Raw genomic sequence first — 288358 nt, forward strand, 5'->3', positions numbered from 1 at the left:
TGTGGGGCTTAGGTATGACATAATTGTGTAAATCTTGTTCAGTGTAGATGGTCATAGGGGGCACTAAGAATGAGAGGAAGCACATAGATTCTAAAGAGCCATTCAAACAATGATAGGCTGAGGTGCCACAGACAAAAAATATTCCTGAGGGTAGGTAGACTGTTCGAGTGGGAGGAGTTACCCACCTGATGCATTGGTAGTTGGTTGTGTCTATAGTATTGATAAATTTTACACAGGTGAGGTTTGAAGTATGGGTTATTTCCAGATTGGAAACAAGAGGTCCTACTAAAACGGAAGTGGTGTTTATTTCTGTGCTGAAGTTGTTCCATTGTTCAGAAACCTGTTATGCCAAGGAGCCCTCTTAGTTGCTTTAGGGTTTTGGGATGAGGATAAGGCAGTATAAGCTGGACACGTTCCTCACTGAGGGCCCTGGTGCCTTTGTATAATTTTAGCCCTAAGTATTTAACCTGCTCTGAGCAGACCGGAGCCTTCGGTTTGGAAACCTTGTAGCCACAGGTAGCAAGGAAATTTAAGAGCGCTTGGGTGGCTTGATGGCACAAGGTTTCTGAACGGGTGGCTAAAAGTAAATCATCCATGTACTGAAGGACAAGAGTGTCCAGGTATGAGAATTGGCTCAAGTCTTGGGCTAAAGCCTGGCCAAATAGATGGGGGCTATCCCCGAACCCTTGGGATAAAACAGTCCAGGTGAGTTGAGACGCTAGGTTTGAAGGATCTTCAAAGGGAGAGTCAGGATGTACAGGGATGCAGGAAAAGGCATCCTTAAGTTCCAGGACTGTAAACCACTCTGCTTCCTCTGGTATTTGCAAAAGCAGAGTATAAGGGCTAGGTACAGCTGGGAGACAACCTCATTGATAGTCCTAAGATCTTGCACTAACCTCCACTGTCCACTGGGTTTCTGTACTCCTAAAATTGGAGTATTGCAGGGGCTATTGCATGGTTTTACTAGGCCTTGGGCTTTTAGGTCCTTAACAATCCTTTGGAGGCCTTGTTGGGCCTCGGGTCTGAGGGGGTACTGCCTTTGGTAGGGAAAGGAGGTGGAATCCTTTAGTTTAACTTGAACAGGATGGGCATTTTTTACGCATCCATATTGTCCTTCTGTTGCCCAGACTTCAGGATTAATTCCTTCCTCAAGCAGGGGACAACAAACGGGTGTTCCTTCTCCTATGTTCAGGTGTATAATGGCCCCTGCTTTTGCTAGAATGTCTCTCCCTAACAAGGGAGTGGGGCTTTCAGGCATAATTAGAAAAGCATGTGAAAGCAGTAAAGTTCCTCAGTCACAACATAGTGGCTGGGAGAAGTATCTAGTGACTGGCTGTCCTAGGACCCCTCGGATAGTGACAGATCTGGAGGACAGTTGTCCGGGACAGAAGAGTAAGGCTGAAAAGCCTGCGCCAGTGTCCAGGAGACAGTTAACCTCATGGCCCTCAATGGTCAAGCATACCCGGGGCTCTGTGAGGGTGATGGCATGGGCTGGCGCTTGCCCGGGGCACCCTCAGTCCTACTGCTGGCTTCTGACTCAGAGGACCTTCATCCCCTGGTGTAGTGCGCCTTCCAGTGATTCCCTTGACATAAGGGGTGTGGACGAGGGGGCAGCTTACTTCTACTTGGACAATCTTTTTTAAAGTGTCCTTGTAGACGCACTGGAAGCAAGCCCTATTAGGCATTTGATTTGTCCAGCTTACGCCTTTTCCAGAGCCTCCAAAGTCTGCTTGCCTGAGGGCCATGACATGACTAAAGCAGTGGCCTTTTTTTATCCCATTTGTCGCATTCCGCCTGCTCCTCCTGATCTTTATTATAAAAAAATGTTGCCAAGTTTAGTAGGGTTTCTAAGTTTTGCTCTGGGCCTAAGGCAGATTTTTGAAGTTTTTTCCTAATGTCTGCAGCTGACTGAGTGATAAATTTATCCTTTAAGATTAGTTAGCCTTCAACAGAGTCAGGTGACAGGGAGGTATGCTTCCTCAATGCCTCCTTTAGTCTCTCCCGAAAGGCAGTAGGATTTTCTTCCTTCACCTGTGTTACGGTGGACATCACTGAATAATTCATAGGCTTCTTCCTAGTTTTCCTTAGTCCTTTTAGCACGCAAGTTAGCAAATGTCTGTGGCACCAATCTTCATGTTCTGATTCTGTGTCCCAATGAGGGTCTACACTGGGAACTGCTTGCTGGCCTGTGGGGAATCGTTCTTTCCTCTGTTGTCATCCTATCATTGACCTGACTGAGATACCAGAGATTCGCCAAACTTTCAGGCTGCAGTTATGGCAGCATTTCTCTCATTTGGGGTTAGTGTTTGATTTAGCAGTAACATTATATCTCTCCATGTCAGATCAAAGGAGTGTCCTAACCCTTGTAAAACATCCATATAGCCATCAGGGTTATCTGAGAGTTTACCTAGGTCTATTTTAATTTGCTTTAAGTCTTAGAGAGAAAACGGTACATGCACTCTGGCTGGGTCGAATTCTCCTCCTCCCACTGCTTGGAGGGGGCATAATCAGGGAATATTCACCCTCTTTGGTTCATGGTTTACCCCTTTATCTCCTTTTGGACCGAATGGGTTGAAGGGGGGGGTCCTTATTAGTTGGGGAAGGAGTTGGGGGACGCTGGGGTAGGGAGGTAGACTCTGAGGGCTTCCTGTAGGGCATAAATCACACTTTTTACATAATTGCGAGTTGTCTCTTAATGAAAAGAAAGTTTGTACATACGGCACTTCACTCCATTTGCCTTCTTTTCTACAAAAGAGGTCTAGTTTTAAGACAGTGTTAAAATTTATACTTCCCTCAGGACGCCAGGTTTCTCCCCCTTGAAGAGGATATCATTGCCAGGTGGTACTGCAGAAGAATATAAGTCATTTCTTTCTTAGCGTCTGAGGGTCAAATTGGTCCTAATTCTCCAGAATACATCTTAGGGTTGTTTTTGCCTCGGGGGGAACGTTTCCCATCTGAAAAAAGAACATAGGGATGCCAGCACCCCTAGTCATTTTCCAATGAGCATTAGTCATAGAGCGCCCTCTATGGTCCTAATGCTTATTCCTTTCCAGGGTGCGTAACCACCTGTGGACCTCTGCTTATTGGATTAGTTACGCTCACTGACGTAGCAGTCCTGCACCTGTTTTCCTACCTCTTTTGACCACAAAGAAAGGGATCCAGGCTGCTGGATTCTAGTGGTCCTTTACCAGCGTGCCCAACATTGCCTTTGCGCTCGGCGGTGAGTTCCTTTCCAGGGTGCGTAACCACTCATGGTCCTCTGCTTATCGGATTAGTTACGCTCACCAATGTAGCAGTCCTGCACCTGTTTTCCCGCCTCTCTTGACTACAAAGAAAGGGGTCTGGATTCTAGTGGTCCTTTACCAGTGTGCCCAACATTGCCTTTGCGCTCAGGGGTGAGTCCTAGAGCTGGACTGGTATTTCATAACAACCCAGCTGCCCCGTCAAGATACATTCCTATAAACAACAGTTCTTATGCAAATTCATTTGAGAAAGGGTGTAGCTAACCTTTTGAGTCAGGATTGAGATAGTCTTTTGATTCTGTAAGTACTTTAAGGCTTGGCTAAGTGCAAACAGCTCGCACGTTTGAGGAGACCAATTATTAGGCAAATTTTCTAACTCTGCTTCCACAAGAGTCTTCATATCAATTACTGAATACCCATTGGGTTTTTTTCTCAGTCACCTTGGAGGAACCTTCTATCGTCCTATCCTGAAGGGAGTTCCTTCTAGGTCTGGTTGGACCTTGCATGGTAATTAAGATTTAATCCCCTGTTAGGAAATCTGCTGGGTTAAGGATTTTTTACAGGACAGCTCTGGGTTGTCAGTGGCATCAGTGCTTTCGGGCTATGCCCTTATTTACACTGACAACCAAGTGGTATTGGAGTGTTATAGGGTCACAGAGAAGACCTTCAATGATTAATTACAGGTTTTAAATTTACCCTGGCTTTTAAAGAAATAGGGCACACTTTTTTACTTTTTCTTTTTATTTTTCTCTTGGACTCCCTCTTCGTCTCTCTGTCTCTCTCTCTCCGAGTCTCTCTCTCTCAGCCATTACAAACTTGGGGCCCTGGCAAGGGTGGTGGGGAACAGGTCCAACATAACTGCCCATGTTGAGAGCTGTAGACCTAAATCGGGAGGGACACCAGGAATAAGACTCCCTGGGTTTATAGCCTAGATGCCTAAGGATGCAGCCTAGAGCTTCCTTAGATCCCTTTGGAGATACAACTTGCTAGAGGAAATGAAAGTCTGAACCATTAGTATCTAGGAGGCAGGGATCAGAGGAAGTAGATTCAGAGGTAAGGAGAATTTTGGGGCTACACTTTCAAGATTGTGGTGGTCAGGACCCAGGAGGTATGGGTCAGAAGGAAAGGTAGGGGTGTACGCATGGGCAACTGTGGAGTAGAGACTTCTGGCTGCGCCATGATCTCAACCGGCTACTGCCGGGAGTTTGGGATGACAGCTTTCTGCCTCTAGTCGGCCCTCGGCTTCCCAAGAAAATTGAAAGTGGAAGCTAGCTCCAGGCAGACCAATGTCCCCACTCCAGAAGGGCTGGGGGCTGTTAGAAAGTCCTTCCCCAGATAGCCTCACACCTGAGTCTTAATTCCAGCGGCCACGCTAATCGTTTTTAACTGGCCGACAGGTGCCTGGTATTTTCCTCCAATTCTAAGGAAGGATAGGACAGAATAGCAAGCGAAAGTGGCCCAATATTACCGCTTTTGGAGGTCCCTTCGTGGTCGCCAAAATGTTACCGGGGGGTCCTTGCTCCCAGAGCTCCCAAGATGGTGGCGGGCTGCTTCCAAAATGGTGGTGGGCCACTTCCAAGATGGTGGCAAGCCTCGTGTTCTCTAACCCGGGGTTCTTGGCCTCACAGATTCCAAAGGATGGAATTTTGGGCCATGTGGTGAGTGTTGTTGCTCTATTCGAAGCTGTGGGTCATGGAAGAGAACCATCAGCTCAATTAGGACAAACCCAGGCACTTAGCCATGCAGGAAAAATGGCAAGCCTTTAGCCCAATCGAGAGTGGCAATGGGTGCCTTGCTGGATCAGGAGCACAGCGGATACCCTGCCGGATCTGGAGGGATGCAGGTCAAGGGCAGGTCTGCGATGGCGGCAAACAGCAGTGGTGGACGGCAAACGCATGCTCAGCTCGAGCGGTAACAAAACATGGACCATAAGAGTACAGTTGCAAGATTTAATAGAGTGAAATAGAGTGAAAACAGAGCTCCCATATAAGAGGAGGGGACCCAAAGGGGGTTGCTGTAACCGGCTCAAATGCCTGGGTTTATATCCCAATCCTTGTCCCTCCCGCTGTGCTCTCGGGCAATAGATGATTGGCTATTTCTTTACCTCCTGTTTTGCCTAATTAGCATTTTAGTGAGCTCTCTGGTCGGGTGTGGGCTAAGTTGCAAGCCCCATGTTTAAAGCTGGAAGCAGTCACCTTCCCAGCTAGACTTAGGGATTCTTAGTTGACCTAGGAAATCCAGGTAGTCCCATCTCTCAGTATTACATGATGAAATTCTTGGCCATGGTCATTTAAATTGTTCAGATTATTCCTCTGGGTTTAAGGAAAAGTCTTATTCTCTCCAAAAGAGATGAAAAAAGGGTCAGAGCACATTCTTGACCACCTTCCCTAATTCTGAGGGCTTCCCTGGGATGCAAATGTTCATTGCAACACTATTCACAATAGCAAAGACATGGAATCAACCTAAATGCCCATCAATAATAGACTGGATAAAGAAGATATGGTATATATACACCACGGAATGCTATGCAGCCATAAAAAAAATGAGATTATGTCTTTTGCAGGAACATAGATGAAGCTGGAAGTATTATTCTTAGCAAGCTAATGCAGGAACAGAAAACTAAACACCACATGTTCTCACTTATAAGTGTGAGCTAAAGAATGAGAACACATGAATACACAGAAGGGAACAACAAAGACACTGGGAACTACTTGGGGGTGGAGGGTGGGAGGAGGGAGAGGCTCAGTAAAGGTAACTACTGGGTGCTGGGCTTAATACCTGAGTGATGAAATAATGTACAACAAATCCCCGTGACACAAGTTCACCTAGGTAACAAACCTGCACATGTAGTTGCAAACCTAAAATAAAAGTTTAAAAAAAAGACATGAAAAGGCACCACTTTCTGACACTGTTCTGGGAGTTGGATCTGTTCTATGTGACTCACAGACGTATCATATATGTGAAAGCCATCCCGCAAGAGTCTAAGTGACTATTTTAATAACCCTGAATTCTTCTGGCTTAGGCAGCCTGTCCTTGCTTCTTCTGACAAGTAGAGGAAATGGAAAGATTCAGGAGCAGGAGGAGCTTCCTGTAACCCTGCTAAGAAGGGAGATAGATCAAAAGAGAAAAAAAACATGTTAGCGGCCAATCGGTGTAGGAAATGTTCTAGATTAGTTAGCTACAAAGTTGTTTGCAGATTAAGCCTGAATGGTATAGAGGTTAAAAGCCTAAGCTTTGCATTTCTGTCGCTTGTCAGCCTAATAAATGTACACTATACAAGGAACATAATGATTAAAATTACAAATAAGAAAATACATATATAAACCAAGAAAACCAAATGTGGAGGAAAAAAATTGAGATTGAAATAAGAGAAATCAAATAAAAGGAATACAGATAACACATTGAACTGGTTAAAAAAAAGAAAACCGGGGCTCAGAAATTAAAAGTATAACTAGGGAAAAATGAGAATAAAATAATCAAAATTTTAGATGTTAAAATCAGAAACGTAGAATTTCGAGGATATAGTTGCGAATAAAGCTTAAGGAGAAAAGGTAACAACAATGTTTTCAAGTGAAAACAATGAAGGAAAAAATTAAATGGAATAGAAAGAGTAAGCCAGGTAGCTGAAACCTTTTAAAGAAAGATAAAAACTAAGCAAAAATCTAGTCAAAGGAATATATCATTCTCTAAGTGCTAAACATTTAGAGAACAAAACAACTTAAATGTAGAAGACAAGAGCTGAACAATTTAAAACATGAGAAGAGCAAATATTTTTTCGAAAAGCAAATTACCTTCTTTTTAAAGACATCTGGCTTTTGTTATTATTATTCTCCAAATACTAAAGCAGCCACACATTCCAGTAGATTGTCTCTGTACTTTTGATTCGGGAGGCCAGGTTCTTTGCAAAGCATCCCTCAGGGTTCCTTTAGGCCAAAGCCAAAGGTAGCAAGCAGTTCAAAATGTTTAACCTCTTCTGGCTCCTCTTTCTCCAAAGGCCCTTGTCTCCCGTGTCTGCATGGCCTTTAATTAGATAACTTGAGGAGCTGGCCATGGAAACAGGCTGGAAAGATACATGCCCTGGTTTGGCCAGCTCTGTTGTCTGCCTTGGCTCTGCAAGCAGTCCTGCAGACATGCACTTCACTGCTTGCCAGGAAGCCCAGGAATCACTCTACAGATATATTGCCTGCCTCCATAGCTCCAGTTGCTGAGGTTATTATGGACTCTCCTTCTTCTTCTCACGTTGCTGACTGCAGTTTAGACAATCATACTGTTTTGTAATATTTCAGGCCACAGGTAGAGAGCAAGTCAGTGGTTTTCAAACTTTTGCCCTACCACCCACAATAAGAAGTGCATTTCATTTAGTGACTCAATACATATATATACGTATGTATCTATATAACTGAAAAATAAAATTTGTAAAATAAATACCCTCTCTAATATCATGCCCTCTGTTGCTTTCTTTTGTATTGTGTATTACAGAATTGTCTCATGTGGGAGCTAGAGCAATGGTTTTTAAAAACATTTTGCTGGCTGGGCGCGGTAGCCAACACTTTGGGAGGCTGAGGCGGGCAGATCACGAGGTCAAGAGATTGAGACCATCCTGGCCAACATGGTGAAATCCCGTCTCTACTAAAAATACAAAAATTAGCTGGGCGTGGTGGCACACGCCTGTAGTCCCAGCTACTCAGGAGGCTGAGGCAGGAGAATCACTTGAACCCGGCAGGTGGAGGTTGCAGTGAGCCGAGATCTCGCCACTACACTCCAGCCTGGCGACAGACTGAGACTTTGTCTCAAAAAAAGAAAAAAAAAATACTTCCATCCACACTAAGAAATACATTTAACATTGTGTCCCAATATACATATGTGTATGTATCTATATAATTAAAAGTTTCACAATGCAATATTCTTTCTTTTAATAGCATATCTCTTCATCTTTTACTGTATTGTATTATAGTTCTGTTTACAGCTTCCCAGCTATATCTACCTACATTAGCAACTCCAGGATTCCTATCAAGCCAACTCAATGACAGCATAGAGAACCACAGGCAAGGAAAGTGCCCAAAAGGGTGGTAGAATCACTACAACATCTTTGTACTGAAAACGCACTTTACTACTTCCTATTGTCGATCTGGTCTATACATTGTGTCTTTGTTCCCCCAATATTTGTGAAATATTAATATTTTTTATCTGTAAGGTGCTTATGATAGGGGATGGGGAGCCAGGATACTGGTGAAGAGGCTCTAGAAGGGTTTCTACATGTCATTAAATGGAGAGTATCTGTTGGACATAATTTTTTTGGAAGCTACAGAAAATCCTGTTTGAGCATGCTTAAATAAAAAGTAGAGGCCGGGCGCGGTGGCTCAAGCCTGTAATCCCAGCACTTTGGGAGGCCGAGACGGGCGGATCACGAGGTCAGGAGATCGAGACCATCCTAGCGAACACCGTGAAACCCCGTCTCTACTAAAAAATACAAAAAACTAGCCGGGCGAGGTGGCGGGCGCCTGTAGTCCCAGCTACTTGGGAGGCTGAGGCAGGAGAATGGCGTAAACCTGGGAGGCGGAGGTTGCAGTGAGCTGAGATCCGGCCACTGCACTCCAGCCCGGGCTACAGAGCGAGACTCCGTCTAAAAAAAAAAAAAAAAAAAAAAGTAGAATTTATATACATAACTGAATGTTTAGCAGATATTTGTCTTCAGGCTCAGCTTGATCCAGGACTCAAAGATATTCTAAGATGTATCTCTCAGCTCTGCTTCCTTGAAACGTCCCCATTCTCAAGGTGGCTCCCTTGTGTTTGCAAATATAACTATAATAGTTCCAAACCCTAGAGCACCATGAATTGGAGGAAAAGTTTATGTGTCTGCCTAGGGTCATGTTCTCATTCCTGAACCAATTTTTGTGTCTTGGGAGACAGGATATGCCAACAGGTGTAAGCCAGTCAGGGCCTACTCCTGGAGCTCCCACATGATTGAGAGCGGGAGGACTGATTTTTCAAAGAAAATAAAGAGAACTGTGACTTGGAAGATGGGAAAATGGAAGTGGGGCTGCCAAGGGCAGGTGCTTACTCCCCTGAGCCTCAAATGCAACATGGAGATAGGAAAAAAAGTTGTGGTGGGGAAGCCTTGTCAGTGGGAGGCAAGCCTGGGACAAGGGCAGCACTGTAGGTGGAAGGAGCAGCATGAGTGAGGCCTGGGGCCACCTTATGTCATCTGGTGTAGCTGGAGCTTCAGGACACACACTGAGGAGCAGTGAAAGATGAGAAGATAAAGTGAAGAGCTGATAAAGCAGCCTGTGGGTTCTGATTTCCAGGCTACAGACTGAAGACTAAATTTAACAGCTAGTCAGAATTCAGAGAAAGATTTTAAGTAAAATTAGCACCGTAGGAGATTAACTTTGCATTAATGAAATGGGACAGAAATGCATTGGAAAAAGACAATCCTGGAAGATTACAGTATTCCAGGCAAGTATTAATGGAGTGCCAAACAGGGTAGCAGTGAGTGTAGAGAAAGGAGAGGAATTGATTCCAAAGCTCTGTGCCCCTCTATCCCATCACCCCATGAAATTTTCCATTCTGTTGACTTATGCAAAGGCGGGAGAGATCCTTTAATATTTAATTGGCTTCAAACAAAGATTAAATAATTCCTGAGAGCTTTACTTTTCAAAAAGGAAGAAATCACCTGTTCGAAAAAAATAAACGAATAGTTATGTAACTCATCACAGAAGTCTATTTCATCACATGGTTCAATTACTTTGCAACAAATGAAATGAAACAAAGACATTTCTAAGTCACCAAACAGGCTCCAGAGGTCTCTCTCCCTAAAGCCCTATGGTTAGAATTCTTCTCATCCCTATCTTACAGAACCTTCATTCCAACCATCCAGTATTACATATGTGCATTTTTTATTACCCACTAGATTATGATGAGGATTTGGGGTGACAGAAACCTCTTCAGGTTGAGTAAAATAATTTCTTTTCCTCTTTCACAAGCACCTCTACTTGGATCCAAGCACCATGGCTGGAGCCGGGATATGTATATGAATCCCAGCTAGACCTGAACCTAGGGAGGCTCTGGTTTAGTGTGGGAAGTAAGGCATTTAACAAGTGCTGGGAGAGACATGGGCACAGAGTGCAGTGGGAGGAGAGGTCCGCTGTGTGCGGTAAGAACTGGAAACGCTTCATCAGAGGCAATACTTAATAACAAGTCTTAAAAGACAGGTAGTCAAAGAAGGCAGCAGAAAGGAGGGTCTTTGGAAAGTGCTTATCTGGCAGATGGATGTTTGAACATGGAGAATGCCAGAGCAACTTTGAACTCATGATGTCTTCAGAAATATGTAGCAATTTCTTAGAGAAACTCTAAGAGGACTCTAAGTTGCCTGAATCCAGGCAATAGACTCAACCTCTGTCCACGCTGGGGGTGAATCACCTGGTAAAAATCAATATATAAATTTGGAGTTTACACAGATTTTTATTTATTTTATATTTTTTATTATTATTATTATTTTTTGAGACGGAGTCTCACTCTGTTGCCCAGGCTGGAGTGCAGGGGCGCCATCTCGGGTCACTGCAAGCTCCGCCTCCCGGGTTTACGCCATTCTCCTGCCTCAGCCTCCCGAGTAGCTGGGACTACAGGCGCCCGCCACCACGCCCGGCTAATTTTCTGTATTTTTAGTAGAGACGGGGTTTCACTGTGTTAGCCAGGATGGTCTCGATCTCCTGACCTCGTGATCTGCCCGCCTCAGCCTCCCAAAGTTTTGGGATTACAGGCGTGAGCCACCGCGCCCGGCCGGGTATGTCTTTATTAGCAACGTGAGAGTGGAATAATACAGCAGGGCATGAGAAAAATCAAGGTAACCCTCCCAACATGTTGTCTGGTTTTAATCCCTTATTAAAAATACCAGGCCAGTTCAAATGAGACTCATATGTCTGAAATCAGAAAAGGAAGGAGGCTAACATATGGGCACCAGAGGCAAAAGAATATGGTTTGTAACACAGTTCAAGAAAAGAGGAAGCTGAAATCATAGTAGAATACTGCAGGAAAGGATCATGCTGTAAAATGAAGACTCACCAAAAAAGGGCTTTGAAAATTCTACATTTGAAGCAAGAACTTACAAGAAGGAATGCAGCTCTCACCAGCTACCAACTTGATTTTCTTTTTAGACTGGTGACAGGCCAGGGGGATGATACAGTCAGAAAATGTTTGTATTTCAGCAACACATCTGCTAAAGCCTTCCACTGCATCCTTGTAAAATAAAGTGAAATATGCTTTGGATCAAGTAACAGATACCAGGTGGATCAGTCACATCCAAATAAGCAGCTTTCTATTATCCTGCAGGGAATCCGTGGCTGGCCTACCATCTCCTAATAATATGTTTATCAACTTTACACGTGGCACAAACAATAAGGGATTAGATGTCCAAGAGATGACAGAATTAAAATTATTTTGACAAGCTGACACCAGTACAATTACAGTTAACATAGATAAATGTTAAGTTCTTTATTTAGGATGATTGTTTCTTCTGTTGAGGTTTCTATGGCTTCGTATACAGGATTATAAGAAGATGCTGCTATGGGCTGAATGTTTGTGCACTCCCACTCCCAACATTTGCATGTTGAAGCCTATTCTCCCATGTGATGATATTTGGAGGTGGGGCCTTTGAGAGATAATTAACTCATGAGGGTGGAGCCCAAATGAATGGGATCCATACCCTTTTCAAAAGAGGAGGAAATGTGGGATTCAACTAAGAAGATGACATCGCTAAGCCAGGAAGCAGGCCCTCACAAGGCGCTGGATCTGCCAGCACCAGTGATCTTGGACTTCCCACTCTCCAGAACTGTGAGAAATAAACGCTTGTTGTTTCAGCCACCCAGTCTATGGTAATTTGTTATAACAGCCCAAACTGACTAAGACGCTATTGGGAATTGTAGTTGATCTTGTGATAACTTGCTCTTTTAAAAATCCATTTTAAGTATTTTTAAATATTCCATATGTAATTATTTTATATTCTATATCTGATAAATAATTCAACTTTCTAAATTGTTGTTTGTTATTTCTGTTGAATCTCCTGTATGCTGGTATATTTCCTTTGGTATTTTGTGATTTTACATAGATTATACAGATACATGTCTAACGAGAAGCCTACAAAGGAATGCTGCATCCTAAAAAAATGTATTAACAGAAATACAGGTTTGGGCCAAAGGATATTGCTTTGAATTGGTCAGACGGTCGGATTGAATTAGATAATAGCTTAGACCAGGTAAAAGAAAAATAACAAACGAGGAAATAGAATTGAAGAAATGACCTAGAATGTGACACAAAAGACAGGGAGATGAAAAACATGGAAAAATGATTGAGAACATGGAGGATAAAACAGAAGATCTAATATGCATCTAACTCGAGTCCTAAAAGGGAGAATAGAGGCAATAGGTGAAGAGATCATGGTTAAAGGTTTTCCAGAGATGAGAAAAGATGTCCCTCTGTAGATGTAGGAATTAATCTACGTAACTAGCAGAATAAAGAAAATCCATATCTAGACATATTGTAGTGAAACTTTAGAACTCTGAAGATAGACAAGATCGTACAAGCAGCCAGAGACTGTACACAGGAGTAACAAAGCAATGACAGAAGACTTTTCAACGTGACATAAATCAGGAGATAGTTGAACAATATCTTTAAACAGGTGAGAAAAAAATCACTATTAACCTAGAATTGTGTATACAGAAAAGCAAGGTAAGGATGGAAGACATTTTCATGCATACAAATGTGGTAGTTTCCCCACAATAAATCTTTGTCAATGAAGCTTCTAAAAAATTTAAGAACAATAGGAAAAAACAGTGAAAATTTCTGATATGAAAAAAGGGATGGAGAACAACAAAAAAAAAAGTAAAGTAAAATGTATATAAAATTCAACTAATTTCTAATGTGTAGAATTGAAAAAGAAGTGTATAGAATTAATTGACTGTACATAGAAAGGATATCATTGAGAATTAAAGGTTTCTAAGGTCCTTGATTATTCAAGCAGGGAGGAGGAATTTGAAGATATTGATTAATCATATAATTTCTTAAGTTGTTAAGTATATATGATAAAATTTCACTTCAAGAGTAACCATTAGCAGAAAGAGTATCTAACTTCCAAACTAACAGAAAGAGAAAAGTGGAGTAGCAATAAACATAACCAATTAGAAGAAATGGGCAATAAAGGAGATAAAGGGTTAGAAGAAGAATGAATGAATGGAAATTGCAAAATAAGATTATAGTAACAAGTCTAAATAAATTATTAATTCCCCCAAATTGGAAATTAAGTCAACTTTCTAATAAAAGACAGAGATTGTCAGATTTCAGAAAGCAGAAACATTATGTTGTTTATGTTGTTGACAATAAATACCTAAAATATAAGGGCACAAAAGATTGAAAGCAAAAAAGTGTTATTTAAAGATATTCATAAAAAATAGTAACAAAAAAGAGCATTCAGCTGTATTAATGATAGAAAAATACAAACTGTAAGGTAAAAGTGTTATTAGGAATACAAGTGGTTAATACCAAATGATAAAAACTAACTTTAAAACAATGAAAAACTTGTATATACCTCAGAATAAGTAAAGCAAAAAAATTTGTAGATGTATAGAGGAAAAATGACAAATTCAATATTATATCAGGTAAGTAAAAACTGCTTCTTTATTATTGTTTAACCTAACTAAAATTAGTAAAAATATAAAATATTTGAACAACACAATTAGCAAGCTTGATGTAATGGGTATATTATGGAAAACTGGGCCCCAGTCTTAAAGAGAAATGCACGTGAAACACTTGCCCAAGTTGACGATGTACTGTATAAAACAAGTCTCAAATATGTAAAATAATTAACATAATGCTGACCATATTCTCTAACCACAAGCAATTAACTTAGCTATCAACATAAAAAGAATAATGAAGTCCTATATATTTGGAAATTTAAAATATCTGAATAACTTAGGAAAAGAGGTGATTCTTCCTTACAGTACAATTCCAAATTCCAGACAAAATATAGAATAAATTACGAAAATAAAAAGAAAATCACTATTTGGTACACACCAGAGTAATAATTGTTGCAGCAAGGAACTTCAATGGATGCTAACATTAGTGAGTGAAAGTATCATGAAAAACAGGATATTTGCATATTTTCGAAGTGTCAACCTGCAAGATTCTTAACAATTACAAAGGGGAAAAGAGTAACTTTCGAGTGAAGAAACCTAAGACAGTACCTGTATTAGTCAAGATTTTTCAGAGAGAAACAAAACTGATAGAACGTCCCTCTCTCTTTGTACATATAAATATATAAAATGCATATGTACTTATATGTATAAATACAGACATATGTATATATGTATATGTGTGTATATAAATGCTTATACAATGAAAATGGAAACTATGGAAACAAGAAGACAATGGCAATGTTCAGTAAACATATCTTGCATCAGACAAGATAAAAAAGAAAAGTAAATTACTTCTGTTTATAAGAGAAACAATTTAAATGAAAGAACACAAGACAATTGAAATTAAAAGGACATTAGAGGGTAGAAAAGGATATAAACATAAAAACATTAATAAAAGCAAGTGTAGCTATACCAGTGCCAGGCAAAATAGGATTTAAGGAGTGCAGCATTACTAAAGATAATGAGATGCTTTTTATAAAGGCAAAAAGATCACTTCTAAAGGAAGGTATAACAATCCTAAATATGTATGCACCTAATAACACGTTTTGAAGGTAAAAGTCAGACTAAAAGAAGAAATACAGAAATTCACGGAGAAATAGTTGTAGGATTCCATATATTCCCCTTAGTAAATGATAGAATGAACAGACAACAAAATCAGTTAAGTATAAAAAAGATTTAAACAACATTAGTAATCAACTTAACTGACACATAAAGATTACTATCCACAACCATAATAAAGTACACACTTTTTAAGTACACATGGAATATTCACCAAAATAGACAACATTATGGACCATTAAGAAAAGTCTAAATAAATTTCAAAAAAAGAATGGCAATAATACAGAGTATTATTTGCCAGAGTATTATTGTGATGTTTGGCCACAATAGAACAAAGTTAAAAATTTACTAAAACATTTCTAGAAAATGCCAAAATATTTGGAAGTTAAGCAACATATATCTGAATAACTCATGCATTGAAGAAGAAATCACAAGGGAAATTTTAAAATATTTTGAAGTTAATGTTAATGAAGATTCGACATATCAAAACTTGTGAGATGTAGCTAAATCAGAATTTAGAGAAAAATTTATAGCTCTAGATTCATATATTAGACAAGAAGAATGAGAAAAATCACAGATCTAAACTACCTCAAGAAGCTAGAACAAGTACAACAAATTAAACCCAATGACAGGAGGAGAAAAACACTAATAAATATAAAAATTTCAAGGATATGTTAAACAAACAAACAATTACTACAAGAAACCCCTGTCAAGTTAAACAGAGAGAGAGAGGGAGAACCACTACCAGGAAAGAGAAAAAGATATACAAGCTATCCCGCAGAAATTAAAAGGAGACTAAGAATATCACAAAAAATTTTATTTCATTTAGATGAAATGGACAAATTTATTTAAAAACACAATTCACCGAAATTGACAGAAGTAGAAATAGAAAATCTACTTCTGTATTTATTAAATATATTGAATCTATAATTAAAAATCTCTTCACACAGAAAATTACAGTTTCAAATGGCTTCAATTCTTTCAAACACTCAAGGAAGAAATAATACCAACATTACACAAACTCTTGTAGAAAATAGAAAAAGAGGAAACACTTTCTAATCCATTAATGACACTAGCATAACCTTGATATCAAAACCTGAAAAAGTTAATGCAAGCAAGAAAAATTACAGACCATGCTATCTTGTGAAAACTTGTGTAAAAAATCCTTTACAAAGCAGCGCTCAAATATAAAAAGTTGAAAGGATACTACATCATGACTAAGTGGGGTTTTTTCCTATTAATGCAAGTTTGTATTAACATTTGAAAATCAGTGTGTTGGAGTAAATTAAAGTGGGAACTGGGCTTGAAGAATCCCTGAGCAGACCTCAAATAGCTCTCTTGCCATGGTTTTGCCAGGTGAGTATAAAATGTGAAGATGGCTCTGCAATGTGGAAAAGAGCTCTTAGCAGAATCTGAACATGCTGACACCCAATCTCAGACTTCCTCACCTTCAGAACTGTGAGAAATAAATTTCTGCTGTTTGGAAGCCACTCAGTCTATGGCACTTTGTTAGCAATCCAAATGGACCAAGACAGTCCACCAAAACACATGTTTAGGGATGTTCATAACAACTATATTCATAGTAGCCCTAAAATGAAAGCAACCCAAAAGACCATGAATATTAGAATTAGTAATTCTACTGCAATGTGACACTACACAGCAATGAAAGAATAACTATTGACAGGAAAAAAACCTTACAAACACAATTTTGACTGAAAGAAGCTGGATATAAAAATAGACCACATGGGCTGGGCATGGTGGCTCATGCCTGTAATCCCAGCAGTTTGGGAGGCCAAGGTGGGTGGATCACCTGAGGTCAGGAGTTCGAGAGCAGCCTGTCCAACATGGTGAAACCCCATTTCTACTAAAAATACAAAAAAATTAGCCAGGTGTGGTGGTGCACACCTGTAATCCCAGCTACTCTGAAGGCTGAGGCAGGAGAATCACTTGAACCTGGGCGGCGGATGTTGCAGTGAGGTGAGAGTGCGCCATTGCACTCCAGTTTGGGCAACAAGAGCAAAACTCCATCTCAAAAAAAAAAAAAAAAAAAAAATATATATATATATATATATGTATATGGCACATGACTCCATTTGTATGAAATTTTAAAACAGGCAGAGCAAATCTACATGGATAGAAGTCAGAATGATGATTACTCTGGATGGAAAGGTTGACTGGAAGAGACATGAGTGAGCCTCCAGGATAACGGAAGCATACCACATTTTGACCTTGGTAGTGGTTACTCAGGGGCATAGACATATAGAATTTCATTAATCTATAAACATAAGATTTGTGTACTTACTGAATGAAAATTTTACCTTGGTAAAAATTTATAACTAAAAAAATGAATAAGCAAGACATTCCCCGGAGGCAGAATAAGGTGAGGAAGAAATTTTACTACAAGATATCAAGATTTATTATAAAGTTATAGTACTTAATTATTAATTTATTAGTAAAGAGATAGTCAATTTGATTAGAATTGAACAGATTACAGAGAGCAGAAAGAAATTCCCACATATATGAAAATTTGATTGCAAATCACTAGGGAAAAAGCAAATTCTTAAGTAAATTGTGCTGGCTGGGACAGTTGGTATCTATATAAAAACAAAAGTGAGTTCTACCTCACATCATTCAAGAAAATAAATCCCTAACTGCCATGTGAAAGACAAAATCTTTGAAATTTCTAAAATAAGATATAGGAAAATAGTTAATGATTAAGAACAGCAGAAGAGTTATTAAATAAGGAATAAGAAGCTCTAACGATGTAAGATAGAAAACATGAAATTGACATAAGCAGTACAATGTAAAACTTTTGTTCCTTGAAAGGCACCACAGAGCAAAAGAAAAGACAAGCCACAGATTGGAAGGAGATATTTATAACACATAGAATCAACAAAAATAGTATCAAGAATATACTAAGAATTCTTTAAATCAAAAAGTAAAGTAACCCAGGAGAAGAGTGAACAAAGATGAATAGCCATTTCACAGATGAAGTAACACTCATGCAGAATTAACAATAGGAAAAAATGCTGAACTACATAAAAAATAAGGGAAATACACGTAAAGATCATAATGAGATATAATTTACATCCACCAGTTGGCCAAAAATTTAGTCTGGAAATACCAAGTGTTGACAAGGATGTGGAGAACTACTGTTAGGAGTATAAAATGTCCAACCACTTTGGAAAACAATTTGGCAACATCATGCACATGTGAACTGTTTTGCTCTATAGCTCAGCAATTTGATCCCTAGGTATGCACTCTACAAATTCTTGCACACATGTACTAGAATTTTCTAAGAACATTCATACAAGCATTGTACACATTAGTAACAAGCAAAAAACCCAAATACTTACTGAAAGAATGGATAAAAGTAAATTATGGTATATTCACATGATGGTGTTATACAGTAGTGCAAATAAACTGGATTTGTATATATGCAAAGGGTATGGATAAATCTTGGGAAAAAGCAAGTTTCAGAAGACTATATACAACATTTTAACAGGCTTATAACATTTATAAATATACAAAACTAAATGATATAGTAATTTTATATAAATCTGTATGTAATAAAACCATTTAGAAAGCAAGAAAATGGTAAATAAAAAAATTCAAGGCAATTGGAAAATACTCAGGTAGCTTCAAAAGTAGTGATAATGTTCTTTTTATGTTTCCTTCAAAATATACATATTCATCACATTATTTGGTGTGTATCAAATATTATATAATGAATATTCTAATAGCAATTGTTGCCCATAGAATTAAATTTCTGCCATGAAGTACATGGTGACAAAGAACAGACACCCCAGAGACAGACCCTTTGGCTTCTAACCTGCCTTTCCCACTTAATGGAGGCATGACCTTGGGTAAGTTACTGAAGTGCCTTGTTCCTCAATTTTTGCACCTGTAAAGGGGAATGATAAAAGAACCTATGTCATGGGGTTATTGTGAGGACTACATGCATTTATATATGTGAAGCACATAGAAGAATGTTCGGTACAAGACATGCTATGCCTGTTCTCATCTTCATCACCCAGGGGGCCAGATACACAACTTCTGGTAGTTTCAATTTGCTTGTCTGCAAAATGGGATAATAGGATTATGGTGAAATAACATATATGTCACAAAAGACGTTGTGCAAAACACAGAAGATATTCAGTAGGTAGAGTATAATTATAAAAATTTTGACTCAACCTTATGGATTTCCTATATTTGGTTTTGAAATTAAAGAGCTAGTCACAGGGTAAAGAACTAAAGACACTAACCCTTGAGATAACCTACGCTGTGAGCAAAGACATTCTTAAAATTTTATGAAATAACATTTTGTGAATATAATTTAAATTTTGAAAAAGCTAGAAAATCTGTGATCCTCTCCATTTAGAAATAAGCACTTTTCTCGGTTTAGTATCTTCTAGCCCTTTTCCTATGCTTTAAAAAATGAAATTGAGATCGCACATTTAAATAAGTATGTGGAAGAGTAGATGATGAAAGAGGAATACTAGAGTGTCCGCATGCTCAAGAAGGGAATAATATGGTCCTTTGTAGAAGTAAAGGTGGCAGCTGACTCACCTTTACTGCCTGCCTGTTGCCCTCTCCTGTAGCTGGGAGGTAACCAAACATCAAGTTCTGGCCAGGTGGTGATTCAGGAGCCTGCGATGCTCCGCCTGAGGACAGCTTTTCCCAAGGGTTCTCCTTTCCCTTCATATTCTGGTGAGATGAAACCATTTTGGATCTGCTTCATGGAAACAAAATGTTTTTTGGTTTGTTTGTTTCATTTAGTTTTTAAGATAAATGTATACTTAATTTTTATAGACCTTCAATAACCACCAGTTGGATTCCTAGCAGCTTTAGAAAGCTGTCAAGTTTAAAGCAGGTTATAACCTGTCTCATTTTAGCCTTCCTTTTGTTGTTGAACCACAGAAGTCAGAGCCCAAGCTGTTCTTCTGCCTTTCTGCAGATGGTATAGCATTTGTCAATATTAAATTTAATTTGTGCTAAGAGCAGTTCACTAACAGCGAAAACACAAAGCTTGCTGAACTTTACTTCACCTGTGTGCTCAGTACAGCCAGCATTAGCAAACATAATGAATTCAGCAACATTATCCTACTGAAATCTAGGTCAGCTCTGTTGATTAAAAACATTACAGGTTTAAGAACTAACCCTATAAAAACCCACTTAAAATTTTACTATGTCACAACATATTGCATTTCTTATACTTTTAAAATAGAAGGATGTGTTTATACACAATTACCAATCCAATGGGTCAACATTAAGAGGTCATCATGAACAACAGACATTTATTGAGCGCCTATTGTGTGCAAGGCACTATACTAGGTATAGGCTACAGAGACAAAGGAGAAAGAGTCTCTGCCCTCAAGGAGCTTACAATCTAAATAGACTAACAGTACACATACATAAAAAGACAAAGGACAATTCAAGGTAGTATATAATATTAGGGCACTGAGTAGAAACAAACAGGGTTTCAGCCTTTTTGCATTTGCATTTCAATACCCTGAGAAGGTGGGATGAGTGAGCTACCAAAGAGGGGCTACACTTGCTCATTTTTAAACCTTGAGACACTCTCACCTCTTTCCATTCCAAAGTACCTCTGGCATGTGCTAACACCTAGGCAATTGGTTCACACATCCTGCCCTCCAGGGCTTATTATTATAGTTTTCTTTGAGATGGTCTTCTGATAGTGTGAGCCACTGTCATGGAGCCCAGGGCTTCCCTAGTTTTAGCATTGAAGTCTGTGTCTTGGGGACCCCTCTTCTTCACTCCCCACTTGGCTCTGGGCAAACCATAATGGTACTTCTGAAGTACCAGGTATGGTAGCCAGATATAGTCCTCCCACCTACCATGGTTATTACTCTGGTAGGACCTACCCCAAATCTGTTCCCCAGATAGATTTTTAGTTTAAAAACTTACAAGGAAGACCTTAACAGTCCCAAAGTCTGCTGGTTTTAAAAAGCACACTGTAGACAAAAGAAGACAATCGGGAGAAAATGACAATAAAGAGATACAATGAGGTTTAAGAGAGAAGCAATGAGAATGGAAGAAATGATTGGGTCAGACACAAAACATACAGAGTGTTAACATCACCTCCTAACACTGCAGAGAGAGAATAGGAACATGGACCATTCTCTCAGAGTAGGTTTATTTAACAATTTGAAGCATCACCCTGGCGGAATTCAGGATATATTTCTGAAATGAGTTTGCTCTTACACAAGGACAAATATTTAGTCAGGTACCAAATGGGTGCATATGCCTTTAAATAACACTGTCTTAATCCTAACAGAAGTTCAACTTTCTCCTTCTACTTTTACTCAGCATTCATTATCTTCTAAGTTGGTAATTTTAATTTTTGAGGAGAGTTTTTATTTCAAAATGAGATTATTTCCCTCCATGCTCATGTCATTCAAACAGATCAGTAATGGAGAGAACTTCAGAAAACAAATGATACACAAATCTGGTAGTAACCTAAGGATTGTGAGAGACTACACAAATTTCTCTTTTAGGTACAGTACATTGTGTTTTGCTTTCATCTATTTTTTTTTAAAAAGAAAAGATCTTACTCTGAAATCTGACGACCTCAGAAGTCCCTGAATTGTTCAGGTTTTATGCGTAGCCCTTAGGAGTACACACCAGGGTTAGCGAAGCACAGGGACTTAGTTGAAAACGCCCATTAACGGTAATGGAAATCACACAGCTAAGTCCCCACGCAGCATGCTGAATATTTACCTCCTAATGTTCTTTTAATGTATGCTTTCTTGGGTGAATATTTACTGTAGAATATTAAATCTGAGATTCCTCTTTTTATGGGCCATTTGAAGTGATTGATTTTGTTTGCAAATTCCTGTATCTTTGCCCATAATGGCTATCTATTGTAATGGCCTCTGCCAAATGTTCTTGTGTTGAAATAACAGAAGCCATGGATCGGCCAGCTGTGGCATTGTATTACTGTGGTCTTAAAAGCTAGGAGGGAGCTGATGACACAGCTGGGAGACAGGAAAAAGGTATGTAACATAACGAGTATGACTTAGGCTTCAAACACAATCAGACACTGAAATCACTGAGGTCTATAAACATGGTTCTGTAGTCATCTTTTATATCAGAGTTTATATTTAATGGTGTTGAATAGTGTTAAGACTGACAGTCAGGAAATGGTCGTGGCAAGACAAGAATTCAATTGCCCACAACCAGGTTCATCAGCACAATCTATCAGAATTCTAGTCATTTTCTTTAATGCTATAATAAAACCACTTTGCAAGTGGTAATTTTTACACTTGTATACACCACATTTTTTAACAATATGAAATCACATATCCTAGCTACATGTAGATTTAAAACATTCCCAGTGAAGCCAGGATTTTCCGAATTTGGTCTCTTTTCATTCTTTTGAGTATTTGAGAGGGAGAAGTTACAAACAAGATGGAGCTACCATGATGGTTTTTTCTTAAAGAAAATCTACAATCTGAAGATACACAGATATGTGAGATATTATTAGATGAGGCAATATAATTACATTCTTACATACCGAAACTATGCCTTTCCAAATTTCCACAAATACAGAAATTGTCAAAGGAGCCACTTATGTTTGAGCAACATAATCTCTTCAAGTGATTATAAAGGTGGTCTATAAGTAAATTGTATAAAATTTATACACTTTTTCATATGTTGATAAAATACGATGTGTTCAGAGTCCATGCTGTGGAAGACAATGTGTTGGAATAAAATTCATAGTCCCTTTAAAAGCTATTAGAAAACTTAAAGAACATATTCCAGTATGTTTTGGACAGCCATTTCACCCTTACTGGCTTTGAACAGCCCAAGTCACACTCAACAATATCAACTTTGATTATGTTATGTGAGTACCCTGATTATGTTTGCATTTTAACAACAGTACTCCATAGAATTAATAGTACTAGTTAGTGTACTAATTAAGAAAAGGGGGGAAAGACGTGGTAATGTGATAAAGCTTCTTTAATCACAAGCCAGGTCATGTCTGTAAAACAATGTCAGTCTTCATACATAATATTTGCTGGTGCCTTCAAATTAGTTTCTCTAATGCCTTCTGAGTCATGTGTAAAGAAAACACTAGTATATTTATGAGACTATTTTTGAACAATATTACTTGTTTTAATAAAAATCTGTAATATGAATTTATCTTGGCTCTGAATAAAATTAGTCCTTTATACTCCTTCAGACCATGGAATGGTAATGAATATAATCTAAGAAGATTTGTAGTGAGTCTAAATAGTTCATAGCATCAATGAGTCGAATGATAGGGCATGTCCTTGTAGTCTCTTTTCCTCACAGAAGGGCAGCTCTGTGCTCTTGTAGCCAGGGAACCCCTTGGAAGTATGCCTTTTGTGTGTGTGTGTCTATCCTGTGTTTTTGTGTTGAGAGGCTGGGGAAGAGGTGGATGGTGATGCTTCGAGAGAAGCAGGGGGTAGATTTTAGCCCATGTGGACTGAGGAAGAAGTGTAGTTTTAACCACAAGAGTGAGATAAGTAATATGAATGTAGATAAGGCCCCCCAAAATAAGGTTGGGACCCCATTACTCCAAGTGCAGAGTCTTCAAATGGGTCAACAGAAGGCCACAAGTTTAGATTTGGGATGAAACCTAAGAGGTTTTCTGGTACAGTGACATCATTCTGCCAAAGAGGAATCCAGGGCTCAAGAGAGGACACTCACATCAATTATTACTAAAGAAAACTACCTTTAAATTTCTCTTGTTAGCATCTTTGTGTTTTAATAACATAGGTTTTGGTTTTCAATTTCGTCCTTTTGGAACATTTCTGCACATTAGAAAATGCCATTGCTATTCTTTCTATAAAAGAACAGTTTTCCTGAAGCCTAGGGGTTCAAAAAATACAACACAACATTTCCAAGTCAAATACCAATCGCATGCTAACAATGAGCATTGTGAACAGAGTAACCCAATTCTAGGCCATTTCCAACCATCATTCAGGATTAAAGAGTTAGGAAGGATAAATTACCACATAATCATAATCTATAAAAATACTGGCCTAGATTGCACTAAAAAACTCTCAATAAATAAATATTGGACATTTGCTTTATGAAAGTCAGCGGAGATGTGCTCTTCAGAAATCATGTCCATAGTTTCAGCCTGCTTTTTACAAATCACACATACACAGTCTAACAGATAACAAAGGTTATAGAACAGGAAAGAATACAACTTGATAGAAAAATGTCTTTGACACGGTGTTTCTATAAAGGAATGCAACTAATATTGTTGAGTTGCTTATGTTGCAGTTTCAAAGGCAATACTAAGAGATCCAAAATGTTTTTAGCCATAGTGGTATAACTGAATTGAGTGTTCAGCTCCTAAGTAACACCATTGAAGGGGACAACACTCATTAGAATGCATTAATTCTGGAATTTTTCCTTACAATCCAACTGCACTGCTTTGTCACGCCTGGTAGGCATCTGTCCATGGTACTTCCTGAGGAGTGAAGCTGTTTTCTGCTACCCTTTCCTGTCTGGTAGCTCAGGAAGTTCAGGGTCTCGGTGTCTGATGCAGTGAATACTTGGGATTACAGTCTGGCACGCTCAGTCCTTAGAACACAGGTTTATTCTCAGGATGATTTATAGCAAGTGATTCTGGTTTCCAGTCTGGTTGAAAAAAGTGAATATTGAATGTCCGTGCCCAGTTCTTAAAGACTCGTTTCTCTGTGATAAAGCGGTGATGACTGCCCTTGCGTCCTCGCTCATGGGAGAGGTACATTGTACATTCATCAGGTCCAAAAGGTTCATAATAATGATAAGGTACTGAAGGGTGATTGCGATCCCTGTAGGAGGAAATTGAGATAACTGATTAAAGGAAATTTTTTTTTCCTTTGACTGATTGAGGTAAGATGTTATCTTTAATAAGCTGATAAACACAAATTGTATTTTCTAGTTAAATGAGTTTCGACAAATGGTTTTTCTGATTACACAGTAAGGAAGTGGAGAGGTTTTGAGGTGGTGAAATAAAATCAGTGACCATCATTTTCATCAAAAAGATTGAAAATCAGCTGCAGAATGTTCAGTCTCCTCAGAGTTAGACCCTACATATTAATGAGTGACAACAATAGTATTATTTTCACTTTTCTTACTGTCTATTTACCACATGCAGCTGTAGAGATATTACCAAAACAAAATATGTCATTCCCATTCCCCACTACACTAAGCTTCCAGATGCTTCCAGTTATACAGAGAGCATGTCTGCTGGGGTGCATTATGATGTGGCTCCTCTTCCAAGTCTTCTCCTAATCCACTCAGCCTTGTTCACTATGTTCCCACCATACTGGCCTTTCCGGTCAACTCTGCCATGCTCATCCCTACTTCAGGGCCTTTGCACTTGATGGCAGTCACTTGCCTGGAATACTCTGAGTTCGCTCCTCACCATTGGGTGTCAGCTCAAATAATATCCTTCTCTGAGAGGCCTTACCTGACACTTGCTCCCCTCACTTCATCTCACTTGAATTCATTTTCTTTATAGCATCAATTGCTCTCTGAAATTGTTGTTACTGTTTACTTGTTTATTGGGTGTTCATGATGGCAGTGTTTTGTCTTATTCCTAGAATAGTCCCTGGTAGGTGCTCAATAAATAATTTTAAAAATTCTGTTGTTGAAAGAAATGTATATAGAATTAGCAGCTAAACAGCAAACTTCTAAAGACACTTTCTTCTCTGAGTATGGAAAGTTGATTATCCTAGCTTGATCCTATGGGAGAAAAAGGAAGACAGCAAGCAAGAGGCCACAATTTTTCTTTTGGCACTTCAGATGGCCTATGTACTCAAAGTCTACAGTATTTTAGTCCAGAAACTCTACATCCTCAGTCCTTGCTTGGTGGCCTGAGAATCTCCAAGTGTTTTTCTGCCTCTATATCTCTGTCTCAGCCTCAAACAGGAAACACTAGCTCATTTCTTCAAGATGTGTGCACAGGGTTAATATGTGGGGGTGGTAGGTGCCCTTGTTTTAGGGTTAATACAATATTTACACACCAAAGAGTTTTGGTCTCAGACTGGTTTCTATAATAGGCTAATCTACCCCACCTCTTCTGTCTTTTGAAGAATGAATGGTAAGATTAGTCAAGGTTTCTTGGCAGACAAACTCTCCTAATTTGAGCTATGCTCAGCAACTGGCCTTGTTGCAGAGACTAAGAAGAGAAGACCCAGGCTTCTCAGCATCTTGCAAATCATCTTTCAGAGCCTGATGCCCTAGGGTTCCCACTTTGGTCACCTGGGCTCTCCTCTAAGTATAATAACTTGGTTTCCCAAAGATGCTCATCCTGCCAGACACCTATTTGTTTTCTTCAGAGGAGATCAATACACAAATAGCTTTTAGAGTAGCAACTTTACTGGGGTCAGGGATTGAAGTCTTTTATCAAGAGGGGTGTCATGTTTGTGGCTCTGACAACAATAAACCTTTGAGCTGTTTCTCCTCTTAGGTTAAAGTTCTTCCAGGAAGAGAGATTTATTTTTGTCATGCAGCATCTAAACATTCCTTATCCTGGCTTGGATGCTATGCTAAATTAACACTTTGCATCTCTAATACGCTTGTCTTGGAATTATCTCTATGCTCTATAGTGAAACACTGGATCCTTTCCTGACTAGTTATTGCAGATTTTATTAATTTACTTACCCTAGAAATTGGAATCCCATTAAAATTTTAATAGAATGTGTTTTCAATACAGAGAATGCCTGCTAACAAAAATTCAGGTTGAAGCTGACCACTACGAAGAAAAAAATAAGAATTTGTGAGACATATCTTCCCATATTCATATGGCATAAATTGGGGGAACCATGCCAATTTCATGTTGCCATGGTATGCCTGGGGTTAAGCTTTTGTTCCATCGCAAATCACTTTTTAAATCTGATTCATCTAAGTTTTGGACATTTTATTGGCATCAATCTGACTAAAGAAACAATTAGGTTTCTAAAAATATCATGAGATTGATTTGGCACCTAGGAGTGGAGGGTAATTGGAAACCAGCTAAAGATGCTATAGGATCAATTTCCTTATTCAAGAAGACCATCTCTTTGGAAAAAAAACTTATCTGACTCTATATTGATCCCCTAAAAGGAGAATTAAATTTACATATTTGGTTACTGTGATTTCAGAGGTGTCAAGATAAGTTATTCATGTAAGCGAGTTGTTTCCACATGTTAAAACTCTGTCTAAGCATCAGAAAAGTGCTTTCTGGGAGTCGGAAGGCAGAGCTGGAAACTGCAGGAACATCTCCCCCAGCTGTGAGCCTGCCATCAGCTGGAATTCACTAAATTCACTATGCCATTTAGAAAGACACTCCTAGCTGAAGGTCTTACTTCCTTGGGTCTTTTCTCAAACCTGACTTTCTAAAGGCTGCCCTAGTTTTTTCTTCCTTCACCTGACCTCAGTGAAAACTATGATAAACATCAGCAGAATTTCCACACGAGGAAGCAGTTGTAAAAGGGATTCTGGTGCTCAAGTTCCCATTGTGGGCCCGGTAAGCTGAAGGAAAGGATATGTGGGCTGGGGAGGCAGGAATGGAGATGACCACAGAGCCGGTTCCCCAAGTGGCTGCAGCCTGCCATCCACATTCTGACAGCCAGTTTGAGAACAAGCCCTGCAGAATGATGTGAGGAAGAATTTTTTTTTTTTTCTTTTTAGAGGGAGCAGGTGGGGAGAGTGAGGGAACTAACACTTAGTGCACTTGGGGAGCTTTAAGGAAATACCTATGCTCCATCCCTCTAGACTCTGGTTCAGATGACTTGGAGAGGAACTCAGGCACAGGTATTTTAGAAAGTGTCTTAGGTTTGAATCAAAATAAAAAATGTCAGTATTGGATTATAAAACCAATAAAATAAAATAAATATCCATGAGTCCATGATAATTTCAATAAATAACTGAATAAATAAATGGAGGAGAAGAAACAGCATTTCATGACAGAAAAATTCCAATAAACAATGTAGAAAGAATGAGGGACTAGGAAACCATCCTCAGAACGTTGCAGTAATTGTTGCAGGCAAGATGCACCAATGAATGGGATATTAATGGGGAAAAAGATGAGGAGAAATAGGCTATCTGCATAACCTGAAAGTATCTCTCCCAAGTTATTTATTAATGACAAAGGGAAAAACAGTAACTTTACAATGGGTAAGCCCAGCAGACATTGCCTTAACCAAGTGATGAAGGTTAACATTGCCAGTAATAAGACATACGGACATCACATACTTCCTGTTATGAGATTCTGGGAAGGGCCTATGGCTTCTGTGGTATCCTTCCCAGTAATGCATAACCTCAATCTAAGCACAGAAAAACATTAGATAAACCCCAATTGAGGGACATTCTATGAAATACCTGACTAGTACTCGTCAAAAGTGTCATGAAATGCAGGGAAAGCCTGAGGAACCGCCATGGATTTAGAGACTAAGGACACCTGATAAATAAATGCAAAGGGAACCTGGATTCGTTCTTGGAGGAGATAAAGGACATTAGTAGAGAAACTGGTAAAATGTAGTTTAGCTGACCATTGTACTGATGTTAATTTCTTACTTTTGATAATTGGACCACAGGAACGCAAATCCGCTTTAGCGGAAGCTGGATAAAGGTTATATGAACTCTCAATACTATTTTTGCAATCTTGCTGTAACTCTAAGATGATTTAAAACAAAAATAAACATATATTTTTAAATAATACATATCATAACAACAAAGCTCCTTAGAAGATTCTAATGGTGGAAAGCTCCTTGAGATTCTAATATGCAGCCAAGTTTGAGACAACTGATTTTGTAAGTACCTGCTCAACCTCTGTGCTTAACTGGTGTGAGCTCCTTTACATCCCCATCAGCCCTCTGAGGCAAATATTGCAGCCCCCGTTTGATAGGGAGCATCTGACGCCCAGGGAGACAGTCCACTGCCTGGCTTTCAGCACACAACCTCACTCATTGTCCATCCAAGCTGCTGGAGTTGACCATTTCAGCTCAGAGCACAGTGCTCGGCACTCCACATATACTCACTTATTTAGTCCTTACAACACCCCTATAAGAGAGTGTCAGTCCATTTTGCGTTGCTATAAAAGAATACCCAAGTCTGGGTAATTTATAAAGAAAAAAGGCTTATTTGGCTCATGATTCTGACGTCTGGAAAAATTCAAGATTGGGCATCTGGTGAGAGCCCCAGGCTGCTTCCACCCCTAGCAGAAAGTGAAGGGGAGCTGGCTGGCGTGTGCAGAGATCACAAGGCGAGAGAGGAAGAAGAGAAAGGGAGAGGTGCCAGGCTCTTTTTAACAACCAGCTCTGTTGGGAGCAAACAAAATGAGAACTCATTCATGCCCCACCCCAGGGAGGACACTAATCTATTCATGAGGGATCTGCCCCCATGACCCAAACACCTGCCACTAGGCCCCACCTCCAACATTGAGGATCAAATTTCAACATGAGATTTGGTGGGAACAAACAAAACATATCCACACTATAGCAGAGAGTTACTATTAGCACCCCTACTCTGCAGACAAGGAAACTCATGCACAGGAAAACTGAAGTTTCGCAGCCAAGGTTTGGACCAAAGCCAGTTGACTCCAGACTCTGTACTCTTAAGAGTGAGGTTCTGTGTCTCGGAAAAACTCCTGTCCCCCAGGTGGGGTTTCTGTACTAACGGCACCCAGGTTTCGCGGGCATCAACAGCGTGTGGTTGAAAGCAGCTTGTCCTTGCTGCTTTCCTCTGAGCTCTTGCTACAGAGGAGCCCCGTGTGTGGTGCTTGTGATCTGCTCAGGGTGTTAAACAGAGGCTTTGTGCTCATGTACAGTTCTGCCCATCAGTGCTAATGGCAGCAGGGGTTTGTAACGTTCCACTTTTTGACTCATCTAAAGCTAAGTTTTACAACTGAAAAAAACCTCATAACCCTAACAAGCAAGGGAAGACACTTCCATTTCTGGGTACTGACGAGGTGTAGGACATGTTGCTCCAAAATATGGTACCTTGGCATTTGAGGAAACAACAGAAGCAGGGAGATCACTTTTGCCTCCCTTCACCCTTCTCCTCTGATGCAGGTCATAAAAGATTTCTTTGCCCTCCTCTAAAGTAGGTCGTAAAGCTTCATTCCAGTGGTACCCTCCATATACCCGGAGGAAAGGAACATCCCTATCCTCAAAGACAAGGAAATGCCAAAAAGAATCTGAACAAACAGACCTTGCTACCTCCCCCCACCCACCCTGGTTTATTACCATTAGATCACACCTTCTTTGTCCAATCCTACTTCTTCACAACTATCCACTTCCTCATCAAACTTAGCATAAAAATAAGGAGATCTCCCTGTTTCTTTGGCTCTTCATTTCTGAAGGCTCTGGTGTCACGTAAAATTTATATTAAATAAATGTGTATGCTTTTCTCTCGTTAATCTGTCTTTTGTCATAGGAGACTCGGCAAAGAACCTATGGTGGAGGAGGAAAAGAAATTGCTTTTTCTCTCCTATAGTATGATCTAGGTTGACCCTGCCCACTGGGTTTGGGGCTGGACTAGGCAGAAGGCTGCAAATATCCTGAGGAAAGAATGGTGTCTTGGCCTCTTTCTAGAACTCTTAGACATTCTCTTTAAACACATTTCTATTCTTGGTGCGGTACCTGGCATATAGTAGGTACTCAGGAAATGTTTGAAGAATAGAGAGAATAGAGTTGAATTAATAGCTGTGAAGCTGCTAGGTTGTTCTGCAACTGGCTTGCACTGGGGGCTTTGGTGACACTATGAGGTGTTGAGAAGAAAATATTCTTGCAGCAGTCCTTCCCAAGCATCTGTCACAGTCCTGGAGGTGCACTGAGCCACCCTTATTCTACTGCCTTAATTTCTGGTCCTTGGATCTTCTTTTGGGAGGAAAAGAGCTGTATACCTTGGAAGCCCATGGAATAGCATTGTGTGTCTGGGTGCATGGAGCACCAAGAGCCTGCAGCTGCCCACCCTTCATGGGACAAAGAGCTACAGTGAATCACCCAAGCCCCACCCTCACCCTGGAAGAAACACAACCATATATTTTAAGTCTACTTCATAAAACGTAAACCACATGGGTGGCATTGCCATTCCACACCCGTCTTCTGTAAGTAAGCTTCCGATTCTACCCGGTGGACTGTCGCCAAGTAAGAACTTTCCCTGTTAGGCTGGCAGCTTTATTAATGTTCACTAGCTAATAATTCTGGCAGCATCAACTCTCTGATATTCACGATACCTTTGAGATGTCCTTCACATTACAGATGAGATATTAATTTAGTTCCATGACAGTGATCACTCTGAATCATTACCCCGCTAATTAATACTCAAGAAACGATGGGTAACAGAGAGTTGTAAACTTGGTAATGTGCTAAGTATGACCAGAAATAAGATTATTAGGTAGAATTTAAATGCTTGGCCCATTATTATCACAAATAATTTACAATGGAAAATGAGATTAAATACTCAGCATAACTTAGTTTGGAAAGCAACGACAACAGATCTTTTCACGCAATTTATAGGCCATCTAGAGAGAATGAATTTGGCTTACAGTATGGATACGGCATGATTTAAGAGTCCACTGTCCACAGAATAATATATTTTGATGTTGTCTCTGGTGCAACATGGCATTAATTTTCTCTAGCTTCCTGAACTTTGATGTGCCTGAAGTCTGGTGATACAGGCAGGGTGGGGGACTGATGCCTGAGCCCCTCTTTGAGTACCCAGAGCTGGCTCTGGCTGAAAATAAAACAAGGTGGCCTCCATTGACTTCTGGGGCCCCCTCAAAATCTGAATTTGCTAGTTAGAGTTTTAATGTGCCTGGCACTTTTGGTGTTGCAGTAATAATGTTTAGAATCAATCTCTTAAACACCCCCATGGACAAGGCTTATTTTTGTTTCTCATTGAACTAATCTGTACTGAAGATACACTCTATGCCAGACACAATGACAAGTGCTAATGATACAAATGTGGATTGATACAGGGGACTCTTCTTAAGGAGCCTAGAGTCAAACAAAGGAGATGGACAAACCAATCAGTGAGATGGTACAGGGCAGAGGTAGACGGAGGCCCAGTGGGCCCAGTAGGTCTGACTCAGACAGGGCTAGGGAGAGCTGAGAAGGAAGGGCTGCTGTATCTGAAACAGTGAACTGAAGGATTAAGAGCATTGGCTCTTGAGCCCTGAAGATCATATTCAAATCCCAGCTCTGCTATTTATTTGCTCTATGACCATGGGCAGCTGTTTCATGTCTTTAAGCTTTCTACGTAAAATGGTGATATTAATGATGCTTACCTCATAAGATTATTATAAGGCTCAAGGAAATAATGCATGTGTTCATGTTAAGCACAGAGCCAGCATGAGGTATGTGCACAACAAATATCAGCCATTAATGTTATTAGTGAAGAGCTGGTGGGAAACCAGCCAGCTTAAGGAAGTAGGGGATGGGCAGTCCAAACTGAGGGCATAGGAACAGGTGTCTGTAGGGTGAGTTGCTTTACGAGTTTTTCAGTAAGGTTGAATAAACAAATAAACACATAAATCTGCATCAATAGAGAAGATGTGACTAAAGTGGTATGCAGAAGCCATAACTTGAAGGTCTTGTGTGCTAACATAGGGAGTGTGAACTCTTCTCAGAAAGAGGTCACTCAGGAGTTTTAAGTAACTCCCTGAAGTTAGATTTGTCATCTAGCAAGGCAGTCATGTTTGGAGAGGAAGACAAGAGTTGGAGAGAGCAGTCCAGGAGGCTATCGCAGTACGAAATGAAAGATGCTGCATGCCATTCAAATGACTTTGCGTCAGTTAGATTCTGCTAGATCTTGAATGAGATATGTCTGTCATCTGCCACCATGGCCATTTATATGTCCACCACTTCCATTTGTGGTTTTAAATATGAAATGTGATGCTATCTTTCTTCCTAAGAAGTCCATGGGCTTAATACTTTAAGTGGGTACCAGAAGTTTTCTTGCCAATGAATGACTCCTAGAAGTAACACTGGCCCGTTGGGTGAGATGAGAAGGCAGACCTCCAGGACAGCAGATGGGAAATGACTCTCCAGCCTACCCATACTTCCCCTTGGGGATCAGGCACTCACGGATTGCTTGGCTGTTTGCACCCCCAAGATATAATTCAGCTCTTCTCTCTCTGTCCCACTGCCTCCCCTCCCTCACACCATGCATATGACAGCTGACATTCTCTTTGGGACAATAAGAAGGTGATGATTCCACTCTCCTGAAAAGTGTGAAAGAGTTTGATTTAGATCGGAAAGCAGCATGGTTGTGTCTTAGACTAGAGGTTGTTAAAGTTCTTATTTGTCAAAGGATCTTCTGCTGAAAAGAAATCTTATACAATAGCCCGTATGCAAACAGAGCCAAGTGGGTCTGCCCCTGACCAAGTAGGGTGGAAGGGTCCAATATTCCTGTTGTCCTAGCTCCTTATCCGTGTGCCACCTGATAGAATCAGAGGAATGCAAGGACTTCTCTGAGTCTAGTTTGAAAGTTGGAGACAGATGGTCCAATAAAGCTCAGTGGGTCAGATGCTACTGACAGGCAGAGAGTGAACATCATCTCCCACTGGCACCTCGAGTAACCTTCTGTACCTCATGATTGAACTGTGGTCAAGTGAGTCTCAGGCGACTGAAGACAGAGACCCTGTCTCATTCATCTCTGGTTACCTGCCTGGTGCCCAACACGAGTTAGTGGAATGAATAAAAGGCTTGTGGTTTATTTAGTTAGTGACTTTTTTGAGGGTACTAATTGTGTCTTACGGTCTGAAATGGTTAATTTGCCCAAACTGAACAGTTGGCTCTCTTTTTGTCTGCTAAAATCTGCTCCATGTGGCTAGCTCTTCATTGCAGTGAGACACTGCGAACTTTAGGGAAGCTATAGAAAGGCTAGGCACACTTTGAGCAGCCCATGAGATGCCCTGAAAGGAGCTGGAGGCCACATAATGCCAGTTCCGTAAAATGCGCCAGTGAGTATCTACAATTGCAGATCAGTGAATCCCTTCACCCCATAACTTTCTGTGTACTGAACAGACCCTGGGACTTTGCTAAGCATTCTTCGTCTACGACTTCATGCAATTATCATATAAACTCACAATGCAAGAGAGTTTATATGATAACTGTCATCACCATTTTGCAGGTAAGGCTTCTGAGATGCAGCATTAGGTAACTTGCCCAGTATCAGTCACTAAGCCTCAGTGAGTTCAAGTAACTTTCTCAAGGTCAGAGTTTCTGAGAGGCAGAAATGGTTATTTTTATCCATACACAACACACTTTACTATAGCACTACAGAGAGCAGAGGACACAACCATTCATTCCCTTGATATTTATGAAGTATCTGCCATATGCCAGGAGAGTAAATATCTACTGTCCTGTGTTCTAGGTCTCAAACACTGAACTAAACACACAAAACTCTGCTCTCAGGGAGGCTAGATTCCAGTGGCCCCAGCCAGTGTGAGCTCTGCCACCTCACAAAACCATCCACAACCATTTTTGGCCCTGGCGATAGCTTACCTCCTTAAGCCATGGAGCTCATGATACATGCACCATGTTTTCAGCCCCTAATAGTTCTCTGCTTCTTTCAAAATAAATATAAAAGAGGGAATGGTCAGATGAGTAGCAGACTACCATACCAGTTGCTTTTCCATTCTCTGGTGGTGAGGAAGGTACTGTTTACAGACTCATTTGACTCTTAGATGAAGATTGCAAAAGCTGCCTCTTTTTATAGTCACATGGTAAGTGGCTTTGCTGCGTTCTTTATATTCTAGCATGGTTAAGACTTATTATAAGCTTCCAGGAGGCAAGGATCTGTGTCTTCTTCTTTGAAGCCCCCTTAAGTTTTTTTTTTTTTTGGGACAGAGCCTCACTTTGTCGCCCAGGCTGGAGGGCAGTGGAACGATCTCGGCTCACTGCATCCTCCGCCTCCCAGATTCAAGCAGTTCTCATGCCTCAACCACCCGAGTAGCTGGGATTACAGGTGCACACCATCATGCCTGGCTAATTTTTCTATTTTTTGTAGAGACAGGGTTTCGCCATGTTGGCCAGGCTGGTCTTGAACTCCTGAGCTTAAGCAATTTGCTTGCCTCAGCCTACCAAAGTGCTGGGATTACAGCCATGAACCACCACGCCCAGCCCCTTGCTCAAAATTCTTGGTATCTTTCAGGGAAACTCTCAAGTGCTTGGGATAATGTTAATAATATAAATTATTTTACATATCTTATTAATATTAATGATATTGATACTCTTTCCTGAATACTGTGTGCGAGGAGCTGCATCCAACACTCTACATCTGTTATCTCATTTAATTATCACCATGACCTGCTTATTCTTCTTCTTATTTTCTTATACCCATTTTACAAACAAGGAAAACAAGGCTCAAGGCCCCACAATTCGAAACTGGATGCCCGGTGGTCCAGTCAACATGTCCTGGAAATGCAGATGAATGGAACGGGGGAATTCATCTGTGCCACTCCTGGTCTTCTTTCTTACCCTTCCTTAAACAGGCTTTATGACTGAGCAGGATGCTGTCTCCAGCACTGAACCCTTCCTCCACATGACACTCTCCACTTCTCTGACAGAACTTGGGCATAGGGGTCCTTTTGAAGAGTTCTTGCTGAAACCGTCTTGTGCAAACAACTATCAAACCTTTGGGGATGATGGCTTAGGAAGAGAAACACGGAGCCAGTGGCAATATATAAAGCATTGACATTATCTTAATTTCTTTGTTAGTATTTTCCATAAATTGTTTCCATCCTACCGTACATGAAGTCATGATGAACTAACTCTGAGTAGGAGAAATGACAGGTTAACTTGCCTTTCATTTGTTTTCCATAATAAATGGAATATTTCCTTGAACACTTGAAGTCATTAACATTTCAATTTATTCATGCTTTTTCTTTCTGGCATCCTAATGGCAATATTGCTTAATTATATCTGCTGTATAACCATCAACGTTGATGGCTCTTTGCATGCCCATAAGTGCCATTCTCACTGTCTCTGTTAGCCTGTTGGTTTGAGGAGGCGGTTTGCTTTTTTATGCCATTCTACTTACTTTTTCGAGTATAGATTGTTAAGCAGGGACACTGGGCCAGTGAATTAAGTGAGGCAGCACTGGGTGAGGATCCAAGCTAAGTTGCCTTGTGCTTGCCATGTACTTACTAGGCGCTGTTCCAAGCATTTCACATGTATTAGCTTATTTACTCTGCCTACAGGCCTTTGAGGCAGAGTCTATTATTATCACATCCACGTCTATGGATGAGGAAGCTGAGACCTAGAGACACTAAGTGACTTGTTCAAGGTCGTACTAGGTGGGTAAGTGACCAGGCCAGGCTTTACACCTGTGTAGCCTAGCCCCAGCATTTCTGACCCTGACCTTACATCAAAGGTCTGCTCTGTCTGTACTTCTCTCTCCTTCTTTGTGGCCTGAGTCTTCCATATCAATTAGTATTGTTGCTGTGTTGGATCTTTGGGTTAAAAAGACAGAAAAGTGGCAAAATGGTAATGGGATGATTAGATGCTGTTTCTCATCTTTGCTTTAAACCTCCAAATTGCAGCTTTTGCCTAAAGACTCATGGCCTTCAAGACATTGTTAGAAAAAATAAACAAATAAAACACCAGATGGTGTAAGTAAGCACGCATTTTAAAAAGCAAGTTTAAAATGACCCCCACCCCAGCTTTTGCCATTTGAAGATCAGGATTCAGGCCACATGCAGGCCATCAGGCATTCCCAAAAACTAGGATATTTTCTGGGATTTCTGGTCTCACTATTTTAAATTACAGGTGAGTTTTCAAGCAGGCTTCCAAAAATCAGGCCCTGAATATTGCCGAGTGCATCTGTGGTATGCCCTGAACTCTGCCTGGGCACATGCCAGGAGGAAAGTTAAGGTGGCAGCAGAGATGTGTGCATGTTCCCATTAAAATGACACCTCAAATTAATTATGCCTTTGCTTTTGGCCTTAGAAGTGCAAGCCCAGGCCACTGATGTGGTAAGGGAAGGAGGCTCAGAGGAATATTTTAATTTTAGAAAAAAGGTCTTACTGTCAACGGAATTGCTCTCTTTAATTCATTAAAAAATTATAACATTCCTTTGAAATGAGAGTAAAACTAATATTTCTTAATACTTGCTCATCGTTAATATTATGCCAATTATTGCATTACTTTTGGCTGATAAATATTCAGAGGATAAATGAAGCCCACAAGATGGATTTATTCTCCAGCAGTACAAATAAAAACTTTCAATATTTTATATCACATAATTAAATGCTGTTTGTTGTTTCTAGAATGAGAATTTGGGACATGCTAATTAATTGCTTCAAGAAGATAGTTAGACATGTTTCATGGTTGATATTCAGAATCAGATACTTATAAACCCTGCACAACACGGCTGATGATTTACACTTGCAGAATAAATCCTACCTGCAGAAGTCTGGGGGCACCATGCCATAAACATTGATCCTGTCACAGAGCTCCAGTGCAATTGTCATTGTGAACCAGCCAGTGCTGAGCCAAGTGTTGGATATCTTCCTGGAAGGAACAATAATTAAGTCTGCAAGCTGATAAAGTAACCATTATACCCACTACCATCTTTAATTCTTTCTGGAGTAAGGCTAACTATAAACAGAGTCTCTCCCTCTCTCCCTCCATTTGGTAAATATCTGGAACTTTGCCAAATTGACATCTCTTACTAACATCACCATATTCCACAGTACAGTCATAATTGATGTTGATGCTCATGTTGAATTTGTGACAATAAAAGATGCTCAAGGGACTTCTGCATCATCAAAGATGATGATCGGTGTTTCAGTGTTTAAGTGTATATGTTACCACAACTCAATTTCTTATGACAGTCCCCGTTTAACAACTCTTTCTTAACAAGAACACTTGAGTAACTAGAAATTCTCCTTGTTCGCCAAACAGGCTAGATAATGAGTAGCTTATTAAATATAAATAAACATGCACATGTATTTATCTATTAATCAATTGGTTGATTGACTGAACTTAGGGTGAAAGCTTGCCTTCAAGTAGACTAACACCAACATCTTGATTGAATGTCTTTCCATAAGAAGGGTACACTCAATTGGATATGGGCTAATGACCAGAGGAAAAGAGCCACAGGAATGCTTCTATTTAACTGAATATTTTCTTCATTTTACATATAAGAAAATTTTTATTAGGAGACCAATAATTGACAAAATTTAAGGAATGAACTGGTGCACCCCACCGTTCATTAATTTTCCCATTCAGACATCTGTAATGAGCTTCTACCATATGCTACGCCTTAGGATAACTGTGGAGACATAACGCCAAGGTCTAATTTGACCCTGCGAGAATGACTCAGCCTACCATGCTACACTGCTGTGGATATTAATTTCAATTCTTCGGGGGTTGCTGCTTTTACTTTTCCTTCAGTGCTTACGGCATGCCTCATTAGCCAGTTTCAAACACCTTATCCCCAAGGTCAGACTGTCTGACTTTGCCCAGCCATAGCACCATTTGTGATGTGAATAACAGAGGTGCAGGAAGGCTTTTCTATTTGCACTGTGTAGCACCCATCCTTGAGAAGAAGGAAAATTTCTTCTGTCAATCAGTTTGCATCATTATTTCCATTTCATATAAGGACCAAAAAAGAAAGAGAGAGAGAGAGAGAGAGAGAAAGGACATTTTGAAGGAGTCCTTCATTTTGTCCAATACCTGACAGCATGGGTGGCTTAGTTATCCCTGAGGATCATGGCTTCAACTTTCTATTTCTTAAGCCCTTTGGTCATTCATTCCCCTATTCCATTGTATTTTGACCTGGTAACATCCCAGGAAGCACATTTAAAAGCTCCTGGGAATAACATGGGCTGAATCTTACCTGTTTCTATCATAACCAGCTGGATGACCTGAGGCAAGTTATTGTTGATCTTTGACCCTTCATTTCTTATCTGTAAAGGAGGCATAGGAATCTCTGTCCCTGGGCTATTTGAGAGCTAAATGAGCAAGCATGCATGAAAAGCACCAAGCTTGCTGTGTTGATACATTGACATCTCTTCCTCCTCTTTTAGTTGCGAAGTTGAGCAAACAAGGTAAATAATTTCACCATTCCTTTCAGTGCTTTTTAGCAACCGTGAAGAAAATTCTTCCAACACCCTGCTACTGGGGGCTGTGTAGGGGCCACCATCAGTAGTCAGGGCAGGAATTAGGAAATTCAGAAACCTTCAGCCTACATTTGGTATTAATGATTTTCCTTCTTTCTCACGAAGGCTATATATTCATAAGACCTTTGAGACTGAAGGAGCTGGGACGGAGTAGAGCTGACTGAATGGCAAAGAGCAAGAAGAGGAAGTGGCTTCCCTTAAGTTAGAGGCTGTTTTCACCTATGGGCCATGACAATGCACTGGCCATGTGTTCTAGACCTAATCCGGGTGAGTGAATAACTGGGAGGATGTGGAACCCAGGAAGAGGATGACAGCTCACTTACAGCTTCAGGAGCCTAATCTGGGAATCATACTTATACTCCCTCTGTTTTTAGAGCTATTGGACACATGAAGGGGGACTTTCTCCAGGGGCAGAAACTCTCCCATAACTCTGGTTCTGTTTTATGTGATGTAGTAGAGATCATAAACCACAGCCTGAATACAGGAGGATGTGGCTGCACAGGAAAAGGCTTTGTGGGTAAAATGGGGAGAAGAATGCAAGGTAGAGGACGAAAGAAACTAAAGTGAAGAGTTCTTTAAAGTGACACTTAAAATTCCCCAGACTTCCTAAACAACAGCCTTTTGGGGTCACGTGCTATAGAAACGTAACATTTTGTGCTGTCTTTCTAAAACTCTTTGTTGAACTCTTTTTCTAACAAAGGAATATCTACTGTTTTTATACTTAATCAGCTGTAATGAAAGAATATGAAGAGCTGTCATGTGCTTATTAGGGAAAATTATCAGATATTCTTTTATATGATGAAGTAACACACTGAGCTGATAATTCTATAGTGCACACTAAATTACAATTAAGGGCCTTTCTGCTCCACCAGAATCTCATTTATAATCTCTATGGAAATATTCTTCCTGCAGTTATTTCATTTATGCTTCCTTTATCTAATTACTATAATATTGGTTCTGAATCATATTTTCCTAATGTACCCTTATTCAATTATAAAGTTATTTTCAAGTACAGTTACTTTTTAATATCAAAGAATACCACTTGGCCATCTAAGTCATTTGTCATACTTCTTAACTGCAGATTGTTCCTGAGCCACTTATTTCTCCACTTTTAGGGAGGGTGAAACTTCTATCAATCACAATCCATTAAATGACTCTATTTCTTCAAAATATTCACCCAAAAGGAAAGTCCTGATCATGACATCTGCAAGTTAGATATTCTGCACTTTATGTATCAGATGCTACTGTTTTGTTGGATTTCAAGAGAAGCATGCATTGAGAAATACCGTTACACCCTAAATGTTTTAGGTTTTAATTTACAGAAATAGTTTTGTCCCGAAGGGCCATTTCTGACTTGTTTCTTTCAGCTTGGAGCAGGCTCCAGGTTAAGAATATTAAGTCAATAGAGTATTGGCTTCTTTAAGATGGTTTCCTGAAGGCAAGAGGCACAAAGTTTCTGGAAGCAGCAGTGTACTCTGGCATCTTCCACATTCATAAGTGTGATTCCCCTGAGTAGGACTACGTGGACCCTGGCAGACTGACGTCTGTGGAAAGAGGCCCACCAGCCCCTCCACAAAGCTTTGGCTCCCTCCTTACCAACCAGGAAGACCAGGAAGAAAGACCGTGAGAAAAAGCTTCTCATTGGTCAGAATTTAGTGAATTTAGTGAGCAGGATATGCCTTACTGTGAGATGGCTTCCTAAAGATCCTGAGTGGCCAAAGGGTATGATGACTTAGTATCTAACTTATCAGCTTAAAATGATTTCTTAAGGAGTCCAGAACAACGTTTAATTATACTAAATAGCTAACACTGCGGCAGTGTTTTAGGAATACTTATTTAGCAATCAACCATTAAACTACAAAGAGAGAAGTGTTTTCCGTTGAGACGGTTTCTACTTATTTCGGATTTTTCAACAAGTAAAAAATGAAACGAAATAACTCCCCTCCTTCTTGATTCCTTGTAAAATGTTTTCTTGATTAAATAACTCATTCAAATGAGTGACAGTCTCTCTTATCTGTGAGTTGTAAAGGTCAATGCACGACTGGATTTTGTGGCAGCTGGCGATGATCAGAATCCCCAACGTGATCTGCTGGCTGGGCTACCCATGGTGTCTGCTGGGCCTTCCAGGGAGAAAGGCCACAGTACCAACAGCCAGCTCTTCCTCCTTCCTCCACCAGACCCATGCCCACTCCTGCCTGGGCCAGCCCTTGACTAGTCACAAGGTTTCTAGGATTTAAAAACTATTTAGCTCTTCTACACAAAGAATTTGGGGGTACTGGATTTAAGTCTTTCTTTGAGACTATTCTCTAATAATGAGTTGCTAGCCAAATAATGGATTTATTACTTTATATTCTTTATTGCATTTATCATATCACTTTATTTAAAAAAAATTTTATGAGATGGGATCTTGCTATATTGCTCATACTGGATTTGAACTCCTGGGCTCAAGTCATCTTCCTGCCTCAGCCTCCCAAGTAGCTGGGATTATAGGCATGCACCACTAAGTCTGACTCTCCTTTAGTTTAAAGATAAGCAATTGACTCAGTAACAATTTTTGTAAGAGGGATAAATTACAACATAAATGTATAACAGTACAGGTTTTAGAATTAAAGAAATGAGGTAATTTGATTATTAGACCAGTCCCTCCAGTGATTGGTAGTCACTATCCCCTTTTCACAGTAAGGTCACTGAGACTCTAAAAGATTGGATAACTTGTCCAGGTCCTCACAACTAGAGAGTGACAGAGCCAGAGTTCCAACCCAGAGCTGTACTCTCTAGTGGCCCTTGTTTCTTCATTGTCCTTTCTTCACCTAGATTTGTCCAGCTGACGTCTTTTCACCTCTCTTCTTCACCTTGTGTCACCCCCACCCCCAAGTTCTCCTGACTGCAGCCACAGGGGGCTTTTCTCCAACCCACTGCATGTTCTCTCACACCTGATTCCCTGGACCTCCAGGGAGGTTTCTCCCTCCCGCTCCCAGATCCTTTACTTTATCCAAGACTTGTTGCCCTGGGTCTCAGCTTATGTATATCTTTTGAGAAAGCATTTTCCTCATCTCCCAGACCAGTAATTTCCAAAATCTTTCAACCTATAGTGAAAAATACATTTTTACATCGTGATTGAGGCACACACACACACAGTTTTAATTTCATTTTCTAAAGTGTGTAATTCAGTGATATTTATTTTACATTCACAGGACTGTGCAACCATCACCACTAATTTCAGAACATTTTCATCACTTGAAGAAGAAAGCCCTATCCATCTATCTCCATCTCTATCAAACCGAAATAAAAGTTTCATGAAACAATACCTTGCCTAACTTACTGTGTGGGATGAATGCTGATAATATATTTTCTATTCTACTCTGTTCCATTTTATCCCATTCTTCCCATTACTTTAGAAAAAAATCTTTCAGTGCCTCGCTACATTGATTTCATGTCTTAATATGGAGTTGTAGCTAACAGTTTGGGTTTCCACGGACTGGGGCCCAGGGCACGTCTACAGCACCATTTTCTTCCCTCACAAGACCCTCAGTGCACTGGTTACTACTTGGTAAGTGTCCAAGACTTTATATACTTGGAGGGTGGGCTCTTGTGTTTGACTGTTTCCCTAGGACCAAGCAGTGCTGAGCAAGTAGTGGGCACTCAATAAATATTGGTTGACTAAATAAATGTTTGCCTTTGATGGAAAAAAATAAACCCACACACTTTTTTTTTTGGTAAGTGTTCATGCAAGTAAACTGAAATGCAATAAAACTGTTATATTGCACTTTTAACCAATGAAGGCCAGTAGCTGTGTAGCCTCTTCCTCAAAAATAAGGCCCTGAAATATCCATATAATTATCTCCATGCTTCTTTTCACTTTGCCTTGTAAAGTCAGCTTGAGCAGCCCAGTCACGCAGAGGACCCTACAAGTGAACTCTAGCAATGACATGAGCAGTGGAGCCCACAACAAAAACCTGTAGCAAAAGCTTTGCTTTGGGTGAGTCAGCCAACGATGACTTATCCTCACCCTCCCCTGCATCTTCTTCCCTGTGCCTTTGTACCTGTCTTTGCCAGTCTCCTGCTTGAAGAGCTCATCAAACTGCAGCATCTTGTGGCGAGTAATCATGAAGGCCTTCAGCCGGGGCAGCACCTGGCTCAGGAGATGCAGGTTGTTGTAGACCTGGCCCTTGCCGTCCCGCCGCATGTAGCTGCTGGGGCCCCAGAAGATGAACACGGTACCCTGGCTCACGTTGAGCAGGTCGTGGCGGTTGCGGAGGATCCTCTGGATGCTGGAATGCGCAATGACCCTCAGGCTGGTGCGATTGCCCACGTCGCGCCCATAGCCGCGTGTGGGGGCGTCGTTCATGCGGATGACACACTCTGTCTGGTCAATCTGGGAGCCTTGCCGACTGTGCAGCAGATGCCCTGAGCTGGTCACCAGGGCACAGTCCCTGCAGTGCATTTTCAGGGGCTGGAAGGCAGGGGGAGAAGGACACTGTCAGGGGCAAAGGGCTTAACCCTCACTCAGTACCAGCAGGCTACTTCCCTGCCTTGGGAGAAGGGCACCCATCTCTCCTCTCCTCCCCGTCATGTCAGAGTATATCCCTTCTGCTGTTACTTTATGGACCCTAGTGTTCTTTTCCAAATGGGTGACAGGGAACACTGGACAAGAGCAAAAGGGAGTTAGCACCGATCTGTGAAACACTGGACTAAGGGCTTTACTGATATTAAATAACCAAATCGACACATCAACCCAGCAAGGTTGCTCTCGTGGTCATTTTACAGATGAAGATACTCAAGCATACAGATGTTAACAAATTTGTCCAAAGTTGCCCTGTATTCCTAGCAAGTAATAAAGTCGTGCTTTTAGCTTTCAAAACTAGGTATTTTTGAGCCCAAAGTTACTCCCAAGTTGAAGCAAAGACTATCCTGCAAATTGCTGTGAAACTAGTTGTGATGCTCTTAACTCACCTTATTGAAAGTTAAACACTGATTAGAATTCTTGGATGCTGTACAAATATGTTTATCCTAAATAAACATCAACTAAGCATCATATGGGAAATGACATGCTGATTGTAACTCCTTAGAGGCCATAATTTTGAAATGACAATTAGGATTGCTTCTTCTATTTTAACGGATGAGGAAGAGAAACTCAGTTGTCCCATTTTCGTAAACATAAAGAAAGCCTCAAGCTCAGAGGCACAGACCTCATCTAGGAATTACAGGGCCTAGGTCCTTCTCTCATCTGCAGTGAATACGCATCCTGGCGAAGTTCTGGCTGGGACATGGTGTTCACCAAAGACAACTCCAATGGCAGCGCTCAGTTCAATGCCCTGAACCAATGATTTGCTTTCAAAACACCTACATCCTAACAAATTAAACATTCCCGTGTTCATGTTTAATGAGCAATATTTCTAGTTGCTGTTTGAAGATAATGTAATTAGGACCTGAAGCCAAGGCCAGAAAATGTACAAGAAAATGACAATCAAGATGTTCTGAAGGCATGTTGCATTGTTAGACTTTTTCCAGAGCCTATGCCCTTCTCTGTTAACTTTGAACAGGACACGCTGGCTTCCTTCACTGTCTCAGGAAATTGAATCCAACTTAGTACTGCATATATTCAGCTTTGTGTTTACTTTGGGAGTTTCCTGAGACATGGCTGTGTCTTCAGAACTACACTGAGAGCACCTCAGGGCAGCCAGCTTCCCTCGCCTTGTGGTGCCTCAAAGCATCAGCTCTGGGATGTAGCTTTGAGCTGCATCTGGGATGGGCCCAGCCTTGCTTCCACCACCTACTAGCTATGGGACTTTGGCAAGTCACTAACCTTGACAAGTCTCAGTTTTCTCATCTCTAACTGAGGTTAAAACCTCACTCTACTATGGTAGAATAAAAAAAATTAAGATACATACAGTATTAGATTGAGCCCTTTGAAACTGCCAATATTTGGCCTGCAAAAATAGCAACTGCATGTGATTGAACCTTTAGCATAGGATTGTCACAGAGATCATTCAATAAATGATAGGTGCTATCAGGATTATTGGTCAGTGTGGAGCCTTTTGCTCCTGGCCAGTGTTCCCTATCACCCATTTAGAAGAGAATGCCGGGGTCCATAAAGTAATTGTACAATAAGTACTCATGATATCAGCACTGAACACTTAGGGTTTATAATTGATGCAGGGCTTATGAAATGGAGGTTCTACCATTGCAAATTTTCATAATTCCCCCAACATCTAATTACTCTTACATGACAGGCACTGTGCTAGGCAGTCAGAATGCAAAAATGGGGCAAACAGCCTTGAAAGCTTACACTTTAGAGAGGGACAGTGGTCAGTAAAGGAGGACAATACAGTGTGACACAGTATGAGGACAGGAGGCCCTGCTGAAGTCTGAGTAAGGGGCTGTTGAGAACTCAGCAAAGCTGGGGGCACAAAGGAAAACAGTGGCCAATCAGCTAATATTTATTGAGTGCTTTTCGGCCACAACTGTGTTAGGCACTGTTCTGATTTTTTATAAATATAATTGCATTAATCATTCAACTAATACTCTAAGATACTATATTATCGCTCTCATTTTACAAATGAGAGTATTGAAAGATAGAAAAATGAAGCAATTTGCTCAAGATCACACTGTAAGGCGGTGGCAGTGTTGAAATTTGAGCCTCAAAACCCCGACGGCAGAGACAAAGGGATTCACCGTTATGACAACACAGTAGTACAGCAGAATAAGCAGAATCAGTGTGACGGGATGTTTTCTCACCTCCCTGCCTCTTTCCTCCCTCTTAGAAACACAGTGATGCTATGTTTTAATCAGTAGTGTTGTTACCACTCTGAGGACACTGGGCTCAGGGGATGCAGTAAAGTGACAAGAATCTTCTACCAAATACCTCCATTCCTTTGAGGATCATTTGAAATAGATTCATCTAACTACAACATTAAGTACATGATGCTGAAATGTGGTTGAGACCAAACCTTCTTCAGGAAGAACCACATTCCAGATGTCCAGAAGGTGACCCCTGTTCCCCTCAGAAAACTACCGAAACCTGGAGTAAGGAGTCCTGAATCCCTGGGCGAACTGTTGGGATGAGAGGCATTTTCAGTGGCCAAAAAATGGAGGAAATGCTTAACTTTCCTTTCCCTTATTTTACTTGCACATCCCATACATAAATGATGAAGAGGGAAGAGTTCCATGATAATTTATTCAATGGTGAAATTCCTATTATGTACCAGGCACTGAACCTGGTGCTACAGATATTAGGTTAGTGCAAAACTAATTGCCATTAAAAGCATGCCCCAAACCACAACTACTTTTGCACCAACCTTAATAACACAATAGAAGAGCATACAGTCGGCTGGGCGCGGTGGCTCATGCCTGTAATCCCAGCACTTTGGGAGGCCGAGGCGGGTGGATCACGAGGTCAGGCGATCGAGACCATCCTGGCTAACACAGTGAAACCCATCTCTATGCAAAACACAAAAAAATTAGCTGGGCATGGTGGTGGGCACCTGTAGTCCCAGTTACTTGGGAGGCTGAGGCAAGAGAATGGCATGAACCTGGAAGGCAGGGCTTGCAGTGAGCCGAGACTGTGCCACTGTGCTCCAGCCTGGGCAACAGAGCGGGACTCCTTCTCGAAAAAAAAAAACAACAAAAAAACCCAAAACATACAGTCTAGGTTGAGGGTGCCCCCAGAAAAACCATGACAGGACTGTGCTGTAAGTGCTATAATGCAATTAGGCACAAGGGGCCATGAGACCAAAGAGGAGGGAACATTTAAGCCTATTCAGAAGAGCCAGAGAGGTGGGAGAACAACCAGGAAAGGATTACGTAATGGAAACCAGCAGAAGAGACGATTTTAAAAAGGAGCAAGTAGTCAACAGTGTCATAGGACAAGACTTGGGGAGTGGGCTTTGGATTTGATGACTTTGGCCAAAATAGTCTCAGCTGAACAGAAGTGACAGAGTCTGATTGTGGTTGGATTGAGGAAATACAGACTACAGTTGACTGCAAAGAGTTGATAGAGGGTTGACAGTGGAGCATGGCAGGACTGACTTTGACACTAAATACTTGTGGCCAGACAACATTGATTTGTTCCTTCATTCTAAAGACTGTCACTGAGGACTTAATACACCCCTGAGGTTCTGTGTAACTCAGCACATTTGCTTAATAAGGTTGCTTTGTAAATTCATCCCAGTGGACCCTAAGGCCATGGGAAGCTGCTTTTTCTCATCATGCTCACCTAGAATTATCCTGAATTTTCCGGTTTGATCTATAATTTTATTATAGTCATTAGTACTAGGGAAAACATTCTGAAGAAGGTCCCAGAAGCATCTCTTTCCCCTTAATTAATTACTCTGCTTCGATTCTCAGAACAGAGACTGGTTAGCAGGTGAAGCACATCGCCTTCGGGGTCTTCCAAGGACCTGGTGCTTTTTCTTTCTCTTTGCCCACAGAAGGCCAACTGAACACTCTTTCAGAGAAGGCCAAGTTTCCTGACCTTGCCATACTGACCCTCTGTGATTACTGGGCACCACCAGAACATGCCAGGTCAGCCCAGTTCTAAAAAGCCACCCTCATGATTTCTGCTACCTGAGAAATCTGAGCTTTGGTATTGATTACCTCAGACACTAACACCCATTCTTTGAGTTGTGCAGATGCATCAAACGATGCAAAAAAGATTGAAGTCTGAATTATGCCTTAGGTGCTTTTGGTAAGGGGTGCCAATAAAATGACAATAGCTGTTCTAAACATAATGTTACAATTCCAGCAGCTGAGAAGATCATGTGCTACAGGCTGACCCACTTCCAAAGGACAAAATGAAGTCTGTTTCTTGTATTCAGGGGGACTGATGATACTTTAGAAGGCAGAATGGCGAAAAAGTGTACAAATTGTGTGACTGTGTTTCTCATGATTTGGTACAGTCCTCTGAGAGAAGCGTGCTCCCATACTCTCAGTACCATTATAACCTTTAGCATCTTAATGATATGGGTGGAAATATTCATGCCTTGGTGAGTCAAGATTCCTGACGTAATATTTACATGTTCTTCCCTTAAGCATTCAGATGCTGGGTTGATGAATCACTAAGTGGAACACGGGGAGGTGAACTTGAAGCTCTGCCCGTAGGCCTGGGAGATGATGCACTGCCGAGGACACAAGAGGGGAGGTGGCTCCAGCGGGCTCTCTGCCGAGCAAGGCCTTCTCTCCGACTTCTTCCTCATAGTGTTCAGCCTCCTCCATTCTTTGGAACATTTTCCTTAAAGCCTCATTGGTGAGATACTCTGTTCCTTCTTAGGAAACATAGGTCTCTATCTTAGTTCACTCCTAGCTTAGTAGTCTCTCTTCCACCCTGACTCATTAAAAAAAATCACTTAATTAATACTGAATAGGTGGATGGATAAATGAGTGAATGAAACCCAACCTCCTGCCTTATCTATCCTCTGCAAAACCTACCTCCTGTCACATACAAAGTAGATATAATGTGGTGCCATAACCAATCACTTGTCTGTAAACCCCAGGCCTTGGTAAAGATGCCACAAAGAGAAAGGGTGGTGGGCTATGGAAACCTCTGTCTGCAGAGGAGGCTGTGGCCATTTGCCACTGGGCAGCGTCTCAGCCCAGGGAACCATAATGACCAGAGTCCAGGGCACTGCCTGGAATTAATGGCTGGCTGGGAAAATGGCCCAGGACACAGTAAGGGCCATTAAGCCCAGCCAGTTATTAATTCCCAGTAAGAGCTTGATGCCAAGGTCATTAGAGCTGTTGTGAGGTGAAGAATGCCCAGGAAAATGCACAGCACATGGAGGAGTGACTGTTCTCCAGGCTGCTGATGCTCAAGGCTACAGCCTGGGCCCCAAGGAGCAGCATGCTGTACAGGAGCCAGTGGGAGGCAGGTCTCTAGAGAGAGTGTGCAGAAACACACACGCATGCACACTCAGAGCTTACCATTTTATTTTTGCTGTCTCTTTTGTTCTTTGATAATTTTAGGTATTTGCCATCATCCCAGAATCTAAGACACTATCTGCAGTTTAGAGGAGGACTCATGAATATTTTAGAATGTGTGAATGAGTTTCTCCTTCCATCACCCCCACCTGCCCCCAGCAACAACAACAACAACAACAAAAACCAGCACCAGCACCATCATCAACAAAATCCCCAAACAAACCTAACATCATGGAATAGGGAAGCATGACAACTTTCATCACAACTAACTCCTTTGGGCTGTGACGACAGGAGCAATCCCTTCTTGGGAAGCGTGCTCAGGGTATCAAGGTCTGGTATCTGTCACAGCCTGAAGAGCAAGAGCAGAAGGAATTCTCCCTGTGACCTAGCTGATGCCTCTGGAGCCTTCCTTAAGAGAATAGGCCAGGCCAACTCAAATTAAACTTGACACCTAAACCACTCAGCGATGTCCTTGCAAACATTTGCAGCATGGCAATATCAGGCTTCCGTTTTTAAAATTCTGATTTATTTGGCAGAGGGAAAAGTACCTCAGAGCACAATGTCCATTAGCTCAGTAATGAGACCGGTCTTGCTCTGGGAGCTGCCTGTTGGTCTGGAGCAAACATAAGACATATTAAATGGCTTCAGGTGTTTCAAGAATCTCTGCACTTTCCAATCTGATGTTTTTCTGTAATTACTATGCTTTTATTAGCTGTCAATCTCAGTTCAGGCTGACACTGGGTATAAGCCATGCTGATTATTTAATGTGATTCACTAGGAAAATGTTACTCTTCCAAGTTGTTCCTTTCTTTTTTGTTCAATGACAAGCCCACCCACCAGCCTTCACTGCCAAGAAGTCTTCCTGTCTCCACCCAGTGAATGCCACCTCATCTGATTTCCATCTACTGGCTGGCTAAGGATGCAAGAAATCCGCGGGCAGAAGGCAGTACTGAGTGGTTTAGAAGATAGTTTTCTTGAGTCACTGGCTTTGACTCTGCTTCTTCCACTCATTAGATAGATAATTTGGAGCAAAGTTGCTTAGCTTTTCTGAGCCCCATTTTTAATCTGTGACGTGAAGATAGTAAAGTCAAACTCAAAGGGAAGTTTTGCCATCTCAAGTAATGGTGCACCTTCTACTCAGGTTTTCAAGCCCAAATTCAAGGATCTTTCTTGATACCTCTTTTTCTCTGCCCTTTACAACTCATACAATCCTATTGGGTCTATCCTACTACATATGCCCCTGATCCTACCACTTCTCACCGTCCCTACTGCCACCATCTTCATCTAAGCCACCATTGTCTTGTAGTTCTTGCAGCACTCTTAGCTCTTAAGTTCACTTCTTTTATTCCATCTTTTATATTTCTGTTCCTGTGTAGATCCCAGGATCCCCTTTAATATGTAATTCAGATTATGTCACTCATCTGCTTAGATCTTACTGTTTGCTTCTTATTGCTTTTGGAATAAGAAACCAAACTTTATTTTTATATTTATTTTTATAATTTCAACTTTTATTTTGGATTCAGGGGTACACATGCAGATTTTTTATATGGGTATATTGTGTGATACTGAGTTTTGAGGCATGAATGATCCTATCACCAATAGTGAGGATAATGCTCAATAGCTTTTTCAACTCTTGCCCCTATCAGTCCTTCCCCACTCTAGTAGTCTCCAGTGTCTATTTTGCCATCTGTATGTCCATGACTACCCAATGCTTAGTTCCCACTTATAAGTGAGAACATGTGGCATCTGGTTTTCTGTTCTTGCACTAATTCACTTAGGATAATGGCCTCCAGATGTATCCATATTTTTGTTGCAAAGGACATGATTTCATTTTCATGGTTGTGTACTATACCATGAAAAGACAAACTTTATACTGAGCTCTGTGTCATGACTCTCAAGATCTGCAGCTTCTATCCTTGTGTATCCTTTCAACATCATCCTGTAAAGAACTCTCCCTTGCTTACACTGTCATTTCTCTACTCCTTGCTGTCTGATATACTTTATGTTAGCAATTTCTCCCACCCAAGCCACTCTTCTCCTCATGTCTGCATGATGACTCTTCCACGTCCTTCAGGTGTTACCTCACACAGCCTCCCAAGGGAAGCTTTCCCTGACCACTCAATCTAAACTAGTCCCCTTTCCCACCTACTATAACTACCTCTCATTATCCAGGTTTTTGTTTAAATTCATGTATCACTACATAAAATAATCTTTATATGTCTACATGTTTAAGCTCCCTGAAAGGAGGGACTTTGTCTTGTTCACACAGTATCTTCAGCACCAAGGACAGTGCCCAGCACATAGCGTTCAACAAATACACTTTGCAAAGAGGAAGTGAATGATAAGCCATGTAAAGCACTCACCACAGTGTCTGGCACATAACGAGTGTGAAATAGATGTGTTTATTGTATTTAAGTGTCCCCATTCTTCCAGTAAGCAGTTCCTGCTATTTTCTCACTGGGTAACTAGAATAATATTTTCTAAAGCCCAATATTTGGAATCTGCATATGTCATAACCACCTTCAGCACTAAATGACCTTCAGAGGGAGATGCAGGAAATCCCATTAGTTTTTTAAATTTAATTCCATTCTATTTTTAAAATTATTTTAACTGCTTTATTGAGATTAATTTGCAAACCATAAAATCCCTCAATTTAAAACATGAATTTAAATTTTTTTTTGTATATTTACAGAGTTGGGCAACCATCACCATGACCTAATTTTAGAACATTTCCATCATCCTGAAGAGAAATCTCATGTCCATTTATAGTCACTCTCCATTCCATGCCCAGCGTTAGGCAACCACTAATCTACTTTTTGTCTCTAAAGATTGGCATTTTCTGGACATTTCACATAAATGGAATAATACAATATATAGTCTTTTGTGTCTTGCTTCTGTCACTTAGCATAATAATTTTGAGGTTCATCAAAATTCTGCATCATCTTGTACATATATACATATGTGTCTAGCATGTGTCAGTACTTTAGTTTTGTCCATACCACATTTTGTTTATTCAGTCATTACTTGATGTACATTGGATTTGTCTCCATTTTTCAGTTATTGTGAATAATGGTATTATAAACGTTTGCATACAAATTTGTATGTGGACATATGTTTTCATTTTTTCTTGAATAGATGTCTAGCAGGGGAATTACTGGGTCATATGACAATTTTGTTTAACATTTTGAAAAACTGCTAAACTTCTTTCCAAAGTGACTACACCATTTTACATTCCCACCCACTATGTTCCAATTCTCTACATCCTTGTCATCACTTAGTACTGTCTCTTTTGATTATTCTAATGGGTGAAAAGAAGTACCTCATTGTGCTTTTGATTTGCATTTTCTGAGTGACTAATGATGAACATCTTTTCATGGGCTTATTTATGCCATTATTCTCAGGTTTTCAATTGCATCTACTGTGCCCCACCCTCCACCCTAAATAAGTGCGACTAAAGCTAAGTGATTCTATTGAGCTCTGAGCCAACATTCAGCTGACTTCTCTGGGAGCCTTGTATGTGGAGGCCCCACTAGACACAGGAGATGAAGTGAATTTTCTAATGTTACCTAGCAAAATTTGGGTATCTCTCTACACTTAAGGGTGTTGTTTAAATGGCCCATCTCTTTTTCTATTCTCTGTACAACACTCTTAAGTCTAGAGAGATAAACCCAAAGTGAAAAATAGAGTGAGCAGTAGCTGAGACATATTTTTATACTGAATCCAAATTTTGTTAGCTAAGGTTAGAAAATTCACTTCACCTAGTCATTTACATTAAAATGAGTTTCATAGACTCATGGAATAATATTGTTGCAGAAATCTCAGAGATGATCTAGGCCAGTAATTCTCACAGTGTGGTTCTCAGGCCAGTAGCAACAACAAAGTCTAGGAACTTGCCAGAAATGCGAATATTCAGGCACTGCTCTAGACCTTCTGAATCAGATGCTCCAGGATGGGGCCCAGCAATCTGTGTGTTCCTAAGCCCTCCAGGTGCTTCTGATTCATCCTCAAGGTTGAGAAGCACTGGGCTGGGCCAACATTCTCATTTTACAGAAGAAGCCGAAGCTCATGGGGCTATGGGATTTGTCCAAAACCATACACAAAAGATAGCATCTGGGATGAACCCCAAGTCTCCTCACTTCCAAAAATCCAAGACAATCCACCTGTATTCATAGACTGTTCAAAGTCACTGGGTACTCACGGAAAAGGAATCATTAAATAATAGTACACTTAAGTTGCAACCTAAAAGTGTAAGTGGTTTTAAGGAAACAGATAAATAAGGAGGAACATTCCTTGTTTAATATGCTGCCCTCACACAGCGGGCTGCCTTCCTCTCCACCACCTGCCTGCTTATTTGGAATAAGCAACTGGGAATAGCTACACAGCATTTCAACTCCCAATTACAGGAAAGATGCTGAATACCTCTGTGCATGGCTGGGGTTTTTTCTTGCCCCAGAAGCTGGGCCATGGGGGGTTACTGTCAGGCCAGCACAGCCCCTTAGAGGTGGGACAGTCAAGACTCAACTTGCTGTTGTAGGTTTTCTGCCTCCCTCAAAAGCTATGTTGAAGCCCTACACTCTGGTACCTGTGAATATAGTCTTATCTAGAAACAGAGGTTTTGCAGGTGTAATTGAGATGTAAGTCAGGGTAAGGTCATACTGGATGAGGGCAGGCTCTCAATCCAGTCACTGGTGAAGTTATAAGAAGAGACACAAAACACAGAGACACACAGAGAGAACACCACTTGATGGCAGAGGCAGAGACTGGGGTGATGCGTCTAGCAGGTGAGGAATGTGGAGGATTCGCTGGCAACCACCAGAACCTGGAAGATGCAAGGAAGTATCCTTCCCTAGAGCTTGAAGGGGGAACAAGGCTGTGCCAACACCTTGATTTCAGACTTTTAACCTCCATAACTGTGAGTAAATTTCTGTGGTTTTAGCACAGCCGATTTGTGATAATTTGTTCTGGTAGCCCTAAGAAACTAATACTGTGCCACCAACAAGGTCGCTACCCTCTGCCTAACACCCTCCCTCTGGTGCCTCGACTTTGTAATTCTCCTTCTTTGTCTTGCAGCTTTCACCCTTCAGTTCATTCTCTGCACGCCTGCCAGAGTGTGGTTTCAAAGCATAGCCCACACCACTCCCTTCTCTTGCTTATAGAATAAAACTGAGTTAATTACCTGGTTGGGATCTTGTCTGCCTCATGGCCCTCACCCATTTCACTCCCCACCCTACTCTCTACTCTCTGGCCTGGCTGATTTCCCTCTTCTTTCTGTTCCTGGGAGACAGTAGGCATTCCTTCTCTGGTCTCCAGCCTTTGCTTTCCCAGTTGCTCATAAGCTTGGTTCCTTCTCATCTCTCAGGTCTCAGCTTAAATGTCACCTCCTCCATGAGGCCCTTCCTGACTGCCTCCCCCACTTATTCTATAATAAAGATGTTAACCATGCATAACACTGACTAAGTGTTCAACTAATGTGCCAGGACCTCTTCCGAGCCCAATACCTACACTATCTAACCTAGTCCTGAAGACAGCCCCGAGAGGCAAATTCCACTATTCTCTCTTTTTTAACTAGATGAGGAAGTTGAGGTACAGTTTGCCACCTCTCATGACCCAATTTGTTTCCTTCCTGGTAATTATCAAAATCTTTAATGATTTAAATTTTTTTTTAAATTTCTGCATTGTCTGTTCCCTGCCACAGGAGCACCATGAGGCAGCGATTCTGCACAGTGCACGGCATACAGCAGGTGTTCAAGAAATAGTTAAACAAAGCTCTGTGCCTCAGTGCCTCACTTTCTCAGCAAGCAGTAGATGATTTTCCTCTGTCCAAAGGGGGCATGGACGAGTTGTCAGTGGGACAAGCCTATTTGTTTCTTTTCTGGAACGCTAGTACATTGGTTGATGTTACACACTGGCTCACCTCAGTGCCTTCAAATAACTCCCTGATGTGATTTCCTTCAAAGGTCACTCGTATGCAATTACTTCCTCTAGGAAGAGATTGGACATAAAGGCCCCCTGCGCTCATTAGAACAAACAAAAAGCTGCATTTTCATTAGAGTGAGGTGATATTTAATGTGGCCCGACGAGCCCGATTCCACGAAACTGGCTTCTTTGGCCTCTGCTGTTTGAAATGTCCCTAAGATAAACATAGCATGGCTCGAAATCTGGAGGATAACTGAGAATTAATGGTCAAAGGCAAAAGAATTATGAGAACTTGGAGTCGTAAATATAGCTGAATTAAATTGGGAAAAAAAGCTGAGGCTTCAGTCAACCAAATGAGAAAAATATTGAATTGACCAGAATTGTAAGTGTAGCATTAGAGTGGAGAGAGCACTAGCTTGGGAGTCAGGCTGGGGCTCAGATCTCAGTTCAGTCATCTATTGGTAGGTACTTCCCTACTCTCAGTCTCAGTTTTCTCATCTATAAAATGACTATGGTAGACACTCAGTAAGCAGTAGCTATTAGTATCATTATGGCTTAATTGTTACAGATATAAAGAGAGCCTTGTGGAATAACCTGCCAGTACCTCTCCCCTCATATCCAGCCACTCAGTGACCCTGCTGACCCAACCTCCTGTGTGTCTGTTGACTTTAATCATTTCTATCTTCCTGCAGGTTGCTTCCCCTGACTCCACCCCTAGTTCAACTCACTATCATCTTCACCCAGTCACTGCCATGCCTCAAAGCCAGTCCTCCCACTTCCACCTCAATCCATTCTCCATACCAGCCAGAGTGGGCTTTCTAAAATGCACTTTTAATTAGGAACTCCTTGGCAAGTCCCTCTGTATCTCATGCCTCTCATGGTTCCTCTCTACTCCAGCCACACTGACTTTGCTCGACCTTGTAGCTCCAGGTGGCACTATTCATAAAGTCTGGCCTTAGGTCTTTGCACATGCTTCCTCTGGAACCCAAGTCTCCTCAATTGTAAACCACAGCAATAATACCAACCTCGCAGAGTTATTTTGTGACTTAACTGAGATAATAATATTTAAACTTACCCTCTCTGCCTCTCCCTGTCTATGATTTTTGGAACTCCTTCATCTCCCATTCAAAGCATCCCTTTCTCAAGGATCCTTCCCTAAACTCCCAAGACTAGTGTAGCACCCTGTTTCTCCCTTTATAATTCTCACCATATTGACAATCACTGATTCAATGTCTCTCTTTCCTACAAAGTTGCTAGGTTCTGAAGAACTAGGTTCATGTTTGTATTGGGTTTAAGTCACCACAATATCCCCAGGACCTAATACACAGTAGGTACTCACTAAATATTTGCTGTACAAGTAACTAAATTAGTTAATGCAGGTGTGAGAACCATTCCAGAGTGATGACCTCTCTCAGGTTTTCTATTTGGGTTTTCATTCTATTTTTACATGCCTGAGTATAGAGCAAGAGACAAATCTTTCCCAAATCAAATATTTAATTTGGAGCAAATACTCATTTTTTTTTTTCTCAAAAACGACTGAATAGCTCAAACTAAACCGATTACACTTAATCTGACTTATACTTGTTTTAATATCTAAGTATAAGGGAGGTTCCAGAATGAGTCATCCTTTGAGGTTCTGGACACGGACGACTGCCAAATAGCAAATAACCAGATTGTGGCAGTGTTGACGCTCTGGTTCTCAAGCTGATGGTTTGTTTACTGAACTGCCTGTGTTAGGGGCTCTGAGAGTGGAAGAACGGTCATCAGCTGCCTGGATAACAACTCAGCACCCCAGCTGGAAACACATGAGTAAACAAAATCATAATTTTTCACTTTGCCAAGCTCAGTAAACACCATCTTGATGAGCTACCAGTGAGGCAGCCATTAGTTAAATAAATAAAGCATGAGGGTAGAAACAGGATTATTGACACAGGCACCACCTACTCATTTGCTAACCATTGATGGACATTAGCTGTGATATACCCACTGGGGAGGCGCTTTGCCACCTGCGTTAATCTTGCTAAACATGATGCATCCTCTGGGGCCACAGAATGGTTTGCTCTGTAGCAGTGAAAAATCACATTTTCTTCTTTTTCCCTTTTATGTGCACAATGCAAGTTATTAAGCACCTACTGTTTATATAATGGAACCTCTTAGGCAGACTGCCCAGACACAACTGCCTTCACTCCGCTGACTCTGCCCAGATTTGGCAAGGAATTGTAAAATACAAGAAGCAGATTCCTAACAAGAAGAGATGGAGGCCCCCTGCTCCTTCAAGAAGGCTGGGAGTGAATGAAGGCAGATAGGATTGATAGCTTAAAAGAGTTTCAAGGTTTAGAAAACTTCTTCTTTTCTTAGAAACAGGGAACATTTTTATCCAGTCTTCTTTTCTTGATATTCCTCTTATGGCTTCATCCATTTATATCAGACCTTTCTTTAGATTCTGCTTAAGCACATTAGTAGATCTATAACCTCTTGGAGACTTTCAGGAGCCTGACTCATGGCTTTAGCTGTCCACTCTGTAGAGATGTCTCGAGCATTCTAGCTCTTCCCCTGTTCGTGTCTGGATTCCAACTCCCTGGAGTCCTATGAACTCTTTCTATTTCTATTGACGATGACAATAGAAACCAAGTCCAAGTGCCAAAATAACAGTCATAATGACTATCAATTTTTACAGATGAATTTTTGTATTATTACTAGCATCTCAGTTAATCCCAATGTAAGCCTGTAAGATCCATATCACCACCTTAGTTTATATTGAGGAAACAGGGGCTCGGGGTTAAATTGATCAAGGTCATAGTTTCTGCGGCACAGCTTGTGTCAGTACTGAGGCCAAAGCCACTCCCACATATGTGCATGCTCTTTTCACCATAATATGCAAAACAAAATCAGTGGAAGGACTGGAAAGAAAAGAGGATTGGGGAGTCTTAAAGAAGAAAAAAGAAAACCTACATAAATGGGTTAGTAAATAATAAAAATGGCAGAAGAAATCAGAAAGCAGAAAAACATAGAAATTGGAGGTATTGAGAACACACAGTGACTGTAAAAATTCTAAGGGACCCAAGAGATTGACAAAGGGACTTAGTGAGCAGCCTAGAATTCGGGAGGCGTTCAGCCCAGGAACTAACATTTCCACACCACTCAGAAGCTGCTGGTATACAACACACTGCATTCCCATAAATGACATTCATAATGGTGATCCTAAGTCATCAAGAAAAGCTTAAATTAAGTTTTGTTCACTTAGGTAGGAAAGTATAAAATCAATTTGGAGCCTTCAACAATAATTTAGACAAATAAGCTTTGGTGCTAAACGGGACTGTGCTTATGTTATTTTAAGCCTCATTTGCTCGTAAAACTTATTTCTCAACCAGGCTTCAAAATGAGGTGCCAGACTACTTTGAAAAGTTACTGCTGAAGGGTAAGTAAGTTTTTCTTTCCTCACTCAGGTATGATGGTGATGACTCACTTTCCACCAAAATTCATGCTTCCCTTTCACAGTATGGAGTCACAGATGTAAGTGGCTGCCCAGTCAGGGACTTCGTTTCTAGTCCCCATGCCTCTCGGGAGAGCCCTGTGCCTCCTAATGGAACGGGAGCAGAGGTCATTGGAAAACTTCAGAAACAGGTGTCTCCTCCAGTCTTACCCTTTCTGACACGTTGATACGCATGGCACAGTAACATTGGAAGCCACACATAGAAGGTGGCAGAGACAAAGAACAGAAGGAGACCAAGTCCCTGAATCACCCTAGCCAATCCCCTAAATACCCTACCCCACATTAAACCTGAGTGATACTTTTTGTTCGCATATGCAATCTTACGGTCTATCCCTAATAAACTAGGAGGCGTACTGGCCCTCCTGCTATCTATTCTTATTCTAGCAGCCATCCCTGCACTTCACACAAATAAACAGCAGGTTTGGATGAGACATAGTAGAAACTCCCACTTTTTTGACCATGTGAACAAGACAAAAGCTGTCATTTTGGAGCTATTACACGTTTGGGGATCCCTTTGTGACAGCAGCCAATGCAACTACAATCATTGTTTCAGAAGCCAAGAAACTTTCTCTTTTTTTCCACTTTTTGTACTAAGTAGCTAGAGTGCAGGAGTCATATGTTCTTTCTAAAGTACAGTTCTGATCATGTCACTCCAATGCAATGATCTTCTGTAACCCTCTCTTCCCTAAAGAGGGATGTCTACATTTCCAAAAGTGCCACTTTATAGCTTATTTTCAAAATGTAAAAAAAAAAAATTGTAAAATGTGTAGAGTTTATTTCAAGAACTCTACACATGCCCACACTGGACCACCATCCACGTGTCCAAATGTACCCTGTCCTTGCCTTTCCCCTTAGAATAGCCTTCCTCTGGAATGCACTCCCTGCTGTCCCAGCTACAGTTTTTGACAGCCAACCCAACATTCCAGGTCCCATGTAAAGGTTACTTATTCAGCAGAGTTGTCTTTAATAGTGATTGCTTGGGTTCAAATCCCATCACTTACCAACTGTTGACTCTGGGAAAATCTCTCAACTTCCCTGTGTCTTGGTTAACTCACCTATAAAATAATGGTAATGCTAGACCCGAGCTCATAAAGCTGTGAGGGTTCAATGAGTTAATCTGTAGAGGAGCTTCCACCTCCTCCACTGCTATTAGCAAACCCCACTACTCTTTGCAGTTATTTCTTCACCAAACTCAGCCATTTGTATGTCACTTCATGGGGAGGCAGAATAACTTTCTTTTTCTTTGTGTCCCACACTGTCCCACAAAGTGTTTTAAATATAAAAGATGCTCCATAAATGTTGGTTGAATGAATAACAATATGAATTTCTGAAGCTGTAGAAAGTGGGTTTCAGCTTTCCATTCATTCATGCGTCACTTGGAGGACTATGATGTTTCCTTCCAGCTTGAATTCCGATAAGAGTACAGTGAGGTCTGTGGATGTCCTGAAGTTCTGAAGAGGCTCTGATCATTTTTCCAACCTTCAGTGAAATTTTCCACCCTTTGATTGTGGGGACCTGATTTGCTAGGAAGTTTTGTTTCAGTTTTTCAGGTGCAAAGCTTAGTGAATTGCTCTGGCCAGGTTAAGCAGAAGCGGTCACATTCTTCTTTTGTGCTTGTTTCTGGACATGCCTGAGGTTTCGGTGACACCCAGGGCTTGTCTTGAGAGGCCAAAGAAGGGTTAAAGAATTTGAAGCTGCAAGGACTAAATATCCTTTAGAGCTGACAGTGTGGGAGGTACAGGGCAGAGGCCACTGGAGAAAGGCATTGTTAAATACAGAGCCTTGACAGACTGCAGTCCCCACTGCCCTGGCCCAGCTCATTTTTAGTTGCACTCAGGGCTGATGTGATGTTTATCTCAAAAATAAGACTTACTCAGGAGGATACCAGAACTGCAAATCAGTGTTTTGTCAAACACAAAGAGGACATGCCTCTCTAAAACATAATTGAAGTTAAAAATACTAAAAACAATAAAACTCCCCCATTCATTGAATGATACCTGGTATTAAGTAATTCCACTTCCTAATGAACTTTTCCACTTGGATGGTACATCAGAACATCACCACCAACACATCTAAAGCTGAACTCAACTTCAGTCTCCCCAGATCTGCCACTCTGTCTTCCATGCAGTGAAGGTCGCAACCCCACCTGGCTGCCCATGCCAGAAACCTGGGAGTCACAAAAACCATCTATTTCCTTCTCTGCAACAAATCAACCATTAAGTCTTATAACACTCAATTTCTCTCAACTCTGCATCTCCCAGTTCCCATTGTGCTCCTCAGTCCAGCCCTCCACCATCTCTGCCCTGAATGACTCCAATTCAATTATAATGGTGGTTTGTTTGCCAGCATCTTTCAGGAGGTTACAGTCGCCTTGCCTTGGGATGTTGTCTTACTTACAGAGCTTGGCACAGTTTTCAACACACAGAGTAGACGCTCAATAAATGGTCACCCATCGTAAGCTCACACTTCCAGCAACTGGAAGAGGCCAATGGGAAAGTATACTTCACCCCTGCCCCCAAATGTAGGTGCTCTGAGACTGGGTCATAAACCCAGGTAGACGGGAACCTGAACACGTTTCAATTTATCTTCGGTGTAAAGGGCAACATGTATTTTGTTGTAAGTGATTAGAAGGCAGGAGATATACCTTTGGGGATTGAGTACATTACAGAACAATGAAAGGATCCAGAAGCACTGAGCAGTGGAGCTGGCACTGGCGCCTGCTGCTTGCCTCTGTCATTAACATTCATTGCTTTCTGTCTTTGGAGTGGAGGTGAAGAAACTCTCTTGTCAGTACCACCTCTCCCAGATTCCCATCAACTGGGGGGAGCACCTACACTGGGGATAACGTTCTTGGGCCGCTGATGACTGGAACCACTGTGCCCAATGCCTGCCTTGCTCTTCATCAGTTTAGAGACAAGCCTGTGGGGCAGGAGCCAGACTCCAGGAGTGTGTTCCACAGCACAACACTTGTACCCAACACATATTAATTAATTAATTCATTCATTCATTCAAAAAGTGTTCCTTAGTGGTCCACTATGTTCCAGGCATCATTCTGCAGGCTAAGGATACCAGAGACAGGTAATGAGGCTGAATCTCTACTATGAAGGAGGCTACATACAAACTGGGAAGATGGACTGTAAATCAATAAATAAGTAAAATACGTGCAGTGGTTGACACCTGCCATCCTTTCTCTGCTGACTTTGCAGAGCCCCGCATGTTATGCTGCTGCTTGGCACGTGTAGCCAAGGCTACGTTTCCCCGGTTCTGGAGGGCTGGTAAGCTTAGCCCTCTGAACCCTTCTCAGTGACACCTCCACAAGCCAGTGCAAAAGCTGGAATTGGGCCCCTGAGATGAATCAGTCCCAGCTCCACACAAAGGCTGCCCAGCCAGGATGCATGTGTGTGCCTTTTAGAAGGCAATTTTAAATGCAACTGGCCGTGCTGTGCCCTTATATGGAGACAGCAGGATAGGTGAGAAAGAGGAGGAAATTAACATAAGAGGAGCAGAGGCTGATCCAGAGTGCTTACAGGGTCTGGGCAGGAGGGCTCCCCTGGCTAACAGGCCAGGAGTCTCTCCTTAATCATATCTCCCAGGGCTCTTTTTTTCCAGTGAAAATGGCAGCAAACAGGTCAAAGATAGCATGCACGACCTTTAAAATAAACCACATAAGTGCCATAGAAGAAAGAGAAGCCCTGGGAGGCGAAGGAGCTTGCCCAAGGTCACCCAGTGAGTTACTGCCAAAGCCAAGACTAGAATTCAGGTTAGAACTTACAGTCAGTTCCCCTTCCATTTTGTGGTGCTGCCTCCTAAGAGAAAATCTTGAAGAATAATCTTCTTTCCTGAAATCAGCCCTGGATGAGACTGGGTCTCCCTACGTATGTGAGCTTTGTAATAGAAGACTGAGCTGACCTGCCTGTGTTCATGTTTCCTGCCTGTGGAGGGTAGGTGGGTCTCTGTGGCCTGGCTGCAGGGGCCCTGTAGCTGCAGGGGAGAAGACTGCCTGGAGGAGGGGCAGCAGGAAGGAGGGAGCCTGAGTGGGCCTTGATGACCCAGCACAGTGGACACTGTGAGCCCACTGACCTATGTCTTTCCATTGACCCCCTTCTCTCACTTTCTTCTTCCAAGCCTCCTTCCCATGTGACCCCCAACTTGTCACCCCACCACAGCCTCCTGGCTACCCAAGGATCCCGTGTGGCTACAGATGCACCCATGTTCCAGACCTTTCTTTTTTTTCTTTTTTTCTTTTTTTTGACACGGAGTCTTGCTCTGCTGCCCAGGCTGGAGTGCAGTGGTGCGATCTCGGCTCACTGCAAGCTCCACCCCCCGGGTTCAAGCCATTTTCCTGGTTCAGCCTCCTGAGTAGATGGGACTACAGGCACCCACCACCGTGCCCTGCTAATTTTTTGCACTTTTTTAGTAGAGATGGGGTTTCACCGTGTTAGCCAGGATGGTCTCGATCTCCTGACCTTGTGATTCGCCCGCCTCGGCCTCCCAAAGTGCTGGGATTACAGGCGTGAGCCACCGCGCCTGGCTCAGACCTTTCCTCATGACATTTTCTGATCAAAATTGATCTACTCCATGATCCTTTTGTTTTTGTCCCCCCCCACCGAGACAGTCTTGCTCTGTTGCTCAGTCTGGAGTGCAATGCTGTGATCTCGGCTCACTGCAACCTCCACCTCCTGGGTTCAAGCGATTCTCCTGCTTCAGCCTCCAGAGTAGCTGGGATTACAGGCGCCTGCCACCACACCTGGCTAATTTTTGTATTTTTAGTAGTGAGGGCGTTTCACCATGTTAGCCCGGCTGGTCTCAAACTCCTGACCTCAGGTGATCCACACATCTCGACCTCCCAAAGTTCTGAGATTACAAGAGTGAGCCAACGCACCCAGGCTCCATGATCCATTTTTAACAGACTATTTCAGGGTCATAGAGAGAGTTGATTCTCACAAAGTAAATTGTGTCCAGGCGTAAGAATGTAATTTCTAAGGCCTAAAGGGATAATGGTGGTGGAATATCAGGCATTTAAAAATTTTTAATAGGATGGTGGGGGAGTGCAAGACTTCAGAATCGATGAGTCTTTCTAGCACCTCTTGATACCTATTATGTTTATGCCTATGCCCAGGACAAAGAGAATCCACAGAAAGAGAGAGCTGGGGCCAGGGGAAGGATACAGAAGAAGGTAGAAAGGGCAGAAGCAAGAAAGAGGACCTGCCTGGTGAGGGGCTGACTAAGGAAGGTGGGTCACAGCAGATGGAGTTGGGAGAAAGGAAGCTTCTCTAAATCCCTGAACTGACTAGCTGGGGATTCTGTTGCTCTGTGAATGATTAGGTCTTGGTTTGCTCCAGAGCAGGACGGGGGACTGCTGAATAGCCATGCCATGGTGCCTCCTTAGGCCCAGATCATATCTTGGCTCAGACTCCACAGGCAGTCCACACTGCCCCTTTGTTCTCTGCAGGGAGCTTCTGGGTCTCACATATCAAAGTCCCTTGTGAAATCCCTAGAATCAGGTCTTGCCCTGGAGACCTTCCCTGGCCAACCAGAGCACACAGTGCTAGGCAGAGGTGAGATGCTTCCCAGCCTGCCTGGAGGCACCTGCCATCTGAAGCCTGGAAGCTGGAGAAGGGCACAGGTTTTTCAGTGAGCCCCTGGGAGACGCTGTCTCCTGTCCCTGGCCTTCTGTGCATCTTACAAGTTCCTGTACCAGTAGCAAGGCTCTGAGTACTTGGAGAAGGGGAGGTGATATTAACATGAATCCATTCATTCATTCATTCATTCATTCATTCATTCATTCAAGAAATATCCTGAGTGTCAGCTCTTTCCAAGGACCACCTAGGTACAGGGAATACGGTGGAGAGTAAAACAGCCACAGCTGCCCTCACCAACATGCGGTTTGGTGGGGAAGACCAACATTAACCAGAGAATTGCACAAATGCAAAATTACAACTGCAGCCAACGCTATGAAAGAAAAGTACAAGGTGTAATGAGAACATTCTCTGTGGGGAGCACACTGGGTCAGCTGCGGGGTGTTGGAATAAAGCTGTGGTCCTGGCTTCTGGGAAGCTCCCAAGCTTCCAGGCCCATACTAACCAAGCAGCCCTTTCCTCTGCTGCCTGGGGCCTGGCTGCAGCTTGTTATCTGGGCTCTCTCAGATCTGTCTCCTTTACAGTGACCCTTTTATTCATGTGTATATTCTCCAGTAGATATAACTGAGGGTGAATTTTGAAGTTAAAATGTAAAGCAAACCCATGCGGGCTTAATCTGCCAGCATCAGCACAGGACACCTGCCCATGGCACCCCAGTGACTCCCCCCATTCGGCCCTTTGAGAAACTGTTCCTCCTGCTTTGTAGCTCACACTCTTCTAGTTGGTTCTACAATGGCCCAGTTCCACCAGGTCCCTGTGCTCAGCCTCACCCTTCCTTGTGGCGCTGGATATAATAATAATAATAATAATAATAATAAACACAATGTAATAAAGTGCAGCAGACAAAGAAAAAACTGCCCACTCTCAATCTAACCGTGAAGGCTCCTGCCTCCTTCAGTGCCAAGATTTCTGAGCTGTCCCAGATTTCAGCTCTGCTCTGACACAGTTCCTTCTTGACTTGTGCCATCCTGCAGTTCTGAGTGGCTTTGGACGTTATAGCTCCATGCTGCTTTGTCAGCACAAACCTCCAGTTGCTCTGCCTGCCTCTCAGTGGGAACCCGTGCTGGAAGAGCTTCAATTGCGCTTATCGGGTTCCAGGTTCTGCCTGGTGCCGGTGGCCCTGAAGCTAAGTCATGGAGAGTATTACAGCTTTAATCCACTGTCACCATGGACAGAGCTGTACCTAGGGATGCGCAAGGGAGTTTTAGTTTGTTATATGGAAAAATGAGTTTCTATTGTATGCAGGAGAAATCCCCAATGTATTGGTTTGCTAGGCTGCCATAACAAAATACCACAGGCTGTGTGGCTTAAGTAACAGAATCCCTCCCCGCAACAGTTCCAGAGCCTGAAGTCTAAGATCAAGGTGTTGGCAGATTGAGTTTCTTCTAAGTCCTCTTCCCTTGACTTGCAGGGGCCTGCCTTCTCGCTGTGTCCTCATATGGTCCCTTGGCCTGTGTTTTCAGTGTCCCAACCCCTTCTCATAAGAACACCAGTCATATTGAATGAGGGTCCCTCTAAAGGCCTCATTTCAACTTAATTACCTCCTTAAGTACATCCTGCATCTTCAAATGCAGTCACATGGTGAAGTGATAGGAATTAGGACTTCCACATACAAATTTGGGGAGATACAATTTGGCCCATGACACCAAATTTGCCAAGAAATACATATCCATAAAGAACACAGACGATAGAGGAAGAAAAACAGAAGGGTTCTGAGATGTCACTTCTCCTCAAAGGGCCAATACAAGGAGTATCCCATTTTCAGAGGTGAGAACAAAATTGGGAATGAAGTCTAGCCATTCAAGAAAACCCAAGTTTTTAAATATTTATTTTTCACAATAGGTATAACTGGGTCTGAATTTTTAAGTTAAAATGCAAAACAAACGCGGTTTCTTAATGCTTAAACTTTACTGGTCCATAGTGTGACCTTACTGAGGTATGAGAGACCACAGCGTCCTCCTTTGAGTTTCCTGTAAACTAATAATCGAATCATGAATCTAACCTAGGTTGCTTAAAAGTTTTGAGTCCCATGATTCCCTCTATTTTCTGGACACAAGCCTTCATTTAAAGGACACACTGAATCTAATACTGTTGCAAGCAAATACTGCATTATATTGGCTTTCTTGGCCTGCATATTTTAAGGGTACAAACTTCACGTGAGAAATTAAAACTTTTCACAAAATACTTTCTTGCGTCTGGAAAGGTACAACTTCAACCCCAAAGCATATGTTAAACTGGAAGGGTAACATCCTGTGTCTATAAATTTCTCAGGGTCCCAGTTTTGCTAGGAAAGGTGCAGATAAATTATAAAGCAAGGTTTCTGCTTCAGAGAGGTGTTTGCAACCACCTTAATTTTCTGCTTTTATGGATTCCATGGCAAGTGAAAGCTTTCATTAGAATAATTAAAACACTACTCTCCTGCAGAAGAGAGAAATGATTCATGCTGGGCTTCTAGGAACTGGCGACATCCCAGATAGCACTTACCTAGATGTGCATTTTGTTGGCTGGGGGAAAAAAAGACAAACGGGGGCATAACACAGACTGCTGAATGGCATGACAGCATCTGTGTATGAAAGGCATTTCTGTTCTTACTAGGCGGTCTGATTACATGGCTCTCAAATTTCCCCTTAAGCCTCCTGAGATGTGTGTGAGGTGCAACCTTGTAAATTGTCAGCACATAGAAAGCTAAGATTTAGAGAGTGGTTTCCAATGTGCATCCTATAAAATGTGTCCCATGAGGAAGATTAGTATCAATCACAGGCTTATTGGAGAGGGAGATGGGATCCAATGATAACCTGGCACTATCAACTAGAGTAATGGTCTAAGAAGAAAAAGCAATCAGAGAGGAGAAAGGAATATCCACAAAGAAATACTGAAGTAGAAAGTCAGAGTGCAATGTATCATATTGATGAACAGGAGCTGTTATCCAGGACAAAGGCTCATGTGAACAATGCAGGTTCTCACACAATTGGATATTGCCTATTGCTTATCTTAAGGAGAATGGGAGGAGACACACACATATCACATCAAGCCATCAAGCATCCTGACTCGAGGTATGGCGGTAACAAAACGTAATGAAGTCATTAACACTCAGGAGTCTACCTGTACTATTTGGGAATCATTTGCTAATTCCAGAGGGTTCTATAAGAGGAACTGCATTCTAGTTTCACAGAGAACTTCATCTTGGAAACAAAAACAACATACCCCTGCCCCCAACCAATTTGGTTTCTTGGATTCTGGTAGAATTATTCGAGTCATTGTTCCTCAGGATGTGAGTTTATAAGCAGGGGATGGAAGAAAGGTTGGAATACTTTTTTAAAAAGAGACTGGTTTGACTACATTTTTTAAAAAGACTGATTTGAAGTTTTTCATCTCCTCAAATTCTTTGACACTTCCCTCATCAAGAGGTAGAACCTAATTTCCCTTGCCCTAAATATGGGCTCATCTTAGTGTCTCACCTGCAATGAACAGAATGCAGTGGAAAGTGTCACTGTGTGGCTTCTGTGGCTAGATCAGAATTGGTGATGTGGCTTCTGCCTGGCTCTATGTCTTGGGATGCTCCATGCTGCAAACCAGCAGCCATGCTGTGAGGAACCCCGGGTAACATGAAGAGGACATCTGTAGGTGTTCCTGCCTATAGCTGCTGCTGAGGTGCAAGCCACCAGCCAGCATCAGCCCCCAGAGGGGTAAGGGAGCCTTTAATGATTCCCGCCTCAGCCTCCATCTAACTGCAAATTTCAGAATTCTGAGAGATAATAATCATAAACGATTACCAAGTTTAGGGTAGTTTGTTACTAGGTGCGTTCAGTAAGAGGCATGGCATAAGGCTGGGCACAGTGGCTCAGGCCTGTAATCCCAGCACTTTGGGAGGCTGAGGTGGGCAGATGTCTTGAGTCCAGGAGCTCAAGACCAGCCTGGGCAACATGGCAAGACCTCATCTCTAAAAGAAATACAAAAATTAGAGGAGTGTGGTGGTGCACACCTACGGTCCCAGCTACTTGGGAAGCTGAGGTGGGATGATTGCTTGAGCTTGGGAGGTGGAGGTTGCAGTGAGCAGAGATTGTGCCACTGTACTCCAACCTGGGTGACAAAGTGAGATCCTGTATCCCCACACTCCCCGACAAACAAACAAACAAAACAAAACAAAACAAAAACATGGCATAAGCGTCATTCTCCCTACACCCCAAATGCTAGCTCTCCAATGAGAAGGAAGCTAGAAATACTTTGGACCGCCTGATGAGTGCAAGACCCTAGTCTCAAATGTCTCTTAGAACCACATTCTAGGCACTTAAAAAATGTCAATTACACATGAATCCCCTCAAAAGCGTGCTTGTTATCTTCATATACCTCATAAGGAGGCTCCACAGTTGAAAAAGCATCCCCAGTTTACAGCTCAGAGTGATTGCTGAAGACTCTGCTTCATGTTATTAGCACCATTCGTTTTCTTCATGGTCAGAATAACATGGGTGCTTGGCTCAATTCTTTACATTATTTTTACAATAAAAAACCAGTCTGACAGGTTTTCATGTAACACATGTTCTGGATCTTTTGCTAAAGTAGTGTATTGGCAACGTGGCTGGGTATCTGGAGTTTGATTCCAAGGGCTTTTAATTTTCAGGGCAGTTTAAAGTGTAAGATAGGAATTTGGGGGTTAGAAATGAACCATCAGACAGACACTTCTACATTTCCATAACTATGAGCAAAACATCAATATTTAAATGTCACAAAGCACATTTTTGAAGACATGTGCCAGAGTTGCAGGCACACCCAAGGTGAGTTTTCTGGCAGAAAGAACCAACCGCCTAAACACTTTAATTGCAACTGGACAAGAACTTCTAGAAACCCTTCTGCTACTCATATCAGTGTGAACAAAGGACTCGGGCCTGATTGTTCCATGAAGCTGGGCTAATGATAAATTCTGTGCAGAAGTTCCTCCAGGCCAGCCTGTGGAATTAACTTGAAGTGGAGAATGAGATGATGCTCCAGATAGTTTGGGGAACTTTTTGGAGGAATTGCCTGCATGAACTACTTTGAGCTCTCCACTTCCCTTCAGCAATGAAGATGCAGGCTCCCGTGGTGAGAATGCATGAGATTTTGCGAGTCTCACACCACAATATGTTGAGAACAGAACACAGTGATGAAAACAAACCTGGCACTGAAGGGCTTTCTCTTGCCCAATGTCACCTCTTCTACCAGGCACTTCCATGGTGACAACAAAGTGCACTGCCCTACAATTTCACTCAGGCGGCAGAAGGGGGCTCCTTTTTGTTTCATGTATTCTATCTAGAGAGAAGATGTGTTCTCAGTGTTCCATGCCAGCAAGCAGTGGGAAGTATTTAATCCCTCTGCCTGCAAAAAATGACCTTTGGGAAGATGCAGGGGTATTTCCCCACTGCCCTGACATCTAAAGCATGTGATTTCTATACAGTGGAACGGTTTAAGGGAGATTGAATTTTTTTTCCCTCCCGAAAGCTCAGGGGAATTGATATCATTTCACTGCTTCCTCTAGAGGCTTCAAGGAAGTGATCTGTCCAGTCAGCTAGGAGCTGGGCTGAAGCCACCTGAGTCCCTTCTCAGCCCCTGTCTGACTCCCTTGTGAAATGCCATGTGCATCTGTTAGGTGGTTTCCTTGCTTTTCCTGCTTAACAGGATGGCTTTGCAACTCCTGGCAGTTCAGTAAGAAAGAAGACATTTGAGAATGATAGTTGACTCATGACAATAATCATCACCATTTATTGAACACTTATAATGTACCTGACATTCCTTATGTAGAGCTCACTAATCCTCAAAACTTGTGGCAGTTACTTCATCCTCTCAATGACAGGTCAGAAAACTGAGGCTTTAAAAAGGTTAAATTACTTTTTCGAGGACATTCACTGTGTGGCAGACGCAGGATTTAAACTGAGGCCAGATTCCCAGAGCCCAAATGGTGTACCACATGTTTCAGCCTCTTGGGAGTGACTAAGATCAAGGGCTATGGAGTCAGTGCTGGGTGATCTGCCTCCTCCTCGCTGTGTGGATTTGCACAAATAGCTTTTCCTCAGCCCCAGTTCTCCTATCTGCAAGATGTGTACAGTAACAGTTCTCTAGAAACCTGTCGCTTGGGGTTGTTGTGAAGAATATGAATGTTTGTAAGTGGCACAGTGCCTCGTGCATGGTGAGTAGTCAGAAGATGGCTGTGTTGCTAGGATTCTGAATTTCTAACTGTTGTTAAGATTCTTAACTGTTGATAGGAAGTTGGCTTATGATCTATAAAGACTCAGAAGCAAAAATGGGGGTATCATGATGGTGAGAAGATGAAGGTGTACCAGAATTTTTCTAAAGGGTGGCTCTTTCTAGAACTCTCCTTCCTGCTTTCTTTTGTCTTTATTTTGTGAACCTCTGATACAATCTTCTTCTTCTTCTTGCCTGAAGTTGCCTAATGGAAAAGAACTCCATTATTCAGAATGAAACAAAAACTGCTCAGCACCAATGGAGGATCTCTGATGGATTTCAGTGTGGGTCCAGGGGTGTCACCAAGGCTAAGGTTAGAAGAGAGCTTAGATAGATTGCGAATCGAATCTTTGGCTCTCCAGATGTAGAAACTGAGGCAGGGCTAATGAAGCCCTTGTCTGTGGACATCCTGAGTAATTCTCATCCCATGTGCAGTGTTCTTTCCATTGTACCATATTATGTCTCTTTACATATTATCTCTGTAATATGACCTCCATATTCTGAAGTTTTCAATATTTAATACCAAATCCTTATCTCACATTCATTCTTTCTCATACTATCGAGATTTACAAAATCCTACATAAGAACTTTTAATAATATTCAGCAGACCATTACTTTTCCTTCTACAACATAAGAACACAAACCTTATTTAGTAACATGTCAACAGCACTGCAACATTTCAAAATGAGGAGGTTTCTCATTTAAAAACATAAACATAAAACCTAGAATTCTTTGGCCTCCCTTGAAAACTCAGAGGACCTGGATCCCTGGGTCCCTCTGGCTTATGATGACAGTCATGCAGAGCAGAGAAGCAGCCCTGATGTGCAGAGAGGCCACGTGCCCAAGCCCTTGACCCTCACCCACGCCAGCCTTGCACACGGATAGCTCCTCCCTGGTTCCCCAAGGCGTTCGTATTTGCACCCCCTAAAATCATACCAGTTGGAAAGCTACCAACTCTACTCTCCAGTGAACAGAGAGTAAGACTGTCTGTCATCTTCATATCTTGTGGAAACATCCCCTGTTCTACTTCATTGATATTCCGATGCTGAAGAAATAGAAATTGATGTCAGATGCACTCACTACAAGTGTCCCCCAGTGTTTATTGCTTGAGAAGGAAAGGAAAGATACTGTGTGTTTACTTTTTTTTTTTTTTCCTGATTACAGAGTCTGTAACACAAGCTAGGACTAGGGATTTTTCTCCCTTCATGCTCACCAACTCAGAAATATTACGAGAAAGCCCAGTCTCATTCCCCTGCCCCCTCTCCTTTGGTTCAATGATTGTACCCGAACTTGGAGCACACAATGCACCATTCATGCCATTGTTAATTTCCTTTCCTTTTAAATTGCTCATGTCACTCAGAAATAAGAGGTCTTAATAATGGGGCTTATCACATCATTTCTCAAATAATTATGAGTACATTACTTTCACGAAATTCAACAGGAAAGACTGAAGAAGTTGTTGAAGATTCTAATTTCAGTGCAGTGTCCCTTTCCCCTTTTGTGGATGTAGGACCATTGAAAGGCTTGAGAACCATGTTATTTTCTCCAACATGAAACAATTCTAAAAAGAAAAAGATGTCATTTAAAAGGGTGTGCATCCCAGTGAGTTTTTTGAGTGACATACAAAGAGGCCAAGTCAGCGTTTAGTTTACACAATGAAAGCAGCTGGGACAGAGAGCCTGGCCTTAAATCCCGGCTCCATCTCTAATTAGCACCAAGTGACTTTGATCAGATCACTTAGCCCATATGGCCTTCTTTCAGGGGGCAGGGGGCTGGGGGATGTTTGAGTGTGCAGTGACCATTGTGCACTTTGTAGAAGAGGCATTACCTCCAGAAGTGCTTGACAGTGACTGAAAGGGAAATTTCAAAATAGCACACACCCCCCACAAATATGTGTAATTATTATGTATCAATAAAAAACAAATCTTTTTCCTTCTAGCAAGAATGAGGATGAGTGGAGAAGGAGGAGGAGGAGGACTAGAAGGAGGAGGAGGAAGAGTTGCAGGAGGAGGAGTGGGAGGAGATACAGGAGTAGGAGGAGGGGTAACTGCAGGAGGAGGGGGAGGAGATACAGGAGGAGAGGGAGGAGATACAGGAGGAGGAGGAGATACAGGAGGAGGGGGAGGAGATACAGGAGGAGGAGTGGGAGGAGATACAGGAGTAGGAGGAGGGGTAACTGCAGGAGGAGGGGGAGGAGATACAGGAGGAGAGGGAGGAGATACAGGAGGAGGAGGAGATACAGGAGGAGGGGGAGGAGATACAGGAGGAGGAGGAGATACAGGAGGAGAGGGAGGAGATACAGGAGGAGGAGGAGATACCAGAGGAGGGGGAGGAAATAGAGGAGGATAAGGGGGAGGAGATGCAGAAGGAGGGGGAGCTACAGGAGGATGAGAGGGAGGAGATACAGGAGGATGAGGGGGAGGCATGGAGAAGGAGGGGATGCGGGGGTAGGTGGAGGAGATTCGAGGGGAGGAGGAGGAGATGGAGGAGGGTGAATTTGGCTAGAGCTGAAGCTGAGCCCCGTACCTTTCAGGATGCTGGGATCAGAGGCCTGGTTCTGAGAAGAAAGCAACTTACAAGCTCACACACGCCTCCCCTAACAGGCCCCTGGGTCTCTCCAGCCCACCTCTCCTCTTTTCCTCCTTGTATTTGGGGCTCTAACCTTTTGCCTGTGAAGCCCTGTCTTGCCTCTGGGGCTTTGTATATGCTGTTCCCTCTGCCTGAAAAGCCCTCTCCACTTGGTTCACTCCTGCTGTCCTTGATGCCTTATGTCATTTCCTCAGCACAGACCTTGCCGGAACCTCTGCCACCCCAAGATTGAGGCAGGTGCCCCTCCTCTGAACCCTCAAAGCACTTCCACTTCAACCGCTTCAGCTCTGTCCATATTGTATCATTTTTGCCTGCATTCAGGTCTGCAAGCTCTTTATTTTTAATAAAAACAATTAGAACCATTTTTATTGATACATAATATATGTACATATTTACGGGTGGACTGTGAGCCCTTTGAGGACTGAGCTACAGTATTCACAGAGTAAGCACTACTTCTGATGCGTCTTGAGGGTGTTTCTGGATGAGACTAGCATTTGAGATGGTGGACTCAATAAAGTAGCTGGTCCTACCCAGTGTGGCTGGCATTATCAGATCCATTGAGGGCCTGAACAGGACAAAGAGTTAAGCAAAGGATTAACAACCTATTTTTCTGCCTCAGTGCTTCAATTAGGACATCTCATCTCATCTTCTCCTGCTTTTGGACTGGGATTTATATCATCAGCTCCCTTGGCTCTCAGATTGCACTGACTTACCCTACTGGCTTTCCTGAGTCTCCAACTTGCAATCTGCAGATCACGGGATGTCTCAGCCTTGGTAATTGCATGAGCCAACTTCTCATAATGAAGCTCTGTGTGTGTGTGTGTGTGTCTGTGTGTGTGTGTGCCCTATTGGTTCTGTTTCTCTGGAGAATTCTGACTAATACTGAGTAAGCTCAGCGCTTAATACTGTGCTTAGCACGTGGTAAGTTCTCAATAAATATTTGTTAAGGAAGTCATTCAAATTTTTAAACCTTAGTTTTCTCTGCTACAAAATACAGATTTTAAAATACTACTCTTTCCACTTTGCAACACCTTGTGAGGAAAATCATTTTTTTTTCATATGGCCACAATTCCCCGAAAATTCCACTCTGATTATTTTCTAGTGATTCATCTCAGATCCCAGAGGCTTTTTTCAGGTCCCAGTGTGCAAGAAAAAAGGCCAGTTGGCTTGGGAGAACAGAGCTGGTGAGGAAGCTTATGTGGAAATCTGAGTCTATGTCTCTGCTTCCTTCATGATCTATTGGCCTACCACTGGGGCTCTGCTGACCTGGGCCAGTGACTGCTTTCAGAAGCTGTCAATCAATGTGGACAAGCACACATTCCATTTTGCATCTTCTGAGAGGGTGGTAGTTACTGTCATAAAATCCACTGCTTGGATCATTCCAAGCCTTTTCCTGGGAAGGGGCCGGGTGAGGGGACCTTCCTTTTTATATCCTTTTTTCATAACTTTTCAGAAAAGCTACACTAAATCTGCCATTGCCTCCTGCTAATTGTCTGTAAATCACCCATGTATGAAGTTCCACATGCTTATCCGTCAGCATAAAATTGAAGAGCCCCACACAGTCAAAGGCCCTGATGAGGAATCCTGTCATTTGGCCGATGGAATGGTAATAGATGTGGAAGTAAGTGATGCATAATGGATCATGGGACTTAAAATCCAGCCTCCACATCCGAGCTGCCTGAAAAGGTTAGAGGATTATGTGGCTGCAACACATCAATTATGAAATAGAAAACACTCTCCCTTCCCCTTCCATCTCAGAAGGTGGTAAACATTTTATACTGATTCCCCCTGTAAGTGCAAAATTCTCTTGCTTTTATGGATGAGGCTAGGGTTTAAGTAAGTGGAAGGGATAGGGAAACATGGTCCTAAGAATGGCAGGCAATGATCCTTTACTTATGACTTTATCCACAATTTGGCTTTACAATTGATGGGAAATGAAGTGTGATCAATTTCAGCAGACTGTACATCATTTCCCATTGACTGACCTGCCAAATCGTTGATTGAATAATTAGTTAAAGTTCAGTCTGAGCAGCTACTTTAAATAGCCCTCTCCAAGACAAGTCTTAATGGCATCCCAGAAAGGCCATCCAACTTCCAGGAGCTGGGACATTAATTGTTTATCCTTTCACTTAAGGTGGTAAGCCACTGTGTCAATGCAAATAAAAGTAATAGTCTCTCAGGAATCAATAGCTGCTGGGAGTGGGGCCTTGAGGCAAGTGCTTAGAAATATACAATGTAGCGTTAGGATGTAGGGATGGCTTCTCCTCACACGGGGATGAAATGCATCCAGAGAAAATATGAGACTAGGAGAAAACAAATCATAACATGACTGCGGATTAGGAGAGGACGCTTTTCAGTGATTAAGACAGACAGCAACAGTTGGGTGAGAAAGCTTATAATAAAGACGATATGTAAAATCAAACAACAATCTCCCGGCCAAAACCCAGAAAGCCTTTAGCCCCATGCCTGATTACTTGAGAAGTATCAGCTGCTTTCCTTGACAATTCTAATTTCACAAAAGAGGCTGAATGACTTTTCATGCCTTCCATTGTCCAGGTGAATATCAGCATGAAACTGTGCACAGAATCACAGAGTAGGCTTCAGAAACAGAGTCTGACTTCCTGTTGAGACCTAGACCCTGGCTTGGGATTCTTGAGGTTATAGAGCTGGATGTGGAGATTCCACCAAAAGAGGACATGAATTGGGTGAACAGCTGGCTAGTTCTGGTTGCTCACCGTGCACCTGCAGGACCGTGGGGTGCCCTTGCCTTCTGTCCTCTTGTGCACACACTGCTCCTTCTGCCAGGGAGGTCTTCGCATATCAGCCTGCGCAACTGCAACTACTTTGTGACATAATGCAAGGCCTCCTTCTTTGGGGGAGTTTTTTGCACTTGATTTTCCCACCCTTAAGAAGTTTAAAGTGCCCTTGCCTCGTAAACGATAGGAATTCTCAAACGTGTCTATGGAAACACCACATTAAGCTCTTGCTGGTTTTGCCGTCTGTCTCTACCACTCAGTTGTAAGATTCTTGGGGACGAACCATTGTTTTCTTCATTTCTGTATCCCCTAGAGTACTGCCTAATTCAGCCAAAGCACTCAATAAATGTTTGTGAATGAATAAATTAATCCAAAGATCTACTGTAAATCCCTTTTCTAATTCACCCATAATCTTGTTTAACATCAGCTAAAAAGCATCTAGAACAGTTTGTCATAAAAATCTTTTCCTTGGTTCACAAAGGCCAAGGCCTCTCCCACCAAGAGAAGGATCAGTCAATCCAATTAGGACCCGTCTTTCCCTGTCAGTGCAGAATACATAGTGAAGCTTTCCGGCTTTCAAGCGGAGATTTGAGGAATCGGCTTGCATTGCGTGTCCCCTACTACCCATAGTTTTTTTCTGGCATTCAGGGGCAGACATACTCCCACTCCCAGGTTGGGTGAAACCAAGATCTGCTTTGTATTAATGCTTTTCCTTATTTCTGGAGCAAGGAGTGACCTGGAATTCCTGTGGATTCCATACTGATGTCAGCAACTGACTGCTGGGGTTCTGCAAAATCTATTTTTCTATTGGCTGGGACATTATTCCACTGAGTATGTTCCTGGCCACAAACAGATGGTCTAATTTACTTAAGGCTCAAAAAACTCTTAAACGTTATTTCTGCAGAGAAGCATCTTTCTTTCCCTTCCCACAGACTTTTTATATCTCTCTGTTACCTAGTGATGCAACTCTCTCTAATCAAATTTCCTAAAGCTTTGGGTCACTTGGATCATCACAGTGTGGTAGTTAAAAGTCTCAGACTTGAGAATCGCCAGGTCTAGGTGTAAATTCAAGCTCTACCACTTGACTGCTATGGAACCTTGGGCAAATCATTTAGCTTCTTTGTGCTTCTCTTTTCTCATCTGTAAAATGATGTTAATAATACCATCTCCTTCAAAAAGTCATTGCGAAGATTAGTTGCGATAATGTATGTAAAAGCACTCAGAACAATATCTTGTATATAATAAGTAGTACTTACATACACAGTTACTATATTATTATCATTATCACTGTATTACAAAATAAAAATATTACTATCAAAATAATTATATTGTATTACAATAGAACAATATCTTGTATATAATAAGCACTTACATGCAGTTACTATATTATTATCACTATATTACAAAATAAAAATATTACTAACAAAATAATTATATTGTATTACATACCACATATACAAAATATAAAAACAAAATTATTTTATACACAAAATGAATATCAAATATTATTACAGATAAAATAAAAATAAAACAAGTTCAATTAGTCTAAAGTATAACCTTGTAACCTCCAATGGGAGATTGTGCTTAAGGACTGTAATTCCCAAACCTTGCCATGCTCTTGAATCACTTGGAGTATATGTTAAAAAACAAAAATAACTGGGCTACATACCCAGGGAATATCTCTAATGGCTTTTCTGTCCCGTAGCAGCAAATGAGCACTCGACGACTCCAGGGGTTAAGATGGTGCTGTCTTCAGCAATCACATTTTTATATCCCCAATTCTCCACCCCAGTTTGAATGTGTTGGTGACCTTGTACAGGCCCGAGGCACCACGGCACGTAAAACAAGACTGTTTCTACATATCCAAATGCTGCTTGGAGGCAGTGTTTCTCACGGCCAAAAGCTCTCATTAGCCTCGTCGTCTTTGTCCTACTGAGTGCCGCTCTCATGTTACTGCTTCTGTTGTGGCAGACCTTGGAAGAGGCTGAAGCTTACTCCCAGCAAGGGGTCCTCTACTTGCCAGAGTCTCCAGAATATTCTGTCCCCCGCTTTTCTGAGGCCAACCTCTGAACCTCATACTTCAAGGAAAAGGATCAACGGTTTTAGTCAGCACCTGAACAGCAGGAGATGAAGACATTTCTGCCTCTTGAGGGTCTCCAACATCTGAATGACATGTCGATTTCTCTGGGAAGATAGAAGCAGCTCAACTTTCCTTTCAAATATCATTTTCAGGAGAACTGGTGAATTTAATCAATTTGTCCGCAGGCTGCTACTGCTTTTAGAAATAGTTTCAGAAATTCCATTTCCAAACTAATTAGAGCACAATCTTTAATGTCTTTAAGGACAGGAGTGTTCCAGTGTTCAGTCCAGAGTGTTGGGGTGTCCTGGAGCCACAAGGTCAAACGATTGTCAGACACCGCGCCTCCTGGCCTCTTAGAGTTGGAGAACCTGTGCCGCAGATTTAGATGGACAGTGTCTCAGGCTGAGAGGGACTACTCCAAGGAAGAACAGTGTCTCAGAGCTTCCCAGAGCTGCCAAGGGCCACTTCTTGGAAGTGTGTACCCCAACAGTATGAGGCAAGGTTATTTTTATTTTTATTTTTATTTTTTTGAGACAGAGTCTTGCTCTGTTGCCCAGGCTGAAGTGTAGTGGCATGATCTCGGTTTACTGCAACCTCTGTCTCCTGGGCTCAAGAGATTCTCCTTCCTCAGCCCCCTGAGTAGGTGAGATTACAGGTGCATGCCACCATGACTGGCTAATTTTTGTATTTTTAGTAGAGATGGGGTTTCACCATGTTGGCCAGGCTGGTCTCGAACACCTAACCTCAGGTAATCTGCCTGCCTTGGCCTTCCAATGTGCTGGGATTACAGGTGTGAGGCACCGCGCCTGGCCAAGGTTGTTATTTTTAAATCAGTGACCATCTGTCCTGTCACTGAGTTAACATTTATTGATCACTGATTGTGCTCCAAGCCCTGTGTTAGGGCCCGGATAAGACAGACACAGTAAATCATACCAGAAGGGCTGGTGGAAAGTTCTGTGGGCACAATAAAACCCTGCGTCTATAGTGCTGTCACTTCATGGATGGTCACTGGTAAAAATGCCCAAGGACTCTGCTCCAAAGACTTTCAGAGAAACATTTTAATGTGGTTATTGCCACTAGGCTGACAACTTCATTCAATTTTTCTAGCTCCAGTCTAGAAATTAGAAAGAATAGCAAATGGGAAAGAATCAAGGTCACTCTATTAAAAAAAAAGTATTTTAGTATTTTCCATAAAAGAGGAAATTGGCAATTTGTCCTAAGAAAATACTCTAAGACTGCTAAGAAAGCTGAAGACACTTCAATTTCCACAGTGATAGAATTATGATTTCCTCAGGGGGAGAAAGATCGCCTATAACAAGGTAAGGAGGTGAGACAAAGCGCAAGGAGAGAAATACAGCCCCAGAAGGAAATAAATCCAAGAAGGCAGATCAGCTTCCTGTCACATGGGGGAGGACAGGAAGATAGGATTTTTCCACCCTGTGTTACAGATGATGTTGCTCATGTAACTCAGCTGAAAAGTTTGCCTTTCACTCTCCTTCATATTTTCCCTTTGGATCCCTCTCCTACCCCTAATTTCTTTATCTCCCTGGTCTCCCCAACACCAAAGCCTTGCAATTTCTTCTGGCTACCTGGGGGCATTTCACCCTCTCCCTGCGTGCCATGTTTATGATGAAATTATACAAGTTGCATGGCTCCTATATCCATGAACCAAAATTCTCTCTCTTTTCTCCTCTTACCTCATGAAACTCCTGTTCCCATCCATCAAAATCTACTCCCAGCTAAACTCTCACTGGGTCCAGCTGCTACTTTCAGCTAAGTCCACAGAGGAAAATACAATATTCAATCAGTTTACAGGTTGGTAGTGGGCTCTTCCATAAAGTCTGGTGGAAAGTTACACAGGAGATATTTTGGGTCTCTCTTTCTAACACCCCTAAAATCATTCCAGGTAAGGTGCTAGTGTGTGAAGTGCTAGTTTTTATTGTTGTGGTGGTGGATGGACTGCTTCTATGGTTCAGTGTTACAGAAAAGTTGCTCAAATAGTGGCCAAGAGTCCAAGTAGGAATTCCTGACTGGCTACACATAAACGGCAAATCAGTTTCATAAATGTCTTTTTCTCAGCTTGGATTTGTGCTAGGGTGGTCCCAAGAGTAACTCCCCTATAATTCACATTCTGGTACTGTGAGCCAGGCCAAAGGCACCTGTTTGTGGTGATGTAACTGTAGATCAGAACAGCATTTATTAAGATAACAGGTTTTAAGCCAGGGATGGTCGCTCATGTCTGTAATCCCAGCACTTTGGGAAGCTGAGGTGGGTGGATCATCTGAGGTCAGGGGTTCGAGATCAGCCTAGCAACGTGGTGAAACCCCATCTCTACTAAAAATACAAAAATTAGCCAGGCGTGGTGGTGGGCGCCTGTAATCCCAGCTACTCTGGAGGCTGGGGCAGGAGGATTGCTTGAACTAGGGAGGCAGAGGTCGCAGTGAGCCGAGATTGTGCCACTGCACTCCAGTCTAGGAGGCAGAGTGAGACTCCATCTTAAAAAAAAAAAAAAAAAAAAAAGATAACAACTTTTAGCTAACATTTTTAATCAAGTGCCCACTGCAGGCACTATGCTACAAGCTTTGCATGCTTTCTGTTAGTGTTTCCAGTTTCATGGGGCAGATAGTACTATTATCCCATTTTGTAGAAAAGAAACTGAGACTCAGAGAGGTTAAGTCATTTGCCCAAGGTCCATGCTAGTAACGGACACATCTGTCTGACTCTAAAGATCCTAATTTGAATACTCCTACACGCTGTCCCCTAATTCTCCCCCACTGGAATATCTGCTTACACTGAAGCAAAGCTTGACTGTTATTCAATGACAGCTCTTGTGCATGAAGTGAGTTTTAGTTGGCAAACTAACCCATGCAGAGAGTCGCAGCCCCTCTGAGCATCAGCTGGACATTAAACCCATCTCATCTCCAGGTACTGATGACATACACTTTCAGTTTATAAAAGTCAAGTTTTCCAACAAATCAGTGCTACTTTAAAAATATAGAATGCTGGTCTACTCCCATAGGATTAAACACACACTATAATAATAATAAAATAAAGAAGTATCCAGTCTGTTGTAGCCATCCATCACTACTCGGCTGAGTGTGACTCTTCAGTGCCCTTTGAGCGGTAAAGATCAGTAGCCTTTCCTCAGGTAGCTAAGGGGCCAAAAGTATTAGCCACAGAGCCTTGCAGAAAGCATAAATGAAGTAAGATGCGAATCCATCAGTCTTGTATGAGGTTGGTGCAAAAGTAATCGCGGCTTTTACTGTTACAGGAAGCCACGGTTACTTTTGCACCAAGTTATATGGATTACAAGTTAAAAGTCAATTCTCATGTCCTGACACAGGTTTGCATCTGCCTTCTGGCATTTAAATACCTGGAAATTCTAATTAACCAAAATATTTTCCTCTACTCAAATATTAGTAAAAGCACATAGTGGTGGAGAATAGGGAATAAAGAACATTCTCCAAGCTTCTTCTTCTTTAAACAACAATGACAACCACAAAACTTCCTGGATATGTGCCAGGGATCCAGACATTTATTCTCACTCCTAAAACTTTTCCACCTGCAGTAGAATGTAAGTCCCTAGAGAAGAGGAACTTGGACTGTTTTGTTGATAGCTATATCCCCAGGTCCTAGAAGAGTTCCAGACACCAGTAGGTTCACAATAAGTATTTATTAAATTAACGAATGAACCCTCAAATGGAAAGCATCATAGAGGTGCTGGGGCATATGGTTCAGAGGGCTCTATGCAACTTCAGACATGATTATGCTGCATTCACAGATTTATTATGGCAGGAGAAAGTTTTCAGATAACCCTGAGTTCGCATGAGAATACTGAATTAAGCAGTTAAGTTGTGGTGGAATAATGATAGTAATGGTCCCAGCCTCCTTTTCTGCCTCTCTGCATCCACATCGTTTGGTAGTGTCCTCTATACTGACACTGGGCTTGGCCAGGTGACTGGCTTTGGCCAATAGACAAGCAAGCGTAATATAGGCAAAGACCTGAAAAGAGCTTATGCAGTGGAGCTTGCTCACTTGCTGCTCTTGGGACCCTGCCACCCTGAGAGCAAGCTGGGGTTAGCTTACTAAACAAGGAAAGGTTCTAGGCCTAGTCAAACCATTGCCTCAGCCTACAGCCAAGCAACCACTGGATACATGACTGAGGCCATCTGAGGACAGCCAGCACCCAAATGACCAGCCAAGTGACCACAGAAACATGAGCTAGGCCAACAGACCCAGAGGAACCCAGCCCAGGCCAGAAGAGCCACCCAGTATAATTGTGAGCTAAATAAATGGTTGTTGTTATATGCTACTAATTGTTTGGAGTGGTTTGTTGCATAGCTATAGGTAACTGACAAATAAATGTTTCTCAGATTATCTGATTATAACATTACCTGGAATGCTGATTAAAAGCTGTACATTCACCAGGCGCGGTGGCTCACGCCTGTAATCCCAGCACTTTGGGAGGCCAAGGCGGGCGGATCACAAGGTCAGGAGATCGAGACCGTCCTGGCTAATGCAGTGAAACCCCGTCTCTACTAAAAATACAAAAAATTAGCCGGGTGTAGTGGCGGGCACCTATAGTCCCAGCTACTCGGGAGGCTGAGGCAGGAGAATGGCGTGAACCTGGGGGGCAGAGCTTGCAGTGAGCCGAGATCGTGCCACTGCACTCCAACCCAGGTGACAGAGCAAGACTCTGTCTCAAAAAAAAAAAAAAAAAACAAAAAAAACAAAAAAACAACAAAAAAAAAACTACACATTCTGGCCTGGTGTGGTGGTCCATGCCTATAATTCCAGCACTTTGGAGGCTGAAGTGGGTAAACTGCTTGAACTCAGGAGTTTGAGACCAGCCTGGGCAATATGGTTAAAACCCCATTTCTACTAAAAAAAAAAAAATACAAAAATTACCCAGGCTTGGTGGCTGGCACCTGTAATCCCAGTTACTCAGGAGGCTGAGACAGGAGAATCGCTTGAACCTGAGTGGCAGAGGTTGTAGTGAGCTGAGATCACGCCACTGCACTCCAGCCTGGATGACAGAGTGAGACTCTGTCTCAAAAAAAAAAATAAAAATAAAAAATAAAAAATTAGCTGGGCGTAGTGGCATGGACATGTAGTCCCAGCTACTTGGGAGGCTAAGGTGGTAGTATTGCTTGGGTCTGGGAGGTGAAGGCTGCAGTGAGCTGTGATCATGCCACCGAAGCCTAGCCTGGGCAATAGAAGGAGACCTTGTCTCAACAAACAAACAAACAAACAAACAAACAACAACAAAAAAAATCTACATATTTCTATAGTATGATAATTCCTCAATAAATTAAACATAGAACTACCATATCCTCCAGCAATTCATATATATATATATTATATATATATTTTATATATATTTTAGTGTGTGTGTATATATATATATATATATACTAAAATCATGGGCTCAAATAAATTTTGTATACCGATGTCAATAGCATCTTTCTTCTCAAAAGCCAAATGGTGGAAACAATCCAAATGCCCATCAATGGAGGAATGGATAAACAAAATGTGTATAACATACAGTAGAACATATTTAGCCTTGAAAGGGAATGAAATTCTGATCCAAACTACAACATTGCTGAACCTTGAAAACACGCTCAATGAAACAACCCAGACTCAAAAGGACAAACGCTGTATGATTTCATGTATATTAGGCACTTAGAATAGTTAAACTCATAGAGACAGAAAGTAGAATAGTGGTTACCAAGGGCTGAGAGAAGAGGAAAATGGACAGCTACTGTTTAATGAGTGTGGGTTTCAATTAGGGATGAGAATAAAGTTCTGCCTGTGGATAGTGATATTGGTTGCACAACAATGGGAGTGTACTTAATGCCACTGAATTGTATACTTAAAAACAATTAAAGTGGTACATTTTATAATATGTACATTTTATGATATAAAAATATACATCATAAAAAAACCCAAACCTGCGCATTCTTGAACCAGAACACAGATCAACCAAGTCACCATTTCCATGGCAGGAGCAAGTTTGTACCAAACCATCCCATCTCCCAAATTGTTTTAGCACCTAATTAAAAGGTATGTGCACATTAGATCAGAATTAAAGTAAGTCTCTTCCCTCGTGATGAACCAGGGAAATACCTGGAAAATTTACAAGATATTGACTGTTTTAAGGATGAAATTCAGTATCTAAATCCCTTTTTTAATTATGGAAAAGCACCAGATTTCAGATAAAACACAACACGCTGCAAGGGAAATCCCTTACTGTCCCCTATTCCAAAGCTGGGAAAGCTGCCTGTCTTCCATTTGTTTAGGTATCTAGGGAAAATACCACATTGAATCCAAAAGGTAATTTTAACCTTTTTATTTTCCTACAGTACTGGAGCAAGAATAAATTGAATCGCTCTGTCTGAAAAGAGCCAGCTGTGTAAGTTTACTCCCTTTCATAGTCACCAGATCCCGGTAATAATGAAAAAATGTTGCATGGAAATGATTCTAAAATCATTTCTATGCCAGGTATGAAAACACTGCCTGTCTTCTGTAAGAGGCTGACTGTTATTTACGGAAGATGGAACTTTCAAGTAGTATCCTCAGGTAGGTAATTCAAACGGCAGAAACTATTCCACATTCCGCGGTCTATAATTACAAAAGAGAGTTTCATCTTCAAACATTTCACACGTATTAGTCATGGAATTTTTAATGCCTTTGGATTTTTGATGGATTACTCAATGATGGTTCAGGTTTTGCAGAAGTCTCTGGGGAATTTTAAAACTCTGAACTTAAAAAAATGTAAGATCTAATAATGAGAAAATATCAATATGTGAGTGGCATGTAAAGGAAACTAGGTTTTCTTTTCCCGAAAATAATGCTTTACATTCTGTTTCTCAGTGACCATAATTCATCTCTCTTCCAGTCAGTGCAGATTTTCACTGGTTGTGACATAAGAATACATTTTGTTCGAATACACAATGTAATTGTCCTAAACATTTTTTCCCTTTAAAATGTCATTCATGGAGTCTTTCCTTCTGTTTTTTTAAATTATACTTTTTAAGAGACAAAGTCTCACTCTGCCACCCAGGCTAGAGTACAGTGGCACAATCATAGCTCACTGTAACCTCGAACTCCTGGGCTCAAGCGATCCTCCTGCCTCAGCCTCCTGAATAGCTAGGACCTTAGGAGCATGCCATCGTGTCTGGCTAATTTTTTATTTTCATTTTCTGGGTATCTTTTCAGCAGTGATCCACTACTCCTGGTACCAACTTACTGTATTAGTCTGTTTTCATGCTGCTATGAAGAAATACCCAAGACTGGGTAATTTATAAAGAAAAGAGGTTTACTTGACTCATAGTTCCACGTGGCTGTGGAGTCCTCAAGAAAGTGACAATCATGGCAGAAGGCACTTCTTCACAGGGCAGCAGGAGGGAGAATGAGTGCTGAGCAAAGGGGGAAGCCCCCTATAAAACCATCAGATCTCATGATAACTCACTCTCATGAGAACAGCATAGAGGAAACTGCCACCATGATTCAATTATCTCCACCTAGTCTCACTCTTAACACATGGGAAGTACTACAATTTGAGGTGAGATTTGGGTGGGGACACAGAGCCAAACCATATCAGATGGGGTCTCGCTGTGTTGCTCAGGCTGGTCTTGAACTCCTGGCCTCAAGTGATCCTCCAGCCTAGGCCTCTCACAGCATTGAGATTACAGGTGTGAGCCACCATGCTCAGCCTACAGAGTGTTTTTATACTAGCTTCAATCAAGAACTATAAGTTTCAATTATAACTTGAACTATAGATATTAAGTTTTATTTCTTTAGTATAACATGGAAAGAAAACATTGGATCTTGACATGATACCCACAACAGCATTCAAAGAGGAGTAATTTGGTAGCCTGGATCTTACTTACGAGGGCTCATCTATTAAAAGTTCTAGAAAAGTTTCAATCCATATGGATATGGTAGGTTCTTCCATAATATAGCAATGCTTGGTTGGAAGCTTTCTACAGAAGTTTTTCAGGTCATTTTGATTCAAAACTAGGCTAGTTCATTGTTGCCATACTCCATGTTTCAAGCAAAACATTCCTTCTCGATCCCTCACAACCTCATCAAGTTCATTCTTCCTTCTGAACCATTGTTTGTAACAGTCTTCTCTTTGAGTATTAATTCTACCCAGTCTTGTAACTAGAAAACTGTACAAACTCTGTGTATCACCTACATGTGAAAACTAATCCTCTATCACTCAGTGTTACTTCCAGAGTTTCTACTTACTTACAGGGTTATTTTTCTCTTTTTGTTTCAAAGTCATCTACTATGAAAAAAGCACACAAAAAATGCATTTGTTTTGTAATCTGCACTTGGTGAGACCTCACCTTTCCTTGCTTTGCTTTACCCAGCATATTGAAACTGTAAGTGTGACAGCCAATCAACCATTTACTTTTCTCCAGGGGTTCACGTGATGTTCCTGAAACTGACCCTTCTGGGTACTCTTCTTGTTAAAATATAACACATCATGGTACAAATCCTGGAAGATTACTCTCATGCAATAAAGTGCCATTTTCTTCCCCTTTCATCTCTGAGGATCTCACCTGCTTCGATGTTGTAATATGATTCCCACCTCACACCTTTGCAGGTTATTTTCTCACTTGGAATTCTATGGGGAGACTAACACTGAAATAAGGGAAAAGATAAATATATTCACTGCCTGTATTTTCCAGAGCAACTCCCTGACAATGCCAGCCTCCTTCCAACTGTACATACTAAAAGGAGTTCCACTGCTGTTTCTAAAATTTAAGCCTCCTGGCCTCAGCTCTGCAAATACGCACTCCTTAACACTTGTGAAGAATGGTTAAATTCTTGTTTCCAACTTGAACTAATAGTTGTTAACATATGTGCAAACCAGCAAGGCTTGCTTTTCCTTTCATTTAACCTGCATATTATTGCAACTGCACGCGCAGGATAGGATTTCATCCACAAACATATTCAACAGTATATTAAAAATGTGCATGTTTAGCACTATGCTGCATTAGATTGTGAGTTGTTTTGATGGCAAGAACTATATCTCATTCATGTTTGTGTCCTGGAAATTTTGCGCAATGTCTGGTGCATAGTAGGCACTTAATACATTCCTGTTATGAGGGACAAGATGTGACCACTGCCTTACGTGGGCACAGAGTCACAAACTCTGATACACAAGAGTCCCCATAAATGTAGGAGAGGTCACTAGGGATGGGGAACTCCAACTGGTCTGGCTCAGGGTTAGAAGACAGGAGTTCAAGACCTAGTTCTGCCACAGGTTAGCTGTGCAACTTTGGACAAGTTGGTTAATCTCTCCAAGTCTCAGTTTCTTCTTCTACAAGCTGGGGTGGGGGACAATCATGTTTGTCACCTTTAAAATAAGGCCATGTTTGTGAAAGCTCTTTGTAAATTATAAAGGTGTCTATAACACTGCAACATGATTAAGCCACAGTCACTAAGATAACTTCCAAAGACAGTAATGTCTAATGGCCTCTCTCATTTAGTCATTCATTTAATACAAATGTTTTCAGCTCCTCTTCGGCTCCGTGCTAGTTTTGAGAATGAAATGGTGACCCAAAAGAGACATGGTCCCTTTCTTCATAAACCCCACAGTCTCATAGAATGCACAGATGTACACTGAACAAATACACAAGTAAATGTCAGATAAGAATGGTGGTAATAACTACATTACCCAAAATGGAGGTTCTAAGTGTGTGCTGATGGTTTTAAATAAATATTAATAATACAAATATTATATTATTATATCATATTAATAATATAAATATATAGAAATGTTATACATATTTAACACACAAATAATTCACATTATTTTTCTTTTTCATTAAAATTTAACTCTAGGAGAGAGACAGAAAGCTGAGAAAAAGAGAGAGAGAGGAAAGAAAGGAGAGACTGATTTTAAAAGTGCCTGTAACTTGTCTGTCAATAAGATAGTCTGAGGGAGAGTCTATGACTCTGCTCTTCCCTCATGCACTGCCTGGCAGACTTCCTGCCTTTCAATGCCATTCTGAAGGTGATTCCTAGTATTTAAGGATACTAGGGTTTTTTGTTTATTTTTTTTTTTGTAAGTGACAGGGTCTCATTCTGTCACCTAGGCTAGAGCACAGTGGCATGATCATAACTCACTGCAGCTGCAGACTCCTGGGCTCAAATGATCCTTCTGCCCCAGCCTCCCCAGTATCTGGGACTATAGGTATGTGCCACTGTATCCAGTTAATTCTTAAAGTTTTTATAGAGATGGGGTCTTGCTTTGTTGCCCAAGCTGGTCTTAAACTTCTGACCTCTATCCATCCTCCCATCTTGGCTTCCTAAAGTGCTGGTATTATAGGTGTGAGCCACCAAGCCCAGCCAAAACATAATAAATTTTATATAATGTAAACCTAAATGCAATCTGACTACTTAATCTGCTGCTCAATCCGAGAGACAGTGATCTATACCAATGAAAGGTGATTTATGAATTTTGGAGGGTAATTCTGATTATATGTAATTTTCTCCTTAAAGCTGACCTCAGAAACAGCTTCAGTCTGGAGGTGCACTAAAGAGATTGGTGTTTGAGCCCAGGTAGACAAGAAACGAGTCTCCTTAGGTCTCTAGTCTTGGCATAAGCCCATAATTCTACAGGGAGAGATACTACATTTCTAATAATCTCCTCTAGAGCTTGAACAAGAGGACAGCAAAAAATAATGCAGAACTTTGCTGCTTTCAACTGGTTATTGTCCTGTGTTTTTCTCTTGACATTGCAGAAAATTATTTCCGTGGTCTGGGGCAGTATGGAGATATTCCTGAATCCCCTCCCATTGGCAACCCATAATAGCATCTCAATGTCACTCTAATTTCTAAACAGCAACACACAAGTTATCCAAAACTGAGATTTTTAAGTGTAGGCCCAGGGTCTTTAATACATGTCATTCATACTCTTCTTTTTCATTAAAATGAAACTTTAGAAAAGACATGCATCTCATTTAACAAGAGGCCACAATATAAATAACTCCTGAGAAACTTTGGGTAATCCATAACTTATTCCAGGTCATGTCATTTAGAATCTAGTTGTGAATGTTTTAGCCACAGAAAAATTCTCACCTTACTCAGTACAACAAAGTCGTTTTGGAAAGAGAGCCAATGACCAGATTAATTCTTTTATGGAGCTGTCTGATTTGATTAAGTTGTTATACCGCATTTTAAAACTCATTAACAGGAACTATCAAGCCATTTTGTAAGTGATTTTCTTCTAACATCTTTACATTTACTGTCCTGGAAGGCTTTTGGTGTCAATCAAAATAGATGACAATGCTAAATCACTGGCTGCATAACATAATTCAACGGTGGGTGAATTCAGCTGTCTCTGTGAAATATGACCTTGCAAGAGTGGCTGATCTGCCTGTTGCCTTCTCCGATAAGAAAAATATATTTATAAAGACATTGTAGTTGTTTGGATATTTCACAGTGTGTGTTACTTTATAACAAACTTGTTTAATCACAAAGAAATCCCCTCTAATATTAGGTGAAAGAGAAAACCTTTAAAAACAGGCCTTTTTTTCTTTTTTTCCTTTTCAACCAAAGTTTCTATAGAAGTTCAAATAGATTCTAAGTCAGAAAGCTCCAGTGGAAATAAATTCGCAGTTGAAAACAGAAGAAACATGGCTTTACTGGGCAAGCTTAATGAAAGAAAGAGGAGACAGTTGGATAAATCTGCACAAAGGAGGCGTTCAAAGAGTGTTTTCCAGAGCCAAAAGCTAAACATAACGTAGTAGAGAATTAACTGCTTAGATAAGAGGAATAGAGCCCCGGCAGAGTCAGGCTTTGCAAATTTCTCCAACAATAACAATTTCCTTAAAAAGAAATTTCAGAGATTTGCCAGATAAGTAGTTACAGTCATTATTTCTAGTAATACCAGAAAAGTATAAATAGGAATTAAACCCCCACATGACCAAAGAATAGTGCTGCAATACTCCATATTTCTCACAAAATTCCTTAGAGAAAGCTGCAGTGAAACATAACACTGACATGTGAGAGAGATGAAAGTGTTTCATGGGTACCAAGAATGCTCCATAAATGTAGGCTAATAAAGTGTTCATTAATTTAGCATCTATTGATTGAGTTCTTGCTATTTTCCAAATTTTGCACTGGTGGATGGGATGACAAAGAAAAACTACAATACAGTCCTGGCCTGTAGGGCTTGTGCTGGGCCAACAGAAATGTAAAGATGTAATTATTGCACAACATAGAGATAGACAAAAATAGGACAACATCAGAGGATGCAGCAGCTAATGCTAGAGAGTTCACGAAGGCGTCATGGAGGGAATGATATTTGAGATGCTTCTCGAAGCATAAATAGGAACTCCTGGGAAGCAAAAAGGGGCATGGCACACAGAAAACATTTTTGAGGACTGTAAGAAGTTGAAGAATCCAAGTTCTAAGTGAGTGGATGGGTAAGGCAGGAAGTGAGGCTAAAACGGAAAACTGATTTCCATGCTAAGGACTTGGGTCTTAGTCCTGTAGATAGGAGGTAGCAAACTGGAAGGTAGCTCAAGGGCAGCAGGAACCTAGAGTGGACATACTTTGTCTCTAACCTGCAAATGCAAGTGTGTGCACACTGTTTTGGCAAATACACAGGAATCATCTGTGGCCCAGCCAGCAAGGCAGAAGTAGAGTTTTATTTTATTATTATTATTATTATTTATGGTCTCAGTGGCTCACGCCTGTAATACCAGCACTTTGGAAGGCCGAGGTGGGTGGATTGCTTGAGCTCAGGAGTTTGAGATCAGCCTGGCAACATGGTGAAACTTCATCTCTACAAAGAAATAAAAATATTAGCTGGGCATGGTGGCATGCACCTGTAGTCCCAGCTACCTGGGAGGCTGAGGTGGCAGGACAGCTTGAGCCTGGGAGAAAGAGGTTGCAGTGAGCGGAGACTGCACCATTGAACTCCAACCTGGGTGACAGAGCCAGACCCAGTCTTAAAGAAAATAAGATAAAATAAAATTAAAGAGGGACCACAATTGCTCTTTAGAAAGGTAATTAGCAGCAGTGAAGAGAAAGGATTAGAAAGGGAATATTTGGAGGCAGGAAAGCCTCTGGAAGGCCCTTTGGTGCTATAGGACAAAGACACTGAGAACCTATGTCAAGGTGTTGGCAGCAGACCTTGACATAGGTCCTCAAAGCAAACACCAGAAAAGAAATTATTGACTAAAATAGATGAAGCAGGGCTGGCAGTGGAGATAGTTAGAGGGTAGAGCTAAAAGACATAGAGTTATTCATTCAAGAAATAGCTGTTTTAATGCCAGACATGGGCATACAGTTCCTAGCAAGGAAGACATAAGCTATGTGTCTTCGCCATGAATTTATGACCACCGGGATATGGGACACGAGGGAGAAGGTGTTGATGATTACTAATGGGCCATAGCTTTGGGAAACTGACTCTTACATAGACTATAGAAATTGTTGATTTCGTTTTCATTGTAGAAAACACTGAAGAAATGTTTTAAATATTTACTTATTTCTCTGCCAAGAAAGAAATTCCATCCATACATTTATCTATTTTTGGTAGAAAACAAAAATGAAGGCCATAAAATATTAAATAAGTTTGAGAATTCAGGAATAGGCAGGGTGTCTGCGTGTGTGTGTGCGCATGCACGCGTGTGTTAGGAGGTTGTTTGGGAATGCCTAAGATAATGAGTTAGTTTTTCAACATTATTTAAGATGTCTATAAAGCATCCAAGTGAAAATGTCCAGTTGGCAGCTACGGTCTACGAGCTGGGAATTCATAAGGGAGGGCTGAGCTAAAAAAATAGTATGAAATCTCACTAAAGAAGACGTGGAAACTGATGTCAAAGAACAGAAAAAAAATACCTGTCTGTGAGAAGGAGTAGAATTAGCAGAGAAGAAGGCTGAGTTAGGAAACCCCAGGATTAAAGTAAGGGTGGAAAGAGGAGGCCTGTTCGTGGAAATTGAATGAGAAGTGGTCAGGGGATTTAGGACAAAATGGTAATAAAAGCTTGATACTTTTCAGAAAATGCTCAATGTGTGCATGTTGAAATAATCCTATGCCTTAGCATTCAAATCCAGGCATTTGTTCGTTTACATGATGATATATAACTGTATTGAGCCCTAAAATTCACCTTGTAATTGATATATGGCCTCAGGCTTAATGTTTTCTTTAGAATAATCTTATATTTGCTTTCTGCAAGCCAACAATATTTGCAATGTGTTTGGTACAGAATAAAACAGCTTTGAAATTTTGTTCAAGCAATTGCTGGATCCCTGGAAGGTTGTTTATTTTTATTCTGCCCCTCCAGATCCACTGTCTTCCCCGCATCATAGGAGAAGGACTTGATCAAGTAGCTCCATTTGCTATCTGGCTTTTGATTTGGTTTGGCCAATGAGAAGCACTGGCAGGAGCTGAGAAGGTGACACAGAGAGGGTGAGATTCTTTTCCCTACTTCCCTCCTTATACAGCCTACAACCTGCTACTGAAGGCCAAAGCTCCTTTCCAGAAGCCCTCGCTATGCAATACTTCTGGGAGTTTCCTGTGCCATTTAGCCCCTCCAGGTCAAGAAATGGTAAAGGCTCTCTGCCATTTATAAATCCCCAACTAACTGCACTATCCCTTGGCTACTCTCTCTCAACTCTAAATGAGGGTTCATATTCACATAGGATGAATTAGTAGTCCCTTTATTAAATTCTCAAATCACCCAGTTTGAGTCTACTATCAAATTGTCCAGTTGCCAGCAAGAGGTTAATTCATACAATAATTCGTTATTTGTCAGTGATCCATTTTTCCATCAGCTCTTGAGTGGAGAGTGTATTCAAGAAGATTAGGTTGAGGAGGGAGCAGGAATCAGTTTGGAGAAGGCACAGGCTGCCTTTTTTCGTAGCCTGGCTGACTGCACAGAGCCTTGGAGCCAGCACCAAGATGATTCCTCTGAGGCATTTCTACTCACCCATTTAGCAATGAGCACCAAAGACGGCAGAAGGCTGAGAAGGCGCATATTTCACCCTGACAAAACTGACAGATTGGGGGATAAGACCTCATGTGTCTGGATTTTCAGGTAACTGCTGTTTGAGTTCATGCTCAGAACCATCAATTCTGTGGTGGAAAAGTTCCATCAATCAGCTTGCCATACAATGAGCAATGCCTGTAGTTGCCATGAAGATATTCTTGTACTATTTTAGGCCACTATATAAAGAAACTAAGGCATTAGAAGGAAAAAATACCTTTAGAAGCACCGTCTTTTTTGGTGGAGATTGGGGATGGAGTGGAAACTCCCAGTGTATACTCATGGCTGCATCATGCAGCCTTCTCCAGACTTCTCTCCCTGGAACCACCCGAAGGCAAATAAAGAATGGAAAACTCAAAACAAAAACTCAATTGTTAAATAAACTTCAGGAGAGAGTTTAAATACTTTTAAGTATTTATCCTAACTCAACATACTTTTAAGATTTTCTAAAAGCAACTGAATTCTTCTGGGAAGAATTTGGGAGAGGCTAAAGAGCGACCTCAAGACCTCCATTGTAGGAGACCAGCCATGACAGATCGTAGAACACACCACTAACAATTTCCTTCCCGAAAGTGATGGGTATACCTTGACAGTCAGAAGCTGTACCCCTTGCTGGCAAAAGTGTGGCAGAAGCAGGAGGTGACTTTCTACCCCAGTGGGACTACAATTAATTTCATAAAAATGAAGAAGCAAGGCCAAATAAAGATTTGGAAAGACAAGGCACATTTTTTTGAGAAGCGTTCTATCTTTGTGGAGACTGTGGCAAGAAGAACCTTTGCATTGGGCAAGCGTGCTAGACAGGAAAGCTGAACTGGTCCTGCCTCGAGGAAACCCTTATAAATACAGAGTTTAGGAAAATGAAAACCATTCAAAGATGAATAATAAAAATTACATGTATATTCCAAGACAAAGGGAAAAAAGGCAAAAAATTTATTAATAAAGTACATCCTTCTATAAAATATTACCATAGCAGTGAATGTTATGAACAAATGTCTTGCCATGAATTTGGAGGAAAAAAAATCCTTCAAATTAAAGTGATCACTTGGATGAAAGACGATATATAATGCAGTAACGGAATAATTCAAGGAAAATATGGTGGCATAGCAGGAAGAGATAAGATATGAGCTTGCACAACTAAGGAAAGGCATAGTCCAAGAAAAAAAAATAGAAGAATTAAGGAAATAAAAACAAAATGGGGCACAAGAATCAGACAGTATAAAAAGCACAGTAGATTCACAGAGGATGAGAATGAGTAAGTTCGTGTGATAGAGTAAAGAAAGACCCAGAATGACTAATGAGACATATCCCAATAAAGTTTCTGGGCTTCAAAGATAAAGAATCCTTTGGGCAGACAGGTGAAAAGATCAGGTCAATTTTATAAGAAGGAAGAATTCAGGCTGCCTTCCTATTTTTACACAGCAACACTGAATACCAGATACAATCCCATGAGATTCTCAAGCAAAGAGAGTTTGAGATAAGAATATATATGCAAACTCTTCTTGAAGTATAACGGCTACAAACAATAGTTTTAATAAGGTTCAAAAACTGGAGCAATATTATTTTGTTGATGTCTTTTTGTGGGAACCAATAAAAGACAGAATTCAGTCAATCAATAACTTTGGGGAAAAGACTGAGGGAGACTATATATTTAATAATATCACTACAACTAGAAAAATGTGAGTTAGAGTGGCAGAAACAACATAACTGAAACATTGAGAGAGAAAGAGGGAAAGAAATTGGAATGATGAGAAAATGTGTTTACTGTTTAATTTAAAAGAGCTGGAAGTCAAAGGATTTCATTTAAAGTTGGCAAATCAAGTCATAAATCAGAAACACAATTATATCAAAGCAAACACTAGAAAAGAGATTATTGACTAAAAACAGTATGCTGCTGGATCCAAGAGATAAAAGGAGAGAAAAGGAAGAAATATAATAATATTCACAGTTATAACTAGTAAGAATAAACAAACACTAGAGGACTAAGATCAATTTATAGCTATAAAGATAACTAATAATAAGAGCACCAAAATATAACTTCACAGAGAAAATAAAGTGAAGATAACTGACCACAGAGTGAATAATTTAATTAAAATATTGGCAAAGACACAGAAGATAGTGACAGAATCAAAAACGTGATACAGGATAAGAAAGGAAAAATTTTCAGTGAAATGGATAGCGTAAATAAAAAACAGTTACAAATTCTGGAAATCAAGGACACACTTAAATAGATGCAAAATGCACTGGAAAGTCTCAGCAATAAAATCAAAGAAGCAGAATAAAGAACCGCAGAGCTTGATGACAAGGCTTTCAAAGGAACCCAATCCGTCAAAGACAAAGAAAAAAAAATTTTAAATGAACAAAGCTTCCAAGAACTTTGAGACTATATTAAACATCCAAACCTAAGAATAATTGGTGTTTCCAAGGAAGAAGAGAAATCTAAAAGTTTGGAAAACATATTTGAGGGACTAATTGAGGAAAACTTCCTTGGCTTTGCTAGAGATCTAGACATCCACATACAAGAAGCTCTAAGAACACCTGGGAAATTCATCACAAAAAGATCATCACCTAGGCACATAGTCATCAGATTATCTAAAGTCAAGACAAACGAAATAATCTTAAGAGTTGTGAGGCAAAAGCATCAAGTACTTCATTTGTTTTTATTGCTGAAGAATATTCCATTATATGGGTTACCACATTTTATTAATCGATTCATCAATTTATGGACATTTGGGTTTTTTCCACTGTTGGGTTATTGTGTATCATGCTGCTATGAACACTCATACACAAGCTTTTGTGTGGACATGTTTTCATTTCTCTTGGGTAGATATAAAATAACTCTATGCTTAATCATTTGAGGAACAGCCAGGCTGCTTTTCAAAGAGGTTGCCACATTTTACATTCCGACCAGCAATGTATGAGAGTTCCAATTTTCCCACATCCTTGCCAACACTTGTTATTTTTTGTCTTTTTGAATATAGCCAACCTAATTGGTGTCAAGTGATATCTCATTGTGATTTGGGTTTGCATTTCCCTAATGATTAATGGTGTTGACAATCTTCCCAAATGCTTGTTAGCAATTTCGTATCTTCTTTGGAGAAATGTCGGTTGAAATCCTTTGCTCATTTTTTAAATTGAGTTATTTGTCTTTGTATTATTGAATTGTAATAGTTACTTATTTTTAAAAATTTTCTTATTATTGTTTTTGTTTATTTATGTAATTTTTTGTTATTATACTTTAAGTTCTAGGGTACATGTGCACAACAAGCAGGTTTGATACATAGGTATACATGTACAATGTTGGTTTGCTGCACCCATCAACTCATCATTTACATTAGGTATTTCTCCTAATGCTATCCCTTCCCCAGCCCCCCACCCATCAACAGGCCCCGGTGTGTGATATTCCCCGGCCCTGTGTCCAAGTGATCTCATTGTTCAATTCCTACCTATGAGTGAGAACATGTGGTGTTTGGTTTTCTGTCCTTGTGAGAGTTTGCTCAGAATGATGGTTTCCAGCTGAATCCATGTCCTTGCAAATGACATTAGCTCATCCTTTTTTATGGCTGCAGAGTATTCCATGGTGTATATGTGCCACATTTTATTAATTCAGTCTATCATTGATGGACATTTGGGTTGATTCCAAGTGGGATTGCTGGGTCAAATGGTAATTCCAGCTCTAGATCCTTGAGGAATCACCACACTGTCTTGAACTAATTTACACTCCCACCAACAGTGTAAAAGTGTTGCTATTTCTCCACATCCTCTCCAGCATCTGTTGTTTCCTGACTTTTTAATGATTGCCATTCTAACTGGTGTGAGAAGGTATTGCATTGCGGTTTTGATTTGCATTTCTCTGATGACCAGCAATGATGAACATTTTTTCATGTGTCTGTTGGCTTCATGTATGTCTTCTTTTGAGAAGTGTCTGTTCATATTTTTTGCCCACTTTTTGATGGGGTTGTTTGTTTTCTTCTTCTAAATTGGTTTAAGTTCTTTGTGAATTCTGGATATTAGCCCTTTGTCAGATGGGTAGATTGCAAAATTTTTCTCCCATTCTGTAGGTTGTCTGTTCACTCTTTAGTTTAGTTAGATCCCACTTGTCTATTTTGGTTTTTATTGTCATCGCTTCTGGTGTTTTAGTCATGAAGTCCTTGCCCATGCCTATGTCCTGAGAGGTTTTGCCTAGGTTTTCTTCTATGGTTTTTATGGTTTTAGGTCTAACATTTAAGTCTTTGATCCATCTTGAATTAATTCTTGTATCAGATGTAAGGAAGGGATCCAGTTTCAGCTTTCTACATATGACTAGCCAGTTTTCCCGACACCATTTATCAAATAGGGAATTCTTTCATCATTTCTTGTTTTTGTCAGGTTTGTCAAATATCAGATGGTTGTAGATGTGTGGTGTTATTTCTGAGGGCCCTGTTCTGTACCATTGGTCTATATCTCTGTTTTAGCACCAGTACCATGCTGTTTTGGTTACTGTAGCCTTGTAGTATAGTTTGAAGTCAGGTAGCATGATGCCCCCAGCTCTGTTCTTTTTGCTTAGGATTGTCTTGGCAAGGTTGTGTCTTTTTTGGTTTCATATGAACTTTAAAGTAGTTTTCCAATTCTGTGAAGAAAGTCATCGGTAGCTTGATGGGGATGGCATTGAATCTATAAATTACTTTGGGCAGTATGGCCATTTTCACGATATTGATTCTTCCTGTCCATGAGCATAGAATGTTCTTCATTTGTTTGTGTCCTCTTTTATTTCATTGAACAATGGTTTGTAGTTCTCCTTGAAGAGGTCCTTCACATCCCTTGTAAGTTGGATTCCTAGATATTTTATTCTCTTTGTAGCAATTGTGAATGGGAATTCACTCATGCTTTGGCTCTCTGTTTGTCTGTTATTGATGTATAGGAATGCTTGTGATTTTTGCACATTGATTTTGTATCCCGAGAGTTTGCTGAAGTTGCTTATCAGCTTAAGGAGATTTTGGGCGGAGACAATAGGATTTTCTAAATATACAATGTCATCTGCAAACAGGGACAATTTGCCTTCCTCTTTTCCTAATTGAATACCCTTTATTTCTCTTGCCTGATTGCCCTGGCCAGAACTTCCAACACTATGTTGAATAGGAGTAGTGAGAGAGGGCATCCTTGTCTTGTGCTGGTTTTCAAAGGGAATGCTTCCAGTTTTTGCCCATTGAGTATGATATTGGCTATGGATTTGTCACAAATAGCTCTTATTATTTTGAGATATGTTCCATCAATACCTAGTTTATTGAGCATTTTTGCATGAAGGCCTGTTGTATATTGCCGAAGGGCTTTTCTGCATCTATTGAGATAATCATGTGGTTTCTGTCATTGGTTCTGTTTGTGTGATGGATTACATTTATTGATTTACATATGTTGAACCAGCCTTGCATCCCAGGGATGAAGCCGACTTGATCGTGGTGCATAAGCTTTTTGATGTGCTGCTGGATTCGGTTTGCCAGTATTTTATTGAGAATATTTGCATCAATGTTCATTGGGAATATTCGTCTAAAATTCTCTTTTATTTTTTTTTTTTTGTATCTCTGCTAGACTTTGGTATCAAGATGATGTTGGCCTCATAAAATGAGTTAGGGAGGATTCTCTCTTTTTCTATTGATTGAAATACTTTCGGAAGGAATGGTACCAGCTCCTCTTTGTACCTCTGGCAGAATTCAGCTGTGATTCCTTCTGGTCCTGGACTTCTTTTGGTTGGTAGGCTGTTAGTTATTGCCTCAATTTCACAGCCTGTTATTGGTCTATTCAGAGATTCAACTTCTTCCTGGTTTAGTCTTGGGAGGGTGTATGTGTCCAGGAATTTCTCAGTTTCTCCTAGACTTTCCTGTTTATTTTTGTAGAGGTGTTTACAGTATTCTCTGATGGTAGTTTGTATTTCTGTGGGATAGGTGTTGATATCCCTTTATCATTTTTTATTGCGCCTATTTGATTCTTCTCTTATCTTCTTTATTAGTCTTGCTAGCAGTCTATCAACTTTGTTGATCTTTTCAAAAAACCAGCTGCTGAATTCATTGATTTTTTGAAGGTTTTTTTGTGTCTCTATCTCTTTCAGTGCTGCTCTGTACTTAGTTATTTCTTGCCTTCTGCTAACTTTTGAATTTGTTTGCTCTTGCTTCTCTAGTTCTTTTAATTGTGATGTTAGGGTGTCGATTTTAGATCTTTCCTGCTTTCTCTTGTGGGCATTTTTAGTGCTATAAATTTCCCTCTACACACTGCTTTAAATGTGTCCCGGAGATTCTGATACATTGTGTCTTTGTTCTCATTGGTTTTAAAGAAAATCTTTATTTCTGCCTTCGCTTCATTATTTACCCAGTAGTCATTCAGGAGCAGGTTGTTCAGTTTCCATGTAGTTGTGCAGTTTTGAGTGAGTTTCTTCATCCTGCGTTCTAATTTGATTGCACTGTGGTCTAAAAGGCAGTTTGTTGTGATTTCTGCTCTTTTACATTTGCTGAGGAGTACTTTACTTCCAACTATGTGGTCAATTTTGGAATAAGTTTGATGTGGTGCTGGGAAGAATGTATACTCTGTTGATTTGGGGTGGGGAGTTCTGTAGATGTCTATTAGGTCTGCTTGATGCAGAGCTGAGTTCAGGTCCTGGATATCCTTGTTAACCTTCTGTCTTGTTGATCTGTCTGATATTGACAGTGGGGTGTTAAAGTCTCCCATTATTACTGTGTGGGAGTCTAAGTCTCTTTGTAGGTCTCTAAGGACTTGCTTTATGAATCTTGGTGCTCCTGTATTGGGTGCACATTTATTTAGGATACTTAGCTCTTCTGGTTGAATTGATCTCTTTACCACTATGTATTGGCCTTCTTTGTCTCTTTTGATCTTTGTTGGTTTAAAGTCTGTTTTATCAGAGACTAGGATTGCAACCCTTGCTTTTTTTTTTTTTTTTTTCTTTCCATTTGCTTGGTAGATCTTCCTCCATCCCTTTATTTTGAGCCTATGCACATCATCTTTGCATGTGAGATGGGTCTCCTGAATACAGCACACTGATGGATCTTGATTCTTTATCCAATTTGCCAGTCTGTGTCTTTTACTTGGGGCATTTATCCCATTTACATTTAAGGTTAATATTGTTATATGTGAATTTAATCCTGTCATTATGATGTTTGCTGGTTATTTTGCCTGTTAATTGATGCAGTTTCTTCCTAGCATCGATGATCTTTACAATTTGGCATGTTTTTGCAGTGGCTGGTACCTGTTGTTTCTTTCCATGTTTACTGCTTCCTTCAGGAGATCTTGTGAGGCCAGCCTGGTAGTGACAAAATCTCTCAGAATGTGCTTGTCTGCAAAGGATTTTATTTCTCCTTCACTTATGAAGCTTAGTTTGGCTGGATGTGAAATTCTGGGTTGAAAATTCTTTTCTTTAAGAATGTTGAATATCGGCCCCCACTCTCTTCTGGCGTGTAGGGTTTCTCCTGAAACCTCCGCTGTTAGTCTGATGGTCTTCCCTTTGTGAGTAACCTGACTTTTCTCTCTGGCTGCTCTTAACATTTTTTCCTTCATTTCAACCTTTGTGACTCTGACAATTATGTTTCTTGGGGTTGCTCTTCTCAAGGATTATCTTTGTGGTGTTCTCTATATTTCCTGAATTTGAATGTCAGCCTGCCTTGCCAAGTTGAGGAAGTTCTCCTGGATAATATCCTGAAGAGTGTTATCCAACTTGGTTCCATCCTCTCCATCACTTTCAGGTACACCAATCAGATGTAGATTTGGTCTTTTCATACAGTCCCATATTTCTTGGAGGCTTTGTTCTTTTCTTTTTCCCCCTTTTTTCAACTCGTGTCTTCTCAATTTATTTCATTAATTTGATCTTCAATCACTGATACCCTTTCTTTCACTTGATAGAATCAGCTATTGAAGCTTGTGCATGCATCACGAAGTTCTCATGCCAAGGTGTTCAGCTCCATCGGGTCATTTAAGGTCTTCTCTACACTGTTTATTCTAGTTAGCCATTCATCTAATCTTTTTTCAAGGTTTTTAGCTTCCTTGCCATGGCTTTGAACATCCTCCTTTAGTTTGTTATTACCAACCTTCTGAAGTGTACTTCTGTCAACTTGTCAAAGTCATTCTCCATCCAGCTTTGTTCCGTTGCTGGCAGGGAGCTGTGATCCATTGGAGGAGAAGAGGTGCTCTGAATTTTCAGCTTTTCTGCTCTTGTTTCTCCCCATCTTTGTGATTTTCTCATCTTTGTTCTTTGATGTTGGTGGCCTGTAGATGGGGTTTTGGTGTAGATGACTTTTTTGCTGATGTTGATGATATTCCTTTCTGTATGTTAGTTTTCTTTCTAACAGTCAGGTCCCTCAGCTGCAGGTCTGTTGGAGTTTGCTGGAGTTCCACTTCAGACCCTGTTTGCCTGGGTATCTCCAGTGGAGGCTGCAGAACAGCAAACATTGCAGAACAGCAAATATTGCTGCCTGATCCTTCCTTGGGAAGTTTTGTCCCAGAAGGGCAGCCATCTATATGAGGTGTCTGTCGACCACTCCTGGGAGGTGTCTCCCAATTAGGCTACATGGGGGTCAGGAACCCACTTGAGGAGACAGTCTGTCCATTCTCAGAGCTCAAACACCATGCTGGGAGAACCACTGCTTTCTTCAGGGCTGTCAGACAGGGACGTTTAACTCTGCAGAAATTGTCTGCTGCCTTTTGTTCAGCTATGCCCTGCCCACAGAAGTGGAGTCTAGAGGCAGTAGGCCTTGTTGAGCTGCGGTGAGCTCTGCCCAGTTTGAGCTTCCAGGCTGCTTTGTTTACCTCCTTAAACCTCAGCAATGTCAGGTGACACACCCCCAGCCAGGCTGCTGCCTCGCAGATTGAGCTCAGACTGCTGTGCTAGCAGTGAGCAAGGCTCTGTGGGCGTGGGACCTGTTGAGCCAGGCACGGGAGAGAATCACCTTGTCTGCCAGTTGCTAAGACCTCGGGAAAAGTGCAGTATTTGGGCAGGAGTGCCCCGTTTTTCCAGGTAGTCTGTCACGGCTTCCCTTGACCAGGCAAGGGAAATCCCCTGATCCCTTGTGCTTCCCAGGTGAGGTGATGCCCCACCCTGCTTCAGCTAGTCCTCCATGGGCTGCACCCACTGCCCAACCAGTCCCAGTGAGATGAACTAGGTACCTCAGTTGGAAATGCAGAAATCACCTGTCTTCTGTGTCAGTCACGCTGGGAGATGCAGACTGAAGCTGTTCCTATTTGGGCGTCTTGGAATGTGCCCCCCTTTTGCATTACATATTATTTTAAATACAAGTCCTTTATTACATATATGATTTGTTAAAATTTTCTCTGAATCTTTGGGTTATTTTTGTATTTTCTTGATGTTATCTGTTGAAGGAAAAAAGTTTTAAATTTTGATTATTTCCATTTTCTCTATTTTTTCTTATATTGCTTGTGTTTTTGGTATCACATCTAAGAATCTATTACCTAATCAAGGTCATAAAGATTTGTACCTGCATTTTCTTTTGAGAATTTTATAGTGCTATTTCTTACATTTAGCTGTTTGATTCATTATGAGTTAGTTTTTGTGTATGGTGTGGAAAGGTCGTCCCATTCCCTTCTTTTCATATGGATATGCAGTTGTCCAGGTAGCATTTGTTGAAAAACCTATTCTTCCCACCATTTAAAGGAGAATTTAATTTTCTTCTTTCTGTTTATGACACATCCAGTGGGAAAAATTAGTCAAGGTGCAGAAGTACTAAGTAGCAAAATATATAGTGCTAAATAACATAGATACAGTCTAATTGATATGCCTCAAAATATACCTTGAAGATGAAGTATACGCCTTCTTTTTGTGTAACAGTCACAGAAATTAACCACCCACTAGGCCTCAAAGAAAACTTCAATAAATTTTAAGAAGTAGAAACAGTATGATCAATGCAAAAAATGAAAAATTAACAAAATTCAGAAAACAATGGTCAATAGCACCTAAATGTTAAAAAATTTTCTGTTATAACAACTCTTAGTTCAGAGAGGGTACAAATACTGAAATATCAAAATATTTAGAAAAAGAAATGGTAAAAATACCAGAGTATGTAGGTCAAAACCTACTACATACTATTAAAGTAGGACTTGTGGAAATTCACAGAAACATTTATATTAAGAAATCATTAATTTCATAAGTTACTTTTTAAAATTAATCTTATTTAATAAATTATTAATAAATAAAATAGTTTTGTTGTCTGTCCTTCTTAGGTCTTCTTAAAAACATCCTTGCTCAGTTGAATTTTATGAAGCATATCCCTTATTTTTTCTTCTAGTAGTTTCATAGTTTTGGGTCTTACATTACAGTCTTTTTTTGGAGTCTTGTTCTATCCCCCAGGCTGGAGTGCAATGTTGCGAGCTTAGCTTACTGCAACCTCAGCCTCCCAGATTCAAGTGATTATCATGCCTCGGCCTCCTGAGTAGCTGGGATTACAGGTGCCTGCCACCACACCCAGATAATTTTTGTATTTTTAGTAGAGTCAGGGTTTTGCCGTGTTGGCCAGCCTGGTCTTGAACTCCTGATCTCAGGTGATCTGCCCGCCTTGGCCTCCCAAAGTGCTGGGATTACAGGTGTGAGCTACAATGCCCAGTCTTACATTACAGTCTTAATTTGAGTTGATCTTTGCATATCATGAGAGGTAGGGGTCTCGTTTCATTCTTCTGAATATAATCACTTTTCCCAGCACCATTTATTGAAAAGGCTGCTCTTTCCCCCAATGTATGTTTATTGGCATCTTTGTGAAAATCAATTGGTTGTAAAGGCATAGATTTATTTCTGGGTTCTCTATTCTGTTTCACTGGTCTATACGTCTGGTTTTATGCCAGTACCATGCTGTTTTGATTACTATAGCCTTGTGGTATGTTTTTAAATCAGGTATTGTGATACCTCTTGCTTTACTTATTTATTTTTTTGCTCCAGATTGCTTTGAGTATTCAGAATCTTCTGCATTTCAATATGAATTTTAAGATTTTTTTCCATTTCTGTAAAGAATGTCTTTGGTATTTTCATAGGGATTGCATTGAATCTGCAGATAGCTTTAAGTAATATGAACATTGTAACAATATTAATTCTTCCAACCCCTAATCACAGGTTACCTTCCCATTTTTTGTGTTTTCTTTAATTTCTTTCATCAGTGTTTTATAGTTTTTACTATAGGGATATTTCACCTCCTTGGTTAAGTTTATTCCTGGGTTTTTTCCTTTAGCTATTGCAGATGAAATTGCTTTCTTGATTTCTCTTTCATATAGTTTGCTATTGGTTTATAGAAATGCTACTAATTTTTATATGTTGATTTGTATTCTGTAAATTTACCTAATTTATTTATTAGTTTTTAACAGTTTTTTGGTGCAATCTTTGGAGTTTTCTATAAATATGACCATGTCATCTGCAACCAGGGACAATTTGGCTTCCTCCTTTCAGATTTGGATGTCCATTATTTCTTTCTCTTGCCAAATGACTCTGCTTAGAACTTCCAGTACTGTGTTGAATGTAAGTGGTAAAAGTGGGCATTCTTGTCTTGTTTCAGGTCTTAGAGGAAGAGCTTTCAATTTTTCCCTGTTCAGTATGATGTTAGCTATAAATTTGTTCTATGTGGCCTTTACTGTGTTCAAGCATGTTCCTTTGATACCCAATTTGTTAAGAGTTTTCATCATGAAAGGATGTTGAATTTCACTGCGTGCTTTTTCAGCATATATTTAAAAGGTCATAGAGTTTTTATCCTTAGTTATGTTAATGTCATGTATTACATTTACTAACTTCTATATATTGAACCATTCTTGCATCCCTGGGATGAATCACTTGATCATGGTGAATAATCTTTTTAATGTGTTGATGAGTTTGATTTGCTAGTATTTTGTTGAGTATTTCTGCAGCACAGACAACAAAAGCAAAAATAGACAAAAGGGATTACATCAAACTAAAGAACTTCTGTACAGCACAGGAAAACATTGGAGTGAAGAAACAATCTACAGAATAGGAGAAAGTATTTGTGAACTATGCATCTAACAAGGGGTTAATATGCAGAATATATAAGGAACTCAATGCATAACAAAATAACAAGCAATGTGATTAATAATGAGCAACAGACTTGAAGAGATGTTTCTTGAAAGAATACATACAAATAGTCAACAGGTATGTGACAAAAAATGGTCAATATACTAATAATCAGGGAAATGCAAATCAAAACTGCTATAACTATTACCTCACCCTAGTCAGAATGGCTATTATCAAAAAGATAAAAAATAACAAACACTGGAGAGAATGTGAAGAGAACTCTTATGCCTTGTTGGTAATAATGTAAATTAATATAGTCACTGTGAAAAAGAATGCAGAAGTTCCTCAAACAATTAAAAATAGAATTATCATATGATACAGCAATCCCATTATTATATATACCTAAAGGAAATGAAATCATTTGTGTCAAAGAGATAGTTACCCTCCTGTTTTTACTGCAGTGCTATTCACAATAGCAAAGATATAGAATCAATCTAAATGCCTATCCATAGATGAATGGATAAAGAAAATGTGGTATATAGAATGGAATAGTATACAATGGAATGCTACTTAGTCATAAAACAGAATGAAATTCTATCATTTGTGGCAGCATAAACCTAGAAGACATTATGTTAATTGAAATAAGCCAGGCACAGAAGGACAAACACTGCATGATCTCACTCATTTGTGTACTCTAAAAAAGTTGACCTCATAGAAATAGAGAGTAGAGGTTTTCAGAGGCTGGGGAAGGTAGGTGTAGGGCAGAGCACGATGAGAAGAGGTTGGTCAGTGGGTACAAAGTTTTAGTTAGACAAGAATGGTTCTGGTGTTCTATAACACAGCTAGGCAACTATAATGAATAACAATGCCTTGTACATTTCAAGACAGCAAAAAAGAAGATTTTGCATGATATTTCCACAAAGAGAGATAAATGTTTAAAGTAACAAATATGGTAATTACCCTGATTTGATCATTATACAAGGTATACATGCATTAAAACATAACACTGCACTCTATACACATATACAATTATTGTGTCAACTATAAATAAAAAACTTATTAGTAATGAAAAATAAAATGGAATGAAATGTATTAAATATCGATTTCAGGAAATTAGAAAAATAAATGGAGAAAGAGAGTAACATAGATATAAACATATAAAAGAATAAATAGATGTGCTAGAACCTTAATACTCAAAGTATGGACCAGCAATGTTGGGATCACTGGCAACATGCTACAAATGCAGAATCTCAGGCCCCAGCTCAGACCTATTAAATCAGAATCAGTATTTTAACAAGGTCTCCAGGTGATTTGTATAGAGATTAAAGTTCGAGAAGGATTGAATTAGACGAATCATCAGTTAAATTATAAAGAAAGGCTAATGTTGGTTCTTTAAAAAAAAAAAAAAAAAATCCCAAAACTGTTAGTTTCATTAATCAAGGGGCAACAGGAGAAGGTACAAATTCACAACTAGTAAATGATATGGGGGGTCGGGAGGTACTATAAAAATAGAGGAAATTAAAAGATCACAAAGGACTACTTTATTTATTTTGATGCAAATATACAAAACCTGGATAAAACAGACAATTTTCTAAGAATATGAAGTTTATCCAAATGTGACCGATAGTATTGCGAAAACCTAAATGGGCTAAATTTTACAAACAAAGCACAGATAGTTGTGAAGCAACTATCTCTTCAATGAACAAGAAAAGCAACAAGCTCAGATGAAGGCACAGGGAACTTTCATTAAATCTTTAAAGAACGGGTAATTATACAGTGATTTTTAACATTTTCTGAGCTAAGACAAATAATGGAAATCTTCAAGTTCTTTTTATATAATCAACATATCAAACCTCAAAAAAAGAATAAAAACAGGAGAAAACTATAGACATCTTCACTCCTGAATAGTGACATGAAAATCTTTATAAGCAAATAATTTTTAAATTCTTTTCATAATACAACATACACATATGGAGAAAAATACATTAAATATAAATGTAAAACTCCATGAATTATTATAAAGCACATGCTTTTGCAAATACTACTGAGATCAAGAATTTAAACATATCAGCACCCTGGAAGTCCCTCATTTGCCCAATCACTCTCTGTCTCTGTCTTTTTTTTGGGGGGTGGGGGGACGGATCTTGCTCTGTCGCCCAGGCTGGAATGCTGTGGTACAATCTCAACTCACTGCAATCTCCACCTCCCAGGCTTAAGCGATTCTCATGCCTCAGCCTCCCAAGTAGCTGGATTACAAACATGTGCCACCATGCCCAGTTAAGTTTTGTATTTTACTAGAGATAGGGTTTCACCATGTTGCCCAGGGTGGTCTGGAACTCCTGAACTCAAGCAATCTGTCCACCACAGCCTCCCAAAGTGCTGGGATTATAAGTGTGAGCCACCCACCGTGCCCAGTCCCACTCTGTTTTTTAAAAGTAACTAATATTTTGATTTTTATGATAATTATTTCCTTAAAATATGCATTCCTAAACACTATCATTTAAATTTTCTCACATTTAAACTTTATACAAATGATATCACACAGTACGTATTCTTTTGCATCTGGTTTTCTTTTGGGAAGGGGCAGAGGATGCAAAGTTATAAGATTTATCTACCTTGCTACATATGTTTATAATCTGTTAATTTCCATTCACATACAATATTAATTCCACTTACATATATCCACCTATTAAAGTATCTCAATTTATCTGTTGATGAACTTTTGGATTATTTCAAGTTTTTGAATGTATAATGCTGCACTAAACATTCTCACCCTGCTGAATTAAAAATATCACTCTCACCAAGTGCAGCTTACTCCAGATACGGAAAGGTGGTGTTCAATATCAAGAAGTTTATAGATATAACTTATTATTTCAGTAGGTCAAAAAGGAAAGTAATACAATAATCTCCATAGATACAAAAAGCCATTTTAATGATCCAAATCCATTCTTTATAAACACTCAAGAAAACAGTCATCAATGAATGGTAGCTTAACTATGGGATAATGTATCCACCTCTGTCCCAAAGCCAGTGTTAAAATTAATGGAGAAATACTAGAAGTACCCTCATAAGAAAAGGATATTAAGTATTAACTTTATTATTTAACAATGTACTAGACTTAGAATCTCATGAAATTTTAAGAAAAAGGCCGGGCACGGTGGCTTATGCCTGTAATCCCAGCACTTTGGGAGACTAAGGCAGGCAGATCACCTGAGGTCAGCAGGTCGAGACCAGCCTGGCTAACATGGTGAAACCCCATTTCTACTAAAAATACAAAAAATCAGCCAGGCATGATGGTGCATGCCTGTAATCCCAGCTACTTGGGAGGCTGAGGCAGGAGAATAACTTGAACCCGGGAGGTGGAGGTTGCAGTGAGCCGAGATCATGTTATTGCACTCCAGCTTGGGCAACAAGAGCAAAATTCTGTCTTTAAGGAAAAAAAAAGAGAGAAAGAAAAAACTTACAGATATAAAAATTGGAAAGGAGAAGAAATTATAAGATTGTATATCTAAAAACTTACACAAGCAGTATGAAAATGCAGAAATGTATCAGGTTATAAACTACCATACATAATTCAATAACCTTCAACCAGACCCACGCTTATGACAGCAACAAAAATAATAAAATAACTATGCAAAAATGTACCAAGAAAATTTACAGACTTATATTAAGAAGAAAGAAGCTTCTGAAACAGGTCTAAAGAATACAAAAGAAGGATGGCACAGTGGCTCATGCCTGAAACCCAACACTTTGGGAGACCAAGGTGGTGTGAGGCCAGGTGTTTGAGACCAGCCTGGGAAGCATAGAGAAATCTCTTCTCTACAAAAAAATTTGAAAAATTAACTGAGTGTGGTGATGCATGTCTAAAGTCCTAGTCACTTGGGAGGCCCAGGTGGAGGATCACTTTGAGCCCAGGAGTTTGAGGTGCTGTGATTGCACCATTGCAATCCAGCCTGGGTGACAGAGTGAGGCCTTATTTCTTTTAAAAAAAAAAAAAAGCGAAAAAAATACAAAAGAATACTTCAACAAATGAAAAGACATACTACATTTTTAGAAATGAAGATTTAAAAATGGTGTCAATCTTCACTAATTTGTAATTTTAATTCAAATCTAATAAAAACACCAATATGGTACATGACATTTTCATGTAATAAAATTAGTTGGTTTTTTTATTTTTATATATTAGAATAGTTAAGAAACCAAATAAGAGAGCAAGGACTAACTTTATCAGAAATTAAAATATTCTATAAATATTCAGTGATTAAAGCAGTCTGGTTCTGTTCCATAATAAGGCAAATAAATCAATCCAAACAGAACATAAAGCTTGGAAAGAGATCTAAATGCACATGAAACTTTAGGAAAAGGTTGGCATCTTAAATCAGGAGAAGATGATCATGATTATATTCAATCCACAATATTTGGACAATTGAGTCTGGTTACACATACAAGAAACATTTCATGAGAATTAAAGATATACATATTAAAAATGAAATCATAATGCACTAGAGATAAAAATGGGATTTTTTGTATAACTTGGGAGTAGGGGTGGATCTTCCAAAAATGACACAAAAATTCAGAAACCATAAAGGGTAGTGTGATAGTTAATTTTATATGTCAATTTGACTGGGTCATAGTCCTCAGATATTTGGTCAAACATTATTCCAGATGTTTTCGTGAGGGTGTTTTTGGATGAGATTATCATTTAAGTTAGTGGACTTCAAGTAAAGCAGTTTAACCTTCATAAGGTAGATGGGTCAATTACTTGGCCTGAATAATAATAATAATAATAATAAACCCTGACTGCTCCCTGAGTAAAAGGAAATTCTGCCAGTAGACAATCTTCAGACTGGAACTGCAGCATCCACTCTTCCATGGGCCTCTCGCCTGCTAGACCATCCTTCAGATTTTGGCCTTTCCAACTTCGTTAATTGTATGAGCTAATTCCTTTTAAATAAGTTTCTTTATATAATTATATATATCTTATTAGTTCTGTTTGTCTGAGGAACACTGACAAACACTGTAGCAATTATGAAAAATTCTACCATATACAAAGAAAAATGGTCTATATACCACACAAAACCAGAAACAAGCAAATAACACAAAACAGGAGAAACCCTACCCATCAAAAAATTCAAATACATTTCATGAAGTAGGAAAAACATTTGTTCAGACAATTGACTAATATCCTTGCTACAGAATAATCATTTGTTGCTCAATAAAGACCAACAGACCAATGGAAAAATGGGCAAAACAGATGAATAGTCTCACATCTCTCTTAAACTTATGAAAATATGATCACTCTCACTCGTAATTACAAATAAAAAATAAAGTTACACAGAATTATCATTCTTAGTTTCAGAGTGACAAAAATCTAAATGTATTAGGCACTGTGGGTGAGGATAGGTGAAGATAAGCAGTGTCCAGCGTCATTGATGATGGGAGTGCAAAATGGTACAACCCATATGGAGCGCAAGTGACATTATCTATCAAGATGACAGACACCTGCTTGTAGACTCAGCACTTCACTTCCAGAAATTCATTCTACAGATTATAATTCTCATGTGCAAAATGACATCTGTACTATGTTTGCAGGTATATAAAAACAAAAGATCAGAAACAACACAAAATGTTATAAATAAGGGCTTGATTGAATTACGTATAATATATAATATGGGACAAACCTATACATTATTGAAAAAATAAAGATTTTTCCATGTGTAGCTATAAAATGCTTTAAAGATATAAGGTAAAAAGGAAGATGCATAATCATGTGTAAAGTGTGCATCGCTTACATAAAAATGGAAGAGTTGTAACATAGTTGAAATGGTTTGGATGTGTTCCCACCCAAATCTCAACTTGAATTGTAGATCTCATAATTCCCACGTGTCATGGGAGGAACCTGGTGGGAGGTAATTGAATCGTGGGGATGGGTCTTTCCCATGCTGTTATCATGATAGTGAACAAGTCTCACAAGATCTGATGGCTTTATAAAGGGGAGTTCCCCTGCACACTCTCTCTTCTTGCCTGCTGCTATGTAAGACATGATTTTGCTCTTCCTTCACCTTCCACCATGATTGTGAGCCTCCCCAGCTAGTGGAACTGTGAGTCAATTAAACCTCTTTCCTCTATAAATTACCCAGTCTTGGATATTTATTTATTAGCACTGTGAGAACAAACAAATACAATATTCTTATATTGACTTATATATGCATAAAATGTTTTGGGAAAGATCAGTATGAAAACTTTCAAAAGTTACACATTATGTGGAGAGGGATGGAGACTGGATGAATGAAGGTCTAAAGCAGGAAAAGCACTTTTCATTGTATACTGTTTTAAACTTTCTGATATTTGAACAATGTGTATACAGTCTCCAACTTAAGATTTTTTGACTTTACAATAGTGTGAAAGTGATACTGAGTCAGTGGAAATTATACTTCGATTACTCATAGAACTCTTTTTTCACTTTCAGTACAGTATTCAATAAATTTCATGAGATATTCAACAACTTATTACAAAACAGGCTTTGTGTTGGATTATTTTGCCCAACTGTAGGCTAATGTGAGTGTTCTGAAAGAGTATATGATTTCTAAGCTCAGAGAAGGACCAAATGGAGTAATAAAAACTATGCAATCAATTGAACAAAAGGCAAAAAACAGGGAAAAATATAGAATTGGAAAGAAGAGAAACCATTTTTTAAGATCATAGCATTAAAAGAGAAAAATTATGTGATATAATCATCTTAATAGATATAGAAAAATCATTATATAAATTTCAACATTCATCCATGCCAAAACATTTAGCAAATTAGATACAGGAGAGAAATTCCTTACTCCGAGGAATGCTATCTACAAATCTAAACAAAACAAAAAGTAACTTTCAATAAAGCTCGTACCTAATAATGACCTTCTGAAATTGAGAACGAGACAAAAACAGTGGCTATTACCATTTTAATTCACTATAATAATTGAGTTAATTTACAGTGCAATCAAGAAAGAACAAGAAATACAAGTAGTTTTGGAAGAAAACAAATATTTTCTTATTACCGATGATGTGATTATCTGTAAATTGTATCATCTACAAATTATGTAGTGCTACAAATTATGTAACACATCCAAAAGAATTCAAAGATGAGTCATTAGAATGAAAATGAACAGATTCCAGCTACATGCAACACATGATTCTCAATGATAGTGTTGAGTGAAAGTCATACTAAAAAAAAAATAGTTACTGTATGTGTCTTGGGGTTGCTCTTCTCGAGGAGTATCTTTGTGGTGTTCTCTGTATTTCTTGAATTTGAATGTTGGCCTGCCTTTCTAGGTTGGGAAGTTCTCCTGGATAAAACCAAGTTTTCTGACTTGGTTCCATTTCCCTGTCACTTTCAGATTATACTCTTTTTTTCCCTAAACTTCTCGCTTTATTTCATTAATTTGATCTTTAATCGCTGATACCCTTTCTTCCACTTGATCGAATAGGCTATTGAAGCTTGTGCATGTATCACGTAGTTCTCATGCCATGGTGTTCAGCTCCATCAGGTCATTTAAGGTCTTCTCCACACTGTTTATTCTAGTCATCCATTTGTCTAATCTTTTTCCAAGGTTTTTAGCTTCCTTGCAATGGGTTTGAATATCCTCCTTTAGCTCAGAGAAGTTTATTACCAACCTTCTGAAGCCTACTTCTGTCAGCTCGTCAAAGTCATTCTCCATCCAGCTTTGTTCAGTTGCTGGCGAGGAGCTGTGATCCGTTGGAGGAGAAGAGGCACTTTGGTTTTTAGAATTTTCAGCTTTTCTGCTCTGGTTTCTCCACATCTTTGTGCTTTTATCTACCTCTGTTCTCTGATGTTGGTGACCTACAGATGGGGTTTTGGTGTGGATGTCCTTTCGTTGATGTTGGTCCTATTCCTTTCTGCTTGTTAGTTTTCCTTCTAACAGTCACGTCCCTCAGCTGCAGGTCTGTTGGAGTTTGCTGGAGTTCCACTTCAGACCCTGTTTGCCTGGGTATCTCCAGTGGAGGCTGCAGAACAGCAAACATTGCAGAACAGCAAATATTGCTGCCTGATCCTTCCTTGGGAGCTTTGTCCCAGAGGGGCGCCAGCCTGTATGAGGTGTCAGTTGACCCCTACTGGGAGGTGTTTCCCAGTTAGGCTACATGGGGGTCAGGGACTCACTTGAGGAGGCAGTCTGTCTGTTCTCCAAGCTCAAACTCCATGCTGGGAGAACCACTGCTCTCTCCAGAGCTGTCAGACAGGGACTTTTAAGTCTGCAGAAGTTGTCTGCTCTCTTTTGTGCAGCTAGGCCCTGTTCCTAGATGTGGAGTCTACAGAGGCAGAGGCGTTGCTGAGTTGTGGTGGGTTCTGCCCAGTTTGAGCTTCTTGGCTGCTTTGTTTACCTACTCAAGCCTCAGCAATGTCAGATGCTCCTCGCCCAACCAAGCTGCTGCCTTGCAGTTCGATCTCGGACTGTTGCACCCTGAGCCAGGCACAGGATATAATCTCCTAATGTGCCGTTTGTTAAGACCCTTAGAAAAGCACAGTAGTTGGATGGGAGTGTCCTGTTTATCCAGGTACCGCCTTTGGTGAAGGTATGGCTTCCCTTGGTTAGGAAAGGGAAATCCCCTGCATACTTACACTTCCTGGGTGAGGTGATGCCCCGCCCTGCTTTGGCTTGCCCTCCATGGGCTGCACCCACTGTCCAACCAGTCCCAGTGGGTGAACCAGGCACCTTAGCTGGAAATGCAGAAATCACCCATCTTCTGCATTGATCACGCTGGGAGCTGCAGACTGGAACTATTCCTATTCAGCCATCTTGGAATGGAATCAGATCCTCCAAGGTTGAAATGAAGGAAAAAATGTTAAGAACAGCCAGAGAGAAAAGTCAGGTTACTCACAAAGGGAAGACCATCAGACTAACAGTGGATCTCTCCGCAGAAACTCTATAAGCCAGAAGAGAGTGGGGGCCAATATTCAACATTCTTAAAGAAAGAATATTCGACCCAGAATTTCATATCCAGCCAAACTAAGCTTCATAAGTGAAGGAGAAATAAAATCCTTTACAGTAAAGTAAATGCTGAGAGATTTTGTCACTACCAGGCCTGCTTTACAAGAGCTCCTGAAGGAAGCAGTAAACATGGAAAGGAACAACCGGTACTAGCCACTGCAAAAACATGTCAAATTGTAAAGACCATCGATGCTAGGAAGAAACTGCATCAATTAATGGGCAAAATAACCAGCAAACATCATACTGACAGGATCAAATTCACATATAACAATATTAACCTTAAATGTAACTGGGCTAAATGCCCCAATTAAAAGACCCAGACTGGCAAATTGGATAAAGAATCAAGACCCATCAGTGTGCTGTATTCAGGAGACCCATCTCACATGCAAAGTCACACATGGGCTCAAAATAAAAGGATGAAGGAAGATCTATCAAGCAAATAGAAAGAAAAAAAAAAAAAGCAAGGGTTGCAATCCTAGTGTCTGATAAAACAGACTTTAAACCAACAAAGATCAAAAGAGACAAAGAAGGCCATTACATAATGGTACAGGGATCAATTCAACCAGAAGAGCTAAGTATCCTAAATAAATGTGCACCTAATACAGGAGCACCAAGATTCATAAAGCAAGTCCTTAGAGATCTACAAAGAGATTTAGACTCCCACACAGTAATAATGGGAGACTTTAACACCCCACTGTCAATATCAGACAGATCAACAAGACAGAAGGTTAACAAGGATATCCAGGACCTGAACTCAGCTCTGCATCAAGCAGACCTAATAGACATCTACAGAACTCCCCATCCCAAATCAACAGAGTATACATTCTTCCCAGCACCACATCAAACTTATTCCAAAATTGACCACATAGTTGGAAGTAAAGTACTCCTCAGCAAATGTAAAATAACAGAAATCACAACAAACTGCCTTTTAGACCACAGTGCAATCAAATTAGAACGCAGGATGAAGAAACTCACTCAAAACTGCACAACTACATGGAAACTGAACAACCTGCTCCTGAATGACTACTGGGTAAATAATGAAGTGAAGGCAGAAATAAGGATATTCTTTGAAGCCAATGAGAACAAAGGCATAACGTACCAGAATTTCTGGGACACATTTAAAGCCGTGTGAGAGGGAAATTTATAGCCCTAAATGTCCACAAGAGAAAGCAGGAAATATCTAAAATTGACATCCTAACATCACAATTAAAAGAACTAGAGAAACAAGAGCAAACACATTCAAAAGCTAGTAGAAGGCAAGAAATAACTAAGACCAGAGCAGAACTGAAGGAGATAGAGACACAAAAACGTTGAAAAAATCAATGGATCCAGGAGCTGATTTTTTGAAAAGATCAAAAACATTGATAGACTGCTAGCAAGACTAATAAAGAAGATAAGAGAAGAACCGAATAGACACAATAAAAAAATGATAAAGAGGATATTACCACTGATCCCACAGAAATACAAACTACCATCAGAGAATACCATAAACAACTCTATGCAAATAAACTAGAAAATCTAGAAGAAATGGATAAATTCCTGGACACATACACCCTCTCAAGACTAAACCAGGAAGAAGTTGAATCTCTGAATAGACCAATAACAGGTTCTGAAATTGAGGCAATAATTAATAGCCTACCAACCAAAAAAAGTCCAGCACCAGATGGATTCACAGCTGCATTCTAGCAGAGGTACAAAGAGGAGCTGGTACCATTCCTTCTGAAAGTATTCCAATCAATAGAAAAAGAGGGAATCCTCCCTAACTCATTTTATGAGTTCACCATCATCCTGATACCAAAGCCTGGCAGAGGCACCACAAAAAAGAGAATTTTTGACTAGTATCCCTGATGAACATTGATGCAAAAATCCTCAATAAAATACTGGCAAACTGAATCCAGCAGCAATCAAAAACTTATCCACTATGATCAAGTCAGCTTCATCCCTAGGATGCAAGAGTGGTTCAACACATGCAAATCCATAAACATAATCCATTACATAAACAGAACCAATGATAAAAACTACATGATTATCTCAATAGATGCAGAAAAGGCCTTCAACAAAATTCAACAGCGCTTAATGCTAAGAGCTCTCAATAAACTAGGTATTGATGGAATGTATCTCAAAATAATAAAGAGTTATTTGTGATAAACCCACAGCCATTATCATACTAAATGGGCAAAAACTGGAAGTCTTCCCTTTGAAAACTGGCACAAGACAAAGATGCCCTCTCTCACCACTCCTATTCAACATAGTGTTGCAAGTTCTGGCCAGGGCAATCAGGCAAGAGAAAGAAATAAAGGGTATTTAATTAGGAAAAGAGGAAGGCAAATTGTCCCTGTTTGCAGATGACATTGTATATTTACAAAAACCCATCATTTCAGCCCAAAATCTCCTTAAGCTGATAAGCAACTTCAGCAAAGTCTCAGGCTACAAAATCAATGTGCAAAAATCACAAGCATTCCTATACATCAATAACAGACAAACAGAGAGCCAAATCATGAGTGAACTCTCATTCACAATTGCTACGAAGAGAATAAAATACCTAGGAATCCAACTTACAAGGGAGGTGAAGGACTTCTTCAAGGAGAACTACAAACCACTGCTCAATGAAATAAAACAGGACACAAAGAATTGGAAGAACATTCCATGCTCATGGACAGGAAGAATAAATATCATGAAAATGGCCATACTGCCCAAAGTAATTTATAGATGCCATCCCCATCAAGCTATCAATGACTTTTTTCATAGAATTGGAAAAAACTACTTTAAAGTTCATATGGAACCAAAAAAGAACCTGCATTGCCAAGACAATCCCAAGCAAAAAGAACAAAGCTGGAGGCATCATGCTACCTGACTGCAGACTATACTACAGGGCTACAGTAACCAAAACAGCATGATACTGGTACCAAAACAGATATATAGACCAATGGAACAGAACAGAGGCCTCAGAAATAACATTACACATCTACAACCATCTAATCTTTGAGAACCCTGACAAAAACAAGAAATGATGAAGGATTCCCTATTTAATAAATGGTGCTGGGAAAACTGGCTAGCCATATGTAGAAAGCTGAAACTGGATCCCTTCCTTACACCTTATACAAAAATTAATTCAAGATTGATTAAAGACGTAAATGTTAGACCTAAAACCCATAAAAACCCTAGAAGAAAACCTGGGCAATACCTTTCAGGACATAAGCATGGGCAAGGACTTCATGACTAAAGCACAAAAGCAATGGCAACAAAAGCCAAAATAGACAAATGGGATCTAATTATACTAAAGAGCTTCTGCACAGCAAAGGAAACTACCATCAGAGTTAACGGGCAACCTACAGAATGGGAGAAAAATTTTGCAATCTACCCATCTGACAAAGGGCTAATATTCAGAATCTACAAAGAACTTAAAGAAATTTACAAGAAAAAAAAAACAAACAACTCCATCGAAAAGCAGGCAAAGCATATGAACAGACACTTCTCAAAAGAAGACATTTATGAAGCTGACAGACATATGAATAAATGGTCATCATCAATGGTAATGGTCATCAGGGAAATGCAAATCAAAACCACATGAGATACCATCTCATACCAGTTAGAATGGCAATCATTAAAAAGTCAGGAAACAACAAATGCTGGAGAGGATGTGGAGAAATAGGAACGCTTTTATACTGCTGGTGGGAGCGTAAACTGGTTCAACCATTATGGAAGACAGTGTGGCGATTCCTCAAGGATCTAAAACTAGAAATACTATTTTACCCAGTGATCCCATTACTGGGTATATACCCAAAGGATTATAAATCGTGCTACTATAAAGACATGCACACATATGTTCATTGTGGCACTATTCACAATAGCAAAGACTTGGAACCAACCCAAGTGTCCATCAATGATAGACTGGATTAAGAAAATGTGGCACATATACACCATGGAATACTATGCAGCCATAAAAAAGGATGAGTTCGTGTCCTTTGCAGGGACATGGATGCAGCTGGAAACCATCATTCTGAGCAAACTATCACAAGGACAGAAAACCAAACACTGCATGTTCTCACTGATAGGTAGGAATTAAACAATGAGAACACTTAGACACTGGGTGGGGAACATCACACCCCAGGGCCTGTTGTTGGGTGGAGGTCAGGGGGAGGGATAGCATTAGGAGAAATACTTAAAGTAAATGACAAGTTAATGGGTGCAACAAACCAACATGGCACATGTATACCTATGTAACAAACCTGCACATGTACCCTAGAACTATATTATTAAAGTATAATAATAAAAACAGTTACTGTATTATCATACTTACATAATTTTTAAGAACCTGACAAAATCAAATTATACATAGGCAATCATGTTATGAAAAAAAGTCAAGAAAGCAATCATAAAAGTCAGAAATGTTATCTCCGAGGGGAACTTCTGGGCCCATGAGAGAGAAAGTAGTGTGATAAGAGGTTGAAAGGGGCCATTTAGAATTCTGGGTTTTATTCTATGGGCCATGGATTCATTGGATAGTTTTGAGCCAGGAAATATCACTGACCTGGTATTTTTCAAGAGGACAACTCTGAACAATTGTGGGTTTTGGAAGGACAGAACTGGAAGCAGGGAAACCCGTATGAAGATTACTGCAGTAAGTACTTCAGACAAGTGGTGTTGGCAACTTGGATTAAGAGACTTTATTATTATTATTATTATTTTTATTGCTGCTGTTACAAATTACCACAAACACAGGCGCTTAAAACAATACAACTTATTATTTTAAAGTTCTATAGGTTTCAAGTCCAAAGCAGGCCTCACTGGGCTAAGATCAAAGTGTTGGCAGGGCTGTGTTCCTTTCTGAAGACTCCAAAAAAGAATCCATTTCCTTGCTTTATTTAGTTTCTAGAGACCACACACATTTCTTGGCTCATGGCCCCCACCTCTATCTTCAAAAACATTGCATTTTCCTGTAGGCATATCTCTCTTTGACTTCAACTTCAGCTGGAAAAGTTTCTCCCCTTTTATGGATTCATATGATTAGGTTGGGTTCACAATGGAATAATACAAGATTATCTCCCCATCTCAAGGCCCCTCACCTTAATCACATGTGCAAAGTCCCTTTCAGTAAGTCAAGGTAAATTATTTGGTAAGGTAAGGTAACACATTAAAAGGTTCGGGGATTAGGACATGGGTATATTTGTGGACCTTTGTTCTGTCTACCACAAATGTGGAGGTGAAAATGGACAAAAGAGGACATAATCAAAGTATTCACCTGCTTTTGAGAAACAGCCCGAGTGCTTCTGGCAGCCTCCACCTACCTACTAAATTAAGACTCCCAATCCACTCTGTATATGATAGTCACCTAAACCAGACCAGGCTAGCGATTTGGACACCCCAATCTTCAATCCAGGTCTGTCCTGAATGTCTTTCTTAGTCCCCATGTTGCTCAGTCCTATTTATCTCCTCTTCTCAAGGTCAAAGATATTCAGGACAACTCAAGTCTTTGGTCATGAACAATTCCATGGTGCTTTTGCAGGCAGAGTTGTATCTGCTGTAATAGCAATGGTTGTAAGTGCATAGCAATCCTATTAGCCAGAGCACTTGCTGTGTGATCTTAGCCTATTATCAATAAAGCATTGGCTGGTCATGTTAAATTTGATTTATTTTCTAGCTGGAAAAAATACGGCTATTTGAGCCTTTAGCCACATTCTTTAATGTGATAAGTAATTCAATAACTTCTAGCTAACAGGCAATCTCTCTTTACTATCAGGGTCTCACTTAACCCTGCCTTAGCTCAGTCTGTTCCCAGTCATCCTCCCACTTCCCTGCTTTTCTATTCTCACCAGACCTTCCACAAATGTCCCTAATAATCCTGTGCACAAATTTTCTATAGGGAGGGAAGAGATAAATATCACGGATGATGCTTTGAGAAGCCAATTCCATCTCCATACCCATATGAAGTGTAATATAACAACTCTATAAAAAAAAGTCAATGTTCAGCTTTTTCCTTCAATGCTCTTGGTAAACAGTAAAGAATTATAAATCTCCCTTTACTTTTGGAGTCAACAGAATATACTAATGAGTGGAAGACAGCAGCCATATATCTGTTTCTTTCAGATTATGAAAAAATCTGATTAAAATGCAAAATGAATATGCAGTATTTTGGTTTAAAAGATCCAAATTAACACCATCTCTTTGTTAGATTCCTTTTAAAAATACTTTTCTTAAAATATAAACGCGTGTGCACATGCACTAGACAGAGACAGAGAGTGAGGACAAAAGAAAGAGAATTCATTCACAGATTCAAGTGTTTCTTCTCACATAGCAACTTTAATACCTTCCACTACTCTATGCCTTTAGGTCCTTTTGTTGCTATTGAAAAAACCCTTCATAAATTTACTTGGAATTTTCCAAATCTGGCTTTAGGATCTGTGTTGTGTAAATAGGTCTCTGTAAAAATGAAAGCAGGTGACATTATCACATACAGTCATGGAGCTTTGAATCTGTAATTACATCTCCTTCAAGTCCTTTTGACTTTCTACTGTAAGTCTCTAAACTTTCTGTGAGTGGCTTGACATTTAATCTGGGGTCATCCATGCTGCCCTTCTTAGGTTCTTCTCCTCACTGTCTTTCAACTCCTTATGGCAGTGATATAACTAGAAATGAACACTACTTTCAGACACAACCAGCAAATAGCTCTGAATTTTTTTCATGTTTTCTTCAGTCTTCTTCCTCAACTTTTGTCTTAGTTATTCCATCTGTCTCTCAGCTATGTATATATTCAGTTGTTTCAGCATCTTTGTCAGAGATTACCAAAGAATGACTTCTTAAAAAAAATCAGCCAACTGTTTATCTGCCTACATGATTGTTCAGTGTTCATTTCACTTTGGACATTTAGCCCTCACCAGTTGCTTTACATTAATCACTTCATTCATGCACACCACAAACATTTTATTCAACATCTTCTGTGGGCCAGTCTTTATTTTAGGCACATGGATTTCAATGGTTGGCAAAAATAAACTCTTTTTCTGCATTCATGGAGACTGTAGCCTGGTGGGGTAGGGAGAAGAACATTATTAGTGAAAGGACTCTGCAAAAGATGTAAAATTACAACTGCAAGAAATACCCTGGAAATACCAGTTGCTATGAGAAAGTGTATGTAAGAGGGACAATCAAGGAAGACTTTCTGAAGAAGTGAAATTTGACCTGAGATATGAAAGATATCCAAGCATTAACTCAGGAAAAAGAGGGAGTAGCTGCATTCAAGGGAGTGGGAACAGCATATGCAAACACCCTCTGGTGGAAAGAAGCTCAGAATGTTTGAGAAACTGAAATGAGGCCAGGGGCTGGTGCACAGGCAGCAAGGGAGTTGGAGTAGCAAATGATGTGGGAGAAGCCAGCATGGGCAGATCATGGAGGATCATATTAGTTCTGTTAAGGATTTGTTCCTCACCCCAAGACAACAAAAATCATTGATGGGCTTTATCCAAGGGAGGCTAACATCACCCAATTTTCATGTTCCTTGTCTTTTTTTTTCTTTCTTCTTTGCATTCCAGAGACATGTGTGTGCTGCTAGTAACAATTGTAAACAGAATAGCTCACAGGACTCTATGCCAGACCTTTAGAATTTGCAGTACACGGATTCTTAATTGGATCCATAATCAGCCTCTCCAAAAGTGCTTTATGGGCAACTTCGGGCAGGATCTGGGTGGCTGCTGGTGAATATACCAACATAGTGTATATTTAAAAGTGGGGTATTGACAGGCTTCCTTTTTTTCAGTTCTTCTTGAGCAAAATGGAGAGGACCTGAGGATGTCACAGGGTCAGGCCTCATAGAGGCTGCATAGCACCTTTTCTACTCACTCCTGCTCAGGTGTCTTTCTTTTCTTATCCGTCTCCAAAGAAAAATACACTGCTTTTCTTGTAACACCTTTGTGATCTCAGGATAGGAGCTTTCAAAGGTGACTGAATTGTCTCTGAGAACTCACTTTGGGCAAGGCTCCAGCTGGATGTCCTCCGAGACAAGGAAGTAATCACTACTCATGAGAAGTTGAAATGTTAGTGAGAATTTGGGGCATAAGTAAGTGACTAAGAATGTGACAAGCCATAAAGCTGTTTTGAGGCATCTGACGAGCAGCCAGATTTGATGGACAGTTGGTCCTTGAAAAATTCTGTAGAAATGAAAGCCTCAAGTGCCAAGAGACCGACACTCAACTTTCCTAAGAAACTCTCAGTCAGGTCATCCCTGGTCTTGTCCATTCTGTGCTTCAGCAAGCATCCACCACATTTGGATCACATTTGCACAAGGCCCGAGCTTGCCCCTCATTTCTCTAAGCATCTGTCCATTGCTAAGCAAACTAGGCCATGTTTCCTTATGTTCTATTGTGCCCATAGGCAAGAACAGAAGGTCTAGATAAACAAGCCAAAGCAAAGAATAATTCCAGAAGAATTAAAGACTTAAATGTAAAAAGCAAACCACAAAAAAGATAGATATAATTATACTATGCCATGTCAGATTTTTTTTCTTTTTTATTATACTTTAAATTCTAGGGTACATGTGCACAATGTGCAGGTTTTTTACATATGTATACATGTGCCATGTTGGTGTGCTGCACCCATTAAACCATCATTTACATTTGGTATATCTGCTAATGCTATCCCTCCCCCCACCCCACAACAGGCCCCAGTGTGTGATGCTCCCCTTCCTGTGTCCCAGAGTTCTCATTGTTCAGTTGCCACCTATGAGTGACAACATGTGGTATTTGGTTTTCCGTTCTTGCGATAGTTTGCTGAGAATGATGGTTTCCAGCTGCATCCATGTCCCTACAAAGGACATGAACTCGTCCTTTTTTATGGCAGCATAGTATTCCATGGTGTATATGTGCCACATTTTCTTAATCCAGTCTATCATTGATGGACACTTGGGTTGGTTCCAAGTCTTTGCTTTTGTGAATAGTGCCACAATAAACATACATGTGCGTGTGTCTTTATAGCAGCATGATTTATAATCCTTTGGGTATATACCCAGTAATGGGATGGCTAGGTCAAATGGTATTTCTAGTTCTAGATCCTTGAGGAATCGCCACACTGTCTTCCACAGTGGTTGAACTAGTTTACAGTCCCACCAACAGTGTAGAAGTGTTCCTATTTCTCCACATCCTCTCCAGCACCTGTTGTTGCCTGATTTTTTAATGACTGCCATTCTAACTGGTGTGAAATGGTATCTCATTGTGGTTTTGATTTGCATTTCTCTGATGGCGAGTGATGATGCGCATTTTTTCATGTGTCTGTTGGCTGCATAAATGTCTTCTTTTGAGAAGTGTCTGTTCGTATCCTTTGCCCACTTTTTGATGGGGTTGCTTGTTTTTCACTTGTTCTTTGTAGGTTCTGGATATTATTAGCCCTTTGTCAGACGAGTAGATTACAAAAATTTTCTCCCATTCTGTAGGTTGCCTGTTCACTCTGATGGTAGTGTCTTTTGCTGTGCAGAACCTCTTTAGTTTAATTAGATCCCATTTGTCAATTTTGGCTTTTGTTGCTGTTGCTTTTGGTATTTTAGACATGAAGCCCTTGCCCATGCCTATGTCCTGAATGGTATTGCCTAGGTTTTCTTCTAGTGTTTTTATGGTTTTAGGTCTAACATTTAAGTCTTTAATCCATCTTGAATTAATTTTTGTATAAAGTGTAAGGAAGGGATCCAGTTTCAGCTTTCTACTTATGGCTAGCCAGTTTTCCCAGCACCATTTATTAAATAGGGAATCCTTTCCCCATTTCTTGTTTTTGTCAGGTTTGTCAAAGATCAGATGGTTGTAGATATGTGGTGTTATTTCTGAGGCCTCTGTTCTGTTCCATTGGTCTATATCTCTGTTTTGGTAACAGTACCATGCTGTTTTGGTTATTGTAGCCTTGTAGTATAGTCTGAAGTTAGGTAGCATGATGCCTCCAGCTTTGTTCTTTTTGCTTGGGATTGTCTTGGCAATGTGGGTTCTTTTTTGGTTCCATATGAACTTTAAAGTAGTTTTTTCCAATTCTATGAAAAAAGTCATTGGTAGCTTGATGGGGATGGCATTGAATCTATAAATTACTTTGGGTAGTATGGCCATTTTCACAATATTGATTCTTCCTATCCATGAGCATGGAATGTTCTTCCATTTGTTTGTGTCCTGTTTTATTTCATTGAGCAGTGGTTTGTAGTTCTCCTTGAAGAAGTCCTTCACCTCCCTTGTAAGTTGGATTCCTAGGTACTTTATTCTCTTTGAAGCAATTGTGAAAAGGAGTTCACTCATGATTTGGCGCTCTGTCTGTTATTGGTGTATAAGAATGCTAGTGACTTTTGCACATTGATTTTGCATCCTGAAACTTTGCTGAAGTTGCTTATCAGCTTAAGGAGATTTTGGGCTGAGATGATGGGTTTTTCTAAATATACAATCATGTCATCTGCAAACAGGGACAATTTGACTGCCTCTTTTCCTAATTGAATATGCTTTATTTCTTTCTCTTGCCTGATTGCCCTGGCCAGAACTTCCAACACTATGAATAGGAGCATGTCAGATTTTTAAAACGTGAAATATACAATTGTATTTACATGAAAACATCAAAGAAGCAAGAATAAATATACGCAGGCTTGGAGTTTCTAGACATTAACTAAATATGGATCTCTCCACACATATTTTCTGAAACCTACAGAGATGAACAAGGAGAGCAAATAAAACCACCCATAACCCCTGTCTACAACATAACTAAGAGACTGAGAATGCTACAAATCTCAATTTACACAGAGGTGGGGAAATAAAAATTTAACACCTGCAGAGCCAGCGCTGAAGGCCTTGCTGGAGCCGAAAGTCAGCCAGAGAATGCTTGGGAAAGAGGAGGAGGCAGTGGGGCCTAGCAAGTGGAAGAGCACAGATAAAATCATTCCCGGTGAGAAAATGTTACACCCAAGAGGGTAAAGACAGAAAGGTCAAAGACCTGGTGAATCAGAGCTACTCGGGCATGAAGGGAGGAGGCTTGAGAATGCACGTCCAGGCATGGCGTTTTTGGGATTGGACGTGCCCTTGGAGCCTAAATAGTGAAGCAGTAGAAGAAAGTAAGCATTCAAAACAGAGAGACCCATGAGGAAGGAGGCCATATGACATCATACTTACCTGGCAGGGGAGATACGATGGTCATGAAATTAAGAGGTGTTCAGGAAGAAGAGACAGCACACTACCATCCCCATCCCGTCACACAAAATGTGCTATCTACTACTAAAAAACAAAAAAACAAACTTCACTATATCAACAAAAGACAGTGTTCTTGACCCAGGAAATCAATTAAGTCTCTCCAAAACTTTATTGCTGTCTACACAGAATCATCTGGTTTTGTTGGTACAGGAAAATGCAAGACAATTAAAACATAAAACAGCAGATGACATCCCCACAAAGCCACTATAAAACTTTAGAAAATGAGAGTCAAAACATTTCAGCAGGTGAAAATTCTTTTCTTCCAAACAACTACATAGCAGAAGAAAACTAACACTACCGCTGGACTGAGTTAAATGTCTACAAAAAATATATATATTTTCTAAACACTTCTAATCAGAAATCCAAAAGCTCTGAAGAAAAAAGGACAAATAAAAAGATGATGTGAAGCCGGAGTTGAAAGAACTGGGAAACAATGTGCATGACTGTGCAGAGAAGCAGTTGCCGGCACCCCAGCAGAGCTGTCGTATGTGGCATCACTACCGGAAGAGCAAACGGGCATCGTGAGCCTCAGGATGTCAGGCAACTGGGGTAGACAGTGTCTTCTGCGGGGAATTCTTTCCAAAAATGCTTCATTCGATCTAATAATGAAGAAATAATCAGACAAACCCAGAATATGGTACATTCTCAAAGTCGACTGGCTTAGACTCTTCAAAAATATGAGTATCATGAAAAAAAAAAGGGGGGGAAGTATTCTTCTAGCTAAAAGGAGAATAAAGAAACATAATAAATAAGTGCAATGTTTCATCCTTTATTAAGTCTTGATTTGTGGAGAAAAAAATCCTTCAGCTATAAAGAATGTTTTTAGAACAAATGGGGAAATATGATTATGATCTCTATATCAGATATTATGGTATTCATATTAAATATGAGATAATAGTAGTATTGTGGTTATGTAGAGAAAATGTTATTTTGCCTGCTAGATACCAGCAGCTGAAGTATTTAGGGTTGTAGTGTCGTGTCTAGTACTTTCAAATGGATCAACAAAATCTGTGTGTGTATATGGGTGGGTGGGTTGGTGGGTGGGTGGACAGATGGAGTTAAAAATAAAACAAATGTGTCAAAATGTTAATAATTGGTGACTACAGGTGTACTGGGCTGAGTAATATCCACTAAAAGTAATGTCCTCTCAAAACAGCAGAGTGTAACATTATTTGGAAATAGGACCTTTGCAGATGTAATTAAATTATGATGAGGTCATACTGAATTAGGGTGGGCCCTAAATCCAACACAATTGCATTCCTTATAAGAAGAGAGGAGGTACAGAGAGAACCATGAGGAAGGAGGCCATGTGATGTCAAAGATTCGAGGAACGCCTCTACAGGCCAAGGAACCCAAGGACTGCCGGCAATTGCCAGAAGGTAGGAAAAGGAAAGGAAAGGTTCTTCCCTAGAGCCTTCAGAGGGAGCATGGCCCTGCCGACACCTCCATTTAAGATTTCTGGCCTCCAGAACTGTCAGACAATAAATTTATATTGTTTTAAGTTACCCAGTCTGTGGTAATTTGTTACAGCAGTCCCAGGAAACTAATAGAGTAGGTAAAGGTAAAAAGTCTTCAGTGAAAATACTTTCCATTTTTCTACAGGTTTGAGTTATTTCAAAATCACAAGGTGGGTAAAATAAAAACAAATAAAATAAACTTCAGAAAAGTGTATGCATAGAAAAAAATTCAAGAAAAATACACCAATCAATAGAGGTTATCTCCCTGATGGTTTGAAGGAGTTGTCGGCCCCTCAGTGACCTCACAAAACCTCCCCGACCCCATGTTAAACACTGCATTTAATCGTCTCCCTCCGTTCTTCCCAAATCTATGCTAAGGATTGTATGTGACTTTGGTTATTGTGTAAAACTGCCAGATTTTCACAGGAGATAGTTGTGAGTTATATTGCTAGGTCACGGAAATACAGCTGGCCTTCAGTAAAAGTGAGTGGAGGGAAAGTTCTAGAAAGAGGATAATGGGACAAAACAGTTCCTCCACTCACAGGAGTGACAGACAACATCACATAACAAGTCAAAATAGGAACAAAGTCAATACTGGGCCATGAGTGAGATAAAGAAACAATGGAAGTGTTGACTTCCTACAGGAGGGAATGAGCGAGGGGAGGAGGGAAGTGGGAAATGGTTACTCAGCTTTCTGTATTATTACAAAGTTTGTCAGCCTGTGGACTCTGGAGCCAGTCTTGCTGGACCTGAATTCAGGTTCTAACTCCTACTGCTTTTGTGACTATAGAAAAATGAGGGTAATAATAGTACCCATAGAGTGTGGTTGTAAGAAACATATTTGCAATGTATTTAGAATAGTTCCTGTAACACAGCATTATATGGCTCTTACCCAGGCTTTTTTTTTTTTTTCTTTTCTGGATCTTGGGCCTCACTTAGGTGTATGGCTTCCTCCATTAGTCTCAAAGTGTTGTAGAGGCATAAGTAGGGACTTTTAATAGAGTCTAACCCTGAAATTATGGAATTATCACATCTGGTTTCAAAGTATGGGAGACGATCACTCCTAAAAGTAACATTATAGATAAGTTTTATTTTCTCATTTGTAGTTTTTATTTTCCAAATTTCCTACAATAAGGCAGTATCAATTTGATAATAAAAGAAATTAGAGAAAGGAAACAGAAAATAACTAACCATATAGCTCTTACTCCTCATCTTCCCACTGAAAAACGGAGGTGGTGGAGACAGTAGTGAAAAGATTATTCCTTCTATTTTAAACCATAAGAACAAGAGCCAAGAAGCTGAATCACTCAGATGCCTACATAGCCCCTGCTGTTCCCTTCCCTGCCCAGGCAGCCAACACTGCACTTGCTGCTCAATAAGTTAGAGGACACTTAGTGGAAAATCGCAAAAATTTAAAACGAAAAAGACTCGGATTGAGTTTAGTGAATTATTCTGATGAAATATGCAAAATCAAAAGGACCTCGACAAGTTTGGATGTGTATTTAATGTGGATTTATGGACTTCATTACAAAAAAACATTGACTAACAATAACTTACGTCCAAACAAAACTCAATGTGTGCCAATAGTTGGAAGCAAAGTTGGTAAACACTTTCAGCAGTCATCTCATTGTCATAGGATTCTAGCTCCTTAAGTCTTTTTTCATAATTTACTCCATTTTTAAAAAGGCATAATGAGTAGGGAATATAACAGAAAAACATTATTAAAATGTAAATACATATAGCAACTGACTCAATGACTACCATATTGATTGCTGAATTTACCCTCACCTTTTGTAAGAAATTAAACTAATCCCTGCTTGATACACCTAAGGGACACAGATTTTTAGAGTAAGAGGAGCACCTTGAGGCACATCCAATTCAGCTTGATATGCAAAATGAGCACTACAATATGCAACATAGATGACAGTGGTCAGGTGCCCAGACAGGCCTCCGAACCTCTGCCTGGGCCACAGTAATCTTACCCGAATCCGCAACAATACGAATAGCTGCCTCTGAGCAAACTCTGTGTGCTGGGAAAAGTGCTAAGTGTTGGGTTTGTCTGTCTAAACCACTACGTCTGCTTTTTCTCCTTCATGCCACTTATCACGATGGTAATACCATTTCACTAATGTGCTTATTTGTCCACTGTCCACCTCTTCATTGGACTGTAAACTCTTTGAGGGTAAAAATCATGACTGTTTTGCTCACTGCTGTATCCCCAATCCCTTCTCCATAGACTGGAACTCATCAAGTATTTGTTGAATTAATAAACACAGCTTTTGATTCTTGGCATTCTCTCCATTTTAACACTAAGGAAAACTGATGGTGAATAAGGCATTTCCTCAAAGCTGGTAAATGTCAGAGCCAAGATTCAGACCCAGCTCCATTTGACCACAGAGGCCATGATTATTCTACTAAGCTTCCTGGCCACCCAATTAGTTTGAAAGCAATCTATTAATTAAGCAATTTCAAAGTAATAGCATGAATTACATCCCATTCCTGGTTCCTCCCTCTGAGGCTAGTAAAATGTGACTTTCAAACCTGAGTTTTAATTTTCTACAAGATGATACTAATGCTACCTCTGGGCCCTTATGTTTTTATAATGTTTTAAATATGTATTTATTTACAAACACTCACTATTTCTTTTTTTCCTCTCAACATCTATTTTAAGCTCAGGAGTACATGTGCAGGATGTGCAGGTTTTTTTACACAGGTAAATGTGTGCCATGGTGGCTTGTCGCACAGATCATTTCATCACCTTGGCATTAAGTCCAGCATCCATTAGCTATTCTTCCTGATACTCTCCCTCCCCTCCCACTTTCCAACATGCCCCAGTGTGGGTTGTTCCCCCACATGTGTCCATGTGTTCTTATAATTCAGCTCCCACTTATAAGTGAGGACATGCAGTGTTTGGTTATCTGTTCCTGCATTAGTTTGCTAAGGACGATGGCTTCCAGCTCCATCCATGTCCCTGCAAAGGACATGATCTCGTTCCTTTTTATGGCTGCACAGTATTCCATGGTATATATGTACCACATTTCTTTTGTCCAGTCTCTCACTGATGGGCATTTAGGTAAACACTCATCATTTCTAATCATCCCTATGACTGCTTTTTCCCTCCTAATCAGTAACATACAATATAGTTTAAACCAATAAAGTGCTGGAGCCATCCTGTGCTGGCTCCCGGAACTGCTTGATAAATTTTTATGAATTTTGTGAGCCAGTTGTTAAGCACAGGCATTATTTTTAAAACATATAATGAAGTGAATTATATTAAAAACAAAAATTTCATTGGGGAAAGGATAACTTTCAACAAACAGCACGGGAACAATTGGACACCCACAAGCAAAAAAATGAACCTTGCTTTAAAACCTCACACCACATAAAAAATTAATTCATGATGGATCATGGATTTAAATGAAAATATAAAACTATAAAACTTTTTATTTTAAAATAGGAGAAAATATAAAGGATGTAAATCTAGGTAAAGAGTTCTTAGAAATGACAGCAAAAATTGATATACTGAACTTTATCAACATCTGAAACTTTTATGCTGCCAAAGATTCTTTTAAGAGAACGAAAAGACAAGTTATAGACTGGGAGAAAAAACTTGCAAACCACATATCTGACACAGTTCTTACATCTCAAATATATAAAGAACTCTCAAAACTCTACAGTAAAGAAACAAACTCCAGTTAGAAAATGGGTAAAAGACATGAGGAAACATTTCACCAAAGAGGTGATATGGGTGGCAAATAAACACATAAAAAGACGTCCAACATCGTTATCCATTAGAGAATGTAAATTAAAACCACAATGAGATGTCAGCACATAGCAATTAGGACAGCTAAAATGGAAAACAGTGACAACACAAAATGCTGGCAAGAATACAGAGAAGCTTGATTTCTCATACAGGAAGGTGGGAAAGTCAAATAATACAGGCACTCTGGAAAATAGTTCGGAAGTTTCTTGCACCAATCATATGTCCCAGCAATCAGTTTGAGGCACTTATCCCAGAAAAATGAAAAATTACATTCGCATAAAATCTATATACAAAATACACAAACGTTTATGGCAGCTCTATCCATAACAGCAAAGAACTGGAAACAACCCACATGTCTATCAATGGGGGAGTGGTTAAACAAACTCTGGCTTATCTATACAATGTAATCCTACTCAGAAATAAAAGGAATGATACATGCAACTATGTAGATGAAACTAGGGAATTATCCTTAGTGGAAAAAAGTCATCTCAAAAGTTAATGTACATATAATTCTATATTTATAACATTCTGGAAATAAAACTATAGATATGGAGAACAGATTAGCAGTTGTGACAGGATGGGGAGTCAGTGGTAACAAGAGAAAGAGGAAGCACAGGGAGGGCGTTCCTTTATAGTGATGGGGCAGGCGAGTGAGTGCACAAGCGCAAACTCTGGTTTCTTTTTTAGTTTTTATTTTTTTGTGACCGTGGTGTTTTTATTTTCTACATTTATTTTTAATTTTTTAAACTTTTTAGTTTTAAAAAACTGACACATAATAATTGTACATGTTTATGGGGTACATAGTGATGTTGCAATATACATGATGGATAGTGATCAGATCAGGGTAATGGATGCATAGTGATCAGATCAGATCAGAGTAATCAGGTAAATCAGTAAATCAGATCAGGTAATCATATCCATCATCTCAAACATTGATCATTTCTTTGGGTTGAGACCATTCAATATCTTCATTCTAGCTATTTAAATATATGTATTATTGTTAATTCTGTTCATATTTAACTACAGTGTTATAGAATACTTTGGTTTCTTTTTATAATGTCATTAATCTCATCATAGGGACCCCACACTTGTGACCTAACCTAAACCTAATTACATAAATCCGATTACCTACCAAAGGACCTGCCTCCAAATACCATCACATTGGGAGTTAAGGCTTCAACACATAGACTTGGGGATACACAGGCACATATTCATAATAGTGAAAATGTAAGGTCTGCTACTGTACCTCTCTTCCCAGCTCTGCATTCAGTGATATCTGATGGGTAGCTGGAAACCAGCTATAAGGAAGTATTTGTACCACAGAAATAAGCAAACACCACCAATCAGGACTTGATTTGCTATACTGTTGATTATTAGAAACAGATGGAGAAAATGTAAATATTACAGATTAAACTTCAAAGTGTGTTGTGTTTGTAGACATTACATCATGAGAAGCACAAAACTGGAAAAATAGTGGTGGTCTATTCTTTGAAAACTGTTATTTGATTCAGTAAGGAAGTTACTCATATTATTGAGGAGCAAATGAGGTTCCAACACAGGTCTTTTTGGTTTCACCTTCTTCTTACCTACTAAGGTAACCAAAAATACTAACCATATTATTTTGGGACTATATTCATTCAGAAGTTGCACCATAGGTTAGCTATAGATACAATAATTTGGCAAAAATCAATAAAAACATTCTTAAAGAAACAATTGGGTACATGGAATTTAGAACAAAGAACACTGAACATTTTATTGTTATTTGTAAATTATGTGCTCTTTATTGGGAAAATTAATAATAAACACACACTTTTAAAAATATACATTCTTGGCAGTTTAATTTTAATATTTCATTAAAATATTATTTTTTATTATGCTTTAAGTTCTGGGGTACCTGTGCAGAATGTGCAGGTTTGTTACATAGGTATACATGTGCCATGGTGGTTTGCTGCACCCATCAACCTGTCATTCTATATTGGTATTTCTCCTAATGCTATCCCTTCCCTAGGCCCCCCCAATAACTACAGATCCAAAACAGGCCCCAGTGTGTGATGTTCCTCTCCCTGTGTCCATGTGTTCTCATTGCTCAACTCCCACTTATGAGTGAGAACATGCAGTGTTTGGTTTTCTGTTCTTGACACACACACATTTTTAAACAGAGCTAGTGTTCAAATATTTACCAGCACACACTGGTTTAAACCCAATCTTCATTTTGTTCTTCAGTGGAGACAATCACAGCCCTGCTCCTCTTTAAAGTGGTGATGTAGGTTAACTCTGTTGCATCTGGCTTTTACCTTTTGCAGCTGCCGTCTTTCAGGGAGACTGATTTGACCCTTGGTTTGCTCAGATTTGTGTATTCAGAATCAATGGCCTATTACAACTGTAAACCCTGTCGACTTCACAGGAAAATGCTCTAGTTTCTCTCACAAAGAGACTCTTAACAGTGAGCTGGGTCAGTTTCAATTTGCTTGTAGTTTAGACACCAGGTTTACAAGTTTTCTAATGGCTTTTCTTTTCTTTCTTTTTTCTTTTCTTTTTCTTTTTTTTTTTTTTTTTTTGGTGTAACAAAATCAGAAAGCAAAGATTTCTTTATCACAGGTGGTTCATGAGATTAGTCACATTCCCAGTCTTCACCTACTACTAAACATTTTACACTTGCTATCCCTTGGTTGTGGCTGCGCACTTGTCACAGATCAGACTTCTCAACTGATGTGCTGTTTGGCTTCATGCAGAGATTTTAGTCCCATTCTGGCTTTTCACTCCCTATTCTATGCCCTACAACCTACTCTTCTTTGGAGATTCAGTTGAGTCACCTCTTCCCTTGTATTTCCTCCTCTAATCCATTCAATCTGGAAAAAAAAATACATCCCTTTCTTTGAATTTCCCCAAATCTAGCCAGCTCTCTATTCTGACATCAGTCCCACCTCTCCCTTACATAACTGTTAACCATGTCTGTGGTTTAGGTTATACATTACTATCATCTCCTTGAGGGCAGAGCTCTAATTTATCTCTAAATTCCATCATAGTGACTAGTTTAATGCCTGCTCATGACAAGCACTTAAAAAAATTGCTTCAGTGGAACAGCTGAGCTATATGTCAGCTGTAAGCAAATGAATAAATTAGTTCATGTCTACGTGTCTCAGTTTCTTACCTATAAGTTGGGGCTAAAGAATATGTATTATATATACTGTACATATTATATACATATAAAATAAATATGTGGTATATGTAAGTACCATTATTGGCTATACCGTTATCATGTCACTGTTCTTGATACCAGATTCCTGTGTCGGTGAGTGCGTCTACGAATTATGTAGTGCAGTAGAGTGCAAGAGCACTGGCCGAACAGTCAGGAGTCAGAAGATGCCAGTTCTCATCTCAGTCCTTCCTACCGTGCATGACCTTAGGTTAATCAACCTCTCTGGGCTTCACTTCCCTGTGTGTAAAGTGTGTGTGAAGAAATCTGTGTGAAGGTAAGGAGAAGGCTGAGCTTATTGGTAGCTCTAAAAGTGCATAATACCACAGTACTGTGTGACAAGTCCCCTCATGCTAAGCTGGGCTTCCAGTGACAGGCAATGCTCTGTTTTCTCTAAAGTCCTCCCTCTAAACCCACAGACTTCCTTAGCAATGGGCTAAGTACATTTTGGAGAGGCTAGCTCAGCAATAGGTGCAAAGGTACTTGCATTCCATTTTGGTAGTTGCACTGACTGAAAAAGGGTTATTGCCTTCTTCAGTTTGTGAGCATTTAGAAGTTATAGAAAAAAACCAAAATCAGTGTGAAGAAGTTCCAGAGGTGATGGGTCTAATGGTTTTTCTCCTGGTGAGTCACTGTGGGAGGGATGCCTCTCGAGTTGATCAACCTGGTGACTCTGCTCCAATTCATCCTCCCTGCAGACCCAGTATGACATAGGACTGATGACCTCAATTACAGAGGCAGGAACATAGATGCCCAGAATAACAGGGTGTCACAGCTGGATAAGCCCTTGTCTAGTCCAAACATTTGATTTTACACATGAGGAAAACTGGAGCTCAGAGGCCAAAAGGACATTTCCAAGGTCACAGAGTGAGTTAGTAGAAGAGCTGGGTCTAAAAAGGGCAACTTCTGGGTCCTGGTTTACAGCTTCTGCTCCTCATGCCAGCTCTATCCATTGTGGGCCAGTGCCACTGCCTGCAAGGAACATCTCTGATGGCAAAACTGAGCCCCAAACAGGCCCAAATAGGCCCAAACAGAACATCGCCTTTTTCCTCAACCCCAGTAAGTTCTGACAGATCAAGACTGTGAGAGTTGGCCTTGGGAAGAAACTAATTTCCAGTTCTTAACACCCATGAGAAGAGCAAAGCTTTGGTCTTTAATGTATGTGCCATCCCATCTTGGATGTGATTACTCTAGAGCAGTGCACAACTGGTATCTCAGAAGGCATTTTTGTGTGTGATGTGTGGCTGGGCATATACCCAGCAACACACCTCAGGGTGTGGGTTACAAGCAACAGTAGCTGTGTTTCCTGTAATGTATGTCAGTATTCAGATGTCAACAGCTAGAACACACAAGATCTTTGAGAGAAGTACAGCCTCAGGATGGAGTTAGCACAAGACTTGGCACTTGGGAGACATCCAAAATATTGGTTAGATGAGTTCCCAAAGTGTCGTTCATGCTGGTGACCACAGTGTGACAGAATATTCAGTAGAATGTAAAATGGCCCAGCTATAGTTATACTTTAAGAAATGAGGATAAGGTGGCGGGGCGCGGTGGCTCACACCTGTAATCCCAGCACCTTGGCAGGCCGAGGCGGGTGGATCACAAGGTCAGGAGATAGAGACCATCCTGCCTAACACGGTGAAACCCTGTCTCTACTAAAAATACAAAAAATTAGCCAGGCGCAGTGGTGGGCGCCTGTAGTCCCAGCTACTCCGGAGGCTGGGGAAGGAGAATGGTGTGAACCTGGAAGGCAGAGTTTGCAGTGAGCCGAGATCGCGCCACTGCACTCCAGCCTGGGAGATAGAGCGACACTCTGTCTCAAAAAAAAAGAAATGAAATGAAGATAAGGTTGGTGAGGAGTGGCTCAGAAAGAAAGCTTAAGGTTCTTGGTATCTTTTTGGAGTAAAGGAATCAGATATATACTTTATCATATTCACTATGGTGGGAGTAGTTACATGGGAGGAAGAAAAGTAGAGTGAGAAGGATATTCTTATTTATATTCTTACTGATTTCAAGTGTAAGGGTGTATTCTTATTTCAATAGTTTTCTCTCTCTCTCTCTGTACCCACTCCCATACCTCTCTCTCTCTCCCCACTTGAAGAAAATGATGTGCAGAATGAATTCCTTTCTGGAATCCTGTGCTTTTGGGAGCTAGTGCTCTCATTCCATCTCTCTCTCTTCCTCTTTCACTGAACGTTTTCTTTCTCTGAAGGGATGTTGGTTCTGGAGAATCAGAGGGCCCACAGCACAGCCCTGAGGAGAGAAAACAGAATTGGCTGCTAAGCCTGATGAGCCTAAGGGAGCTAGAAGGTCTCCTGCAGCAGGGACAGTGTTAAGATCCACTTCACATCCTCTTGGGGGCCACCCACTCCCCAATCTCCCTTGCCTTAGGAGGGTATCACAAGGCTAGGCCCTGAACCATGCAATGTGGTGGCGGGGGGCAGGGGGGCGGGGCGAGGGGGGCGGGGCGGAGGGGGCGGGGGGTGCAGTTTCACAAGGCACTTCTAAACCTGGCCCTTACAGACACATCTCACGGAAACTTTTAGCTCTCTCTTTCTTGATACAGCACCCTTGCAGGCTATAAGATGGAAGAGGGCCATCTGATTCATTTTGGACTTTTGAGTATAGAATAAACTTAGTGTGTTAAACAATTCACTCTTTGGGTTTTATTTGTTACTGGAACATAGCCTACTGTATCCTGACTTTTCTGATCTATTAAGCTCATCTCATCTGAAGATGACAAGAAGGCAAGAATGCAGGACGGGAAACTTCTGCAGGATAAAAAAAAGTTTGTATTTGTCTGGCAATTCTCTCCGGCTATCTTTCTTAAGAATATGAATGTGTCAGCATAGGATAGAGGGATTTGAGGAGAAGTTATACATATGACCACATTTTCTCTTCTGCTTTAAAAGTTTCCCAAGGTCTTATTATCATTATTTTTCCTTTTTTGAGACAAGGTCAAGCTCTGTTACCGAGGCTGGAATACGGCGGCATGATCATAGCTCACTATAGCCTTAAACTCCTGGGCTCAAGCAATCCTCCCCACTCAGCGTCCTCAGCATCCTGAGTAGCTGGGTCTATAGGCGCATGCCACCACACCTAGCTAATTAAACATTTTTTATTAGAGATGGGGTCTCTCTAAGTTTGAAGCTGGTCTCAAACTTCTGAGCTCAAGCAACCCTCCCACCTCAGCCTCCCAAAGTGCTGGGATTACAGGTGTGAGCCACCATGGCTGGCCTCTCAAAGTCTTAGTTTTTTGTAATGTTCCTTTTTTTATTGTTGTAGTGTATACTAGGAAAAACTTTTAAGGTGGTTTGAATGATAAACTTCCAATACTTCTGTCATTTTTAAATAATCATCCTCTAATTTAAATCTGAACAATCCATCATTTCTAATTACTTATTTCGTTGAAAGAGCTTATTTTCTACGTGTTTTCTGCTGTATGTTAGAAGGGAAAAAAAGCTGCAAGATATTGCTGTTAGGTCAGCATTCTTTGTATTATTATTGACCTACATGTATAAAATATATTCACCCTAAACTCTGGTTGATTAATGTCTAATGAAAGAAAAAAATGCATGAATTCTGGAGCTGATTGCATTTTTGTTCTCAAAGCTAATTTGCTGCTAATAAATAAATTATTGTTATGACTTTGAATTGTCACCCATCCAGATTAGAACTATAGATGACTATACATCAATAATAGTTTGTTTGAGTTCTAGTAAATATGTTTCATTTGCTTAGTATTTCAAAAGAAGAAATTAGCATCAGCTAATACTTTCACGTACTAAAACCACATAAATCATGTCTACTTAATTTGTAATCTGGTAGGACACCAATCTATCTATTCAGGAATAGGCACACCTATTTGAAAGTAGGTTGGTTACATGTATAAAAATCTGGGTGTGCTTATCCTTATATTCACAGAATGCATCATTAAATTTAGACACAAAAACAGAAACCCAAAATCATTTAAATTCTTAGGTGAATTAATTTAAAGTGGTAAAACTAAATAACCGCAACTCTTAGATTTATCATTTACAAACCACTCTGGACTGCTCTTGTGAAAAAGCTCATAAGGCAATTTGAGTTTGAGGCATTTTTTCTTCTTTGACTCTTCCAAATACAGCTTTGTATTAGCATGTTCAATAAAGCAAGTAACACTTCCACTGGATTACCTGGAACCATTCTTGACCCTCATTTCATTCTAGTTGGAGGTAATTACTTGCTGCTAATGCACAGTGCTAAAGACAGCCTTATTATGTAGATTGTGAATCAGACCTCTCCAGTTCTTTTAAAACAGCACCATAACTCTGTTTTCTACTGTATCAAATATAAAAGTCAACCAGATTTTTCTGAGTGAAAACTTTTTACTTAAAGTAAGATATTGGTCCTGGACCTGGTGGAGGAAATGAGTGAGCTGTCTTGGGAATGAGGTCAGAAATGAATAAATCAATAATAGTGGAGGTAAACTGTATACTTTCAGTGTCTAGTTTACATCAGAATGGTGGATGGTAGCTTTCATTCTTTTTTTCAGATGGTAGTCGTGCTGAAAATATAAGCTTTTGTTTAGGCCACCTAAGTAGTAACTCTAAAATGTAGTCATGGTCACTGGATAATTTTGATGTTTTATCTGAGTCTAGAAACTCTGAATATTCACTCATTAAATGCAAATCAATTATTTCTGAAAACTAAGGACACATCTCTGGATTAATAGTATTTACGGTAAAATGGAACAAGGTTTCTCTTAGCCTCATTCCCAGAATCAAAGAAAACCCAACAACAATAAAAGGCTATTTTTTTTCTAAGACTACCTAAATGACTACACAACCATTATTCTACTCAGAGGAAAAATTATTCTTATATCACAGCAAGTGGGAGAGAATGCATGACTTCTATTAAGACTAATGGAGGTTGGGCTGTAAAGTTCAGTTGTCAGGAAGAAAGTTATTTGCCATAAGCCTGGAGAACCGGAGGGAAATTGCTAATTAGTTCTTTTTAAACCAAGGTGCATATTGTTTTACTCTCTCTCCTTCATGAGAAAGTAAAGCACAGGATTATCATATATTCCAGAAAAGAGTAAATTAAATATCCTCTACAAATTAAAAAGATGACAAATATAATCATACAAGCTTAAATATATAAGGGATTGTGCATTAGTTATTTTTTCACAATGTAGAACATGAAAGTCTACAAAATAGAGAAACATAACGCCTGAAAAATAGAAAAATAGAATACAGGGGGATGATTTATGACCTTGGTTCATCGTTCATCCCTGAAAGACATGCCCAAAGCATTTTTTGTTTGTTTGGGTTTTGTTTGTTTGGGTTTTGTTTGTTTTATTGCATTCCTATTTTGCATTTTCTAAAACGATGCTTCTGGTCTAATCAAAACACTATTTTGACACAGCCTTTTTAATCTTCCTTTTTTTTTCTCCCACAAATATCACCTCAAGCATGAAATTCATTCTACTGGCAACCATAATTGCGTACTTGAAGAATAACTCGGCCTTAACCCCAAGTCCCCTAGACACCTTTTGTTAGGTTTAGATGACTCCTACCTCAGGCCAGGCTCAGGTCAATATGGAGGGCTCTACAGACCCTTACTATGTGTGCCACACCCCAAAGCGATTTTACCCAATGACTCTAGCAGTGCCCAGACTCAGTCCTGATTTCCCAGGAGACCTTCTTTAGGCCAGGCTCCAGCGGCCCAATGTCCCTAAGAGAGCAGTGGGATGGTCTGTCCTGAGCTTCCAAACCCCTTATTTCTCAAAATATGGTCAGATTTTCACCTTAATGAGTATAACTCAAAACACATTTTTTTTCCTTGGGTGAATTCTGAGCAGAAAATGCTGTAACTACAGATCCAAAACAAATCCTAGGGAAGAAAAACTAGTGGAGGGAAGAAGAGAGTGTGTTTCAAAGAACAGTATCATTTGGCTGGATGCTGAAATCAGAAACTCTTATCTCACATTAACCTGAGAGCCTGCCCCTCAATCAAAGAAGCTGCTTTATAGACAATGCACTGGCTTATTTTAACAAGCAATTCTCTTGGAAGACTCATTCTTCAGATGAAATTCATTCATTCATTCATTCACTTATTCATTAATATATTTTAAATACAGAATACGTACCACCACTGGGGATGCCACAATAAACAAAAACCCCAGCCCTAATGTGGCTTACATTCTTGTTGGGGGAGAAGTTGCAGAATAAATAATTAGGGGGATTAAAAAAAGGGAATAGAGAGGGGCCATCCAATTTATTCTTGGTACCCTAAATAGCTTTCTGTACTCCCTTGGGCCTGTGACTTAATAAAAACATCCTTTACAAACAAAACTTTCTCTTTTTCATGCTGTATCTTAACGAGTCACATTTCTTGGCACTAGATCATCTTGACCTACAAACTATTAGCTGCGGAAGTGATATAATAGCCATCTATTCTCTTTAAAATAATAATAATAAAAAGGAATCAGTTCCAAAGGAATTGTTGCCAGTTTTCTCAGACAAAACCAAGACACATTTTCCTCTAGGTTTCTGGCATTGCACCTTAGAGGAAACATGTCTGCATGTACCAGGATGAAAACTATTGCATTGGGCAACCTTGGGGTAAGAGAAGCAACACTTGGGACATAGTCCTACCTCTTTTGATCTGCCTGTAATCGGGTCCTTGTGCTCATCAGGAAATGATCACGAAATAAATTACCTGCTGGGCACCCTGTGTGCACAAACCCATACCCCAAAATTTGTTAAAGAATGCAACATTTAGGTATTGTTGTACTCCAAAGAAATCCCACAACATTTGAAATGTGTATTAACCAAATCTTAGTTGCTAACGTGTCTTCATATTTTATAAGTAGTTTCCATGAATCGGATGTATGAACTTGTCACAATGCTGAATTAAAAGTGCAAAGCATGCATTGAGACATAAGGAAAAAAAGATTCCAGTTAAACTTTCACGTCACTTATACCTCTGATGGCTGATATAGGGAATTAGATAGCTTCATTCCTACATTGTTATGAAGGACTGTTGTATTGTTTCTGGAAATGTTTCAAAGGTTGCATGTTCTGTGGTAGAAGTCAGTCAGCGGGGTCTCATCCTTCAGGGGATGGGAGGCTGGTTTGGAGAGGGTGCTCTGTGATCAGGGACTCTTAACTCATGTAAATGTGCGGCTTCAGTGCAATACCCCCACACTTTAATCTTCAATTTCCCTCTCTTCTACAATTATTTTTTTACATGGCTCAGAGTAAGACATTAATACCTGTAGTCGAAGAACTCAGGTTCTTTGCCATTTGGTTACTCATTGGCTAAACAACCATCAGTCACAGAGAGGTTAACAATGCATGTTGATCTGATTCTGTGATGGTAGTCTAGCATAATGGTAAAAACTGCGGACCCAAACTGCGGACCCTAGGGCCAAACGATCTGAATTTGAGTCCCAACTCTTACACATAATGTCCTTGAAAATTGGGCAAGTAATTTTACCTCAGTTTCTTCACTTGTAAAATGGGAATAATAGTGTGTCCAGAATTGGTGGGTTCTTGGTCTCACTGACTTCAAGAATGAAGCTGCAGACCCTCGCGGTGAGTGTGTGTCCGGAGTTTGTTCCTTCAGACATTCAGATGTGTCTGGAGCTTCTTCCTTCTGGTGGGATCGTGGTCTCGCTGCCAGGAGTGAAGCTGCAGACCTAGTCCGTGAGTGTTATAGCTCATAAGGACAGCGTGGACCCAAAGAGGGAGCAGTAGCAAGATTTACTAAAAAGAGCGAAAGAACAAACCTTCCACAGTGTGAAACGGGACCGAGTGGGTTGCCGACTGCCTGGCTCCAGCAGCCTGCTTGTATTCCTTTATCTGACCCCACCCACATCCTGATGATTGGTCCATTTTGACAGATTGCTGATTGGTGCGTTTACAATCCTTGAGCTAGACACAGAGTGCTAGACGGAGAAGTTCTCCAAGTCCCCACTAGGTTAGCTAGATACAGAGTACCAATTGGTGCATTTACAAACCTTGAGCTAGCCATAGAGTATTGATTGGTGTATTTACAAACCCTGAGCTAGACACAGAGTGCTGATTGGTGCCTTTACGATTCCTTAGCTAGACACAAAAGTTCCCCAAGTCTCCACTAGACTCAGGAGCCCAGCTGGCCTCACCCATTGGATCCCGCACCGGGCTGCAGGCGGAGCCACCGGCCAGTCCTGACCCACGCCTGCACTCCTCAGCCCTTGGGCAGTGGATAGGACCAGGTGTCATAGAGCAGGTGGCAGCGCCCATCATGGAGGCTTGCACCACACGGGCTGCAGGTCCTGAGCCCTGCCCCATGCGGAGGCAGCTGAGGCCCATCGAGAATTTTGAGCACATCGCCGGCAGTGCTGGGGGACCCGGCGCAACCTCCGCCGCTGCTGGCCCAGGTGCTAAGTCCCTCACTGCCCTGGGCCGGTGGTACCTGCAGGCCGCTCCGAGTGTGGGGGCCCGCGGAGCCCGCGCCTGCGCCCACTGGAACTCGCGCTGGCCCGCGTGTGGGGCTCACAGCCCCGGTTCCGCCCGCGCCTCTCCCACCACACCTCCTGGCAAGCGGAAGGAGCCGGCTCCGGCCTCGGCCTCGGCCAGCCCAGAGAGCGCTCCCACAGTGCAGTGGTGGGCTGAAGAGTGGATACCGAGGCCGAGGAGGTGGCAAGAGTGAGGGCTGCTAGCACATTGTCATCTCTCAATAGCACCTATCTCTGGTTGTATGAAGAACAAATGAATTGATACCTCTAATATATCTAGAGCAGTGGAGGGTGAATTTACATCTCAGCAAACATTAACTGTGGCTAGAGGAAGGAGAGGAGACAAAAGTTGCCTATAAGAAACAATGGGAATTTGTTAGTCAAGTTCTTTGTGGGTGACAATTTCCACTCTTAATATTGTTATCACTTAGGGAGGACATAGAGTTGTTTTTCATGGAATTTGTTATGGCACAAAATACCCCTTTAGAAGGGAAGCTTCAGATTCTATGTATCTGTAGCAAATTCAGTACAAATCAGATACTGTGGATGTCAAGTTAAGTTCTGTCTAGATATGTAGCTGGACGGAGCTCTTCTAAATGTCTGTGGAGGTGGAGAATGACAGGAGAGGAGACTTCTGCCAAACACATCATCCCATTTCCCCAGAAACCGATAGATGACCACATACAGCTGCCTTTTCGAGTCTGGTTTCTCTAATTCAGCCTGGGAGACAGAAGAGTCTGAGACAAAACCAACTCAGCTAGATCCTGAAGAGATTTTGGGCAACACCAAGTCCAGAGTCAGCCGAGATCTAGAAGATGTGCTGCTGTACTTAGAGCTCCAGAAGGGCCAAATCATATTTGTTCTGTGCCCCACTCTTCACTTCATGCCAGGCACGGTGTCTGGCACACACAGGGCTTGATAAGTATCTCCATAGACCAAATGAAGGAATGCACTCAGTCATGGATACTGGTGGTATCAACTGCTCCAGTGATTTGGGGCAGTAACCTTTTAGGTGACTGATTTATCTACTGCAAGTGAACTTCCCAAACCTAAAAGAACATTGACACTTCGTGTGACCAATGTGTGAGAATGAATGGTAAAAGAGAAACGAATGCTGATTTAAATACCTAATTGAAATAACTAAAACCAATTTCAGGAATACTGCATGCTGAAATGGCTGGTTCTGAAGTTCAAGTTGTTCTTATGTTACAGGTTAGAAGACAAAAGGCCAATTTTGAGTGTTCTTCCACCACATACATGAGAAGAGGGAATAAATGGAAGCATGTGTGTGAAGACAAGCAAACAAACAATACTTTTAGAAGTGATGCACCTATGCAGAAAATAATCCCCCCCTCCGGTGTCTTGGTGTCTGGTCTCTTCATACTTTCATCTCACTCACTCCTTCTGCCATTTAAGGCCCACCTATCTCTTCACCCACACAACTAGTGTTTTTCAGAATTGACTCTGAGAGACACTGTCCCTTCTAACGCCTCGCATTCAGAGGGCCACCTTGCAGCTGGCAGGTATGTTAGTTTTCTGAGGCAGTCATAACAAATTACCACATACCTTGTGGCTTAAGGCAAGAGAAATCTATTCTCTCACAGTTCTAGAGGCCAGAAATCAGAAATCAAGTTGTTGGCCAGGCCTTGCCCCATCTAAAGGCTCCTCTTCCAGCTTCAGATGACCCAGGCATAACTGGCTTGTGACTACCTCACTGCAATCTCTGCCTCCGTCTTCCCATGGCCTCTTCTCCTCTTCTCTGTATCCTTGTCATCTTCTCTTCTGTCTCTTATAAGGACACTCATCATTGGATTTCGGGTCTACTTGAGTAATCCGGGATGATCTCATCTGAAGAACCTTAACTTTATTATATCTGCAATGACCGTTTTTCTGAAAAAGGCTACATTTATAGGTTCCAGTGATTAGGAGGTGGGATATTTTTTGGGGACACACCCACTGTAGCAAGTGAGAACAGCAGCTAGTTCTCTTAATTCGATTTTTGGGGTTCAAACAAAACTCTGTGGATTACCTCACACAAAAATAATCAGTGATGAGGTGCTTATTATGTTGATGATAATGTGAACTCCTCAGCAGGAGAAAAACACGATAAAAAGATAAATCCAGGTCCATTTTGGAAGGTGCTGCCCCCTAACTTTCTAAATATTGCTGTCTGTCGCATGCTTCATGCACACAGCTAAGCAAAACACTGCATATTTAAGAAGGCACAAAGGTAGTATTTATGAGGCTTGTGGGAACAAGGAATTTAAAAACATTGAACCCATTGCCTAAGCTCACAGAGTTGTCAGTCCTGACATCTGGTCACCCTGGCCACATCTTCTATGTCTTGTCTCCAAGCCTTGTCTCCAAATGCTACCTAACTAGAACTGTGCCCAGTAATTTAAATCAGGGGTATTCAATTTTACCTCCAATTTACATACTAATTTTATGAGGTGTCAAAAAAAGTTTTCAGTGAATCTATACATGCATAACTTAGCTACAGCAATCTAATAAAACCAGTTATGACTATCAGTCATATGATTTATGCATTTGGGTTTTATTTTCATTAGGAATGCAAAAAGACAGGTGGCAGGAAGGTGGTGAGACAGAGAAGGCAAAATCAGTATACTCCAAAGCTTCTAATTCAGCTTGCCATGAAAGAGAAAGGCGTTTGCAGACTGCCAGCAGGGTGTGGATATTACTTACTGTCACTGTTATTGTACATGATGTAAAGTAGTTAGAAGAGAGGCAGGGTGGGGTCCAGCAGACTTTCTCTAGCTGGGACAAAGGACCAGATTTTGGTCCCTGGTTTACCACTCACTGTGTGGCCTGGCAAGTTGCTTCCCTTTCTCCAGGCCTCAAGTTTCATCATCCTGAGGGAACCATACTATATCATATCTAAGGTCCCTTCTGGTTAACAAATGCTTTTAATAGCCTGTAATAAAAATGCACACTAACATGTATGTGCTTGTGTGGGTGTGCACGTGTGCATCAGCTAACAGTTACTGTTTGACATGTACAAGTACCACGCCAGTGCTCCATTTTGTCAGTTTTACTTACTAGGCACAAACTCACATGAATTTCAGCTTCATATGAAGGCCTAATAATGATAATAACAACTGTAACAACAACAAACATTTATTGAACACTTAGTTCATACCAGGAATAAGACTAATGTGTCTACTTGTTACCCAAACTCAGAAAGTTGTACTCTCTAACATCTGCCTGCTCACCCCAGCTATATCTTCTGCTACTTAGAGTTGTGTCCAGTAATTATAGCATGTATTAAATACTCATAATTAAATTGCTAATTTTGTTAGGCCTCAAGTACAAGCTTTTAGTGAAACCATACATGCACACCTAATCAACAACCCAGTGAAACAACCTGTAAGTGCCAGTCTTGCGATTTATGAGTTTCACATGCATTCCCATATCAACAATTCAATAGTCATAACTGCCCTATGAGGAAAGCACTATGATTATTCCAATTTTAAAGATAAGCAAATTGAGGTCTGAAGAGGTTAAGTAAGCTCCCCAAAGTCATTCAGCTAGGAGGCAGCCATTGTGACTCAAATCCAGGGAGTCTTGTATTTACTGGACTATAAGTTCCATAAAGGAAACAACTATGTTTGTCTTGCTATATTCCATCTCTCAGGTGCCTAGCACAGTGCCTGGCATCGAGCAGGTGATCAGTAAATAGTTGTGGAATGAAGGAAGGTCCAGTGTATATCCCTCAGTCTTAACCACTATATGCGTACAGATCACATCATCAACCCTCCCAGTGATTTTGTAGTTGGTGGCAAGGGAGATGTACCATTAGTGAGCATAGGTACATCAGCACAATTCCATCCATCTCCACTCCTAGAAAATGAACTGAAACCAATTCACATTTTGTTGACCATGGGCCCCCTCGTTCTGTACAAAGGATAATGGAGGTGTAAAATATTTATGTCAAGAATGCTGGCGTGAATAATCCTGTTTCCTTGGCCTCTGTTCTGGAAACAGCATCTCCATTGACAGTGGGTCCCGATTTTGCTCTGGAAAAGCTTTCTGGCTGATCAGCTGTGAGTAATCGTCTCTTGTAGGAGCTATTATTAGTTTTCATCATGCCTCTGCCTTTTGACCACGATAATATTGTTTTGCTTTCCTATCACCAGAACTGGCTCGTTGTTAATGCATTTTCTGAACCTAACAGAAGAGAAATGGGAAGAGAGATGGCATGAGTGTCCCAACGGCACTCAACCTGCTAATGCTAATGCCAAGCAGAGCAATCCATCCCATTAGAGTTGACAGTGTCCCTGAGATGAAAAGGATTGGTAAGGCTGAAGCCATGACCACCCAGACTGCAGCCACCTCCAGAACACTACAGTGCCTGCCAAGCATGCCTCCTGGAGGAAAGGTTTGCTGCAAATTGAAAACATTTTATTCTGTGGAATCCAAGAGGTTTGACTCTTTAGTAACTATTTCATTGAGAACATTAGCTGTGGAATTCGAATGCTTAAGTAATGCAGATAATTAAATGTAAATAATTAAAAATTAATAATGTTTGGAATGTTAAGCACAATTAGGCAGGCAATAGATCAGTAATAAAGGGGGTCTACTCAGGCTGAATATCTGCTAGCCACTTCAGGGCTGTGTCACAGCAGAAATAGCCTGCAACAATTCCTAGTTGTTCCAGGGATTCAACCCTTCCTGCCGACTTGGTGAATTGCATTATCTGCAGATGACTTCTGGTAGAAACTGCTAGAGTAGAGATAGCTCTACAAGTGAACCACATGGAGCATTTATTGAAAAGTGTTTGAAGGGGGGCAGAGGAGATTCTATAAATATGTTGCCAGAAATCACACTTCCAGTCAGAAGGAGCTAGAAATGCAACAAAGATGAGCCCACGTTTGTAGAGTGAATTATGTAATGGAAATAAGCTCCCTGGAGAGTCGTTCTATTTAGTCTCTTCTCTTACTCTTGCTCTCTCATCTTCAATCATTTCCCTTTTCCTCCCCAGTAGCTACTTCTCTTCCATCTACAAATGATACGTTTAAGTGTTCCTTGCCGTACAAAGAAAACTCTTTCAGCATGTCTCCCTAAAAAGCAGCCAGTCCTCCTTTTTCTTTTCTTTCCACATCAAACTTCTTTAAAGAGTGGAGCACATTCCTTTCTTCACTCTTTGCTGCTCCCTTTCCCTGGTATGGCAGCCTGGCTCTGCCTTCACCACACCATGCAAAAACTTTTCTTCCCAAAGGTACCAGTGCTGTCTTACTGGAGAGACACCATAATCTCAATGGACCTCTCTGCAGGATCTTATACTCACAACTCTACTCTGAAATTCTCTCCTCCTTTTGTTTCCAATCTAACATTTTCTTCTCGATGCTCTTTCTATCTCTCTAATGATCAGTTCTTAGAGCCTGCCCTTAAATGCAACCTTTTCCTCTAAGTTCTTTTCTTCCCTACACAAGGGTGTGCAAACTAAATCCAACAGAAAAAAGACAGGAAACATACGTGTATGAAATGGATAGGAGATGAGGGGATATAAGACAATAGGGCATGGTGGATCTCATGGCAAATAGATTGGAATACAGAAAGTTCTGTTCTCTTGGCCTTACTGAAAGTAATGAATTATAAATACTATTTGGCCAGGCAGGTCAGAGGAAAAGAAAAGTGTGTTTCTTCCATGTGCTCCTCTGGTAACAATGGTGCTAACATCAGTGTGAGGTACAGGTTCACAGTGGTTTTTCTCAATGTCCTAACATCTTGCGCTAGCAAGTAACAGAAGCTGAGCACGAAGTGCACTAGCCAGCTGACTGCATTCGTTTTCCATCCTTCCTTTATGTGTGTGTGTATTCTGACTTGGAAGTGCCTTGAGTGTTTGCCTCTGCTCTTCCCTCTATGACTCAGAGGCCTCAACCCTTCCTTACTCCATCTTCCAGCAAGTTGTCAAATATTTTTCTTCTAAAAAATTCATCAGGAAGTTAACATGCTTTTTGACGATGCTGATAATTTAATAAGGTTATCGTTATTTTTGTTAGTGTTATGGTTACACATCTATGACTTTTGAGTGATCCGTCACATCCCAATTTTCCCCCAAGTCCTATTATTTATTGGACTTAGTATGTCCTATATTGTGTGATTTTGCAAAATTTTGTCTTTGAGAAAAGATGTTATGTTCAAACATCAAAAACCAAAAGAAACAACAAGGAAAATAATAAAAACCACTTGCAGGGTCAGTTTAGGGCTTACATTTCACACCTTCTCCCTAAGTCATCTGTTTTTCTCTTTGGCTTCTGTTAGTGCTGCTATGTTGTTAACAGACCTATATTCTCTAGGCCATACCACTCTCTTGAGAAGTAGATGATGTTCAGTTATCTACAAAACATCTCAACATGGCATCTCTGAGGAATATGTCCAAAATATGTCTCTTATAGCTCCCCTTTCTAACACACACACACACACACACACACACACACACACCCCCACCCCATGCTTCTCTTCCAGTCTCCTGACTTGAATTGTCTTTTCAGTCTTAGTATGATCACCTCATTTTTAGGTGAAAATCCACAACCTCTGGTCCAAAGTCCAAAGTCCAATGCTCTTTCCACCATGTGACCACATAACCTCTGCCTTAGAAAAAATCTTTAGTATCTAAATTTTACTATCAGTAGTTCAACAATTAATGCAATTTCAAAAGATAAGTGATTATAAAATTTATTCCCTTTGGACAAGCTCACAAACACTATTGAATTATCTAATAATAATGATCTGTAAATTAAGGGTTGACCCTCCAAAGGAAACTATGCCATAGAAAATATTTCTTCTCCTTCAGATTTCAGTAGCACATGTGTATAAAATCTCAAAGAAAGAATGCTCTTCTGTGAAACTGACCTGTGATCTTTTCTCCAAGAAGAAAGGCTAATTCACACTGGCCAGTATTCTCGGGGTTTACCTTTTTCTTACTACATTTTAGACTATGAACAACCAAATAAGCTACAAGTTGAGTTTTTACTTCCATCTGAAGATAAGTCTGTTGCTCCAAATTAAAGACAATAAATCAGACATTTGTTTTAAAAAGGTATGCACCAACAAAATAAAGAAAATCATAGGTGGGAACACTAGTTATGGTACACATGAAAAAGGCTTAATACCTTAATTATACAATGAGCTTCAAATGAATGTAAAAATGCTAAAACCCCTGGAAAATAGTCAAAGAACAATTTGGAGGAGGAAATAATACAGTGAGTTACCAAACGTGTGCAAACTGTGCCACCCAATTAGAGGTATCTATTGCCTGTTTTGTTAGCAAACTTCTCTTGGGAAATCCAGAATATTTTTACTTCTGCAGAAGATAATCTTTCTGCTACACTAGGGTTCAGAGTGCTTGGGGAGTCAAACAGGAGCTAATTCTTGGTTCTTTCCCTTACTAAAAAATGGCCACTCAGAATCTCAACTTCATCTGGTGTGATTAGCAAGTATACCTGAGATATTGTAATACACACATAATCTGGCACAGAAGCCATGCCTAATCAGAGTAAGCTCATGGAAGTAGAATTTAATTTTGTTCATTGCTGTATCCCAAGGGCTAGAAAGTGACTGGACTTTGCAGGCGTTTAATAATTGTAATCCTTGAATTGAATTGCATCAAGATGATTTAAATTACCACATTGCTATAGGTTTTTAATAGAAATCCCAAGTGTTTTTCCATAAAATCTAGGGCCAAAGGTCTTCAGCTTTTGTGCTAACTTTGCAGTTCAATTATTCAAAAACTGGGCATTTTCCCCTTTACGAGGAAAAAAAGGAATTAACCAAGGAATGTAAATCATGACAACAAACCAGTAAAATACCAATTTTATCCCCAAATTAATAACATAATTTCTAGTTATTTAGCACTTCATAGCAGAATTAACTTGTCAATCTGTACCTTTACATATATGTATCTATTTGATTCAACAAGAGTATGCTCTGCCATACTCACTGAATATTGCCACTACTGATTATTGGTGCCTAAATAATAACTCTGGAATAGAGCTCACTGTTTTATGGGTCTTTGGTGGGATTTTTTAAAAATGAATTCTGCACAAGGGATAACATTAACAAGGAAAAAAAAATCCATAATCTGATTTTTTCCCCTATCCAGACATTGTATTAGTTTCCTTTTATTAATCTAAGCAATAAAATCGCTTTGACACACTGTCGTTATTTATTATTTATTTCCCACATATTTCTAAAAAAGGATATTTAGTAGTCCATTTTAACATGCTGTTAGTGTCTTCAAAATTTGGCTCCCTGGAAACAGCCATGAAATTAAACATATACAGCTAAGCTCAGGCTAATATACTATAGGACCAATTCCTTCTGTGACAAATAAATAAAAATGTTTATTACATGCTCACATACTTATTATGCTGAAATAACTTCTATTAAACCATAATTAAGCCAAGTAAAATTTGACTTATGAAACAATCAATAGCAGAATGATGTGAAAGTAATTAATTTGTGAATCTGTATATAGCTTTTAAATATTATCTATAGATTCATAATATAATTGATTAGCTCAAAATTTGCAAATCGTTGTTGAAGACCCAACAGAGGCTTTCTAAAGGAGATTGCCTTTCTTTTCTTTTCTTTCTTTTTCTCTAGGATTGCTTCAGAAGCACTGACTAGCAAAGGCTTCCCGTTTAGTCTGTTAATAACTACCAAAATATTCACAGTACTCCCTGGGCTTTCACTGCTTCTCACATCGTCAGGTTTTAGCATGCAGGCCTTATTCTCAACCCAATTACCTGGATATGAAGCAGGAACTTCGCAGCTGTCACAAAATACCTATAGCATTTGAGAAAGGCATGGCTATCAATAACCAAAAACGGGGATTTTATCGCAGACAATATGTGAAATTGCACCTCACTGACAAAGCCACTGCAGAACCCGGGTGATAATATTATTATAGTAATTACCATATGTCTTACATCAAATGCAACTCCAGTTTTATTATCATTCAGCTTTTCTAGAAGGAGATAGGAGAGAGCTGTCACAGTTAGACAGATAACTTGTCCTCTATTCAACTGCCAGCTCCCCTCTGAAACACAGGCTTTCTATTCTACTAAAAGAAATACAATTATAACTCCATTTGCTTTGAGAACAAGAGAAGCCCTAGGTTAATTACAGGTAAGGTTCTGTTTACATTCCCTGGGGCTAGTCAAAGCCACATTCCATTTCTGAGCCAAAAAAAGCTACTGGAGTTGGAACTGAATCCACATTTTTTATTCTACTTTTGAAATTCTGTGTGGCCAAAGGGAGCCTGTCACTCAAAGATGTTTCAAAGGTAACCTCAGAAACCTCCATTTACCAGAGTCTAAATGTAGTTAAAAACACAAAGTTCAGAACCAAAAGCCTAAACAACAACAAAAAAGGAAAATGGAGGTTTGTGGCTGTGATCAGGAAAGGAGGAATGGCATTATGTGTATTTTTAGTGGTATGTAATCAACTGATTAAGAATGTAAGACAAAGGGGGAGCGGCAGGAGAGAGTCCTGGTTGCCAATGCAGTAAGAGGATTATTCATCAACAAGAAACTGTGTTTTAAAGATATGATTTTCCTCATCTATGAGGCTCCTGCCCTCTTGTTTTCCTGGCTTTCTGGGCTTTTTTTGGCGGGGAGGAGGGCAGAGAAAAGAATTGACTGACCATACTGACCTCAGCTGATGTCAAGGATACGTGTCTTCTCCCGGCTTCACAGAAGATATTTATTTCTCCTGACTTAGAGTCAGCTTTTCAAAAATATGGATACAGCAGTTCATGTTCTTGCCAAGGTACTCACAGACTGTTTAGCTGTCTGGTCACAACCCAAAAATCTTCTGAAATCTGTAGATTTTAGGTGTCTAAAGCCAACCTCTTCTTCCCAGCCTTTGTCCATCACCTCTCTTCATTTTAATTTGTTCATACTTATCACTTAACATGATTCAATGTATCTTTTTTTTTTAAACATATTATATTTGTTTATTTTCAGGTTCACTCTCGTTCCTTTCCCCCATTGCGTGCATACAACAGTGTTAGCTCCCTAAAGCAGGGGTCCTTATCTGGAGCCTAGAATAGCACCAGGCAGATAGCAGGTATTTGATTATTACACTAAGTGAAAGAATGAACTGCCGTAGTAATTTCAGAAGATCTGAATGTTGACTCTTGTAGTAACCATTGCCAAAGCTCCACCCATACACAGATCATCTAGATATAGAGGATGCCTTTTTTATAGAACATTTCCCTAGACACAAAATTTCAGGATTCCATTTACGAAATTAAATGGACAACAATTCCAGTTTTACGGTCTTAGATTCTTCTTTAAAAAAAGTTACCCCTACGAATTATAATGTGTGCAGTTTCCAAAAGAACCAGTCTGAGAGAATGATGAGGGATGGCTCTTACCTGTTTCACTTAAATTGGGGGAAAACAGGGATGGTGACTGAAAATATATTTCCAATAGGAAGAAGAGAGCAAAACAGCAATACACCCTCTAGTGAAGAAAGTGGGCATGCCACACCCCATTGCAAAGAGCATCTCCTACATATGGAATTTGTTACTTCAAATCTGAAGACCTAATCCTAATTTTTTTCTTCCTCTAACTATGCTAACGTAAAATACAACACAGGCCTAGTTTGTCAGCCAAGAAGCATGAGCATAGTCTGCATGTGTGCAAGAAGGATGGCCTTGGCAACAGCTTGGAAGTGGGGATGCAAGGTACTTCCCAAGTTCAGTTATCTCACTTCGCTGGACATAAACCAAAATCCCTTCACCTTTAATTCCAAGGGAGATTTCATAATGATATTATTTTCAGATTTGGTGAAATTCTCAATGCCTCTTAGAAGTTCATTTCTACTTAGCAAGACTCTCATTTGTGTTTAGTGAGCTTTCCCTCTAATTGCCATCAGCAGTTTTACCTACTTACATGCTTACTGAAAGCCCTACTCAACCCTATGACAGTTACTCTCAGCAAATGGGAAAACTGAAGACATGTGCATTCTCTGACTTATCCCCCATACCTGTAACTCATCTACTTCCCCATGTAGGCTAGTTTCCTCCCCTCTAGTCAGAGAAAGATGTATTATATTCCATCTCAGGCTAATTCTTTATGACACCACTCAGCATATTCCCTCTCAAACCCCCGGAACTCACTTTAACAATTACTCCTTTGCTTTCCCATGTGATAACCTCTTTTAGTAACTTGTCAAGGCCAACAGACATAAACATCTCTTGCATCATTTAAGGACAACTCTTTCCTTAGTTCAATGTCTCCTTTTAGTTATTACCTAAGTGAATATTTTACCTCTATTTCTTTATTCCTAACTTAGTGATTCACTAAAATCCAACTTCCACTCCACCCTGCTAAAGTCAATAGTCACTTCCTAATTCCTAAATTAAATTAACTCAGGTCTCATTTTTGCTTCTCCTTTTTGGTATTCTCTTCATCTTGAAACTCTTTCCATCTCTGACATCACTCTCCTAAATCTTCCTTACCTTCCTGGTTTGTTTTTTCTTTTGCTGATTCTTTTTCTGCATGATCCTTAAATGCTGTTACTTTGGGGACTCTTCCTTAGCCTTCTTTAATGTCTACAGATGATCAGGTGATTTAATCCATTTCAGTATTCCAACTACCATCTGGAAGATGCTAATAACTTGAAAAAATTATCTTCAGTTCATATCTGTCTTCAGAAACCCAAATATATGTGCCTCATACATTCCTAACAACATAGTTATATCAGACCAACATATGAATAACTGAATCATCATCTCCCAACCTAAAGTCTTTTGTGTGTATACTGTTTTAAATGCTGTGAAATATTATAAATATAGTGACTGATTCTATTGCTAAGTATCATACACTTAAATCCCTCCGATGCTAGAAAAAAGAAGAAAAGGAGCAATCACCCAATAATTTCAATGCATATATCTTTCTTTTGCCATAAAATATGCTTGGAGGCTAAATTTGGGCAAGTAAAAATGCCCAGTATATTAGTTATTTATTGATGAATAACAATAATACCACGAACTAGCAGCTTAAAAGAACACATATTTATTGTGGGCCAGGAGTTTGGCACTGCTATACCTAGTCCTCTGATAGGGTCTCACAAGGCTGAAATGAAGGTGTTGGCAGGGTGTGGTCTCATCAGAGGTTTGACTGGGGAAGGATTCACTTATAAGCTTAATCCAGTTGTTAGGAGAACTTAGTTCTTGGCAGTGTTTTGTTGGCTGTTGGCAGAGACCACATTCAGCCACTAGAAGCTGCCAGAAGTCTCCTGCTATGCAGGTCCCCCAGCAGGGCTTCATACTTTCTGAAAGCCATCAAGCAAAGGAGAAACTCCAGAAGCATGGGTGCTACCATCTTATGTCATGTTATTGCATATGTGTCATCATGAAGATTCCATCCTGTTTGCCATATTGTACTGGTTATGCAAGTTACATGTCCTGCCTACTCACAAGAGGAATGTCTCACACAAGGGTGTGAACACCAGGAGACAAGGATTGGAGGCCATTTTAAGAGTATCTCTGCCACAACCAATATATCTTCCCTTTATATATAGGCGTCATAAATATTTTAAATTTTGATTGACTTCATAGTGTCTCTTCTCTAGTTAATGAATACTTGAATACATGGAGGTGTCTGGATAGTTGCTGACAATGCTCTTCATTGGATCCAAAGAATCCACTCCCTAACGTAGAAGCTTGATTTTCATATATTAGATTTCTTTCAAGGTACCCTACATAATGTAACAGGAAACTGCCATAATGCAAAGAAAAAAATTCTGGATTTGCCATCCATTTCAGAATCATTCTCCCAAAGAGTCTACTAGAGAGTAATGTAATTAATTTATTTGAGTTTTGCTTTTTTCCTTCCACCTGTTCTAGGGGGAGAAGAAAGTGGGGAGAAGGGAATTAAACTAATAAACCATAAAAAATGTTCACCATGTTAGTCTACAATTGCTACTATTGCTTCTAGAAAAATACAGGTTATTCACAAAACTGCTATTTAAAAGCTGCATTACTTCTTTGATAATTCTTCGTACTGGGGTGAAGGTGCACATGACCAGTGGGTTTATTTACTTATTCAACAAACGTTTAAAGAGTATGCACTCTATGCCAGATACTGTTCTAAATGATTTAGACATATAAACTATCCTCATAACAATACTTTGAGTTAGGTACTATCACTATCTTGATTTTACAAGATGATAAGACAAATAATAAAAGACACATTTAATAAATTACCAAAGACCACAAAATGAGTAGGGGGAAGGATCAGGATTTGAAGTGAAGCAATGTGCTTCCAATCTATGCTGTGCCTCACTCTAGACTTGGACTTTTGAATAGCAAAATAATTCAAGCCACAAACACAAGCTACATCTACTTTTTAAAATTTATCTTGTAATCCCACAAAAATATGAAAAGAACCAGGAGTAATTAATTTTTTAATTTTTATTTTTTATTTTTTGTAGAGATGAGGTATCATTATGTTGCCTAGGCTGGTCTTGAACTTCTGGGTTCAAGTGATTCTTCCACCTCAACCTCCCAAAGTGCTGGGATTACAGGTGTGAGCCCCCACTCCTGGCCCCACTTTTAATAATACCTTATTAAATTCAAACTACAAAAATATTATTTCTACATATAATCAATCTACAAATTATTGAGATAATGAATAGTTTTTAATATATAAATCCTCAAGACCTGTTATGTATTTTACAGTGACAGCACCTCTCAATTCAGACCTAGCACATTGCCGTGTTAACAGCCACATGTGGCTAGCAGCTACTGTAATGCACAGCATAGCTCTCTACCATGCATCTTTGCTACACTATGCTCTCAGTAGCAAAGCTCCAGATGCAGGTTTTTTTTTTTTTTTTTTAGTTCTTAGAGATGGGGTCTCACTTTATTGCCCAGGCTGGAGTGCAATGGCATGATCATAGCTCACTGCAGCCTCAAACTCCTTGGCTCAAGGGAGCCTCCTGTCTAAGCCTCCCAAGTAGATGGGATTACAGCCATGCAACACAGTGCCTATCTATTTTTTATTTTTTTATAGTGATAAGTCTCATGGTCTTGGCCAGTTGGTCTCCAACTTCTAGGCTCAAACCACCCTCCTGCCTTGGCCTCTCAAAATGCTGGGACCAGAGGTGCGAGTCACTGCACCTGGCCATCCAGATGCAGTATTTCAGTTTAAGGGGATATTTGATTTGTTTTCTCAACCTGAAACTTGAAAGGATGTGAATTGGAGAAACAAGACTAATGAATTATTTCATGAGATTGCAACTCCCTGAAGCCGGGGGTTATTTCTATCATCTCTCCACTATGTTCTCTGTGCCAAAACAGCATCCACAAAACAGCAAGTATTCAACAAATATTTTTGAAAGAAAGGAAGGCTTGAAGGAAGCTGGACTTGGTATTTTAACAATCAATTGCATGTATTAATGGCTCAATATGTTAAGATGGTGACGTTAGGCTCACTCAATTGAATCCATTAAATGTTACCTTGTGCTGGAGCCTATGGTGAGCACCAAGCCCTGAAGGAAATGCAGATGACAGGCCCAGATCTTGAACTTAAGGTGCACATAACGGAAACAGATACTTTAACATTACAGTGTAGGTATGGAACAGAACCTAAACAGCCTTGGGAGTGATTAATCAGCTTCTGGCAGAGGGTGGGGATAGTAGAGTGAGGGCGGCAAGAAGCCACATTCTAAAGAGCAAAGTTGACAGATGATGAGGCTAGGCAGGAGTAGACATGCCCATTTGCAAAATAAGGCAGCCTTCTCACTTATTGTAGCTGTCCAAATATGTACCCAACTCATTTTTTGGGGTGGACTTACTCATCTGATGTAAATGAAATGGCATAGAAACTAAAATCAAAATCCTTAATATTTCAAAACAACTCTGAAACCTAAGTAAGGCAATGGAGCCAATATGCTACCTTTATTGCTATGAAATTGGGAAAAGAACCCCTACTGAATTACGTATATTAAGGACTTGATGTGACACAGCTGATATGGCCCAAATAATCACAAGTGTTTCCTTTTATTAAAAGCCACACTTCCAAAAGCATAATTTTGGTGCAGCACACCGTAATGAATATGGCTATAATACATCACATGGCATTAAAAATCAATGAAGGATGAAAATACAAGCGCAGGAATAGGAGCAGCTCCAGTCTCCAACTCCCAGCGCCAGCGACACAGAAGACCGGTGATTTCTGCATTTTCAACTGAGGTACTGGGTTCATCTCACTGGGGAGTGCCGGACGATCGGAGCTGGTCAGCTGCTGCAGCCCCACCAGCGAGAGCTGAAGCAGGGCGAGGCATTGCCTCACCTGGGAAGCGCAAGGGGGAAGGGAGTCCCTTTTCCTAGCCAGGGGAACTGAGACACACAACACCTGGAAAATCGGGTAACTCCCACCCCAATACTGCGCTTTAGGAAACAGGCACACCAGGAGATCATATCCCACACCTGGCCGGGAGGGTCCCACACCCACGGAGCCTCCCTCGTTGCTAGCGCAGCAGTCTGTGATCTACCGGCAAGGCAGCAGCGAGGCTGGGGGAGGGGCGCCCGCCATTGCTGAGGCTTAAGTAGGTAAACAAAGCTGCTGGGAAGCTCGAACTGGGTGGAGCTCACAGCAGCTCAAGGAAACCTGCCTGTCTCTGTAGACTCCACCTCTGGGGACAGGGCACAGTAAACTAAGACACACAGACACCTCTGCACAGACGCAAACGACTCTGTCTGACAGCTTTGAAGAGAGCAGTGGATCTCCCAACACGGAGGTTGAGATCTGAGAAGGGACAGACTCCCTGCTCAAGCGGGTCCCTGACCCCTGAGTAGCCTAACTGGGAGACATCCCCCACTAGGGGCAGTCTGACACCCCACACCTCACAGGGAGGAGTACACCCCTGAGAGGAAGCTTCCAAAGCAAGAATCAGACAGGTACACTCGCTGTTCAGAAATATTCTATCTTCTGCAGCCTCTGCTGCTGATACCCAGGCAAACAGGGTCTGGAGTGGACCTCAAGCAATCTCCAACAGACCTACAGCTGAGGGTCCTGACTGTTAGAAGGAAAACTATCAAACAGGAAGGACACCTACACCAAAACCCCATCAGTACATCACCATCATCAAAGACCAGAGGCAGATAAAACCACAAAGATGGGGAAAAAGCAGGGCAGAAAAGCTGGAAATTCAAAAAATAAGAGCGCATCTCCCCCGGCAAAGGAGCGCAGCTCATCGCCAGCAACGGATCAAAGCTGGACGGAGAATGACTTTGACGAGATGAGAGAAGAAGGCTTCAGTCCATCAAATTTCTCAGAGCTAAAGGAGGAACTACGTACCCAGCGCAAAGAAACTAAAAATCTTGAAAAAAAAGTGGAAGAATTGATGGCTAGAGTAATTAATGCAGAGAAGGTCCTAAACGAAATGAAAGAGATGAAAACCATGACACGAGAAATACGTGACAAATGCACAAGCTTCAGTAACCGACTCGATCAACTGGAAGAAAGAGTATCAGCGATTGAGGATCAAATGAATGAAATGAAGCGAGAAGAGAAACCAAAAGAAAAAAGAAGAAAAAGAAACGAACAAAGCCTGCAAGAAGTATGGGATTATGTAAAAAGACCAAATCTACGTCTGATTGGGGTGCCTGAAAGTGAGGGGGAAAATGGAACCAAGTTGGAAAACACTCTTCAGGATATCATCCAGGAGAACTTCCCCAACCTAGTAGGGCAGGCCAACATTCAAATCCAGGAAATACAAAGAACGCCACAAAGATACTCCGCAAGAAGAGCAACTCCAAGACACATAATTGCCAGATTCACCAAAGTTGAAATGAAGGAAAAAATCTTAAGGGCAGCCAGAGAGAAAGGTCGGGTTACCCACAAAGGGAAGCCCATCAGACTAACAGCAGATCTCTCAGCAGAAACTCTACAAGCCAGAAGAGAGTGGGGGCCAATATTCAACATTCTTAAAGAAAAGAATTTTAAACCCAGAATTTCATATCCAGCCAAACTAAGTTTCATAAGTGAAGGAGAAATAAAATCCTTTACAGATAAGCAAATGCTTAGAGATTTTGTCACCACTAGGCCTGCCTTACAAGAGATCCTGAAGGAAGCACTAAACATGGAAAGGAACAACCGGTACCAGCCATTGCAAAAACATGCCAAAATGTAAAGACCATTGAGGCTAGGAAGAAACTGCATCAACTAATGAGCAAAATAACCAGTTAATATAATGGCAGGATCAAGTTCACACATAACAATATTAACCTTAAATGTAAATGGACTAAATGCTCCAATTAAAAGACACAGACTGGCAAACTGGATAAAGAGTCAAGACCCATCAGTCTGCTGTATTCAGGAGACCCATCTCACACGCAGAGACATACATAGGCTCAAAATAAAGGGATGGAGGAAGATTTACCAAGCAAATGGAGAACAAAAAAAAGCAGGGGTTGCAATACTAGTCTCTGATAAAACAGACTTTAAACCATCAAAGATCAAAAGAGACAAAGAAGGCCATTACATAATGGTAAAGGGATCAATTCAACAGGAAGAGCTAACTATCCTAAATATATATGCACCCAATACAGGAGCACCCAGATTCATAAAGCAAGTCCTTAGAGACTTACAAAGAGACTTAGACTCCCATACAATAATAATGGGAGACTTCAACACTCCACTGTCAACATTAGACAGATCAACGAGACAGAAAGTTAACAAGGATATCCAGGAATTGAACTCATCTCTGCAGCAAGCAGACCTAATAGACATCTATAGAACTCTCCACCCCAAATCAACAGAATATACATTCTTCTCAGCACCACATCGTACTTACTCCAAAATTGACCACGTAATTGGAAGTAAAGCACTCCTCAGCAAATGTACAAGAACAGAAATTATAACAAACTGTCTCTCAGACCACAGTGCAATCAAACTAGAACTCAGGACTAAGAAAGTCAATCAAAACCGCTCAACTACATGGAAACTGAACAACCTGCTCCTGAATGACTACTGGGTACATAACGAAATGAAGGCAGAAATAAAGATGTTCTTTGAAACCAATGAGAACAAAGATACAACATACCAGAATCTCTGGGACACATTTAAAGCAGTGTGTAGAGGGAAATTTATAGCACTAAATGCCCACAAGAGAAAGCAGGAAAGATGTAAAATTGACACTCTAACATCGCAATTAAAAGAACTAGAGAAGCAAGAGCAAACACATTCGAAAGCTAGCAGAAGGCAAGAAATAACTAAGATCAGAGCAGAACTGAAGGAGATAGAAACACAAAAAACCCTCCAAAAAATCAATGAATCCAGGAGTTGGTTTTTTGAAAAGATCAACAAAATTGACAGACCACTAGCCAGACTAATAAAGAAGAAAAGAGAGAAGAATCAAATCGACGCAATTAAAAATGATCAAGGGGATATCACCACCGACCCCACAGAAATACAAACTACCATCAGAGAATACTATAAACACCTCTATGCAAATAAACTGGAAAATCTAGAAGAAATGGATAATTTCCTGGACACTTACACTCTTCCAAGACTAAACCAGGAAGAAGTTGAATCCCTGAATAGACCAATAGCAGGCTCTGAAATTGAGGCAACAATTAATAGCCTACCAACCAAAAAAAGTCCAGGACCAGATGGATTCACAGCTGAATTCTACCAGAGGTACAAAGAGGAGTTGGTACCATTCCTTCTGAAACTATTCCAATCAATAGAAAAAGAGGGAATCCTCCCTAACTCATTTTATGAGGCCAACATCATCCTGATACCAAAGCCTGGCAGAGACACAACAAAAAAAGAGAATTTTAGACCAATATCCCTGATGAACATCGATGCAAAAATCCTCAATAAAATACTGGCAAACCGGATTCAGCAACACATCAAAAAGCTTATCCACCATGATCAAGTGGGCTTCATCCCTGGGATGCAAGGCTGGTTCAACATTCGCAAATCAATAAACATAATCCAGCATATAAACAGAACCAAAGACAAGAACCACATGATTATCTCAATTGATGCAGAAAAGGCTTTTGACAAAATTCAACAGCCCTTCATGCTAAAAACGCTCAATAAATTCGGTATTGATGGAACGTACCTCAAAATTATAAGAGCTATTTATGACAAACCCACAGCCAATATCATACTGAATGGGCAAAAACTGGAAAAATTCCCTTTGAAAACTGGCACAAGACAGGGATGCCCTCTCTCACCACTCCTATTCAACATAGTGTTGGAAGTTCTGGCTAGGGCAATCAGGCAAGAGAAAGAAATCAAGGGTATTCAGTTAGGAAAAGAAGAAGTCAAATTGTCCCTGTTTGCAGATGATATGATTGTATATTTAGAAAACCCCATTGTCTCAGCCCAAAATCTCCTTAAACTGATAAGCAACTTCAGCAAAGTCTCAGGATACAAAATTAATGTGCAAAAATCACAAGCATTCTTATACACCAGTAACAGACAAACAGAGAGCCAAATCAGGAATGAACTTCCATTCACAATTGCTTCAAAGAGAATAAAATACCTAGGAATCCAACTTACAAGGGATGTAAAGGACCTCTTCAAGGAGAACTACAAACCACTGCTCAGTGAAATCAAAGAGGACACAAACAAATGGAAGAACATACCATGCTCATGGATAGGAAGAATCAATATTGTGAAAATGGCCATACTGCCCAAGGTAATTTATAGATTCAATGCCATCCCCATCAAGCTACCAATGAGTTTCTTCACAGAATTGGAAAAAACTGCTTTAAAGTTCATATGGAACCAAAAAAGAGCCCGCATCTCCAAGACAATCCTAAGTCAAAAGAACAAAGCTGGAGGCATCACGCTACCTGACTTCAAACTATACTACAAGGCTACAGTAACCAAAACAGCATGGTACTGGTACCAAAACAGAGATATAGACCAATGGAACAGAACAGAGTCCTCAGAAATAATACCACACATCTACAGCCATCTGATCTTTGACAAACCTGAGAGAAACAAGAAATGGGGAAAGGATTCCCTATTTAATAAATGGTGCTGGGAAAATTGGCTAGCCATAAGTAGAAAGCTGAAACTGGATCCTTTCCTTACTCCTTATACGAAAATTAATTCAAGATGGATTAGAGACTTAAATGTTAGACCTAATACCATAAAAATCCTAGAGGAAAACCTAGGTAGTACCATTCAGGACATAGGCATGGGCAAAGACTTCATGTCTAAAACACCAAAAGCAACGGCAGCAAAAGCCAAAATTGACAAATGGGATCTCATTAAATTAAAGAGCTTCTGCACAGCAAAAGAAACTACCATCAGAGTGAACAGGCAACCTACAGAATGGGAGAAAATTTTTGCAATCTACTCATCTGACAAAGGGCTAATATCCAGAACCTACAAAGAACTCAAACAAATTTACAAGAAAAAAACAAACAACCCCATCAAAAAGTGGGCAAAGGATATGAACAGACATTTCTCAAAAGAAGACATTCATACAGCCAACAGACACATGAAAAAATGCTCATCATCACTGGCCATCAGAGAAATGCAAATCAAAACCACAATGAGATACCATCTCACACCAGTTAGAATGGCAATCATTAAAAAGTCAGGAAACAACAGGTGCTGGAGAGGATGTGGAGAAATAGGAACACTTTTACACTGTTGGTGGGATTGTAAACTAGTTCAACCATTATGGAAAACAGTATGGCGATTCCTCAAGGATCTAGAACTAGATGTACCATATGACCCAGCCATCCCATTACTGGGTATATACCCAAAGGATTATAAATTATGCTGCTATAAAGACACATGCACACGTATGTTTATTGCAGCACTATTCACAATAGCAAAGACTTGGAATCAACCCAAATGTCCATCAGTGACAGATTGGATTAAGAAAATGTGGCACATATACACCATGGAATACTATGCAGCCATAAAAAAGGATGAGTTTGAGTCCTTTGTAGGGACTTGGATGCAGCTGGAATCCATCATTCTTAGCAAACTATCACAAGAACAGAAAACCAAACACCGCATGTTCTCACTCATAGGTGGGAACTGAACAATGAGATCACTCGGACTCAGGAAGGGGAACATCACACACCGGGGCCTATCATGGGGAGGGGGGAGGGGGGAGGGATTGCATTGGGAGTTATACCTGATGTAAATGACGAGTTGATGGGTGCAGCACAGCAACATGGCACAAGTATACATATGTAACAAACCTGCACGTTATGCACATGTACCCTACAACTTAAAGTATAATAATAATAAATAAATTAAAAAAAAAAAAAAAAAAAAAAAAAAAAAAAGAAAATACAAGCGCAGTATTCAAAACAATTCAGATTAGGATAAAGCTGTTGACCTTTATGTTCTGTTTCCTGGTCTTAGTAGAGAAAATAGAGAGGAACAATAGAGGTGGTAGTAAAATATGGAACTATATTTCACCCTGACTGGCGCTGGAAGTCCCACAATGCAAACTGTTGAGTAACAGCAAAGTAACATGAGGTCTATTTGGGGGTTCCCTCCCAACCATGTACTCCCAGATTGTCCCCATCAAGCTCCATTTTCCTCCAATAAATCACACATTGAGAAGATCACCACTTTCCATTTTGAATCCGAAATTAGGCCCTACAACATATGGTTACTCTTCTGGAAAGCAGCATTAATAATGGCATGCACAATTATATCAGAATCAAAAATAAATGACTTTAACAGATTTATGAACAACCTTATGGATAAACTCATCAATCAAATTTAAATGCTTGAATAATGCAATAATGCCACTTATTAGACAAGCCTAAAGAGAATAGATACATTTTATTGTTGCCAAGAGTAACAAAACGCAATAGAGGTCATTGGGGATTCTACAGATAAGGAAAAAAAGAAAAGACCTCATGTCCCATTAAAACAAAAGGGACAAGCACAAAGACAAAACCCAGAGGCTTAATTAAAATTATAAGTCTACTAAAACATACAAATTAAATGTGTTATAGTCCTCTGCCACTCAGAAGAAAGAATTATTTATTTTCCCCTAGGGCTACTTTTTCTTAACATGCCTCTCATCATTTTTTTCGAGATATCAAAATTGGGGCTTTGCTAAATCTTTGTCCCTTTCCCAATAGTGATAAAGGAAACAGTCTCACTTTGCTTTTGTCTCTTCTTATTAGAGTTTTGAATCACAGCTACTTCTCCCTCTCTTTCTCTTCATCGCCTCACTGTCCTCCAATACAGCACTATTAGTGTTGAGAAATGAAAAAAATATAAATATAGCCAATGTTAAGAAAATAATGGTACATTCCTAAAATATATTTTATATATCATTAAAATACTTTTTAGAACTCTGAATAACAAGGAAAAACAAAAGCAATACAATATTAAAAATGCAAAAGCCAGATATGAAATTATGTATTATGTGTTATTTGAAGGTGTTAAAATATATACATAATTTAAAAACTTCTGTACAGTAAAAGGACATCAGAAATCAAAAGACAAATAACAAATTGGGGAAATATTTGCAATACATGATAGACATGAAGTGTATAGGTATAATATAAAGTAAACCTTTACAAAGCAATTTCAAATAAGATAAAAATCACAATTTAAAAATGAGCAGTTCACAAAAGAAATAAAATGGTAAATTAATATCCAAAAAGATGTTTGATTGTACTATTAATGAAAAATTACCTGTAAAAATGGCCCATCATTTTTACCTAACAAATGGGGTTAATATTTCATTTTCTCCTAGTAAATTTCTCCTAGAGAAATATTAGTAATACTGATAAAGGTATGGAGAATCCATCTTTTCCTGTATTGCTAGTGAGCGCATACATTCTCACAACTTTTATTTCGGCAATCCTGAAATACATATCAAAATTGAACCAGTAATTCTTCTTCTAGAAATTTGTCTCAAGGAACTATTAGGTTAAGTACAAGAATGCATGTACAAGAAGCTTCACTGAAGCATTATTTCAGAGAAGAGAAACCTAGAAACAACCTACATACTCATAAATGAGGGATTAGCTGCATACATTCTAGAATATCTATCTATGCATTTGAAGAAATTCTCTGCAACAATTAAAAATACTTTTTTCATATTTCTTGATAATCGAAAGATCTCTCTGAAATTCAACTGAATAAAAGAGCCAGATGCAAGGCATGATATAGCGTGACCCCTACATAAATTACAGAGACACCTGTGTGTGTAGGTATGAATAAAGAGATGACGGAGTAATTACCAATAGATTAGTAATGGTTGCCGCTGGGTGATAGTTTAATTTTCTAAATAAGCATGCTATTTTAACTTTCGCAAAAGATTTATATGCAAAGATAAAAGTGATTCACACTTGATAGTGGAATTATAAGTGACTTCTCTTTTAGAGCATTCATTACTTTTTAACATTTTCTTTGCTTTGTACTTTATACATTTTGTATGACTTTGCTTTATTTCATAACAAGAAAAATAAACCAACAAGGAAGAGAAGAGCCATGGAATTGCTGGTGCCTACTTCCTCTGATCCTGCAAGGCAGATCCATTTGCTCAGTTTTCCCACAAGTGTGTCAGCTGGAGTGGGAGGCACGGAGCTGTCAGAGTTCTGTGAACTTGGCCAGGTTTCTGTAACCAGAGAGCCCGTCAAATCTGCATGTGGTACCTAAAGAGCTGCATGTGGGTTGAAAGTCCTGGTTTCAGTGTTGCTGGCTTATGGATCAAAATGTCCTTTTAGGTCCCAACCATCGCTTCTAGAGAATTTTGTCACTAGTTACCTTTTAAAATATTGCCTCTTTAAAGTTGAGAACTGCAAAACAGACTTTTTGAAAAGGAAATTTGTATTTCCCACAGTTCAAGAGATGCAAGAAATGTTTATATTTATTAATGAAATACCAGAAAAAAATAGAATCTAGGTTTTTATTTGTATATATATTTTTAAAACATATCATCCATTATGGAATGTATCGTGTAGGACACACATATCTTCTTATTGCTTGTTCTCTTCATTAAGTATCAAATTTTTGCCTTGGATGGCTGCACCTAATGATGGAGGCTTTGAAACTCCTGAAGGCATTTCCATGAGAGACTCTGTCATTTGAAATTTTAAAGCAAAGAACTCACTCTTTTTAATCTGAATTAATTTCAGTGCAGTGATGACTGAAGGAAGGAAAATGGACTCAGCTCTGATCCTGTCAGCCCTATTGTCTTCAAGATTGAGTGACTCTGATGGTAATAATAAACTGTGTCTTTGGCTTTGAATTGGCAAATTCAAATAGATTGCTTTAAGAAAACCAGGTGATGTGGTTTGGGTATTTGTGCCCTCCAAATCTCATGTTGGAATGTGACCTCCAGTACTGGAGGTGGGGCCTGCTGGGATATTGAATCATGGGGGCAGATCCCTCATGAGTGGCTTAATGCCATCCCCTTGGTGATGAGTGAGTTCTTCTGTTAGTTCATGAGACTGATCTGGTTGTTTAAAAGAGTGTAGGTAGCACCTTTCCCCTCCTTCACTCTTGCTTCTGCTCTTGCCGTGTGATGTGCTGCTCCCCCTTCGCCTTCCACCATGATTGTAAGCTTCCTTGGGCCCTTACCAGGAGCAGATGCCAGTGCCATGCTTCCTGTGCAGTGAGCAGAACTGTGAGTCACTTAAATCTCCTTTCTTTATAAATCATCCAGTCTCAGGTATTCCTTTATAGTATTACAAAAACAAACTAACACACCAGGCCATCTGGAATTACTTACTCTCCTTAGTTTCAAAACACTGAATAATAAATCTAATTGCTGCTCATGGGTCTGTACAGGTCAGGAATGTTTGGACACAAAGGATTACAGATTTCTTCAGGGTTTCTTAGAAGCTTTTGGTTACCTTAGTTGAAATTGCCCTTGGTCTGAAACCATAGGTGTTTGAGCTCATAGAACTGTGGATGCTCCAGTCGTTGTGCACCAAGGATATGGTGTAAATGGAACTTCGGTACATATATGAAAGTATGTGAGGAAACAAAGAAACACATTTGAACTAATTCTTCCATCAAGTTGTCATTGTAGAGAAAAGGGGAGAGGCAAAAATTCTGGTTATGAATATTTTAAGGAAAGAACAGCATATTAAATGCCTTGGTATCCTCCATTAAGTCCAATAAATGTTAGACACAAAGTTTGAGCTCATTAAAAGGAGTATATTCATCCAGTCACTCAGAAGATACTTGTGTGTTCTTACATAAAAGTAACTGTGGAGGGGATATTAAGATGCATGAAATGGACCTGCCCTCCAGAAACTTAATTCAAATTAATCTTCTCCTCCCAATAGAAGCATGATCTCTAGATACTTTCAGAGTATCTCTTCAGTGTGCTGCATTTCATGTCTTGCACTTGAAATTGGAATGGAACGGCTTAGTGGAATGGGAAAACAATGCTACTGAACAGAATCTGGTTTGTGGGCTTTGTAGATAGAAATAATACTTCTTTATCTGGAGGTAAAGGTCCTTTGTTCACACTTCAACTTACACAGATGCACACACTCACCCACTCACACACGCTCAACAGATTAAGACAATCCAGCAGAAATCTGTCCCTCCTACTCTTTGGCATCACATTTTTGTACCGTCATGCTGTACTTATTTGACCATATTTTCAATAGAACTTTCATTTGATGCATTTGCAAAAGCTCAGGAAAGTGCATGCAGTATATTTTCTTTGGAATGGCCATTAATTTTTAAGATGTTGGAGCTGATACTTTATAGTTTCTGTGAATATCTATATAGTATGTATGAGATGTGATATGAAGTCATCCTATCTTGAGATCATGCTTTTCCAAATACACTTAATTGTTCTGCTGCAAATCCATGAGATCTAACCTCAGTGGGACTAGTGATGTAACTGGTTTTTGTTGTTTGTTTGTTTGTTTTTTGAGATGGAGTCTAGCTCGCTCTGTCTCCCAGGCTGGCATGCAGTGGTGTATCCCGGCTCACTGTAATCTCTGTCTCCTGGGTTCAAGCGATTCTCCTGTCTCAGCCTCCCAAGTAGCTGGGATTACAGCTAACTGCCACCACGCCTGGCTAATTTTTGTATTTTTGGTAGAGACGGGGTTTCACCATGTTGGCCAGGCTGGTCTTGAACTCCTGATCTCAAGTGATCCACCAGCCTCAGCCTCCCAAAGTGCTGGGATTACAGGTGTGAGCCACAGTGCCTGGCTGTGGGTAATCCTTTTATTCATCTCCAGTTGACAAACAATTACCTTCCACATGGACTGTCCCAAACCCTGTCCAATTGCTGTAGGTCTCCATTCTCTGTTCCTCATTGTCCACTTACTCTTTTTTTTTTGCATTATTTCTTCCTTTACAATACATATGCTTTTTATATTCTTTTTCTTACCTTATTTTAGTGGTTGGAAGTTCCAGTACCATACTTAATAAGAATGACACCAAATGTCCTTTCATTGTTCCTGATCTTAAAGGGAAGTATTCAGTCTTACCCTGTTAGGTATGATATATGCTGTATGGGTTTCTGTGTAGATGTTCTGTATCAAGTTGAGTAGGTTCCCTTCTCATTCTTAGTTTGCTGAGAGCTTTTTTCATGAATGGGTGCTGGATACTGTCAAACGCTTTTCTGTGTCAATTGAGATACTCATGTTTTCCTCCTTTACTCTGTTAATGATTTATTGACTTCCAAATGGTGAATTAGTATTGCATACCTCTGGAGTTTTTCAATTGCAAATTCAATTTCATTAATGGTTATAGAATTATTCTGGCCAAGGCTTGGTAGTTTGTAATTTATAAAGAATTGGTCTATTTCTCCAAATTTATGAATGTAAAGCTGCTCATAGTCTCCCATTATCCTTGTAATGACTGCAGAATTTGTATTGAAATCCTTATTTTATTTTTGCTGTTGGTGATTTCTGTCTTCTTGTTTTATAACTTTGTGAGTCTTACTAGAGGTTTATCAGTTTTATTGACTTGTTTTTAAGAATCCGTTTTTTGTTTCATTGATTTTTCTCCATTGTTTTCTTGTTTTATATATCTTACTTTTCTTTGTACTGAAGATCAATCCCCAAGATAGGAAAAGAAGAGCCCCTTTTCACTCATTTTCTTTCCAGTTCTTAGTGTCTTCCACTATCTTTTCTCCATTCTTTCTGTGTTAGAGAAAGGGTGCTTTTCCCTCTTTCCAAGGATAAATTCTGTCTTCCCAGTTTGGTTTCAGTTTTCTCCTCTGGGGCCATGCCACATTTGTAACTTTCTTTTTTCTTTCATCTTCAAGCTATGCCTTAGACTCTAAATTTGTTCCTACTACCAGTCTACCCTAAATAAAGTCTCTCAGGCATAATTCTCACTAAAATATTGTTTTATTCTTTCCTTTACCAAATCTCTCAAGCAGGTAGTCTACATTCTCTGCCATTAGCAGTTCACTTCTCATTCATTATGGCTATTTCCTATTCTCATGGCCATGCCTTAACTATGATTAAATGATGGTTTACACTACAGCAACCCACCCTGAGCTCTCTATTCTTCTTTCTACCGTATGTTTTCTGTTTGGGGACTTGGGCATTACTCTATTATTTGTGTTTCCATATTCAAACTCTTCAAGAGAGTATCTGATTGACTTGTCAGTTACTCTCCAGCATAAATATCAGATTGGCCACATCTACTTATAAGATTAGCCCATAGGCTGACTTTGGGCCAGCCACGGTTCCCTGATCCAATCCGTTGTGACCAGTATAAGAAGGTAATGCAGGTACACAGCATGTGACTATGCATAAAAAACTTTTCAGAAGGAGGTAAGAGTGGGAACTTCTATGAAGCACTCAGAGTATACCACAATTTAAAATTCCCAACTGGGTATACTTACAGTGTTAGTTTGGGGTACTGGCCATTTTTAGTAAAGTAGATAAGTTGATTATTCAGTGTCAGACATTATATCTGAACTGGAAGGTTTTTTAAAAAGCCCAAAGATCAGTACTTTAAGATTTACATTTCTTCACAGTTTCTATGGCATATGCATCTGAAATTCACCAAATTTTATCAGTCATATGGCTGTTTTCTTTTAATATGTCAAAGAATAATGAGACTGATTCATGGAAAGTCACAGAATTGACAGTAGCCTGGATTTTTAAATTTCTAAGTTTTGTTATTTCTTTGTAGAAGGTGAGATTAAAAAAATTCACCAGCACTTCAAAAGCCCAGCTATGTAGAGCTGACTTGAAAAGCTGTTCTAAGATACTTGACTTTCCTTCCCTGGACATGAATGATATGGATACGCTTCCCTTTCCCTTTTTCCTAATTTACATGTGAAATAAAGTCATCACCAGAAAGATGAATATAACACATCAAAACATGATACAGGACATTATTTCTCACTGCCTTAGTTTTCTGCAAATATTTCCATCTTTAAGTTTCAGCCCAGCTTTCTACCTTATTTAATGCCATATTTATAGTGTTTTCTCTGATTTTTATTAGCAGTTCTTTGTGAAACTGGTTATGGATCTTTTCTATTATTTTTTGTACAATGCTAAAAGATTCATTAGTGTAGTAATTCATTACTGTAGTAATACTGCAGTTCTCATTATCACCTTAGCGTCAACTCCCTGATTACAGTTATTTTAGGGCAAGGGTATTCTGATTTGCCAAGATTATAATGAAGAAAAGTCAGAAGTTTATTTTTTTATTTTTAAAGTAACTAAGAACTCTTGGCTTGATCTTTGGAATTTAGCTTAGCTCAGCCCCCATTCACTCAGCACTTATACTCTGTTAGGCACAGGGGATGTTAAGATGAATTAATACAGGTTCTAAAACCAAAGACTTTATAGCCGAGGAGATGAGACTATTGGATGTACGCTCAGTGCGATCACTGGTAAATTTCCTCTGAAAGACAGAGGAAAGGCACCTTGTCCTTTAATAGAGGGAGTGTCAGAGAAAACTTTTGGGAAAGGAACATGCCTGAGTCATGCCTTGAAGACTAAATCGACACCCATTAAGGGAACAAGGTGGGGATTTTCAGCGAGTGGGGGAGCCATCTAGGAGCAATAACAGTGTGAACAATGGCGCACACATTCCTTGGGGCATATGAAAACCTATTAAGCTGCTTGGTACTTCTGGAGAGTAACAAGGCTGAATGGGAAGAGAGGAGCCAAGCAGCCCAAGACAGGAGGCACTGTCCGAGCCAGGCTGAGGCGTTTTCCCTCAATCTTCACGTTATCGAGGCAGCCTGGAAGCTGTTTAAATTGGGAGGGCATGATCATATTTGTTCACCAGAGGGATCAGTCAATCAGCTGCAAGGAAGAGGAATTTGAAGGGGTAAAATCAGAGGCAGTCATCCAGTTCAGAAAGTTCTTCACTCACAATTACAGAGTAAGATAACCAAGGCTTGAGAACCGAGGCATTGCTAAGACAAGAAGAGAGATGCTTACCTGAGGAAATTAAAAGGTAGGATTTTAATGCTGTTTTACAGTATCTTAGTGATGTGCTAGTAAACCTTATCTATGAATACAAATAAATGGAGAAGTAAACAGGAAATGGATAGAATACAGTCCTTACAATTCTTCAGTGTAGAGGCTACTTTATTTCAGTAAACCTCATTGAAACTCTATGTGCGCCTGTGTGTATGGAACAGACACAGTTCATTTAAGAGTTATCTATGTTGCTGTCCAGCTAAGGAGTGTTTATTCCCTAGGGATCAAAGTACCCAAATCTGGCAAACTCCAAAGCAGTGAGAGGGATGAGGACTGCCTGGTGCCCAGGTGCTTAGCTTGGAGTGTCATTCTTTTTTTTTTTTTTTTTTTTCTTTTGACATGAAGTCTCACTGTGTTGCTAGGCTGGAGTGCAGTGGTGTGATCTCGGCTCACTGCAAGCTCTGCCCCCCGGGGTTCAAGCGATTCTCCTGCCTCAGCCTCCTGAGTAGCTGGGACTACAGGTATGTGCCACCACGCCCAGCTAATTTTTGTATTTTTAGTAGAGACGGGGTTTTACCATGTTGGCCAGGATGGTCTCAATCTCTTGACCTCGTGATCTGCCCGCCTCGGCCTCCCAAAGTGTTGGGATTATAGGTGTGAGTCACCAAACCTGGCCTGGAGCCTCATTCTTTTGACTTTCTCTTCTATTACTGATGTTGTGGTAAAAATGACCAACACACTAGAAGCATTTTCATTAGAGATCTCTTCTTTTCCTCACTCTCAGACTGGAATAGAAGCCAGAAAAAAGATGTCAGGCACATTATCAGCTTCATTCTCTTTTCCAACTCTATTTTCTAGAAAGATGGTAATTTCCACCGAGCTGATTAACATTTTTTAAAAATAATTCTTCATATGTTACCTAGTGTGACAGTTAACTTATGTGTCAAATTGACTTGGCCATGGAGTGCCCAGACATTTGATCAAACATTATTCTGGGTGTTTCTGGATGAGATAACCATCTGAATTGGTAGACTGAGTAAAGCTTACTCTGCTCCCTAATGTGAGTGGGCCCCATCCAATCAGTTGAAGACCCGAATAGCACCAAAAGGCCCAGTAAGAGGGAGCACCTACTATTGACTGTTGAGCTGGGACATGGGTCTTTTCCTGCCTTTGTACTCAAACTGAAAAACTGGCTCTTCCTGGGTCTTCAGCCTGCTAGCCTTTGTATCAGAACTTATACCACTGGCTTGCCTGGGTCTCCAGCTTGGAGACTGTAGATCTTAGGACTTCTTAGCCTCATAATCACATAAGCCAATTCTTTATAATAAATACACACATACAAATATAAATATACATTTATATATAATGCCTATTGTTTTTGATTTCCTGGAGAACCCTGACTAATACACTACTATACCTAGGCAATAAATTTTCTACTAAAGAAAAACAAAGGCCGGGCATGGTGGCTCAAGCCTGTAATCCCAGCACTTTGGGAGGCCGAGATGGGCGGATCACGAGGTCAGGAGATCGAGACCATCCTGGCTAACACAGTGAAACCCCGTCTCTACTAAAAATACAAAAAAACTTAGCCGGGCGAGGTGGCAGGCGCCTGTAGTCCCAGCTACTCGGGAGGCTGAGGCAGGAGAATGGCGTGAACCCGGGAGGCGGAGCTTGCAGTGAGCTGAGATCTGGCCACTGCACTCCAGCCTGGGTGACAGAGCGAGACTCCATCTCAAAAAAAAAAAAAAAAAAAAAAAAAGAAAAACAAGACACCAAAATTTTACATTATTTATAACCTCATTACTCAGAGGCAACTAGAATATTGTGTGTAAGTTGGGAGTTCAGTTTTCCAAAAAAATGAATCGTAGTGTACAGATTTATTAGTTATCCTAGATCAATAATAGATTATGAATGAATAGACATTTTGACAATATTGACAATGTTTAGTCTAATTTTTCCTTGCTTGAGTTTAGCAATGTTTAATATTGCTAGCAAGTCAGTTTTTGTCTATCATGAACCTTACTCTTATGTGTTTTTTTAGTTCTTTTAGGTTTATCTTGTGTCAATTGCTTATAACTGTAATGCTCATTCTAGGTTAAAGTCAAAATAAAATATTTGTTTTAATGTACATGCAAAGAGCAATAATAAAGTAGATGCATAAAAACTGGGTTCAAGGCAGGATGAAATAATGAGGTCAAAATTTCCTTTTCCAAATCAAAACCTGTATAGTTGAAGGAAGTGGAACTCATAGCCTTGCCCACCTGACTTTTCATTCACCGTGAGGGAGTTATTCTAGGAGGAACGAATTCTGGAGAAGTATAGCAATTCTGTTTAGAATTTCTATTTTTCTTTTCATTTGTCCTGTTAATCATTTACCAATGTACTCTGTTGATATTTATACTCAATTTTTAGTGGCATTAACACTGATTATCAACGAAGAATTATTTACAGGGAAATTATACTAACATTATTTTGGTTGAACCAAACATAAGAAAAAACTCATTGTTTGGAACATGAAGCCATAGCCATGGTAACATCAAGGTATATACTAATTACAAGAAAAGTACCTAAAAAGAAACAAAAACCTCATATTCCATATTGGTAAACACAATCCTTTTTTTTTTAAAGGCTTATGACACACTGTTTAGATTTTAAACAGAGCATTAAAAGAGAAATATGGAACAGTTTATTCAAGCCTTGTGGTTTCTCCTTATTGAGCACTAAAGATTGTTTCAAGTTCCCATCCTTTAATAATTCATTAGTTTTCTAGTGGAAACTAAAATCTTGATGTTTAAAGAAACATCCCTACATCAAAAAATAAAGTAAAATTTAGAACAGGATGACAACTGGAGGAGAAAATTTTTTGATCATAAAAGTTTTCAGTTCTAGTCCCTAAGACCAATGTATAGCATCTGAATAGGACATACAGATTTTTTTTTCATTCCTTAAAGAGAATTAAAGAGAAAACAAGAATATTGAGAATTTCTTTGTAAATGTGTGGTTGCTTTTAAAATGTGGAACAAGGGATGAGTCCTTTGGAGACAAAGGTGAAGCAGCTGCATGTAGCTGGATGAGGCTGGCTTAGTCCCGTCCCTCCCAGTTGTGTCATCCGTGCCAGCTTCCTACTTGCAAACTCGTGTCTCAGAAATACTTATGAGAACACAGGTACAGGAGTGCTTTCAATCAAAATTTGGATTCCCTTCTTGATTTAAAGGTAAAAGATACTTTTTTCCTAAAAACTATGAACTACAAAAGCAAGGAAAAGTTAGCGATCTATTCTACAGGAGTATTTCAATGAGGTTTTTTTAAAATGCAGATGGCTAGATCAATCTTGCCTTTATTTTGGTAGAAAACATGTCTTCTGTTAACATTCCAAATTCTCAAGTAGAAAAAATGATTATTATTACCACCAAGGAAGTTTTATAAATGTGTTAAAATCTTAGCAGTATCAGCCTGAAGTATTTCCTAAGTGAGCGTATGTTCTGTCTTCTAATAGAAAGTGCAGTTTTTAAGAGCTGAATGTAGATCAATGGACTTTTCTCTCAGTGCACATGAAATTCTAGAGGTGAAAGGATTAGCCTGATGAATGCCTCATTTTTATCATGTACAATTGTAGTGGGTGCTGAACTTGAATTATGCTCTTTTTTTTTGGCCTTGACCACTTATTTAAATATACCATTTACCTAATGTATAGTCAGAGGAGCAGAATTTTATAATCACTGGGATTTTGAAAGGCATATAAATTACCACTGTCTGTGTCTTTACATCAACATAAATATCTCCAACTGTATGGATACAGATGTTAATACTGATAATACGCATCCTATTCACGGTATTAATAAATGCTTATTCACACTCACATTGATAACAACCTACAGAAAAGGTATCATTAGAAGCATATGATCAGTATTTTATAGTTTAAAATTAATATTGAAACTTTATAAGTGTTTGAGCAGTCATCAAACTGATATTTTAAAACCAAGATTTCCAAATCTCTGAGTTAGAACAGTCAAAAATATGAAACCTCTTATCTATGTCTAAATAAAAATGTTTGGTTGATTTCTTTGGGCAATCAGTTTTAGACAGCTAAAATGCTTTCCCCTGAAATTACAATATTTACTTAGCTTTTATTTTTTTTCAAAGATTAAAAAATCACACATCTTTAACCACTGCAATTGTGACACTGCATATCACCACCCGCGTTTTCTAATTTCATGATTGCATATATTTACACAAATTATATAAATAAGATGCAATTACAATAATTACAGAGGAATAGGCAACAATTGAAAAAAATACAAATTCTCACTAAATGATATGAAAATTGTCAGACAAACCCATACAAGAATAGAAACTACTTTAAGATGAACCCAACCAGACAACAGCAAACAATCCAGCCAAACACCTTAGTCTCAACAACTTGAAACATGTTACACTGGGAGACCTGAGGCTTAAGGCTTAAGGGTAAAGTTCTTTTCCCTTAAAATTTGTTTCCCAGTCCTAGAATGTGAATGTTTAACGTCTTGACTTTCCTAAACATATTATGACTACAGAACATTTTTCCTTGGTGTTTTCTTATTGTTATTTCAAAGAAAAGGGAAGGATAATCACAAAATTAATGAAAAGCAAACACACTACAGACAACTCTATGGAGTTGTAATTAGGAAAGAGCAGGTCCTGCTATGATTTTGTTGTCCTTTTCTCCAACTGTATATATCATTTTCAATGATTCACAGTCTAAGAATGTTATTTGTCCAATTTATTTTGCTTTTAGTTAAGAATATTCTTAAGACAAATTATGCAACTCATCCATTTGAGAACTCTATAAATTTTCCTGTAGTGTATTTTATTTGCATTGAATTTCTCACTTTGTTTTATATTGCAGACAAATATTCTTTTTTTTTTTTTTTGCATGCCATCAGCCATGGGCTTCTTTATTGAGCACCAGATTTTCAGTACAAGTTGCCACAGAAGGAGGGTTTCAGATTCAACCATGCCCATGTGCAAGGGCGCTGGTCCCTGGCCAGGGCACATAATCAGAGACGTGATACGGCCATGCCGAGGTATACGTGTGTGCAGAAATGGACACACAGGCTTCAGGAGCATCAGTAACTGACGATTGAGATCATGGTCTTCTTGGAAGGAATACATGTAAAAATGTTGCTCAGCCCCACAGAGTTGGGATGACTCCACAGGGCGAAGGCTTGGAGGGGTGGCATCTTCAGAGGTGGTGCCCTGCAGAGGCTGAAGGTGGCATCCAATAGGCTTTATAGAGCAGGTTGAAAAGCTCCCTCTTCTCATCTTCTGGGAGGAAACTAGATTTGGCTGCATTGATGTTCAGCCTCTTAAACTCCTCTTCAGTAAAGCCCATGTCCCATTTGGTCATATGGTAATCAGTGTCGAGGGTGTACTTGAAGATGAGCGGGTCATCTGTGTTGAGTGAGTAGTTAGCCTTGTCATTTTTGAGCCGAACGACTGCATGCTCTGTGTCCGGCTTCCAGGCACCAGTGAGGTAGCTGGACCAGGGGCAGATCTCGAAGTGCATGTTTTCCTGCCGCAGCCTGTCATAAAGGGCCTGGTCTTCCAGAGTGTGGTAGCCATGTCCCAGCCGCTCTGTCTTGAGTATGTCCACAGCCTCTTTTACTACTTCGGCTAAGCCCACCTCCCCAGCGTGGACAGTACAGTGAATGCGGCTCTTCACAGCCTCCTGGTAGGCCTGGACATGTCCAGGCAAGAGGCTGCTTCCTGGGATGGTCTCATCTCCAGCCAGGTCAATGGCCACCACGGTCTACTGCTGGTACTTCTTACACAGCTCCACCACGTCAGGGGACCAGTTGGGCTGGTGGCACATGCAGCACAGGATGGACCAGGCCTTGACCCCGAAGTCTCGTTCCTGCTCCTGCAGGCCCTGGCCCACTAGGACCACCACCTGGTCTGGGGTGAGGTCCCCTTCAGCCTGGTTCCAGGGGATTGGCTCCACTTTGGAGTTGGCAAGCAGGTGCGGACTGTACCGCACCTCCACGTACACCACACCTTCTTTGGCCTTCATCTCTATAAACTCATAGGTGATCCTTTTGATAGCCTCCCGGCAGCCCGCAATAACAGGCATGTAGTAGTCAAACTTGGCCAGGAAGTCCAGGAGGGTGAGCAGCTTGTCCATGCCAATGACGTTCAGCAGCCCCTCTGCTGTGTTAGCTGGGAGGGCGATCCCTCTCCTCCTGCCATAGTATAAGATGGTTTCAGGCTTGATGGCTCCGTCTAGGTGGACGTGCAGTTCTACTTTGGGCTTGTCGAAGGCAGGTGTCTGGGTCATGGTGCCCGCATGCGCCCAGGCGCTGCTCCCTCCGCCTATGCTCTCCGCCCGTCTCTGCCGGCTCGGTGGCCACTTGGCTTTCTCTGGGGCCCGACAAATATCCTTAACATAAAAATTGGAAAGTTTGCCTCGTTGTTTTCTTTTTGCAACAATTTTACTAGATCTACGACCGTGTCTTGCCAGCCTGTGGCAGTGAAAAATTAACATTTTGACACACCATACGTCTTCACAAAGGAACTTAGATTTGTCCCCATCCTAGCTTATTCATAGTTCCTATGTTTCAGTCACTATGCTGAGTTCCTTATTTACGTTATATTTTATGTAACACTTCATAACAACCCTGCAAGATGATCTTTTATAACAGCAGAATCCTCATTTTTACAGGTGTAGAAACTGAGGCTTTGAGAGTGTAAGTACAGAGACAGGTGTTGGCAGTTATACAGTTTTTGAGCCAAGATGTGGATTCTGGCCTATCTTAAGCATTTATATAGACATTTCTGATTTCCAACACTGCACTAGATACAAGGTTGTGAGGATACAAAGGTGAATAACACATGGTCACTGCCTTTGAGGCACCTAATGTCTTACAGGTAAGAGAGATACAAACACCAATAATTTCAACATAAAATGAAAAGTGTTGAGAGAAAGGCCTGAAGAGTTTTTACTGTGAAACAGCTTTCTTAAGGCAATATTAGATGCTTCATGTGTTTTACCATATGGCAGCATAGCTATAATAACCACTGGGTAGTGATGATTTCAAGTAAGGATAAATCAAATTCCTTAGGAAATAAAACTAATATATAACTTCAGAAAATAAAACTTCAATTTCTTAGAGCATCAAAGAATTGCATAGAATTGTAAATTCACTGATTAGATGATTAATGGAAAAATCTATTTATTAATTCATTAACAAATGATCATTAAGTACTTGCTCTGGGCCAGGTGATGTGGCAGACTTTGAAGACGCGAGGATGAACAACAAAGACAAGAGCCCTGCTGTTACAGAGCTTACCTCAGAGAAACCCAACAGACTGTGTTAGGTGCTATGTGAAGGGAGTGCTAGGGAAGCACTCAGGCAAAGGTCTAACCTAGGTGTCCTGAAGGAAGTGAGGTCTAAACGGATGCTATAAAGTAGCCAAGCACAAAAGAGAGCTAACAGCCTTGTGATCTGGAGGCAACCTGTTGTGTAAAAGTCTTGAAAGTGCTATGATCTGAATGCTGTGTCCCCCTCAAATCCACATATTGAAATCTAATCACCCATGTGATGAGGTTACGAGGTGAGGCCTTTGGGAGGTGACTGGGTCATAAGGGCAGAGTCCTCATGGATGGAATTAGCACCCTTATGAATGAAACAGGCTCCAGAGATCTGCTTTGCCCCTTCCACTGTGTGAGGACATAGTGAGAAGCCCCCATCCATGAACCAGGAAACAGGTCTTCACCTGACATCAAATCTGCCACTGCCTTGATTTTGGACTTCCCAGCCTCCAGAACTGTAAGACATACATTTCTATAGTTTATAAGCCACTCAGTTTATGGTATATTTTGTTATAGCAGCCTGAACAGACTAAGACAGAGAGCACAACAAAAATAAGAACCTGAGAGAAATTTAGTCTGCTTGGAGCCATAGGTGGGAAAAGGAAAATGTTAAAAGGTAAGTAATAGATAGTATCATCAAAAAAAATCTATTTTATTAAAAAGGTTTTGTGCTAATTGTGCATGTAGGAAATAAACCCTTCCAGAGATTCTGCAGGTGGTTCTGCGTGCTAGAAACATCTCAAGTGTTCCCATAAATATAATGCATCAAATTAATATTTTTAGCATTCCTGATTAACAATATATGAAAACATGAACCAACTATAGAGGAGGGGACTGGGACGATCTTGAGACTAAAACTTAAGTGAGCTAAGGCTGTAGCTAGAATACACTAGGTGAAGCAGAGGTCAAGACAAAGTGCAAGTATCTGTCCTCACAGCGCCATTTATAAGACTCCTCCTTACTTAATAGGAGGAAACCTCATGTCAATGAAACACATGGCATCCAGGGATAGGGGCATGTGGACCCTTGGGTAGAGTTGGAGGAATTTAAACTCAGGACAAAGAGTGAGAAGATGTGGGCCTACACTTGCATGGTAAAGTACAGCGGCTTCCCAGAGTGTAGTGATGCAAGAAACTGTGGAGCAGGACTTTCTGTCACTAGTACAGGTACAGCCAGTGAACACTGACTAAATGTCTCTTCTACTTGTCATTGTTACTTCACAGAAAGAGCCTTTGTCTTGGACGTAGTGGTTTTTCTAAGTTGGCTTGCACTGTTAGCAAATGTGACAGCCTGCTGCCTCAAGTGCTTTTTCTGTCCCTTACTGCCAACAAGCAGGGTTGGGTGTGCTCAGAGATAATAGGAATAGGAGGCTTCACATCAGCGAGAGTAGTAAGCAGGGTCAAGATCAGAGTATATAGAATCTTACAAACCATGTTGAGGAGTTCATCCTAAGAACAGAAACCCAAAGAATGGTTTTGGTATAGAAATGGAAAAAATGAGAGTTGAATCTTGGATCCCTCCCGTGGTAACAGCTTGAAGGAGGCAAAAGAGTGAAGGGCTACAAGAAGACTCATTAGCAGAATGTTGAATGGTAGAATGATAGTGGTCCCTCTATATGGGCAACAGTGGGTTGCTGAAAGTGAGTAGATTTAGGAAATAAATCGCAAGTGGCCTGTTGGGGTGTGTGGCATCAGTGATGGCAGAATCCAAGGTTGACAACTAGATGCATGATTTTGGAAACTGGCTTAACAATGATTAATAGAAAAAATAATGAGAAAATAGTGGTAAAGGGCCAAGATGGGTGAGCAGGAGAAGGCTGAGATGATGAGTTTTACTTAGAATATGTTGAAATAAGGTACCTGTGGGGCATTCAAGGGGAGTGTCTAGTAAGTAGTTGGATATGCAGATCTGCAGCTCAGGAGGGAGACCTGGGGTTGAGATATAGACAAACATTTTGCATTAATTTATACACACTTCTAAGCAAAAGAGACGAGTTCAATTTCCAAACATATACACCTTCCTATTTAAGAGAACTTTCTGTTTATATCCCATGTTATCAATCAGAAGTATCTTCATTAATTCTTGTCATACCTGTACTCAACAATCAAAAAATTATAGAAGGATTACTATTTAATAATGATATCCCTCTAAAATTAAACATTTTAAGTGGCATTAATTCTCTTTTCCATCTTATACAGACTTTCAAGAATAATTATCTGATCAGGAAGTTCAAAAGTTCAGATACTATTTTAACCACCTTTCTCAATTCAAATGCTTACTTCACCTTTAGCAACAGTCAGGAAAGACACTGCCACTTCATTTCCCCCATAGAGGAAATGATTCTTGAAAAATGCTGCCAAAAAACACCAGTGTGAGAAACCTTAATGAAGTGGCTTTATTCTAGCTCTTGGAAAGCCCACTTTGGTTAGGGGTATGCAACTTTTCTTGTCATATTCTCCATCTTGAAAGGGCTTTTAACTCAGATATATCACTGCCCAACAGAAAGAAGTGTTGGCAGGCTTTTTTAAAAAACATTACTTGAAATATTTTGTTGCCAGATAACAGCTTAAATACCATTTGCTACTCCTCAGTTAAGAAAAAGAAAAAGGAAGGGCTCATTATGGCTTTTCTTCCTCCGAAATGATGCTCTTTAAGACAAGAGCATCTTGTTTGCTTTCAAGCAGTTGGGTCATGCTAATGTTCTGCATGTTTCTGGAGCAGGGAATTCAGCAATAGCACAATAGAAGGCACCTTTCTCCATCTTAACACCAGCTAAAAAAGCACTCCCTCTAAGGAAAGCCTGCAGCAAATTAAAGAGATGAATTTATTGCTCCCTTCCCTCAAATATTCCTGTATATGTCAAATAAACCTAAATATACCCCAGTGCATTTATTGGAAATATTTTCTTGATAGTTTATACATGGACCCCTATTTGCAAAAGACTGACTCAAGAAACTAAGATTTTATTCTATGAAAATAACTTTGCAATATGGAAGTTTTGTCTTTACGAGTGGAAAATATATTTTTAGTCATTATCAACACATAGAATTTTTAGTATTTCACAGAACTCAAAGAAAATCCCCTTCACTCAATCACCATTTGAAGAACAGTGCCCTGATAGTTAAAATTATTTTCCTTAATAATTAATAAGCAAGAATAAGGCTGGTTTCTGATTTGGACATAAGCATACAGTGAAGAAATACACTGTTCCCTTCCCATTTGCACCCATCTATACCTTCTGTCTCTAAGTAAATTTGAGGGGAGGGTGTCTCACAGCCTGACCCATGCAGCAGGGAATGGCCACAATCATCGTTAACCTGACATTAGGAAGAACAGCTGGACAGTTTGCTTCCAAGATAATAAGAACGAAATGGCTAGGCTGGAAGGGGTGTGCTCTTTCCATGCCCAGGAAATCGTAGCCCCATAACTCTGATTCTTGTAAGGGGTTATCCTGCCATCTCACCCTTCCTCAGAGTCTCTACTCCTTTGAATAAGCATTAGAAATAAACACGATGTGCTCGCTGTCTTTAGGGAAAGTAAACAACAACAAGGCTATTTAGTTTCTTTTTCATTTCACCTTTGTCAAAGTCTAACTTACATAGAGAATGGTGCATAAATAACAAGTGCACAACTGAAAGTATTTTCATAAAGTGAACACCTCATATAAACAGCACCCTGATCAAGAAACGAAACACTGTCAGCACCCCAAAGTCCTTCCTCTCCTCCACTCGCCCATTCACAACCCCCCACAAGGACATATTCTAATCTGTCTTCCTACAGCATAGATTCATTTAGCCTAGTTTTGAACTTTATGTAAATGGGATCATATAGTTTGTATGTCTGTTAATGACTCTTTTTTTTTTCATTTAGACAGTGTCACTCTGTTGCCCAGGCTGGCGTGCAATGGCACAATCTTGGTTTACTGCAACCTCTGACTCCCAGGTTCAACCAATTCTCCTGCCTCAGCCTCCCAAAGTCGCTGGGATTACAGGCATGAGCCATTCTGCCCAACTAATTTTTGTATTTTTAGTACAGACGGGGTTTTGCCATGTTGGCCAGGCTGATCTCAAACTCCTGACCTCAAGTGACTCGCCCGCTTCAGCCTCCCAAAATGCTTAATTACAATCCTGAGGCACTACGCCTGGCTGAATAACTCTTTTCACTCAATATTAGGTTTGTGGGATTCATTCATATTGTGTGCTTTTGTAGTTTGTTCATTCTTGTTGCCATATGGTATTCCATTATGAATATACCACAATTTATTTGTCCAAATATTGATGGATATTTGGGGCTAATAAACTGTGTTGTTATGAACATTCTTGTACATGTCTCTTATTAAAGGTATGGATTCCTGTCACAGCACCCTTAACCATGAATTTGAGTCCCTTTCCCTTTCTCTTCTCAACTGAGCTCTAATATAACCTTCCTCTGCAAAGACCAGATCCCTTATTGACCTCACAGACATGTGTAGTAGACTTTCACCCTTCTTACCATCTGGTGTCTATTCATCCTTTTCCCAGGAAAATGACCTATTTACAGCCCAAGTATTCAGGTGAAATTTCTTCCCCAGAAGCATGCGGCTTGGGCCTATGCTGGTTAGAGCATCACATTCCTGTTTCATTTTTACAATTTAGATAAAATTCACAGCTGTGTGAATTCACCCACTAAATTCACTAAACTGGATGACTTTAGTTTATTCAGAGATATGTGAAACCACCCCCACAATCAACTTCAGAACTTTTTTTTGCCCTTTAGCCATCAATCTTCTATCCACACATCACCCCCAGCCCTGAGCAATCACTAATCTACTTTCTGTTCGTATGGATTTGCTTATTCCGGACATCTCATATAAATGGGATTATATAATATGTGGTCCTTTGTGGCTGTCTTATTTAACTTAGCATAATGGTTTCACGGTTTCAAGTTTCCTTCGTATTGTAGCATTTATCACTAACTACTGTATTTCATTGCATCTTATGGCCAAATAACATTTAATTGTATGGATACGCCACATTTTATGCCACATTTTGCTTATCTATTCAACAGTTGACACACATTTAGGTTTTTACCTTATGATTGTTATGAATAATGCTGTTATGAATAATGCGTTTGTCTACAAGTTTTTTGTAGCTAGATATTTTCATTTATATTGGTATATACCTAGGAGTAGAACTACTGGGACGCATGTAACTCTATGTGTCACCATTTCAGGAATTGCCAGGTCATTTTCCAAAGTGACAGCATCATTTTACATTTTCACCAGCAATGTATGAGAGATCTAATTTCTTTCCATCTTTGCCAAAAGTTATCATTGTATCTTTTGAATACAGCCATCTTAGGGGGTGTGAAGAGTTGTTTCTTTGTGATTTTGATTTGCATTTCTCTGATGGCTAATGATGTTGAGAATCTTTTCATGTGTTTTGTCTATTTGTATGTCTTTTTTGGAGATATGTCTATTGAGATTCTTTGCCCATTTTAAAATTGAGTTCATTTGTTTTATTATTGAGTTGTATGGGTCTTTATATATTCTGGATACAAGTTCCATAGGGGATATATAATTTGAAAATGTTTTCTCTTATTCCATGGGTTGTCTTTTTACATCATGATAGCATCCTTTGAAGCACAAAAAATTTTAATTTTGGTGAAAACTAATTTTTTGTTGCTGTTGTTGCTCATGTTTTGGGAATTATACCTATGAATTCATTGTCAAATCTGAGCTCATGCAGATTTACCCCTGAGTTTTCTTCGAGGAGTTTTATAGATTTATATGTACATACATTTTAGATTTACATCTTTTATCAGTTTTGAGTTAATTTTTCTATATTGTGTGAAGTAAGGGTCCAATTTCATTGTTTTACATGTGGATATACAATCATCCTAGCACCATTTGTTTAAAAAATATTTTTACTGAATAACCTTGGCACCCTTGTTAAATTTGGGTGACCAAAGACATATAGATTTATTTGTAGACTCTCAATTCTATCCCATTAATCTATATGTTTATCCCTATGTTAGTAACATATGTTTGATTATCGTCACTTTATTGTAAGTTTTGAAATTGGGAAGTTGTGAAATTTGAAAGGCCTTCAACTTATTCTTTTTTTTAAAGATTGTTTTGACTGTTCTGGGTTCCCTGCAATTCTATATGAATTTTGGGATCAGCTCACCAATTTGTACAAAGAAGCCAACTGGCCTAGAGAATCCCAGTTGCAACAGAGATTGCATTAAATCTGTAGATCAATTTGAGGAGCACTATTATCTTAACAAGATTAAAATCTTCCAGTTCAGGAACATGGGCTGTTTTTCTACGTATATAGATCTTCTGTAATTTATTTCAGTAATGTTTTATAGTTCTCAGAGTATAAGTCTTACACTTCTTTTGTTATGGTTATTCTTAAATATTTTATTCTTTTAGATGCTATTGTAAATAGAATTATTTCCTTCATTTCAGATCATTTATTTCAATTATATAAAAATATAATTAATTTTTGTATGTTGATCTTGTGCCCTGCAACCTTGATGAAATCATTTATTGTTTTAACAATTTTTGGTGTATTCTTTAAAACTTTCTTTATAAGTTCATGGCCCCTTTTTGCTTTTTTTCTTTTAAAGAAACAATCACAATAAAGAGGGAATCAGATGATCTCAATGTATCATTTTATAACACTTTTCTGGATATGAGAAGGTAACATTTTCTGATCCAGAGGAAAAACATGAAAAAGGAATTAAGAGGAGAGTGATATGTTCCACTTTCAGAGTTGACTGTGCAACTGGGCTGTCCAAAAAGATATCATGCATAATATTTGCTATTACAAATATGTTGTCCCATTTTATATGGCTATCTCATGTACACACTCAAGAGAAACTTAAAATCAACTATAAAATAAAGTGAAAAAGCAAAATCCAAATCAATAAAGATACTTTGGGAACTCTCAAAAAGAATAAACAGAATTTTATTTGTTACACTAAGCAAAGAATCAAGAAAATGTTAACCAGTTCAGAGGACCAAATGGAACTTCTCCGCATGTAGAAAATTCACTCATAGGTAGCACAAAACATTTCTCATGCAAAAGGCCTTATATTCCCAAAGTATCCTGTTCTCTTCTTTGTTATTTATCAGCAGTTTTTGAAAGTACCATATTTTATCCTCATGTTTCTCAGATACACTGTTTGATGACTTGTAATAAAAGCACTAAAATGATACTACAGTAGACTCTAAGAACATGTATCACCACAACCTGACTTGAATGCTTCCACATAAAAACCTAAGTGCTAACCCATACTAAACAGTGCCCACTGCTCCCTGGGCTGGAGACAATCTCAGTGCTGCCCTCTCATGGCAGATGCTGAGAGGGCATAGGTAGGTATTGGCAGGAGTAACCACGCTCCCTTTGCAATTGGGAAAAGCCCTAAAAGGCTGACCAGTATGTTGTGATGTGTAGTAAGACTTTTCATTCTACAGAGAATACATTGGTGACTAAGAAAGCACAATGTATCCTATGAATCCATAATTATTTACATCCTTGGAATATTTTGTGGCTCTGAATTGATGTGTATAAATTTACCAATTATGTGTTTTCATCAGAGAAGGATGTTGGAATTAATGTACCACAAACGCTTATTGCAACTATTCCATCTCCTCAATCTGTAAGTTCTAAAGCAAAACATCTTCTCATTCAACACTACTGAGGAACTATGTAAAATATTTACTTACGTGAGAACTACACTGACATCTAGGGAGGCTAACAATGTGCTAACTGTAAATAACATCTTATTTGTTAAAACACTGATGTTCTGAGAACATATTAATCCATAAGACTGTCTTATCTCACAGTTCCTTATCTCAATAATTATATATTCCGATAATTCTAAACAAATCAATGTGATTAAACTATGAAAAAATATTCACTAGTAATAAATGTATCTAAATATGATTTTTAAATTACTGAGGAAATAAGAAACATGTAAGAAACATAAGAAAGGTTATTCTTATTTGCAAAATGTAAAAATGAAAAATCTGAAAATATAATGGTTTTTATGTGTGTTCACTTTTGAAATGAGATTGATCGCTTCCTTGCTTTCATTTTGTTCAATGTGAGGATGCTCAACTGCTTTGACTAGGTATCAAAGGAATTTATTAAAATTCTAGAGAGAAACCCAAATAATTGGCTCTCTTTTTGGCAGACTTGATAAACATTTTATTTTGCAAAAGTATATTTTAATTCTGGGATAACATTAAAGGTTTCTTTGAGAAAGGAATATCCCAGTGTATTGTAACCTATAAAATCTTTAATAATTGTAGCTAAGAATATAAAGTTCTGGTTATTATGAATGGTTGTGGTGAAAACACCAAACCTTACTCATGTAATTTCACATCTCAAACAGATTTCAATATTTACCCTCCTCCTATCCACCTTTCCTACATACCAACCACCTGCAACGGATTTGGTAGGATTTTAAAGAGTTTAGATGAACTGTTGTAACATCACCATCTTCGCTTATGAAGCTGCACTGCTGAAAGATGACTTTGTGAAAAATAAAGGTTTTTTTCTTGGACTGTGACCTCAATTGCTGAGTTGCAAGTGACAATAGGGTGCCTATTAAGTCCTCAGGGAAGGCCCATTTGGCACAGCTGGATACAAGGGTTCCTTGCCTAAAGTTCCCCCCTGCCTCTTCCTGAGCTCCAACCTCCCATGCTACCTGACATCATTACCTACACTTGGCTGACTTCTGGCATAACTCCCCACCCAAAACTCTTTAGGCTCGCGAACACTGCTTCCACAGGGGCGGTGGCAGGTGGGCGGTGTACACAGCAACAGGCCTATCTGGGTCAACACAAGGTCAGTTACCAAGAGATTTCAATTCATGCAGCTCCAAAGTAGATTCAAGGCAAACTTAAAAAATTTTACGATGATTCAGTTTCTGTTTAAGCTTCCAAAAGGTCAAGGGAGAAACTTAAGAGATTTGACAGATTTTAGAAAGGCAATTGGTACAATTAAAATAGTTTCTTCTACAGAGGCTTTCCATAATGGCATTGTCTTGAACCAATTTCAAAGGTAAAAAACAAAAATCTAGAAGCCTACCACCTGGGACTGATTTGAAAATGTTTACATTTGTGTGCCATGGCCACATCTCAGGGTTAAAGAAAACCCGAATATAAATAGCATCTCTTCTAGGCTGGGAGCGGTGGCTCATGCCTGTAATCCCAGCACTTTGGGAGGCCAAGCTGGATGGATCACGAGGTCAGGAATTCAAGACCAGCCTGACCAATATGGTGAAACCCTGTCTCTACTAAAAATGCAAAAATTAGCCGGATGTAGTGGCACACACCTGTAGTCCCAGCTACTCAGAAGGCTGAGGCAGGAGAATCGCTTGAACCCAGGAGGTAGAGGTTGCAGTGAACCGAGATCATGCCACTGCAATCTAGCCTGGGCAACAGAGTGAGCCTCTGTCTCAAAAATAAATAAATAAATAAATAAATAAATAGTGTCTTCTATTGATGGCTAATATTTCCTGAGTCCTTCCTATGTGCTGCGTATTGTGCTAAATTGGTAACACTTATTATCTTACTAAATCTTCCTAATAATTCCAATGACGTAGATACTGTTACTCCTTACACATCATAGAGTGGATTGAAGATCAAACATAATAAAGTAAATTGCCCAAAACCACTGCCAGCAAATGGCAAATCTAAGATTCAAATCCGATTTGTCTCCAAAGACACTGAAGCATTATACCATAATTTTCCACTTCTGTTTCCTATGCCTTCCTAAACTGATTTCTTCTTGTCTTTTACACCACTTCTATATCTCAATATGCTGCTTTCATCTTTCTCTGGTATGAGTTATGAAATCCAAATTTGTCCTTCCTCCCTCCTGCACACCCTTCCTCTTTCTTTCCTTCCTTCCTTATTAACAACCTTTTACTGAGCACTTACTCTATGCTAAAATATCTTCTGAGTGCTGGTCTCCTCAGCTTACACAGTTGTTGGGGGCAGGATCTACATTTTTTCATTGTGCTACACCTTATGCCTGCCAAGATGGGGCTAAATGAAAGAGTGAATATATGGATGATATTTAGAGCAAAATTCTGTTGTCTAGGAACCTCACAGTCTTGGGCCTACAGAGGTGAATTTGGGCACCCTAGTAAATGATACTTCCTGGAGAGAACAAACAAGTTATGGTGAGGGAGGGACGTACAGCTTTGAGGAACTCCCAGCAGCTAGAGGCCCTGGCTACTCAGTTGCGTATTTAATTCTCCTCACCTTCTTTGTGCAACTGGACAGGTTGAGGTGCAAAAACTTAAAAAGAGAAATTCAGTTATGTGTGCTGAGCTTACCATGTGTCCTTTATGTTGGTTTGTCTGTTTATTGGTTAAAGGACTCCAGATATAGGAAAGTTGATTACTTTTCTTCTTTCCCAAATTTCCTCTATATCAATTAAAAGTGACCACCCTATTTTCAAAAATATGCAGTTGTGTGGCATTGCCGAAGAGTCTTCTGTTTTTTCACCTTAGACATGCAATGTTTTATTTGAAAGTGAGATTAATGCGGTGGAATATTTAAAATACTGGTTAGAATTTAAAGGAAAGTTTGGGACAGCACTTTTTGTTCTATTCCTATTTATAAACATATGAACTATTCATAAAGATGAATATCAGAATTCACATTTATCTTTGCTGTTTACAAGTAATGCTGAATGTCTTCCAGGGAAAATGGAAAATCACTGTGACTGAAGGGGAGAAAAAAAAAAACCCTAAACATGGTTCTGTTTAAGATCTATCTTAAGGTGTTGCTGCTTATTGCAAAATGCAACTTTTTGAAACAACATCAAGAAAAAAGAAGCCCTAAATAACAACAGCAGTCATAAAAGAGGTATAGTCTTTTTTTCTGTCCATAGTAACACTCTCACGAGAGTGCTTTTATGTGAGACTGTCATGTACAAGTTGTGAAATCAAGCTTCCTGCAAGTGTGAGCTCTGAGAGACTTGAGAAATTTTACAACCGTTTAGCTACTAACTCAATAGTGAACAAAGCAGATGGAATATTAGTCTGTATAAACCAAATAAATTCTCAGCTGCACAGTCATCTTCACAAAATCTTTGGAAATAACAGATCATTATTCTTTGCCAGGGCCAGTGATAATCATTTCCATGCTAGTCTTAAGCTTGTAAGTACATATGACGCCTGGTGTGGCTAGTGACAGTATATATAACTGAATTTAAAATACATAGATATGCAATTTATTTTTTATAAAAATGCATGCCAAGACAACTGAATAGGGGAAAGCAGAGTTTTTTCAACAAATGATGCTTGGACAACTGGATATCTACATGCAAGAGATGAAGCTGGACTCTCTCTTTCACATCATGTATATAATTAATCCAAATTGAGTTGTAGACCTAAATGTAAAAGCAAAAACTACAAAACTCTTAGAAGAAAACGTAGGAGTAATTCTTCATGATCTTGGATTAGGTGACAGTTTCTTAGATAAGACACCAAAAGTATAAGTGAGACAAAAATAGATAAATTAGCATCATCAAAATTAAAAACTTCTGTGCTTCAAAGAACACCATGAAAAGACAACCCACAGAATGGGAGAAAATAATTTGCTAGTCATGTATTTTATATGAACTTGTATCCAGAATATATTAAAAACACAACTCAAAAATAAAAAAAATTCCAATAAAAATGGGCCCAGAATCTGAATAGACATAATCCAGGAAAGATATACAAATAGACAATAAGCACATACAAACATGTTCAACATCATTCTTCATTGAAGAAATGCAAATTCAAACTACAATGAGATACTACTTTATACCTGATAGGATGGCTAAAATTTAAAAAGACAGATGATAACGTGTTGGCAAAGTATCTTCACGTGGTCTTTGTGTCCTATTGTCCTCTTCTTACTGGCAGGACTGTAAAATGGTACAGCCTTTTGGAAAACCATTTGACTGTTCCATAAAAGGTTAAGACTCAGGTTACCATATGATACAGCAATTCTACTCCTAGGTATATACCCCGGAAAGGTGAAAACATGTGTCCCCTAGTCAAACTTGTACTTCCACAAATAGAGGATTGCTTAAGGGAAAGTTTTATTGTTAAAAATATACATGATGAATTATTACTACATTGAAAAATTTATATTTAATGATATGATAATTGAGGTTTTCATTTGGAAAGACTTGATATTATTTGCTGCCAACCTCTCAATATAATCATTCACTTTCTCACTTGAGAATATCTTATGCACAAATCGATAAATGTAGTGTAATCTCATTTATGTAAAAACATATATGGAAAAAATCTTAAATTCTAACATGTTTATAATGGCTATGCTATCTCTAGTTTAAAAAATTCCTAAAATTTTTTATTTTATTTTTCGATTTTTCTGCACTTCTAAATCAACCATATTAACCACTTAATTTACAAATAGTATTTTAAAATTTGTCATTGATACAAGCACTCACATTATAGAACACCAAGAAAAGCTGGTATTTAAACATTCAAAATGTTTCTTAAATCTGTTTTTAATAAGCAAGTTAACAGTTAAGTAAGGGAAATCCATAGAGCTCAGAAAAAAAAAAAAAAAAGAAAAAAACCTGAAGTAAAAATCTAGCATAATGAATGGGCATTGCAGACAGTGGCTGCTCTAAGTGTAACTGCTGATCCTTTAACCTAGAGTTTTGCATTTCAACAGCCATGTGGAGGGACAAGAGGCACAGTCTTGAGCCTAAGCAATGAGGGAAGACCTGAAAAACCATGACCCTAAGGAATGAGTTAACTAGAAAAAGAAAATCCAGCCAGCACAGGGAAAGTAAAAGAAAACGTGTCTGTTTTGTCCTTGGCTCTGGGTGAAGAATAAAAAAAATTCTCTGCTTCATAAAAGTTTAGAATTCATAAAAATGATATAGATTTGTGATTTGCATTCATACCATTGGCATGTGTGCACAAGGTCTGGGCTTATTTTAGTAAAGCTTTAGTTCTAGTTAGTAGAGCTTCTAGGGGCTTGGCAAAAGCAAATGCAATCTTTCTTTGAAGGAGTGCATTTTCAATATAGAATATGAAGAATTCTCAAAGATATAGTCCAGATGAACATAGAGTGATGATAAACATACACATCTGCATGAACACAAACAACACACGTAAAAAATATGTTCCTTTGAATGAAATCAGCACAAAAACTAAAAACATACTTATACTTACAAAGGTTTAAGTTATTAATGTCATCAGATACATAAATAAAATGTATATAAAGAAGAAGATACTATGACAAAGACCAGGAAGATTAGGAAAAAATCTAGAAAGAGTAAATAAAATTATTAAAATAAAATACTAAGGAAAAAATACTTGATGGATGAATTAAATAGCAAATTAGATACAGCTGAATAGAGAATTAGCAAACTGAGAGAAAGATCAGAAGAAACTGTCCAGAATTCCTCATAGTGAGACAAATAAATAAAACATTATGAAGAGAATAGATTAAAGGGAGACAATGTACTTACTTAAAGAGACAACAGTTTAGAATACCTAAAAAGTAATGACATTCACCTGATGGCAAGCAACTCAATATTAACAATGATTGGGAGAAAACACGGGAATTAGGTTTTCTTAATGCTGAACAAGAAAATAACTGATGTGGACAAAATAAAGATATTTTCAAAGAAAGTAAAACAGTATTTACCATCAACAGAACTTCATCAATGGACCTTTTAAAAATTATATTTCAGGAGGAAGAATGATGGAGATCTAAGTAGAAAGAAGGAATGATGGTAATCATGGGTAATATTCAGGTAAATCTGTACCAATATTGACTATCTGAAACAACAACCACAATAATGCTAATATCCAGTTTGTAAGGCTTAATAGAAGAGGACTAAAATGCTGCGATACAATGGAATGTAAGATTGGAGTTGACTAGAGTTAAAATGCTAAGGTCCTTGAATTATCTGGAAAGATGACAAAGATATTAATTAATTCACTTATAGGTAGAATCTAAAAAAGTTGAACTCATACAACTAGAGAGTAGAATGATGGTTACCAGAGGGGTGGGGATGCACCTGGGAAGATGTTAGTTAAGGGATACAAAATTTCAGTTAGACAGGAGGAATAAATTCAAGAGACTTATTGTACATCACAGTGACTATAGTTAGTAACAATATATTGTATTTTAAAAACTGCTAACAGAGTAGATTTTAAGTGTTCTCACCACAAAAAAAGATAAGTATGTGAGGCAATACATATGCTAATTACCTTGATTCAGCCATTTCACAATGTATACATATACCAAAACATCATGCTGTACACAATAAATATACATAATTTTTATTTGCCAATTAAAAATAAATTTAAAAATAAATTAATTCATTTAAGACTTTGGTAGTATGCACGTTAAAATTTTAAGAATGTCGTTGAAAGAATAGAAATCAAGTATTTAATTTTTAAACTAGTACAGGCTAAAAATGGAATAAGAGAAGGGGAAAAAATGGTCCAGGGGATAAGGAGAGTTAAAAAAAAAACCCAAAGCACAGAATGAATAAAATGCAAAGCCAGTGTTTAAATAATAGGGGAAAAAAATTCCAATATATCAATAACTTACAATGAAAATTACAATAAATGTAAATAAACTAAACATGACCCTTAAAAGGCAATGATTATAATTTTAAATCAAAAATCAATTCCAGCTATATAGTATTCATATAGGACATACACAGTATTACTCTTAATATCAGATGAGAGAAACCCCTGATCTAGGTTCTATGCTTCAGAGTCTTAAAGCTCAAGAGATGGATCTTGGACCAACAGCAACAGCATCACTCAGGCACCTGTTAGAAATGCTGACTGTCAGGCCCCATCCCAGATCTAAAGATTCAGATTCTGCATTTTAAGAAGCTTCTCCAGGTGATGCATATGTAGCATTAATGTTTGAGAAGCACTGCTTTAAATGGCACATCATATCACAGATTATAATACACAAATTATATTAAAGACCACATTGACACCTTTGTCATTCTGTCACAGCATGATCTATAATCCTAAACATCCGTGGTTGTGTCTAATACCATTCACATTCCAGAAAATGTACTTCTCCACATTTCCTTGCCCTAAATCCTTGAAGCAAATGGTCACTGTGTTCAAATGCCATAAAGATTTGTAGGTTGTACTGCAGTTAAGAAGGAGCTAGTCACTGCTTCACAGTGTATATGGTGGGAGGGGAAATAGAACAAGAAGAATTTGAGATTTTGATAAAAGAGAACCTATGAAAAAAAAATCTCAGGAGGAAAAAAGCCAAAAAAATAAAATAGACAAGCAGTCTACTGACATTTTTAAAAACTAGAAATAATGAAAGTGGGTAAATCTCTGTCAAGCATTCATCATAAAAAATTTTCAAACAACACATTTTATATTTAATGAAGATTTAATTACTAGCCAAAATAATAAAAGTGAGCAAGAGAATTATTCTGATCTAATTTGTAACTGGAATCGGTCAGATGAGACCTTTGTAATTTAAAAATCTTTCCTAAATGAAGATATAATTACTGAATAAAGCAATTAGGATGTTTGTGGGCCTCTATTTGTATTGTTGCCTCAGGCTCTGCAAATATTATGAGCAGACTTGGACATACATGAAATATAAGTACACAGAAAGACTGAAAATTGTAGGATGGAAAAAGACATAAAAGGCAAACACTGACCAAAGGAAATTTTAATGGCTATTTTAATTTCAGCAAAACAAAAACAAAACAGACTTAGACTTCTGAACACATAACATGCTCACATTTAGCTATGAAAAAGAATGTAATACCAAAAACTGGCAGAAATAAACCAAAATTCTATCATTACTTACACCAAAGTGGTAGGAGTATGGGAACATTTCCCTTCTCCTATTTTTTCTATATTTTTCAAAAATATACATAATTTTTAAACAAAGAAATACAATTAGGGCAACTAATAGCTTCTTTTCTCCCTTTTAAAAAATTTCTATTTTAGTTTTGTGTGTGGAGGTGGGAACAGCTGGAAGTAGGACAGCCTCCATGGATATGACAGTTGGAGACTCAAGTGCTGCCATGTGGCTGAGAAGGAAGAAAAAAAGAGGGGGTTACTTCAAAAAATGAACGGGAACACCAGTGTTCATCGCAGCATTATTTTTAATAGGCAAAAGGTGACAACAACCTTAGTGTCCATCATCTAACGACTGGAAAAACAAAGTACAGTATATCCATACAATGGAATATTATTCAGTGTTAAAGAGGAACGAAGTTCTGATACATGCTATGACACAGATGAACCTTAAAACATTATGCTAAATAAAATTAGTCAGACACAAGATGACAAATATTGAATGATTGCACTTACAGGACATATCTAGAATAGCCAAATTCATAGAAACAGAAAGTAGAATTGAGGTTACCAGGGACTGGTAGAAGGGGAAAATAAGGAGTTATTACTTAATATTACAGAGTCTCTGTTTGGGCTGATGACAAATTTAGGAAACTTCCAGTGATTGTTCAATCTAGAGGCTAAAGGACAGCTCAGGCAGCAAAATAAAATAATTGATTTTATAAAGAGCTTGTTGGCAAGGAGCACTGGTCTTCTTAGACTCACCCTTTTACTTGAAAGCCATCAACCAAGACATAGAAAATATATCCCCTGCCAGCTGGCCATCACAGGAGAGGCAGGCTCCAGTGTCTCTAATGATGGAATTATTCTACCCATGGACTGGAAGAATAGCTAGAGTTCTGAGATTACACCAAAATTAAGATATAATACCACATATTTGAAAAATCTAAGCAATAAAGAGGAGCTCAGAGATCTTATCAAGTACAAAAAAAGGAATCAAGAAGATGGTCATAGAATTCAGTAAGTTGGGTTAAAATAAGATAAAGAAAATGTTTTATAAAACTGGAAGATGAGAAAGAAATACAAAAGAGGTTGTTAAGAAAAATGTGATAATTATAGCTATTTGTGCTGTACAATTTCTTTTTAGGAAAGACAGTATGTCAAAGTAAACTTTTACTATATGTGGTCAGGGAATTAGATCTGCACCATTTATGGAGAGGAAATCGAATCACGGAGCAAAAGCCGGGAAAATAAAGGCAAACGTGAGGCTGCATATGTACAAAGGACTGCCCCACTGCCCATGAAGATGGCGATCATCTCTAACAGTGTCCTGGAAGCCTGTGTGAGGTTATCGCGGGCCATACCCTCCAAGTAGCTACTGATCGACTGAAAGGGATTTAGAGAAAAGTGGCAAGAAGGATTAAGGGACTATTGGGAATGATTTACAAAACTTGAAAATTGCCTGAACACATTCTGTGCCTGAGCATACAGGTGGGGGATGAAAGAGATGGAAGCATGCCACAACTGAAAAGTGCTAAGGGTTGTAAACAGCAGGGAAAGAGGGGTTTTTAAGCTACTAGAGGGATGAATATATCTTCTGGGTTAGTAAATGGATAATTTAGTGTAAGCATCAAGACTATTTCCTAATTATTCCAACTCTAATTGAAATAGATTTTGGTTTCAAACTATTAAACAAGATAACTCTTTATAACTGGGATCTAACAGCAAAGCCATCCTTCCTTTAAACCACTGATCATGCTATATTTAAACCACTGATCACGCTAAATATTAATTTAGCACTGCTAAATTAATGTACACATAGACCCCACATATCCAACATAGATGAATAAAAAACTAGAAGGAATACATTTAAATGTCATATATACACGTGTCGATTGTATGAAAATACATTAATGTATCAACAGTAATTACAATTTGTTGGTAGATTTATGAATAATTGTTAACTTTCCTCTTTTTTTTTTTCCTTTTGTCATTTTGAGAAGACAATGAGTATACATTCATTTAAAATTGGGAAGGGAGCAAAATTTCTTTTTCAAAACTAGCATCCTGGATTTCTTCTTCCTTATTTCTTTTCGACATGCTATACTGGTGATGAGGCAGAGGAAACTCTTCCCAGAGAGAACCATTCCATACTCTTATATATGGTCTACAGGCATAGTTTGCTACACTGCTGAGTTTTCATATTGATAGGTTGGCACAAAACCCTGGAAGAGATATAAAGTAAGGTCTGGGTGCCATTCCATCCTTTAAACCTTCCAAAGGTTGGGATACCAACAGCATGCTCTGTGGGGGCACTAAGAATGGTCTTTTACTTGTCAGACCAGTCCATATTGTGATGTATAACTCCTTGGAGGACCTGATCTTGCTCATCATAGAGGGACACTATAGTGCTTATGCCAGAAAAAAGCCTAGTTGCTACTCTTCCCTAGCTGTCGTAAGTCCTAGTCAGAAGAACTTGTTCTTGACTAAGTGATTCTTTTGCCCATTGATGTTCTTGTATCAAACAGCACATCAAAATCATGTTCAAATGTAACATCTCTTTTTTAAAATTATTATTATTATACTTTAAGTTCTAGGGTACATGTGCACTACGTGCAGGTTAGTTACATATGTATACATGTGCCATGTTGGTGTGCTGCACCCATTAACTCGTCATTTACATTAGATATATCTCCTAATGCTATCCCTCCCCCACCCTCCCCACAATAGGACCCGGTGTGTGATGTTCCCCTTCCTGTGTCCAAGTGATCTCATTGTTCAGTTCCCACCTATGAGTGAGAATGTGCGGTGTTTGGTTTTCTGTTCTTGAGATAGTTTGCTGAGAATGATGATTTCCAGCTGCACCCATGTCCCTACAAAGGACACAAACTCATCCTTTTTTATGGCTGCATAGTATTCCATGGTGTATATGTGCCACATTTTCTTAATCCAGTCTGTCACTGATGGACATTTGGGTTGATTCCAAGTCTTTGCTATTGTGAATAGTGCCGCAATAAACATACATGTGCATGTCTTTGTAGCAGCATGATTTATAATCCTTTGGGTATATACCCAGTAATGGGATGGCTGGGTCAAATGGTATTTCTAGTTCTAGATCCTTGAGGAATTGCCACACTGTTTTTCACAACGGTTGAACTAGTTTACAGTCCCACCAAAAGTGTAAAAGTGTTCCTATTTCTCCACATCCTCTCCAGCACCTGTTGTTTCCTGATTTTTTTAAAGATTGCCATTCTAACTGGTGTGAGATGGTATCTCATTGTGGTTTTGATTTGCATTTCTCTGATGGCGAGTGATGATGAGCATTTTTTCATGTGTCTGTTGGCTGTATGAATGTCTTCTTTTGAGAAGTGTCTGTTCATATCCTTTGCCCACTCTTTGATGGGGTTGTTTGTTTTTTTCTTGTAAATTTGATTGAGTTCTTTATAGGTTCTCGATATTAGCCCTTTATCAGATGAGTAGATTGCAAAAATTTTCTCCCATTCTGTAGGTTGCCTGTTCACTCTGATGGTAGTTTCTTTTGCTGTGCAGAAGCTCTTTAGTTTAATTAGATCTCATTTGTCAATTTTGCCTTTTGTTGCCGTTGCTTTTGGTGTTTTAGACATGAAGTCCTTGCCCATGCCTATGTCCTGAATGGTATTACCTAGGTTTTTTTCTAGGGTTTTTATGGTTTTAGGTCTAACATTTAAGTCTCTAATCCATCTTGAATTAATTTTCGTATAAGGAGTAAGGTAAGGATCCAGTTTCAGCTTTCTACTTATGGCTAGCCAATTTTCCCAGGACCATTTATTAAATAGGGATTCCTTTCCCCATTTCTTGTTTCTCTCAGGTTTGTCAAAGATCAGATGGCTGTAGATGTGTGGTATTATTTCTGAGGGCTCTGTTCTGTTACATTGGTCTATATCTCTGTGGAGTCCTTTGTAGACATTGAAAAGCCCATGACAAGCCACCCTTTCTTGCCTTTCTGGAACCCAATCAACATTTCATGTCTGTGTAGCCAGAAAGAGACACTCTCAAATACTGGGAAGAAGCAAACTGGTGTCATTTCTCACTCTAGTACTTATTCTTGATTCTGGTTCTAATTATAATATCTTTACCTGCTGTGGTTTCATTGGGGGTCTTCCAAAATTCAGATGCTGTTAATCTGATAATATTAAGAGGAGGGGCCTTTAAGAGGTGATTAGCCCATGAGGGCTCCTTTCCTTGTGAATGAGATTGGATGTCTTTACAAAGGCTTGAAGGAGGGAGTTTGTTCTCTCTTGCCCTTCTGACTTCAGCCATATGACGATGCAGCGTTCCTTTCTTCTGGAGGATGCAGCCCTCACCAGACAGCAAATGCCGGCACCTTTATCTTGAACTTCCATCCTCCAGAACTGTGAGAAATAAACTTCTTTGTAAATTTGTAAATTTCTTTGTAAATTACACAGTGGTACTGTGGTACTGTGTTATTGCAACACAAGATGAACTAAGATAAGCTTTCACCGCTGCAGGCTCATTCAGTTGGGTTACCCTGTTCTCCATGACATCTTTCTCTTTTATTTCTGAACTTTTGGATTAAAAGCCCATCACATTTCAACCTGAGCCCCAAATCATACACAGTTGCTACTGAGAGTAATGAGCATAATTCTTCCAGGGATCAGTGTTGGTGGGAGCTTCAGTCAGTGTGGCTGGGATTTGGTAGTGGGGAATACATACAAGTTCCTACAGTGCTCTTTCCCTTTTCTGTGTTCTGGAATACAAGTGGCACGTTATCACTTCCTGCGCTCTGATTGTTCAAATCTCGTACAAGCGGAATAAAAATGAAATAAACCAGCTTTATGATTTTCAGTACAGAGCAGAGACAGATACCACTTCAGGTAAAGAGAGACAACTTGGCTACATCCCTGACAGCAGCCTGGTAGATGCGAGACATTGCCATATAACTCCAAATATATGCCCCATAAAACTGGAGTTCATTCAGATGTATACATTTGTGTTCCCAATCAAATGCTTTTGAATGAATTAGGAACCAGGCTCCTCTTGACAAATTTTACATTACTTTATGGCCAATTTCCTTCTGATGCAAGTGAAATGGAAACTTTACTTTCCTTAGAAGTTGTTAACAAACTTAAGTGATTTGAAAGAATGATAACTGCTCTGTCTATAGCTATGTAGGAAATGAAAGGAGAGAAAACCATTCTCTACCCTATACTTCCAACAGATCTATACCTGGTAAAATTTACTATGTAACAATCTCTCTGACAAGATTATTCTAGAATAAAGTGTGCCCCCTTTTCCTGTGGCACTTTTACATACTAAAGTCTCTGCCAGCACACTTACTCTACACCCCACTGGCTGGCTCTCCTGCAGGTGGAGAGTTTAATTCTTGTTGCCACCAGTATGCATTATGGAGTCTTGACAAACAGCTTGCTTCAGCCCTCACCATAATACTACTGTTTTGCTCAAGTCAGTATGTGGTATTCAGATGCACAGCAAGGTTCAAAATTAGACAAAGCTGAAGTGCCATCTGGGATCATCCTCAGCTCTCTTTACCAGCTATTGTGAGGCAATCTTGAACCACAAACCTTCTGCTGGTGGAGGAGCTGCATTCAGACTGTCTGCACAGACACAGGAGGGTGGCCAATCACAGAAACTTAGCAGGTAGAAACCTGAGGTCTCTTCATCATCCTCTGGCTGTGCCACTTACTCCAACCACAGCAACAGTCTGCTAATTGGTCCCTCTTCCTACAACCTATGGCTACGTTAACCCATGCCACACGGAAGCCAGGGTGATCCACTGGCACACATATCTGATGGAGTTACTCCTCTAAGTTACCTTTTAAAGACTTCCTCAATGCTTTCAGGATAAAATTCAATCTCCACAGCATATAACACTTCTCCAAATCTGCACTGAAATTTTATGTGTGTTTCTGCCTCTCCCAACAGATGTAAGTTTCATGGAGTTGGGGATCACATCTTTTTTCACTGTTCATTGCTTCCTGGGTCCTGAACACAATGCTAGGCATGTGGTAGAAACACAATAGTATTTAATAAATGAGGGAATGAATGAATATAATTTAACTTCCTCTTCTATAAACTGGATCAAGCCTAGAAGTTATGACTTTTGAAAAAGCTCACAACAAATAAACAGCCTGGGCCTGCGTGCCTCTCATGGTACTATACTGTTTTCAAATATGGGCATCATTGCATCTCCACATCTGGTCAACTGTTCTGGAAAGGTCAGGAGATGCTGCTCTGTATTCAAAGGGGAAACAGAAATTAAAGATGTATATGTCAGATACCTGAAGCCCTTCTGCCCTTACTTATCGTTTCTGTCCATTCCTATAATTAAGAGTCTATTAGCCAGACTTGGTGAAATCTCTTCATACTACATATAATTAAAATAGAACTTTGCCTACCCAACATCCAACAAATATTTATTTAGCTTTCATATGTCTGAGATACCGTTTTCAATTCTGTGGATACCGAGATAAATAAGTTATGTTCTTAGCCTCAGAAAGGTAAAACCTAGTCAGGGAGACATGCATGTGGAAAATAATTGCAACATTGTGTGATTAGAAGCATGTGTAAGATACAGAGAATATTTTAGTACTTACCAAGGTGTAGTAATTATAACATTCATTTACTCCACTGATTTTCCTGTGGGCAGGGACCATGTCCTTTATCTTGTTTCCTCCCTTGTGCCTGCCACATGGTAGGTTCTCAGCCAATATGTGATTGACTGACTGATGTGTAGCTGACATAAGAGAATGTTGGGTCTACTCTGCAGGGATGTTGTATCTGGGAAAACTTTAGAAAGGAGGTGCTGAAGCAAAAGCAGATAAGAACAAAACAGTAAGGTATGTTCCCTGGGTTCATGGTGCCTAGGCTGAGGGCAGCGGTGGGGGTAGGGTTGGAGAATTAGGCCAGCAAGATCCTGTTGGGCCTTGCAAGCCTTCCTGAGGGTCTGAACTTGATTCTGTAGGCAATGGGAAGCCATAGGAAACATGCAAGGAACATGAAAAGATCTGTAAGTTGGAAATGCAGTCATGCTTGCAGTTCAGTCAGTGGAGATGGCTCATATGTGCAATCAATTTCCAGAATATGCTTTCTTATTAAAAAAGTATTTGACACTGCATTTCAGTCTGCCAGAGAATACTCAGAATCTGTGCAGTTTCCCAGGAACTCTACAGACACTTCCTTAGTCATTAAGAGTGAATATACTAAAAAAGTTTCCTTTTCATAGCTATAGCAATGATCAAGGTTAATTTTCCCTATGATAGGTAAAATGGTTTCTTATTTGCCTAAAGTAATTCCAGCCTAGAGTAAGTATTACATCTCAGAATTTAGGGGGAGTCAATGATATTTGCAGAATGGTAGTTCTTCAAACACTTGGTTAACTAAGTCTCCACTGTGGAGAAGATAATTCAGCTAAATGAGTGCTCTGGTCAGAAAATTTTGTGCAAATAATTAAACATGACACTCCTTTTGGCTTGGTTTATGTTTTAAAGGCAAAAATCTACTCTGATTTGAAAATTGTTTCAATTAATTAGTACCATGCATTATATGCGGTCTCTGAAACAACCATTGCAAAGTTGGTGGTTGGTGAAAGACTCTTTTTAACTATCCAGAGGCATATTCTCATATTCATTTCAGAATAATAAGGTGTTTAAATATTTATTACTTTTCAATAACTGGGTAGGCCCAGGCTCCTAATTTTAATAAATTCTGTCCAAATAATGTTGAGTCACTCCTTAGAAGATGTTGGCACTGAATTTCCCTTATGGTAATGATGTTCACATCAGAGATCGACATTTTACCCCAGCTCTGCCACTAACGCACGACCTTGGGCAAATCACACAACCACTCTGGAATTCCTTTTGATAATTCTTAAGTTTTCCTTCTAGCTCTGAAATTCTGAGTATGTTTTAAGAGATCTGATTAGTACAAGAAGGTAGAAATGAATTAGTTAAGACCTACAAATTGTGGCAGGAGGAATTGATATTTATGACGTGCAGCTATTCCTTTTCAGTAACTCCAAATGGTTAGAAACTCTTGAGGTAGGCTTATTTTAGAAGAAATACAAAATCTTTATGTAGATATACTCATTCATTCAACAAGTATTTATAGAAGACTCATTATACACCAGGCATTATGTTAAAGGCTGGGAATACAATGACAGAAAAAGAGAGAAAAAAATGCCTGGTCTCCAAGAGCTGGCTGTCTAGTAGGGAAGGCGGACAATTTTAGACAAGAAATAACAATAAAGTGGAATAAGTATTATCATGGGATCTCAACTATGAAGACAAAACATACAGCTCAGATCAAACCTGGGCTATAAGTCAGGGAAGGTTTCACTGCAGATGGGCTGTCTACGCTGAGAATATGCATTCCTGTGATTTTTATTTGGAAAGACATATTGAATAGAGCATGCAATAAAAATATTTATTTGTCCCAGGCCCAGACTAAGTGTTTAAGACTCAGAGCTTATGGAGAAGAATTTTAACACATCTCATAAATGCACATACCTCTCCGAGTTTTACCAATCATTTGATCATAAATTCACTGACTCCCATGAGAGTTCTTCCATTGGATCAAGTTCTGGGGTATGGATGACAATATTATTTAAGAGATAATCACTCCTTGTCATTCTATACTTAAGGCCCTACACAGCTGTCCAAAGAGTATATAATAGGCGAATAAGAGGTTTTAAGGAATGACTTGTTGATTAATGATATGCTTTAATTTTTCAAAGTCCTTTCACATATTTAATCTTCCATAATCCTAGTATTTGCAAAGCAGAAATTATACTATACTGACACTTCACCCTAGAGGTTATGGAAGTTCTCATTTGTAACAGGTATCATGTTTCTAAGACAGACCTGATTGCAAATACTCTGTCTTGTGGGGCCAACACAATTATATCCACATTCACCATAGCATGAGTGTGATGGTTAATGCTGAGTGTCAACTTGATTGGATTGAGGGATACAAAGTGTTAATCCTGGGTATGTGTGTGTCAAAAGGGATTAACATTTGAGTCACTGGGCTGGAGAAGGCAGATTCACCCTAAATCTTATGGGCACAATCTAATCAGCTTCAAGCGAAGCTGGCGAGACTGGCCTAGCCTCTCAGCCTACATCTTTCTCCCATGCTGGATGCTTCCTGCCCTTGAACACTGGACTCCAAGTTCATTTTTGAGACTCAGAATGGCTCTTTTTGTCCCTCAAGCTGCGGACAGCCTATTGTGGAAACCTGTGATTGTGTAAGTTAATACTTAATAAACTCCCCTATATATATGTATATCCTATTAGTTCTGTCTCTCTACAGAATGCTGACTCATACAGATTTTGGTAGCAGGAGTGGTTCTAGAGGAAAAGAATATTAAGGATGGAGTTCTTTTGTTGGTTTTGGGGTTTCTGAAGTTGGCTGCTTAATATGATTAGACCCTAAAATGCCAAGGACTCTACTTCTAATACTATGGAGAACACTGATAGTCCTTGGTGTAAACTGTTTAGAGAGTTATGCAAAATAAATGCATTTGACACTCCTGATTCACCGCTCATGAGAGGCAAGGAGTTTAGTGACTCTATATGTAATAATTTTGATCATATGTGGAGAACCAAGAAACATAATGAAGCTGGTTGGTTGTTCCTAAGTTCAGTTGACAAAGTGATGAAAGAAAATGATGAATTCAGGGATTCTGTTTCCTGGCTTCAGAAGCAGATACTGCGCCTCAAATCTGATAAGACTGCCCTGAGTGAAAGTCTTATCTCCCGTAGAGAAAGAGCTGAAATTGTGGAAAACAGACACAAGTTCTTATTATGCAAGTGGCTGACTTGCAACAAAAGGTATGTGCACAGCCTCACCAGGTGTCTACTGTTAGAGGCATTGATTGGAAAAGAATGGGACCCTGCAACTTGGAATGGGGACATGTGGAAGACCCCAGTGAAGCTGGGGACACTGAGTTTGTAAACTCTGATGAACCTTTACTTGCCAGAAGGAACAGCTTCCCAATCCGCAGTAGTGGCAACATCCCCTCCCAGACCCATGCTGCCATCAGCCTTTCCACTTCTGTCTGAGGAGATAAACCCTGTACTGCTTGAGGCAACAGTGATGGCCTCCCCTGAGGCAGCTGCCAGGCCAAATAGTGTTGATTCTCCTCAGGAGCCACCCCCAACACCCCTGTTTGCTTCTAGACCTATAACTAGACTAAAGTCCCAGTGGGCCTCTAGAGATGAGGTTGAGAGTGTGACCCAATAGGAGGTGTGCTACACTTGAAAAGAACTGTTCGAATTCTCTAATTTATATAAACAGCAATCTGGAGAATAGGCATGGGAATGCATATTAAGGGTATGGGACTATGGTGGAAGGAACATAGAGTTGGATCAGGCTGAATTTATTGATTTGGGCCCACTCTGCTTTTAATACTGCAGCTCCGGGAGTTAAAAAAGGTTCTAATAGTTTATTTGCTTGGTTAGCTGAAATAGGGATTAAAAGATGACTCACTGTGAGTGAGCTGGAAATGTCTGATCTCCCCTGGTTTAATGGAGAGGAAGGGACCCAAAGGTTTAGGGAGACTGGGATGGTGGAGTGGATTTGTCACTTTAGACCCATCTGGGAGGGTCCAGAAGATATACCCTTGAACAATGCCTTGTGAAATAGATTTATGAGGGCAGCACCCGCATTTTTGAAGAGTCCTATAATTGGTCTTTTCTGTATGTCAGATCTAACAGTGGGAACCAAGTCAGTCAACTATAAAATTTAAATATAGTGGGAATAATTGGATCTTGAGGTGTTGGGGCCAAGTGGCGGCACTCAACCATCAAAGGCAATGTGGGCATAGCTACCGTAATGGACAGCAGAGGCAAAGCAACAATCAGAATAGCCCGATTCATGTAGAGCTCTGGCATTTGCTAATTAATCAAAGTGTTCCTAGAAGTGAAATTTATAAGAAGCCTACTGCATTTCTACTTAATTTATACAAGCAGAAAATTTCAAAGTCAAATGGACAAAAGACTAATTTGAATTGTAAAAACAAAGAATCATCACCCTTTAATCAATTTCCAAACTTGAGCCAGTTTACAGACCCAGAACCTCTTGAATGAAGGGGAGCTTGGATCCCCTTGAGGAAGGACCCTACTACATTACCGACAATTTAGGCAGTGACTCTTTTTCCCATCCTTCCCCTAGAAGATCTCCAGCCTTTTACCAGGGTACCTGTGCACTGGGGAAAGGGAAATGATCAGACATTTCAGGAACTACTGGACACTGGCTCTGAGCTGATGTTGATTCTAGGGTACCCAAAATGTCATTGAGGTCCTCCCATTAAAGTAGGGGCTTATGGAGGTCAGGTAATTAATGGAGTTTTGCTCAGGTCTGACTTACAGTGAGTCCGGTGGGTCCCCAGACTCATCCTGTAGTCATTTCCCCAGTTCCAGAATGCATAATTGGCATAGACATACTTAGTAACTGGCAGAACCCCTACATTGGCTTCCTGACTGGTAGGGTGAGGGCCATTATGGTGGGAAAGACCAAATGGAAGCCATTAGAGATGGCTCCACCTAGAAATACAGTAAATCAAAAACAATATTGCATCCCTGTAGGGATTGCAAAGATTAGTGCCGCCATCAAGGACTTGAAAGATGCAGGGTGGTGAGTCCTACCACATCCCTGTTCGACTCTCCCACCTGGCCTGTGCAGAAGACAGACGGATCTTGGAGAATGACAGTGGATTATCATAAACTTAACCAAGTGGCAACTCCAACTGCAGCTGCTGTACCAGATGTGGTGTCACTACTTGAGCAAATGAACATATCTCCTGGTACCGGGTATGTAGCCATTGATTCGGCAAATCCATTCCCGTCCATAAGGCCCACCAGAAGCAATTTGCCTTCAGCTGGCAAGGCCAGCAATATACCTTTACTGTCCTGCCTTCGGGGTATATCAACTCTCTAGCTTTGTGTCATAATCTTATTCAGAGAGACCTTGATCACTTTTCGTTTCTACAAGATATCACACTGGTCCATTACATTGATGACATCATGCTGATTGGATCCAGTGAGCAAGAATTAGCAAACACACTAGACTTATCGGTGAGACATTTGCGTGCCAGAAGATGGGAAATAAATTCAACTAAAATTCAAGGACCTTCTACCTCAGTAAAATTTCTAGGGGTCCAGTGGTGTGGGGCCTGTCGAGATATTCCCTTTAAGGTGAAGGATAAGTTGCTGCATTTGGCCCCTCCTACAACCAAGAAAGAGGCGCAACAGCTACTGGGCCCATTTAGATTTTGGAGGCAACATATTCCTCACTGGGGTGTGTTACTCTGGCCCATTTATCAAGTGACCCAAAAGGCTGCCAGTTTTTAGTGGGGTCCAGAACAGGAGAAGGCTCTGCAACAGGCTCAGGCTGCTGTGCAAGCTGCTCTGCCACTTGGGCCATATGACCCAGCAGATCCAATGGTGCTTGAGGTGTCAGTGGCAGATAGGGATGCTGTTTGGAGCCTTTGGTGAATCACCGCAGAGGCCTCTAAGATTTTAGAGGAAGGCCCTGCCATCTTCTGCGGATAACTACTCTCCTTTTGTTGTTACTGGGCTTTGGTGGAAACTGAACATTTGGCTATGGGTCATCAAGTCACCATGCAAACTGAATTGCCCATCATGAACTGAGTGCTTTCTGGCCCATTCAGCCAAAAAGCGGGTTGTGCACAGCAACATTCCATCATCAAATGGAAGTGGTATATATGTGATCGGGCTTGAGCAGGTCCTGAAGGCACAAGTTAGTTACATGAGGAAGTGGCTCAAATGCCCATGGTCTCCACTCTTACCACCCTGCCTTCTCCCTCAGCCTCCATGGATGGCCTCATGGGGAGTTCCCCATGATCAGTTGACAGAGAAGAGAAGACTAAGGCCTGGTTCACAGATGGTTCTGCATGGTATGCAGGCACCACCTGAAAGTAGACAGCTGTAGCACTACAGCCCTTTCTAGGACATCCTTGAAGGACAGCAGTGAAGGGAAATCTTCCCAGTGGGCAGAACTTCTAGCAGTACATCTGGTTGTGCACTTTGCATGGAAGGAGAAATGACCAGATGTATGATTATATACTGATTCATGGGCTGTAGCCAATGGTTTGGCTGGATGGTCAGGGACTTGGAAGAAGCATGATTGGAAAATTGGTGACAAAGAAATTTAAGGAAGAGGTATGTGGATGGAATTTTTTGAGGGGTCAAAAAATGTGAAGATATTTGTATCCCATGTCAGTGTTCACATGGAGTGACTTCAGCAGAGGAGGATTTAAATAATGACCTATTCTGTGGGCACCACTCAGCTTCTTTCCCCAGCCACCCATATCATTGCCCAATGGGCCCATGAACAAAGTGGCCATGGTGGCAGAGATGAAGGTTAACCATGGGCTCAGCAACATGGACTTCCACTCACCAAGGCTGACATGGCTATTGCCACTGCTGAGTGCCCAACTTGACAGCAGCGGAGACCAACATTGAGCCCTCGATATGGCACCATTCCCTGGGGTGATCTGCCAGCTACCTGGTGTCAGGTTGATTATATTGGACCTCTCCCATCATGGAAAAGGCAGATGTTTGTCCTAACTGGAATAGACACTTACTCTGGATATGGTTTTGCCTATCCTGCACACAATGCTTCTGCCAAGACTATCATCCATGAACTCACTGAACGCCTTATCCATCATCATGGTATTCCACACAGCATTGCCTCTCACCAAGGCACTCACTTTTTGGCTAAAGAAGTGTGGCAGTCGGCTCACGCTTGTGGAATTCACTGGTCTTACCATGTTCCCTATTATCCTGAAGCAGCTGGATTTATAGAATGGTGAACTGGCCTTTCAAAGTCACAATTACAATGCCAACTAGGTGACAATACTTTGCAGGGCTGGGGCAAAGTTCTCCAGAAGGCCATGGTGGCAGGGATGTATGCTCTGCGTCAGTGTCCCATATATGGTACTGTTTCTCCCATAGCCAGGATTCACGGGTCTAGGAATCAAGGGGTGGAAGTGGAAGCGGAACAACTCACCATCACCCCTAGTGATCCACTAGCAAAATTTTTGCTTCCTGTTCCTGCAACATTATGTTCTGCTGTCCTAGAGGTCTTAGCTACAAAAACAGGAACGCTGCCACCTGGAGACACAATGATTCCATTAAACTGAAGTTAAGATTGCCACCTGGACACCTTGGGCTGCTCCTACCTTTAAGTCAACAGGCCAAGAAGGGAGTTACACTGTTGGCTAGGGTGACTGACCCAGACTATCAAGATGAAATCAGTCCACTACTCCACAACAGAGGTAAGGAAGAGTATGCGTGGAATACAGGAGATCCATTAGGGTGTCCATTAGGATATTATCATGCTTTGTGACTAAAGTCAATGGGAAACTACAACTGCCCAATCCAGGTAGGACTACAAATGACCCTTCAGGAATGAAGGTTTGGGTCACTCCACCAGGAAAAAAACCGTGACCTGCTGAGGTGCTTGCTGAAGGCAAAGGGAATAGAGAATGGGTAGTAGAAGAAGGTAGTAATCATTACTAGCTACTTGAGCAGCTGCAGAAATGAGGACTGTAACTATCATGAGTATTCCCTCCTTCTTCTGTTAAAAACACGTTTGTGCATGTATACACTTGTACTAAGAAAAGATCTTCATTTTATTTCCTTTTCCTTTATCATGTGACATAAGATGTATTGACCACATATCAGCAGTTAAGTATTAACTTTATGTAATAGTATTTGGGTTGGTGGTTGGTGTGTTTCCAGTTGTATGAAGGATAGTTATATTATATTAGGCATTATTATGACCTCACTATTGTCTTTATTTGAAGATTGTGTATGATCTCAGGAGATGTGTATGGGTTCAAATTGACAAGGGGTGGACTTGTGATGGTTAATACTGAGCGTCAACTTGATTGGATTGAGGGATACAAAGTATTAATCCTGTGTGTCTGCATGATGTTGCCAAAAGGGATTAACATTTGAGTCAGTGGGCTGGGGAAGGCAGAGCCACCCTTAATCTGGTGGGCATCATCTAATCAGCTTCCAGGGACTATAAAGCAGACAGAAAAACGTGAAAAGGCGAGGTGGGCCTAGCCTCCCAGCCTACATCTTTCTCCCATGCTGGACACTTCCTGCCCTTGAAAATTGGACTCCAAGTTCTTCAGTTTTGAGACTCAGACTGACTCTCCTTGCTCCTCAAGCTTACAGCCTATTGTGGGAAGGTGTGATCGTGTAAGTTAATACTTAATAAACTCCCAGGGGTGTGTGTGTGTGTGTGTGTGTATACATATCCTATTAGCTCTGTCTCCTTAAAGAACCCTGACTAATCCAATCAGTTATGAGATTTAGCTTGGTTAAGGTGGTCGCCATATGTTACAGAGACATTTAAGAAGGTTTAACTTCATGAGTGCAGAAGACCCTATGTCATGCCAAAGGAAAATCATAAAGAGACAATATTTTGAATTTAAAATCAATCCACTTTGAAGTTGCTTTGATATCCAATTTGTTCACTTATTATTCATTGGATGTCCTGCACACACGCATGAACAGATATGAGGCTAATAAGGTGTGGAATACTAGTCTGAAAGCTTTGCAAACTTCTAAGGTAATAATATAATTTAACTTGTTTTATAGATGGAGAAAGATCACAGAAATTATCTTCTTTTTAGAGTCAGTGCCTTGAATTATTGCTTCCTGATTTCAAATTATTATTCATTGCTTGCCTTATTATTGAACTTTTCTGGCTTCTTTGTCTTTTCTCTGCAACTATTAGATCAAAGGTTCTTTGAGGGTAGGGACTGTGTTCTTCCTCAAGAATGCCCAATTTTGAAACTATTAGGCCTTCAACAAGTATTTACCAAAGGCTATGATTAGTTCAAAAACCTAGAAATGAATTAGTGCAGAGCTACACATTGTGATGATTAAAAACATTTCAAACAATGTTTCTCAAAGTTTAATGTGTGCAATATTTAAAAAGGAAGCTTGTTAAACATGGATACCTAAATCTCATTCCCAAAGATTCTTTTGTCTTTCCTCTTAAATCATTACCTCCTCTGCCTTCCTGTTATTAGAATTACTTTTGTGGGCAGAACAAATTTAGGAAAAATGAGACACACTAGGGTCTTGAGACTGCACTGATGATTCTTGTAGAGAAAAAATTTGACATAGGTAAGTAGGTCTGTTCTTCTCTCCTCCACCTTCACTTCCTTCTTTCTTTCCATACATACTTATTGTGCACCCATTAAACTTTAGATATTGATCTAGGTCCTGGAGTTAAACTGTTCAACAAGATGTAAAAAGACACTGCTGTCACAGCACTTAGATTCCAGTTGGGGGAAGGGCAGAAAATAGACAAGTAAACTTTAAGATTATTTCAGATATTGTTAAGTGTTGTAAGGAAAATAAAACAGGCGAATATGACAGAGAATGACTGTTGAAGAGGGGGCTAGTTAAAGAATGTGGTTCACAAGAAGATGACATGTGACCTGATGACTGAATGACCAGAAGAAATCAACCATGCAAAAGACTTGGGGAAGAGCTTTCCAGGAAGCAAGAAGAGCATGTGCAAAGGTCCTGAGGCAGAATGAATGTTCACAGATCAGCAGGAAAGTCAGCATACCTGGAATTTAACAGTGAGCCAGGTCAAACTCATCTGCCATTTACAGGAGAATAGTGGTATCTTGAAATTATCCCGTGGGAAGCTGGAAAAATTATCCTGGCTGTCACATATTTAAGGAAGGTTAAGTATTTTAATAAATGTTATAAAAAAATTTATCCTGTTAAAAGCAACTACATTATTGAAATATGTGAAATAGTGTTCTTTTTCTGATTTTGGGGGTTTGATGCTTTGTGGTAACAGGGTTTCATTATCATTGGCAAATTACATTTTATAATACCTGAACATTGAAAATTAGCTCACTTTGAATTTCCTTGAGATTCAAATGATTTAGCATTCATTTCAGTCATTCATTCACAACTCAAATGTCATAATATATGGTCAAATACATTATGTAAACTTGTATTTGAGAATTTATACACTTTTCTAAAGGAGGAATACTCATTCCATAATTTCAAAATAAGTCAGATGGCATTTATCCAAATTCTGGTTTTGGATTATTATTTTTCAATTTTTGCACTGACTTGTCTTACCACTCCAACTGGATAGTTACCAGTTAATAGTAATAGTACTATTACAACTAAGCAATTTTGATTTGTCTGAATAACTGAGTGCCTAAAAAAGGAAAGAACCAAGGACAAGTATGTTATTGGTATGTGTAAAATCCATCCCTGGGGGATACTTCTGAAGCAAAGAGATAGCTGCTCAGCTCTAGACCCCCCTGATCACTGCCCTTTCATAAGCCATTTCAGTAAAGGGTAGCCTGGGTGATAGTGGGCCTTCTGTGATAAGAGCCTATCCTCTAGAAATGGGAATTAGCTCACAGTTTCATTTTACAGGGTCCACCAGATGGCAAATGACCTCATCTACCCAAACGAGATCCGGACTGGAAACTGAACTGCATTCCAAGTTCCCTTCCACTCTGCTATAAGACTTGGAGCTTTCCTCTAAGGATTTCTTGATTTTGTGTGTGTGTGTGTGTGTGTGTGTGTGTGAGCTTGGTTATACATTAGGCTGCAGTTCTAAATGCAGAAGTTTCCCAAAGCCATGAAAATTGGCTTCTTCAGTTGTACCTAAGCAATCTTGTTATCATTGGCTTCCAAAAATCGGGACCAAGAGAGTAATGTTAGAATACAGCTATAGTACCTGAAGAGACAGACATGTAACACGAGGGAAATGAGTTGGTGGAACATTTGTGGGAAGAGGTCTGGGGAGAGGGATTGGGAAAGAAGAGAAAGACTAACAGAAAATGCCTTCATTATGACAAGAAACTCCATGTAGCCTTCATTTAGTGATACTGAAATTACAACTGCAGCTCACATAGTTTGTGAAAGAGGAAGTAGAGAATATGACCATGAAAAGTGATATTTTAAGCCTCAACACATGCTGCTCATCACTGACTTGACTTGCAGCATATCTTTCAACAAAAGCACATAGTGATTTAATCTCAACAGTAATTCAGTCTGCAGCCATATGAGACAAGACCATCATTGCAGACAGGCTGTAATTTGTGAAATTCAGGTGCTGGGGATTAGGACCACCTGTTGAATTTAATCTTGGAACTGTTAATGTTAACCACATCATGTAACTGAGCATAAACACTACATATTTATCAGTCTTTGGGGCCTCCAGCTATAGAGGTATGAACATTTTCCTAAATAATATCTGTAACTCTCTCCAGACTCTGTAAATCAATGGCAGATAAAAAAGGCTGTTGAAATTCTGATTCAATATGCAGCAGCATATGGCTTGGTGGTCATCACATCCAGCATATTCCATCATTTTTCTGAGGCCTGATGTGAGGGTAAAAGAAAAATAAGCAATCTGAGTATCATCTGGCAATATAATAAGAATAGAAAAGCTTTCATTTCTTACTCTGTCCTGTGCTAATTGGAAAAAAAATTCCTAGCAATATTCTAACAAATGTCTTCCACCTTTGCCTTTGCAAGACTATAGAAAGATCTCAAATAAACCTAATTAAACAGCAACTTTTGGAGAGAATATAAACAACATTTTACATATGCACCTTCATATGACCATCCATAAGGGAACTCTGCCCAATTTCCTGTCAGCTAAATAGTAGCAGTAAAGAGAATCAGTTAATGCATTCTGAGAAGTTTATATTTAGTTCAGTGGGACAATTGGGATAATGTCTAAACAGAAGACATACACTTTAAGATATGCCTTTGTTCCTTTGCTTGTGGTGACGTGAACTCCCTCAAAACATTTGGGTATAGAATTTTGTGAGATGTTGGTGTTCCATGAAATAATTTCATTGATATTCATATTTATCTCCAAAGACCTTCTTCTACTAGGAATTCCAATGACTGTCACACAATATTTATCATTCATATAGCACTTCACAATTCGTAAAACCCTTTTACTGCATATCATTTCAATTTCCCATGTAGAGTATCAACATCCCCCCCCCACCAAATAGAAAAGGACGGTTCTTTGTTTCAGTAAAATAAGGCTCTGATAAACAAAAATTGAAATCAAATATATTTGTGTCAATAAACATTGTTTTGAACATAAACCTTAGGGTATTATACTTTGCATTAAGCAATCAATATTGTTAGCTGGTGTCTGTCCAGCAGAAGAACACAAGAAGAAAAGTATGAGAAATCTCTTCCCAAAAGCTGATCAAAACTTTCAGCAAATTTACCTTTTGATGCTGCCATTAATCAAAGCTTCTCAAGTGTTAGATAGTAATTTCCACCAAACAATAGCCATGGAAATCCATGAGCTCAGTATATCCATCATACACCAGTTACACATAAACACCACAGCCATCCACAGTCAGAAGCTAATGTCTAAACTTTCCTAGAACTCCAGCCCTTATTGGTTGCTTCCACATGCAGATACAAAGCATATAATAAGTCAACAACTAAGAGAGGAAACGAAAGCCGTAACTGTAAAATTGATAGCCATCTACTTTTGGATTTTAAGTCTACTAACACCCCCAACCTCTACTCCTGCCATAAAAATAAGTAAATAAATAAATAAATAAATAAATAATCGCTTCCTGATGAAATTGATTCCTCCTTTTTTACTTCCCTGAATTCTTCCCATTGCAAAATTCCACTTTTTCAAAGCAGCTTTCCTTGATCTTTCCAGGGAAGTCATCGTTCTCATTTTTGCACCTCTACAGTACTGTTCATCTCTAGCATTTATTATACATTTTTATCTATCGGTTTATCTCTCTACACACATTTCATAGTATATTGTTTGTCCTCAGGTATTTAAAGATCTGTAAGACTGGGTCCTGCCTTAAATTCTTTTATACCTTTCAAATCCTTAGCATTATGCATTAAACAAGTGTGTGGCAATATTTTGAATGCCACTTTTAAAAACTTTGGCTTTTTCACATGGTTAGAGCGACCTTTTCACACAAAAGGAGTATCTACTATATATTACTTCGGTTCACAACCATAAAATTTAGTAAAATAAAAGGAATAATTGGGAGATTTCAAGAAATCCTCTAGCTTTATAAAGCTGAGTGGAATTGTGTATTAATAAAAACATATGAGCAACTTCAAATAATGAGGGATACATTTAAACTGTATTAAAATATCTTCAGAATCAGCCAACTTGATTAGGATTCTCCCAGAGGCTTCACACACTGAAACCAGATATTTATTATTCCAGGGAAAAGAGGCTCAATTTTAAAAGATTCATCGTATTAATTATTAGCCGCGCCATCCAGCAGCTTCCCGGAAGGCAGAGGAAGACAGGCTCACAACGATGAGTTTCAAACCAATGGAAGCTGAGTTTGTGCCTCAAGTCTTCCATGCGTGCCTGGGCACCGCTCCCCAGGGCTGAGAGAATTCAGCCCAAAGCAATGCGCTGGAGAGATTAGAGGGGAACGTTGGATCCTGAGCAGTGGCCGCGGGCTGGCTGCGCTCACCCTCCGGTTCCGGGTCAGAGGAATGCTCAGGCTGGTACCCGCGCCATCCCCAGTTTTCTCCCACCAGGGAGCGACTCGGCAGCCAAACCCGAGGCTCCAGGAACCGGACCTCCATCCACAGCTGCAATTCTGGGGATCAGGGAGTTCTAGTTCCAGGGCCGATTTCTGCTGGGAAATTAGACTTTGGGGTCCACTCACCTCACCCCTATTTTCTACAAAACTTTGTGTCTTTCTCTAAATAAGAATTCATACCAAGTTGGAACTAGCCCACCCTACCCCAGAAGGTCCACTCCCCTCCAGCCTGCGAACGGCACCTACTCACAGCGCCTCCCAGCCCCGGGAAAGGGGAAAGGCTCAGGTGTGTGGGATCCCCAGGGTGAGTGGCCAGCGGGCTGGCGGGCATGCTGTCACCTTGTGGTCCGCCACGCCGAGGTATCCGTCCAGTGGCCGCGGTCCCGCGGGGACCCCGGGGCGCGGCTGGGGGCTGCTCTCCGCCGCCGGCAGCGAGCTGCCCGTGGCCGACGCCTGCTGCTGCTGTTGCTGCTGCTGCTGCTGCGGGGGCCGCTCCTTCTGGCCGCCGAGGTTGCTGTACACGAGCAACAAGCTGGTGCACATGGTGGTGAGCGCTAAACACACTGCTAGACCATGGCGCTGCGGGCGGGCGGGAGAGAGGAGAGGAGAGGGGCTGAGTGCAGACAACAGAGGAGCGCGCCCAGCGGGGACACCTGCGCGGTGGTCACACTAGTGGGGGAGATTTGGCGCGGGGTACGGCCTGGGCCCCAGCCCCGCCGCACGCAACTGGGACAGAGAAAGCACCGTACCCTTGCGTACCGCAAGGGATGCTCCGGCCGCGTCGCTGCTTTCGGCCGCCGACGCCCAGATCTCTCGGTAGAGGGCAGGTGGTGTACGGCCCCAGGCTAAGGGAGGGAGCGCGCCGGGGCCGAGGGCAGGGGTGGGTTTGCACTTTGGGGAAGGGTCCGTCTGCCTCAGCCACCCCAGCCAAGCTGCTGGAATCTTGAGTCCTTAACACCTCTCCTTTCCTGGGGCCCTGGGGCTCTCCCTTGGCGATCCTTGCAAGTTTGAAATCCAAGAAAACGAAGAAAGTCTGCAAAGGTCCCTCCTCCCCGTCCCTCTTAGTTTTTGGCAGGCTGTTGCTTTTGGGTACCCCCATCCCTGGAGCAATCTGCCCACTCCTCCATCCCACCTGCAGCTCTCTGCCACCCCCTCGGACCTCTCGCCGGAGATCTAGGAGGCGAGGCAACCCGGGTTCCCATCCTGGCTCTGGGATTCCGAGCCAGGCAGAGCTGGAGAATCGGGAGGGAACGCGGAGCGGGTAGAAAGTTGTCCCTTTGTAACAGGCGACCTCGCGGCCCAGGGTTAGGCGTCCCGGAGTCTCCCCGGTGCGTCCAGCGGACCCTGAGCCCGGGGATCCCCTTCTTTGCCCAGTGGAGTTGCCACAACTGACTCACCATCAGGGTCTTCATTTTGGGCACCTCTTTTGTGCAGAATCCTCAGGCTCGCGTGTCCGGGGTCACTTTTTCCTGGAGGGTTTCCATGATGGGTGATGGGGCTGAGGCGGCTCTGATTTTTGCCCAGCAGCCGGCCGCGGCAGATCGCGCGCGGGAGCCGCGGGACCCGGGAAGCGCCGCTGTTGCAGAGATTAGAGACAGAATTAAAACTGAACCGGACCCTCGTAGTCTCTCAGTGATCTACACAACTGCCGCCTGCCGCCGCCTGCTGGGTCCTAAAGACCTCTGCATCCTCCTCCCCGCCCCCAAATAACAATCTGAAATTTTCAGTAGTGAAATTTCTGGACAGAGAGAGTTAACCGAGCCAGTGTACCCACTTCTTGGTCCGCGGGCTTATTTATCTTTAAAGAAGTCATCAAGTAATAAAGGAGAACCTGATTGGATTCTGAACGTGATAGCCATTTGAAAATTTGCAAACTAAATTTTCTGTTTTGCGATGTTGATAAAAACAAGTCAGTCTCCCAGATGTCAACAACTCTATCGCGTTTGCATTTATGTTCGTAGCATAGAGAAATCTATAATGAAATTATTTTTCTTAAAAAATTATTTATTATTCCGTTTTTCAATTGCTCGCTTTATAATTTTCTCTTCCCTCTTATTTTTACTTTATCAGATCCAGTTATTCTCATGGAATCTTTAGCTCACAATATTTCGTCTCAAGTATTTCATTTATTATTTTCATTAAATATTGCAATTTATATTTCTGCCTGACTTTTGAGGTTCCTAGTGTTCATCTAAATGATCTTAAAGTTTTAAAAACATTCAGCATGTCACAGCTACATGATTAACTTGACCTGTAGATTCTTCCTAATTTGGATGAAGAATTTCTGTCTGCTAGAGATAAAACTGCGTATGGCTTATTTCCTAATCCTAAGGTCTTTGGTGCTTTCCGTTGGTCTACTGTACTGACGGCACATAATTTCACATTCAGGACTTCAATTAAAATTAAAAGAACATAATTATTGTCTTATGTTGGGAAATTCACATCAATAGCTTGTTTTAAGGATGCTCTCTCCTGTGCATTGAATTACAAATGGCATTTGTTAAACGTCTAATTTACCTAAAAACGTATTTCTTGTGAAATTGCTCAGTGAAAATAGTTGTCTTAATGTATTACTTAACACCTCACCTGTAGCAGTGTAATGTTAAAGATTACATTAAGATGGAAATGATCAGCAGGCCTACTGAACCATGGGCATAATAAGAGCTTTCTCAAGGCCAAAAAAGGCATTACAATCCATTTTTAATCTTCCCTAATCTATTGCTGGACTGATGATACAACAGGAACTATTTTTATCTTATGAGGCATCCTTCCATACTTAGTATTAAGAAAGTTAAAATTATTGGTGCAATAATGAATATCAGAGCAACGTGTTTGGGAGAGGGCAAGAAAGCACATAATTTAGCCTTTCAAGGAAAAGCAAAATAGGAAGCACTGTCCAACATTGCCAGCCTTGAAGCTATTTATTCAGTTTGTGCTTTAGGCATGAATAGTATCAGTTGTTAGGGCAGGAAAAGCAGCAGCCAGAGGAGAATCTTATCAGGTCTTGGCAATTCTTTATTGTATGGTTGCACTTGACACTCAAATTAATGAAACAAAGGACCAACTTGATGAATCATTGGAAGCAGATTATCTGTGTTTCTCCAGGGATCCTTTTAGATGCTATTAGAAGCAGCTCCTGCATTTTTCAGGATTATTCCCTCTCCATCTAGCAAGTTGCCCAGTGACTGATAAAACAATTCTAATATATTTTGCCATGCCAAACAGAGGCATCATGTTTATGATTTAAGTTCATGGCGGCATGTTGGACATCTGTTACACTGTATGTTTGACCAAATTCATTAAGCTTATGGGTTTTTTCCCCCTCCTGGGATAGCAGTTAGCTAGTTGCTAAATCTACTTATGAAATGGCCAGAGTAAATTTAAAAATGTAATTCAGAACTTGATTTGAAAGATTTCAATGTCTTGGCTTTTACATATTTGATTAGATTAATGCGGCTGTTTTAGGCATTCTGGCTTGGGAGCCAGATGGACAAGATAGGGTGAGGGAAGCGAGATAAAGAAAACAAGTCATAGAATTTACTTCAATTTGATGATCACTAATGATCGCCTGTTATTTGGTGATTCTGTATTAGAGAATACAATGGTGAATAAGACAGACCTTCTCCTCTAAGAGCTTACAGCCTAATAAGTGTGTGTGTATGCACGTGTGTTGAGACGAGTTCATGAATAGGCAATAAAAGGCAGAGTACTATAGATTCAACACAAATTTATCAAGCACTTCCTATGTTAAGCACTTACTCTGTTGAGTACCTACTATGTGCCAGGCATTGGTGATACCTGGATCAATAGACCACATGCTATCCTCATAGTCTATTCCCAGGTAAGTGCTTAGAATCTTTCTGTTACAACCTTTAGAAACAATCAACATACCTGATTTGTTTTTCAACTTCTAAATGCCTGCTTATGTAAGGTCTGAGGGCTTTGTTATTTCAAGGGCATCTACGTATGTTTATGTACCTTTATATGCACCTTTAAGTTAATCATTTGAATAGCTACACAGAGTAGAAAACAGGCAGCATTCACAAACACTTGACTGACTTGGAGACAAGTGGACAAGTAGACAAGTCAGTGAAGCTTTTTAGTTCATCTAACTTGCACAGTTCAATACAAAGTGAGTTGAGAAATCACAATTTGTTTCTCAAAATCCAGATAGCTGAGATGGATTTCTCACCATTTAAAATTTTGCCACATTTCTGCCTCTGGTGCCATCACATCCAATCAAATAGCTTCTTCCTTTTGAAAAAAGGAAAAAAAGAAAGGAAAAGAAATTGAGTGTTCTGCAATGTAGGTTATGTGATAAAATGAAGGTGAGAATTGATGAAACAAGGCATGTCATAGGGCGATGAGACAGCAGGTGGAATCTGTGCTCAGAGGGAACACCAGCCTGTGCTCACGCCACAAAAGGCAGCAAGAAGCTACCAAAGGAGGAAGAAAGACAGACTGCTGGAAATCCACGAGCTCTGCCCACGATTCCTAAAATTCCTAAGTGACTTCTCAATTTAGAAACAAACGTTTCAAACATTTCAAAGATGGATTAAAACTAGAAAACAACATAATGAACTGCATTTGAGATACAATTACTTTCCACATTATGATCTCAAAGAAAAAGAAGAAAGTTGTACTACATGCAACAAGAGCAAAAATTTTAATAATGGTGGAAAGTCCCCATTGGACAAACTTGATACTTGTCCATTTATGTTTGCAGTTTCCTTAGCTCTCTTCATTTTATAGGCTAAGCCTAGTGGTTCCATTGGTTGAGAATAAGCTCCTGGAATCAGGCTGTGAGGACCCAGATTCTGACTTTACCATTTTTCAGCTCTGTGATCTAGGGTATGTTACTTTGCAGGGATGTACTTTCCACATCTGCAAAATAGCACCCACCACAAAGCATTGTTGTGAAGGTTAAACAAGATACTACAAGTAAAATGTCTTGAGCAACACTAATAAATTGTTAATAGCATTTTATAGTTATGATTAATAAACTGAGCTTGAAGGCAAAACAGCAGAGCTTGACTTTTACTTCTAATTGCTGTATGACCTTGAGAAAGGGACTGTCAATATATCTATAAAATGGATATAACAAAGCCTATATCACAAATCGTTAGAGGGCTTATTAAGATACTGTGTATGTAACTGCTTTGTAAACTGTGAAGCTCTGCATAAACTAAGGTAATAGTAACTCATTCATTAATTCAACAAATATCAATTGAGCATCTACTGTGTGCCAGGTATTATTCTAGGTCATGGAGATATGAACAAGACACAGACAGACTCTGCCTCATCAGGTTTATATTTAAGCAAGGATGATAAACTAATACAATAGGACCAGGCATGGTGGCTCACACCTGTAATCCCAACACTTTGGGAAGCCGACGTGGGAGAATTGCTTGAGCCGAGGAGTTCGAGACCAGCCTGGGCAACATGGTGAGACACTGTTTCTACAAAAAAATACAAAGATTAGCTGGGCATGGTGGTGCATGCCTGTAGTCCCAGCTACTTGGGAGGCTAAGGTGGGAGGACTGCTTGAGTCTGGGAGGTCGAGGTTGAAGTCAGGCATGATTGTGCCACTGCACTCCAGCCTGGCTGACAGAGCAAGACCCTGTGTCAAGAAAAAAAAGAATGTCAGATGCTAGGAAGAAAAGCAGGGGAAAAGTTAGAGATTGAAGTGTAGGAGTTGTTGTAGCTAGGATGGCAACAATTGAGCAGAGAAATGAGTGAAGTGAAGGAGTTAGCCATGAGGCTATCTGGAGGAAGGTCATCCCATGCAAAGGGAACATCATGTGCAAAGACCACGAGGCAAGAGATAGCTTGCCTAAGACCTTGCTTGGCATGTTGAAGAGATAGCAAGGGGGCTAGTGAGGCTGGAATAAAGGGAGCCAGAGAGCGGTAGAGGAGGATGGCAGAGAGACAGTCTGGAACCAGATCATCTAGGACCTTTTCAGCCATGAAATAGATGGTGTGAAGGAAACCCACTGGAGGGATTAAGGCAGGTAAAGATTATGGATCCGTAATGCCTTGGAAAGGTCACCTGACTGCTGTGCTGAGAATAGCTTTTGGAGAAGGGAGAGTGGAAACAGGGAGATCAGTTTAGGCTATTGCAATGGTCTAGGTGAAATGAGGTCATAGAACTTTAACAAGTGACTGAATTCAAGATTTGCTGATTACTGGGTATGAGATACTATAATAGAAGTAGAGAGGCGGGAAGGAAAACTGTAAGACTTGTGGACTGGGCAGCTGGAGAATGGAGCTGCTATTTCCAATATGGGGAACACTGTGAGAAAAGAAGGTTTAGAGGCTGTGGAGGGAGAATTTGGATGTAGACACAATCAGTGTGAGATGTCACAGGCACTTGCAGTTCAGCATGATGTTGGGCTTAGAGATGTGAACTGAGTATCACAAGTAGGAATGGATGAGATCACCTAGGAATGAGCCACAGAACAGAAGAGGTCACAGGCCTGAGTCTTGAGAGTTGGAAATTTGAGTTGCCAAGAAAAGGAGGAATCTTAGTAACCACGGTACTGAAAAACAACAAATGACTATCAGAACTTGATTTGATTTAGGTGGCTGATTATTTTCATTTTTAATGGATTTTTCCATGCCAACACAGTCATTTATGTTCTCAAAGCACTTTTCAAATTTTATTATTGCACTAAGCATATTTAGTCATATCTATTTACATGTTTATTGTTCATCCTCTCTTCTAGACTATAAATTTTCTATGTCTTATTACTGTTTATATCCACCAAGCCTGGCACATAACTGAGGATAATAATATTAATCACTAACATTTAGTTAGCCCTTACTATGCACCAGCACTATTCTAAGAACTTTGCATATATCAACTTATTTAGTCCCTACAACAACCTCATGAGGTAGGTACTATTACTATCCCCATTTCACAAATGAATGAACTGAAAATCAAAGAGTCATTTGTTCAAAGTCACCAAGATAGTAGATGGTAGTGTTTGGGTAAATAAACATTTGATAAAACAAATACATTTTTTTTGTTAAAGAATGAATGAATAAGCCAGGCATGGTGACTCACACCTGTAATTACAGCACTTTGAGAAGCTGAAGCAGATGGATAGCTTGAGCAAAGGAGTTCAAGACCGGCCTGGGCAACAAGGCAAAACCCCATCTCTACAAGAAATACAAAAATTAGCCAAGCATGGTGGTCTGCATCTGTATTTCCAGCTAGGGAGGCTGAAGTGGGAGGATCACCTGAGCTATGGGCAGTCAAGGCTGTGGTGAGCCAAAATCAGGCCACTGCACTCCAGGCTGGGCGACAGAGTGAGACCTTATCTCAGCAACAATGCAACAACAACAAAAGAATGAATAGAAACTTTGTGAGAGTTCCAATAGCCAAGTTCTTCTATTAAACCCTAAATTGGTCTGATTTACAAGAATACTGTATGGATAGTTAAAATCCAATCTTTAGATAGTATAACCAAAGGCATCATTTTGTGAGGTACTTTTTTTGCTAGTTTTATTTTTTAAGATCTATACATACAATAAAATGTTCAGAATTTAAGTGTATGGTTTGATGTGTTTTGACAAAATTATGCATTTTTAACTACCACCACTGTCAAGATATAGATCATTTCTGCCACTCCAGAGAATACCTTTATACTTCCTAGGAGTCATACTACCCCTAACCAAAAAGCAAACACGGAGACCTTGTTTTGAGTTTTATCTTCCCATTCTGTAAGTTAATATAGATGACATCATACAGCATATATGTTTTATTCTGACTTATTTTACTTAGCATAATATTTTCGAGATTTATCCATGTTGTTGAGTGTATTAATATCTTATTCCTTTTTATTGTTGAGTACTATTCTATTGTGTGACTGTAGCAATATTTAAAAAACATCTTTCCTCCCGTTAATGAACATTTAGTTTGTTTCCAGTTTGGGGTGCTTACAAGCAAAGCTGTTACCTTAAGAGTGGAGTGGTTGTATCATATGATAGGTGTCTAGTCAACTTTAGAAGGCTATCAGACAATTTTCCATAGCGTTTGTACCATTTTATATTTCCACTTGCAATGTATGAGAGTTCTAGATAGTTCCACATCCTTGTCAAGCCCTCGATGTGGTCAATCTTTCTAGTGTCCTTTGCCTTTCAAAAGGTTTATACAGTTTTCAAGATAAAGACCCAAATCTTGGCCAGGCGCAGTGGCTCGCGCCTGTAATCCCAGCACTTTGGGAGGCTGAGGCGGGCGGATCACGAGGTCAGGAGATGGAGACCATCCTGGCTAACACAGTGAAACCCCATCTCTACTGAAAATACAAAAAATTAGCCGGGTATGGTGGCGGGAGCCTGTAGCCCCAGTTACTTGGGAGGCTGAAGCAGGAGAATGGCATGAACCTGGGAGGCAGAGCTTGCAGTGAGCCAGGATTGCGCCACTGTACTCCAGCCTGGGCAACAGAGTGAGATTCTGTCTCAAAAACAAACAAACAAACAAACAAACAAACAAACAAAAACCCAAAGCTTTGCTTAGAACACAGGATCCTTACTGACATTGCACTCACCATTCCCTTTCAATCTCACCTCCTAATTTCTGCACAAGAACCCTTGGAACTACTCATGAAAACTGTTCTTTTAATTCACAGTCTTTACACTAATCGAGTCTTTTAAGGAGTCCCTCCACCCCTCCACCTCCTCCTCTTTCCTTATGTCTCCACCTGCGCCCTCCACCAGCCTCCCTTTACTTCCTCAACTTCCAGTAGGATAGTGGTGCTCCTCTTTTATGCTTCCATAATTTGGTTAAGAGCACAAGCTTGTATCATGCAGATCAGGTTTGGCCCAGCCTCTCACACTTAACTCCCATACCACTAAGAGAAGCCACTGATTTCTTTGTTCTCAATTTCCTCATTTGTAACAGGCTGGTCATTAAACCTTTCTAGCAAAGTGGTTGTATAGACAAAATATACTAATGTACATAAAGTGTTCCTCACCCTTTTGGGTATACAGAAGGGTCCATCTGAAGGTAGGTTTTTCATGAGGGACTGCTTGTTTGGTATAAAGGGAGGCACATTCGTCTTTCAAATGTTTATTGAGCTTATAATAAAAAATAAGAGTTAATATGAACTGTGTGCCTGCTGTTGTGCTCAATACACGCAGAAGCTTATTTCACCCTCACCATCACTGTCTGAGGCAGGTAATGGTGTCACCTCCATCTTACCAACAAAGAAACTGAGATATAGAGAAGTGAGGCCATTTGCCCAAGGTCACATGGCTTGAACGTGACATATCAAGATTTGACTAGGTCTGTGTCACTGTGGAGCCTTCTCTCGCAAACTCCACATTCCACACTCCACTGTTTCCAAAATGTTCTGACCTTAGGCTAAGTCCTCCTCTAAATACTGGGGATGTGAGGAAGAGAAAGACAGCCCTCACTGCGGAAGACAAACCCATATGCAGATAGTTCTTTCTGGCTGTTGGTCAGTTTTTATTTTAAGTTCCAGGTACATGTGCGGGATGCACAGGTTTGTTACATAGGTAAACGTGGGCCATGGTGGTTTGCTGAACAGATCAACCCATCACCTAGGTATTAAGCCCACATAAGCAGATAGTTCTAACCCAATATGCTAAGTGTAAAGATTGAGTTACAAACCAAGAAGTGGAAGGGGCACAGAAGAGGGACACGTAGCCATGTGAGAGTGGTTCAGATATAAATTTTGGCAGAAGAGAAATGCTCAGCTGGTTTTTAAGGAACACCAGAAGCAGGCCAGGAGAAGTCAGTGTTTCCAGGCAGAGGGGACAGCATAAACAAAGGCATGGAACCTTGTGATACGTGCTGGAAACAGACAAGCACTTCATGAGTGAGGCAGGGAGTTGTCAGAGCCAAGATGGTTCTGTACAGTTGCGCAGGTTGTGCAGTGCCTGAGGAGGTACATCTAAATGGGCATCACTCATCATACATGTTGTAGATTTGTGTATTTATTCTGTCAGTTTCCTTGAAGATGACACTTAAGCATTTTGCTTTACCAGATATCAGTGTCACAACAATTTTCCAGTAGATAAAAGTAAAGTGTTGCAAGTAACAGGGACCTGTATAAATATGCATAAAAGTATTATTTGGGCTAGGAGTAGTCTGCTCAGAATTGCTTTCTAGGTGAATGTCACTGCAGATAGATGATGAGAAGGATGGACTTGTTGGGGGAGGAGTGGAGTCAGAGAGCAACTAGGAGACTGTTGTAGAAATTCAAGTGAGAGATGAAGGCTTCAGCCAGAGCAGTGTTGGCTTGGGATGGATTTGAGAAATTCTTAGGCAGGTATTATGTTACAATGGCTAAAGTGGATTAAATCCTAACTTTGTGAAGAGGATTTATAAATACAAAGCGTGCTTTTTTCCATGCAAAATGGTGTGTATAATTCTGGTCACATTTCAGAATGATACAGGATAAGAAGAAAAAATGGCTTACATCTTATCTTAGTTTGAGTTCTCTCAGAAGCATACCCTAGGATAAGGATCCATATGGAGTAATATTTGGCAGGTGAAAGAAACCCCATTGGGAGAGTAGGGAAGTGGCACAGGAAGGGAAGGCGGCCAATACATGCTGCATTATCAAGCAAGTTACTACTATAGGCAACTGGAGCTCAGTCCTGCTGGGAACCTCCTGGCAGCCAGTGTGGAACTCAGGCCTCAGTTATTCCACCTGAGGGGTGAGGGAGTAGTGATATTTATTTGGTTGAGGACTGCTCTGGGCTTGGGGCTGTGGGCGTTGATTCCTTGGCAGCACAGGTGGGAAAGCAGGTGGGTCCTGGAGGCTGGAAAAATCCCTCCGGCAGACATGCAGGTGCTGGAAGTTTGAAGTCCCCAGTTTGCACTGAAGTGGTAAAGGCACAGGGATGAGGGCGGGGCACCAACAGCATCTGCTGCACATGGAAATTGCTCTGTAAAGTTCTCAAAGGAATCAAATTCATTATGTCACTCGAACCTCCCAATAACCTTGTGAAGTAGAAAAAATGGGTGGTTTCCAACTAAGGCTGTGTATCTCTTATTAATGGTCAGTTCCTCCCGCCTCCACAGCTGCTGCTCCAAATAGAGCTATCTCTTGTCACAGCCCTTCTTTTTCTCATTACTGACTTGTTTAGATGCCTGTCTCCTGATCTAGATTGTGAGCAGTTTCATTTAGAAACTTTGTTTATTACTCATCTTTGTTTTCCAGAGCCTCGCAAAAAGTAGGTGCTTAGAAAATGTGATTGTGAATGAACAACTAAATGATTATTATCGTCATCACCATTTTAACTTTTTTTTTTTTTTTAAGCTTAGGACTGAGATTGCTAAGCAACGTATCCAAAGTTACCCACCCGATTAGTGGCATCAGGGCTTGAACTCAGCTCTTCCACCTTCTTCTCGAAAGTATGGGGATTCATAAACCCCAATGGCATATTAAATGTGGCATATATGAGGACAGGTCAACAACTATGAAGGAAGACCAGGACACTTCAGAAAGGGGAGCTGCTTTTCACATTGGGAATAGATAATGGATTTCATTATTTATAGTATCTCAAAGTAAAATGGGGAAAGATAAATAGGGGCAAATACTGTGACTCCCCCTAAAAGAAAACAGATATTTCCTCCAAATATTAAAGAAAAGGGAGCATCCCTGCAGGACCCAATGTAACAATCTGAAACTGAATGAGAAGCTGTGCTGTCAACTCCCTGCGCTCCTGGCTAACCAAGAGAGTCAAGGGTGATGACGGCACACACTGAGGAAGGCAGGCTCTTTTGTGCTTTTAGTAGAGCGTGCAACATAAGGGGTAGCAGCTGCAGGAAGGAAAACCAGTTCGAGTTTTCAAAATGAATTTAAACGTGCATTCTTGAGTGGCCTTGCAATATTTCTGCTAATGTAAAAGGCATGATTAATCTACATGTGTTTTTCTGCCTCTTTTCACACGTTAATTTATATCATCCTGGTGTCTCCTTACTTTTGTTTGGAAATGTTGTATATGCCATTTAAAGTAGCGGATTTTATTTAAGCAGCATTGCAATGTTAAACTTTAAAAAGTCAACATTCAGTTAAGAGTCAGTTTGAACCTTGTCTCCTCATCAGAAGATGTAAATTTGTGATTTTCAAATGTCTTTTTATCTGTGGTGCCTCCATTTTACCTCTGCGTAAGGTTATAGGTATAGGCTCCACTGTTGACCAGGTCTGTGTTTCAATCCCAGCCCTGCCACTTATAGATTGTGACCTTGAATAAGATACCAAATCTCTCTAGGGAGATGGCAATATTTCCTCAGAGGGACTGTTTTAAGGATTAAATGAGACAATGAGAAGAGTAACTAATATGTATACGGTATAGCATTTTCCATATACTTAATCCTCATAACAATTCTTTCCGGTAGGTATTGTTACTATCCCCCATTTACAGATAAGAAAACTGAGTCACAGATCAGCATCTTGCGCAAGGTCACATAGTTACTAAAGCTCAGGGTCACATAGTTACTAAGTGGTAGTGTCAGAATTTGGACCTTGGCACATAATTAACTTAAAACAAATCATATTAATTATTATCGTAAAACTCTGACCTGGAGGCTCATGATATGAATTTAAATCGAAGCTGCTGTGGTTGACATCGGATTAGGAAGCCCAGATCTCTTTCTCCCCACTGAGATGGCCACCGAGGCACTTCCTTGGAAAACAAGCATAGCTTGGAAAGAACAAGACTTCCTAATGCTGGGAGAGAAATGCAAACATTAATAAAAAGAAGTGAAAACAGGCTGATGGATCCCTGTACATTAAGTTCTGTTTGTAGTGTCTTATGGATACTTCAGAAGCAACTACGTCTCCTTTTGTTCCACAAACAGACAGCTGTATCTCTTAAGATGACAGACAAGAGCCATGACAGCAGTTTTTTGGGGGGCCCATTTTTATAAGATCCGCACATAAGTATGTCAGTGGCACAACCAGATGGGTTTTGCATTAAAAGTTGTGCTTAAATGACAACTTAAACTGTTTGAAAAATGTTAATTCATTGGTTCATCCATTCATTCATTCAACAAATATTGAGAGTGCAAATAATGAATCAGACACAATTCTAGTGTGGGCTGAAGATATCGAAGCAGAAACCCAGCTATATACCCTTACACCTCCTCCCTCTATGTCACCTTGGCACTTGCAAGTCCCCTCACCACCCACCCTGCCTACTTATTTCCTCCTGTGTGAAGTTTGGATGACTACTTCTTTGCTGCACCATCTCAACCCAGATACTGGCATCCTTCCCCACGTATCCTTATATGTTCGGTGGTGTTTCTGTTTTCTCTTCCAGCAGAAGCATGCATTGTTTCATTCTCTATTTTCAGTCCTGCCCTCCCACTGCCTTCCAACCAGGACTAACTTCCCATGTGAATTTATTTCTCTTTGCAAGTCAGGTAGAAGGATAGGAGCTCATTTAACATGGTGTCTTCGAAGGGAGAGGGCTGCCACAGCACTGAATTTGCTAGATGATCATGAGGCCTAACCTCAATAACTCATTTAACACCTGGCACAGGCCCCGGCACATAGTAGGCCCTCAGTTACATGTGATTTCCCCTCTTTAGGAACATGGTAGCTGAAATGAAATACTGTGAGCTCATTTACAATTTATGTATTGTTATACATCTAGGGCTTAAATATATGGAGGTCATTTCTTCCTTTTGTAAGTTATCATCAAATAGAATTTATGAACCCTCAGATTCACGGGGTTGGGATGAAGAGTTTAAAATTAATGCAATAAAGCTACATTCTGTACTTTTGCTCTGAACTTCTTTCACACACATTTTTGTAGCTAATAATAATATTTTCCAGTTGTAAAGCCTATTTCTGACTTGGACATTTGCTACCATGGTTGGAATTGTTTCACACTTACATTAACTGGTTATATGCACCAATGAGTTGAGTTCTAATTTTTCGTGCATAAATTTGGTGCCTGGATTTATAAGCATTGTTACTTGGAAAGGGCAGCTGAAAAGTGAGATTTGAATAGAAGTGACTTGACATGCTGTGGTTTTTAGGAATAATTAATTAATTAATCTATTAAGCATTTATTGAGAGCCTGTGCTGTGACTGGCAGCAGGCTATGTGCTGATAGTACAAGCATGGAAGTGTTTCTCAGAAAGTTCATAGGCCATCAGCAGAGACCGTTCCATAAAGAAATGCAGTGTGGCGTGTGAAAAGTACAACAGCAGTATCTTTATGGTACGGTGGTAGCAAAAAAGCAGGAACAATCAACTCATCATATCTTAAAATAAAGTTTTTGTTATTATTTAGGTATGATAAGGCCAACAGATTAGGAGATGAATAGATAGAAAAAAATAGTTACACTCAGAAACTTCAAGAGGAGAGGGTACAATGTGCTATGAGAGGCCATGTGGGGAAGCACTAGGGTCAGTCAGGAGGTGGGGGTGGAGGAGGATGGACGGGGCAATGTGGGCAACAGCCCTTCTTGTGACTAGAGAAAGCAGAGCGAGCAGATTTAGGATTGGCTAGTTTCAATAATTTCAGCAGTCTCTGGCATAAGGGCTGTTTCTAGTTTTCTGGTACCTGGCCCTGGGGTGATTCGGGCAGGTAGATGAGAGCTGATAAAGATGGTGGTTGGGGGTACAGGCTCTGGATTGGTAGTTTGCATATCAAAGGCGTACTCTCAGCTAGTTGTGTGCTCTCTCTAGGAATTAGCTAACTCTTGGAGGGGCAATCCCTCCAGGGAGACAGCAAGCCCTAAAATTTCAAAGTGTCAAAATAAACAAAATTTAAAAACATGGTTGATACAACTATATGGGGCCAGAGCAGAGGCCTAAACCAGAAATAGAAGAACCTTCTGGGCAGAGGGTTCATCTTACACAAATGCCCAGGTACATGGAAGAATTTGTTTGTGTTTCAATATATTTGGAACCTGTAGTGAGGATACAACAGGAGCTGTAAGACTGGAGTGGTGGTGTAGGGTGGTGGGGTAGGCAGGAGTCAATTCATGAAATTCACCTGGCTAAGGAATTTGGACACTATTTTAAAGTGAGTGGGGAATTGCTTCAGGGTTTTACATAGGAGGGTGACAATGATTTCAGTTTACTTCTGTTTGGTGAAAACCTATGTTACTGAATCTATGCTACTTAAAAATTAATGAGGTTTCACATTTCGTATTTGTAAGATAAACAACATGATATGTTTAGCACTTTCAATGGTTATGTAAAAAATGTTTACTCTTTCTCTCCTAGGGATTATAAATCCTTAGTGTTTTTCCTGCACCCACAAAGCAGGCAGGTAGTATAGCAGAGAGTACACAGTGATGAAGCAGTAATTAGAGGACCAGTGTCTTGGTTATTGCATTGGTTGAGTCACCTAATTTCTCCTCAGAGGCCCAGTGGTTAAGATCTTCCACTGGACCCAGACAGCGATGTGAATCCTGTCTCTACCACTGACTATGTGACCTTGGGCAAGTTTTATTTAACTTATGTCTTAACTGCCTCATATGTAAAGTGGAAATAATAAGAATACCTGTATCATAGTATGGATAAGAAGATTTGGATTTGTTTCCCCACTCATCATGCCTCTGCCAGCACCCACTCTGGGCATACCAATGCCATATGCAATATTATGGGCTATGCAATGTTGGGCTAAAGAATGCAGATCATAGCAGAATAAAGGGCAATGGGATTATGCTCCTGGAAATCACTGGTACCGTTGTATGCCTCAACACCCACGAGCAGCTACCCTTCCACAGTGGAGGAATGCAATATTGCAGACTATTGTTGTTGATTGATGCCAACATCTTGTAAAGCTGGTTTGTTCTTCTAGATGCTGCAATAAATCAGAAATTGATAAATATTGTTTTCCTGCTACTACTCTTCATGAGTAAGATGTGGACAGGACATTTGGGAACCAACAGCTGGAAGGGAGTGATGTTTTGCATTATTGCATCTAATGACCTCCTAGCAATATTTGTGCTGCTTGTCCTTATGACTCTGGGTTTTATTTCTACAGAAGACATTATTCTTCCCTTAAATTGGAGGTTGCCAGTGCCCCCTTGGCCTTTCTGGTTCTTTATGCCATGAGGCGATCACACAAAAAGAAGTTGCATTTCAGCTGGGCTGGTTGAACTTGAGTAGCAACTTGAACAAGGGTTGCTGTTATGTAGTGAGAATAGAGAGAAGAAAGTATGGAAACGGTAGACTCTGCATGGAATCTTAACAGAACACTGTTACAACCCTTCATAGGCAGATCCACCAAGGGTTCAAATCCCTAAATCATGAAAGTCTGCATTAATTAACTGGACAGAGAACCCCAATGACTGAATCAATGATTCAAAGTAAGGGAACATAGAATGTATAGCTTTGACCTGTATTCGTCTCCTTGCTATTCTGTAGAGATGGTAGATAGGTAGATAGACATACACAGATAGATAGACAGATATGCATGTGTCTATATATATATATCTGACTCTCTATATATAGACATATGCATATATACACAGATATATATATGTGCAAATACAAATATGAACATGTATGCATATGTCTATATATTTCTGTATATGCATGCATACGTGCATATGTATCTGCGTATGTATGCATGTGTCTTTATATACATATAGATACACCCACACACCACACCACACACACAGACACACACACACACACACACACACATTAAAGCACTATAACATGAAAAGTGGAGCCCGAAACTTAAAGAAAAATGTTATGTTATTATGAGGTTGGTGAAGAAATAGTATTTATTACTTAGTGCTCTGGTTTGAATGTTTGTCCCCTCCCAAACACATATTGAAATATACTTGCTATTGTAACAATATTAAGATGTAGGACCTTTAAGGGGTGATTAGTTCATGAGGCTTCCACCCTGATAGATGGGCATGGAGCTACTGTGACAGGATGAGTTCATCCTCCTCTTGTTTTCTCTTGCCCTTCTGCTTCCTGCCATAGGATGATGCAGCAAGAAGGCCTTTACCATATGCCAGCCCCTAGATCTTGGAATTTACTGCCTTCAGAGCTGTGAGCCAATATATTTCTGTTCCTAAGTTATCTAGTCTTGGTTATTTTGTTAGAGTAGCAAAAATGAACTCAAACAGTTGGTCTTTCAATCCTTATGAAATAAAGTATCCTAAATTATTAGTTGTGTGGGAAATACACCAATAATTACCAACAAAATATGTCCTATAAGTTGAACTAAGAAAGTCCCAAATGATTATAAGGCAGTCATTCTCTAACTTGACCTTTCCCCTTGCCCCTCTCAAGAAGATACGAATTTCTGTTTGGCCCAATTTTAGAATAGGAGCTGGGTGGAGGACAGAAGTCAATAAAAAAAATCATATTATATTACATTGTTGTATTCTTCATTTTGGGGTGAGAAAGTGAGTACATTTTTAGTTTGATATGCTTTTATTTTACCTGATAAAGATACTGCTTGAACTAAGTCTTAAACATTTTGGAGGTAAGCTTTGTTAGTTTTCTTGCTGCCCAGAATCTATTCTCTTGGTTTCCTTTTGGGGCATTAGTTCTTTCACATTCGTGTCAGCTAGATGGCATTCTTAATCAAAGGGTCCTGCCCTCCTCTAGCCAGTGAGTGGGCAGACATGTCCTAGGCCAATCACACTTTCCCTCCCCAGAATTTAAGAGCTTGGGCAGAGTGATGCACAGATGAAAACAAAGACTAGTAGAAGTGGACTCATCCCCATGGTGGCAGTACTCATAGTTCACTTTTTTTCCAATAGGATCTCTGGAGCTGACCTGGTTCCTGCCCCTTCTGAGCCTGGTTCTTCTGATATTCATTCAATCTTGGGAACCATCCTATAGCCTCCCCAAAAAATTTATTTTGTCTTGTGTTTATCAGAGATTTGGCATCTAACAATCCTAAGTATGTAAGAATGGAAAAGCTTTTAAAGCAAGCAGGAAGAGGAGAGATAAGTTCTCCTGACAGAGGGAAGACACGAGTAAAGTGGTGACTGTCTCAAACAGCATGATGAGTCTGGATAATTCCAAGTAGATCAGACCAAGGAATCAGTGCAAAATTAATCCTAAAGGAGTTTTTATCCTTGTGTGGTAATTCCCAGTATGTGAGATATGAATCCAAAGGGTATTGGACAGTCTAAAAAACAAAGTTTCTAAGAATCCCTATATGGTCAAACTTTTGAATGAAAATCCATGGAATTACTTTCATGTACCATTCTGTGAAAAAATTTGAAGTACAAGAAGTCTTACCATTCAAATGGTAGGGAACCATTTAATCTAACTCAGCAGTTCTCAACTGTAAAATGGTTAACATGCTTGTCTATCATGTCACAATTCGATACTAATATTAGTTGAAATGACAAGGTTTATAGGTGCATTGTTTCTTTTATGAATTAGAGCATATTCTAGGCTGACTTTTCTTTAATCTATCTTGTCTATTTGCATTCTGATTTGTTTCCTTGAACGGAAGACAATGGAGTAGAATTTTAACTGTGGCTCCAAGAATTGCACACAGATCACCATCTATCCTATGTCAGTCACAGAGCAGGATGAGCCACTGGTACTGTTGTGACGTTGATGATTGTAGTGGTAATGCATTGTTATGGTGTTTGTGAGTTGCAGTTTCATTTTCACTTCATGTTTATTTTTCATTTTATCCATGGGTACATTTTTACATTATTAAAAAATTCAAACATACAAAAGCTAACAGAACAGTAAAAAAAATTTTCAAAATCCCGTTATTCAGATTTCCCAATTGTTAACATTTTACATTTTACCACATTTACCCAATCTTTTCTCATAAGTGATATATACATATATACACACACACATCACATAGATACATGTTGTGTATATATAGTGTATATGGTATACATGTATATATGGTGTATATGGTATCTCATGTATATACACACATATATGAAACATCATCTATGTGTATATATAGATATACATATATATGGCATCCTATGTGTTTGTATATACATGAGAAACCATATATGCCATATATTTATACACCATATACACCATACCGTATAGATAAATATATGATGTATATATACATATATACATATAGACTATATGCACATATATGTACACAGACACCATATATACACACCATATATGTTCAAAATATATGTGTATATGCACCATATATATACACACACCATATATGTATACTATATATTTATATATACCATATATACACAACATATATACATATATACCATATATATACCATATGTATAAATATATATGACATATAGACATATATGTATGTATATAGGTATATGGTTTATATACCAAATATATTTGCCATATATGTGTACCATATATACATATATGGTATATATGGTGTATATGTGTACCATATATGGTATATATGGTGTATATATGTATACAGTATATATAGATGGTATAGATATGCATCACATATGGCACACATATATGGATGGTACATATATAGCACACATATATGGTACATATATGGCATATATAGAACATATACAGATACACATACACATATATACACATAAGGTATATATGGTATATATGTATATATGGTGTGTATATACCACATGGTATATATCTATAAATATATCTATATATGATGTACATATATAAATATATGTGTATATATGGTGTATATATACATACACACCCAAACATACCATATATATATATATGTAGAATTTTCCAGTCAACAGCAGAGGAATACACATTCTTCTCAAGCACAGAAGAAATATTCTCCAAGATAAACTACATGTTAGGTCACAAAAGGAGTCTTAACAAATTCAGAAAGATTGAAATCACTCCAAGTATTATTTTCAACCACAATGAAATGAAACCAGAAATCAACAACAGTAAGAAAATAAGAGCATTCATAAATATGTGGCAACTAAATAACATGCTCTTGAACAATCATTGAATCAAAGAGAAAATCAAAAAAGAATTTTAAAAATATCTTAAGAGGAATAAAAATGAAACACAATATACCAAAAGTTATACAGTGCAGCGTAAGTAGCACTAAGATGGAAATTTATAACATTAAATGCTTACATTAAAACAGAAGAAAGATTGCCAATGTACAACTTAACTTTATACCTCAATGACCTAGAAAAGAAAGAACAAACTGAGCCCTAAGTTAGCGGAAGAAAGAAAATAGTAAAGATTAGTGCGGAAATAAATAAAATAGAAAATAGAAAAAAAATCTTGATTTGTAGAATCTACATAAATATATGTGTATATATGTAGAATCTACAAACCAATTTTTTTTTTGTAGAAATAAACAACATCAACAATCTCTTAGCTAGACTAAGAAAAAGAAGACTGATAAATAGAATCAGAGATGATAGAGGAGACTTTACAACAGATGACTCAGAAATAAAAAAGGAACATAAGGGACTGTTATGAACAATTATATGCCAACAAATTGGATAACCTAGAAGAAAAGGATAAATTTCTAGAAACATGCATTCTAACAAAACTAAATCAAGAAGAAATAGAAAGTCTGAACAGACCAATAACAAATAAGGAGATTGAATTAGGAAACAAAAACCTTCCAACAAAAAAAAGCACAGGACCAGATGGCTTCATGAGTGAATTCTCCTAAACATTAAAGAATTAATAGCGATTCTTCTTCAACTTTTTATAAAAATAGAAGAGGGAATACTTTCAAACTCATTTTATGAGACTAGCATCACTGATACTAAAGGCAGACAAAGACACCAGAAGAAAACTTACTGATGAACATAGATGCAAATATTCTCAATAAAACACTAGAAAACCAAATTAAATAGCACATTAAAAGGATTATACATCATGGCCAAGGAGGATTCATCCCTGGGATGCAGGGATGGTTCAATATGCATGAATAAATCAATGTGATACACCACATTAACAAAATGAAAGAAAAATATAAAATGAAAGAAAAATAGACACAGAAAAACATTTGACAAAGTTTGACATCTATTAATAATTAAAACTCTCAACAAAATAGAAAGAACTTATCTCAACACAAGAAAGGTCATATATGAAAAGCCCATGGCTAACATTATCAGTGAAGGAAAATTGAAAGCTTTCCCTCTAAGATCCAGCACAAGGCAAGGATTCCCACTCTCACCACTTATATTCAACAAAGTACTGGATGTTCTAGAGTGCAATTAGGTAAAATAAATAGAAATAAACATCTGAAAATAGAAAAATAGAAAAAAATATCTGAACCAGAAAGGAAGAAGTTACATTGTATAATAGTTTATTTCAAACTGAAAGAAAGGAACAAGAAAAATTCCGTTTGCAGAAGACATGATTGTATATGAAGAAAATATTAAAGACTCAACAAAAAGCTGTTAGATAATAAACAATTTCATAAAGTTGCAGGATACAAAAATCAAAATATGAAATTAGTTTAGTTTTATACACTAACAATGAAATATTTGAAAAGAAAGTTAAGAAAGAAATCCTGTTCACAATAGCAATACAAAATTAAAATACTAGGAATAAATTTAACCTGAGAGTTGAATGATTTGTATACTGAAAGTACAACATTAGTGAAGGAAATTAAAGAAGACACGGATAAATGGAAAGACATCCAAGTTCATGGATTAAGAAAGAATAGTGTTAAAATGTTCATACCAAAGTGATCTACAGATTCTATATAATTCCTATCAAAATCCCAATGGCAACCTTTAAATATGTAGAAAAAATTTCTAAAATTCATATAGACCCCAAAATGGCCATGAATAGACAAAGTAATATTGAACAAAAAGAATAAAGCTGAAAGCATCACTCCCCCTGATTTTAAAACATATTACAAAACTACATTAATCAAAACAGCATGATACTGGCATTATAAAAAAAAGACATATGAACCAAATGGAACAGAATATGGATCCCCAAAATAAATCTATGCCTATAAAGTCACTTGATCTTTGACGGAAGTACCAAGAACACACACTAGGAAAGGGATAGTCTCTTCAATATCTGATGTTGGGAAAACTGGATATCCACATGCAGAATGAAATTGGATCCTTATCATACCATATACAAAAATCAACTCAAAATAGATTAAAGGCTCAAACATAAGACCTGAAACTATAAACGACTAGAAGAAAACATAGGGAAAAAACTTCTTGACAAGGGTCTGGGCAATGATTTTTTTGGATATGACACCAAAAGTACAGGCAGCAAAAGCAAAAATACACAAATGGGATTACACCAAACTAAAAAGCTTATTATGGTCAGCAGAGAAAACTATCAGTAGAATGAAAAGGCAATATGGAAAGGGGAGAAAATATTTACAAACCATACATCTGATAAGGGGTTAAAATCCATAAGGAATTAAAAAACTTGATAGCAAAAAACAAAACAAAACAAACAAACAAAAAAAAAACAAAACAAAGCAAAACAAAAAACAGATTACCAAATGGGCTAAGGACCTGAATAGATAATTTCTCAAAGACATGTAAATGGACAACAGGTATATGAAAAAGTACTCAACATCTTTGATCATCAGGGAAAGGTGCTCAACATCTCTGATCATCATCAAAACCACAGTGAGATATCACCTCATGTTTGCTGAAATGGCAAAAGATAAGTGTTGGTGGGAATGTGGAGAAAAGGGAACCCTTATTTGCTGTTGATAGGAGTGTAAATTGGTTTAGCCATTATGGAAAACTGTATGGTGGTTCCTCCAAAAGTTAAAAATAGAACTACCATGTGATCTAGAAATCACTTCTGGGTGTACAGCCAAAGTAAATGAAATCAGTATCTCAAGGATACTGAGTGGAAATGGAGATGTCTGCACTTCCATGTTTATTACAGCGTTATTCACAATAGTTGACATATGGAAACAACCTTAGTATCTGTAGAAAGATGAATGAATAAAAAGAGTGGTGCATATATATGCATACATATATTTAGCCTTTAAAAAGGTATCACTCATGTATGCATACATATACATATATTTATACACACATACATCAATATTTATCTAAATATCCGTTAAAAACCATGAGTTCACACTGATTTCTCCCATTCCACTCTAACACCTTAGAGCTCTTTCTAGTCTTCCCTCTTTCTATATTTGTAATCCTTTCTCTGACAGTGGGAAACTTATTTCCATTATTTGCAATACACTTATTTATTTGTTCAATCCTCCTGCACCAACCTTTAGGTCATGCAGCTGTCTCTTTGGTCCTCAGCCTTGTTGCTGCCTCTCTAGCCTTGTTGCACTTCCTGGTCTCGCTGCCCTCTCCACAGCACCACTGCCTCCTTGGACCTCCCACCCTGCAGCCAGCCCTCCTTGGTCCTGCTGTCTTTCAGCTTCACCACTTTCCTGGTCCCAGCTAGGCCATCATTTCCAAGGAAAAGGGAAGGCAGAGGGAGGAGAAAAAAAAGAAAGAAGAAGCACTTCTTTTCTCAATAGATTGCATATTTTTGAAAAGATCTCTCACTGACAAACATCTCGATGATGGGTAAAAAAAACATCAAACGAACAAAAAAATTATAAATACATTACTAAATATGCAAAAAGTAAGGGGATTGTCCCAAGACCAGTAAACCCCAACAACATAATAAACAAAGGAATATTAAAAATTAAATCGTTAGGAGCTGAAACCAGAGGGATCCAGAGGCACAGCAACCTGGGGATGTCCTGCGTCGGGGAGGGGAAAGAAATGCAGTTACCGTTAAAATAGAACTTTGGAGATCAATGACACATACAGGGATGAGGAATACTAAACTGAGCCCTCTGCATTGCAGACAGCTGAATGGGTCATTCCCACATTCACTGGAGACACTCTAAGTGTATGCACTCTCACTGAAAGAGTAGACTAGAAATTGACACTGAAACTGGCCTATCTCTGCCAGGTGGAAAAACAGAGGTATCTTCTGGGAATTTGCTACCATTGACCTACTCTCAAGTGGCGTTTGGAATTTAAATTTATATGACCTCTGTGGCCAATGAAATAGCAACCTAACAGATGAAATTCAACAGGTTCTGGCATCCAGAACTTTTTCAGAACTTCTCTGGAGAAAACCAGACCTTATATGAGCTCGTGGTTTTAACTAATTCAATGTTAGCAAACATATGTTTGAGAATCGACAGAAACAGCCAATCAAAGATTTGAGCCCTATGAGCTTCAGATACTTGGGTTATCAGAGACATAATATAATATACCTATTACAGGCTGAATTATGTGTCTCTCCCCCAAATTCATATGTTGAAATCCTGAGCCCTGATATCTCAGTATGTGAATACATTTGGAGATAGCATCTTTAAAGAGGTAATTAAGTTGGAAGAGGTCATTAGAGTGAACTCTAATCCAATATGACTAGTGTCCTTATAAGAAGAGGAAATTTGAACACAGTCTTGCACAGAAGGGAGATGATGTGAAGACAGAGGCAGAAGACAGCCATCTACAAGGCAATGAGAGAGACCTGTAATAGATCCCACTCACAGCCCTCGGAGGGAATCAGCCCCGCAGACACTTTGATCTTGCACGTATAACCTGTTAGGACAATACATTTCTGATGTTTAAGCCACCCAGTCTATGGTACTTTGTTATGGCAGTCCTGGAAAAACCAGTATGATAATTATGTATGAAATGCCAAAGAAAAGAAAGCAAAAAACAAGAGACTATCAAAAACAATCAGATATATTTAGGAAAAAATATATAATCATTGAAATTATGAATTGCTAAAAGCATCTAGAACTCTCAAACACTGATGGTAATGTTATTGGCACTGCGCTCTGGGTTCTTGTAATCTCCCAGGATGGAAAAATCAAGAGAGATCACCAGACATAGTAACAAAGAGAAAGTGAAAGTTTTTTGAGTTTGTGCACAAGAAAACGAGCACGATGAAAGGAAAAGGGTGGGCTGGGCCCCATGGTAGTATGTGGTGGGTTCGTTTTATAGGACATTTCCATAGGGAAGCGTTTCATCAGGGCATGTAGAGGAGGGTTTCTTTAACGCATGCACAGTGGCTTTACATGTTTCTTCATATATTGGAAGTAACCTTAGCATTTTAAGTCTCCACCCCAGGCATGAAGTTTAAGTCTAACTGTGCATGCCGGGGCCCTCAGGGAAGTCCCTACCCCACTAAGACAGGAACCTGTGGTTAATAGCTGCTTGGTTCCTTTGTTGCTGATTGACTGGAAGTTAGGTAAGCTACAGCTTGAGTAAGTGGCTTTTGTTCTTTTGCTCTAAACAACATCAAATCAGGAAACCAGCCTGCCTACCTGTTTCAGTGGGAATGTAAATTGGTACAAATACTTGGAAAGATTGGTTGTGTCTATTAAAAGTGAATGTGGCCGAGCACGGTGGCTCAAACCTGTAATCCCAGCACTTTGGGAGACAGAGGCGGGTGGATCACCTGAGGTTGGGAGTTCAAGACCAGCCTGGCCAACATAGTGAAACCCCATCTCTGCTAAAAATACAAAAATTAGCCAGGCATGGTGGGGTGCACCTGTAATCCCAGCTACTCGGGCGGCTGAGGCAGGAGAATTTGCTTGCACTAGGGAGGTGGAGGTTGCAGTGAGCAGAGATCATGCCATTGCATTCCAGCCTGGGAGACAAGAGTGAAACGCTGTCTCAAAAACAAAAACAAAAACAGAAACAAAAACAAAAACATAAACAAACAAAAAGACTGAATGTATAGCAAACTCTATGACTTAGGATTTCACTACTAAGTTACACCTTGGTTATATGCACCAAAACCACATCCTTGAATAGTTCAGAGCAGCACAGAGTATACTAGCCCCTAACTGGAAACTACCACATTGCCATCAACACTGGGTAATGATAGACACATAATGTCACATTCATATGATGGAAAGCTATGCAGCAAAGAGAAAGAACAAACTACAGCTACATATAACAAGATATATGAATTTCACAAATACAATTCATGAAAGAAGTCAGATGCAAACAAGTGTATGTGGTCAGCCCCCAACATCCGTGGGTTCTGCATCCATGGATGCAACCAACCACAGATGGAAAATATTTGAAAAAAATTGTGTCTGTACTGAACATGTACAGATTTTTTTTCTTATTATTATTCCCTAAACAATACAGCATAACAACTATTTACTCAGCACTTACATTGTATTAGGTATTATAAATAATCTAGAGATGACTTAAAATACGTGGGAGGATGTGTGCAGGTGGCAAGCTATATGCAAATGCTATGCCATTTTACATAAAAAGACTTAAGCATCTGTGGATTTTGATATCTGAGGGAGGTCTTGAAATTAGTCCCTCACGGATACTGAGGGATGACTGTACTTATTAATATAATCCTGTTTAGATAAAATTCAAAAACAGAATAAATTAATTTATGCTGTAGAAGTTCGGATAATAATTATCTTTGATGGGGGTTGGTGACTGAAAGGAAGTACAGAGAGGGCTTTGGGGTTGCTGACAACATATTTTCTGATCTGGATGCTGGTTACACAGATGTGTTCAACTTGTGAAACTCGTTACATTGTAAGTTTAGGATCTGTAAATGTACTTTAACGTATGTATATTAAACTTTAATTAAAAGTTTGGATATAAAAATAATGCTAGCTTGGGAGACAGTGAATAGTGTATGAACATGTATTTATTCAACAAATATAATTTTTCACTTTCTTTGGTAGTTACTGGGGATATAGCCATAAAAGAAAAAGTCTTGCCCTTAAAGAGCTTATATTCTGTTAGCAGAAGGAGAAAACACATAAGCAAATGAATAAATGCATTATAAAACTGCAGGGAGTGACAAATGCACGGAAGAAAATTAAAGTACCTAAGGGAACAGATGGTGTTGACTGGAACAGTCAGGGAAGGTGTCCCTGAAGAAGTGGCAACAGAGTAGAAACTGGAAGGAGGGGAGATCTGCCTTCGCCAGTGTGTGTGGGAAACTGTGTGAAGATGTGAGAGGCTGCAAAGGCCTTGAAACTGAGAAGAACCTCATGGTCCTGGGGAATGGAAGAGGGGAAGCCCAGTCCCTCTTTAAAAACAAAAATTGGCAGTATTTAGCAGTATTTTTTCTTATGAAATGAGATGAACCTCATGTCCATGAGGTTCTTCTGATAAATATTCGCGATACTATTTGCTCTGCTTGTGCACAAAATGAGGGGAGTGGGCTTTGGCAATAGGTGGATTCTTGTTTCTAAATGACATTTATTTTGTGTATTGCAGGGGAAGAGCACTGACAGCCACTGTCCTTGGCCAGGAGAAGCCACTGAAGAAAATTAAGTAGAGCAGCGGCATGATGAGACTTGTGTTTTAGAAGGATTATTTCAGCCACCATGTAGATAATTCAGAAGAAGGAGAAACATACAGCTAGAGGATGCCTGAGATGAGGAGAGTGTCATTTTAGAACTGGCAGCACAGAGCAAAACCAGCCAACAACCTAAAGCGGCGTAATAAAATCACACCGCAAAAGGGGCTTATTTCAGATGCTGGTGGCAGTTGTGCTGCCTGTGGAAGGGTTAAGCTGGTAGAGGTGTCTTTCCCTCAGGCTATAAGCTGCTAATGGGGACTGTGCTGATGACATGAGGCTCCCAACTTAGTCTTCATTTAGTAGAGTGCGTTTGCACTTAACATGCATAAATACTGATGGAAGGCTTGTTGGTCTTTTTAGTTTTGTTTTGTTTTTAAACTTAGATTCGAATCACTCTTGGGATCCAAACCAATTTAGTAACTCATTTTCAAATTCTTACAAATATCAAGTAAAATGCTGCTTGGCACCTTTTGAACTGCATCCTCTGCATCAAGCAAGAAAATATGTTGCTGAATTATTTAGATAAATTACTGAGAAAGAAAACAGACCAGTCTTAACTGGACACCACTTCTCTTTTTTATTCTAGAACAACCTGCATCCAAGGAAGAAAGTTTTTCCCCGTGCTTTCCTGTTATCACAATGTCTTCCCCCCGTCAGCCTCACTCAGATCAGAAGGGACGATTAACCCCATCCTCCCCACCATGCCTACCACCAGTGGCTTTTAATAGGGTAATGCTGAGGGAGAAGTGTCTGCTACCCTTCAGCGTGAGTGATACTGACTTCTCACTGCTGAGTAAGTCCAGCTGGCCAGGCCACACAAGGGATTTTCATTTCTATGTGGGCATCAGCTCTGGATCTCTCCTGGGGACTATCATGAACACTCACAAGTTCTGTTGTAGTTGCTCTGCTTATAGTATAAAGGTAAAGGAACCCTTCAATCCTTCAGTTTGACTAAAAAGCATTTGTTGAGGTCCTACACATGTACTGGTTGGACGTTTTAAGGAACTATCTCATCCAGGATACCTTTGATAATTGGGTTTATTGCAAAGATGCACTGTAAAGTGGGTTATTATTAATATATTTTCAGTCTGTGAAAGAGACAGCTGTCTCCCAATATTCTTTCTCTCCTTCTTTCTGTGGTTATAGAGCCTTCACTCAACTCCACCAGATTTTAGCAGGACACACAGCTAGAGGCATTCAGTAAAGGCAACATTTCCTAGTTCTCCTGGCAGCTAGGTATGACCACATTTTCCTGAAACAGTATGAGTGGAAGGGAAGTATGCAACTTCCATTATTTTCCTTAAAGAAATTTGGTTGCCTTCCAGGCAGGTACTCACTTTCTGTTTTCCCACTGGCTGGAAATGAGCACTGTGCTTCTGAGATAGTTTTGGTGATATGACTAGGACTACTCCCTAGGAGATGACAGAGCCCTTATCACTCAGAAGGCAGGGAGCTTGACATGTATGGTTTCCCATAAAGTTGACTGAACCACAGATCATACTCCAGAGCCAGACACAATGCGTTCAACAATAGAAAAGATATTAGCAATATATTGCCAGGCTTCTAGAACATTTTATTTACAATATATTGAGATGCATCTGTTGTCTTCTAAAGGCTCTGCTCACCCTGACTTTCTCAGTCCTTTACTTTCAGGAGGTGAGCTAGTGCCAAAGCACTCAACTCAGGCTGTCCTATCAGCTGGATAAGGGACACAATGGAAAGGTCTATTGCTTAAACATCATTCATTAATGTCTGAAATTCTTAATAAAGAAAATTCATCCTTCTAAAACACAAATTGGAAATTCATCGCCTTGTTTTAGGGGAATGTTTTCCATTCCAAAATGAAAATATCTCTGGAATATGAAGAATGATGAGGAATCTGAGATTTTACCCACTCAGAACCTAACAAATTACCCTGCCACAATTTCACAGATACTGGCAGGAGATATGAAACTCCCGGGTCAGAGACAAAGGACTTTATTTATTATTGAAGGCACAACAAGCCAGCAATCAGCATGAACTTCATGTTTACATTGGTTCTCTTTACCTGTCAAATCCTAATGGGGAGATTTGGTGGTACACCTAGGTGATGATGTGCACGTGGTGGGTATACATTGCAAATTTAAAAACCCACATCTTTTAAAGGCTATTTGTAAACCTGCTCAACCTTGGAGACATTATCTTTATTATGCTAGGTCAGGAAACATACATGTTTTCTGTTTTCAAGGGAGACACTATCTCTGTTTTCCAAGGCTACTTGTTTAACAAACATCCTTGACGAGGTAGCCTGGAACAAAAACTGATAGGTGACATGCAGAAACACCATGGAGAATTGTCAACGGACACCTAAGAGAAGAATATTAAGCCTTTAGCAAGTTTACACACACGACCAAATGTACCTAAGGACACTCTTTAAGACTGCCTGTCTAAGAACGCTTCCTCAAGAAAGGAAAGGCAAGCATATCAAGTAGCTTCCAGAGTCTCAGCGACCTGGTACTCACAGAGTGACAGATCTGGATTCAGTATTCAATGCAGACCTTGGAGTAGGAGTAAAGATGTCTCCGTTGCATACCTGACTTAGCTCCCATGGCTCCCTCTGATGGGAACACGATTATCTCCCTCTTTACCAGGATAATTTCTTCATTATTTTTCTTTAAGACTCTGTTAAGGCACCTCCTTCTCTGTAAAACCTGCCCCGAGCCCTTGCCTCCAGCTGAGATAGGCATCTATAGCTGTGTTTCCACGGCAGCATTCCTTTTACTTTTCTCTGTAATACCATTTATCACACTGTATCACTGCTATATGTGTAAGATAAGTTTCCCTAAATCAATTGTCACCTTCTTGAGGGTAAAAACTGCATATCTCTTTATCTCTCTGTTTTTCTTTTTTTTTTTCTTTCTGTTTTTCAATAAATGAGGAACTGAACTAGGTTGGCAAGAATGTCAGTATAGTCATGTGTCAAATTATGACATTTTAATCAACAGTGGACTGCACATATGACAGTGGTCCTATAAGATTTTCATACCATATTTTTACATTACCTCTTCTATATTTAGATACACAAACACCATTGAGTTACAATTGCCTACAGTATTCAGTACAGTAGGCAATTATTCAGTAGGCATATGGTATTTAGTATGCTGGACAGGTTTGTAGCCTAGGAACAATAGACTATACCATATTGCTTAGGTGTGTAGCAGGCTACACCATCTAGTTTTGTGTAAGTATACTCTGTGATGTTCACACAATGATGAAATCACCTAAAGATGCATTTCTTAGAATGTATCCTGGTCAGTGGTGCCTGACTGCACCTACATTTGGTGTTGCATCTTCTGCTTTCTTTAAATTAAATGCAAATTATATACTAGATAATAATTTTCTGCAGAGCAATGAACTTGCTTTGAATTCCTTGATATATTTCCCTAAGAAGGACATTCATATTGGGCAAGATCCTGTCTTTGGGGAGTTACAAAGTCTAAATGAACAAGAAGTCAGTCAAGGTTAGGTTAGATGCCAAAGAAGGCCAGTCAGTTGTCCTAGACTCCAAGAGACCAATCTTGAAAGCAATCTTGGTATTCAGAGTGACTTTACAGTTATCTGTTAGTAAAGGTGCAAGCTAAGCTTCTGTAACAAGGAGACCCTGAAACTTGGTAGCTCACCATAGATAGAAGTTTATTCTTCATGTAACAGGACCAACATGAGTAGGCAGTTCTGTTCCAAAGACAAAAATTCCATTTTAGTCTGCCATTTAAGGTCATTTTTTCCATCTCTACTGTTTGGAGCCTGAAAGCAATCAGTTTTTCTGGTCTTGCAAGACCTCACATTTCTGGACTCTCCATTTACTTCATTTCTGCCTGAAATTGCCAAATTCTTTCCTGAGATATTGTTTATCTTGTAATATTGCCAAACAGCCAATAACAACAACAACTATTAAATTTCGGTTTTCCAACCTCTCTTCTTAAGATGCCTGCTCAGCAGACACATGACCAGCTTCCTGTGCTACCTCTGAAGATGGTTTCACCAAATACGTTACATAGATCTCCATCTCTCCAACCTCAGAGAGCAGGTTTCTCAACACTCATGGCTAGGCCAATGCCACATATTTTAGCTTTATGTTTTTGTTTTTGCTTTGTTATTTGGTAGTAGCTCACCACTTCTCTTCCCAATATATGTATTCATCAAGGTAAGACGATGTGATAGATTGTATTATTATTCCCAATTATTTGCTACCCCTCCCTGTGAAAAGATCACAGTTCTCTGCCCCATTGTATCAAGGCTTGGTCATGAGGCTTGTTTTGAACAATGAAATGAAGGCAGAAGCATTGTGTACCACTTCTGAACAGAAGGTGCAAAAGCCTTCATGTGGTTCCACCAGCTCTCTTGCCTCTTCCATGTCTTGAATAATGATATTCAAGACAAGAGCTGCTTCATCCCTCTGAACCCGTGAATAAAGATGACTCATACAGCAGAAACACAGCCAATCCACAGCCATATCTGATGGGAGAACATCTAATAGTATTATAAGCCACTGGTATTTTGTGGTTGTTTTTCCAGCATAACTTAGTGAAAGCTGACACTCTTAGACTACACTGCAGTAATAAATAAATCCCAAAATCTCAGTGGTTTGGCATAAAAGAGTTTAATGTTCTCATTTAGGGAAGGCTAGATGGGGTTCCATTTTCTCCAGGATATAGTCTCCTTTTAGGCATTGCTAAATTAATTGTCATGAACATCTATGGCTTTGAACTTACCTGACCAGCTTCTATTTGGATCATGCATAACGAAATCCACTGAGACAGGACCTCATGAAGGTCTGAATTATTATTCTATTTTCTTGTATTTCAGATCCTCTTAGCTTGTTTACATAGTTTGACTCTTGCCATTTTGAGATTTGTTTTGATTTTGGATGTACCATGTTTTTAATCATTAAAGAAGGATTAGTTTGGTTGGTCCAAAATGAATTTTATCCTGCTTTCCAAATTCAATATTCTTTTGAACTTATTCCAGGAACTGCACTGAAGTATTGGTCTCAAGATGTAGAGTGCTATTTGGGCCTCTGCAATCCTGGTGTGAGGGAGGAAGGTTTAGACCCAGGATTCTACCTCCTTGCTCAAAGTGCTCAAAACTCACATAGCATTTCTAAATATACCAAAGTGATCTGTTTACTTCTCCCTTATCTAAAGATGGTAATTAAAATTAGCTCAGTGCTGAAGCTCTAAAAGCCTTTGAACAGATTTTAGCAGCTCAGTCTGTCTTTGATCAGGAACGTTCGCTTAGGTGTTCCAACTCTTTTAAAAACTCTTCATTAAGTTTCCAAGCTTCTTGTCTAACACAACTGACCAATTGCTGCTCCAACTCCCAGTCCTAAAGGAGTCTGAAATCATTTCTCTGACATTCTCATCGACTAATAGGACTTTGATTGGTGTCAGCTGCTGCCAGCTGTGATAAAACTGTTTTCAGTAAGCCTTGACATTCTAGAGATGACATTAGGTCACTTCTCACACTTATAAACAGGAAAGTTTTAGATTCACAAAGGGAAATGATGCTACGGATAGCCTTTCCTTTAACAGAACTAAATTAAGAACTGACTATGTGCCAAATACTGTCAGAATGGGGCAAAATCTTACTCCCTTTGCCAAATTTTCACTGAAAGGAGCAAATTAATGTTACTGGAAAAGATGGTGTGGCCAGGTTAAGGGAAGCATTCCCCAGCTTTGAAATTGCTGTATGTGAAGGAAGAGTCCAATGTGTGGGTGGAGAAGAAGAGACACAGTGAAAGTCCACAACACTACCAGCTTACACAGCAGGACACATGATGTGACAGGTGTGTGACTCTGTGTGTGTGTGTGTGTGTGTGTGTGTGTGTGTGTGACAGAGAGAGAGAGAGAGAGAGAGAGAGAGAGAGAGAAAGCTTCATTCACTTGTACCTCTGAGAAAGGCGGCTGTTATTGGAATTCCCAGAGTGCAGGCCGGTATGAAAATAGTAGACTATAACATGGTGCTTACTACACACTAGGCAGTGTTCTATGGACTTTATGTGCAGTAACTCCTTCCATCATCACAACACCATCATGAGGTAAGTACTACCATCCCCATGTGTAGATAAGAAAATGGACTCCCTCCTAGTACTCACTTAAGGGCTTGTAATTGACTCAGATGATCAGTTAAATTGTGGAGGCTCTTAACAAAGGTGGTTGTGCCTATTAGAGGAGAAGGAAAGCAAGAGCCCCAGCTCACGTTCTGGCTGCCACATCACGCATGGAAAAGAATCAGAACCATGGGCACAGAGATGAGGCTCCCGAAGTGTTAGCCCTGGGGCTGTAGCTTCCTCCCAATTTCCCTGGGCAGCTAGACTTCTCATCTCACAAAGTGACACTACAGTCAATCTAAATCCTTTCCTTTTTAATTTGTCTTGAGCCTGAAATATTTGATCAGGGACCCATATCCTCTGGGGCAGAATCTGAGTGAGTACCTCATGCTGGGCAAACACAGCCGTCTTTCTGCAGAGCAGGCAAATGGAAAACTCACTGGGTATTTTAGAGGAAGCATTGGCTCAAAAGACAGCAGATATGCTAACACACCTGGGCAACTGTTACCCTACAAGTCACAGGAAGAAGGGAATTTCCACATAATGACTCATTTGTATTTTTAATAAGAGAGTATTTCATTTATAATACAGAAGCAGGCAGTCCTTAAAAGAGTCTCTTGAAAGTAAAAAAACATTTCTTGGAGACGAAAAACATGAACTCTCAATGCATACAATGGAAGAAGCAGGCAAAAAGTGAAACAGTAGAAAATTCAATTAATGAATAAAAAATAAGCTTTATAACTTGTCACAAGACATGAAGGAAAAGGATAAAGTAATGGAAATCATGACAGAAAAGAGATGTGGGTCATGATCCTGGTGATTTAACATCACATAACTGAAATGCCTTTAGAAGAAGATAGGTGGAGGGAAGTAACCAAAGAACTAGTCAAAGAAAATATATTTAAATGGAGGAAAAACTTGAATCTTAGAGTTGAAATAGTTAAAATGACTGTATCCCAAAGTTTTAAAATCTCAATGACTTCTCAATCCTTCAAAGCATCCCCGAATGCAGATTTGAGGAAAACAAATGGATTCATTGTAAAGGAAAATAATCTAGGTGACATCACAACTTTTCTCCTTAAAATGAACACTGTCAGAGAACAACGAGACATTGTCCACATAATTTCCAGGGGCAAAATATGTTCCCAGAATTCTAGTCCTGCCCACATTAGTCTTCAAATGGTAGAGTAGAGGAAAAACAAGTTCCAACGTGCACAGCTTCAGAAAGCATACTGTCAGTGTATTCTTCCTGAAAAAATTACTTGAATAAGTGCTCCAATGAACCAAGAAATTAATCATAATAAAGAATTTAGAAATCAGGAAGATTTTTCAAAGGAAATGTAATGAAAGATGGAACTAGTGAAATAGTATTACATTTAGATTACTAATGCTAATGTAGTTATGAAACTTACTGCAAATGTCAAAAATAAAGGGAAACAGGAGATACCTAATGTCAAAATGTATTAAAAGAACTGAGATCTAAAATTCTAGATCATTTCAACAAAAACTGAGTGTTGAGATGTGTATGTGAAATTTCACATTTTACATGAAGGAGTACTACTGTGTCATATTTGATATTTATAGAAATATATATACATATATATATAATCATTTATTTTTTAAAAAAGTTTTAAGGATGGACATCAGCGTGGCAGGTTAAAGCTTTTTGTTTTTAGCGGTTAAAATCCACCCCTCTTCCTATACATGCACCCACACACCTGAATATAGAAAAAGTAACAGTGAAGACTGCGCTGGTTGAGACAGAGCAGCAAACCCAGGACTTTAACCCCTGGGCTTTCTCTTCACCTGTATTTTGCTTCAGAGCCCTGTAGCAAAATCCTGCATAGATTTTGCTTCATGGAACAAAATTTGAAAACACTGCACTAGTAGGATAAAATCAATAAAACTTCCATTTTGTTAGACTACAACTTTTGCCAATCTGCTATGAATGGATTACAACTTGCCATGAGATATTGATATCTGACCATGGGGTAGCTGGGCAGGCCTGGGGCTGCTGGAGTCCCATAGCCTTTGACTTGGAGCTGCCTCATCCAGGGCACCTTGAAGAGTGCAGTGGTCTGATAGTATGCTCTCAATCCCCACAGGCTGACAATGTGTCTTCATTCATTTTCACTCTGCACCACCATGATGTGCATGGCACTGACAAGGAGGAACTACTATCATCTGGATCTCCCTCAGCAGCCAATGTTAACCTGATGTTCTTGGGAGAGTATAGCACTAGCTCCAGGTGGGATTGGGCCCATGTGGGTACAGCTCCCTGTGATAACCTCAATATCTGCCTTCACATGTATCTGAAATTTCTGTCCATTTCTGATAGAGTGTCTTTTTAGTGGCAACTTAGCTAGCTTCAGAATGGCCTAAGAATATATGCTCATTCTGAAAATGAGAAAATTACCGTTATTTTGAGATACTTAATATGAAAAAATTCGATGGATTCAAAAGCCATTCACATTATCACAAGAAATTTCAATATTTCATTAATAGATAAAAGGAAGAGCTGTTAGTTTCTTTAAATATAATTTAAATGTGTCCATTTCGGAATAATTGTAAAAATGCTTTACTTTATTTTATCACCTACATGTGCAAAGTTTCTCATGATGGTGCTTATAAAGAATTTGAAAATATCATCATGGAAAATTCTTCAGGAATTTTGTGTAGTTATTTCAAGCATAAAATCTGACATGAATAAAAGAGTTGTGGAAGCAAGCTCAAATTTTTCATCAAACATCTTGAAAATACTCTAATTAGAAGCTTTATGTAATTTAACATTTAATGTGTTCCTCAATTTTACTGTTTGTACTATTTTACTTTTTTATAATATAAAGAAAATATATTTTACTTCTTTTACAATACAAAGAAAATATATTTTGCACCAAGCCCTATATATGCCCTCATATTTCCTCCAGTTTACTGAGTGTGCAACACAAGTATTGTTTTCCGTGTGTGTGTGTGTCATAATGTAAAAGAAGTTTGGAAGCACTGCATTAGGGAAACAAATATACAGAGAAAGTTTCATTAATAACAAAAATAAAGGGGCAATGAAGGAAACTCATTTGAACATTAACCATTTTGTATTAAATGAGGGGAGAAAGTTACAACACAATATATGTGGTTATTTTCACTTTTGCAAAATAAAGATGTCAAATCCACCACTAGTGAATATCTGTGGTTGTCTCCCCAGCTCAGAGTAATGCCTCCTTTCTGTTTCCTGTCCCCCTTCAGCCCAGACACACACTTTCAATGGAGGTAGTCATATTTATAGAACATATGCATGGCTCTGTCCACAGCTGACTAAATCTGTGAAGGGTTCTCCGACCAATCCTCATTTTCTACCCAGAGGGTTTTGGAATTGTGACTAAGAATGTCCGGTCTCAGTCTGGCAGTTATCTTAAGCAGAGGGAGATTTAAAATCACAAGATGTTGTTACTAGCCATTGTTATTATTATTATTATTATTATTTGCCACAGGGTGAGGAAAGAGAGGTGAAGAATGCAGAGAACAGGTATTTTTCCAATTCCCAGCAGTGTTTAAGTCTGTTTCTAAGGCCTGGTGCATTTTTTATTGTGAGGTCAGGGGGACATTCTGCTATTCTTATCATAAATCTCCCTTTTGCTTTAATTACTTCAATTAGGTTTCTTCTGCCCACATCCAGTGAATACATTATCTATATGTTAATTCCTAGGGAAAAATGAGAGGGACATCTACACTTAAATATCAGTAGAGCTTAACTCTACACGATGGACTATGGGTGAATTTTATTTTTAAGCAAAACTTTTCCAAGATGCATATATTACTCTTGTGATAGGAAAATAATTAAATAGAGTATTTAGTGGATAAGAAATTGGGTAATTATGTTTAAGACTAATTTTTATGCTTAAGCTCCTAATTTTAACTCTTATTATATACGGCATAAAATGGAAGACTTGACAAATAATTCTGAAACGACTGCTTTTTAAAATGGCTATAATACTAAAATTGAGCATTCTCCTTGTTAAATAAGTATAAAAGTAATTATTTTTTAAAATTTGCTTGCTAGAGGAGGAACTTACAAACATTTTATTTTTGTATAAGTTGTACTTCATTTAGAGAAATATTTTATGAAGGGAAGGATATTTGTCCTCAATTAAAAAAAAATTAAGACAAAGTGCACCATAGGAAAAATCAACAGATTCCTAATCCTGACCCTCATAGTGATCTTACACTTCCCTGCAATGCCTGTAGTGTCAAGTGAGAGTCAATGAAGTTTGACCAATGTTATTATAGCAGAGGGTGGGGGAAAATGAAGAAGCATATTATGCTGGAGCTACCCACTGGTTGGGAGACGGATAGGAGACATATTTTGAACGCAGCACAACAAGAAAAAGGATGGAGACTCTCTAAACCCAGATTGCTTTCAAATTGTCAGAAAAATCTAGCCATTGAAACCCAAGATTTAAATTTCAGATTCTAAGGGAGTATGAGTGAGAACTTCCTTCTGAATTCAGTCTCTTTCTAAGAGAAGATAAAAACACCCAACACATTAATAATTTGGCAAAGTTGGCCATCTGACTCAAAGGCTCACACACTGAAATAATTCATCTTGAAGACTGTGTGGCTTTATGCTCAGCACAGATGGGTTTACCTGTGTGAATTTCTGTTCTTATTTAATGTTGTCGTCTTTAAGATGAGAAATGGAAGGCTGACATTTCCTGATGCATTTTTCACTGGCAAGTCTTGAGCAAAAATAATCACTAGCATTATTTGCCTGATGACAACACAATGGGGAAAAATGAATGATCATGGCCCTTGGCACCTGTACTTTGGGTGAGAAAGGATGAGAGTTGTTTTTTTTTTTTTTTATTAGAGAGGAGCAATATTTGATTAAAGAACTATTGGACAAAAGTGCTCAAAGAATGGATCTCTTTTTTCCTTTTCATCACTTAACCCTACACTTAACACTTACAAGTTGCTTAGATCTTGCTCTCAAGTCTGTCAGTCCCAAACTGTAGGACCTAGTGGATCTGAATTTTAATGTCAGTGAAATTTGAACCCAGTAAAAAAATTACATAGGACTGACGTTGTTGTTGTTGTTGTTGTTGTTTTTCCCTCAGGTTGCCTCATCAGGCAACAAAATAATGAAAAACCTTACCGAAGCTCTTCCATGTTAGTTACTCAACAGAGTAGGGAAAGGCAAACTGGTTTGAATCCTGCTTCCTGGTGGTGAGACTTTGAAAGGTGACTTAATCTCACTGAATTTTGTTTTTCTTCTTTGTAGAAGGAGCTAATAATGCAACTTGAGTTTCCCTAATCAGAAAATCCAAAATCCAAAATGTTTCAAAATCTAGAACTTTTTGAGTACCAACATGACAATGCAAGTAAAACATTCTACATCCGACCTCATGAGTAGCAGTCAAAATGTAGTCAAAACTTTGTTTCAGGCACAAAACTATTAAAAATACTGAACAAATTACCTTCAGGCTATGTGTATTAGCTGTATATGAAACATAAATAAATTTCACAGTCAGAGTTGGCTCTCATCCCCAAAATATCTTATACACAAATATTCCAAAATCTGAAAAAATCTGAAATCCAATGCTGATCCCAAATGTTTTGGATAAATGATGCTCAAACTGTACTTACCTTCTAGATAGCTGTGGCGATAAGGTGTGATGAAACGACTTGTCATATTCCCCGATATAATGCACACTTGTGTGAATATTTGTTTTTTATTTATATTATAAGCAGAGGCTTAATTTCAGCTCTAACTTTGTCTTTCTTAAAACATTTCCACTACACAGCCTTCTTATCTTTTACAAATATGCTTTGCTCACTGCACTTGTATTCATATTTTTTTCAGAGCTGCTTAGACATTTGCTGTTTGAAGTTTTTCCAGAATATTCTTCCAGGGTCTCCGTCCTTTGCCCAAAGACTGAGATGCCATTAGTTGTTAGGATCTGGAGACTACAGTGAAGTCAATAGCTTGGAAATAAGATTCACTTCTGAGAATTAAAATACGAAACTATCACAAAGTGATTGTTGGTTGTACTTGCCTCATATGGCTATTGTGAGAACTAAAGGAGATAACATGTGAAGCCCTTAGCATGATGCCTAAACATGGCTATGGGAATGATGATGTTGATTATGCTGGATTGTCCTAACTGTGCCAAGCAAAACAATAACTTACAAGCAATAATTATGTTGCAGATTTTTTCCAAACAAAGATTAGAGTAATAGCTATAAGACAGAAACTGAAATAGGGTTTCACTCTTCCACTCACATGCTATCTGGAATGCTGAGTTAAGGAGGATTCTGAAGCTGCATTTTAGCTCAGTGAAAAGAGTTCCATGACTAATTAGAGATGTCAGCTGTGAGAGCAGGAGGTGGTTATAGCTGGTATTCGTTTAGTAGCCTTCTTCTAGGTCATTTTTTTCTTTTTTTATCTTTCACTGAAGCCTTCTTAGGTGGATCAAAAGATTCCTTGATTCATATATCTTCTCCATTTCCAATTTCAAGTGTAAAAAATACTCCATGGTGACAAAAAATTGGAGAAGAACAAAATAATAAAAACCATAGTCAAACTCTTTCAGGTTAGTTACTGAAAAATTATAAGCCAAAAATGCCATTATTAATTTTAGAGTTAATTAACCGATAACAAATTGAAGTAAAAACAATGAAATTAAACTAATGCTAATTTAAAAGCAAGGATAGCACCCATGGAAAATCCTGGTCAATCAAGACAACATTAGTAATATTCTAATGACATGTTTTCATCTCACAAATAGTGGGAATTGTAACTACTATACATCCAGGCAGTAGAATGTTCCCAGTGTTGCCAAGCCTTGAAGAGTGGTCAGACTTAATAGAATACTAAATTAGAAGCCTCTGTAAATGCTGATAACACATAATTTTAGTTTAATGTGACAAAGATTACTAATGGTTCCCTCGTATCCCTAAATGGACACTAGTCATAATAATTGTATGTACTCATAGGATTTGTGAAGATTAAGTGTGATGCTAAATGAAACACCAAGGACATTGTCTAGCACACAGCACAAGCACAGAAAATGTTAGTTATTATTAGCTTGTGCAATTTTAGGAATTCTAGTGAGATGCTGAAAACTTCTTAAATTTTTCTCTATCTTCTTATGATACTCTGACTACAACACTTGAACATATTTCCTTTATGGTTTAGATCCATGTTTTTAAAAAACATAATGTCTTGGTAAGATTGACACTTCATTCCTTTATATGTTACACATATCTATAAATGCCTGTAATGAGCCAGACATCATGCAATGTCCTGCTGGGAAGAAGGAGTCACTAAGATGAATAATCATAATCCCTAACCCCAAGGAACTCTGAGTCATTCTGGGGTGAGCATGGATGCCTGGCTTAGTCTAATAAATTCTGTCATCTGGCTCAACCCACCTTTCCAAATGGATTTTCCATCACATTGTATTATGCTGTGTCCACATTGAACCACCACGTTTCTTAAGTAATTCTTGTGCTTTCCTAACTCTGTGTCTTGTACGTTCTATTTCCTCTGCTTGGAAAGATTCCCATCCTAACTTTTAAAAGAAATTGGTTAACTCTAACCTCACCTGTGAAATCTTGCTTTATTATTGCAGTCTGAAAGCAAACTGTCCTTCTTTGTAAAGCTGTAGCAATATATATTTTTGGTGAATTAATGGATGTGTGAATAAGTAAATAATTTGTATCTTGCCATATTCATGGGGCCATGGGTAAAAAATATTCTTCGGCATGTTGGATGCGTCTGCAGAATAAGATAGCAAAAGGCTGTAAAGACAAACATCAATAGCTTGACACTTAATGCAAACATAGTACAAGCCATACTGTACACTGAGGCACCAGCTTTGTCATCAAACTCCATCTCTCCTACTCTACCATACAACCATAGCAAGTTATTCAGGTTTTCCACCTGTAAATTGAAGATTAACAATATTTCCTACAACATAGGCATCTGAGGATTAAATGTCATAATAAATATTAAGCTCTTGACATGATAAGTGTCGGGAACATAGTAAAAATTCAATAAATGTTAACTGTTATTATCATTTGCTATTTTGTGAGTGTGTCATTCTCTGTGTACCTGTGAAACACTAGACTGAGTGCCAGTCTTCAATCTGACTCTTTGGAGCCATCCTTCTGGCAGATAAACATAATTTCTTGTGCAAATATAAAACTGGAGACCATCAGGAGACCATTTTGGAGTATTAGGAAATGTGGCTTCTGGAAGTTATATTGCCTTTTTCAGAGAAGCCAGTTCTCAAATTGGCCATTTCTGTGTAGTGCCTACTCCACTCTTTTAAGTTCATATCTGTCACACTTGACAGTCATCTGTTCATTAGCTGGCAATAGCTAGACCAATTAAAAGGCAATTAATAAATAATAACTCTGGTATAGAATGATGTTGGCTTGTGGCAGAGGCGTTCAGAGACAAGCAGCCCAACATGCCTGTCACTTTGGTGGAATAAGCTAGAAACCCAACTAAATGTTCTTTGAAAAGAACTGAAATGCTTTACTTTGAGTGTCACCAATAAAGCACAAAAAACATGACCAAAGAACATTTTGATGTGGTGCTGCTTATAGCAAATTTCCCTGATCAGGGATAAAGGCATCATTTGTGTTTTATTTTATGTATGTGTATGTGTGTTTAAGTAATGTAGGCTGTTTGCTGTAACAGGACATTTAGATAGTACAATTTAGAAAGAAGAGTGCAGATGAGAAGATTAGAGGCTTATCTTTGTAATACTACAAAGGATGTGGAACAGCATTAGAGGTCAATCAGAGGTTCTTTGAAATCATTTTACATGAGGTACTTGAGCTATACCTCATTTGTGGCTTCACAGTTTTCAAGGGGACTAATAGGTTGGACAGTGATTGGGTGAATCCCTCCCAAAATAGAACTGAGGAATGTTTGGACTAGGGATGAAATATAACAGGCAGAAATGCTATGTGGGAGAGGAGCTACGGAAAGAAACAGGACTTATGAAAGTATTATAGCTGGAGTGGTTGCACACCCTGGTTTGCTCAGGGGAGCCCCGGTTTATACCTATGCTCAGCCACCTTATGCATTTAGCACCTCTTTCCACTCTCAAAAGTGTCCCAGTTTGTTCATTAAATTATATAGCCAGCAGAGTTAACACTGATGCGCTCAATTTCAATCTTAGAAACTAGAAAAATGTAGCATGGACCAAAACCTGCCTTTGGCTGCTGAAATTTCAAGTTGTGTAATAGAGATTTAGAAAGAAAGGCAAAACACTGCATGCTGAAAGCCCAAGTACATTCACTTGGTTACTTAGGTGATAAAGATGACACATCTGGGGCTGCAAAATAATCAAGTGTGTTAGTACCTACTGCAAATGTGGCCCTCTAGAGGATTGAGAATCTGTTCTCCTGGGATCTCTGCTCATTGTGTGGCAGAAATGTTGCTCACTCTTCAAGTTGGTTAAAGTAAGGGAACAAGACAAATCTCATGGTTACTTATAAGATGCAGAATATATTCAAGGGGATGGGCCAGAGGGAGATAATGGTCAAAAGGATGATTCCAATCCAAGGGCTAGAACTTCTTGTCCTGGAGGCAGTCTCTCTCTTTTCAGAAAACAGACCTCACCTGCACAGTCATTTCCTCAGGTCCCTGCAGGTCCACCTGGGAGGGGTCAATTGCCACCTAGGGGAGCAGAGTTTGGCTGTCTCCCTTTGGCAGCACATGTGCTAACAATGGAGTAAGTCCGAGAATATTAGCATGACTCCTGTGTAAGAATGTTATTGAAACATTCTAATTGTTTCAAGGCAAGTGTTATTATTTTTATTCAACATTGTACTGGAGGATCCAGCCATTGGTGTAAGGCAAGAAAAAGAAACAAAAATTGCCATGATTGGAAAACTGGTTATTCAGAGACAATATAACAATTGTCCACATAGAAAATCTAATGTGTACTATAGACATACAACACACACACACACACACACACACACACACACACACGCATAAATACACTAAGAGAGTTTAATAAGATTGCTACATATATGATCAATTTTAAAAAGTCAATTGCATAGCTGTACAACAACAGCCAATAGCCACAAAGTGTTCATTTTAAATAGAATGTTTCAAAATAGCAGAAAAAATATGATCAAGGAATAAATTTAAACAAAAGATATCCAAGTTATTTATGTAGAAAAGTACACTATTTTTTAAAAGATTTTTAAAAAACGTATATTTTAGGTTTTGATATACGTGTGTAAGTTTGTTATATAGGTAAACTTGTGTCATGGGGGTTTGTTGTACAGATTATTTTATCACCCAGGTATTAAGCCTAGTACTTGACAGTTATTTTTTCTGCTCCTCTCCCTCCTCCTATTCTCCACTCTCAAGTAGACTCCAGGTCTGTTATTCCCTTCTTTGTGCTCATGAGTTCTCATCATTTAGCTCCCACTTACAAGTGAGAACATGTGGTGTTTGGTTTTCTGTTTCTGTCTTAGTTTGTTAAGGATAACAGTCTCCAGCTCCATCCATATTCCTGCAAAAGACATAATCTAATTCTTTTTTATGGCTTCATAGTATTCCATGGTGTATATGTATCACATTTTCTTTATCCAGTTTATCATTGATGGGTATTTAGGTTGATTCTATGTCTTTGCTGTTGTGAGTAGGGCTGCAGTGAACATTTGCATGCATGTGTCTTTATGGCAGAATAATTTATATCCTTCTAAATATATACCAGAGGAATATACTGACTCAGCAATAAAATTGCTGGGTCAAATGGTAGTTCTGCTTTTAGCTCTTTGAGGAATTGCCATACTGTTTTTCACAATGGTACTAACTTACACTCCCACCAACAGTGTAGAAGAGTTCTGTTTTCTCTGTAACCTAACCAGCATCTGTTATTTTTTGACTTTTTAAGAATAGCTATTGACAAAAACAAGCAATGGGGGAAAAGACTCCCTATTCAATAAATGGTGCTGGGATAACTGGCGAGGCAGAAGATTGGAGGTAGACCCTTTCCTTAAACCACATACAAAAATCAACTCAAGATGGATTAAATGTAAAACCCCAAACTACAAAAATCCTGGAAGACAACCTAGACAATACCATCCCGGACAAAGGAACAGACAAAGATTTCATGAAAAAGACACCAAAAGCAATCGCAACAAAAGCAAAATTGACACATGAGATCTAATTAAATGCAAGGTCTTCTGTACAGCAAAAAACTATCATCAGAGTAAACAGATGACCTACAGAATGGGAGAAGATTTTTGCAAATTATGTATCTGACAGAGGTCTAATATTCAGCATCTTTAAGGAACTTAAGCAAATTAACAACAACAACAAAAACAAGCAACCCCCTTAAAAAGCGGGTAAAGGACATGAACAGACACTTTTCAGAAGAAAACATACATGTGTTCAACAAGCATATGAAAAAAAAGCTCAATATCGCTAAGCATTAGATAAATGCAAATCAAAACCACAATGAGATACCATTTCACACCAGTCAGAAAAGTATACAGTTTTGCTGAAAAGAAGACCTAAATAAATGGAGACATGAAGTGTTCCTGGGTAAAGTGATCAGGTCTCCCATAACCGATATGTTAAAATATAAATTGAATTCTTTATGAAACTTGGTAGATGCCATCTAATATGTATATGAAACGGAAGGCAAAACAAATAGCAAAGCACATCCCAAAAAGAGAAAGATGTGGAGAACTTGACCTACCAGCTATGGAGACTTATGATAAAGCTTTATATTAGCTTCCTATGTGGGTACATAAAGAGATCACCTAAACAGAATACAGAGCAGGAACAGGCTAACCCATCTATGGAAGCTTATTACCCAGGGAGCTCTTTGCGCACCAAGGGGAAGAAATGGACTGTACAATTGATGGTGCTGGGACAACTGACTATTCGTGTGGAAACAAGTGAAATTGAAACTCTACTTCGTATTCTAAACATATCTATTTCAGGTGAATTAAAAGTTTAAAAATGAAATAAATCTTTAAACTTTTGAAAGAGAATATAGGAGAAAAATCTTCATTTACCTCAGAGTAGGGATGTATTTTTAAACAACTCACATGAAACATAAATCATAAATTTAAAAAGCAATACATTTGATCATACTGACAAAAAATTACATGCTTATCAGAAGACAGAAAAATAAAAAGAAACCTAAGAGAAAAATGAGCACAGACATGAAAGACATTTCACAGAACAAGAAACCCTAATGCTAGTAAATATCTGAAGAAAATATCCAGCCTAATTAGTAATCAGAAGAATGCAAATTAATACAACTGTAAATTAACATCTTATACTTATCAGACTGGCAAAGTTGGACAAGTTTTTGATGAGAATGTGAGACACTTAGACCTTGTGGGACTGTAAATTTATAATCACTTTGGAAAATTATTTGGCATTTTTTTAAATTTGAAGAAAATTATATCCTATTACCTAGCAATTTCATTCTTAGGTATGTGTGGTAAAGAGGTTCTTGCTTTTGTGTACATTGTATAATAATATTCCTACTATGTTTACCCAAATGTCCATTGACAGAAGAATGTATCAATAAATTGCATACTATACAGCAGTAAAGATGATTGAATACAACTACATGCTTCAACATGGATAAGAATAAAAAACATAATTTGGAGTGAAGAAAACAAATCACGAAAGATACACAGAACATGATTTCACTTACATAACATTTAGATGTACAAAAATGAGTAGTTTATAATTTTGGGTTATATGCATATGTAATAATACTATTTTTAAAAACGATAATACTTGGTGGGTTATTACTACTATTTTTTAAAACTGTAATTCTGGTGGAAGAAGGGAAATAAAAAAGTAATGGAGAAGAATATCAAGGGCTTTACCAAAATTAGTAATTTTCTGTTTCTTAAGTTGGCTGTGGGCACAAGGATGTTCACTTAATTATTCTTTATACCTTAGGTATTCATTACACATCCTTTTTTGAATGTATGAAATATTTTATGAAAAATACATTTTTTTAAAAGTTTCCAGCTGGCCAGAGACTCCCATCAACTGATTCAGGCAGTCCAATTATTTCCTTATTTACAGCTGGATTTATACTTTTATCTTTAGCTCATCCCTGAACAAATTTACTGAACATGGTCTAGTGATCAGATTAGCAGCCCTCTGTAATGCTGTAGCCAATCCCAACCTTAGCATATGCATAATACAATTTTAATGACCCAGAACAGCATATTTGGTCATCTAATATAGGCAGTTTCCCCATTAGCAATTTCATTGGAAATCCCCCAGTATGTAATTTCTATTAGTGACTTTATTATGAAGTTTCATTGCTGCCTGCTGGGGGCTGTACCAGGAACAAGATTTGATGATACCAACAAATGTTACTTTCTCAGTGAAGCCTTTCCCAATGCCTGAAGGCAGAATTTGTTGCTCCCTTCTGTTCATCCCAATAGCATTTCTTTGTTTGCAATATGGAGACGACTGATATCTATCTTATAGGTTACCACGAGGAATAAAAGAGATAATGCATTTAGAGTTCACAGTAAGCACTCAGCAAATATTTGCCATGTTTATGTTTGCATTTGTATCTATATTTATACTATTATTCATGTTCTTATTCATATTCTTATACCCCTATTAGAATGCGTGCTACAATGTGCCATGAATCAACTAATTATACATACTTCTATCCCTCTCTGTAGTCTGTAAACCTGTTGAAGATGGAAAGTGTGTTTTATTCATCGATCTGACCCTCCATGGTGCCTAGTATTGTCCTTGGTATGTACTAAGCACTCAATACATATATTGAGTATATATACACACACACACACACACACACACACGCACATATATATATTAGGATTTCTATACCTATTCCAGGTTCCAGTTCCTTGAAAGCTCCTGATATTTGTGTTTCAAATATGTGCCTAGAGGATGCCAGTAGTATTTGACTTATCCCTCCCTGGCTGTAATCAAAGGCTCACTGAGATGACTGCAATACCCTTAGAGACACTGCCTGAAGAAAATAAGGAATGCCCATCCTTGGTTGGGCAGTTTGCTATTCTGGTCGAACATTTCTTCAGATGTTCTTTATTACCACCTGGCTTGGTCAGAAAATAGAGGACACAAACATGAACAAAATTCTCTTTTCCTGAGTATTACTGGTTTCTTGAAAGCTCTAATTTGGTAAGAAGACAAAGAACATTTAGATTCGGGCCTGATCACTGGCTGAAGGCTTTGTTATTCCATATGGATCAGTCTGAGAAATAAGCGAGAGCTGATATGATGCATGGCAAGGTGGGGGCCGGAGAACAGAGGCATCGAAGATGTACAGATAGTCAATTTCTCCAAAGACCTCACATTCTAATCCTGATCTGTGACTGAATTCAGTTGTGTAGTCACAGGCTAAAAGTGGTTAAGAATTTCTCTGTTTGAGAGACAACATAGTGTGGTGTGGTGTATAATGTAGATCTGTATAAAATTTTATTGGAAATTTGATTAGTTTAATTAATAAGCATATAAAATGTATTTGGTTAGAGGGTTTATAAAGATATAATTATGCGGTTACATATGCTTGGAAATAATTTGTGCTGTATTAATGGAAATAGAATATAATGAATCAGTGAGTTTGGGGGAATAGATTCTAGATAGTTAGCTATTTTAAGGCACTATTAAGATGGAGAGGATGAGGCTGTGAGGTTCTGTGTTTTTGTGACCATAGCAATAATGAGAGCCAAGAACATCAATTAGCGTCTCATTAAATGGGAAGAAATCTTGGGTAAGCATGGACTTGACAGGCATCCCTCTTGGTGGTCCAAGTACAAAGCCTTTCCTTATCTCACGATACTAAGATGAGCAAAATTACATGCAAATGAAGTCACCAAGGCAGAATAGAACAGGCTCATATCATCCAGCCCTGAAAGTAGGGCTTGGGATGGAGTAAAGGAATGGTTGGAGTAGACAGTAAAGTATGAGATTAAATGGGGAAGGGTTTTCTTGGTAAATAAAAGTTTTCACATTCAAGAGCCTGGAGTGGTGCACTGCTCTCACCAGCTGCTTTTCCCACCAGAGTGGTCACGATATGGCTGATCACAGGACTCAGTAAACCAAGGTTCAGAAGCCCATATTACCTCCCTGGTACTGTCACCATAGTGGGATGGAAGAAAAGCCCAAAAGCAGTGAATAGGGACACCCATATAGTAGGAAGAGTGTGACTTTGGAATCAGGCAGTCCTTTCTTTAATTCTGGCCTCTGCCACTTAGAGGACATGAAATCTTGTGTAAGTGACTTAATATTTTCAAGTCTATTTTCTACATTTCCCCTAAAATGGGATTCTTTTAGAAAAGGAGAAGGAAAAAAGTGTTCCAGTATTTTTTTTTCTTTTAGAAAGAAACAAAAAAAGAAACAGCTTCTTTTTAAACTGACTTTTCTTGGTTTTGGTATTGTATTTTAATTAGGAACTGGAGATTACATATATCAGGTGTCCGATACATTGCAGGAATTTCAAATTCTCCTTTACTGATAAGAATTTACTGAGTGTTACTCCAATCAGGCCCCATGCTAGAATCTGGGAAAGAAAAATAAATGAGACGTTATTTTCTTTTATTTTTTCTTTGAGAAACTGACTATCCGGCTCAGAAGATAGGTAAATAAGCATGATGACCATTTTACAAGAAGGGGTGAAAACAACAACAGAACAAACAAAAAATATAAGAAGAGGTGGAAGAAAGTGTGAGATGCCTTCTAGTGTCCATCTTTTCTTCTTTTCTACAAACAAGAATTCCAAACTTTTGTTGAGAACATTGCCCTTTGGCTCCAATACTATATCCCCAACTCCATTTTATAGCTAGGTATGGCCTTGCAAGTAATTTATAGCCAATGAGAGATAAACACAAGATCTGTGTGCAACATCTGGAATGTTTCCTGAAGGTAAACACATATTTCTTTAATGTCTCCTTTTCTTTTGCTTTTTCTCCTTTGCTGTCTGTGATAGCTGGGGCTTCAGCAGTCGTCTTCTCTCTGAGCTGGATGTCTTGCAGGGAGACAATATTGTGCAGCAAAGGAGATTTACTGCCAAATCTAGATCCTTTGGTGACTATGAGGCCAGCCTCCAGCCTGGGTGTCTTACCATCAAATTTCATTTACATGAGAGAAAAATAAGCATACATTTTGTTTAAGCTACTATTTTTTAGCATTTTCTGCAACTTGCAGCCTAACTTAATCTGGTTAACACAGTAGGATATAGTGAAGGACACTAAGGAGGGACTGGTGACCTTTTAATTGGGACAACAGGGAAGGCTTCTCAGAGGAGGTGATAGTAAAGCAGGTCTGGGAGAATAAGCCTCCTTTGCGTTCCTTGATGTTGAGAGCTTGGTACCATAGTATCTATTTATAGATGTTGTTGACAATGCCTAGACCAGTTTATTAGAAGGAGGGTTTGAGAGTTCTTACGTAAATTGGTCTGCTATTTCCCAAATAAGAGAGAATGCAAGTATTCATTGAGAGGCTGAAACAGCTGAACTGATACTTTTAAATTTGCTCAGTTTTGTATGTGTGTGTGCTGGTGGGGTGGAGATGATACTTTGGAAATGCTAATACATGTTTTCTTCCTTATATTTCCTCTTATGCCTGACTCTTCTACCACATTTGACAAACTAGTCCGTGTTCACTGGCCTAGATGAAGAAAATGCCTACATAGAAAATAGAAAAGGGAGTTGCTCTCCCGGTTTTTGAGTTTCAAAAGCACAGACTCTGAGAAGATTCCCAGACTGCTCAACAAAGACTGCCTAAGACTTCTCTCACTAGGGATAGGAGCTAGAGAAGCAGCACCCATGAGTCCCTAAGGAAGAAGCTGTGTGTGTCCTGCTTTCTGGACCACTGGAAAACTCAGATGGACTTGTCAAATCTGAAAATAGAGGGTCTCTGGGACCTCTCTTAGCTAGAGCCCTGGTTAAGTGATAGACACTAGAAGAGGAGTGATGTGTGATGCCTAGGCAGACTGGGCTTCAGAAATGCAGGATTCCCCTCAGTTCTAATGTGGCATGGGAGTTGCACAATGTTTCCTGGGTGTCCAGGAGTGGCCTAGAAACAGCAGGAAAAGAGAGCTACTAAAAGTCTGGTGGAATAGAAGAAATGACACAGCAGCTATTAGAATGAATATATCTGTGGGTAACAGTATGGAAAAAGACAGTGGGTGTCAGCATGGTAAAGTGAAAGGTTACTTTGAGGTCTTGGTGCCACCCTATACCTTGATACTGTGTAAAGTCCAGACCTTATATATAATAGACCCACCTTAGAAAAGGGACTGAATCCCACACTGCCAATCTGGTGAAGAGCAGGTCAGTTCAGTTACAGGGGAGTAAAAAAGAGATTGTTCTTGCATGTCTGAGTGTGAAGATAGAGATTAGGACCTGCTGCTGATTCATTCATTTATTCCCTCGTTTGACAATAATTTATTGAGTGCCTGTGAAGTGGCTGGCACTACTTAGGCATTTAGGAAACTGCGATAAATGAGACACAAAATTTCTGCCCTGGTGTAGCTTATGTACTAGTTAGGGAGACGGACAATATGTAGAAAGCACAAATATCATTATGTTACTGAGTCAGGTAGTGATGAGGACTAGACAGAAAAATAAAGCAGGGTCAGGAATGTCAGTCTACTAGAAAGTGAATATAAAGATATTAATGATGAATCTGAATAGAGTCCCTTGTTCTCATTACCAATCTTGTTGTGTGTTGTATTGATCCTGTGTTACTGATGAGAACACACAATCATTGACCACTCTCAAGGTGAGAGATGCAAGAAATGCTGATGAAGTAGGTAAATTGTCTATCATGCTTTTTAAAGATCAGGGCTAACGCTGAAGCTCTATACCAGATTTTGGCTAAACCCCAGGCCTGGAGATGAACTTCAGTGCAGGCCTCACACATGATCTCTTTTAACTCTTTCATACACCCCACTAGATAGAAATCTATGCTCAGTTTTGTAGATGAAAGCAGGGGTCCTCAGAGAATGTAATTAACTGGACTAAGGTTATACCAGGACTCAAACTTAGGATTTTGAGGCTCTCATTCTGCAATAAACTGGGTTAAGCACCCTAGTGGTCTTTGTGGGCTGCACCTCTGGACTCCATCTTGTTTTGCAGACAATTTAAAGATTTCAAACAGAATGATGGGCCTGAGAAATCTTCTGCAGCTGTAGAAGACCCTCTTTTGGTTAGGTAAGTCTCAGAGAGTCATAGCACTGCATTCTGGATGGAGGGCAGAGTAGAGAAAGGGGCTGGAGGGTATGTCAGTGAGACACATGGAAGTCTAGGTTACTCTGTGGCAAACCTTGGTGGATTAATTCAGCTGTAGACCATGGCAGAGGCGCACATCGTAGTTCCTAACCAGAGGATTAGACAGTTGGAAGGGACCTTGAGGATTATCCAATCAAATTGCCTTCCTAATCTGCGAATTTTCTCACTAGGATTTCAGACATGAAGACATCTCACTTCTTTTTCCCCCCTCCAGTCTCTTTTTCTGATAGAGAAGTTCTAACCTGACTGAGCAAATGCCTGTGCTCCAAAAGGTCTTTCTATTCTAAGGGTGAGCAACATGTAATGACCAGGTACCAGTGATGAGTAGCCCTGCATTGTCTGAAAGGGACCCCCAAGGACAAAACGCAGGTGTCTCTCTCCAAATTCCTGTGTGCCCACTGATTATGGCAGAAAAGGACAACTGGAGCTGATTATAACATAGTGGGGGCCCTGGACCTCAATTTCATGGCTTTCCTCAATATAGATATTAACAATTTGGCAAAGTTATTGGCCAATTGACTCAAAGAATAAGCATTAATAAAGGAATTCAACCTGAACAATGTGCTGTTTTATGGCTAGTACATGTAGGTTCACTGGTATGAATTTACTGTGCTTATTTAGTGCCCTCTTTAAGATGAAAAACGATGCCAGCTGAGCGTTAATAGCATCTTTTGACGCTGAGTAAGTGTTCCCGTGGATTGAATGGTAGTTGCTCCTTCCTCAGATGGAGATTGAAAACTTTATCTTGAATATCTTGCACTGGCAAAAGCGTTCCTTGTATTTGTTAGTGCCAGAGTACATACTAATAGAACATGCACTACCACGGATACCCGGACTCTGTGTGCTCACTGGTCAAGGACGTCCTTTTCACAGAGCCTTTGTCAGTTGCCATCAAGCTAGTATAAAGGGATCTGCTAACTAACTCATATTTCAATTTACAGGTCAGCTCTTGTAATATTCACTATCAGAGGGCATATTTTGCTTTTTCATTCTGTATCTTTCTACCTCTTTGAGCCTTAAAATCCTACCATCAAGAAAAATGACAGATTTATGGAGACATTTGGGTTGTAAAATTACTCAGAGTTCCCCTAGAGATCCTGAAAGTGATGGAGAAAATGCTATGGAAATCATCCAAGAAATGTGGGGAGCACAAGATATTGATCATTCCTGGGGCTCAGATTCCCTGTCTAGAAAATCAGGGAGTCCTAAAGTATCTTTTATTTAGCTCCCATATCTCACAAATTTATAATTTCTTCACTCCTAGTAATAGATTCTTAGAAAAATCTTCCTATTCGGGCACACATTATATTTTTCATTATCTTATATATAAGATAATGTACACTGGGCATGGTATTGGGCAGAAAATAGCTTTGGATTAGGACCCAGGAAGCAGATTATAGCTTCGGTCAATGACAGCTGTAGGGCCTTGAGTAAATCACTTCACTTCTTTAAATCTCAGTTCATTCATTTTGCAAAATAAAAACATTGCATTAAATTCTCTGTTTTTGTCTTCATCCTAAAAATCTAAGGTCATGTAGACTATTGGATTTTGTAATATGTAATGTTATAAAAATAAAACAACAACATAGAATTGTTATTTTGATTTCTTCCCAGTAAGGTAATTTTCCTTTAAATAGAAAAAGAGTTCATCCATGGGGCTCTCATGCTGGGGAGTGAGGATGGAATAATAGACAAAACAATGCTTTCCCGACTGGTATCCATAGACTCCCGAGATGTCGTAAATGTATTCTCAGGGGTCTTCAAATCCCTAAGTCTGAGAAACGCTGGTGTTCAGGCACCAAACTAAACAGCATGAACAAGTTCATGACCACCCCCAAATATACTGCTATGGCATATTGATGATTTTGAGTTGAAAGCACTTGAAAATCAGCAGATGCAAGAAGGACACTTGAAACTTTCTTTTTCTTCCTGAAATCAGGAGATTAAACAACTTTGAGAAGGATGCCTTTCCTATATCAGAAGGAAAGAAACATTCTTATCACTAAGAATGGAAAGTTGAGGCTGAGAGAAATCTACACAAAACAAACTTTATCAAAGGAACTTTTATCTTCCTAGTTATTTCTTCAAGATTAACTACCCTAGCCCAGCTCCCTTTGCTTTGTCACGTTTCTCAATTTACTACTCTCTGTCCAACTTAGTATATAAGGTTTCAACTCTAACTGCCTCTTTGGGTCTTCATTTTTCTTGTGAAACTCACATGAACCTTAAAAAAAAAAGGAAACTTGTATACTTTTCTCCAGTTATTCTGTCTTATGTTAGTTTAATTCTTAAGCCCAGCTAGAGATTCTAACAGAATAAAGGTGAAATATTCCCTCTCCTATAAAGACCTAGAATTGGAAGTGGATGGGTGCTAGGTAGAGTTGGGTGGAAGGTTGAGAATAGAAGGGTGTAGTCATTAGGGGCTTGAAAATAAGTGGAGTTGTGTCCAAAATGAGCAATTTGAGGAGAGTTTATTAAAGAGCCTGTTTACAACTTTGGCAGAGTGTAGGAAAACCATAAAGGGCAGTACAGTGCCCAGACACCATTCATGCCACTACATGAGCAAGGATGGAGGAAGGAGCCATCCCCCGAGTGGAAGCAGAGAAGAAGCTGTGACCTTCAGCTGAAGGTCACTTCCAGTCCATGGGAGGGGCTGCGGAAATATCTCATTTTCAGCCTCCTTCCTGCCTCCAGTCACCAGCGAGGCTCCTCTTTGACTGAAATCAACCAGGGCTGGGGAGACTGCCGATACAGGCAGACAAATCAGCCTTTGAGGGCAGAAAACAAGAAGGCGAAGAAAAAGGAAGACATCTAACTCAAGGTGTTAGAAAAAAGAGATTGGAGTAAGTCCCTTTTCAAAGGAGGACTCTAATATTCAGCCTTGTTTTTACTGAAGAGGTTTTGCTTAATGTGATTCTGTTTTATAACATCCCATAAATTAATGTGCCTCAGCATTCCTTCTTTCCCAAAGATGTGTTGATTTGATTAGATGGATATGTCTTAAGGCTTTAAATTTGGAGCTAAAATCTAGAGGAATGTGATAGTTTCTTAAAATTTATACTTTCTTCTACAAACTGAGAGAAAGGGAAGAAATAAAAATTTTCTAGATTTAGCGCTGTAGGAAAATGAAATAAAAAGCATGAAGAGATGACAAGATTTCATTTTAATTATTAGCCATTATTAATGATGCCATTTTATTTTACAATGCCTTTTCTAGGTTACTATCTTAGTCTCATCTTTAAAACAACCTTTGGAATAGTTCCCCGCCCCCCACCACTTTATAGATGAAAAGAATGAGGCCCAAAGAGATGGAGCCATTTCCTGAGGTCACCTTACTAGTAAATAGAGCTCATCCTAGTGTTGATTCCACCACACTGCTCATTACTTCAAAAATATTTAATGCCAGATTCCCTGAGGAGGAATGCGAGATTACTAATTTATTCATCTCTTACCTTTTCTTTTTGTCAATGAAAAATATGACATTTTTATTTGCAACCTAATGGACTATTTTTTTTTTTTTTTGAGAATTGAGTTTAAATGATACCATCCATCACCTAGCCAGATGATGTATGGATTCAGGAAACAAAATTAAGAGAGTTAAAGCAGTTAAGCATATAGTTTATTTCTCTTTTGCATTTTTAACAGAACAAGAATACAGTATATTAACCAGCACCTGTTTTCTGTTTTCAAAATACTATATTTAACTTCTTTTCTTTAATTGAACAAGATTTCATGTCAAATTCAGATTCTGCAGATGGATTATTTAGAAACAAAATGTCAAGTTTCTTGTTCACACATCTAATTTCTTTTTGACCTCAGAGAATTCCCCAGATCTAATGAAACTGTTAAATAGAGGAATGAAGAGAGTCTGGTTGCTATGATGCAGTTTTCTTCCTCTTTATGTATTTTTATGGTATCTATTTTTCAGTTACTAAATGGTGGTCTCAAGGATGCCCATAAGTCATGCCTAATTAGGGACCATAAATGGGTCTTCGGTAAATATTTTATTAAAAATGAGATTTCCAAATAATAGAAAAATGTTATACCTAAACTATAATGACAAGTGCTTTACAAAAATATTACAGAGAAATGGGGGGAAATGAATAATATGCTATATTGTCCCAATTTTAATTAGACTCACAGAATGTTAAAATGGGAAGAGCACTCAGAAAGTGGCTTGGAGGTGGAGAAGCAAACATCCATTTAAATAAATGTGCTTCTTTTAATACCCACAACATCACTAGAACATTGGAATAATTATTGTTATTTACATATGAGGGAACTGGGGCTCAGAGAAATGTTGTAATTTGTCCAACATCACACAGCTTGGAAATGGAAAAGCCAGGATTCAAATCTGGGTTTATCTGACTCGGTTGCCCAAGTTCATACCAATAAGTCAGTTGCATTAATAGGACCAGAATACAGATTTTCTGACTCATGGCCCAGCGATTTTTCCACTGATACGATGCCTCCAAGCAAGATTGAACCTTGACCCTAAGAATAAAGCCTGAGGCTCTGAATGTTTTTTGTTTCTTTCTCCTACTAATTCTCCCATATCCTTTATAGCATCACTTATGAACCTTCATTTATGTTAAATGTTAGCCAACTGAACCTGTAGCAAGAAGGAAGAGCTAAAGAGATACTCACATCTATTCTCTTTTTTGTTATAATTAACTTAAATTTATTGTGATAGTATCAGTTTATCAAGAATTGCAGTAGCTTAATAAATATTGCATAAAGCCATGTGTCTGAATGGGTATCATTGGCTTTGGGAGCTACAAGTATCCTTGGAGATAATGTAATCTTTCCTCCTATATTACTATATAGAAATTGAGTCCCAGAGAGCTTCAATAACTTATTCAAAATCATCCATTTATGTCAAGTTCTAGTACCTAGGTCTTTTGACCTCCAGGAGAGTGTGTTGTTCTCTTACATCAGGTTGTTCCAGAAAGAACAACACAACACAAAAAAATACAAAAATAACCCCAAGGCATGGTGTGCTGAGGCAGCGAACCCCAGGAAAAATTAAAAAGAGCCCTATCGATATCCATGTAGAAAGAGTAAGTCCATACAGAAAGGAAAAATCAGACTGGCCTCAAATTTTTGAGATATTGTAAAATAGTTTTAGAAGTCTGAGAGGAGATAATAAAGGGTAATCCAAAAATTTGTATCAAGCCAATTTGTTTATGAAAAAATATAGGGGTAATATATTCTCAAACATTTGAGCTGTAATTAGTAAAGAAATTATGCCAATTATGAGAAGGGAAATGAAGAACTCTGGCATTAGAAAGCTATTACAAAAAGAGAAGGGGTTAACAAACTATTAGAATTATGGTTGCAAACCAAATTATAAATGTTGTTATGATTGACAAGGTGAAAACGTAATAATACCATTGACAAAACTGAGGTTGTGAGGTGGTGGAGATTTGGAGAAGAACAAGGAGAGAGGTACACATGCTAATGCTCTCACCTTTCATATTAGAGACAACAGATTCAATATAACATTGTTAAACTAAGAAACAGAGACATCTGTGTATTTTATGTAGCTACAAAATTAACACTGAAAGAACTAAAGGTAGGTCAGAAATGAAAATTTACGAAACAAAATAAAACCAAAATATAGATTATATTAGTCCGTTCTCATGCTGCTAATAAAGACATACCAGAGACAGGGTAATTTATAAAGAAAAAGAAGTTTCATGGACTCACAGTTCCACATGGCTGGTGAGGCCTCACAATCATGGCAGAAGTCGAAGGAGTAGCAAAGGCATGTCCTATATGGACACAGGGAAGAGAGAGCATGTGCAGAGGAACTTCCCTTTATAAAATCATCAGATCTCATGAGACTTATTCACTATCACAAGAACAGCAGGGGAAAAACCTACCGCCACGATTCAATTACCTCTCAGCAGGTCCCTCCCACGATACGTGAGGATTATGAGAACTACAATTCAAGATAAGAGTTGGGTGGGGACACAGCCAAGCCATATCATAGACCATCTAGCAAATAACTGAAAAAATATAAACAATAGGATGATTCTACAATTCATTTATATAAAAATGAATGTATATAAAATTCTTATACACACCCCCCCCACATGCACACATTCCCTGTTCATAATAATGAAATATGGATTGAATTGGGAAGGGAAGGGGAGGTTCATAACTTTAGCTTTAGCATTTTTATAGTGTGTAAATATTACTTTTAAATATAGTAAACATAACCAAATACTTAAAAATAAATAAATGAAAGACGGATTAGCAATAAAGATTAACCTAACATTTTAGTGATCATCCAGGCCCAAAAATACTGAGATACGTGAATTTCTAACTACCATCTATAATTGGTAATTAAAATGCTGTTACTTCAATGTCCCAGACAACTATGTTGTACGTTAAAGGACCATGTCAGGCTGCTGCTGCTGCTGTCACCAGCACAGCCTTCAGATAAGTGGAAGCTCTTTCCTACACCCAGGCTGGGTCAATACAGTTTTATTAAATTATATGAGATCCCAAGCTTCATATTCAATCAACTTATTCTGGCCCATCTACAAAGAAAATTATTTTGATTAGAATTAGAATTTGTATTATCTCACAAATAGTGGTGCAAGCAGAATTTTCAGTTCTTTCTCTGTTCAGGCAAGTAGAATATGAGAGCAGGTTGGGAAGGGAACCTGACAAAAAGCAAGTAGTTAATTTGTCACATTTTAGGAGGAATGCTGTCTTACTCCATTTTGTGCTGCTCTAACAGAATTCTTGAGACTGGGTGATTTATAAAGAAAAGGAATTTATTTCTTACACTTCTAGAACCTAAGAAGTCCAAGGTCTAAGGGTCCACATCTGTTGAGGGCTTTCGTGCTGTGTCATCTCATGGAGGAAGGTGGAAGGGCAAGAGAGCAAGTGCACAAGTTCATACTTGTGTGCAAGAGGGGAGCTGAACTCATCCTTTTACAGGAACCCACTCCTATGATGTCTAACCCACTCTAGAGATAACAGCATTAATCCATTCATGAGGGCCAAGCCCTCATGACCTAATCGCCTCTTAAAGATCTTACTTTTCAACAATCTTGCATTGGGAATTAAGTTTCTAACACACGAACTTTGGGGCACAAATTTCACCCATAGCATTCCATTTCTGGCACTCAAAATTTATGTCCTTCTCACATGCAAAATGCATTCATTACATCCCAGTAGCCCCGAAGTCTTACCTCATTCCAGCACCAATTCAATAGTCCAATGTTCAGAGTATAATCTGAATCAGATGTGGGTGAATCTCATCCTGAGGAGAATTCCTTTCCAGCTGTGAGTTTGTGAAGTTAAAAAAAAAAAATCAGTGGAGGATAGGCATAGGATAGACTTTTCCATTTTAAAAGGGATACAAGGCAAGAAGAAAGGGGAAAGTGGTCTCAAGCAAGTTTAAAAACCAACAGAGAAAACAATATTAAGCCTTAAAGCTGAAGAATAATCTTTGACTTTATGTCTCATATCCTGGACACACTAGGGTGGGAGTTGGGCCCCCAGGGTCTCAGGCAGGCCTATTTCTTTGGCTTTGCTAGTCTCATTCCACCCTACAGCTCAAATGGGTTGAAGTCTTGTGCCTGCAACTTCCCCAGGGTGGAGTTGCATGCTGGTAGGTCTACAGTTCTGAGGTTTTGGAGGTTGCCTTCTCTCATGGCTCCATTGGGAATTGGTCTAGTGAGGATTCTCTGTGGTGACTCTGCCCTGTGATGAGTCTCTGCCTAGGTCCTCACACTGTCCAAAACATCCTTTGAAATCTAGATGGAGGCTGCCATGGCCCCACAGCTATTGCATTCTGCACAACTGCAGAATTAGCACCATTTGGATGCTGCTGAGGCTTGCACCTCTCAGAGTGGCATGTTAAGCCACACCTGGAAACACCTGAATCACAGCTGGGGTGACTGAGGGGCACTGTATTGGAATATAGGGAGACAGACTACTGAAGCAGTGTAAGGCAACAAATGCTGAGGTCCCTTGGGCATCTCTCTGGAAACCTTGCCCTCAAGGTTTTAGCTCTCCTTAAAGATCTCTGAAATGCCTTCAGGGTAATTATTTCCTTGTCTTGGTGAATAGAACTTGGCTTCCTTCTATCCATATTCATCTCTTTAGCAAACAATTGCTTGGTCACACCCTTGGTATTCTTTCTCAAACATGCTTTTTTAATCTTTACAAGGCCAGGCCAAGAGTTTTCTAAATCTTTTCATTCTTCTTTCCTTTAAATTATTAATTCCATCTTTAAATCATTTCTCTCTTCACTCATTTTACTTTAAACAGCCAAAAGAAGCTATGCAGCACCTTGAGTGCTTTGCTGCTGAGAAATCTAAGAACGTGGCTGGGTGTGGTGGCTCATGCCTGTAATCCCAGAACTTTGGGAGGCTGAGGTGGGTGGATCACTTGAGGTCAGGAATTTGAGACCACCCTGGACAATACGGTGAAATCCCATCTCTACTAAAAATACAGAAATTAGCAGGGCATGGCAGCGGGCGCCTGTAATCCCAGATACTTGGGAGGCTGAGGCAGGAGAATCGCTTGAACCCAGAAGGTGGAGGTTGTAGTGAGTTGAGATTGTGCCACCGCAGTCCAGCCTGGGCAAGAGAGGAAGACTCCATCTCAAAAATAGAAGAGAAATCTAAGAGTGCTTGGATTTCTTCCACCAGATATCTTAGTTTATCACTCTTAAGTTCTGCCTTTCACAAAGTACTAGGACATGCCCAAGGACTTTGCAACTTCATAACAAGGATGGCCTCTACTCCAGTTTCCAATACCTTGTTCCTCATTTCCCTCTGAGACCTTACTAGAATGGCCTTTACTGCCTATGTCTCTACCAACATTCTGATCCTGACCACTTAGGGCATCTCTATGATTTAAGCTCTCCCTATGGCTCTTGTCTTCTTCTGAGCCCTCACCAGAAATGTCCTTAACTATCCATTCACAGAAATCTAGGCTTTTTCTAGGCTGCTCCTGCAAACTCTCCCAGCCTTCTGCCCACTCACTCAGTTCCAAAACCACTTCCACATATTCAGGTATTTGTTATAAAAACAGCCCCATTTCTTGGTACCAATTTTCTGTCTTAGTCTGTTTTATGTTGTTATAACAGAACATCACAGACTTCAACATTTATAATGAATGGAGAGTTATTTGGCTTATAATTCTGGAGGCTGGGAAGTCCAAGATCAAGGGGTCACATTTGGTGAGGGCTTTCTTGTTAACTTATAACATGAAGGAAAGCATTATATGCGCAAGAGAGTGCACACATGAGAAAGAGGGAGAGAGGAAGCTGACTCTCATTCTTTTATTGGAAACCCACTCCTATGTCAACTAACCCAACCCCATGATAATAGCATTAGTCCATGAGGGGTCTGCTCTCATGACCTAATCATTTCTTAAATGTCCTACCTCTCAGCACTGTTGCATTGGGATTGAGTTTCCAACACATAAACTTTGGGGGACACATTTAAACCACAGCAGATGCTATTATGCATAACATCAAATATCACCAAGAACATTTCTCAAGCTCCCTTCCAGTTTGGTCTTCAACTAACTCTACATATATATATTTTAAAATTTATATCTCTGTTATTTTGAATATGTGAACATAAATTATTTTTACAATATGTAACACATTTTCAACTGTACTGATGCATTGCATTTGAGTACCCATGAAAAAATTTTAAGCCAGGAATATTGAATGACAACCAAGTGACTCTTTTTTGTGGGTTTAAAAGATCTAATGATGTACAAAAATGCTATTTTTTTCTCTAATACAATTTATCAAGAAGTTTAATAACTATTATTTTATAATGATATTTTGTGTTATTAATGATTTTATAAGTTATTAATATATAATACGGCTGTCCAAAATGCAGACAAAAGTGTGTGTTTCGGTATGTCTGTTTGAGTGTATGTGTCTGTGCCTATGTGTATGTGTCTTTGTGGTTATGACCATTTGGACCTACAAAATTTAGTAAGAATGATCCTCTTCCCCTTACCATTTTATGTCCTCCTCAGGCTGCTAGAACCTACATTAGGACCAAGAAGGCAAGAATTTACATTTGGGTACAGAGCTCAGAGGTAGTTCTGTCATGGGTCTTGTCAAATCACCTTCCTTGAGGTTTAATAATTTATTTAACAAGTATTTATTAAGAACCTAATATGTGCCAGGCAGAACCAGGCACTGGCAATACAGCAGAAAATGAAGTTATGATTTAAATATTTGAGGTATTTTTTGTAGGTTGGCTTCCCTAGGTAGCAGACTCTGAGCTGAAGATGTATTCGGTTGTGCTCTTGGGTTTACCATGTAAGAGCATGAAGGGCAGAAGGAAGAACTGTGCAGAGAGAGAATACGTGGCAATATACTCTTGGTAGATTACAATTACTTAGTGCTCACTATCAAATCCCTCTTCTTTACAATTCCTTGTTTCTGATGTTCTTATTTTTCTCTTTTCAGGCCTTTGGCTAACTAGGGGCACCATTTACTACTGTCCACGAGTCCACATATACTCTTGCATTGAGTCACTTCACTTTTGACACAAATTGGATGGCCTGGTAAACTGTTCAAAACTCTGCTTATTGAGAGGATTTCCCCTCATTACTATCAGGGACACCACCAAGTGATGTCATATTGCTGTCACTCTTTATTTTCAGCTTTCACTTCGATGCCAAACTGACATACCTATAAACCAAATTTGGTGGCCTTTTTTTCATGCATTAGTGGGTCGTCAGGGATTGCCCAGGGGCCCATAGGTGTGGAAGAATGGGTGAGGGAGAATTGCTGGTGCAAAAACCGGGGTGGATGGCATATCGATCTGTCCTACCTCCTCCTGTAGCCTGCTTGCGCACTCCCGAATTGCTCATGCTCAATTTTGGCTGTACTACTTCCAATTTAAGATGGATTGCTGCTGGGCCTATCCAATTTTATGAGTTGGTGAATCTGACATGATGGACAGTTCGGGCTGCATGATCGTTTGATGTCCTGTGTTCTGTCTCTTCCACAAAACCCTAGGGCAAATCTGCAAATATATATTGCTGTCTGTTCGAGTGAGCACAACTATTTCTGATTCTCTTTTCTGATAGGGGTGGAAAAGAATTTATTTGCCAGATCAATAGCTGCATAGCATATATCTGAGGTTGTGTTAATCTGCTCTAGTATAGATAACGTATCTAGTATAGCAGTTACAAATAGGGTTCCTACTCTTTGAATTTGCAGTAACACACTATCATCCTCCAGGATTCATCTACTTCTTCATAGAGGTCAGAATTATAAATTAAATGCTCTTAAGATGGGGATCACCATCTCTACATCTCTTAGGTCTAAGAGTGACACGAATTTCTTCCATTCTCCCTGAGATGTAATATTATTTTTAATTTTCTATGTTGGCTTAGAGTGTGGAACAATTTCAGAGACTTTCACTTGGCCTTCCCTACCATAATAGCTCTTGTCTTATAGGTGGAGCATTCTCTGTGTCAGTTATGCCAACTGCTAGGTGTGTTCATACTAATTGTACATGTGGGGACTGAGAAAATGAATATTAGGTAGGTCCAAGAACTCAGTGGACCCACTGTGACCTGAAACTGGGCTAGGACTACATTTATTGCCTTGTCCCTCTATATCCTCATGCTAGTGGAGGACTATAATGCGACCTTGGGTCTCTAGGTATCGGTGTCAACCCAGACTCTGTGTCCAAGAGCCCTCTCAGTGTTTGAGTAATCTTTCTTCAGTGTACAGCCACTCAAGTAAATGGCTACAGGTCAGTTTGGGGGTGGGATATTGTGATATAAAAAAATATATATTTGGTTTTCCTGTTTGGTTCCCACCACAGAGCTCCTAAAACCCTTACAGTTTCCTGAGTGATAGGAGTGAAAGGAGATTCTGTTATTAATAATAAGATCTTTTCAACAATATCTGAGTTTATGCCAATGAGCTGACTCTCGTTGGGCCCTGGGATAGTTTCAGATCAGGCGCTGGTGACCAGAAGAACCAACCATGTAATTATAGGGTTGGAACTGTCAGCTCTATCCACCAGCCTCCAGGGAGGGAAGAGGGGTTGGAGATTGAGTGCAATAACCAATGGCCAACGATTTAATCAATTGTGCCTATGTAATGGAACCTCCATAGAAACCTTAAATGACAGGATTTAACCTTAAACTCAGGAGAGATTCTGAGTTGGCAAACACATTGAGATGCTTGGAGGGAGCATATCCAGAGAGGGCATGAATGCTCTGCACACTTTTCCCCCTCCCCATATCTTGCACTGTGCATCACTTCCATTTGGCAATTCTTGAGTTGTATCCTTTATAATAAATCAGTAATAGCAAGTAAACTATTTTCCTGAATTCTGTGAGTGGTTATAGCAAATTATTAAACCTGAATATAGAGTCATGGGAACCCCCAATTTGTGATGGGAGGCATGGGACTGGCGATTAGCATCTGAAGTAAGGGCCATCTTGTGAAACTGAGTCCTTAACTTGTAGGATTTGATGCTAACTCCAGGTACACAGTGTCAGAATGGAATTAAATTGCAGGACACCCAGCTAGTGTCTTTAAATTGGTTGGCATGGATGAAGAATTCCACACGTTTTGTGTCAGAAGTGTTGCGAGTTAAAACAGTCCCTAAGGGGCAATCATTATTATGTATACTTGTGTGGTTACAGGGCCCTTCTTCTTGTGACTCACCATCTCTTTTAGTCAGTGGATTCTGGGTCTGAAACCTAGCTTAGGCTGGGAAACTGGGCAAGGAATTGTAACCTTTTACTGGAGTGACTTCCCTGTTCCTTCATTCTCATCTTCACAAAATATCACTTCATCTATCCTTCATTTTTTTGATTGGGTATATTGACTAGTATTATTTTTGACTACTCATCTATTTCCCCCTCAGGAATGTCATACACAATTAATCATCTCCATATCCTCTGTAGGTCAGGTCCCCTGGCAGCTCTTCTGACTTTGTCACTCACCGTAATTGAATCCATATGTCTTCTGGCATCTGGTCTTTAATGTTTCAGGGTTTTATTATTGCCTGATTATTTGTGAGCCCAATCCTGTAATGGAATCTCCAACAGTCAGCTCTGGCCTGCAGAGGCGAGGCACCACTAAACTGCTTAGTGACAGTGGTGCCCATCTTACCAGTGCATTCTTTATTACTTTGGTAAATGGTGTATCATTTGGACTCCCCCATGGAACATAGTCCTCTAGTTGTTTTTTTGGCCTTAAATAGTATATCCACTTTATTATGGCCCGCTTTTTTTTTTTTTTGAGTCTTTTATTCCTTCCTTTTACCATATGTCATAGTTATTCCAGTTCGTGTTGTGTGGATCATCATTTTTACCATGCTTATAGGTGTTATTCTAGTAGCATGCTCACATCATCTTCCAAAATCCTTTCCAGGGTGTTAAATCTTATATACCGAGAAAGCGCTCCCAAATTGATCAGCTCTTCCTTATCAAACATTATGTTCAACTTCCTGGATAAAGTATCCCCAAAATCCAGTCCCACATGTATTATCCCAGCCCCTGTCATTACATGCTAGCTATGTCTTGTGGCTCCTTTGGGATACACTCTCTTTCCTGTTTATCAAGCCCAGTACGTCTCCAGCTGGGCTGTGGTGTAATTTTACCCTTATTATCTGTGTAGTGACTGGGAGGGAAGGTGAGGCATTGCTAGAGAGGAACACATTTCATCTTAGAGAGAGGCCTCTGGGTCATCCTCCCTTTCCTCTGTAACAAGCAAAGGAGAAATGCTGATTCTTAAAGAAGGGATGCTTCCTTAGGCTCAGAGTGTTCAGAGAATCTGGGAGTTAGTTTTTGCAGGTGCATCAGCATAGATGCCCCACGTGTCAGTATCACATTCTTTCTTGCCAAGGCCATGAGCTTGACATAGCTGACCTTCCCTGGTTAGGAATTTAACTTCCTTTGGATTTATGCTACTCTTCCAAGGAAGTCCTACCCTTGGTCCTCAGCTTTCTCTGCCCTCACACTGTAGGAGGTCAGAGCATCTTTGTATGCTTCCAAAGAAGTCCTTTAGCTTTCATAGTAAGTTTGTCATTTATTAAACACTCTTGACTTCTTGTTGTCTTTTTCTAGAGGTCAGTTTGATTTAGCAATGGCCACCCAATTCCATTCTACTTATAGGTACTATTTCTTCCATATTTCATAAAAGCCTAATACATCAACCAGCTGATGCATTATCTTCCACTAGTGTACCTTCTCTTTTTACCACTGGCAGAAGTCACTAGTGTACCTTCTCTTTTTACCACTGGCAGAAGTCTTCGAAGTCTCGCTCTGTCGCCCAGGCTGGAGTGCAGTGGCGCGATCTCCGATCACTGCAAGCTCCGCCGCCTCCCGGGTTCACACCATTCTCCTGCCTCAGTCTCGCGAGAAGCTGGGACTACAGGCGCCCGCCACCACGCCCGGCCAGTTTTTTTTGTATTTTTAGTAGAGACGGGGTTTCACCGTGTCAGCCAGGATGGTCCCGATCTCCCGACCTCGTGATCCGCCCGCCTTGGCCTCCCAAAGTGCTGAGATTACAGGCGTGAGCCACCACGCCCGGCCAAGAAGTTTTAACAATTTCACCATGAATCAGGGACTATCTGTGCTCCACCTGCCACCAGTGATTGGGTTTTCGTTGCCATCAGATGGTGAGTAAGCAAGCTCCAAAATCTTGTCGCAGCACCTCTTCCTCCAGTCACTCTCAGCACTGTTTCAGATTTGGTTTTGCTGGGAAGCAGGTTCTGAGATGGAGATTAATGTGCATAATCTTTATTGGGGATGTTTTCAACTGTGAAAGGAAAACCAAGGGTCCAGAAGGAGAAGTTGGAGCTGTAATACAGTCACCACGGAGGCTGAGATGACCCTAAGAGGAGTTCCAAAGCTGGGATAAGCCTTCAGAGCTTTTCTGAGTGTGGGTGAAGGGGATTGGCTTCTGTGTTACAGGTGAACTATCCATTGGATGCTGGTTACTCTGGGGACGATGTGTGACCTAGGGTAAAATGGCTCTCTGGGACCATGACTATCTCTGTAGAAGCTGTAAGAGCTTTCTGTTAGCAGCACTCTTCACTGGGGGGAAAAAATCTTTTATTCCTGAACAGGAGACTGTGTGGTGGCACATCAGGCCCCCCCATAGTTCTGATAATGACAATCAGCATTTCCCAGGGCTTGGTCTGTGCCAAGCACTGTGCTACATGCATTGTTGACATCATTTTACCTCATCTTCTCTAGAATCCTGTGGGATGAGTACTGCTGTTTCCCCAATTTTAAAAATAAGAAAATTGAAACCAGGAAAGGTAAAGTGACTTTTCTGGTGTGACAGGTAGTAAGTAGAGGAGCTAGGCTTTGAATGGAATCACTCACACCCAGGAGCCCGCACCCAGCCTCCCATAGATTCTCAGCTGAAATCACCCATGCATCAAAATTAAGCCCAACAGAATGATAATTGTGGTAAGTCCTTTGTGGTCCATTCTATGCTCAGAATATTCTTCATTCATATTCTGGCATGCAGTTTGCCTAGACTAATTTTGTCAAATTAGAAAAAGGAGGTCCTTTTTGCTTTGGTAGGTGTCACAGTTTCTTGGGCATGTGGCTTGTCTGGCCAACAGGAGTTTTTGGTGAAGAACAAAACATTCTTTCCTCCAGGGGCTTTAGATTTGCTCTAGGGCATAAGGCTTGGCAAGCCAGACCCAGGCTTGGATTTCAGCCCCTACTAATCCCTTTGGATCAGTGCCTGTGAGCACAGAACCTCATCATATGAATGCTTTCAATGCTGCTGTTAAATACAGTTGGCTCTTCAACCCCCATTTCCAGCCCATGTCTGTGCCCTGAGTTTCATAGGTGTTTGATCAATTGGCCACTAGATACCCCATTTGTAATTTCTACAAATGCCTAAAACTGTTTACTTCCAAAGCAGAATTTCTCAACTTCCTCCTCTGCCCCCACCAAAATCTGTTATTTTTTCTGTATTTTCTAACTTTGTCATTGGCACTATCTCTCAGTTGCCCAGGTTAGAAGCATGACCACAACTGCCTAGTATGTATCTGGCTCTGTAGTGATGAATAAGGCAAAAATTATCTTTCTTCTCATTGAATTTACAACTTAGTGAGAGACACGAACAACAGCTAGTAAATAAATAGGTAAAATAATTGCCAATTGAGATTGCTATTAAGAAAAACATTAACAGGATGATGTGATAGACAGAAAATGGGAAAGAGATTTATTTTTAATAATGTGGTAAGAGACTCCTTCTCTGATGAAATGACATTTTAACTGAGACATCGGGAGAAAAAGGAAGCAAGTGCAGATGTTCCACGTTTGATGAGTCATCTGCAATGCTTCATCCTCCTGCATCCCACACAGCCAGGTCTATGGCTTCTATTTTCTAAACAGCTCTTGAACCAGCCTTATGCCTTCCAGTTTCTCTGCACAGTGTTGCATTTCGGTCTTCATGTTTTCTTGCCCTAATTAGTTCATATTCATCCTAACCACCAGTATGGCCAACTGTCATTACTTTCTCCATCCAGTCTCCATTAAAAACACAAAAAATTGAAAGTATCATTGCCCATCTTAAAATATGACAGTGGCTCCTCTTCTTTATCAGGATAAAACCCAAACTTCATAGCATGCCATACTAGATATTTCTAGTTTGAATTCTGCCAGTCTTTCTAGATTCCCTCTCATAATTCGCCATGGGCATCCTTCCATGCAACCATTTTAACACTGTTACAGCCCCTTTACTGTGCCATGTCCTCACCCCTCTTCATCCCATGTGTGCTTTCACATACTGTTTGTTTTTCCTGGAACACCTCCCTCTCTCCCTTGGCCATGCCAACATGCCTGGTGCTGCAAGGCCTGTGACTGACCCAGTTCTCACAGTCTTTCCTTGAGAATTGTTAGCTGCACCCTCATGATGGTGATTTTCTTTGTCATACCTGCTGTCCTCCATTGAATGTGCCTTGGTGGTTTTCTTTATTTACTTTTCTCTTGTCCACATCTCAGGTTAAAACCCTCTTGGTCAGGTTACTGTGTCTTCTGCCAAACATATTTTTCCCAGCTTTTGTGACATGTATTTTATCTCTTGACACAAATTTTATCTAAAGGCTAAATCTGGTTCATCTAACACCCTGTATGGAGGTTTGACTAGAAGGAGTCCTTTTTCATACAGAGTCAGAAACATTTATTGGGAAAAAAAGTTCAATGCATGTAGGCTCCAAAGTCCTTCTGTTTCCTAGCTAGAACTTCAAACTCACCCAGGATAGAATCCAGGTTTCTCTTGATTGCATAACTGGCTTTGGGGATATTATCATCATATTCAATATTTATTCATTCACTCAAATATCATATATTGAGCACCTTAGTGATTCTGAGCCAACTATGAAGCTAAGTATCTGTTGGTCAAATCCCATTCCATGACTTACCAACTCCTGGGCAAGTTATTTAACCTCTCTGAGCAGTGTCTTTATCTGTAAAGTGGGGATAGAAAGCACCTCAAATGATTATTTGAGGATTAAAATAAGGTGCTGCATAAAAAGCACTTATGCCAATGCCTGGCACATAATGAGTACTCAATAAGTAGTGGCTTTAAATAATACCTACAAAAAGATATCCTAGGCTCTGGACTAGTTGCTAGGTACCTATCTTGGATTTCCCTTCAGGAAGTCAGTGAGTATTCTGCTGATTCACTGTGTCAGGACAAGTCATGTGATCAGCATGTGACAATTATAATAAACATAATATTTATCCATTTACTCAGTACCTACTTTGTGTCCATCTATGCTAAATGTGTTGCATATCTTGGCGCTAATTTTCACAGTTATCCTACAAGTGGGTATTCTTAGCCCCTGTTTTACAGATAAGGAAGATGAGGATCAGAGAGTAAGGGGCTTTTCTAAGATTAGCCAGTTAATGAGTAGTGGTGTAAGTCTAGGTCTGTCTGACTCCAAATCACACTCTCTAGTTTTTCCTCGTGGTAACTACAAGGGAATTTATCTTATCGCTGAATACATGCCCCTTCTTTGGTGTTAGTAGAAATGCTGCTTCCAAACTTTCCCTCCACTAATAATCACATATTACAGCTCTGGTGGTATCATTTTCTCTTTATTTTAGATTTTTAAAAATAAACTTTTATTTTAAGTTCTGGGGTACAAGTGCGGGATGTTCACATTTGTTACACAGATAAATGCATGCCATGGTGATTTGCTGCACGGAGGAACCCATGGCCCAGGTATTAAGCCCAGCATCCATCAGCTATTCTTCCTAATGTTCTCCACCCCCAACAGGCCCTGGTGTGTGTTGTTACCCTTATATGTCCATGTGTTCTCATTGTTCAGCTCCCACTTATAAGTAAGAACATGCGATGTTTGGTTTTCTGTTCTTGTGTTAGTTTGCTGAGGATAACAACTTCCAGCTCCATCCATATCCCTGCAAAGCACATGATCTTGTTCCTTTTTATGGCTGCATAGTACTCCATTGTATATATCTGCCACATTTTCTTTATCAGTCTATCCTTGATGGACATTTGAGTTGATTCCCAGTCTTTGCTGTTGTGAATAGTGCTTCCATGAACATATGTGTGCATATATCTTTATAATAGAATGATTTATATTCCTTTGGGTATACACTCAGAAATGGGATTTCTGGGTCAAATGGTATTTCTGCTTCTAGATCTTTGAGGAATAACCATTAAATTTGTTGAATTTGCCAAAAATTCAGGCCACTTTTTGATAGCTTTATTGTTTTCTCTGACAATATGTTTGTGGTATACATACTTACTAAAACAAATGTAAAAAAGCATAATGATGGAAATAAAAATAATTTGATTTTTATTTTTTTCTGCACCTTTAAAGTATTTTTTTATTGTTTGACTTTTGGATAACTAATTTTACCTTGTCTAGGAACACATCATTTAAGCAATATAAAGCAATATAGAAGGAACTGCTCAAGCCTTTTCATCTTAATTTTCTTACTCGCTGATCAGTTTGCATTTTAAACACATGTAATTGGTTACCACCTAGATAGGAAGTCAAATGGAAATGAAATTCTTACCTTAAATGCAAATACGAATTCCCTTCAGACCATGAGGGTCTTTGGAACTCCTCTTTCCTCCTAAAAATATGCTTGTTTTACTTGAGCCCTGGTTACATAAAGATCACTTATGGTAGATAAAAAAATTAAAGTTACTTGATTAGTCTTGATTATCTCTTTACTCTCTTTGGCCATCTTCTAAAATGTTAATAGTAAATTAGATGAATTAGAGCAAACTGAATTGTCAAACTCTATTGTTTTCAGGAAACACAGCTACTCATAGGCCTTAGTCTTATGAAGCTATATATATTCTAGCTATATAAGGGGCTTACATAAATCTTTAAGAAAATGAACAATGTCCAGTAGAAAAACAGGCCAAGGATACATAAACGTATTTTTTAAAATAAGAAATGTAAACTGTAAATATAATATTCTCATTGACTCTCATTAGTAACAAATGAAAATTAAATAAGACTATTACTACTCTTTGGAATATTAAAAGTTTTCTAAATTGCTAATATTTAAAGTGAGATTAACTCATGCTGGCAGTGGAAAGGAATTTTGAAATTTGTATTGGAAGCCTTAATTTTCACATCCTTTGATGCAAAAACTCCCTTACAGAATCAGGCCTAAGGAAATAATGACATATATAGACAAGATTTAGCAACAAAAATGTTTATGATGGTGCTATATTATAAAAGGAAACAAGAAAAACATCTCAAAATTAGGGCTAGGGTTAAGTACAGTATGTGTATCTGTCTAATTAAATACTATGCTGTCTATTCAAATTATGTCTGTGAAAAATTTTTAATGAACTGGTAAAATAATACCACTATATCTTATAAAAAAGATGCAAAATTGTATATTTAGGCTATTAACAGCTATGTGAAGAGATTCACATAACACTGGAAGTGAAATGTCTGATCAAAACTTAACAGAGGCTATTTCTATGGCAACATTATTGGCTGATTTTTAATGGACATCTTTCTGCTTCTTATAATATGTCAGCTTTCAAATCCTCAATAGAAAAATAATGAAATGTTGGCCCAGTGTGGTGGCTCACACCTGTAATCCCAGCACTTTAGGAGGCCAAGGCAGGCGTATCACTCGAGCCCAGGAGTTTGAGACCAGCCAGGGCAACATGGTGAAACCCCACTTCTAAAAAAATACAAAAATTTGCTGGGCTGGGTGGTGTGCATCTGTAGTCCCAGCACTCAGGAGGTTGAGGCAGGAGGATCATTTGAGCCCAGGAGGTCGAGGCTGCAGTGAGCCATGATTGTGCTCCTGCACCCTGACTTGGGCAAGAGAGTGAGACCCCAACTCAAAGAAAAAAAACTAATACTTTTTTTAAAAGCAATATACCAGAGCATTCTTCTTAATATCTGTCACCACTTAATGAGTAACTTTGGTCACGTTGAGTATCTTGGAAAAACTGTCCTGATTTTGTTTCCTCCCTTTCCTAATTTAAGATGAGGACTGGAGTAGCTGGGCATCAGTTAGCCTGACATTTATAGTCCTCAGAGTCCCTACTCCTCCTGCCCTTGGCAGTGTTTCCCAAATTCTGTCTGCTTTTTTGTTATTGCCCTCAGGACTTGGGTCAGCGTAAGACCGCAAGGAGCTATGCACTTTCCCTCTTGCTACTCTGCTAAGTATAAGGAGTAGACCATGCGTTTACCTGGAGGAAACCAATTCCCCCAGCTACAAATCAAAGTAATTGGCTGGAGTTAGTCAGAAATACAGGGAGGGCACATTCCTCAGAAATAAGAAAATGATGAGTTGTTTCTCTCTGTCCTCATCTTTCTACCCCGTTGTTCTTTGCCTCTCACATTATATCCTTGATGACTTATAGGTTTCGGAGATGTGGAGAGTTGAATAAAGTCTTAGTTTTATCTGGTTCAGATCAGAACACTATATTTATTATAGAAATACTGAAGACATTAATAATCAAGATGAATTGTGTTTTGAGTGGTTGTTATCACAAGACACCTAATAAAATATGAAATTCCTGAGACTGCCAGCCAAACTGAAATGCAAGGATGCTGCCAGTGTGGTGCTGTGCAAACTGGGTGTGCTAGATACTTCCCTTCGTTATTTGGTATTTTATGTTGATGATGGGCAGCAGTACTGCCCTTCATTCATTCTCCCAGCTTACATAATAAGGATAAAAAGTACCAAACAATAATATTTTTCACAAAGTCGTCTCACATACTCTGTGCGGTTTAAGAGGGAAAGACAGCATGGTCAAGTAGGAGGAATTCAGATTTAGGGTTCATTCAGACAGACCTGGATTTATGTCCCATCTTTTCCTGCCACATAGTGCTTTTGGGACCTGTCTATAGATTTGGAAATAATGCCTACTTTGCAAGTTTGACATCAAAATTATCAATTTTGCATACAACTACCTGGCTTGATCATTTTTCTATTCACTATTCAAAAGTTCTGGCTTTTTCAACTTCAGTGATCAAAGAAATATGAATTAAAACAATATATGGTACAGAAGGAACCTAATATTATTCGTTTTTACATAGAACTTACAGTTTAGTAGATGTAGGTAGGCATCGACCAAATAATAACAAATACATTTAAAATTGCCACTGTGATTAATGCAGTAAAGGGTGGTTTTCTGAGCCTAGTTAAGTAGGAAGTTGTGCTTAAGCTGAGATCTGAAGGATGTGCGAGAGTTCCCTAGGAAAAGAGGGGAAGGAAGAACATTCTAGAAGAGAAAGTGACATGTGCAAGGGCTGGGAGTGTGAC

The 288358-nt window shown here is 39.6% G+C and overlaps 1 protein-coding gene, 1 long non-coding RNA gene and 1 pseudogene across 7 annotated transcripts; all 3 read right to left on the reverse strand.

The window, feature by feature from the left end:
* Positions 1–22090: 22090 nt before the first annotated feature.
* Positions 22091–216560, reverse strand: ST6GALNAC5 (ST6 N-acetylgalactosaminide alpha-2,6-sialyltransferase 5). 6 transcript variants are annotated; one of them, XM_074003506.1, is made up of 6 exons: positions 216350–216560; positions 215292–215531; positions 135375–135550; positions 43133–43542; positions 37369–37476; positions 22091–24801 (listed from the first exon to the last, which is right to left on the reverse strand). In XM_074003506.1, exons 3-6 carry the CDS (start codon positions 135459–135461, stop codon positions 24570–24572), a joined length of 837 nt encoding a protein of 278 aa, XP_073859607.1. In that variant the 5' UTR covers positions 135462–135550; positions 215292–215531; positions 216350–216560; the 3' UTR covers positions 22091–24569. The 6 variants fall into 6 exon arrangements, 5 of the variants coding, with proteins under 5 accessions (XP_073859607.1, XP_045224524.1, XP_045224545.1 ...); XR_010577621.2 differs by lacking the exon at positions 135375–135550 and having other exon boundaries at positions 37369–37472; XM_045368589.3 differs by lacking the exon at positions 135375–135550.
* On the reverse strand, positions 176227–177466 carry LOC135964878 (adenosine deaminase pseudogene; annotated as a pseudogene).
* On the reverse strand, positions 212559–213772 carry LOC141407820 (uncharacterized). The gene is made up of 2 exons (XR_012418611.1): positions 213639–213772; positions 212559–212766 (listed from the first exon to the last, which is right to left on the reverse strand). It is a non-coding gene; the product is annotated as an uncharacterized lncRNA (long non-coding RNA).
* Positions 216561–288358: the final 71798 nt, after the last annotated feature.

The sequence above is a fragment of the Macaca fascicularis genome, chromosome 1, assembly GCF_037993035.2.
Source record: "Macaca fascicularis isolate 582-1 chromosome 1, T2T-MFA8v1.1".
Classification (NCBI taxonomy): Eukaryota; Metazoa; Chordata; class Mammalia; order Primates; family Cercopithecidae; genus Macaca; species Macaca fascicularis.

Bases quoted from the DNA above. Each gene is read 5' to 3' on its own strand.
- ST6GALNAC5 (XM_045368589.3), bottom strand. The intron at 43,543-215,291 runs GTGACAGCATGC...CCTGCCTTCCAG, and splicing joins TCGGCGTGGCGGACCACAAG to CCCCTGAAAATGCACTGCAG. The intron at 37,477-43,132 runs GTACAAAGGCAC...TGTTCCTTCCAG, and splicing joins CAGGAGACTGGCAAAGACAG to GAAGATATCCAACACTTGGC.